At 35.1% G+C, this 288358-nt stretch overlaps 1 protein-coding gene across 2 annotated transcripts; it reads right to left on the bottom strand.

Moving 5' to 3' along the window:
* Nucleotides 1–31466: 31466 nt before the first annotated feature.
* HMGCLL1 (3-hydroxy-3-methylglutaryl-CoA lyase like 1) lies at nucleotides 31467–176787 on the bottom strand. Of its 2 annotated transcripts, XM_034962260.3 has the most exons (10): nucleotides 176530–176787; nucleotides 174620–174709; nucleotides 139150–139230; nucleotides 138818–138925; nucleotides 113978–114073; nucleotides 111513–111661; nucleotides 96708–96771; nucleotides 92894–93082; nucleotides 36525–36650; nucleotides 31467–32856 (listed from the first exon to the last, which is right to left on the bottom strand). In XM_034962260.3, exons 1-10 carry the CDS (start codon nucleotides 176635–176637, stop codon nucleotides 32755–32757), a joined length of 1113 nt encoding a protein of 370 aa, XP_034818151.1. In that variant the 5' UTR covers nucleotides 176638–176787; the 3' UTR covers nucleotides 31467–32754. The 2 variants fall into 2 exon arrangements, with proteins under 2 accessions (XP_034818151.1, XP_003828979.1); XM_003828931.5 differs by lacking the exon at nucleotides 174620–174709 and having other exon boundaries at nucleotides 176530–176783.
* Between the last annotated feature and the right edge of the window lie 111571 nt (nucleotides 176788–288358).

The raw sequence follows: 288358 nt of genomic DNA on the forward strand, positions 1-288358 counted from the left end.
ATTTATTCATTCAATACTTATTTATCAAGCATATACTATGTATCAGCCACTGTACTAGGAACTGGAGATACAATCCTGAGCACAGTCTTCCAGTAAATTTGAAAAACAAAGTAAACAAGGTAATTTTTGAAAGTGATAGATGCCATAAAGAAGTGAACAGGCTGCAGTGATGGTAGAGTGATGTGAAGAGAAAAATTAGCAGTGATGTGAGAGAATGGAAGGCACTTCACAAATCTCACCATTTAGAATCAATGGAAACTTGGGGTCAATTTGTATGAGTTGAGATTGTAAGGATCATGGTAAGAATGAGTGTTGAGTATATTTTGATTTGTGCCATTAGGTAAACCATGTTGCCAATTAGAAAACTGGCTCATACAAGTGGAACTTGGAATGGGAAAGGGGAATATGCTAGTTATTTCAGGGTCTGTTCCAATTTTCCTCCACCTCTCATACACCCCTAGGAGGCTGACATATATGCAACATAGTCCCCTTTGTCCTCTGGCTTCCATTTGGTTGTCGATAGTGAGAAATGGTAGAAAATGGGGGAGAAATTCTCCTGGACTCCTTGCTGAGATGTCCCCACAGGCTGGCTGTTTCCTTCAATTGTTTCTATCAGTGTGGCCTTTTCTACACACATCTTTCCTGGATGGCAATAAACCTTTCTAGGCCTTCTCCCTGCAGGCTTAGTGGTGTTAACAGCTCAGTCAGTGCCATTCCTGAGTTACTGGACTATGCCTTGAGGTTTTTCAACTACCTACACCTGTATAAAGAGTACCTAAATCAAGCATTCTTAAGAGTCATCCAATTTCAGATAACTTGCAGTTTATTCTAATTGGAGTATCCCATCTGCTTCCTGTTGGTTCCCTGACTGACACTGGTAAATATTTCAAGTTTAGATCAATTGACTTCCTAACACCAGTGACATATCCATGTGGAGTCACCTAATAGTCAACTGGAAAATATGATTTTGGCACTGGTAAGTGGGATCAAGCTAGAACAATTAAATTTCAAGATGTCCAATATCTTCCTTACGTCTCTCTCACCCCAGATGAGAAAGCAAATTTACCCTTGTGATTTCTAGGGGGAAAAATGCTGTAGGATAGGATAGCCAGATCACCAGGTGGCACAGATCACAGACCTCCCCGCAGAATAATTTGACCACTGATTAAATTCCCTCCAGAGTAGTCTCTTTCCTAATAAGTTTTTGTACCCCTAGCTGCTTCTGCATATTTACCCACAGCCTCTTTTCCTTCACAGAATCCTTTCCATAAAACCCACAGGTGTTCCTGGGACCCGGGAGTCAGCCAAGCAGTACCAGCTGGAACTCTGCAACGTGAGTCAGAAAGGTCTCTCTGGAGAGGGCTTTAGGGCAGTAGGAAAACAGGGACTTTGTGGTTACTCCAAAGCTGAGGCTTGCGTCTGTTCCTACTTTTGAATTTCCTGTGAGAGTCCTGAGAAACAGATCTTGGGGTTATTAAAATATGCATCCTTTTTCATTGCCATGTACAGTGAAATGAATACAAATGACTTGAGTGAATAGAATATTTTTTTTATTTTTTAGAATAAAAATATTCTAAATTTTTCAAATTGTGAGCTCAACAAATGCAGGAATCAAATCTGAGTGACTAATGGTCAAACGATGGCACCACCACTTTAAAGGCAGTGCCGGGTTGGCATGTACCCTGTATGAACCAACAGTGCAATTTTTACATATCCCTGTCGGCTTGCTCTGTTCTTTCACAACTTGTTCCCCCTCAGAACTCTGAGATGAATACCATCTGGGCTGCAATGATTTACTGCACTGGAGTTTCTCAAGTTGTTCCCAAAGTGCCTCTTTGAGGCTTCAATGTCTATTCAGACCACACTGATTGCACCCCAAAACTTAGGGTAGTAGAATTGGTGTTTCCAAAACCTTAGACAAGTCAATTGCAATAAATGTATCTTTAATAAGGGTTTCCATAATACAGTTGTTTATAATCTTGGTTCTACTAAGAAGGAAACGTGCCTTTAAAACACAGTGGTTTAAAATTATATTTTGGCAATATTGTCAGATTCAAATATAGATAATAGAGTCATAAAACTTCATAAAACTATAGAGGTTCTCCATCTAGTGCATATAATTACGTTAATGTGTCTATGAATTATAATATATAACTATCTTGGGTATAATGGATTACTTAATATTTGCGTATAATTTTAAAATCTATACCAGTGGCACTAGAGACATAATTAGGTATATTTTCTAAATATTTTATGTCTGGGTAAAAACAATTATAAATATAAAACAGCCATCTTTCAAGTAAAATGTTCATTTGTAAACCCACTTTGCTTTGGATATATGTATGTAGTACATAGTAAGCAGAGTTTTTGATTCACAGCTTAATGCTTTTTAACATAAAACTTCCATGTTTTATTTTCTATGGATATACATGCTTAAAAGAAGTTAAGGAGAATATATTCTCATGGTTACCCAAAAGCTGTCTATTACTTTACATAAAATAATATTGGAAGACAGAAAAACTCTCTATATTTATTTAGGGTGGCAAACTGTCAAACAAAATTACATTAAAATATTTTTGAGATTTCACTTGATTTTTCTAATGTAAGTTACATTGCTGGTTTTGCAGAAGTCTATTTTTATAAGGTCAGTATAATTAAATGCTTAGTGAATGCTTAATTCCATGTGTTACATTCTTTTTTTTTTTTTTTTTTTTTGTTTCTGAGATGGAGTCTTGCTCTGTTGCCCAGGCTGGAGTGCAGTGGCGCAATCTTGGCTCACAGCAACCCCCGCCTCCCGGGTTCAAGCGATTCTCCTGCGTCAGCCTCCTGAGTAGCTGGGATTACTTACAGGTGCCCGCCACCACTCCTGGCTAATTTTTGTATTTTTAGTAGAGATGGGGTTTCACCATATTGGCCAGGCTGGTCTCGAATTCCTGACCTCATGATCCACCCACCTCGGCCTCCCAAAGTCCTGGGATTACAAGCGTGAGCCACCATGCCCGGCCACATTCTTTCAATACTTGGAAACAAATGTAATTTTTACTCTTCTGCCTGAAAATTCTAATTTAGTGAGTATTGAAGATAATATGCCTCTTAAGAGTAGCAGAAGGTATTAAAAAAGAAATGTAAACATAAGAAAAGGAGTAGTCATAAATTCAAAGGTGGAACACATATCTACAAACATCACATACTCATTACAATATAATTATGTTAATCAGTGGGATTACAGAAAATAGTAAAAGCAACTAAACTGTATAAGATTATTCTATATACTTTACATACATTATGTAGTTTAATTCTGACACAAACTCTGTGCCAATTGTCTATTTACAGAATTAAAATGAAAAACAAAAAACCCAATAAAGAAGTTAAGCAATTTCCCAAGCTTCAGAGCAGAAAATTGGTAACTGAGGACAGATATATCAGATTTCAGAATCTTCCATCTTAATTTCTAAGCTTTATCACCAGCCATCTCCGGCTGTAATTATGTAATTCTTATACTTTAAAAAAGGACCAGGAAATATCTATTTTAAATATTCTTCTCTAAAGTATTATCGTTATTAACTTGCATGTCTGAATCACATGTATGAGGTGGAATACTTTTACCTGTAATTAAAAATCCTAATAAAAAATACATAATTCCTATAACATAAATTCCAGATGAAAGCATCTATAGGATTGGTGAACTTAATGGCTCAATGATATCTTCAAGGACTCGAATTTTTCTTTTCTGCCATGCTTACAGTTGCTGAGTGGATGGTACAATTCAGGATTTATTTGAAGACATAGAAACAAGGGAATTCAAATTACTATAATTGACTTAGTGTAGTCAGAATTGACCCTGAATTACCTAGGAGAAGGGTGGACTCCCAAACAAAATCTATTAGCAAGGATGAACAGGAGAGGGCTTTTGGGTAGGTAGCCAATAGTTTATGCTACAAAAGTCTAGATTCACTTCATCAATTAAATACAAAGTAAAATGGCTTCAAACAAATAAATCAGATTAGTTGGGTTTAAGTTCTACTTTTCATTTTGTTATTTGGAACTAAATAGTCCACACCTAAGACAGTGTTTCTCTATGTTGACATCTATGGAAGTGCTCAAGTTCTACCAATTTAGGATTTTCTATTTACTAATGAACAAAATTTGTCTATCATGAAAAAAAAATGTTGACTGTTTTGTATTAGCAAAATAAATATCACCTTTTAATGAAAACTTTTCCAGAGACTTGGGGATCATTCATTCATTGAGAAGGAAAGAGATTAAAGGCTATGCAGCTGACAGTTGAGTTGCAGAATACAGTGAGTAGTGGAGGAATCACCACTGCCTGGGTTTCTCCTTGATATGGTTTGGCTGTGTCCCCATCCAAATCTCATCTTGAATTGTAGCTCTTATAATCCTCAAGTGTCACGGGAGGCACCTAGTGGGTGGTAATTAAATCATGGGGGTGGGTTTTTCCCATGATAATGAATAAGTCTCACAAGATTTGATGGTTTTATAAAGAGGAGTTCCCCTGCACACACTCTATTACCTGCTGCCATGTAAGACATGCCTTTGCTCCTCCTTCACCTTCAACCATGATTGTGATGCCTCCCCAGCCACGTGGAATTGTGAGTCCATTAAACCTCTTTTTCTTTATAAATTACCCAGTCTCAGGTATCCTCACAGCAGCAAGAAAATGAACTAATACACTCCTCTTTTCTGAGAATTCCATTCCACATAAAAGTACTGTTTAGACTACTTATCTATTGGCTAGACACTTTTGCCTTAGTAGCTCAGAAAGGGTAAAGAAATAAATGCTTCCCAGGTAGTAAAAAAGATATGCCAAATCAGTGTACCATTAAGAACAGGAGGGGAGTGTTTAGAAGTCAAAGGTGAGATACAATATATAAAAGGAAACAATGGGAAATAACTTCTAAAAATTGGAAACTTAAAATAGTTGTTTGTTAGGCAGTCTTCACAGATACCCTATTCTCTTGGATGAATCAAAATTAGTCTCTGCAAATAAAAAGTGATAGGAATAAAATATTAGAATTTAAAGATATGTAGTAGGAAAGGAAAACAAATTGTGTTACTGCCCCTAACATCTCAATAATAGAGAAAGAACATGGAGATAAGTTTTGAGGAGTTTGACAGAATGAAATGATAGATTTGAAGATAAATATTTATCTAGCATTTTCGTGATTGCATTGAAACTTGATGGAACTGGGGATGGGGTACAGGGTAGTAGTGAATAGAACTGGGAGTCCTTATTGGCAGCAATATTGAAATACAGGTGTATTGTTTATTGTATAATGAAGTATTTTTCATATGAAGTAATATATTATATTTTATTTGTTCATATTTTAACCATGCAACTAGGTAATAAAGGAAACAAAGTGTTGTTCTATATAATTATTCATTTACTTTATCATCTTAGAAATACTGCAAATTTCTTTCATCATAGTATTAATCTTTTTCTGTTTTTCTTCTTCCTTTTCTCTCATCTTGTTTTCCTTTTTTCATAACAGGAGGGGAACAAGCTCAGGAAAGTTAGCAACAGGCAATAAATAGAATGCTCTGAAAATAGCTAACAAGTTTAGCTCAACTTTTTTTATTTTTATTTTTTGATATGGAGTCTCGCTCTGTCCCCCAGTCTGGAGTACAATGGCTCGATCTCAGCTCACTGCAGCCTCTGCCTCCTGGGTTCTAGCAATTCTCCTGCCTCAGCCTCCTGAGTAGTTGGGATTACAGGTACCCACCACCCCGCAGGGCTAATTTTTGTATTTTTAGTAGAGATGAGGCTTCACCATGTTGGTCAGGCTGGTCTTGAACTTCTGACCTCAGGTGATCCACCTGTCTAAGCCTCCCAAAGTGCTGGGATTACAGGCGTGAGCCACCGTGCCCAGCTTAGCTCAACTCTTCTAGTCATTTAATACCCAATTAACTTTCACAAATACATTTTGATGGAAATAAAGCTAGTGACGCTTATTGATGTAACAGATACAGGAAATAGGGAAAACCTAGAATTCAGTGTGGATACACAGGTATTTTTTTCTTTTTCTTTTTTTTTTTTTTTTTTTTGAGATGGAGTGTTGCTCTGTCGCTCAGGCTAGAGTGCAGTGGTGCGATCTCGGCTCACTGCTAGCTCCACCTCCCTGGTTCATGCCATTCTCCTGCCTCGGCCTCCCAAGTAGCTGGGAATACAGGTGCCTGCCACCACGCCCGGCTAATTTTTTTTTTAATTTTTGTAGAGATGGGGTTTCACTGTGTCAGCCAGTATGGTCTCTATCTCCTGACCTCGTGATCTGCCTGCCTTGGCCTCCCAAAGTGCTGGGATTACAGGTGTAAGCCACCGAGCCAGGAATTTTTTTTTTTTTTTTTTTTTTTTTTTTTGTCTAGAGTAGAGTGTGATTAGCTGAAAAGGAAAATATGTGTTTGATCTTTTTGTTTTTGTTTGTATCCAGCTGTATTTTAAGGTAGACGTAATTGTTCAAATATTTTTAATTGGCAGTTTTTATATGAAAGTAGAGACCCATAATAAAGTCTATCTCAAATTAGTGTATGAATGTTATTTAAAATTACGACAGTAGAAGAAACCACATAACAAAAAAATGTGAGAAAAGATGGAAAATGACCAAAAAATGACTTGGATGATTACAACACTTAGTGGTCTGGAAGAGGAAGATGAGAAAGTGAGAAAGCAAGGCTACTATAAATGGGTGGCTAATGAGAAATCAAGGCTAGCAGAAATAAGCCAAAAGTGTAGAGATTTTCAAGATGGAGGGCATGTTCAACAATGTCGGATATTGCCAAGAGACTGAATAAAATAAGGTCTAGAATTTAATTTTGGCTTTGGTAGAAGGAAAGTCACTGAGATCTTAAACAGATCTTATACATGTGGTGGAGACAGAGGCCCAGTTGCAGTAGATTGAAGAGAGATTGAGGAATGAGGAAATGAAGGCAATGAATACTTACAACACTTGTGAGAAGTTTTGCACTCAAGAGGAGCATTACAATGGGTGTTTATGTGGAGTTTCTGTAAAGTATGAGGTCATCAACAGAATTGAGAGGAAGAAGTTAGAGATGTGGGAAGAGAGAGAATGTGAAATGGTTATCTTGGGGAATAGATAAATTTAGTTGGGAGTATAGGAGAAGCAATATTGCTAAGCCTGCCTGCATTCAAATCCTCACTGACTCACTTACTTGTTTTATAATTTGAGTCCACTTATCTAAATTATCTGAAAGTCAGTCTTCTCAACTAACAGCGATATGTCCTGTTAATTTCCCTAAAAAGAAATTAATTGCACTTACCTTACAAGGTTTGAAAGGAATAACTTTGTTAATATGTGTAAAGCCATTAGTAAGAGGTATATGTGAATTTTCTACTAGGTAATGATTGCAATTTCTCAAATCACCTGACTTTTTGAGATTCTTGGTCAAAAACACAAAATATGTCAGTATAGTTGAGCGATTTTTCTCCATTAGATACAGAGAGCTACATTTTACCACAGCTGGAGTTTTCTGAAGTAAGTTTGATGGAGAGAAGAAGCTGCAGCAGCAGAAGTTACCTATGAATGCGTGGTTTAATGTTGAGCCCTTCTGGTGGATGATGGGAATACAGCAAACAGGTCATGGGCAGTTAAAGATAGTTGGGGCGGCAAGGCATAGTGATCTCACTGGAAATCAAGAGTTGTTCAAACAAATTTACAAGAAAAAAACAAACAACCCCATCAAAAAGTGGGCGAAGGACATGAACAGACACTTCTCAAAAGAAGACATTTATGCAGCCAAAAAACACATGAAAAAATGCTCATCATCACTGGCCATCAGAGAAATGTAAATCAAAACCACTATGAGATATCATCTCACACCAGTTAGAATGGCAATCATTAAAAAGTCAGGAAACAACAGGTGCTGGAGAGGATGTGGAGAAATAGGAACACTTTTACACTGTTGGTGGGACTGTAAACTAGTTCAACCATTGTGGAAGTCAGTGTGGCGATTCCTCAGGGATCTAGAACTAGAAATACCATTTGACCCAGCCATCCCATTACTGGGTATATACCCAAATGACTATAAATCATGCTGCTATAAAGACACATGCACTTGTATGTTTATTGCGGCATTATTCACAATAGCAAAGACTTGGAACCAACCCAAATGTCCAACAATGATAGACTGGATTAAGAAAATGTGGCACATATACACCATGGAATACTATGCAGCCATAAAAAATGATGAGTTCATATCCTTTGTAGGGACATGGATGAAATTGGAAACCATCATTCTCAGTAAACTATCGCAAGAACAAAAAACCAAACACCGCATATTCTCACTCATAGGTGGGAACTGAACAATGAGATCACATGGACACAGGAAGGGGAATATCACACTCTGGGGACTGTGGTGGGGAGGGGGGAGGGGGGAGGGATAGCACTGGGAGATATACCTAATGCTAGATGACGAGTTAGTGGGTGCAGCGCACCAGCATGGCACATGTATACATATGTAACTAACCTGCACAATGTGAAAAAAAAAAAAAAAAAAAAAAAGGGTTGTTGAAAGAAAAATGCTGGATTTGGTACAGGTAGTTATTAGGCATGAGCGGGACAGGAGAGGGCTCTACCGCCGCCCACTAAAAATCTCCGCCTCTCTAAAATGATAATTTGGCAGCACCAGGGAGAGGCCATTTCCTGATGGTCCACACCTGTTAACATCAGAATGTTAATTGAACGCAGGCCCTAAGGAGAAGCACACTCCCTGGGCAAGCGCATCAAGAGATAAAAATGGTGCAGTATATTCTTTCAGGAGCACACTCCACTGGAAGAGGGAAGAAAGCTTCAGATGGGCCTGCATATAACTTCCTAAACACAAGCGCCTGCTCAGTCCCAAAGGATAAGGGAAGCACTGGGCATGCAGAAAGCCCACCTTATGGAAAGAATAATGGGAAAGGGGTGAGCCTGTAAGTCTCAAGATCAAGGTTAAAGACCCTTTTTTGCTGTCTTCTTTTGCTCTCTTTTCTTTCTTCCAACTTCAGGTGCCTGATTGGGTCTCTTTCAAGAGAATTTTCCTTTCTTTCCTGTTCTAAAACCTTTCTAAATTTCCACTCATGCTCTGAAACTTGCCTTGGTCTCTTTTTCTGCTGTATGCCCCTCAGTTGAATTCTTTCTTCTGAGGAGACAAGGACTGAAGTTGCTGTGGAATTGGTATGGATTCACCGCCGATAACTCGTGGTAACTCGAATCTCTTCCACTGCTAACAGTTTGAGAAAGCTGGACAAAATGGGGGATGGGGGTAAAATCAATTTCAGAAGTTATAGTCACTAGAAGTGTTAGAATGGTCGCCTGAGTTGGAGGGGGCATCAAGAGAAAATATTACATGTAAATGAAGTGGACAAGAGCTAAGAGGTCACGGTATGTGTGGAAATATTAAGGCCACCAAGGATAATAAAAGTAGTGATATAAGCCAGGCACAGAAAGACAAATTCTGCACAATCCTACATGTTGGGTGTATAAAAAAAAAAAATCAAACTTAGATTAAAATGGTGGTTACTAGAGACAGGAAGTTGAAGGGAATAAAGAGATGTCAATCCTCAGATAAAAAATCGATGATGCTTTAAGACCATGACACATCAATTAAATCAGAACTTCTAGGAAGAGGCATGGGTATCAATGACTCTAAAAGTTTCTCAGGTGATTATAATGGGCAGACAGAGTCGAAAGCCACTAAATCAATGCTACTCAAAGCTTGGCCTCCAGATCAGCAGTGTCAGTATCATGTGGAAGATGTTAAAAATGCAAATTCTCACCCCACCAGACCAATTAAATTAGAAACTCTGGAAGTGGAACCCAGAAAGCTGTCTTTAACAAGCCCCCTGGGTGATTTTGATGAGGACTAATGTTTAAGAACCATAGCGCTGGGCCAACTGCAGTATGGCTGGTGCCTGGACACTCCACCCCATAGTCCCATTAATTTTTGGCAGTTTCCTCCCACAGCTCATGTTTGTCAGGACCTTGAGGTGGGTTTTATATTCTTCTTGATTCCCTTTTCTGCTTCCAAAATGTGTCTCCTTATTGCTGCTTCAAAATACCCCAAATCATTGAGGAGAATGTCATTAAACTTGGTGAGCTATTATTTTTCCTTATTATCTACTTCATTTACTGTATTAGTCTGTTCTCATTCTGCTAATAAAGACATACCTGAGACTGGGTACTTTATAAAGGAAAGAGGTTTAATTGACTCACAGTTCCACAGTTCAATCATGGTGGAAGGGAAATGAGGAGCAGTCACATCTTACATGGTGGCAGGCAAGAGATTGTGTAGAGGAACTCCCCATTATAAAACCATCAGATCTCATGAGACTTATTCACTATCATGAGAACAGCATGAGAAAGACCCACTCCCATGATTCAGTTGCCTCTCACTGGGTCCCTCCTACAGCATGTGAGAATTATGGGGGCTACAATTCAAGATGAGATTTAGGTGGGGACACAGCCAAACCATATCACTTACTATGCTTCCTATTATCCCCTCTCATTCATGAGTCCAGTGTTTGACTCAGTCCACCCCCTAATTCTTGCTTTTCCTCTGTAAAAATTGTATATATTTATGATGTATAATGTCCTGATATGCATACATGGTATGGAAAGGCTAAATCAAGCTATTTTACATATGCCTTACCCTCACATGCTTTTTTCTGTGGCAAGAACACTTAGACTACTCTCAGCTATTTTCAGTATTCAACATATTGTTATTAACTGTAGTCACCATATTTAAAATAAACCTCTTGAACATATTTCCCTTGTATAACTGAAATTTAATGAGAGCAAGGAGAAAGTAGCATGAAGAGGTTAAAGATGTAAGGGAGTTGGCCGATAACCAGGAGTGAATTCCTGAAGCCCAGTGGAAGGATCTGAAAGGGCAAAGAGGAATGGAAGACAGGATCCTACTGGGAAACAAAGAGTGAAGAAATAAGCACAAGACAGTGGTTGGTCTGGAAATCTGGACCTTCCCATAGCATTTGAGGCTCTCTTGGATTTGTCCTAGAAATCACCATGAATAAAGGATCTTGGAATAAATGATGTAATGTAAGCTGGAATTTTGTGGCCGTCTGAAGAACTCAGAGTGGCCAATCTTGCCCCTTGCTGGAGAGATCATTAGACATGAATTCTTCTTTCCTCATGGGGAGGAGAAAGGAAGTTTTCAAGGGAGAAGGAGAAACAAGCAGTGTCCGAAGCCCCTGTAAACTGTGACCTTGTAGGTGTTGCACAATTACATGGTTTGAAGTAATATTCTTAGTAAGTACTGAAAGAAAGTCTGCAAGTGATAACTCATATTCAAACATAAATACAAAATCCTTTTTCAAAGACAATAGAAATGGATGAACAATTATCTGATTCCCTGATGCCCTATGGTTGGCTATAATGGATTTGTTCAGTTGAAAATAAGCAACTGAAGGACAGCTAGGTATAAATAGGCTCAGTTTACTAAGCATTTCTAAAGCCTGCTACTACAGGAAGAAAACCAATTTCTTCGGGTCTGCTGATTGGTACTTGTTTCAACATGAAAAAAAGTTTTAGTTAAAATAGGAACTTAGGTCATGTTGTCATCATTTCTTATTTAGAGTAATATAATAGCTCCCTAATTTTTGTGCCCATTTGCACACTTGGCCCTCCATTCTGACTTTTTTTTTTTGAGACGTAGTTTCGTTCTTGTTGCCCAGGCTGGAGTACAATGGCACGACCTCAGTTCACTGCAACCTCTGCCTCCTGGGTTCAAGCAATTCCCTTGCCTCACCCTCTCGAGTAGCTGGGATTACAGGTGCACACCACCACTTCCGTCTAATTTGTAATTTAGTAGAGATGGGGTTTCACCATGTTGTCCAGACTGGTCTCAAACCCCTGATCTCAGGCTATCTGCCCGGCTTGGCCTCCCAAAGTGCTGGGATTACAGGCATGAGCCACTGCACCCGGCCGACAATTTGATTTTTCACCTGCCCACGTATTACTTAAAATGTTTCAGTGGCTAGTCAGTGCTTTCAGGTTGCTGAGTAAATTACTTACCATAGCTCTAAAGCTACAATTAGCATAACTTAGTGATTGAAAGCACAGTCCCCAGAGCAAGACTTCCTGGGGTTGAAGTTAATTATTTCATAATGATTAGCTGGGTGATTTGGGGTCAGTTAGTTAAACTGTGCCTTTGTTGCTTATGTATAATGAAGAAATAATATAGTACCTCTTTCATAAAGTTGTGAAGATTAAATTACTTGGCACTTACAAAATGCATAGAATAGTGTTGGTGTGGAGCAAGAGCTCTATAAATGCTCGCTATTATTGATGCTCTTTCAAGCAGTTTCTATGTGATTATCCCTGTCTCCTCCAGACTCATCTCCCATGAAGCTACCATTCACTCACTGGGTTCCAGCCATAAAGTACTTGTTTTCATCCCTTACAATGAATAGGGTTATTTTACCAGTAAACCCTCATATTAGCTTTACTATCCATTTGGAATCCTTAGTTCTCTCTTCCACAAGTTAATCCCCATGCATCATTCAGAATTTAGATGGTCACTTCCTTGGAGAAATTGTCACTGGCCTCTGTGACTAGTTTAGTAGCCCCTCTTCTAGCACCATGTGCCTCTCATTTAAAACAATTATTACATGTGTGATCATATATTTGTGTGGTCATCTGATTAAGCTCTATCCCCCTCTACACCCTCAAGCTACATGAGGCCAGAGACCTATTCTGCTTTGCTCACCAGTATATCAGCAATACCTGGTGCAATTCCTGTTAGAGAAATGCATGGGTTTTGAACAAAAAAGAAACAACATTTAGAAATTATTATAAATTTGCAACTGCTAAATTGGGTGAACATGGGTTAAATTCATAAGTATATAACAGTAAGTTTCATTCAGAATTAACTTTGCTTTTCAGTCACATCCAAAATGGATTCGATTCTGTGTTTGGGTCTTTGAATCATTCAGCAGGAAAGAATAAGAAACAGAACTATTAAAACTAATTTACATATTTGTGTATAAACATTCATAAAATTGCTAACTGGAATCGTTAGGGACCAAGCGTTAAAGTATAGGAATACCACCATTAATCTGGGTTATTTGATGTGATGCCCATTTGGACAGGCAGCACTTGGAGAAGTTGGCTTTTGCTACTGGTTTCAACTTTAGTTTTCCATCTTCCTTGAGTGACTTGGAGGTGAAAGTATACAAAGAATAAAAAAAATTTAAGTAAATATTTTAGGAAGAGAAGCATAATTTTATAAATGGATGTTTCTCTCTGTAAGATCATCATTTTATAATGCCAAATTCCCATCTTCTGCTTTGCAATATGTTACTTGGGGATTTTTTATGTTGTTACTCTATACTTACTATAGTGGCACCTCTAATATCTGAATAACTTGCCTAACAAGGAACATCTGAGATAGTTAGTTCTATGTAATCAAACAAACGTACAAAATAAGGATCAAAACATTATGCTATTACTTTACAGTATATTACATGATGCACCCAAAGATAGTAAATATTTATCTGTATATTTATTCATAATCTGATCTGAGAAGACTCTGTTGCTCCTGATAAGAAACATATCTTAAAGTTACCAAGAAAGGGCCAGGCGCGGTGGCTCACGCCTATAATCCCAGCACTTTGGGAGGCCGATGCAGGTGGATCACAAGGTCAGGAGATCAAGACCATCCTGGCTAACAAGGTGAAACCCCATCTCTATTAAAAATGCAAAACAAAATTAGCCAGGTGTGGTGGCGGGCGCCTGTAGTCCCAGCTGCTCGGGAGGCTGAGGCAGGAGAATAGCGTGAACCCAGGAGGCAGAGTTTGCTGTGAGCTGAGATCACGCCACTGCACTCCAGCCTGGGCAACAGGGTGAAACTCCGTCTCAAAAAAAAGAAAAAAAAAATTACCAAGAAAGGTAACCCGCATGCTTATGCATATTAACTAAATCCCTGTAGAATAATTAATCAACTGTTTTAACTTTGAATTCTCAGTTGGAGAACTCTCATCTCTTTTACTCTTCTCCCTCCTCAAGAGGGTATCTTTGCGAATGGAGAGAATGCTGAGGTGTGCATGCTCCCTTCTGGATCTTTGGTGCTCTCTGCTATGGAATGACTGTCTTGTCTGGTCTCTCCTCATACTGCAGCAAAGCCAGCTGAGGAGGGGCTGGTTCATCTTGATAATTTGGGTACCAGGGTTTCTTCTCATGGCTTCCAGTTTTATGGCTTCTATATACAATGGCTCCTTGTTCTGACTCTTCTGGCTCTCTAGAGAGGATCTCAACTCTCCTGCATTCCTCTGGAGAGTAAACTACCTACTTTCTCTGCACACTGATATATTTGGTTGAAGCTAACTTGAAACCCCTCCCTCAGCTGTGGCTTCTTTCCTGCTGCAGTCTCAGTGCCATGTTGATTTGGCAATATAATCAATATCAATGCACAGCTTTGCTGAGAGGCAAGAAGTAAGGCCCTCTTACATTGGAATCTCCCCAAAACTTATATAGGTGTGAGTATTTTTCTTCATTTCTACCCTGACCCCAAGCCCATGGTGGGATCAACAGTGGGCGGGAGGGGATGGTGATGGGGGAGGTGGAAGTAATCTTGGGAAGGGTTTGGGACAGGACTGCCCTTGATTTCTCCAATGTTGAAAGTTCCTATCTACTGTGGTCTTTTCCTGCAACATATCCTCCACAGTTTTTGCACTATAATTTTAGTATGGTTTTACAACTCAAGTCTGCCAGAGTAGGATCATGATACATACAAGGAAGTTTTAAAAATATAGAAAACACTGCTCACTTGCTCTCAACAAAGCCTGGCTCCCAATGCTGTTGTTTTTTTAATGTTGTTGAAAAGACTAGCTTTTAAACTCAAACTGAACATTGACTTCTTCATTCTAAGACAATTCCCAACCTATCCTAGGGGTAATGAATACTGTTGCTTCACTGGAGCTGTAGAACACCATAATTCAGGAAAATTTTTAAATACCGATGGTTTAAGGTTATCCATTATTTCCTATAACTTATACACAATGTCTCAATTAAAAGCTAGTTCAAGTAAAAGAAATGAGATGAGAAGAAGTGAGAAGACAGAAAGGAAAAAAGAACAGGGTGCTACAGGGTATTAAAAATTGTACCTCTTGGCTGGGTGCGGTGGCTCACACCTGTAATCCCAGCACTTTGGGAGGCTGAGGCGGGTGGATCAAGAGGTCAGGAGATCGAGACCATCATGCCCAATATGGTGAAACCCCATCTCTACTAAAAATACAAAAATTAGCTGGGTGTGGTGGTGCCTGCCTGTAATCCCAGCTACTCGAGAAGCTGAGGCATGAGAATCACTTGAACCCAGCAGGCGGAGGTTGCAGTGAGCCAAGATCGCACCACTGCACTCCAGCCTGGCGACAGTGAGACTCCGTTTCAAAAAAAAAAAAAATTGTACCTCTTTTCCTCTTCTCATCTCCTATATTATCTTAACTCTGTTGCAGGTAGAAGACAAGAGAGACAAGAGAGTTATTATTATGGTAGAAAGAACCTCAAATATAAAACCACCTGTAAGACAACACTTTTGTAGACTTTGTAGGCTAGTTGCCTCATTATCATCTTGCAAGTCATTGTTATTATTGCCACAGATCAATCAGAGAAGATGACCCCAAATCAGACATTTCCCCACATTTGATTCTATTGGCTGGTCAAATATAATCCCTTTTGTTAAGATCCATAAGAAGCTAAGATTTCTGAACTAGAAGTAGTTGGATTCCCATTAGTAAATGATTTCTTTGTATATCACAGACATTGAATCCAGTATCTAGATATGTTCTTTTTTATTACATAGCTGCTAGAAACCTTAGAGTTTCTAGCACCTAATCTTTAGAAAGTATTCTTGATTGTACATATTTTTATATTTTTATTTTTCAGTATCTGTATTTGCCTTCATTGTCACCATTACTTATAATAATATTGCTACTAGTGGTAGGTGTATAGAGTAGGATAGGTTGGGTTATTCTACAGTAACAAGCAACAATGGAGTATCAGTGGATTATGATAACAAAAATTTATTTCTTGCTCACACTACAAGCCCATTACAGGTCAGCTCATACTGTTCTATTGCCTTCACTGGGAGGCCAAGGCTGACAAAACAACTTTTCTCTGGGATATTACTAGAAGGAAATTAAAGATTATAGCAAAGCACATGTTTCATTTTAAAACTTCTGTCTAGGAGTAACACGTCTTCCCTGCTCACACTTTGCTGCCTGAATCAGCAAGGCAAGGAACTGTACTCTTCCCCAAGAGAAGCCAAGGGACACCAGGGGATAACAATACAGTCAAACAAAATAGGTTGCATTTACTCAAGTAATTATTCAATGCATCATTCATGCAATATTTATATATTTAATACTCATCAGACTTCTGTTTGGTATGTACTAGGTTTTTCTTCATTTTATACATGAACAATAATGAGTTTAGAGAAACCAAGACATTTGTTCAAAGTTATACAGTTGGTAAGAAACAGAGTTGAGATTGGAATTGGATTTTTCTGTTCTAAACCCAGTCTTTACTCTTGTATATGGTACCTCTCCTGAGATAAAGAAGGGGGATGCATTTTTAAATACAGGAAACCAATAAGAAGCTGAATGATCCACTTTACCACTCCAGTGTTAAGAAAATCCAGTTTGATGGCAGTGAGTTTTCCCCTAACCCTGCTTGAGGAATCAATTGCGGATGAGTCAAAGTAGCTGCTAATGAGCTAATAATCTCTCAGTGGCAGCTAATTAATCTGCAACCTGGGGGCACCTATCAGTTGGTATTCAGAAGACCAATAAAATAAGGGGTCAACTGAGATGGCTCAAAGAGGTCAAAACCAGATTTTTGAAACAGAAAAATTATGTACATTAAATTATATATACAAGAAAGTACCAAAGGGAGAATTAAGATTGAACATATTGATTGCCTTTGTCTTTTTAAAGACGTCATCCTTTTACACATGAAAACAGAACTGTAGTCATTAGATTAAGTCACTGGCATCCTAATTAGGCAATCAAAGACTTAACCCATTTTAGAATTGTTGAATAGGCAGCTTAATAGTTTGGTAAGTGCCTCTTCTTTCCCATACACTGTGGCCCTTGGTTTCCCACTGTTATTCTTCAGAGTGATTTCTTATGGCACCACAGAGAGTGGATAATTAAACAAATTTTGGGACACTACTGTGTGTCAGTTCTTGTGCTGGACCTGGATGTGACAAAATCCTGGCCTTTATAAAGCTGAAAGCCAAATGGAGGTGACTTAAACATGTAATTACACAAATAACTTTGCAAATCATTATTAGTCTCTGGCAGCATTGAAGCATTTTGGCAGCACATTCTATTTACACTCTCTTTACTTGGTATCCTGAATTGGAAAGAAAATCAATATGCGAATTTAATTACCTTGACTCTGATATTATGATTACACTATACAGTAGAAGGTAGGTATTTGTTAGTCTTGAATGTAACAATTCATGCCACAACAATTATACAGCAAAGATTTGGAAACACATTTATCAGAATTGAAAACTTATACATTGAAGCTTGTCATTTTTGAAGGATTAAATTTTTTAAAAATTTCTCATAAAATTTAAATGATTTAATAATTCATAAAGCATGTGTCAACATTCAGAAATTATTTTAAATATATTTATAAGTAAACAATAATGTAGGAAAATACCTTTTGTTGATTAAAATTTCTTCCACATTTTCTTATAAGAACTATAATTATGTTACTAATAGACATCTTTTAAGGTCTATCTTGAAAACAAATAGTGTATCTATTTAAATTATTGAATAAAAAACCTTGAAATTTTCTGATTTCCAGACTGTATGACAATGTATTAAGCTCATCTTTGAATGTCTTGATACATACTATGTAGCTTAGAGTAAAAGTTACAGGCCCTCAAACAGGTGGATAACATAATTTTCATTTTCCTAATGTATACCAGAATCTAAATTGCATCTTTCCTTCATTTGAAACCCAACCATTCAGTTATAGTAAACTGACTTGATGGGAAGTTTATCTTAAGACTTATGTAATTTTTGCCCCTTGTTTATCATGCTATTTGGGGAATATATTTTCTGGGGATAACATATGGTGGAACAGTCTTTCAGGTTACCTGCTGTGACCCTGAGTTTGCATCGTGGGAGTAAAATATGCTTCCAATTAAAATTGCCATATGGGGATGCTATTTTTTATGAATTCAGGGTAAAGAATAGCAAAAGAGTCTAGGCTGTATTTGACAGCTGGGGTAAAGCACCTTGAATCAATAAAATTCTTATTAATTCCATCCTAAGTACTTGCCATTGTTTCACATTGTCATGATTCTATATAACTACATTTGGAAACCTCTAATACAGGTGGTTGTCCAGATTAATGCCCAATATTCTTGAAAAAGGCCTACATACTGACAAAAATAACATCAAATAAATAAATAATTGCACACAGTTTTTGGGTTCTGTTGGAGTGGCTGTGGCAAATTCTTAAAATAAGACAACAAAGTGTGCCACGTTGATCTTCCTTTCATAAAAAGAATTCTTCCTTTCATAAAAGACTTCTCTATAGCGTGCTATACTGTTTGATAACATTTTACCCACAATAGAACTTCTTTCAAAATTGGAGTTAATTGGCCAGGTGTAGTGGTTCACACCTGTAATCCCAGCACTTTGGGAGGCTGAGGCAGGTGGATCACCTGAGCTCAGGAGTTCCAAGACCAGCCTGGCCAACATGGTGAAACCCCATCTCTAACCCATCTGTTTTAGGTGCTTTGAGAGTCACAAATTTAAAAACATAATTTCTTTTCCTGAATGATGCTCCTAAAAATAAGACATATAATTTTAACTTAAGTCGATGTAGACCAGGGTTTTTGGAAGTTCTATTCTTAAATACATGAATTTACTTTTTTACAACAATGATCCAACCACGCACAAACTATTCCCTTTGTTGAACTCTGAATAATGCTAAGCCTGCTAAACATTTTACAGAGTCAAGTAAAATCTGATTGAGAGTGATTTATCTTTATTTTTCTTTATTCTTTTCTAAGCACAGTCTTTCAGTTTCCTCCATATTCAGTATATCATTCACTGCAAAGCAGGACATATTAATATGTTACACAAAGTCATATTAATTATTTAATACAGGCATACCTCAGAGATATTAGGGATTTGGTTCCAGACCACTACAATAATACAAATAACACAATAAAGGCGCATGGATTTTTGGTTTTCCAGTGCATATAAAAGTTATGTTTATACTATACCGAGTCTATTGTGTGTTCAGTAGCATTATTTCTAAATAAACAATGTACATAACTTAATTACAATATTTTGCTAAAAGTTGCTAATGCTTAACTGACCATTCATACAGTTATAATCTTATTGTTGGTGCAGGGTCTTAGCTTGATGTTGATGGCTACTAACTGATCAAGGTGGTGATTGCTGAAAGTTGGAGTGGCTATGGCAAGTTCTTAAAATAAGACAACAAAGTGTGCCACGTTGATCTTCCTTTCATAAAAAGAATTCTTCCTTTCATAAAAGACTTCTCTATAGCATGTTATACTGTTTGATAACATTTTACCCACAATAGAATTTCTTTCAAAATTGGAGTTAATTGGCTGGGAGTGGTGGCTCACGCCTGTAATCCCGGCACTCTGGGAGGCTGAGGCAGGTGGATCACCTGAGCTCAGGAGTTCTGAGACCAGCCTGGCCAACATGGTGAAACCCCATCTCTACTAAAAATACAAAAATTAAATGGACGTGGTGGTGGGCACCAGTAATGCCAGCTACTCAGAGGCTGAAGCAGAAGAATCACTTGAACCCGGGAGGTGGAGGCTGCAGTGAGTTGAGATCCCACCATTGCACTCCAGCCTGGGCAACAAGAGCAAAACTCCATCTCAAAAAAAAAAAAAAAAAAAAAAAAAAAAAAAAAAAGATTTAATCCTCTCAAACCTTGCCCCGATTTATAAACTAATATTCTAAATCCTTCGTTATTTCGACAATATTCACAGTATCTTCATCAGTAGATTCCATCTCAACAAACCATTTCCTTTGATCATAAGAAGCAACTTCTCATCAGCTCAAGTTTGATCATGAGACTAGAATAATTCAGTCACATCTTCTGTTTCCAGTTCTAATTCTAGTTCTCTTGCTATTTCCACCACATCTGCAGTTACTTTCTCCACTGAAGTCTTGAACTCCTCAGCCATCCATGAGAGTTGGAATCAACCTCTTCTAAACTCCCGGTTGATATTGTTACTTTTATTTCATTTCATGAGTCACAAATGTTCTTAATCACATCCAGAAGAGATAATCCTTTTCAGGAGATTTTCAATTTTTATTGCCCAGATCCATCAGGGGAATAACTAGCTACGGAAGCTATAGTCTAACAAAACATATTTCTTAATTAATAAGACTTGAACATCAAAATTACTCCTTGATCCATGGGCTGAAGAATGGGTATTTTGTTAGCCGGTATGAAAACATTAATTTCCTATAAGGGAATTAACATCTTCATCAGAGCCCTTGGGTGATTAGGTGCAGTAACATTTTGAATTTTTTTTTTCTCCTGAACAGTATGTCTTAACAGTGTGCTTAAAATATTTGTAAACCATACTATAAACAGCTGTCCTGTCATTTAGGCTTTGTTGTTCCATTTACAGAGCACAGACAGAGTAGATTTAGCATAATTCTAAAAGGTCCTAGGATTTTTTGAATTGTCAATGAGCATTGGCTTCAGTTTAAGTCACCAGCTGCATTAGCTCCTAACAAGTCAGTCTGTCCTTTGCAGCTTTGAAGCTAGGCATTTACTTCTCCAATCTATGAAAGTCCTAGCTGTAGCTTCTTTTAGTGGAAGGCTGTTTTGTCTGCATTGAAAATCTGTTTAGTGTAGCTGCCTTCATCAATGATCTTAGCTAGGTCTTCTGAATAACTTGCTGCAGCTTCTCCATCAGCACTTGCTGCTTAGCCTTGCACTTTGTTATGAACATGGCTTCCTTCCCTAACCTCATTAATCAACCTCTGCAAGCTTTTCTTCTGCAACTTCCTCACCTTTCTCAGCCTTCATTGTATTAAGGAAAATCAGGGCCTTGTTCTGGATTAGGCTTTCATTAAGGGGATGTTGTAGCTGGTTTGATCATCTGTTCAGGCCACCCAAATTTATCTGTATCAGCAATAACGCTATTTCACTTTCTTATGATCTGTGTGCTCACTGGAGTAGCACTTTTAAATTTCGTTTAATAACTTTTTCTTTGCATTCGAACTTTTCTAACTGGCACAAGGGGCCTAGCTTTCAGCCTAATTGGGCTTTCGACATGCCTTCCTTACTAAGCATAATCATTTCTATCTTTTGATTTAAAGAGAAATATGTGACTTCCTTTCACTTGAACATATATAGGCCATCACAGTGTTGTTAATCAGCTCAATTTTAATATTTTTTTTGTCTCCAGGAATAGAGAGACCCAAGGAGAAAGAGAAAACACATACAACTAAGTTGGCCATCTTATGCAGGCATGGTTCATAGCTCCCCAAAACAATTACAGTTGTAACATCAAAGATGACTGATTGCAGATCACGGTAATAGATATGATAATAGTGAAAAAGTTTGAAATATTGTGAGAGTTACTAAAATGTAACAGAGAAACAAAGCATGCACACACTGTTAAAAAAAATGGTGCTGATAGACTTGCTCAACCTCTATGCAGCATTGCCACAAGCCTTTAATTTGTTTTAAAAAAAAGAAAGAAAGAAAGAAAAAACAATATCTGTAAAGCAAAATAAAGGAAAGCATAATTAAATGAGGTATGCCTATATTTGGTCTTTATGCTTTTCTAGTTTGTTATTATACCCTATTTTTTTCCTGGATCATATTTTACAGCTTTACCTACCGATTCACATCTCAGTATACATATCCAAATATATAGTAATTTTTCTTTTGCTATACTTGCTAGAGCCCCTAGCCTCCAGTAGAATATCAACTGTATGTCCAATAATGGGGAAGGAGTTGGAAATTCATCCCCTTCCTTCCACTACAAGAATCTCAAGGTAATTCAAAAATTTTAAAAGATGGTTATGAAGATGGTCATCATTCCAAATGCTCCTTAGCAGCCAGACAATTGGAGGAAGGAAAAAAAAAATCTCTTTCCTTTATATTTATTCAGTCCTAAGGAATACAAGTGTTGTTTGAGAAACATTTATTGAACTAATGATATCATATCATATAATAAAATTCCTGTTAAGTAATTTTTGTCTTTTGTAATTTATGACTTATTTTATTAAACAAATACATAAGTAGGTGAGTGATTGTTGTTTTTCAAACACTAACCACAAGATCATAGATAGTTGAAGCTCTAAACATAATGTCCAAGCATCTGTCTAAATGAATTCTTTGCAAATTATAATTAATGAGCTTCTTAATTGGACATCCAGATTCCTCCATTTTCCCCTGTGCTTCAACCACATTAGCCTACTTTCAATTTCCAGAAATGCATCACACTTCCTCCTTCCAGAGGGTTCTTCCACATGTGTTCCTTTCACAAGAAATGTTTTCTCCCCTTCCTCTTCTACTATTTAACACCTTGCTCTTCTTTCAGATCTCATCTCATGAATCATGTCCTTTGCATGGACATGTTTGGTTTTATTCTAGAGAATATGATGAATTTAAAGAAAGATGAACTTCTCCTTCATAACACTTATTACAAGTGCAATTGTGCTTTTTATGTCAATATCTATCTTCCTCAAGTTTACTTATCTTGGTTTGACTCACTATTTGTCCTCAAATTCTAGCATCTATAGACCATCATGTACCATTTATAGATTTATTTAAAACATCAGTTCTCAGATCTTCGCCACAACACCCAAGTTAGAGAAAAATGAACTTAGAGAAAGATGAACTTCTTAGAGAAAGATGAACTTAGAGAAAGAACTTCTCCTTCATAGCATTTATTACAAGTGCAATTGTCATTGTATCATAATTTCTGTGATTCCCATTAGACCATTCCATAAAGAACCATTGATAAGTTTATTCATTGTTATATCCCTAGCACATAGCACATCCTTGCTCCTACTTGGTAAGGTTGACTTAAATAGTTGCTTTACCAGGATTCAGTCTCATCCATTTTCATACATAGAATTATGATTTTGTTTGGTGTGGCAATACACCTAAATACAATTCTTGAAATCCCAGACTCTTTAACAACTAAGTGATGAGTTGTGATGTGACACAGTTATGGCCAATGAAACTCAGGGTTCCTGGGAAACCAATAATTTGAGATAGACAGCAAGATTGCTATTGTTCTTTCTTCTGGCCTTGAACGTAAATGTAAAGTTTGAGTGGCAGCTATCTTGGAGCCGTTAGGAAATTAGTACGAAGATGAAAGCTAACCTGTTCCCAAGCTAACGAGGATGATGAAGCAGAAAGATGGCGTTTATTATAGAGTGCTATAAACACTCACATTGACAGAATGGACCTCCCCACAAAACTGGCTCAGATGTTGAAACTGATAATGCCACACACATACCAAGAGGGTATGAAGAGGTAAATTACTCATGTATTAAACATTCTGGAAAGAATAGGGTAGAAAGCAAAACAGATCCAAAAATAGCTTGAGTGAAGGAAGGAGCGAGTGTCTCTGGACTTTATTGGCTGGGGAATAAAGCCAAGGTGAGGATTCCTGCATAGTTTGAACTTTCCTGTTGGTGATCATGTAGTGGTTTGAGCTTCCTCACCAGTACCAATGGAGGGAGTACCTGGGCTTTCTTACCTTCTTGATCACATGTAGCACAGAAAGAGAAGGAGATCTGAAAGTTGTCGGTGGTTACCTGTGCTTGTTACACAGGGCATTAGGACAATAACTGAAGCCATGTACTCTGTATTCTTATTACTTGCAGGTAAACACAATCCTAACTGTACAGTAAGTGCTCAATAAATATTTTTTAAATGATGAAGAAATGAATTGGAATTTATAAAGTAGTCAATGGCTTAGACTTTCAGGGTCTCAATTTGTCGTGTGTGTGTGTGCGCACATTATGCTCTTTAACTTTGGTGTGGCAAAGATATGAGAACTGATATTATAAACCTATGAATAGTACCTGATTGTCTACAGATGTTACAATTTGAGGACAAATAGTCAAAACCAAGATAAATAATCTTGAGGAAGATAGAAATTGACATAAAAATAGACAAGTACATAGAAGTATATAATTTGCCAGAAAGAAATATAATTAAGTTTAACTAAATTCTTTTAGAAACTCCTTTATATTTTTCCACTTAAGTATCATTGATCCCCAATAATATAGGCTGGTCTAGATCTTGGGCTCCACAAGTCTTACCTGGAAGACCGTGTCAAGTACATCAGATATACTTTAGAGTTACCCAGTTGCATCTAGTCATTTGACCTGTGCATCTAAACCTGTCAACTTACAGAGTGCACACAAAACTTGCACTGAATTACCTTCTCAGCACTGCAGTATAATATCCATCAAGACAGGCATTGTGTCTGCCTTATTTACCTTTGAAATGTGAGAACATAGCAAAATGTTTATTTTACACATATGCACAAGAAACATTTGTTAATGAAAAAAATTATTCTGAATCTTATAGGCAAATAAGAACTCTGATTTGTATTTGTGTTATTTAAATTATTTTCAGAAGAACTTACAAGTTCATTCACAGTTTATTATCTTGTATGTGAGACTAGTCTAGCAAGAGTGGTTCAAACATCAGCTATATTTTGGCTACTTATGCTTCGCTAGGACTCCCCATCTTCAGGTATTTAAAATAGTAATTAAAATGGAAAATTTCAAGAGGTCCCTTAGGAGGAAGTACACTCCCAAATCAGGAAAATAAAGGCACAGCTTTTCAAAACAGAATAATTTAGGTTATTCAGAACAGGGCTTATATTTTACCATACACATCTTAATAGCAGCTAAAATTATTACTAAAGCTTATAATAACATTCCCAGTATCTCAAGATAGCAAAGTCATGTTAATTACTTTTGAAATGCTATCATGTGTTAGACATCATGAGAAATACTAGGGATATACAGGTACATATTATACAGTCTCTGAATTTTAGAAGCTCATAGTCAAGTGAGCAAGACTAACACATAGCAAATAATCACACAAAAGAGTGATCAAATTTGAACAAATTGCCTTGGGAAAGTGCTGGGTGAGTACAAGATACTTCAGGGAGAAGAAGAAATGAATATAAAGAAAGAAAGGAACTCAAAACTATTGATTTGTTTTGAAGGGGGGTTGAACAGAGGTGATGAAAGGGAGGATAGAAGTAGATACCAGGAAATTATGCTAGGTAGTATATAGAATCTACATTAGGATTGGCCCTGTGTACCACGAAGAGCTTATAAACTGGGGGAAAATAAGTTATATCTGATTTAAACAAGATAAGTCTGACCACAAAAATACTTCCTACAGAAATGTTTATTCTTTAAATAGTTGGGATATAAAGTGGAAACTTCACTTACCTGGGAATCACATATATTTAATAGTTCATCTTTATTTAGATAAAGAACATGGTATTATATATGGGTTATAAGAAATTTAAAAGTAAAATATGATTTTTAAACTAATACAGAAGTGAATGATACCTTTCCAAAATTATTGCCTTGCAACTCTAGACAACTATTCAAATATTCTGCCCGTAAAGCAAATGTGTTTATTTACTGCTCACTGAAATTGTCTTAGAAGCATTTGACATATTCTTTTGAATTACCTGTGAAGTAGAAATTTGTTTTTTCTTTTTCAGCCTGGATTCGATTTTTAGAAATAACTGAATGTCATTTGGACAAAAATCTGGTGTGCATAAAGTAGACAAATAAATTGATGAATACATGTTAACTAAATTAACAAGAAAAATATGGTTAATACTGTCTTTGTTAACAATATTAGAACAATATAAAAAAATGACTCTACAGTAGTGACAATTAGTTTCTTTTATGGAAGAGACTCAATGTAATTCCAATTCTGAAAGATAATGTCATTAACATGAATGCATAGCTTCCCAAAATGACAACTTTGAAGGACAACCATGGCTGCAAACATTAAATACCCAATAAAAATGGTGTACTGTTATAGAAATCCAGAAGGTTCAGGGAACAGCCTCTAATCAGTTAGTGGTAAAAGAAAATTTCCAGCCAGGTGACATGGCTCATGCTTGTAATCACAGCACTTTGGGAGGCTGAGGCAGGAGGATCACTTGAGGTCAGGAGTTCAAGTCCGGCCTGGTCAACATGGCAAAACCCCGTCTCTACTAAAAATACAAAAATTATTCAAGTGTGGTGGTGCATGCCTGTAATCCCAGCTACTCTGGTGGCTGAGGCATGAGAATTGCTTGAACCCAGGAGGCGGAGGTTGCAGTGAGCTGAGAGTTGGCCGCTTCACTCCAGCCTGGGTGACAGAGTGAGACTCTGTATCAAAAAAAAAAAAAAAAAAAAGAAAGAAAGAAAAAAAAAGTAAAAAAAAGAAAATGTCCACGAGGTAGAAGAATACTAAGAGGCTTTTAATGTCTAGATGGACATATCTTCTACATATACGTACAAACCCCTTACAGAAACATATCTATCCCCACTTACGCTCTTAGCATTTGTTATCACATGTTTCTCACTTCTTCCTCATACCCATAATTCTAGCCTGAACTACTTTGGTCTTCAAATTCTTTGAAGATGTTTACAGTTGAGAAAAACAAAGACATACTGTTCTTTGATTAAAGGAAGGTCCATAGATATGTTTTCCTTTAGACTAATGTGATAGGTACTGAGCATACAAGCTGTTATAAGGAGACACACATTGGCACTCTACAGCTTCCCTTCACCTCTGGAATATACACACATTTACAGTACAAATTTTGTGAGCTGACTACGAGATAATTCGGTTTTATCTAAAAGAAACTACTACAAAAAGCAGTCAGTGATTCCTTGTAATTCTGTGGACCCCTCCGAATGCTGCTGGAATGTCTGCCCAACAATCCAATATACTGGTATTAGTGTACAGATAGTGAGAGGTCACTGTGAAAACCTTCTGACTGAAGCCACCTTTTCAGGATTCATATAATTCAGGATAATGATCTGGCTGGCTACCTATGATATTTTGCTCTGCTTTACTAATGACAGGAGGCTTAAATAACCATCTGGAGAAGGAAAGTTTAGATGGAATGATCATCAGAAGTTTTGATTTATTTCCTATTAATTCCTTGAGGAGCATAATCCCTTTTAAGTTTCATACTATGGCTCAAGTCAAAGGAAAGGCAACCCTCATGGAAGAAAATAATACTCCAACTAAGCACACGGTTCTACTTTATAATGGAACCAAGAAGAATAAGAAGAAAGCAGAAGCTTTCTAGGTAGTCCACCAAATAAATACAACTCATATAAAAATAGATATCAAAATCTATCTGCTCACCTGTCCAACTGCCAAAAGACTGACACAAATTCCTAATGTTCATGAAATTTTTGACTTTAGATGATGCAGGATATAGAGTCCAAGCCTACTGTGATATTTCTTAGATAAATGTACTCAGCAAAAGTCTCAAAACAAGTTCCTGTAGCAAACTACTGTCATATGAAATGCAGAAAAGAATTAGCTCAGCACACATACCTCAGGGGTATAGCATAATAAGGAAAGCATGGGACTCTGGTGCCAATTTAAGACTATGTGGTCCTGGAGTTTGATGACGAGCGGCCTTTTTGGGGATTATTGCAGGCCCTTTAAGACAACACACACTTTACATGGGACAGGATATAGAAAGAGAGCCTCTCTAATTGTTAACTCTCAGTGGAGGGGAAGTTCCACTCCATGGCAGTGCCATAGGAAAGGATAATAAAAATTATGATTGTTAACATTTATTGATTACTTTCTAAGTACCAGGCGCTTTGCCAAACACTTATAAGCATTATTTCATGAAATCCTTCCAATAGCTGTATAAATAAAGGTTATTATCATCTGAGTTTTACAGGTGAAGGAAGTGAGGTTTGAAATTAGGTTTAAAGACCTTAGGTAAATTGAACGAGTTTGCATAGCCATTGAGTAATAGAGCCAAGACTCAAAACTGGATTGTGTGCTTCCAGAGCCTAAGATCAGTTGGTGCCAAAGAAGAATCGATAGAACCCTGGTGGAATTTTTCTCAGACTCAAGCCTCCTGGAGAAAATCCTAATGATGAGTCTATTCATATGCCTCTTACAACTTACGAAGCTGGGAAACACAGTCAAGGGAAAGAATGTGGCAGACGACATTGACATCTGTTTTTATACTTCACTCCTCTCTTGAAAGCACTGTTCACATTGGAAATGTAGGCTGGAAATGCATGCCTATTTGGATTACATGAGTGCTAGTTCAAAATGATGCTTTGTTGTGTGGATATAGGGCATACAATAAGCTAAATCATATTCATTTTTCTCCTCTACCGATTACAAGTGTGGTAAAATCACTGCCTTAGAAGGTCAGTGATTCTCAAACTTTAGGGTTCCTCAGAATCCCCTGGAGGATCTGTAAAAACACAGATTACTGGGCCTTAACCCAGAGCTTCTGATTTAGTACATCTACGTTGGAGTTTGAGAATTTGCATCTCTAGTGAATCCTAATTTGAATTCTAATGAGTTGGTTATGTAGTTTGCTTATGTATTCCCTCTAAATCTCATGTTGAACTGTAACCCTCAGTGTTGGAGGTGAGCCCTGGTGAAAGGTGATTGGATCACGCGGGTGGATTTCTAATGGATGGTTTAACATCCTCTTGGTGCTGTCCTGGTGATAGTTGTTGTAAAGTGTGGTACCTCCTCCCTATTCTCTCTCTTGCTCCTGTTTTTGCCATGTAAAGTGCTGGCTCTTGCTTCACCTTCCACCATGAGTAAAAACCTCCTGAGGCCCTCCCAGAAGCAGATGTTGGCGCTATGCTTCCTGTACAGCCTGCAGAACCATGAGGTTCAACCTCTTTTCTTATAAATTACCTAGTCTTAGGTATAGCAAGGCAAGGATGAGCTAATACAGTTGGTGTCCTCTTACTGTCCTTTATCTCTGTAGTATACACAGATTCACAATCTGGATTTTATAACTGACTCTGAGATGATGCAGTTTTCTCTGGATGAAGCTCCTAAGAAAAGCAGGCCATTTTGCTGCTGCTGCTGCTCCTGGGATTACACTTTCAAAACCATCGCTCTAAATTGGAGATTTTCAACTAAACTTGCACACGAGAATTGCCTTATATACATTTTTTTTTAAATGCTGATGCTTGAAGTACTACTCCAGACGAATTAAATCAAAATATCTGAGGGTGAAGTTCAGGCATCAATATTGCTAAACTCCTCTCCCGTCATCCACTGATTAATCTAATGTACAACATGAATTGAGATCACAGAGAATAAGTTTGCTTATGTGTCAGCGACAGAAAATTAAGAGTATGTCTCTGCTAAGACTTGACTCTGAAATATCTATAAATTACTAAAGGAATTTAAGGAATACTGAAGTAATAAGGTCTTGATATCAAGTCATTATGAAATTTTTATCTCTTAGTAATATAGATAACAGCTGATATAACAGGCTCGCTTTTCTTCGATGACATGTACAGTGGACTTTTAAATAGGCAATGCAGTTCTTGTTTCTTTGATAGAGAAGAGACAGGTTACAGAAGTTTGAGAAAACTAAATTTTTCTGGCCATATCTGGAATGGTGTATTATGTATGCATGTGTGCGTGCCCGTGTGCATGTGTGTAAGACACACAGAAAGCAATGGCATGCCCATAGCAAAGCTGATTAGATGCTATTATAGCTGTTGCCTCTTTACCTCAGGAAGGTTTTTGTTGTTATTGATATTGTCCATTTGTTGTTATCAATTCCAGCAGTTTCACTTTTACTTTATTCTGCTTAAAAAGATATGTATTTCCCTTACAATTTTGGTTTATCCAACATTTCTTAACAACCTCTTTGGTGTATACAGGCATTCATTCCTTAATTCAATCATTCAACATATAAACTGGAACAAATAAACCTTAAAAATCTATTAAGGGCTCAGGAAATATATATGTATATATTCAGAAAACAGAGTTCATGCAGAATAGTTTCCTTCCTTCAATTCCCAAATGTCTGAATTAAACCCGTTTCTATTCTTCACTCTAACTAACATTTATTGGTATTTAGTGCCAGACCCCAGCACTATGTTCTGGGCACTGCGGAACTGAGAGTGAAGAAGATAGCAAACCCCTTGCTCTCATGCTGTATATATTCTGTTGGAAAAAGAAAGAATAAACAAACAAGAAGGTAAAAATTCTATAATTAATAATTAAATGAGTTGATGTGAGAGAATGTAACAGGACTTACTTTAAACTGAGTTGTCCAGGAAGATTCATTAAGGAGGTAAAATTTATGCTGAGACCTCAATGACAAGAGGGAGCCAAACATGCCCAGGAAAAGAGCCAGCAAAACAGACACAGAAAAAAACTAAGGTAAAGGACCTGAGATGGATCTGAGTGTGCCTTGTTCCAAAAACAGAGAAGACAGTGGGGTAGACTACAGTGCACAAAGTGAAAAATGGTACAAGAATTTTGAATATATATGAAGCTCGAGATGCCTGTTGGATACCCAAGAGGAGGTATCAAATAGGCAAGTGCCTCTCAAAGTTAATTTGCATATGAGTCACGTAAGGATCTTGTTTAAAATGCAAACTGTGATGCAATGGGTATGGAGTGAAGGCTCAGATTCTGTTTCTCAAACGGTCCCAGGGGATTATCCTGCTGGTCTTGAACCACATGTTGAGTTGCAAGAATGAAGGCAACTGTGCATTTGTGAGTCTGCAGTCAAACATAGAGAAGGAAGAGGCCAAAAGATAAATAAGGTGGAGAAAATAAAACCAGAAAAGAAACTCTCTTACACTATCAAAGGGATTTAGATGGTTTGTGTGGAGAAAGGATACCAAATACCTACAACAAGCTTTCTCATACTAAATGTGATTCAGTAGCATCAAGGTATTCATGGAAGTGACTCAGTGCACTGATATGGATGCTATGTAACTGTGCTGTAGACTGTACTTGGAGTTTCTGACTACTTGCTCTGTCTTTCAAAGTCCATGGTTTTCATTTCAAAACAGCAATGCTTTCCCATCATCCCCTTAGTTGTTACTATGGGCAGTTTGTAACAAGAGATGTTTTTCCAAATATCTGAAATTAGGAACAGCATAGCATTGTAAGAGATAGGAAGTCAGTCTCCTCAGAATATGGGGTACGTATCCAGTTGTACACGCTAATTGCAGGTGTCCCATTACTGCCAGTGTGCAGGGTCATGTGCTTCGTGAAGAGAGATGCACAGGGAGATGTAACTGAAAAAGATTCATAACCAGCTTTGATTTTTGTCTGCTCCCTGCATTTCCCCCAACCCACAAACATTAACCCCAAAACAGAGAATTGCTCTCAGTATTCCTGCTCCAGAACCATGCAACATAATCAGTACTTCTCTTACTTTCTTGAATTTATTTTTATTTCAATGGTTTTAATGAATATTTCCTAGAAAGTTCACAATACTCATTTTTATGTTTCAATTTATATTCAAATTTACTCAAAGATAATATCACCCGGTATTATTAGAGAAGTCTCTCTAAATACTAGAACTGACATTTCAGATCCATTTGTAATAATACTGCCCCCATAAAATATGCATAGGTTACAGAAGTTTATCTTGAATAGTCCTCCTGCTCCTCATCCCTGACTTTGATATATTACATCTTGCAATTTCTGGCAATCAATTCTAAGACAATAGACAAAATTTCAGCCACTTCAACTTCTAAAATAACCACTAAAAACTACACCAAAAAATAATGTGGGTAAGCAAAGCACCATGAATAAAAGGAAAATGGGTATTTCATTAACCTAAAACTATCTTAATATTCTTAGGATCACAATATTTCCTTGGGCAATTTGAAAGTGATCTGAAAATTATAAAGGTAGATTATGATACATGTATCAACCTATTCTTATCACTGCAATTTAGACATCAGGACAAAAAAAATAGCTTACACTTTCTCAATAGTTGAGTAACACCATGCTGGTTTTTACTATAACTGATGACAGGTAAAGTGTGGTAAACTGGATGCATGTAACAAACATGGGAGGTCGTAATATGTTTCCAGGATATGGCATCTTGCCATTGGCCACAGCCTCTTGGAACCAGATAAAGTCACTGAAATAGTTAACAGATGTTAGCCATACTTGAAATATAAAAGTTCTATTGCTAAAATTATGTAGGGTCAGATGGAGATTTGGCTTTTGGTCCATAACATAACTGACTTGGCAAATGAGTAGTTGAGATGCAGAGGCATAATGTATAATATTGAGGCCACACACTCTGCATACTATGCAGGAGCTCATAAACTACTGACAATATGTACACTGTGTTAAGCCTGCTTGATTAAGTATTAACACAGTATTTGATACTTGGGGAAATACGAAGTCAATTTTCCCATCTACTAAATTAAAAAGTTATTTCTATGAGAGCAAAAGAAACTTTTTTCCAAGTTCAAAATTATGACAAGTTTTATTATTTATCCTCAGCTTGCAATTTACCTGATGACTGATATTGCATTTTGTTGACTTAATCTATCCAGTTATAATCTTTTTGAAAAGGATCTCTTTTTTCCCACTCTTGTCCATTACTTCACATATCAGAGCAAGTTGGCATTAATGATTTTCAGATGAGTATTGTAGCTGAAATTGATCTTCTCAACTGTACGTCATAAATCCATTCAAGTCAAGCATTGAAGGAGGCTTGTGCTACTTTAGAGTTTGTGGTTTTATTCACAGCTTTGCAAATAAAGTCACCAGCTTCCATCACTTTGTATAGATTCACACCCTGGTGAGGAAATGAAGGAATATCAGGAAGGCAGAGGGATTAGAGAGAAAAAAGATAAAACATAGCCTTTTAAATTTTATTAGTAGTTACTTAACCATTTAAAATTACTAAACAAAGTGGTGTTGGTCATTATCAATTTTGGGGCAACATTTGTTTCCATGAATAATGTTGTTAACATTTTAGATTTGTCTGCTTTATTACAGCATATCTTTAATCTGACCCTTGCATAATAATATAGGTAGACACACTTGAAAAACATAATTCAGGCTGGTATCTAGAGTCTAGGAAGGACAATAATGGAACTAGAAAAGCAGTCAACAAAGCATCAGCGAAGGACAATCAAAATAATGTTTTGGAGCAGTTTGTAGATAAGAACTGACTTAGAAAAAAAACTATCCTCTTTACTATATAAAGAAACAAACTTGAAAAAGCCATAAGGATTACAGAAAAGGTGTATGCATATATATACATATATATTTTTTAAACCAAGGCCAGAAATACTATTACTAGTATGATATTGAAGGAGGTAGTTGCAAGTGATATAAAATGAAGTGGTATTTAGTACACATCTGGAACTTGTTCGCCTGAGAGGTTGTACTGTCTGAAAGTATAAATAGGATCAACAAAAGCTCAGGTAAATCCATGGATGACAGATATGCAGCTGGGTATAAAGGGCAAGCTCAGGACATGCTCTTGGCTTTGGTGTAAGGAAAGGGTCACTATCAAAGTTTCCACCCAGCACTTTTGTTGTCACCGGAGGAGGCAAAGCATTAAGTGGATTAAGCACAAACTTGCCCTTACGTGGCATTTCATAAGCTTCTATGTTCCCCCTCAATATGGACTAGAAACAATGTGGGCTTAAAATTGAAAATATTCAGTTTTCCTTGCTATTATAAAGTACTTTTTAATATCTATGAAAACTTGTCACTTTCATAAAATAGACAAGTATAAAAACTCATAGGGGCTTTTCATAACAATGAATATCATTTTAGAAATTGGAGACATTTCGATATAGCTAATTACTTATCTCTTTACGAATTAAAAATATTTTGTAAAGTGATACTTGTAAATTATTTTCATGATGTCTTTTTATTACAAAGTTGTTTTCAGGATACTAAAATTTGCTTTGGTTTGAGAAAGTTGGTTTTGTCGTGGTAATGGCTTTACGTGGAGTATCTGTTTAACATCCTTAATCCAATGATACTTAAATTCTGTAAACAATTAACTTCAGGTGACTTTCACTTATAAATTACATCCAGCAAGGGTTGACAGAAAGATTTTTGTCATTAATGTCTTTCTTCTCTTTTCAGTAAGTCCATTTGTCACAATTATACAGTAGAATTTGTTGATATTGCACCAAAGAAGAATTTTGTTTTGGCTTTTCTCTACCATTTTATTTAATCAGTAGATATCATTATGAAACAACACTGCATGTATTCTTAAATCATTTGTCGGGTGCTTAAATATGTCTCATGTACTATGATAGATTCTGGAGTTTCAAGAACCTCACGTAGAATGTGGTTTCTGCCTTCAAGTTCAAGCAAGCAATGTGGACTCACAACAGAAAATTCTGTACCATAGTTAAAGCCACAAATAGAGATATGCCCAGGTTATTATGGAGGCAGAGATGTGAGGCCATCAACCCACTGAGGAAAAAAAAATGCAGAAAGGAATGTGTCAGGGAAAAGTGCCAAGAAGGGTAAAGCCTGACCTGAAGTATATACAAAACGTATAAAAGAGGATGGAGGACGTATGGGGCACTGTATGCAGGCAGAGAGAAGAGCAGTCCAAGATATCTTAAATATCCATGGCGTATATGGATAAAGGCAAAATATACCATTAACCCTGGAAAAGGTAATAATAGGCCAGATTATGTGATAGAGCACAGGCTTGCTTTCAGGAAATTAGAATCCACTGACCCGTGCTCAAGCAGAAGTAGAGCCTATTCATACTTATATGTTAGGTGTAACCCTTTGATGGTAGCATGGAAGATAGATTTTAAAGGCAAGTCTGGAGCCAGCGACCAGTATATAGGATGAACACCCAGGAAAGAGATGCAGACCTGCATCAATGTAGTCATAGCAGAGGTAGTAAGGGAAGGACAACCAAAATATTTTGAAGTCAAATTAGCAGCTCTTGGTAACTGATTGGACATGGAATCCATAGTGAGATTAAATTCTATAGAGAATCCTGGTTTGTTGCCTTGGGTGACTAGTTGAATTGTGGCAGCTACTCAATGTAGCAACCCTTGGATGTTGAAATTTTTAGGAATAAACTTGATGTATTTGCATTTGGACTCCAGAGTTATGGAACATAACTGGCATATATTAAGCATCAGCTATCAGCTATGGAGTTCGATTCAGTCATCTAAATTTCTAAGAAAGGAGCTATTTACCCTCATTTATGTCATTAGCTTCTGATATAAATGATTAAGATACGATGTAAATGAAATAACATTTATTTCTAACCAGAGAAAATAGGCAATAGCTTTTGGTGTTTATGGGCAACAGCTGTTGGTGTTTAGTGCCAAGTGAAATCAGTCTTTCAATAAATATTTATGGAGCATCTTTATGCCACAGGCACCAAGTATAAAGTATGAATAAGCTGTCATAATTGCTCTGTGGTTGCATGGGAAGATAGACACATAAACAAGATAATTATATGACCTTGTGGTAAGTTCAGAGGAAAACATGAAAACACTAAGGAATGGGACCTAACAGTTTGACCTGGGGGATAGGCAGGGAGATGCTAGACGGCTTATTTTTAGGATGGTGGTGTCTTACTTTCCAGGCCAAATGGAATACGAGGCATAAGGCCATTTCACGTGGTAGTGAAAACCTGAGCAAGGAGTAGGAGTGAGGAATAAAATGGTACAGAACTGTAGACTAGAAGCAAGTTTAATGCAGCCGGAGCATTAATGTAAGTAGAATGAGGAAAAAGGAGGAATAGGAGCAGCAGAGAGTAAAAAAAATTCATTTTACAATACAGATGATTATTTTACATCTCAGAAATTCTAAATGTCTAATCATCTGTGATTTTTAGTTTTTTCCTAAATAAATCGGTTCTATAGACTAACAGGTTGTGTTAACAATCATAGGGCAAAACAAGGTGCTGAATTTGGTGGATGTGGTTACATAGCACGTGACTTTTCTGGTACAACTTGCAAAGAGACTATTCTTGCCATCCAGTGTCTCATATGCTAAGTGTTATGAAGCTCCCCTCTTTCACTGATCATTTAAAAAGTGCCCTGGGAGTTCTTCCAGAAGCTACAGTTGTCACTGAGACAATCAAGATCTCCATTTTCTCCAAGAAAAACATCCATACAAAAAACAAAACTGCAAAACTCAACAATCGTAACAGCAAAGACACAGGCTCCAACTCACAAAGTGTATAAAATCAAATCAGATAATACATGAAAAAGTTCTTTAGAGGTCATGAAGCACTATAAAAATGTGAAATGGTAGCATTATTGGTGATTGAGCTATAGCAATGAGTTACTTTATAAAGACCCCAAAAGAATTTTTATTGCATTTTCCCACTGTGCATTTTAGCAAATAGCAAAAGTGTAGTAAAACTTTGACCTCAAAATTGCTTCCCACATCTTAGAAGCATTGCAATTTGGAGCTGCAAGGAATGCATGAATATTAAAATACGTTAAAGTAACTTACTGTATTGAGCCCCAGGCCATTAAGCATATATATCAAATCCTCAGTGGCTACATTCCCAGAAGCACCTTTTGCATAAGGGCAGCCACCTAATCCGGATACTGCGGAGTCCACCACATTAATTCCCATCTGGAAAACAAACCAAACCCCCTAAAGTTTGCGTGTTTATGGCATGTAAATTGTTGCATTTCTATTTAACCTATGGTAAACTGCAAATAAGCAAAATCTGAACTGGTTATTCAAATATATTCACTTACCCAGTGGCCTCTAGAATGGTCCCCAGGGTGCTTATTTCTTTTATGTCTAATCTCGTCTTTGAGGCTAACAGAAATTCTGCTAAGGCTCTCTGGAGCTAGAATAATCTTTGATCAAAAGTAAAATGGTGTTGTTCGTTGGTAACAGCTCAGCTGTAGGTGGTGAAGCTTAGAGTAAGGTTAATTTACTCCAGATTTTCACATATTATCCAATTCTCTAACTTTATTCTAAAAGCATTTTATAAGCAACATGAAATATTTTCAACATTCTACTTCAACATCAAAATGCCTTAGAAGACTGGTACGTGAGGGCAGGGGAGAGAGAAGTCACTGGGTTTGAAATAGGATTTTGTGGGCTCACTTTACCCATTCAACTCACCAAATCTTTATTGAGACATTCATTGTTTTGCACACAAAACTCCACTACTTTGGGAGAAGGAAGAAATATTTAAGAGACAAAACACTTGCCACCAGCAGTAACGCCAGCTTACATTATTGGTTCCTCACTAAGTGCTGGATGCTGTTATTAAAAAATTATGTGTATTAATTCACAATTCTCCCCAAAACCCATGAAGTAGATACTCTTGTATCATCCCCAGTTCTCAGAAAGAAAACTCAGGTACAGAGGGAATAAACAATTTACCCAAGGTCACTATCTGGTAGGTGAAATCTTCTGTCTCCAGGGAATCTACACTCTGCTTTGATTTATAGCCTCTGGAAACATGAGATTTGGTACATGATTATGCACTTGGGGATATCAGAGGTGGAAGAGCTCTCTGTGTACCGGAGAAGTTATGGAAGACATGAGCACAACAGGGTCTGAGAAGGGCCCCGGAGTTCAAATGTTAATAATATGAGAAGAACAGAGGCAGGCATGCCATTCCTCTGTGAAAGGTAACAATTCGGTAATCAGAAGATACAGTAAAGCCTAATCCGATTCTTCACTCTTGGGCATTAAAGAAAAAGTAACATGATCACATTTAAAATGAGAAGCACCTGGAAGCAGAGCTCTTTCCAACCAACTAGATCATAGTTCTCAATCACAGGTTACTGCTACATTCCCTGAGTTTTTGACTCAGAAGGTCTGGGCTGCGACTTGAGAATTTTAAATTTTGACAAGATTCTGACAGTTGCTGCTCATGTGGGAATCTCTTTCTCCCTTCCTTCCTGCCTTCCTTCCCTTCTTTACTTTTTTGATAAACTTTTAATTTTAAAATAGTTTTTGATTTTCACAAAATTTGTGAAGATAAAACAGAATTCCTATATATTGCACACTCAGTTTTCTCTATGGTTAACATCTGTTACAGAAAACATTATTCAATGATACTTATTAAAGCACAGCAAGGATGAATTTATTTAGGAACATTGCAGTAGGTACAGGGACCACATGCAATGCAGGAGAGAGAGACTGTGCTGAAATCCAAATACAGCATGGGCAAGTAAGAATTTATAGCCAAGGAGTGGGGTGGGGGTCAGTGGATTAAAAATTACTAGGAGAAAACATCAGGAGTGAAAGGAATTCTGGCTAAACTGACCTACCAGGATTTTTGCAGAAGACAGGATAGGGTGATCAGACATGACCTTCAGGTTGGTGGAGGAGGAGAGACCTAATCAGATCGGGCATTTGGATATTGACTATAGGGGTTGTTGTTAAGCTAATTTAGTAGGAATTGCTAAAAGTGGATTTTACAAGGAAATGAAGAGGTGGGCTTAGGAGAAGTTTTAGAAACCTGACTGAAGTTTGGCTTCTTTGTCAGATCTTATATTATTATGGTATATTTGTCATAACTAAAGAACACATGTTGACAAGTTTTTATTAAAATCCATGCAATATTTAGATTTCTTTAGACTTTTAAAATGACATTTGTAAAGACATTTTTAAACTGGTGTCTTTTATCTGTTCTGGGAGCTCACCAGTATACCACATTAGTAGTCAGGTATCCTTAGCCTCCTATGGGCTGTGACAGTTTCTCCGAACTATTTTGAGTAGTATAAGTCATGTTTTTGTTTGGTTTTATTTTGTTTTTTTGAGATGGAGTCTTGCTCGGTTAGCCAGGCTGGAGTGCAGTGGTGTTATCTCGGCCCACTGCAACCTCCGCTTCCTGGGTTCAAGCGATTCTCTTGCCTCAGCCTCCTGAGTAGCTGGGATTATAAGTGCACACCACCACACCTGGCTAATTTTTGTGTTTTTAGTAGAGACAGGGTTTCACTATGTTGGCCAGGCTGGTCTCAAACTCCTAACCTCATGTGATCCCCCCTCCTCAGCCTCCCAAAGTGCTCGTCATGTATTTTGTACATTGTCCTTCAACTTGGGTTTGTCTAAGTTTTTCTCCTGTTAAGACTGAAGTTATAGAGTTTTGGGAGAAGACCACAGAGGTAAAGTGCCATCCTGAAAGCATTATATCAAGGATACATAATATCAATATAAATTATGACAGCTGGTATTGACTTTTGTTGTCTGGCTGAGGTGGTGTCTGCCAGGTATCTGCACTATAAAGTCTCCCCACAGTCTTTCTGTATTGTACGTTTTGGAAAAATGTCACTATGTATAGCTCACACTTAAAGAATGGGGAGTATCTACACAAAAATTTTGAATTATTCTGTATGGAAAATTTGTCCATTCTCATTTATTTCCTTATTCTAACATGTATTTATATTAGGGAGGACTCATAGCTAATTATAGGTAATTATTTTGCACTTTGGGTTATAACGTAATACCAATTTATGTCTTTTGTTGCTCAAACTGTTCAACATTTGGCCATTGGGAGCTCTCTCAGTTGGCTCCTGTGTCCTTTAGGCATGCCAAAGGGACTGTGGGTTTTCAACCACTTGCCTAGAGTTTCCTTTGCAAGACTGAAAAGGATACTTACAAAGTCTCACAAAGGAAGAACTACAGTCCTTAAAAAGCCTTAGAATTCTTTGGGACCTAAGGAAAGTTTACAAAGGATAGACTGTTTCTCTACCTCCATTTCTTCTTATACTCTCCAACATGGGAAGGTCTCTATTGCTTTCTTTCCATTACCACAACATTTCTCACATAATGATCTGACAAGCTCAGTCATATTCAGCAGTAAAATACTGGTACCTTTAGGACAATTGTCATTTACTATGAATCAAAGCAGTAAGAATGGGGAATTATACTTTAGAAGTGAAATTTGTGGCATTGTTCAGTACTTGGAAAAGACAAATATTAAGATGTTGACCCGTCTCTGGGAGTCTGCCATGATATAAACAGGCAGGGGCATTTCTTTACTTATAGGTTAAAACTGATCTATTCAGTGGATCTGAATGTATCAGTTTAGGATTCAGAAACTTCCATTATTCTCAATCCTGTCAACCCATTGGAATCACCTGGAGCCCTTTTCAAACGACTAATGGCTAAGCTTCTCCCTAAATTAATCAAACCAGAATCATCTCTGTCCTAGAATCTCCTCTTATCCAGTGATTCTCAAATCCCTAAAGTAGAGTTTCTTATCTATCTCACCCTTTATCAATCCGGGGTATGGGTCAGCTTTAACTTTAGAGAAACTTTGTACCCTGGGGCAGCAAACAGTTAACCAGGACTGGTCAGCATTTCAAGAAAAGCAGGTTTTGAAAAAATACCCAAAAAAGTATAAAGTAGCAAAAGTCAGAGGAATCAGCCTGATAGGTGAGAAATGGCTTCAGCCCGAAATGTGGATGATTCACTTTTGGGATCTGGAATCCACGTATCATGTTCCTTTTCTCACTACTGAGGATCAAGACCCTGCAACTACAGGAGTCCCAGAAGGGAAACTTGTTACCTTGTCAAAAGAACAGTTTTTAGTCTTAATTGGCCTTTTGGGAAAGAGTGAGGAAACAACAGTCATTCTTCTATTTTGTAACTAAAGGCCAATGTAACCTATTGCTTGGGCAAGAGTGAAAGATTTATTTACAATAGAGAAACCAGTATTACCACAGAGGAACAATAAATGACCAATGTCACACTAGAGCAAATATAAATAACCAGTGAAGCCAAAAAAAAAAGTTCAACCTCACATTAAATCAAAGATTGTGCGTGAAAACTGTAACACTGTATTTTATACTTTCAGACTGACAACAATTAAAAAAGAATGCTGGCATTGAAATAGTATAATACAGAGCTCAAATATATAAAACACTCTACAACTTCAACAACATGGACTAATTTCACAAACACAAGGTTGCTTGAAAAAAGTCAGGCTCAAAAGAAGACATACGTTATTTCATTTAGATAAAGTCCTAAAATAGACCACACTAATCAAAGCAGTGAGAGGTTAATAATTATCTTTGAAGTGTGAATATAAATAGACACAAGGAGAGCTTCGAGGGTGCTGGTAAAAAATTTCTTGAACTGAGTTGATTACATTGATAGTATCAGTTTGTGAAAATTCATTGAGCTTATAATTTGTACACATTTCCATATATACATTATAGTTCAATAAATATCAATGACAAAGGGAGTGTTATTGGAACTGAAGGCAAACAGTCAAACCTAAATGAGTAGGAATATACAGTTAATTGGAATTCTTTGGGTGAGCAATTATTTAGTAATAAGTCTTCACTCGTCAATATTCTTTGTCCCAACAGTTCCTTATCAAAGCGTCCTTTCTAGAAATATTTAACAAATCCTAGAAAATAACTAGATAAAAATAAATACATATGGGTGACGTATATTGTATCTTGGTTTTGTATAGGATATATAACACACACACATATATCTATATAAAGACTCATCACAGTATGTTTTTTAAGAATGAAAATTTGAGAACCATCCAAATGTCTCACAATGGAGAATAGCTTTATGGTGTAGCTAGAAAACAAAATGATGATGCTATTTAACTGCATGATTAAGGGAAAAACAGGTTAGAAGATGTTATAACAGTACATAGAGTCATGACACAATTTTCTAAAAGCAAAAAGGATTTGGGAGATATATAAAGTGCTAATGGTAATGATCATGGGTGCCATGATTACAGATAAATTATTTTACTTTAATTCTATCTCTGTTTTCCAATGCCTCCACAATGAATGTTAATTACCTACCTAAGTAGAAAAAGTAAAATATAAAAGTTTTTGGAAATTTTAACCTGTAGTAAAATGACTGTAAACAAGTGAAAATGAATGTAAATAAATCCAAGACTCTGAATTTATTCATATTTTGCAATAATGGATCCTTTCTAGGATCTAAGACTACAGGACTAATCTGCAAACATACTCTGGCGAAGGCAGACATAATCTGAGTAAAAGAGGACTTGTAAAATGGTCTTTCTGATTTTCTAGTACCAGATTAACTCTAGACACAGATTCTCTTTCAGTAAGCTTTATTCACAAATTAATTGACTCAGTTCTAAATGCAATATGTGGATTTAAAGTTTAAGCAATTTTAAAGAGTTTATTCAAGGATATATGACCTATAAAGGAGAATATTAAGGCATCAATTCCCTTTAAAGTCTCTCTTTTTAAAAAAATCACAGTACTTTAAAAATATTTTAATACAATTTCCCCTAAATTCTCTACTTTATTAAGTGTGTAATTTTCTTCTCAGAAATAAAAATTTTCTCAATGATACTGTTATCCTTATACTAAATTATATGCTCGTTTTTCTAAACGAGCTGCTTTGGAAATTTCTAGTCATAATCTTCTAAGAAAATTTGATTTCACTATGTATATTTTCTTCACATCTACTACCTTATTTCATCAGAAATAATTTTAATATGATGTAAACAAGCTCTGAAAAAAACTAGGAAGAAAAACATTATTTCTTTTTATTATTAGTTCTTTATTATAAAGAGTGGAAAGACATTTTTACTTAACCATTGAAATCATATCATTGTGTGTTTGAAAATAATAGACAGGCCACTTAGCTAATTTTCCTATATGAGAGACTTTCGGCATTAAAGGATTACTCTTGGAAAGATGTTCCATTTCTCTCCTTTTCAAGCACAGTCACTACTTTCAGACTCAGGTTTCTGGTGTGCATGCGTGTGTGTGTGTGTGACTGTATGTCTGTGTGTGTGTGTAAGCACACAGCACAAACTTATGTTTGCACCATATATCACAAAAGCAAAACAGTTATTCTTTGTTTTGTCTATTTTTGTTTTTGAAGAAAAGCCCATTTTTAGATGAGTAACCACAAGGTGGCAATATAGCACCAAAATCCACCAGGTTAAAGTCAAACATTTACAACCCCACTCACTGTGTTGCAGTCCCTCAAAACTGTAAATAGTAAATAGTTTTATATTTATCAAACAAACGGGTTTTCTGCATTTAAAATAAGGACACTCTTACTAATGGTGTAGAACACATGAAAATGTGGTTCAATATATTCAGCATATTTGTATTTTTCCTTTGACTTAAAAGTGTGTATTAAGCACACTCTTTGTGCCAGGGACTTGGAATAAATAAAAGTCCTGTAGCTCACAGAATTTAGCATTATAAACTAAAGTGACTATATATTTTGGCTGTTATTGAGAAGTAGCTTATGACTATCTAATGAGAAGCAACTGTTATTAGTGCTCAGGAAACCAATGTTTTCTAAAATATATACATATTTATATATTCATATATAACATATATAACATGTATATTTATAACGTATTTATTTAAATATTTATAACATACTTAATATATAAATATATTTTTATATAACATATATAAATACATTTATATAATTATAACTCTAAGGACTGAGATGTCCTTGTCTTCTCATTTTCTCTAAGTTCACAATTAAAGCTATTAACTCAGTGGCCCAGGATACCATAAACCTGGTGAATTCAGTTATGTGTGCTCCGTCTACTTGAGCTCTCTGCATATGTGCTCGGACCTAAGGCCAGAGGGAAATGAATAAATTGTTAGTGGCAACTTTTTCTGGAGGAGAGCAAATTGCCTGTAGATATATCATAAACATATCATGTCTGTATTCTAATCTTAGGTGAGCTCTGGGGAGTATTGATTCTGTATGATGTTCTAATGGTCTGATGTTGCTGATATGCTAACTAAAAGTACCATCACAACTTTTTCTTGTTGCTATATGGTCTTATAACCCAAATAAAATGAATACATACAACAATAAATGGAGTAAAAAATCATTTTGCAAAATTTCTAATCTATATATTCATGTTTACAAAATATTTTATGAAACCTAAAATTTTAGTTATTGAGGTTACTAAAGTCCCAAAAAACAATTAGATCTGGATTATTATTTTTGAAGTCATCTACATTTTTTATCCCCTAAGATCAGTATTTTATTTAATAATCTATAGTAATGTTAGATTTAATTTAAAATAAAATTTCTGAAAGTGAAAATTATTCATTTTAACATGAATATTCATATAGAATAAAATGTCAAAATATGCTTATTTTCCAATATTTTTATTCTCAACTTGTTTCTCATAGCTACTATTCACTCTACCAAAGGATTGAAATTACCCATACATGAAGTATTACTCATACTTCAGTGGCCAGGCTTATTTCCAATAAGCCCAGATGTTTGCTTCTCAACCAAGACTCTAAATAGATACTATATGAGCTATTGTACCACCTGAGAGAGAACCCTACTTGCCATTGATGTGTATTGTGAACATAATATACGTGATAGGTAAGCCATAGATAATGAACAGTTATCATACATGAATAATGTCAATGTTTTAGTAAACAGGAGTATATATAAAAATTGGTAAGTAAATAATAGGATTATATATAGATGCAAAGAGAGAGAGCTATGTTGAGGAATGACTAAGCTAATGTGATTATTAATCAAAATAATTAGACTTCTCATCTTTAAAACTGGTTTTCCTAAATGCTTCACTCCTCCTTGCCTTCAAAAGGAGATAGATTATATTTCTACCTTCACTGGACATATTCAAATTGAGATAGAAATGGGAGTGTGTACACTGAAGGAAGTAAGGAAAAAAAGCAAGAAAATTTTTAATTTCTTTAAGACTAAAAATAATAAATACTATTAGCGAACATTTGCTGAATTGCTTACTTTTTCACAAGGATTGTACCATGTGCTTCACATATGATAAAGCTCCACAAAGTCAACCTGAAGTGGTTAGTAACACATGCCCATTTTACTCATGAGTAAACTGAGGTTCATGAAGGGCAAGTGATATGTCCTGCTTCATATGGTTAGTATGAGGCAGGGTAAGAATGCAAATCTAGGTTTAACAACTGTGTGCTACTGCACAATATTAATAGTTAACAAAATACTGACTATATGCCAGACATATTACTAAACACTTTACATGCATTGATTCATTGAATCCATATAACAACTCCAGGAGGCAGGGTGTGAATTAGAAGAAGAACATCGACAAATCAAAAGGCTTCCTTTTCTTATGAGACTTTCTGAAAAGTTTCCACACAAGTTAGCAACATTAGCAAACAACTTCAGAAAGTAAATATTTGTTGTCCTAGTGATTGTATTTCTAGGAAGCTAGCCCAAGAAGACAGCCAGAAATATTCAGATAGATTGATGTTCAAGGATGAATATTTTTTGTAATGTTATTCAATATTAACAGTGAAAATAAGTTCATAGGTTAAATGTCGAGAAATAGAGACAGAGTTGATAAATTACGTAAGATTGACTATTATGAAATAGTAAAATATTTCTGTATAATACAATATTATATATATAAATATAAATATATAAATATATAAACAGTACTATATATACAAAAATATATAATATGAAAAAATGAATAGGAGAAAATGGAAGATAAAAGAACAGGATACTAACTATAGTTCCATTTATTTGTGCTTCTAGATTTTTTTCCAATCCTCTATAATAAATATATACCACTCATATATTTAGGACAAATGAACTTTATTAATAAAGGTCTATCTACTTTTTTCATAGTCATTTCCTTCTTTTGCCAGTATCATACCCCTAAAAGTATTCTGGTCTATCTCAGGCTCACATGGCTTGAATTCCATTCAAATTCTGTAGATGATTCTTCTCAGAATCATCTGTTTTTGCCTGTTGTTGATTGGATAATGCTCCTATCACTTTACTTCTACAACCATCCATGTTCTCTAACATCTTGGCATAAAATAATTAGACCAGTGCTCCTGAAACTGTAATGAACATATGGTTTCACTTAATAGGTCTGAGGTGGTACCTGGGATGCTGCATTATTTACAATCCTGAATTATGCCAATACTACTGGCCCCCAGAACACACTTGAGTGGCAAGAGACAACAGATCTTCCTGGAAACATCTCAGATGTTAATATATCCAGCTTCAGTCACAGTGGCTCCCTCATGCCTTGTGCAGTATTTTTCAGAATGATATCATCTAAGTTTTGGAACCACCTGATGTCCTATTTAAAAATTCAGTTGCCTAAAAAGGCAACTGAATTTTTCTTGTAAAGTATATTTATTGTTTCAAACTCCAAGATGGTTTTTATGGATAAAAACATTGTGAAAATTTCTAACCTTGTGGCTGAACTGTTTATCTGTGGCAGATAGAGCTAGTTTATTACCAAAAATCTGTTTCTTCTTCCAGGACCCTCAGCTAGCTGATATTACCAAGCTGCCCTGTACTTAAGTATGGATATGTGACTACAGTCTAGCCAATGGCATGCAAGCAAAGTGATACAGGCCATTTCTAAAACAAGTCTTCTTAGAGACTACAAGCATTCTTCTTTAATAGCCAAACGCAGATGACATTGAGGCCTTAGGGAGTGGTGAGCCACAAGGTGGAAGCAGCCTGAGTTCCTCAATGACCACTTGGAGGAGACAACACACTCGTTTACCAGGAACATGTGTTGTGGGCTGTTAAATCAGTGAGAAACAAACATCTATGTGTTGGAGTCATTATTCATTTCGAGGTGTGTTTTTATATCAGCATAGCCAATTGGAACGGATATACCAATTGATAAAAGGTTAGATTAAAATCTGCCACTTTGCTGGCTGCTTTCTATTTGTTCCACATTTTTAATTTTTTTCCTCTTTTCTGCCTTCTCTTCTGCTAATTGAACGTTTTACGATTTTATTGGATCTCTTCTGTTGACTTAGTATTTAGATTTCTTTAAATTGTTTAGTAGTTGTCATCTCATTTACAATACACATCTTTAATTAACCATAATCTATCTTCAAATAACCAGTCACACACAGGGAAGGAGCTGCTAACAGTATATTCTCAATTCCTTCCATGCAGCCTTTGTGCTCGTGTTTCCCTGTTACTTTTACAAAAATAAACTGATAATATATTGCTACTGTTTTTTTTTTACTTTAGGTAGTCAGTTATCTCTTAGAGCAATTAAAAATAAGGAAAAAATGATCTCATCTTGACTTACTCCATTTCTGAGTTCCCTGAAGGAACTTGGCTAGAATAAAAATGGCAGAGGTTCAAATCCTGGGTTTTGGTGAACACTCACTTTTTGGAGGTGGGAGAAAGAAGATGAGTTAATGAAAGAGACAAGGAGTTCAGGAGGAAGTTCAATGTAACAAGCCAGGGTAGAAAACGTTTCTCTAAATACATACCACAGTGATGAGTGCAACAGATGGTTAAGGAAAATGACAGCTGAGAAAATCCACTGGATTTATGCCATTGACAAATTTTGAAGTTGATCATTTCAGCAGAATGAGAGGACAGGATAGAGCTGGCAGAAGATTTCAAAACAAACGAAGAGCATACAGCCTACTGCTTAAGAAGTCAGTTTCAGAAGACAGACTTCCATTTGAACCTGTTGTGCCATTTTAACTGTGTGATTTTGATAATGTTTGTTCAACCTCTGTTCCCTCAACTGTAAAATGAGTATAATAGTACCAATTAACAGGCTTGTTGAGGATTCTATGAGATCTTTCATGGAATGTGCTTATCACATAGGTTGGCACATAGCAAAATGCTGGATTTTAAAAGCATATAACAAGGACGTAGAGGCAGACAGAGGACATGTGATAAAAGGAAGAAGAGAGTTGAGGAAGAAGTTGAGGGAGGGTATGTGAACAGAGAGATATCTAGGTTATGTGAGAAATATAAGTAGAAAACCATAAAAGACAGAGCTAATTAAATGGAAGTAAGGAATGATGCCATGAATAGAGGAGAAAATTAACAAAGAAAAAATCTTATAGATTAGGATAAGTTTTGGGACCAGGGCAGAAACAAGGAGGTGAGCCAGGAAATAAATAGAAAAAACTGTCCTTTGAGTTAGGGTGTAAGGAGAGACAATACATATATCCCTTAACAGAGATATGTTAAAGGAACAAGGGCCCTGAAGCTTTTGTAGAAAACAAATAACTGATCTCAAAAACACAGTAATTGAGTTCATTGGCTGAGAGTCATACAAAGAGTTCATCTCATTTCTAGCTCCCTAACACTTGCTTCTTTTGGACTCAGCCCTGCCCTGCTCTCACAATAGTCTTCAGTGTGTGCACAAAGAGAAGGGGATGGAGCTAATGGTTATGGGGAAGAGAAGTAGGAAGAGAAGGAGAGAGACCACAAACAATATTGTACTGACAATATCTATTCAGGTGGAGGTCCCCATGTATTTTTCATACTAATCTGCAAATCACAGACTTTTACAACGAGATAATTTAGCCAAAATCCCTTATATGTTTAATGATTGATTGATTTAAAATGAATTAGGCCCCATAGTTCTTAACAAAGAACTTTTGGAGGTTATCAAAAGTTACATAGGGCTGGGCGCGGTGGCTCACACCTGTAATCCCAGCACTTTGGGAGACTGAGGTGGGTGGATCACCTGAGGTCAGGAGTTCAAGACCAGCCTGGCCAACATGGCAAAACCCCGTCTCCACTAAAAATACAAAAATTAGCCGGGCATGGTGGTGTATGCTGAGATTGCGCCATTGCACTCCTGCCTGGGCAACAGAGTGAGATTCCATCTCCAAAAAAAAAAAAAAAACAAAAACAAAAACAAAAAAGTCACTTAGGTGGTCAGTTATAGGCAGTTATAGTGATGTATATAGAACTTAGAACTTAGGCCTTTGTGTTCCTGGAATTTCACTAGGAGGTAGGAGGTAAATAACTTCCAGTTCCAAGGTAGATGTTAGTGGGAGACATACCTAATGTTGTGAAAATACAACTAAATGTTAATAAGTTTTTTTAAGTGTATTAAAAGACAAAAGAATTGAAAACAGTGGTTCTGACAAAGAATGAGCAATGTTATAAATATTAATAAGCTAGGGATGGCTTGTGAGAATGTACAGACCAGATTTTTGAAAATAGCAAAAGCAGCAGGCAGTATATATTAGCTTCATGATGTCTGGAATTTCACTTTATCTCATTCCATTATACCTTCAGCATATGGCATAATACCTAGAACATAATAAGTTATTATTCAAATATTCCTGAAGGCATAATTGAACAAATAATGAGTATGGCACAATACTGTATGTAATATCAAGATCAAGGTGCATATAGGCCTATATATTGTAAAAACTGAAGACACAGCACTGCATGTTTGAGGACACAAAAATAAAGGAACATTTGAGTGGATCACTACCTATCTTGTTTTCTCCTTAAACCTTCTCCTCTTGGAAGTGCCTCTCATAAAGAAGGGTTTCTGGAAACTGCTCAATGACTCTTTTATTAATCTTAACTGCAGCTGATTGGACCTAAATTTGGTCAATCCCAGTCTTCTTACTCAGACTTGGAACAGACAAAGACAGAATCCATCTTTATAAGAGGTGAGATGTACAGCAAATGAACTGTGGACCAGTAACTTTTTCCATGAATAACGGAGAGCAGAGAAATTCAATCTCTAGTAAAATGAGAAGTGAAGCATAGGTGAATCAGAGAAACATGGCCTGAATTTCTGACAGATTTTCAGTCCTTCCTGAGGTCCAGCTTCATTCCCTTACCAGCTTTGTTTTTGGAAGTGGGTACTATTATTATCATCCTCATTTTTTAATTGAGGAAACTGAGGCATATAATGTTTAATATGATCATATATAATGTTACATGTTTGGCAAAAGGTAAAGCTGAGATTCAGAATCAGGTAAAAAAAGACTTCTTTCTAAATCTCTGTTCTTGACTTGTGCGCATAATTTCTCCAAGAAGTTTCCTGAGACACCCCTGTGTCTTCATAATAAATTTTCCTTTTTTGTTTACGGTAGCCTGAGTTGGCTACTGTTGCTGGGAAACAAAGACTAGTAACTAGCATCATTAAGTTAATGACCTGGCAGAGAAGATATTCATTAATACAAAGAACTTTAATACAAAGTAGAATGTCATAGCTATTATGAGAATTATAAACAAAGCTATTCAGAAACACCAGTGAGATGGTTTGTATATTTTGTGGTGGAGCAAGGAAGGGGTGGAGGAGAGGAGGGATAGTGAACATGTTGTTATAGTTTGCCTCTGAATTGGGCTTTGAAGGATATTGACAAGGGTGGGGAGAGGATGTGGGAAGAGGTATTCTACAGAGAAGAAGCAATGTGGAAAATCATACATACGATGAACATGCCAAGTATGTACTAAGAAGTTTTTTGTTGTTGTTGTTGTTGTTGGTTTTGTTTTGTTTTTGAGACGGAATCTTGCTCTGTCGCCCAGGCTGGAGCGCAGTGGTGCAATCTCGGCTCACTGCAAGCTCCAACTCCCAGGTTCACACCATTCTCCTGCCTCAGCCTCACCAGCAGCTGGGACTACAGGCGCCCGCCACCACGTCCGGCTAATTTTTTTGTATTTTTAGTAGAGACGGGGTTTCACCGCGTTAGCCAGGATGGTCTCGATCTCCTGACCTCGGCCTCCCAAAGTGCTGGGATTACAGGCGTGAGCCACCGCGCCCGGCCAGAAGATTTTAATGAGATGTTTATTGTAGGGCCTTTTGGGATATGGACAGAGCATAGTTCCTGATCATGGGAAGCCCTGTGCCTTGCTATAGGATATGAGCTTTATTCTCTAAGAAATGAAGGTCTATCTAAGGTTTATGAATAATCATGCCATCATCAGCACTTTGTTTTTTCTAATTTTGCTAGCAAGGGAGCAATAAATGAGATGGATAGAGGCTGAGAAATATGTAAGTAGAAACATTTGTTAGAAAATTAGTGCAACACATCAAATCATTAGTGATGACTATTTAAAATGAAGCATAAGGAAAAGATTGTTGTTAAGGAATAAATTTGAGATAAATTTACTAGGTAAAATACTGTCTAAATGAATGAGGAATGACTGAAGAAAGAAATACCATTAACAAAGCACTGAGATCTCTCGCTTAACAACAACTTAATAGAGGGTGGTCCATTATCTGGAGTGGGATATAGAATCATCTTTAGTGAAAGGTGAAAGTTGCTTTCTTGAAAATCATTATAGACATAGAAAACTGGCTATTTACCACGTTTCCTGAAGCATTCCTAATTATTCAAAACTAATTTAAATTCACTATTATCTTTCATTAAATAACTTTTTTTCCACTTCCCCATTTGCAGTTGGAGTGATTTCATGTCTTTGGTAATGTTTATATTTATAGTTTAACATTCTTGTAACTCAAATAATTGGACTCCATTGGTCAGTAAAATAATTTAAAAGATATGACACAGTGATTCCTAGGTCTCTAGAAAGAGCACGAGGCTTCCCATATGCTGAGTACCAGGGGTGGGGGCAGGGATAATGAGTGATAGGAATTTTATATGGGTTTTGGGGAGCCCTATAACAAAGGAGACTGGTCTTGCTTTCAAAGGTGTATACTGGAGGGCATACAAGACTCAGAAGCTCAGCATCCAGCTGACAGAGGTAACAGGGCAGCAAAGGCTAAGTGAGATACCTAGCCAGTGGCTCAGGTAACTTCAAAGAATACAGAACACTCAAACCTGGCATAGAAAGCTTACAACAATTTCCCATTTTCCCTAGCAGAGCTGAAAAATCACTGGTGGGCAAGAGGGAACTAAAATCATGACCAGGATGTGGTACAGAGTATGGGCTAGAGTTGGATGGATCATGGTTTGGGTACCATCACAAGGACAGAGCTGAATGGGCCAAATAGTCATATCTCAAGGGAAACAAGGGAGGACTAAGAATGTTTGCAGACAAGGTAACTCCCCACTAATGCCAGGATGATACTTAAGCCCTCTTCAAACTTAGCTCACTCATAGGAGGAAGGAGAAAGAGAATAGGAGGAACTTGAAATCTGTTTTAAAGGAGAAGTGGCTAAGCGGATTTACACATGTATTCCACCATTTATTAGGAGACATCTATTTGGGGGTAAACTTCAGAATTCATTAAACTGGACACTGCTGTGTTTTTACATAGATATAAAATATTATGTATGCTATAAAGTACAAAAAATATTACAGGCCAGGCACAGTGGCTCATGTCTGTGTTCCAAGCTACTGGGGAGACTGAGGAGAGAAGATCACTTGAGCCTAGGAGTTTGAGGCTGCAGTGAGCTATGATCATACCACTGCACTCCAGCCTGGGCTTCAGAGTGAGACCCCCATCTCTAAAAAACTAAAAATAGAAAAGTATAGAATATTTTATGATATTACTTATATGAGTATTACCATTCACATTCTTATTGTTAATTTCAAATAGCTCAAGTTCAGCTTGATTTCTAAATGACTTACCAAGGACCTTGCTAGCTTGAGACCCACCATTGATCAAAATATCTAACAAGATATTTATCTTAACAATGGTATTAATTTTTTAAAGCATTGGGTACATATTGGAGGAAGAGGGAAGACTGTGAATATATAAAATATTTTTTTTTCTGCCACTAGAAATAGTCCAGTTGAAGGCACCCGAAATGGTGCAGTTGAAGCCAGTTATTCAAAGAAGGTAGGAAAATAAACATAAGTATAATTACAGTTAAATATATAGAAGAAAAGCAGATTTGGAGAAAACTCGCATATCTAGAAAACATAATATAATCCATGGTTGAGGCAATTGTGGATATTTGCCTTGGAAAAGGCTGAGAGATAAATGAGAGTTGTAGTTGCATAGTTCAAGATCATTATGTGGTCAAGAAAGTAGACATATTCTGTATGATTCCAGAGCCAAATAGACAGATGTAGATTTTGGTTGATTATGGGGGATAACTCTCTAGCCATTTAATGCTGCCCAAACACAAATGAGTTAGCTTTCAAAATAATGATATCCTTGCCAGTGAAGTATTAAAAGACAATCTAAAGGTTGCAGGAGGAATCCCTTCTACTGTTAGTGAAGCCATCAGCTTTGATGGCTCTAGGATTTTCTCCAAACCTATGGCTTTCTATGAATACGTACTGAAGTTGGTTTGCTCAATTTGCTCAATTTTATCTAATTATGTCCTCAAATTATAAACATACCCAAATAAAATTAGAATATTAAGGGCTTTTGCTATTATAATTTGGGGCAACACATTATTGTGATAGGTTCATTCCCTTGGCATCTGAAGATATGGCATACAAATGCCAAGCAAAGATATAGTGACTTAATGGGAAGGTCACACGCATATAAGCTTCCAGATGGCATACAACCATGATGGCCAGTGCTAATAGCCAAGAAAAAAAAGTCATATAAGACAAAACTCTTAAAACATTTGCTGAAGATTCTCATTGAGGAGTGCCAAACCCACACATATTTGGTGTTGTAGCAAAGCTGCCAAGTACCACTAGGCTTACAAAAGCTCCTGTGTAACCTGTAACATATTTTATGCTTCTGTTTTAACTTCAACGATTCGAAATACCTGAAATTCAGTGTCATCCTTACTTAAAAATGAAAATATATGAGATAAAAATCTTTAGATATGAGTCAAATTCAAGTGCTATTTCACTTACTTCACATAAACATGGGGTATGCAGGAAAATACACAAAATATTAATCATGGACAGATTAATGTCCAAGGAAGAAAAAGAGTTCTTTCTTGTCCGTCACGTCTTTGCTCTTCATCACAGGAGACTGATTCCTTCAGGATGCATTTCCCCAGTTCTCATATCAGCTGGATTCCTACAGAGTTCAGCCAACAGTAAGCTCTGGTGTTAGGAAGAAGTCATAATATTTCCCACTAACAGCTTTGGGTGGTATCTCAAGCAGAGCCCATATTTTCTTTGTGTGCTCCAATGCCTTCTGCTGACCATGGACAGGCCCAGCATGGTTCCAGCTCTCTCACAGTGACTCTGGATGCTGGGCTCCAGTAACACTGCTTCTTTCTTTGTCCATCCAGCCTATAGGGCTCACTGCTATTGCAACGGTGGTTTCCTGCTATTGCTAATCTCCAGGAGTGCCTCCTTAACAGTGAAGCAAACAGGGTGCAAATCGTAGGAAGCCATTCAGCAACTCAGTTGGTGAGCAAGTTGAAAATCATCAGCACCTGAGAAAGAATGCCTCTTAAATGTTGTGTTCTAGTTACCTGGTTTGCCTTACCCTATTCTAGGTCCTGCTAACCTCTGGGATGCTTTTTTGTCCGATGTTCAGTTTTATACTTTTCCTATCACCTGTGTTTCCTACATTCAATTATTTTTGTGTCTTCTGCTTTCTGACTGATCCCAGAAAAATGTAATCATCCTTTCCAAGGAGTTGAATCTTGAATTATTTTCTACCAAACTCTTATCAAAGGCAGATTGGGCAAAGTAATACTAAACAAAGGCACTTTATGAGATTCACTGTCTATCCTCTTCTAAGTATTTTAGTTCTGTCCTTATGCCAATTTCCCCAGAAAGTTCTGGATCTCATTAGCTCAGACTCCTGCAGAGATAGCTTCCTTGAATCCCATTTTCAGGTTATTCAAAGTCATGAAAATAAATAAATAAATACACACAGAAATGAAAGACTTGTTAAGAAGGATTTTCCCTCCCCCCACATTTATTCTAAAAACCCCTACTGGAGACATTGTCCATTTATTTTATTATATATTAGCCAGGATAAGAAGTTTGAGTTATTAAAGCCAAGAAAAGGGCTGGAGAGAAATTCATTGGTTCCCTTAAGTGAATTATAGAAAAAGTTTGGTTGGTTAATCTTGGGAAACACTGAACCAGAGATTCCAACATCCTACTTTCTGTCTCTTTCTTCCCTTCTTTTTTCCTTCGTTCTCTCTCTTCATCTCTCTCATCATTCTTTTTCTTCTCTGTGTGTTGGCTTTATTTTTTCAAGTCAGCTATATCAAAAGTCACAGAGTTTTATGTAAGAGAAAGGAACTCTTTTTCATAAGCTCTAACTAGAAAACTTTTGGCAGAGTGATTTTTATTAACCCACCTTGAGTCACACATCCATCTGTGGACCAGAAATTGAAGCCAGTGCACCAGAATACGAAAATTTCCCTCACTGGGGCCATGAATGCACTTTGTAAGCTAGACATTGTGGGTGGAAGGGAGAAGGATGCTGCAATTTCTAGGTCCTCACTAGAACCACATATTTGGAGTGATGAAGACATGTTTTCCTAGAAGTGGGGTGTATTTTGAACATACTAAACAGTAAATATTCACTAGATACCTTTTCTAGAAACTATTCAATATATTCCATTGAAAGTGTAATACCAGAAAAGGATTTATTACTGTTAAACTCTCATGTTTTTCCTTAAGTCTTTGCTTTTAGGAAATTTAAAATGACATGTAATGCTTGCTAGTGGAAAGTATTCATCATATCATGGAACAGATATTTATTGAGTTCCTATATTGTTCTAGGTGCCACGTATACAGTAGTAGAAAATAAAGCATACAAAATCTGTGCTTTCAAGGAGCCAGTTTTTAGTGGGGAAGAAAAACACTTCTAAAGACTAAACAAGATAATAGTGATACAGGAAAGCAAGTGACAGGATAGAGATGCATGTGTGACTCAAGGTGGGTTAATAAAAATCACTCTCCCAAAAGTTTTATTCTGATGAAGGAGTATTTGAGCTGAAACCTGAACGAAGTGGGAGGTTAACTACGAACTGGTCTGAAATAATAATGTGTTAGGCAAAAATGAAGACGGTCAGAACAAATGCTTTGACAAGGAGGAGTATTTGGTGTGTTTAGAGAGAATTAAGGAGACCACTGTGCTTGGAGTAGAGGGAGTCACGAAGACAGTGTTGCAAAGTAATATCAGACATGTAGCAGGGCCGTGCCTTATGAATAAGTATTTACAAATCAAGTCAGTATCATTAGTGAATCACTTTGCAATCCCTGCTAGCATTTTTTAATACGAATAGAATAGAAAATATTATGTATTTGTGCATTGCACTTTCTTCCATATCACAAAAGACTTTGCTGTTTGATAGACTACACTGTTTTGGTTGAGTAAACCACATGTACTAGGGAGTATGCTATGGGCCAAGGCTGATACGAAGCCATTAACAAATTAATTTGGGTAATTTGGGTCACATGTATACTTTCTTGCCCCATAAAGTATGTTTAAACAAAAATCTCCTGTATTTTATAACAGAAGATTTTAGCTTCTTACTAGAGAGTGCAATATGAATTTTATAAATATCTATTAGTTGAATGAGTTCAAATTTCACAGAGCAGCCTCCTCTCCTGTCAAAATTAGTACAGAATGTTAGCTTTTAGAACAGCATTTGTATTTATGTCAGCTAAAGAGTAAATCATGCAATCAGCCAACATGTACTAATTATTCACTCACAAAAGGCTTACCACATTATCATATTTAAGATGTAGCCCTTGACTCAAAACAACTTAGAATCTAGTAGAAAAGATATAATGTATACATGAATAATTAAAAGGCAGATTATGAGAAGTGTTAATTCAGGCCAACTAGGAAAATATTAAGAGTTTAAGGGGGAAGAAAATTATTTTAGACTGTTTAAATTGAGGCAGGTTTTATAGAGGAAATGACATTTGAACTTGGCCTTGAAAAGTAGGGAGATTCTATGAGCAGAGAGTGAGGCATGGGGAGCAGACCTTAAAAAATATAAATAACGTCAATGACTGAACTTGTTAATAGCAGGTTCCTGTTTACTGATGTTTTTGATGTTAGCTCTGACATAATGCTGGATCCCTCCTGCTATGTAGCACAATTTGGTACAAGTCTCCCAAAATACTATTTAATAACGATTTATTAAAATGTATTTGTGTTTATTAAGTGGTTTCTATGTACAATCCACTGAGAGGGATACAAATAAGAGTAAGATGCAGTAAATTGAGATGTATAAATCAGATGCTGACTAGAATAAGTTTTATATAACCTTATGATGCCTATACAAACACACACTTTTCAAATTTCACTCAAATGTTATATTGTTGAATATGTAGATATACAGATAAATATATAGGTAGGTAAATATATAGATATATATCTGTATCTGGCTATATAACTCTGTATATGTGTGTGTATATGTTTGTATTTTGGTTACATTATAGAGCAACTGTTTAACTTTGAATTGTCATTTTAGAGAAACTTCATTTCAGCTGTCTATAGAACATCTGTAAGTACTATGGCATTTCTTAATAAAAGTACATCTGTTATTGCTCCGTATTTTAGGCTGGTACCTAATCTTTTATCAATTATTCACATGATCCCATGTGTCCAGGAGGAATATATATCAAGGGTTTTGAACCATCTAACGAATGCATGCATGCATGCCTCTGTAATATATAGCTGTGTTTTAGAAATTTTAGAGAGGTGGGACTCTTCCAGGCAGTCTCTCACTAAGGATAACAAATGTAGAAAACTATGCATAAAATGAAGTACCATAAAGTATAGCTATATTCACAAAGGCTAATTTATTTTAATACATATAAAACCAAAAATATCATTTATCTTCAAGTTGGTGTTTAGCTCTAAACCAAATAATTTATGTATACAACCAATTTATTTCACATTACTAGAGACAAATGACAGGCAATTGAAACTCATAGAAAGCACTAAAGTTTAATTTTAATCATATTTTATCTGTTTTTATCAGCCGCATCTTTATAAACATTATAACAAAAAGCGTATGTTTATTATGCAAGAAATCTTCATGTTTTTCAAGACCAAAAAAGCTCTTCTTATAAATCACAATTCTAAATATTTTGTAAGTCATAGATTGCTCTAAGAACATGAAGAAAACATAATATCCTATTACTAGGAAAAAAAATACATACATAGACACATGCTTAAAATTGTATATGTTTATCTATCCATGGCAAAACACTTTTCTAAAATAAATCTATTGAATTCACTTAATTGTCATCCATATCTAAAAGTAAGGGGGACAGTATTATTCTGTTGTTACTTGAGCTCTGTAGTCCAGTTATGCAACTTTTTTGGTGTCAGTATTTTTTAACCCAGCAATTTTTGAAATTTAGTATGACAGTAACTTTTAATGTCAACATTGCTTATTTATTGTTATAACACTAGCAACAATGAAATATTTAACCACGTAAAGTAAGAAATATCTAGGAGACATATAAAATATAAGACACAATATTTTTTCATGAAAAGCAACTTAATGTGTTTTATTAAGACTCTTTGCCCTTAGGGTGCTGCTACAGGATTTGGAAGAAAAATAATTTAACTCTCTGCCCTGAATGTAGGAAAAAAAATCTAACTTGTATCAAATAGCATCTATTTTGGAGTGCTTTGTTGACAAGCAATGTGAACATTCTAAAGAATAATGATCTACTATTTATTTTTTTAAGTAATCTAGACCGTCATCTAAGGAAGTAAAGATTTTTTTTTTATTGTAAGTGCTTTTTTGAAGAGTCAAAAGAAGAAATATGTGGAACCCATTCCTTAGCTTTCTGAAATCTCCAACTGGGAGAAACACATATACAGTACTTTTAAAGTTTAAAGAAATGAAACAAGAAACGCAAATCACATTGTAATTCTCCAAGTAAAATAATACTATGTCCACCAAATACTATTTTTACCATGAAAGTTTGGCTAGAGTTTCAATGCCTGGATGGGGGAGGCTGCTATCAAATATATGAAGATGCTGCTAAATTTGAAATACAGTAAGGTTTAGGCAGAATACTTGGAATATGGTAAGAACAAGAATATAACTAACTTATTTTTCAAGTTGCTTTGACTAGTAAATGTACCGGCTATAAACTGGTTTGTTTTTGGTATTTCATTTTAAATTAAAATCATCCTGTAAACAAGACAAGGTAACCATGATGTTATCAGAACTTAAAGCACCATGAAATTAGATCAAGATATAAGCAAAGTAATAGTTCATATTTTAAATGTAGGTACACTTGATTTGACTATTTAGACTGAAATAAACTAAAAAGTACTCAAGATAGTCAATAAAAAAGTGATTACTCTGGATGTTCCAAAATATATACATGTGAAGAACTACTCAATAGCACCTTGCTAATGAAAACAATAATATCTCTAGTTTTAGAAGAAGACAATTAAGTAGCAGGAAAAAATAAAAAAGAATATAATTCAGGTTGATTGTTAACTAATATGGCAGTAGGGTCATATGATTCATTGTGGTCCATATAAATGACATTCCTACCAAATACAGCAAATCAACACCAAACAATCTTTCCAGACCATCAGATATGCCATATATTCATGCGATTATGGGGTTTTTGGGTAATTCTAATGCCAAATTCTGTCAAAAATTAGGATAAATAAATAAGGAAGACTATATGACAATACCTCATAAATGTGGAAATGTGGTAAGAAAGACTGCTTTCCTTCTCTATGCTTACCTTTCTAAAACATGAATTACTCCTCGTCTAAAATGCTGCCATCTGCTCTCTTGGGACCTTCCCTTTCTTAAAATTGTCATCTTTATCTGTTGCAACTACATATGAAATAACTTCCTTCCTTCCTATGCTCACCATGTATGCTCATGTCTTCAGTCCGTGGGTTTGTTCCCTTTCTCAATTATACCACATCTTAGCTGTCTCCCCTGCCCCCATGACCTCTCTCCCTCACATATCTGCCTTCACACCCTATTTTGGGAATAACAACTGCATGATTTTAATTTGTCCAGAAATTTAAATTTAAATTTTCTAGAGACTTTAATTTCTCTAGAGACTTAAGTTTCAAAACATAATCCATATATATTGTGCCAATAGAATCTTATAAATTATTTAAACGTATCTAACCTAGAGCATGCAAATAATTATTAGACTTAGAGCATTTAATGAAAATGCCAGCCATCTTTACCTGTGCTTAGGTAAGCTGCCATAGAAAGGTCTAATAATTATTTTGAACACCACTTAATATTAAACTAATTATACAAACTTCTTATGTTGTAGGTATAACTCATATCAGTTTTCTAGGTAGTATATTGCTGCTATACATTTCAGTCAATAGGCTTCTCAGGAGTAGTTAACTGCAGAACATGTAGATACAACACTGACTCCATCACAATTAAAAACATCATTTATGTGAAGGAAAGTTATGCATGAAAGGTACAAGGAAACTCCCCAGAACTGGAACAATATGTAGGGTCAAAACTCACAAAGGAGTTATGCTGGGCTTTTGGTGTTGAGTCCAATCTTTTCTTTTTTCTTTCTTTCTTTTTTTTTTTTTCTGAGATGGAGTCTTGCTCTGTTGCCCAGGCTGGAGTGCAGTAGCGCAATCTCGGCTCACTGCAACCTCCGCCTCCTGGGTTCAAGCAATTCTCCTGCCTCAACCTCCCGAGTAGCTGGACTACAGGCACGTGCCACCATGCCTGGCTAATTTTTTTCTATTTTTAGTAGAGACGGGGTTTCACTATGTTGGCCAGGCTGGTCTCGAACTCCTGACCTCAGGCAAACCGCCTACCTCGGCCTCCCAAAGTCATGGCATTACAGGAGTGAGCCACTGCACCCGGCCCCAGTCTTTAGCTGAGAAGAGAGATAAATGATACATGAAAAAGTGGCCCTTACAGTGTGAAAATTGCATGGTTATTTAAAAATAAATTTTAAAAGATGTTATATTTCATGATTTAAGTTATTTACTCTTATGCCTCAGGTTTCTTTAGAACTCTCTACTAGAGAGAAAATTCCAGAAAAGTTATTCTAAAATATACAAATTTCCTAAGAGCCTCCTGAAGTGAAATAAATTGTAATACAACTGCTTCAAAATATAATAATACAAATATAACATTTTTGGCTTAAAACATTGGGGCAACTGCAGACATTTACATATTTGAAACAAAATGTCTACTTTCCTCTTTTCCTAAATCTAGTAACCCCTAGGCATCTCTCCAGATGGAATAATCATGGAAAGAAAGTGAGCTTTTCTTGTTGTTCTGTTTCTGATTGAGCTGTCCGTTTTTCTGCCCCACGTATTCCTGCTTTCCTGAGAGAATAGTTGGGATATACTTTCAGAATAAAATATTTTCAACCTCTTTTGAATGTTTTAAGTCTCACCTCCAGGGCAATACTTTGTATGCACAGAATCATAAAAAAAAATAGGAAGAAAAAATGAGAATATAAAACAGGTAGAAGTCCAGAAACCACCCAATGCTTTAGACTGAAATATTTTGACAATAGCTTGTTTCATTCCTCACTTGTTCATACTCTTTGAATTTTAAATATTAAATTGGTAAAGGGGCTCTGTAGAATTATCTAGAATTAACATTTTGAAAGATATGCATGTTGAAGGACAATAGCTGTGAATAATATTAACATTAAATTCCAAGAGAATTTAATTCTCTTAATTTACTAATGTACAATATCAACTGAAAGCATAATTAAATCTGTCTATGTCATAGATTTTTATAAAGATAATTTACTGTCTTAAAAAATCTCACAAGATTATTTTAGATAAAAATATTAGACTCCTAGTTGCAAGTAGAAATCATATTGAAAAGGAAAAAGTGAAAGATGTAAAAATTCTATCCTGCAACCATAACACTAACTAATGTGACTTTTAGTGGTTTAATTATTTTTTTAGTTTAAAAGGCCATTTCTACTGCCAGGCTTCTGTGTACATACATGGATAACCACCTCCAGGATATTTTAAATAAATATAACCTACTACCAAGTTCTCCAAAACACAAGCAAATTGCATGACAATAATTAGCCTCACACTCAGTTCTGAATTTGATTCAGTTTCATTCAGATTAATAATCTACTCAAGATTAATGATTAAACAACGTCTCCTTGTACATATCTACAGAGGCTCCCAAAATTTCCTACAGGTAAACTCAAATTCCTACCAGTTTAAGAGATTTGACACTCAGAGCCCAGGCCTTCCCCTACCCTCTGCTTCTTTCTAGCCTTTTTGGAATTACGTGTTTGCTACTCATCTCATCCCAGGCGCTGTGAACCTACCTTGGTTTCAGGATAGAATCAGTCCTGGAGGCTGCTTTATTATCATAATTAAGTCTTTCAACCTGATAAGGCAAGTTCTCCTCTCTTGTTCTAAAATGTATCTTGTTTACTCTGTGCTCTTTACTCCTTTACTCCTCTTTTTGAAGGTTAAATTTGATCATCAACTTTCACGAACAAGACGGCTAGGGATTTCACTTGAAAGTTTATAAATCAAAACCAGGACAATTGCCATCTTTAAGATACCAAATTCGTTCATCTGTGAACATTATATATCTAGTCATTTATTCTGATTTATTTGTATTTCTTTCAAAAACATTTTGGAATTGTGATATACAGGTTTTACAACAAAGGTTTTAATATGTATTTGGTTTAAACACATACCTGGTTTCTTCTAGTACTTTATCGTTTTTGCTGCTAACTTGAATATTGTATTTTTCTCTTATGTTTGATCGGTTACTATTTCCAACTGAAATTTTGTCAAATGCTCTTATTACTACAAATATACACATTAATATGTATGTCCATTAATTATATATATAGCCATTACTTCACACACCCAAAATCAGTTATCTTTACTGCAAATGATACGATTACTATATGAAAATCAAAGAGAATACATATTATAGATAATAAATCATTTGCAGATATAGATAATTTTTGTATTCCTAATTATTTTTTATCATTTATATTCCTTATTTTAGTACATTGGCTTAAATCTCCTCTGTAATGCTGAAACAGCGATGGGTACCTTGCTTGATTTTTTAAATTGATACTATTTCTAAGAGTTAATCATTAAATATGATATTCATGGTAAGTTTCTGGTAGATACCCTTTATGAGCTTCAGGTGGTTCCCATTTACTCTTAGTTTATAAAATTTTATTATAAGACAGTGTTTAGTTTTATCAATTTTTTTCTGTGTTCCTTAAGAAATATTTTTCTCCTCTAATCTGGTAACGTTCTGACTACGTTAATTCCCAGAGACTGAACTAATCTTTCATTTATTTCTGGTATAAACCTTACTTGGTAATGTAATCATTCTTAAGAGATTCCATTTTGTAACAGTGTAAAATCAGTGACACTGAAACTATCTCTTGTTTTCCATGAGGATTTTTTTTCTTTTTTATATTTCCATGTATATTCATCTATGCTTTAAGGATGGTCTGAATCCAGAACCACTGCCCTTAACCTTTATTGTATAAGGATATTACTAATAGAAGTTAACAATTTTCCAAAGACATATCAAGGTAAAAATAAAAGTTTGCTGAAAGTATGCCAGACTGTAAGATTCTAGACAACATGGTCCATTTGTAGAGATCTTGCTTTTCCGAGGCCTACTAGTATTGAGATCCAGAACCCTACAAGCCTCTATGGGAAGTAGGGCAGGAATCTGAGCAAGATTATGCCTGATGGACTTAATTATTTTGACTAATTAAGAGGCAATAACACTAGCTATGCAGGAGGAAACATGGTTTTGTAGGAAGCTTGAAGAGAGATGAACCTGAGAGCAGTAGTAACTGAAGGGAATGAGAGAGGCAGCATCAAGAACAAGAGCTTTGTCAAGTTCCACAGGAAACTGATGACCAAGTTCCATTTCTTTGAGCTAATTTGAGAATCCGCTTCGAGAATCCGCTTTGAGAATCTGCAATGACCTTTATGCTTTGCCTCTTTTATTCCTACTGCCCCTGGCATAGTTTAGGCCCAAGTGTCTGCTCTGGAGGACAGCTATGCATTTAACAAATGTCTCTACATGACAACATTTGATCACTGGTCACCTAGTCACTCATGCAAAAAGTATGCAACTCAGCTGTTTCTTCCCTCTTTCTGGCCTTCCATGTTAAGTCAATCTTGAGGTCCTACTACCTCTTAAATGAATTTCCAATATGCCCTTCACTCCTCTGTACTACGCACACCTGACACACAAGGTCTTCAATACTTCTTTCTTGATTCACTGAAAGAGTCTATGATCTGATCTGTTTTGTCCTATGTTCCTTAAATCTACTTTCTATAGATATACTAGAAAGAGTTCTAAAATACAAATCTGAAGTGCAAATAGCACTTCCCTGCTTAAAACTCTTGTGGTCCTCCATCACCTGCTGGATAAAGTTCAAGAGTTTTACCCTTATTAGTGAGGCCTTTGAAGTTTTGGCATCAGAATGTGTTTTCAGCCTCATCATTTATCATCGTCTTACATGATATAATTTTACCTTTGTTTAAGTTACCATTATCTTGAACTTGATGCTTCAACAACATAAAATTTCTTGTAAATTCCCCTACACTGTTTCTAACCTCCGTGGCCTTACCATAATGTCTTTTTGCCTGGAATCCTTGTCTATAAATTAGGTAATTCTTCCTCAACTCAAGGCATTGCTTCTTCTAATAAGCCACATTTCTGAAGTGAAATTATGGCATCAACTAGTAAAGGTCTCACTTTAAGACACGTGTAAAAACATTTATTCTATGTATTCCTACACATGTACATCAACTCTATTGCCTCCATGTAATACAAAATATATTTTTTCTATGTGAATATTTTCATGTTTTTTTGCAAATGTTTCAACCAAATGTCATTTTAGGCTTCTTATGTACAAGCATGTGGAAATAAGTTGCCATGCCACCTAAGTGGATACTATTTCATTTCTGCTCCACTTTATATCCAATCCCAACTAGAACGAAATTATATACAAATAAGAGCAAGAGCTCCGTTAAGGAAAATTGGCACACCTAGAAACAGAGAGCTTCTGAATTTTAAATCACTTTGCCAAGACTCCCAGAGTATACCCTCATTAAGTGCAGGTATGTTGTTCATTTTATATCCCTAGCTACTATGGCATCAAGTAATCATCTACAATTCCAAAAGGAAATTAAGTGAGTTAAAACAAATTACTCATTGGGATATTAAAAATGGAGTGTTTCTGTTGAAACTATATCTTGACAGTATTGAATCATTCCCTGAAGATAGGTGTTGAACATAAAGCATATACTATATGCTAGGCCCAGTGGTAGAGGCTACGATCAACTGTGATGCACAGCCTTTCTCCTTACTAATGAGTGGTGCACTGATATGTAAATAAGCAGTGAAGATACTATGTGAACAGCACACTGTCAGGTGAGGTGCCATGTGGTACAGGAGCATAGCTTAGAAACACCTCTTCAGGAAGTCTTTCTAAATTATGACTTAAAAGATAAATAGGCATTGTCTCGAGGTAAATAAAGTGAAGTGGACCATACAGAATGCCTGTGTGAAGGCCCCCAGTCCAGGGGATTTGGGAATGAGAAGGAGCATGACAAGAGAAAAGGCTGCAGTAGCAGATCGAGGGCAACCTAACAAGGGTTGGGATCTCTTTTGCAGACTCGATATTAAGGTTGCAATGAAGCCACTAAAGGCTGTATGCAGAACTTGAGTTCTGTCTAACAATGTATATTGTAAGGCAACAATAAATTTAGGTTTAATGCTTTTTGAATTTTTTGAAAATGAATGGCCTGATAGCATCTCCCAAATACAAACACATCCCATCATAAAGTTATAGAACAACCAGTCAAATCTAGCATCTAGCAGAGAACAATGCCTTATGGAAGGTGCTCAATAGATGTTTGATGAATTTCTATGAGGAATACAAGAATGCTGTCATAATGAGATGTGTCAACATCCAATTATAATACCTATCTTTCAGACTCAGGATTGAGAGAAGCCAACCTTCTAGTGGAAAGGTAGAATGATGGAGTGACTGTTCTGATTCTGATACGGAGATTAGATTGACTGTTAGCTGAGGAATGGAGCCAGTAGAGAAGGACGAGAAAAGCTAACACCCCTAGTGCCTAATATGTGCCCACATTCATTTAATCATCACAACAGCTCACAAGTACAAACTTTTGAAATTCAAAATTTACAGATGAGGGAACAATGGAGCATAGAAAAATTAAGTAATTTGCCTAAGAAGACAAAATCAAAATTTAATCATAGACATTTAGATTTTAGAGGCAGTGCTTGTAACTACCATGCTACACTCTCCTTTTTACCACCTAACATATACCAGATAGAATCAGGAAGAAAAAAATCATGAGTTGATTTATCAGAAGCAATAGCTGTGCTTTATTTCCTTTAATTCATTTAGCTATGCACTTATATATGTGCATATTTGACTAGAGACTAAAAAATATGTTTGGAGGTAGGGAAAAGAAAACTTGTTGAATAGCATGTATTTAGCAGGGAACTATGTAGGCCTCTATTTAATCGTGCGGCATTTCCTTTCTTCACTAATTAGTTTTCTGAGTTTAAACCCAGAGCTTTTGAAGTACTATTTTGAAATTAGAACAAATATTAATGCTGAAAGAGGAATTACGTGGAATCAATAAGAACTGGAAAAAAAAAAAAGAAAAAAAGATTGTCTAAACAACAAAAAGAAAAACCTACAAGATAGAGACAGCTTCTATAATTTGTTGATCTTGAAGCCTGACATTTATTTAAGAAAAGCCCATAACATGGTAAGTACAATTTTTTTTTGCTTCCCATCTACATATTCACACATCCTAATATATTATGCAGTGATCCTAAAGGTCATTTATTGATAGTGCATATATATGTATACATACATATACACATATACATACACATATATATGTATATATACATATATGTATACTCATAAGTATACTTATATAAGTATATATACACATATATGTATATATGTGTATATATGTGTGTGTGTGTGTATATATATGAAGTTAGTTATCTTGATTTCCTTGATTATATGTAACACAATGGAAAGGAGGGAGAAAAGAAGAGAAGGAGAGAGAGGAATTGCTTGAGCAAGCATGAGAGTTAGCGAAGTCGAGAGGAAAGGAAGAGAGGATGAGGAAAGAGAATAAATGACTTGCTACTGTTCACTGATTTTCACTGGCCAAATGGAACCAATGTAAGGTGGACAAATTATAAAACTCAAGTGTAAACAAAGAATCCAGGGGGCTTCTTATGTTATGGGGTTGATGCAGGTGCATATTCATCTTTTGGCACATTTGGGAAGTGAAAATTCTATTCCATATTCAAATGCCATTAAGTTATTTACAACTAGATCTGGAGGTTTCATATTTATCATCATGAAGTATAAAGCCAAATGTCCCTTTTTCAGAAGCACCAAAGATTAACCGATTAAAATGTTTTCCACATGTCCATTTTTACTGTCAAGAGAATTTTAAAGTTTTCCAGCTTCCGCAGCTGAGCCAGATGTCAGTGGGTCCCACAGTGAAATGAAATTGGCAGAGTAGCCTTCTCATGACCCTGGGGTTGTTTTATCAGGGATCACTTTAATGTCTAAGAGTCATTCCTTGCTGAAGACTCTAAAGTTTTGGGTCCAATCTGCCACAATTACAGAAATATGCTGACTTGGTTGAACCACTGAAACCCAGAAATATTTCTTACAACTTTTCTCACATCGCACTATAATTGTTGTTTGTGTTGGCACTAGAATAGTACAGTGTTTCATTTCCACTGTACGTTTCCGGTCTCTGGTTACAGAAACATCAGTAGAGAATATTTTACCAGCCACATTTTTTGTTGTGTAAACAGGTCCTGGTGATTTACTCTGTTGGTCTCTTCACTGTGTTCTCAAATGACCATGGTCTGAAAGATATCAGATGGACACTTTCTAAAATAACTTTAGGAGTTAGCACAATGTTTTTTAAAATATTGTAATTGATAGCTTTGGTTCAGGAAATCTTGGCAAAAAGTCCCAAAATGGTTACATTGACATATTTCATTGTTTTCTTTAACTTTTAGATTTCTGCTACCATTAATATAACAATTATATTTAAGGTAGACACAGTTTAAAACACAATACAATAAAATGAACATAATTTTAGTCACCATGCAGTTTAAGCAATAAGAGTATGTATTCTGTTTTCACACTGCTATAAAATACCTGAGGCAGGGTAATTCATAAAGGAAAGAGCTTTAATTGACTCACAGTGCTGTATGGCTGGAGAGGTTTCAGGAAACTTACAATCATGGTGGAAGTTGAAGGGGAAGCAAGGCACGTCTTATATGGTGGCAGGAGAGACAGCATGAAGGGGGAACTGCCAAACACTTTTAAAACCATCAGTTATCATGAGAACTCACTTACTAGCATGAGAACTGTATCAGGACAATTGCCCCCATGATCAAATCACCTCCTACCAGGTCCCTCCCTCAACACCTGTGGATTACAATTAGAGATGAGATTTGGGTGGGGACACAGAGCCAAACCATATCAGCATTACAATATTTTAGAATCTCCATATAAGCCTGCCTTCATTGAATGACCCCTCTGTCCCAGAAAATTCTGCATATCATTCTCCTGTTTTACTTTAAAATGTTATAATATGATTGGTAAATTTGTCTGTTTTCGGACTTTACATAACTAGAATATTACTTTATTCTTTGATAACTTGCTTTACCCACCCATTACTGGGTTTTTCAGTTCAACCTGTGTGACTGCACATAGCTGTCAATATTCCTTGTCTTGACTACATGATTTTCATTTGTGTGAATATGCCACAGTTTGATCCAATTCCTTAGAGGTGAAAAATTGTTTCAGTTTTTATCATTATAAACAATTCTGCTACAAACTCTTTTTCTGTCTTCTGCTGCATACAAGAGATTTACCAGGTATATACCAAGGAATAAATTGCTGGGTCATAGAGTACACACGTGCACAAATCACCAATAGTATGTGAGAATTTCTGTAAGTCTACATCTTTGCCAACATTAGATACTGTCTAGCTTTTCTATTTTTGCCAATATACCAGGTATAACATGAAATCACATTTAAATTTGCATTTTTCAGATTATTGTTGAACATATTTTATGTGACATTTGTGTTCCCTTTTATGAGTAATACTGATGTAATTCTTAACAATTTTTCTATTTTTTTCTTTTTTTAAATAAGCTATTAAGTTTATAATATACATATAGAGAAGAGCACAAATCATAAGTATACAGATCAATAAATGTTCACAAAGTAAAAACACCACCCAGGTCAGAAAATTGAACATTAGCAGCATGTTCTCATGCTGCTCTCACACCTTCTCCCTTATTATCCTACTCCTGTGTAAACATCTATAACCATGGATTAGTTTTGCATGTTCATGAATGTTATAAAAATGTAATCAAACAATATACTTTATCATGTCTGACTTTTCTCATTCAACATGTTGTTTTGAAATTCAACCATGTTGTATGTAGCAGTTTTTCATTCTCATAAGTGATACATATATTCACAATCTATGTACAAATTTTATTACTGATGTGTATTTGTGTTGCTTCCAATTTGGAGTTACTATAAAGAGTACTAGTGTGAACATTCTTGAACATATCTTTTGGTGAATACATGCATACATTTCTATTGGTTATATACGTAGGAATGGAATTGTTGGGTTCTAATGTATGCATGTTTTACAGAGTGGTGGCACCAGTTTAAACTCCCAACAGCAATATGTGAGAGTACCATTCGTTCCACATTTTTGCCAATACTTTGTACCTCAGACTTTATAATTGCAACCAGTCTGGTGGCTGTGTGGTGGTATTTCATTGTAGTTTTAATTTACATTTCTCTGATGACTAGTGAAGTGTAATGACTTTTCAGAACTTACTTGCTATTAATACACCTTTTCCGTGCAGTGTCTCTTCAAGTTATTTGTCCATTTTTCCACTGAGCTGTTAATATTTATTTTATCATAGATTAGTAGGAGTTCTATATGTATTCTTGATACTATTCCTTTGTCATATATATTAATTCAAAATATCTTTTCCCACATTGTGACTTGTTATTCAATCTCATAATATATATTTTTGTTTTAATTATTATTTAATAGGGTTTCAGATTCTTAGAACAATTGTGAAGAGATTACAGAGAATTACCATAGACCTACACCCAATTCCTCCTGTTATTAACATCTTGCATTAATACGTATTCTGATATTATTGTATGAATGATTCACAAATGTCAATTAAAACAAACTACTTGATAGTGCTGTTCAAATAAACTATATTCTTGTTGATTATCTGTCTGCTTGATATATCAATTACCAAAAGAAGTATGTTAATGTTTTAAACTATAATAGTGAATCTGCCTATTTCTTACTTCCGTTTTACCTCATGAATTTTGATGCTGTGTTGTTAGATTTATAAACATTTACAACTGTTATTTCTTCTTGGATAATGTATTTATCATTATATAACATACTACCATATCTTTGATAATTTTTTCTTTTGCAAAGTCCACTTTTTTCTAAAATTAATATTGCTACCCCAGCTTTCATTTGATTGGTGTTAGTATGTCATGTATACTTTTTCTATCCCTTTACTTTTAACATACCTGAGTATATTAAATATTTATAATGGATTTTTTGTAGATAACAAATAGTTGGGTCTTGCTTTTAAAATCCGCTGGCAACCTCTGTCTTCAAATTTAGACCATTCACATTTGAAATGATTGTAGTTGGATTATAGGTGGATTAATATCCACCATATTTATAAATGTATTATAGTCATTACATTCCTTTTTCTCCACATTTTTCAATCTTCTCTGGTTTTAATCGATAATTTTATATGATTCTTTTGTACTTTATCTCCTAGCATATCATTTATATTTCTTAAAATTTTTAGTGATTTATCTACAGTTTCCAATACACCTTGTTAACTAAAGTCCACCTTCAAATAATACTATACCATTTCATGTGTAGCACCAGTACGTTGTAATAAAGTATCCCAAATTCATTTCTCCCATATTTTATAACATTATTATCCTTCATTTCACTTACACATATGCTACAATTACCCTGTACCTTGTTACTATTTTTACTTTGAACAGTTATTAATAGATGAATTAAGAATAATTAAAATAAAAGATTATATTTTATTTTCATATATTGCATCTCTGATGTCTTATTTTTCTTTGTGTAGAACTAATTTTCTGATATATACATACATAAGTATCCTTCTTTGTGAAGACTGTCTTTTTAAGTTTCTAGTTGGGCAGATATATTGATGGAATCCTTCAGTTCTTGTTTTTCTGAAAAAGTCTTTGTTTCTATTTCACTTCTGAAGAGTAATTTTATTGAACATAGAATCCTAGGTTCTACACTGGTGGGTTTTTACTTTCAATACTTTACTTCATTCTACTTTCTAGTTGCTTTTGTGGTTTCTGAAGGACAGTTGAAATGCAATTCTTAATTTCATTTCTCTATAGATACAGTGTTTTTTTTCTCTGGCTTCTTTCAAAATTCTCTCTTTATCTTTGTTTTGTTGCAGTTTGAATATGATATGCCTAGCTGTTGATTTTCAGTATTTATCCTGCTTGACATTCTCTGAGCTTCCCGGATCTATGGGTTCATGGCTGTCATTAATTTTGGAAAGCTGTCAACGATTATTGCTTCAAATATTTATGCTACTGTGTTCTCTGTTTCTTCTCCTTCTGGCATTTTAATTACACATACATAATGGATCTCTACAGAGCCTTTTAAAATCATGTAATAGTTCTCAGACAATCTGTTATGAATTTTTTCATTAATTTTTCCTCTTTGCATTTCAGTTTTATGAAGTGTCTACTGACATATTTTTCAGCTCACTGATTCTCTCCTTAGCCACGTCTAGTCTACCAATGAGTCTATCAACGGCATTCTTCATTTCTATTAGTTTTTTTTTCTAGCATTTCTTTTTTATTCTTCTTTTAGAGCCTCCATCTACAGGTTTACATTCCCGTCTCTTTTTTGCATGTTGTCTACTTCTGCCAATAAATCCCTTCACATATTAGTCATAGTTAATTTGAATTCCCTGTCTCATCATTCCAATATCTGTGTCATATCTGAGTCTGATTCTGAGAGTTGCTTTGTCTCTTCAGGCTGTATTTTTTATTGGCTTTTCATCTGCCTCTGATTTGTTGTTGTTGTTGTTGAAAGCCTACACATTGTATCTGGTAATAGTAACTGAGGTAAACAGGCTGTAAGTGTGAGATTATATGTGTATCTGGCTAGGAGTTTGGTTACATTTAATGTTTGCTGCAGCTGTAACTGCCAGAGGCTTCAAATTTCTCTAGTTTCCTGTCTTTGCCTTTTCTATATAAGGCGGGCTTTCCTAAGTATTCCTTCTCAGATAAACGGGTCTGCTTCTTGTAGTTCTTTCTGCTGTAATCTGCTGCTATTAGACTGGAGCCCTTTCGGTGTGGTGATAAGGTGTGAAAGAAGAGAAGCATTCCTTAATCTGGTGATTAAATTTCAGACTTGTAGTGGGCCTGTGGGTTTTAAATGTTGACCTTCCCAAGTGTTTCTCCAGTGGTATCAACTTTTGTTTATCCCTGTGGTACTACAGGAAGTCTATTGTGGGCTGGAGAATGATGAATACCCTTTCCCCAGCTGGGATAAGGTACTAGTAATTTCTTTCTATTGAGAATAGGCCTTTGTAATGAAGAATATTCTGATAATATTTCAAGTGATTATTCTTTTCCTCTCCTTGCCAGAGTCACAGAAAGGTCTTTCTCAAATTCTCACTTTTAGAACCTGATAGAAGGTAAGACTCACAAAATTAGCGACCCTCTTAAAACTCTGGCTTCAAATGTTTCTCACTTTTATGCTTATCCACACTCAGACTCCAGCAATTTGTCAAAATTAGGCAGTTAAGAAGATCTAAAATGTGCAGCTCTGGATTTGCCTCTCTCTCCAGATTTCAGGGCAGAAGTTTGCTCTTCAACCTCAGTTTTCTGATAGATCCAAGAAAAGTTATTTCAGTTCAATTTTTCAAGCTTGTCCATGCCGTAAAAATAAGGGTGATTTCCAAACTCTTTACATTTGGAGCTAACATAGAAACTCAACGTATCTTTTTATGAGCAAAAAATCCTAATTGTAATATAGCCTGTTTATCAATTATTTTCCACTGTTAGCCTTTCTCATGTGTTATGTAATGTCTCTCTCTAGGCAAAATATTACTCTCATGTTATTTACTTCTATATTTAGACTTATAATCTTTGTGTATCACGATTAAGATTTTTTTTTCTGTATGAATATCCAATTGAACTAGCACAATTTATTGAAAAGATCATGCTTTTCTCACTGAATTGTAGTGATGCTTTTATCACAAATCAGGTGACTGTATATGTCTGAATTTCTTTCTCAGCTCTCTTTTCTGTCTTTGTGGTCTATATGCCCATTCTTGTATTGCTATCACACATCTTAATTATTTTAGCTTTATATTAAGATTTGTTATCTGATAAGTTCTTCAGATTTGAAATTCCCCTTTTGGATTGCCTTGGCTATTGTAGGCCATTTGCATTCTCACATCAATTTTAGAATCCACTTGTCAATTCCTTGCACACACACAGATCTGCTGAGCTTGCATTGAATCTATGGATCAATTTGGTGAAAACTGGTATTTGTTCAATATTGAGCCTTCCAAACCTGAAAATTATCTCTCTGTTTACTTTTATTGATAAAACTTCTCTTCATAGTGTTATGTTACTTTCTATATAGTAATATAACATGTCTGTTGTTAAATCTATGCCTTACCATATTTTAATAATATTGCAATTGGAAGTGTGTCATTTCATTTCATAATGAATATTTGTTACTAGTATATATAATAGTACCGGTAATTTTTATATATTGTGCTTATATTCTACAATCTTCCTAAATTTACGTATTGATTTTAATAGTATACCTATAACTTATGTTGGAAGTTTGAATACACAATTATGACATTTGAAATAATGATAATTGTATTTCATCCTTCCCAACTTGTACATTTTGTTCATTTCCTTTCCTTATTGCACTGGCTAGAAACTCCTACTTTGCTAAGTGTGTCAAATAATTTTCTACATCATTTCAGATAATCACAAGATTTTTCTTCTTTATTAATGTGGTAATTCTATGATTGGTTTTATATGTTAAACTAGAATTTCTGGGATAAATCCAACTTGGTTGAAATGGATTAGTCTTTTAATATGTCACTAAATTCCCTTTGAAATATTTTATTAGGATACAGTGAAATAGATTTGGCTAGGAGTTTCCTTTCTTGTAATAATCTTGTAGGATTTGTGATCAAGGTTATACTGGACTCAGGAAATGAATTAGGAGGGGGCAGAACAGTGGAACTCAGAATGACTGCATCTAACATCACACGGGGCCTCTACAACAACAGCTGCTCTTAAATCAAATTATGAATTCGCTGTCCTTATGTGTAAGCCTTGTTTATAAAAATTATGGGCAAAAATCCTTCGGGTATATACCCAGTAATGGGATGGCTGGGTCAAATGGTATTTCTATGTAACAAACCTGTACATTGTGCACATGTACCCCAGAACTTAGAGTATTTTATATATATAATTATATTATAATATATAATATATATAATTTATAATATATAATATATTATATATTATATTTATATTATATATAATATAAATATAATATAATATATATTATATATTATATGTATTATCAATGGTTATATAATATATTATATGTATTATCAATGCTTATATAACGTATATAAACTGTAACTCATATATTTACTTATCTATTCCCCCATTAAAAGACATTTAGGCATCCGGTACTTTTTACTATTCAATTTTTGTGGGTTTTTTTGGTCCATCATTTATTTATATATATAAATATACAATATATATAATATATAATTATATATAAAAATATATAATACATATATAATTATATATATAAATATATAATACATATATAATTATATATAAAAATATATAATACATATATAATTATATATATAAATATATAATACATATAATATATAATTATATATATAAATATATAATACATATAATATATAATTATATATATAAATATATAATACATATAATATATAATTATATATAATATATAATACATATAATATATAATTATATATATAATATATAATTATATATAATATGTAATATATATAATATATAATTATATATAAATCTATAATTATATAATATATAATTATATATATAAATATAATATATAATTATATATATAAATATATAATATATAATTATATTCTAAATATATAATATATGTATATAATATAATTATATATAATATATAATATATATAATATATATAAATAAATGGACCAAAAAAACCCCACAAAAATTGAATAGTAAAAAGTACCAGATGCCTAAATGTCTTTTAATGGGGGAATAGATAAGCAAATATATGAGTTACAGTTTATATTTGTTACATAACCATTGAGATAATCATATCTTTACAATTTTAGTATTTTAAATTAGTGATTTCTAATAAATTTTCTAATGTAAAGCCAAACTTGAATCCCTGGAACAAAAACTTTTCTGTGATGTTATATTTTTATACATTAGTAAATTTGGTTTACTGTTTTGTTTAGAATTTGTCATCAATGTTCATGAGTGACAATAGCCATAATTTTCCTTTCACATACTGTTCTTATATGATTTTGGAACCAGGAATATATTACTTGTAAAAATCAAACAGAGTGGATTCTGTATTTTAACATTCTCTGAAAATGTTTGTATAATATAGGAATTACTTGCTTATTTTACATTCAATATAACTAACCTATAAAGCATCTGGGCTTGATGTTTTTATTGTGGAAAAATATGTGAGCTACTGATTCAGTGAGGTTCTGTTTCTTTTTTTCATTTTTCATAGTTTATATAATTTTATGAGTTTTATTTTACACCTAAGTTTCAAATATGTTGGCATAACCTTTTCACAATAATCTCGTTACATTTTGATCTCTGCTACATGTATAATATTTTGCCCTTTTTCATTCCCTCTACCTTCTCACCTCTCCGTATGACATCAAAAATAAGATACTGTGAAATGGCTCATGAAGGAATTCAAAGTTCTACCGAAAATCAATAAAGGCTTTCGAACAGAATTTGGTAAGAAAGGTATCTTACTTTCTACAGACATTTTAAACTGGAGAAGAGAAGTGAAAGGACAAATAAAACAGTATATATGAATAATCCTACAAATTTTACATGGTAGAGAGAAAATTTTCACATTTACTGAGCAGTGACTTCTTTGGATTCACAGATTATAAAGGAACAAATATATGTTTTAAAATAATTAAAAATATATTACAAAAATATTGCATATAATCCAAAAACTAATTCTTAAAAATGAAACTATTTAGCAGAAACCTGAAAACAAATATGGATATGGATGAGTAGTCACGTAGATACCTAAAATTTTTTCATATATATACATTTATATATATATTTATTTTCTCTATAATATAGCAAAACACTCAAATCTTTAGTGAAGGTCATCGCTTGTCGTATGTGGAGTCAAAAGTTTGCATTTGTAGTGGACAGCTTGTTGATCTAATTACCAAACTAATTTTTATTTAGGCTGTTCTCACATAGTATTGTACTGATTGGATGAGAATTTCACATCATTTTTTTTTTCATGGTAAATGGATACATTAAAGATGCTAAGGAAGAAATCTTTCTCTAGAAATTTACTCTTTACTATTATCTTTCTACCTAAATTCAAAAAGGGAATACTATGGCTCTGAGCATCCTTGTGCCTCTGAATTGCTCTCTTTTTTTGCCTACCATCTGCCAGTGAATTGAACTTGCACAGCTTTAAGTAGTTTTAATCTTAAACAAAGTTTAAGCTGAAAGAAATCTCTCATTACCTAGTTGACACTTGCGTTTTGCAGCTGAAAAGACTGAGTTTATGGAGATAGGGACTATCCTCACCAGGCTTGGGCTTCATACAAGGACCATTTACCATACAACAGGGAAGTCCTGTGGCAGCCTTTCCACATCTGTCATGGGAACTTTAACTGTCAGGCAGTCTAGTATCTGCTGAGAACAATTTTGCCAGTCCTGTTTTCTTAACCACAACACTTTAGACACATATAAACTACACATTTTTCCTTATTTTATGCTTGTATTTTGGTGCTGCCTATTTTGTTTGCATTATACTATGTGGTGGGATATATCTGAAACTATGGGATGTGGTTTATTTAAAATATGGAATCCTAATAAAATCTGGGCAGTTTAATACATTTCCTGAATCACTTTCACAGAGCAATTACTAATCACTTGCCAATCTCATCCTACCTTTTTCATTTATGTAATCACAAGTGATATTCATGTAATATTATTCTTTCTCTTTATATTTTCCTTTATATCCATTTTTCATTTTTTATATTAGCACAGTAGGTCAGAACAATGTAGACACTCACTTAGAGACATTTAATGATTTCCTTTTTAGAATGAAAAAAGAAAACTTGACTTCAGTATGTGAAAGCCTGAAGATTTAAAGGATAAGCAGAAAGTTAATTGCAAATGTCTGTGCATGTCGATTGCTTTTATTCACTTTAGCTTACCACAGTTCAACAGGATTTGTTATAAAGTCCAATACCCACTAATGGAATCCAGAATTCCTCTGCTTACTAAAGAAGGCAGTCTTTCTAATTGGATCTTGGGTTACTAAGAAGCTCAGACTTCTTTTTATGAATTTACCATTTCCCATCCCCATTACCAACATTTTTTTCCTTCAAAAATTTAAAACAGGTTAAATGCTTGAAGAGGTTAAAGAAGTGAGAGAGTTTCCCCAATGTTTCTTTTAGTAATTTCACAGTTTGAGGTCTTAGATTTGTCTTCCTTGAGTAATACCCTACAGAGCAAAAGTGGACAAATTACATCAACTTAAAATAATGTAATTTTAAGGGATTTCATCTGCTTAAAAAGCTTCTGCATAGCAAACAACAAAGAGACAACCCACAGAATGGGAGAAAATATTTGAAAACTATCCATTTGACAGGGATTAATAACCGGAATATACAAGGAGCTCAAATAACTCTATAGGAAAAATCTAATAATCCGACCAAAAATGGAAAAAAGATCTGAAAAGATCTTCTCAAAAGAAGACATATAAATGTCAAACAAGCATGTGAAAAGGTTCTCAACATAACTGATCATCAGACAAATGGAAATTAAAACTATAATGAGATATCATCTCACACCAGTTAAGACAGCTTTTACTCAAGGTAACAAATGCTGCTGAGGATGTGGAGAAAAAGGGAACTCTCATACACTGTTGGTTAGAAATTGTATTAGTACAACCACTACGGAGAGTGGTTTGGAGATTCCTCAAAGTAAAGATAGAGGTACTGTATGATCCAGCAATCCCACTGCTATGTGTATATTCAAAATAAAGGAAATTAGTATACCTAACAGATATCTGTACTTACATGTTTACTGCAGCACTATTCACAATAGCCAAGATTTGGAAGCAACCTGTGTCCATCAATAGACAAATGGATAAAGATAATGTGGTGTATAGACACAATGGAGTACTATTCAGCCATAAAAAAGAATGAGATCCTGTTATTTGCAACGACATGGGTGGAACTGGAGGTCATTATGTTAAGTGAAATAAGCCAGGCACAGAAAGACAAACTTCACTTAGTCTCACTTACTTGTGGGAGCTAAAAATTAAAACAATTGAGCTCATAGAGATAGTAGAACAATGATTACCAGAGGCTAGGAAGGGTAATGTCGTAAGGAGTGGGAATGGTTAATGGGTATACAAATATAGAAAGAATGAATAAGATCTAGTATTTGATAGCATAACAAATTACTACAGCCAACAATAATTTATTGCAGGCTGGGCACAGTGGCTCATGCCTAGAATCTCAACAACTTGGAGGGCTAATGTGGGTGGATTGCTTGAGCCCAGAAATTCAAGACCAGCCTGGGCAACTTGTGAAACCGTGTCTCTAAAAAAATACAAAAATTATCTAGGTATGGTTTTCATGCCTGTAGTCCCAGCTACTTGGGAGGCTGAGGTGGGAGGATGACTTGAGGCTGGGAGGTTGAGGCTGCAGTGAGCTATCCAGCCTGGGTGACAAAGTGAGACCTTGTCTCAAAAAATTTATTGTACATTTAAAAATAACTAAAAGAGTGGAACTGGAATGTTTGCAATACAAAGAAAGGATAAATGCTTGAGGTGATAGATACCCCATTTATCCTTATAAAATTATGTATTGTATGCCTGAATCAAAATATCTCATGTATCCCATAAATATATATAACTACTATGTACCCCCCAAAATGAAAAATAATAAGTGGGATACAAGAGACAAGTGAGATCTACACTCTTAGAGTAGGCTTAGTCTGTGTAAGCTAGTGAAAGCATGCCCTATTTCAAGGGGCTACTTGCAACTTAGTTCCAATCTATTTTTTTTTTGTCATGCAAAAAAAACTTTTGTAGACAAGTTTAAAATTAAAATTCACAATAAAACAGAATTTCAATATGAATTTTCACAATTTTGGAAAATAAGCAATCAATCTTATCTATCTATCTACCTACCTACCTATCTACCTACCTATCTATTTATCTTTGTGCACCAAGACCAAAGGGTAAAGCAGTATTAATATTTGCCATAAGATATTTATTTACTAGTGTTCTTTTTCAATTGAACATTTCAAGTTAAATGTTCAAGAGAGGCTCCTCCTTCATCTGCCTCTTTCTTACTGTTTCTTCCATTTTTTCCCAGTGAACATACAAATTTCCTAAAAAAAATAGTGCTTTTATTTCCACTTCTTCATAAAGTAGTCACATCTTCCCACTTATATGAACTCACTCACCTGGAATTTGAGACAGAAACACACTTCTAATACTCTGATTCTACAATAAGACACCATGACTTTAAGTAAGCAAACAAACACTATTACCACTTTGGCAAACATTAATATTTGTAAATCACAATTATTTTGAATAAACATGGTTTTAGGCATACCCTTAATCCTTAGGGAGTTCTGTGTCTTTTTTTAAAAGAATGCAAATGAGGCAATAATGAATCAGGGTAAAATTTAAGAAGTTGCTTTCACCTCTTTATTGAAGTTACATCTTAGCAAATAAAAATGGTCTTCCTTCTTTTTAATATTTCATATTTTTTAGTGGATTCAGCCATGGATATTCTTTTAAAATTACACTGTTGGCCCCCTTACAGCTGAAGTGGGTATTAACACTTATAACTCTAAGGTCTGTTATCTATAAAGCCTTGTATATTTTCAAAGGAAAGTGTTCCAAAATGTCTATTTAGAAAAATAAATAACATTTTCTTTCCTTTCAGAATAGAAACAGTATTCTTTTAATTTGGACCTTCAACTGAAAGTCATGGGTTTTGGTTACTGAAGTAAATGTTTCCTTTAAGAATGTTTACTGAACTGAAAACATTTTACTAAGAAATGTGAGCTTTATTTAGTTATCTGTAGTTACTGTGAGATCAAAGTAAAAGGAACCTAATTCTCAAAGCATCCTCTTCAAACCTCAACTTTTTTTACCTCAGGAAATTGATGTCATGAAAATATTTTCCATATCCCGCAAGAAAAGGCTCCCCCACCAAGAAATTTCTCAAGGTATTCATATGCTTAATATAAATAAATTTAAACTTTTATATGCAAATAAATATAAGAATGTTATGAAAAATTTGAATGAAGGGAAGAGCGATTGATAGAACTCAAGGAAGATACAGTTCAAATCAGGAAGATAAACGAAACATGTATTACAATGATCCCAATCAGAAGAAATCTATGGAATCATGGGCCTCCTATAGGAAAAGAAATAACCAAATTTCATTTTTATACAAATAATAACCTGAATAAATTGAAAAATACACCAATTTCTTAGATGGGATGACTGAATATTATCATTAAGTCAATTCTTTGTAAATTATGTATTTAATATAATGGATATTTGGGGGATGTAGTTTTGAACAAATTTAAATTCAATTAGACAAAATACACATAAAAATGATCAAGAAGGATTTTATCATATTTTATTTTTTGAGACGGAGTCACACTCTGTCATCAGGCTGGAGTGCAGTGGCACGATTTCTGCTCACTGCAACCTCTGCCTCCCAGGTTCAAGCAATTCTCCTGCCTCAGCCTCCCGAGTAGCTGGGACTATAGGCACGTGCCACCATGCCTGGCTAATTTTTGTATTTTTAGTAGAGACGGGGTTTCACCATGTTGCCAGGATGGTCCCGATCTCTTGACCTCATGATCTGCCTGCCTTGGCCACCCAAAGTGCTGAGATTACAGGCATGAGCCACCACACCCAGCCAAGAAGGATTTTATTAAAGGACTAAGGCGTGGTGTTATGTCAGATTTAAAATGTAATATAGAGACCCATTCATTAAAAGTGTGGCATTTACACGAAATAAATAGACTAAAGAGATGGAAAGACACAAGATGAGTTGGGTTGAAATCCCGGTTCTACTATTTTTCAAGTAGGAAACATTGGACAACTTCCCTAACCTTGCTAAGCTACAATTATGTCATTTTTTAAAAATAAAAAGTTACAAAAATTACTTCATGGGATTGTCATGAGGACAACATAGAACTCAGGTAAGATATGATTTTAAAAATTATTAATATCAGCTATTGTTATCACAGAATAGAAATTCCAGAGACAGACCCAATTTAAGCACGGTATGTGTCATGGATGAACATTTTGTATTAGTAGGGAAAGAATGGGTTAGGTAATAAATGGATAAAAAATGTGTTTATATAGAAAATAGATCCTTATCTTGCACCTTGAATAAAAATAAAGTCCAGTTGGGTTAAATATTTTATTGTAAGAAATGAAGCCAAAGAAAAGATAGGTAGTCATGTACCTTTTCTTGGAGTATTAAAGATCTTTCTAAGCATAACTCCAAAAGCAGAAGCCATAAAGGGATGACAATGTGGACAATCCTTGGTCTTCATCATACGTGACCCATATATAGCATTTAACACCTCTTTCTTCTTGAAACCCTTTTTTTAGACTCTAGGGCTCAAGACTCTCAGTTTTCTCTTACTTCATAAATCACTATTTCTCAGTCTCCTCAAACTACTCTGCTCTGATCTCTTAAGGATGGAATGTCTCGGTGCCCCATTTATCATCTTGTACAATCTGCTGGATTTAAATATGATCTATATGCCGCTTATTATATCCTCACTGAAGACTTCATATCCCTTCCCAATTCTTTTATATGCAACTGCCTACTCAAAAGCTCCATCTAGATGTGTAGCAGATTTCTCAAATATAACATGCCCCAAACTGAAATTCTAATATTTGCCAACAAATATTGTCCACTCATAGCCTTTTCCATTTTGGTTGATGGCAGTTTCATCCTTCCAGTTGCTCACTCGAATGTCTTTGTGATCATTTTCTTTCCCTTTTAGACACTCTACATCTAATTCATCATGAAATCAATTCAAATTTAAAAATATACTTAGAATATGCTCACCACCCCTATAGTTACCACATTTATGCAAACCATCATTATTTGTTTCCTGGACTATTGCAATTGCATTCTTTCTAACTTGTCTCCTAATTCTTATTTGCCCCCTCCTTATAGTCTAGTCTCAACAGAGCAGTCAGAATGATCCCTTTTGAAATGCAAGCCAGGACTGCTCAAAACACTGTAATTTTTTTTTTCCATTTCACTCAAATAAAAAGCCAAAGGATTTACAATAGCCTTCAAGGATCCTCTCTTATTCTCTTCCTTACTCACTTATCTCCAGCCACACTGGCCACACGTTGTTTGTTGAACACATGTTAGAATCTTGACTGTAACTATTCCCTCAGACTGAGATGTTCTGTTCCCAGTTGTGAAGTGGAGTAATACCCACATCTTCTCCAGTTCTTTGCTTACATCTCTTCTTAAAATTGCCTTCCCGACCACTTAGTAAATACTGCAACCTGCCCCCTTTCACCACCCCTCCAAATTTCCCATCTTCTGTATCTTACTGCACTTTCTCTATTTTTTTGCATAGCTTTTATCACCAATTAATATGCTCTAAAATGTACTTCTATATTAGGTGTGTGTGTGTGTGTGTTGGGGGGGTGTTTTTAATCATCCGTACTCCCCTGCCAGAATGAGCTACTTGAAGACATGACAATGCTTTTTATCGTGGCTGTGTGCCTAGAACAATATCTGATAGTAGTAAGCATTCAAGATATGTTTCTTAAAATAAATTCATAAATTAATAAATATAAATGTAAAGCACATATGCATTAAAACACAAAAGCAAGCTTTGAAAAATAATCCTACCATATATACATATATATGTTAGACACCTTAATATTTAAGAGATAATATCTTATATAAATAGCTCTTAAAATTTGTGAGGAAAAAACATTTCAATACAGAGTAGACAAAGAACAAGAACAACAATTAATTTAAAAAATACAAATAATCATTAAACATATGAAAGAACTGTTCAGCCCCATGAAACAAATGCAAATAGAAATTAAAATGGCATATCAAATGCAAATCGAGTTGGCATACATTTTACATTATAATCTATAAGTGAGGTTTGCTGAATTTAGCAATATTATATAAACCTAGTGAGTGTATAGGCTGGAAATAGCCTCTCTAAAAACACTTGACTTACATAATATATCAAAAAACCCCTAATGATCTGATATTTTCCCTGAAAATCCATTCTAAGATGAATAAAATATTAGAAATAAGAATGTTCATTAAAATTATGTTAAAATAACTGCTCCCAATCAAAAGTGGGATCAGTTAAATTAACATACACATTTAACATACACACAAGTTAAGGGTAGGCTATGTCGGTTTTAAAAATCATGTCTGGAAAAGTTTCAATAACAATGCTAATCATAGTACATTAAGCAAAATAAACATGTACCTCATTCCTATAACCTATATGCACATACATACACAATATGTATGTGTGTGTGTATATATATATATAGTCTATGAATATATATGTAATATATATTAATACTTATTTTACTAATTTAACATGTTTCCTCTGTGTGGTAGAATTACAAGTAAGTATTTTTTGTGATTTTCCATATTTTCTAAATATTTAAAAAATAATTTTTTTAATTATTGGAAAACAAGCCAATAAACTCCACTACAACTGTTTTGGTCAACAATAAAGCAGTAGATGTAAAATATAGGTTTCATAGTACACACTATTTTATTTGGCAGGCAAGCCTTCCAGAAGTCTACTTGCCCAAGAGGCTGAGATACATCTAAAAATTATTCCCACAATATTTTGGGGGGCAACTCTGCAGCATGTTTGTGGCCCTGTGGAAGACGAACTCATAAAATATGGATTATTATCATTAGCAAATAGGTCTCTGCATCTGTTCTCATAAAGCTGGCAATGCCTTGGAAAGATCAATATTTTAATGACATCCACCTATTTTCCAAACTTGCACCCTTAGAGTCATCACTCACTGTCCTTCTCCCAAACCTTTATCTTTTATCACCCTCACCTTACATACACTCACAAGCAATTCTTAGTCTCACTGCTTCTGCATGGGAATAACCTCTCTCATATGATTCTTCCACCTTATCTCCCCCCTTGTCAGTTTGGGCTGCTATAACAAAGTACCATAAGCAGGGTGGTTTATAAATAATAGAGATTTATTTCTCACAATTCTAGCAGTTCTAGAAGCTGGGAAGTCCAAGATAAAAGTGCTGGCAGACTCAGTATCTGGTGAGGCTGTTTTTAGCTTTGTAGATGGTGCCTGGCATCTTCTTTCCTCCTACCATGTCTTCACATGGCAGAAGTGGCAAATAAATTCCCTTGGGCCTCTTTTATGAGGGAACTAATTCTATTCATGGAGGAAGTCCTAATCACCTCCCAGAGGCCTCACCTTTTAATACCATCACACTGGTGATTTAGGTTTCAACATAAACATTTTGGAAACACAAAGATTCAGACCATAGCACCCCTCATAATTTTTCACCAGGAGCAACACTATTCCAACAGTGTTCTCTTTAGTCTCTGGGTCTCTGGTCTTCAGACCTTTTGTACTTTTTTTTTTTACAATTTGTGTGCCTTTTATTTATTTTTATTGCTTAATTGCCCTGGTCAATCTAGTAAAAAGTTTGTCAATTTTGTTGATCTTGTTTGTTTGTTTTTATATATACTTTAAGTTCTGGGATACATGTGCAGAACGTGCAGTTTTGTTACACAGGTATACATGTGCCATGATGGTTTGCTGCACCTATCAACCCGTCACCTACATTAGGTATTTCTCCTAAAGTTATCCCTCCCCTAACCTCCTACCCCTTGACAGGCCCCAGTGTGTGATGTTCCCCTCCCTGTGTCCATGTGTTCTCATTGTTCAGCTCCTACTTATGAGTGAGAACATGTGGTGTTTGGTTTTCTGGTCATGTGATAGTTTGCTGAGAATGATGGTTTCCAGCTTCATCCATGTCCCTGCAAAGGACATGAACTCAGGCTTTTTTATGGCTGCATAGTATTCCATGGTGTATATGTGCCACATTTTCTTAATCCAGTCTATCATTGATCTTTACAGTACCCAGGATAACAGTCCATCTTCTAAATAAAATTTAGATTAAGTTCTCTAACACAAAGCGTTAATCAAATGATCCCTGATTAAAAACCTCCAGTAGCTGTCCACTGTTTTCAGTATTAAAAAAAAATAAAATAAAGACAAAAACAAGAAATACTTCACCCCAGGTTTGCTTCCAAGTATCTCCCCTGGGTTATTATGACACTTTAAGTTTGTCTCTGCTCCTACTGGAAACTCTCCAAGGTCAGTAACCTGAGCTTACTCTTATATGCATCCTTCCTAATACTAGACCACTTCACTCTTTGAATTAGGTATATGCATACATACATACACATACACATACAAACGTACACTCGTATATAAGGTAAATAAACTGTTAGGCAGAATAGAAAATTTTTCAATACAATGTATGAAAATAAAACGCATAATGTAATTATGGGCTAGGAGGACAGAGGGCACTATGATTTTTACATTTCTTGGGAAATCTGTTAAAAGTTCCATTAGAAAAAGACACAATTTTTATAAAATAGTATTACTTAACCTGAAAAGTCTTTAGTAGAAGTATGTAGCCATACATGATTCTTACAGTTAATCATACTTACACAGATTTTTTTAAAAGTTAAGTCAGTACAAGAAATTTTGAATGTGGATACATACAACTTCCTGACTATGCAATTTGACATGATTTTCACATTTAATTTGATAGATTAAAAAATTATTGAGGAAAAGGATGGTGCTTCATCACGCTTTTTTAAAATTAACCAGTTTGCCTAACAGCAGAGAGACTTTCACATAGAAGATAACCAATAAACCTTTTTTTGGTTAAATTAGTATTTTTAAATAATTCATAAAATAATTCTAAATGGTCATAATTGATAGAAATAATTTATATTGTATATTATGCTCTCTATTGAAGACAGATTTTAAGTAAATGGAAAAAAAACTGTCACTTCTAGAAGAGGGTTCCAACTGTTTGACTTAAGATTATTAAATTCTCCACATCCTCCATTCCATTGGCTTTCATTCTTTAACCTAACCTTCACTGATACTATTAAATAAGTCTGGTATTCTAAACTGAGAAGTAATTTTATAAGAATGAGCCACTGTGATCCAACAATATATATTACTTCTATTTAGTCTAAACCCAGAGTTAGAAATATTTTGGCAATATATGAGAAAGTTGTTCAACTAAAAAGCTAAGAGATTCCTGAATTTGGGCTATTGGAGTTATCAGTGCTTCTAATTGTGTGTTTTCGGGGTGGTGTGTCTAAGGGCTGGGCATATAACCATTAACTGGTTATATTACATTAAGCTAAAAAAACAGTCATGTGATAATAGTTTATGTTCAATACAACACTGGCCAATTCAATCCAATGTTCCAAAGGAAAAGTCTGTGTTACATTATATTCAGGGGCAAGAATGTATGTGCATAAAATTTCCTTGTAAATATGAACTTTCAAGTGAGAAAAAATTGAAAATAAACATGAAAAGAAGTTTAAAAATAAAAAGCTTAATGTGTTTTATGCAAACACCATGGCGTAACAAGAAAATTTCCAAATTAAGGCCATATGTGTTAAGAAGTATGCAACAAGTATTTGGTTAAAAACAAGATATTGAAAACAAGATTAATAAGATGAGACATTTACAGAATGGGTAAGAGGTGATCAAAAAGGTAATGAGTTTTGAAATTTCCATCTCTTATGCCAAGGGAAGAATCGTATCATTTTCTGGCCTCAATTCTTACTATACTATAAAAGCCAAATTTAAGCCCGCAAAAGAAGAAATATTAGACTGAGAAGAAACTAATAGTATTAATAGATAAGGCTTTCTTTTCTCGAAGGTGATAGCAGCAAGAAAAAATCATTTTAAAATTAAGAATATTTATTTTTAAAAGGTAAAAATTAACCATAATGAGTTGTACTGATTTTAAACTTGCAATATTATGTCTGAAGGAAATAAAATAACAGCTGAAACCTAGGATTAATGTCATACTAGGTGAAATTAGTGATAAAAACAAAGAAACATCCATATCTTTAATTTGTGGAATTACTATAATCACACTAATTTAATTAAAATTGCCAAGAAAAGCAAACAAAATATTTTGATTAACTATATTTGTTTTGAATCTAAGAAATTTTCATGAAAAGGGTATGAGCATATACTTTGATTTATCTTCTAGTGTAACAGAATTCTTTTGCATATGAGGAAATGCAATTATCCCAATATCGTATTCTGTAGATAATGGAAAAGTCAGTGAAAAAATTGAAGTACCCGTTAGGAGGACACTGGAGAATTTCAAGAAAATGAAGCAGAAAACCGTAACACTTGGCCCCATGGAAAGTGAAAAGCTACCAGCCATATTCTCCGTCCTGTAATCTCTCAGTTTCATGAGCCTCGACTTTACTTCTCTGTGTATATCTGCACTCGAAGACTCTGCCTATGACCTTTTCAGCCTCTGGATCCCAAAAAAGATGTTCTACCTATCAGATACATGTTAAAGAGTTTCCTTGGTCCAGTGAGCTGTGACTTGTGAGAATGGAGATCACAATGTATATTATTCCCTGTGCCTACCCTTTTATCCTAGAGTATCAACCAACATAAATTAATGGTGCTGATGTAAGCATGGAAACAATGATTTACAAAACACAACAACAACAAACAAAAAACTGTTAAACTGTGATTAAAAAGAAAATCAACAAACAAAAACCCTTCTACTGATGAATCCAGTGTTCATTCTTTTTTACTTTTCTGACTCAGGAAACACTTGACAATCAATTTTTCTACTACTTGCCCATTTGATCAGCATGGATGAAATGCTGTGGGAGTGGCAGGGTGGGTTTAGACATGTTTACTTTCTTGGTGAGCTTGAAGTTTGTGATCTAAGTATAGTCTGTTGCAAGGAGATTAACCACTTTCATTTTTAGCTTATTACAGTAGAATCAGAACTTTTATATGTGTTATTTTTAAATATTGATTAAATGAATGTCAGTTTAAAATTTCCTGTAGCTCAGAAACAGCTTTTTCCAACTATCCATATTACCTGTGGATATCTAGAAATAGATGAAGATTATATTATCCCTAAAGACAAAAACTAATTGATCACCTATTGCCAAAATCAGAGAGATGCTTATATTAATAAAAAGATGTTGGAGATGAACTAAAGCAAATAGAAGTATTAAAATGTAGACCCATTTTTTTTACCACTATATAAACAATCCAACCACTTGTAAAAAACATATATAAAGGCACTTTGTTCATCTTTGTTCATTCAGACTTCTGTGGCTCAGGAGCCTTGGTTATACACACTTGAAAATCCAACAATCCAACCACATGTATTGTTATCAAGGCATCATTCTAGAAATTCTGTATCTCATCTCAGTTTTGCACAACTCAGGGAAGTAGACATCATTACATCATCCATTCTTACAAATATAGAACTGAGAAACAAAGAGGTTTATCTGGCTAGTAATGGGAATTTAAAAAATTTCTTCTTGAGAAACTCAAAAACAAATTATATGAAGAAAGATTTGCTATTTGGTAGCTTTTAAACATGGTTTATTAAGCAGCACACCAACATAGCACATGTGTACATATGTAACTAACCTGCACGTTGTGCACATGTACCCTAAAACTTAAAGTATAATAAAAAAAAAAGAGTCAATCTAAAAACTGAAAGCTTTTGATGTAAAAATTAGGTAAATAATTTGGTCTTTCTAAAAGAGAATAGTAAACATATGAAAAACATTATGAGACAAGGCACATTAAAGTTTATTAAGCTTAAGAGAAAAAAGGGCACATAGTACTTCAGAAGAAGAAATGTAAATATTGCCTGTTCTCTGTCTTTGTGCTACCAATCAATGTGTAGCTGTTATTTCAGTATTGGATCTCATTTGTTTCCTCATTTCAGTGGAGAAAAATAGAGGCTGAGAAATTAATTAGATTAAACAGTTTGTTAACTGGCCTTTTACTTAGGTACTTGGCAGAAGGGTGAAGCTAAATTTTTACATTAAAAATTCAGATAAGTTTATTGGGCCACATCCGTTTCTTCCGTTACTAAAATGCTGTACGTTTTGTCACCTCATTTTCTTGCTCTTTTGGTTTTGAGGGATTATAAATATCCCACACTGGGATCGACATGCTCAGAATAATTTCTCTATATTAAATAATATGATAATTATTCTTGAATTCCATACAACCATCTCTGGTCCCATAAATCATATATTTAAGTAATAAAAAAAAAATAAAACCCAGGAACCCAACAAAGATCCCTCAGATCCCTCTACTACACTATTAGTGTGTGCTTTCCAGACTGAGGGGGACGTTCCATTTATAACTTTCATTTGTTTCCTACCACTGTGGCCAAGTTTCCACTTATTACATGTCTCCTTGCCTTAATATTAACTTCCAGTCTGAAGCACTGTAAACTGTTTCTGCACCCCTAAATTAAAGCAAATGATATCTAGTCCACATCCACCACCAATCTTATTAGAAGCCACTTCAAAGATTCCATTTTTAAAAAATGAAGTATGGCCTCTGCTTCCTGAAGCCAAGGTTGGCCCTATTCATAATGAAGTCAGATTTTCTCTGATTCTCCTTCTATTCAAACACTGACAGTTTTCTTCAATATATTTTCTTCTTCTCCTCTAAAGTTAAACCTGCTTATTGTGTTTTTGTTGTTGTTGGAAGAGGGGTAAGAAGAGAGCACTGGTGAACACCTCACTCAGCGCCACTCAGGACCAGTCCACGTGTGTTTGCAGTGACATTCCAGTACCACATGTGGCTGTCTTTCATAAACATAAAAGTTTCAAAACATTTGAACACTGTCTCAGTTACATACAGTTTCAAGAAAGCAGTTGTGTATATGTCTTTCTTATGATGTCAATGCGTTATCAAACTCTATGCCAGCTGATGGCGGAAAAGACAGAAAGCTCTACATCTCTGCTTTTTGAACATTTTCTCAGTCACTCATTTATAGTAGCTTCTCTGGCCTCATATCATGTTGCTTATCATGCAAACCACTTTTACTCTCTTATCCATGTATTTACACTGTGGCTATAAATTAAGCCCTGGGGCAATGTAACACAGAGTATACTATTGCTTTCCTAGCCCCCTTCCCTCCCTTCTGCCCCAGAGTCCCAGGCACACAACAGAGCTTCTGCACATGGTAGAAAACCAGAAAACACAGATCCTCAGATCCTGACAATTAGACAGACATTCTAGTATCACAGGAGCCACTGAGGGGTACAGTATCGATCTCTCCCCTCACACACACACACGTGCACAGAAACACACAGATCTCAAATAGTTTAGCGTAATCTGAAGATATGTTCCTTAAAAATATATTTATATATTACATATTAACATATAAAAATACATTACAATATAGGTATATATTAATAATGTATATTTTATAAGAATATTCTTCTGGCACCTGCAGTGCTACTAACCCATAAGTATTTGAAAATAACTCATCTGCTTAGGTCTTTCCAGTTCTGCAGGTATGTGAACTTGAACCGCAAACCCACAAAACGTTGTGTAGTATAAAGAGATACATCCTATTTCTCCTCCACTCATAGCTGAGACCATGAGACATGAATATGCTTGCTCTCTCCCTTTATGGGATGGATCTTTTGCTGATTCACCCTTTGACTGGGGGTATGGTCTTTTGGGGAGTCCTGTCTTTACATATGTTCTCATTAATGTTCCTCATCTTGCTTCGGCCCAACGTTGTTTCCTGTCCCCTGTATGGCTGCTATAAGATGGAAAAATGGCCCAGAATTTCAGTCCGAATCTCTCAGAAAATAGAGACAATGCAATTCAACCAATTTAGCAAATTTCATAAACCTTAATTTATCTGAATACATTAGTCTTATTTTAATTACTAGGACATAATCCTTTCCTTCTCCAAGGACTTTTGCTCAAACGATGTTTCATCAGCTTAAAACATTCTTTTCACACACGTGCACACACACACCACAACACATACACGCCATTTTAGGATTAGTTCCTTCTCTTTTTTTTTTTTTTTTTTTTTTGAGAAGGAGTCTTGCTCTGTCGCCCAGGCTGGAGTGCAGTGGTACGATCTTGGCTCACGGCAAGCTCCGCCTCCCAGGTTCACGCCGTTCTCCTGCCTCAGCCTCCCAAGTAGCTGGGACTACAGGCGCCCACCACCACGCCCGGCTAATTTTTTTGTATTTTTTTTAGTAGAGACGGGGTTTCTCCGTGTTAGCCAGGATGGTCTTGATCTCCTGACCTCGTCGTGATCCGCCCGCCTCAGCCTCCCAAAGTGCTGGGATTACAGGCTTGAGCCACCGCGCCTGGCCCCTTCTCATTCTTTAGATATGATTGCAACAATTACTTCTTCAGATAGGCCTTCCTTAACCATTAAAACCGCATTGGGGTATTAGCGATGTTTTGCTACTTGGGCATTTTCAAGAGGCAGACATAGTCCAGAAGCAGAAGTTTGGGGTCCCAGATCTTGTTCTATAGCCCTTTATCCTGAAGACCTAAACTGTCATTCATTCTATAATAAATATGCTACACAAATAAATGATTACTCAAAGTGTTAAAATATAGAAGATATATTCATACAGAGAAATGAGAGAGAGAGAAACAGCCCTTCAGAAACAATAACTTCCAGTTGCATCTGAACACAGGATACTGAAGTGCTGCCTAGTTTTCTATTGTTTCAGAAACTAGAATACCTAGGGAAGGAAAATTGCAAAAATTCCCATGCCCCAAAGACCATGGAATAACATTTTCTCTTTTCTGTGATTCAATAGAACGTTCTTTTCTTGCTGCCAGAGGATAAATAAGGATTTGTACACATATGTTACAAAGTCAAAATAAGCCCTTGTGGAACTTGATCTTCCCATTGTTTTTTACCTTCTGCCAAGCAACTGTATACTTTAGGACTGTGATACTAAGTTTACATATTGGTTTTCAGCCTCCAACCAGAAAGCTTTTATATAGTCTTATCTCTGATTGTCAAAATCTTGGATTCTGAGAATATCAAACAAATCATTTTTAGCTGCATTTAAGAAACTGAGATTAATTTTAAAATAATACTCGTTTAATGCTACTTACAGCTATTCTTTCAAATAAATACATTTAAAATAACACAGAGTATAATAAGCAATTCATAATCTTCCAACTTTCTAGATCTCTTCACTTTATCATATAATGGAATATAGTTGATTAAAAGACATAAGTTCTGTCAAAAGTAAGCTTGCCAACCTCAAGAAAACATTTTAAGCAAAATATAATATATTTCAGCACCAGATCTTCCCATCATAGAGCATGAAATCACCAAAGAAAGCATTAGTTTCATGATTATGATAGTCTACTATTTTTTTGTTTTGCGCTGCTCAAAATGCCATCGTATTTCAGTCTACTGAATGTTATGGTTGATAGAATATGGGAAGAGAAACAAGCAGACATAACTCTGCTAAGATTATACTTTTCAAAAGAACAGATTACAGATTTTATCAAATCAAACTAACAGTAATAAGAGATTTTCATTGCCCTAAAAAAATGTGAAATTGACAAATATTTCCCAAGTGCCTGTCATGTGCAGACACTGGTTAAAATTAGATTCATAACATTTTATGAAAATTGTAACAATACAGCTCTCAGTATGTTTATATTACAGATAAAGATGAACACCCTATGCACACACATAACACACAAAGAGTACAAAATACCTGAAGGGCCGTAAGGATATTTGCTAAGGCTTGTCCGTATGTGTCATGACAGTGAACAGCAAGAGCACCTGGTGGGATTTCTTTCATCACACTTTCCAACATTCTTTTCATACTTCCTGGAGTTCCCACTCCAATTGTGTCTCCTAGAGAGATCTCATAACAACCCATGCCGTACAATCTCTTAGACACCTGTTGATAAAGGTGAAGTGCTAGTAAAATAATAGAAATGAAGAGACTCAAACCCTCTTGTGCCACAACTAACATCATCTAAAGGTAAAAATTACAACTAAGACCAGTAATGTCCATGAAAAATATATAATGTATTTTCTGGTCCTTTTTCTTTGCTTATGATATTCTAAACATTATATAAGACTTTGAGATTATTGCAATTATCTTTTTCTAATATTCAAGTTTGCCTTAGAGTCATATCTACCTTTTTATCCAGCTATTTGTTCTACTATGAAATTATAAGCTACAATGTCAATTATGGGAGGCGTATGTTTCTCAACACTATAATCAAACCAAAGCATTACAGATCTACTTTGGAAGTAGTATTTCTCAAGCTATTAGTTTAGGGGTCAAAATAGTAATAAGAGATCTTCATTGCCCTAAAAAATGTGAAATTTACAAATATTTCACTATATATATACATACAGCTGACCCTTAAACTACACAAGTTTGAACTCTATGGATCCACTTGTACGTGATTTTTTAAAAAATAACTATATTAAATTTTTTTTCGGAGATTTTCAACAATTTGAAAAAACTTGCAGACAAATCCCATAGCATAGAAATGTCAAAAAAGAAAAAGGTATGTCTTGACTATATAAAATATGTGTTAATACTAATCTGTTTTTCTCATTTACTATAAAATAATACAAATGTATTTTAAAAGGTTAAAATTTATCAAAACTCAGCACACAAACAGACTGTAGATAGTGCCATTCTCATTCAAGAGAAATGTGCATGTAATGATTCAGTACTAAATCATAACTGCATAAAATTAATTATAGTACATACTGAACTATTGTAATAATTTTGTAGCCACCTCCTGTTGCTATTCCAGTGAGCTCCAGTGAGGGTATCCACTTAAAATCCTGGTGATGCTAATCATCTCTGTATGAACAGTTCATCTTTCCAGTAAATTGCATATCGCAGGACAAAGTGATCTCTTGCAGTTCTTATGTGTTTTTCATTATATTTAGTGCAATACCATAAACCTTAAATAACACCAATGAACTCATAGGAAGTGCAACTAGTGATGCTGGAAGTGCTCCCAAGAAGCAGAAAAAAGTCATGACATGAGAGAAAGCTGAATTGCTCAATACGCATCATAGATTGAGGTCTCCAGCTACATTTGCCCACCATTTCAAGATAACGAAAATCAAAATATGTGTTAATTGGTGGGTTACATTATCTAAAAGGCTCCCACTCAACAGTAAGCTATTAGTAGTTAAGTTTTGGGAGCAAAAGTTATACCTAGATTTTTGACTGTGCATGTGGAGTGTGGTGTCCCTAACCTCCAAATTGTTCATGGATCAACTATATTAAGTTCAGCTCTTTCACTAAGTAGCTTTGCAAATGGTAGAGTCATTTAATATTTCTGGCCTAATTTATCTGGCTCATAAATATATATACTTTGAGGTAAATTGCAAGACCTCTTCAAGCTGAATAATGTTACTTTCAAAGAGCAATATGAATGCATAAAGGCAGCATGGTATTTTGACAAAGACATGGGTTCTGGAATCAGAGAGGTCTGAATTTAAATCTCAGCTCCCACGCATCCTAATCATGTGACACTGGGCAGAAGATTAGTCTATTTAAGCCTCAATCCCTAATCTTTAGAATACAGACAACAAAACACCTTCTTTTAGCATATTTTCTAAGCCTTGGTTACTTTGTTCTTAAAAAAAAAAGATAAAAACAATTTTAATAATGATGTGTTTGGTTGTAAAAGTGAAATGAGAATTTATAAAAGCCATTTGACACACAATCTGGCACATGATACTGATTCGCTCATTCATTTAATATGCATTTCTTCAATACCTATTTTATGGCAGGTGCTGTGCTAGGTCCCAGGATATAATGGGGAAATGAATATTGACATGGCTCATGTTATTACAGATCCTGAAGTCAAGTGAGGATAGATCTTAGTCAACCCTACTGAGGAATAAATAAATACCAGCTAAAAATAAGAATTTTCAAACAAAGAAACAGGATTCTAAGAGCATGTAGTAAAGGAAATTGACCTGGATCTGTCAAGCTTAGGACCTATGTGACAACTTGAAATAAAGTAAGCTTTATTATAAAGTGCTTACTAACTCGTTGAAGAGGGTAAGAAGGAAGGATCTGAGAAGAATGTTCTAGGAAGAATATCAGATGCAAATGTTAATGGCTTCCAGGCAGCTGACATACAAAATGCAAAGAACATTCCAGGTAGGGAAAAAGCTAAATGCAAAGGACAGTGTAATGAGAAAGCAAAAACTGAGGAGGGAGACAATGAGGGGAAGGACCAGAGGCCTGAACAGAGTAATCACGGTTTGAAGTAGTAATTTCAGAGAGAAGAGAGTGAGTTAAGCACAAAATGTATTAGAATCACACAAAAGGCCCCTTTAAAGTTTCTGGTCCTGAATTATTCCTGTTACATGACTCTGCAGTAGCACCTTAGGCGTTCGGGTACAGAAATGGAGATCCTCACCCAAGGTGTGTGTGGTTCATTCCTACGTGGTGCACAGCAAAAGGAAGAAAGCAAGTCTGCTGGTAAGCAAAGGTGGATCCAGGTTTTGTGGGGCCAGCCTGAAGTTATGCCCTTTGGAGGTATTCTTAAAAAAAATATATACAATTGTGAATGCAAATTAATGACAGCCTTGGAAGGGTCCCATGCAAGTGAAAAACCTAAAAAATCTGAATTGTGTTATTTTATAGTATATGTGCCTCTGTGTGCAAGGGTCTTGTGTAAATAATAGATAAAAGGATATGTTTCATTTGAAAAATCTGCAGTAGATTCCAAAAGTTCAAATGAAAGCACAAAAGAAGAACAGCTTTAGCTAAACTGAAAGTTTATCTTGCCTAAATTTGGATTTTCTTATAAGGCCGTCTTCACTGCTTTGGTGCAAAATTTTTCAAAAATTACTAAATTTGTCAAAATTAACCTTAAAAACAGGTCTACATTAATATACTTTATATACAAATACATTTCTGAAACTAATATAATCTCAAAGACAGTGCATTTTGTATTCATTGGTATAAATAAATAATAAACGACAGGAAGAAAATAAACTTCAGTAATCAGGGCCTTAATGACTATAATCTATTGCTGTAAAATTGTTCTGGAATAACAGCAACTTAATCACAGCAGTAAGATCTACAGGATCACAAAAGGACAAGAACACAAAAGTAGTGTATATTCTGATATAACGGGCCAAAGTATGCAGGAGACAAACAGGGATGCTGCCTAAGCAACCAAGGAAAGTTTAAGTGTTTCTCCAAAAACTGCCCTGACATTCTGATGGAGATTGGAAAGACCACTCACTATGTTATAGCCACAAAAAAACAAAATTTATATTTTTATTCCTTCCACCTTTGAGCACCCAAATTATAGGACTCAACTGTCCCTTAACGTTGAAAAGTTATAGCCAATGTACAGGACTTCACTGTTAAAATGAAACTATTAGTTAAGTGATCAAATATGTCTTCAGGGTTCGCCTCTTAATCCATGGCTTCATGCTATGCAGATTCAATAAATATTAAGAAAGCCCCCTTTTAAAAATAATATATATTACCATAAACCAAAAAAGCTGGAGATGTAGCTTACTTCTGTCACTTTTTGCGGTGTAATACTTCCTTCATATGGACAGCCCAGAGCACAAGACACATACCTAAATTAAAAATACAGCCTTATAAATATGCATATGGTAAATAAGCCATTTCCATCTTATAAAAATTAAGAATTAGCTGAAACTGCATCAAGAAAATTTATTTTGCACTATTACTTTATTATTATTTTATCATTAGACCAAACCAAATGAAGTTTGAAGCATTTTCAATCAGCTCACATTTTTATCTTTCTATAATAATTACAATTTGATACGTGTTTTTGATGACAGATGGGGATAAATAGTAAGTGATTATCTGGTAAAGTTATTCATACCATAGCAACATATAACATTCAAAGCAGAAAATACCAGTGAAATATATGGTTTTATTTAAATAATTACATACACTCAACTGTTAAATATCTGGGTCTTTGGAAACATACAAGCAGACCATGTAGTAAACTAACTGAATTTTTCTTCTTACTCCCATCTGGATATTTTGGCCTCATTTAGATACAGCTATTAATCATCCAAAGGTCTTGGAACTGGGCATAGCCTCAGAGTTCATTTTTTTTCTCTCTCTCATGGGTTTACCTAAATCATTCCAAACAGAAGAGTGACTAGTGTGTTTAGAAGGCTCAGAATAAAGATATTCTATAAGCTTCTTTTGTAACTCATTCTAACATTAAAAAGTCAAGCATTTCCTGCAAAGACAAACATCCATTTCAATCTTAAATAATTAAGCTTTAGGAGAAGCCTGCTTTAGCTATTTCCAGCTCAACATCAATCCCATTTTATTAAACTTACTTCAGAGACATTTACAATTCTTCTATTGAAATAATGCATAATGAGTATGATATTTAGGAATGAATGAAGCAAGCTGCATAAAAGGGAGAGGGATGGTGGGAAATGAGGCTGGAGATCGAACATGGGGGTCACAATATGAAAGGGTTTAGAAAGCAAAGACTTTGAACGCCATTCCAAGTTGTCTGGACTTTAAGATCACTCAAAATTGTTTTGAGGCACTGAAAATTATTACGTAAGGTAGTGGCAAGATCAGATTTGTTTCCCAGAAATATAACTCTGTGGGGGCAGTGGAAGCAGATGCCAGAGAAAAGGTAGAGGCAAAAACACAAGAAATATCCTATTTCCTTAATTCTAATATGCTATTGATTTGAAGATGCACTATGAAATTCCTAACAGTCTTTGGAGTAGAAAAAAAAATACATATTCAGTGATTCAGTACATAGCTATTGATTCTAAGATGTAACCAAATTAGGTTACAGAAATTATAGAAGTGTTAAAATGTCAATTAAAATATGTTGTAGTATTAAGTAGTTTTATAAGCCATTCAAGCAGTTATGAGGGATAGAAAAGGATAAAAGAGGATAAATTCAAGTAAAATTGGAAAGTTATGCCAGACAGGAAGCTCATCCCTCCGTTACTCCAATCACTATAATCTAAGTTTATGCTTTAGATAATCTGTACATTTAATCAAGATGTGTGAAAATAAAATGTTCTTAAATGAACATAACACTGGAGAAGGTGGCTAAGGATGGAAAAGGAGAAAAAGTTTTAATACAAATGTAATGATTACAATAACATGCTAATATATAAATACATTGATTTTTGAACCCAAAACATCTAGATGTGAGTAAATAGAAAATCCAAGGTATTTATTTACATGTTCTCCTTCTAAATGTGAAAAACAAACATAAACAAAACAAACCTCTCCTGCATTTTCAAATTATTATTTGGCCACAGCTACCATTTATTGACAGAACCTTAACTCTTTATGTGGGCATTTTTATTTATTCACACTTTCCCTCCAGGACATTTCCATGCCTGTGTTTCTGAGATCTTCACACTCTGTCTCATTTCATGTTCATATGCTCTTCCCTATCTTGTGAGGGAACACTGCTTTGATCTAGTCACGCATGCGGCTACCTTCTCCAAGGCTAATGTGATGGTTCTCAACTATGTTCCCTTAACTGTATACTTTAACATTCTAAAGCAGAGGTTGGTACACTAAGGTCCAGAGACCAAATCCTGCCTATTACTCTTTTAATAATAAAATTGTATTAGAATACAGCCATGCCCATCTGTTTGCATACTTATTTATGGCTGCTTTTACACTACAGCAGAGTTGAGCAGTTGCAACAGAAATCATCTGACCCACAACACCTAAAATGTTATTGTCTGGAACTTTACAGAAAAAGGTTGTCAACCCTTTCTAAAGAAGTCAAGCTGCTTTTCCTGAGTGAGAAAAGGCCTCTACCGTCACGAATATGAACTGAATTCTCTTCTTTGACAAGCGGCCAAAGCCAGCTTCTGGACTTCTGCTCTTCTCTAACAATCTATTACAGTGGTTCTCAACCTTGGCTGCACAGAATCACCTTGGTGCTTTAAAAAAGATAAACACTGATGCTTAGGATATGTTCCAAAACAATTAAACCAGAAACCTAGTGGATGAAATCCAACCACCAAGATATTATTTTATATAATTTTTAAAGTTCTATTATACTGCCAACATTGAAAATCACTCAACTATTAGCAATACTGCATCACCTGGATTGCTCTACTGATTCCCTTGTGTAAAAAGTTATATTACATGGAGCTGACCGTATCTAACTAATCTCAGGAATTTCCTCACAACTATGCCATAATATTTTCATTCAGCTTTGATTGCCTGGTGGTTAAGTTTTACCCAGACCCGTTCCAAATGATTTCTACTTTTCTGAAGCTGCAAACTCCAATTGCTCCATTTATTTTTTTCATCTTATTCCTTATTTCTGGTTCAATGTTTTTGACTTAAGTGAATACGTAGTAGTTCTTTCAGCAAGAGTCTGGTAGATGTTGCAGACTGTTTTGTCAGCAAATGGTTTCATTTCATCTTCATTGTTGAGCAATAGTTTGACTAGGTATAAAATTCTATGTTGACAGTTATCTTGGCACATTGAATATATTATTTTACTGTCTCTGGTCTCAGTTATTGCTGATAGGAATTTTACTGTCAAGCTAATTCTTTCATGGTAGTCTATTTTTTTCTCTACTGTTCTATCTGTTTCTATCTTATCTGCATTTTACTATTAGCTATCTCAGGATCTGCTATACTTCTTCAATATTAACATTAGTGCTTTTCCTAATTTCTAGAAAATTCTCAAGGTACTACCTTTTCAAATATATTTCTCATATCTATTTTCTGTTTACTCCATATGGAAATTCTATTAGGCATTTTCTACTAACCTTACTTTTACAATTTCTATTAATTTATTTTTCTGGGTTTCACTCTTATAGTTTTCTCAAATCTTAATTGCAGGCTAAGCTGCATATAATCTGCTGTTCCCTTTGGCTACATGTAATCTGCTGTTCAATTAATTCATTCACTTTTGTATTTTAATGAATATATTCCCATTTAGAGATAATGTTTCATTTTGTCAAATACTAATTTTGTTTTCTGTAAAGATCTGGTTTTTTTTTTTTTTGCTTGCATTGTGAATTTTTTAAAGATTCATTTCAAATACATGATTTTGCTATTTATTATACTTTGTTAGACTGTTAAATTGTTTCAAGTTTATCCATCTTCTGAATTTTATTTTTCTCATCCACAAAGATGTTATTTTTTTTATTATTATTATACTTTAAGTCTTATGTTCTTACTTTGCCTCTATAAACATTTCATGTGGTTAACTTATAATCTTTTTCAGATTGTTCTGTTACCTTCTGTTCTGCTAAAGTTTTTTTCTGTTGTCTCCTGTGTTTGTTTTCCTTAAGTTAGCTTGTTTTCTCATGTGCTTTATAGTTTTTATTGTGAGTGCCTTTTCATGGTAATTTTAGTTTCTGTAGGAATTCTATGAGCATCTTGAATTATTTAAACGATCCTATCGAAAGAATCTGATTGCTTTCTGCCTTTACCCTGTGGAATTTATCAATTCTTGAACAAATTTCTACCTTAATTTCTCAATTTGGGTTTCCACAATACTCATGTGTCACAAATCCACAACCCATAAAAATAGCTGGCATGGATCTCAATGACTTTGCATTGGCAAAGAGGTGATGCCAGACTCCAAGACATAGTTCCAAATTCATACCTTAGCAGAACATTGAATTTTTTCCCATGTAGATATTAAAATCCCATTACTACACTACTAGGTACTCTTTCTGGTATAGATACCCCCATATGCTTCTGTGGTATCAACCTACATGATTGCCACATTTTCATTGATGAAACCTGAGACTTTTTTTTTCTCAGCTAGGTGATATGTTTTAAAAGTTATAAAATTTCTGTGTGTGTAATGAGAATGAAAAAGGGGGTCTATGAGTTAGCTAAGTCCTCCATAGTCCCTCTCGCTCACCATTATGCCCATAACCCCAGGATCAACCCCAAAGTGCCTCATGTATATTACAAGCTTGATGCATTCACATAGCATATTTAGTTAAACATGTCTGAAGTGGTCATCGTCCCTATTTCTTTCACATAAACCTGTTTCCCCTGCATTTGCCATTTAAAAAAATTACATAGTTATTCTCAGGGTCAGTCCTGCTAAGTCACTTGATGGTCACCTTTGTAAACTTATTCAATAACCAAAGGTTAGCTGATTCTTCCCCTCTAGCCTCTGTGGCATTTAGCCTCTGCCAGCAGCAGCTTGAGTGTACAGAACCATTCCCAAGAACCCTCTCCTAAGTGCTCTCCTTGTTTCTAACCCCATGTCTCTCCACTTTACTTCAATTTCTAATGTCAAAATTATATTCTTAGAGCATGGATTTGATTACATATTTTTCCACTTTGACAATCTTTAATGGCTTGCTATTTTCTACTGAATAAACTGGTGTTCAAGTTTAGCAATCTGTGAAACTCCAATCTAACCTTCTACCTTTCTTTTACTATACATCCACAAAAAACTTTATTTCAATAAAAGTAAGCTTCTTTCTATTACCCAAACATTTCCTGAGATTTCTCTTCACTGTGTCTTTGCTCTTTGTAGATTCCCTGCCCTGCCTGAAAAAGCCATTATTTTGATTATGTTTCCATACATTCATATATTTTTAATGACTTCATTGTACTGGTACCTTCTTTATGAAGTTTCTCTAAATCACCCCAGATATTAGAATTACTTTAAATTTCAATAGTATGTATCTTTATCTCTCTTAATGTACTTGCCGGTTTTGGCAGTACAATAATTATTTTCATACATATTTTATTTTCCCAGTCTGCTAAAAACTCTTTGAAGTTATGCTGAATTTTCATTTTCATAGCCCACATGGTATCACAAGACAGCACATTGTTTAAAACAAATATAGTCATCCCTCAGTGTTTGTGGGGAATTCTCCCTATATACTTTAAATCATCTCTAGATTACTTATAATACCTAATATAATGTAAATACTATGTAAGTAGTTGCTAGACTGTATTTTTATTTTTCTTCAAATTATTTTTAAAAATATTTTTGATTCATAGTTGGTTGAATCCCTCCATGTATAACCCATGGACATTGAGGGCCTACTGTATTCAATTGCTATTTCTTGTATGAATTAATACACAAATACGTTAGTTAAAATGTCATTTTTACCTTCTGAATACTTGTCTAAGACATTCCTAATTTTTATAGTAAACAAATAGGTAAGGTTTATTTATGTTCTAAATCCTGTAGCCAGAAATAATAGCACATATTTGAGAGATCAGAACTTGAAATCCATTTTTAAACATTATTCAGATGACATAGTAATCATCAACCATATTGAAACGAATCTTGCTAAAATTAACAAAAAACACAGCATTACAATAAATCCTGTGGAAATGAATATGAATTGTTTTATTTGTATTTGTGCTTGTTGAGGTCATTTTTTAATAGTCTGTAAAAACATGATATAAAACAAGACGTGAAGTGTTTCAGTCTTTAATAACCTTACCTAGAAGAATTAAATCATGAAAAAGAATCTACAGTTAGGCCTTATCCCAGCCTACCTTCTCACAATTATCCCATGTTCCTCCAATCATCCTGGCAAAAATTGAAACAAAAAGTATAAGTAAAGCCATGTATAAATGTCACAAACATTTGGAGTGGAGTCAACTATTGCTGATCCTCAGAAGAGAACAATGCCAGGAGTGATGAAATTATATGTAATCTCAAATAAAGGGAATTAAGATCTATAAACATAGGAGCTACTTTGCTACATTCATGTGGAATACACCATTCTGTAAGCAACACAAAATAACATGCCATTATTATTAAGTGAATGAACAATATATTTTGAGAGCCTGTAATGCATTTATCATTGTGGATAACATAAAAATTAAAGACTGTTTCATGGCATCCAGGAGTAATTCTGCTAAGATTCAATTTTTGCTCTAGAATACTTGACTGATTTTATTTCTCCTAAGCCTACTATTAGAATACCGTGTATTAAAAATACCTTCTGTATAAACTGTGATCTCTCTATAAATATATGCAAAGTTGAGAAAAAAAATTTCATGTAATATCTTACTTTACATATAGTTTTGTTCCTAAAGCTGTATATGCCTGTGAGGTTAATTTATCTGCGTAGTTCCTGATGAAACTAAAAAGTAAATTTGTATTCAAGTTAGAATATTTTAGGGTTTTCTTTGAAATAAAATGGCATAACCTCCTTCAGCAATTCATCCTTGGAAAAGTTGCCACGTAAAATATTTAAACATGTGTGGGGCTAGACATTTGCTTAAAATTTTGTAATCTCCACAATAAATCCATTTCACCAATGGAAAACCTGAGCCTCAAGTAAATTAAATAGGTTGCAGAATACAAATAGAGTAAACTGCTGAACTAGGCTTTAAAACCAAACTGTCTGTCCAACTTGAAGGCTGGGTCTTTCTACTACATCAGTTGAGCTGTTTACAATGAGAAAGCTTCCTGTGTCAAGCTCAGATTCCCACACTAACTATAAGCTCAGACCTGGGAAGCCAGACATAGAGACTGGTTCAGACTGACTTTTAAATTATCTTTACCTTGATCTTATTTTCTGCCATACCTTTTGAAACTTTCTATACCTTTTTGCTCTATTTGTCTTTCCACTCTAATTGATAAACTACTTCATTTGATCCTTTGTGTTTTTTCCTCTTAAAATGATGAATCCTTGGAGTAATTTTTAATTAAATGGCCTCAGCCCCACCCAGAGCCATGTGGAAAAGTGTTAAGAGTCCCATACTGGTAGAGTAGCCTTCCCTTATCTAAGGTTTTACTTTCTGCAGTCTTAGTTACATGCAGTCAACCATGGTCTGAAAATATGAAATGGAAAATTCCAGAATAAACAATTCATAAGCTTAAAATTGTGGGCCACTCTGAATAACATGATGAAATCTCATACCATGCTGTTTGAGATGTGACTCTTCCCTTTGACCAGCATATCCATGCTGTAGATGCACCCATCCCATTAGTCACTTAATGGTTCTCTCAGTTATGAGATCAACTGTATCTCAGTGCTTGTGTTTAAGTAACACTTATTTTACTTAATGATGGACCCAAAGCCCAAAAATAGTGAGGTTGGCAACTTGGATACGCCAAAAAGAATCTGCAAAGTGCTTCCTTTAAGTAAAATGGGGAAAGTTTTCAACTTAAAAAGAAAAAAAAATATTGTATGATGAAGTTGCTAACATCTATGGTAAGAATATAAAACTCCTATCAATAGAATTGTGAAGGAAAAAATAAATTCATGCTGGCTTTGCTGTCGTACCTCAAACTACAAAAATCACAGCCACAGCATGTGATAAGCTCTTAGTTAAGATGGGAAAGACATTAAATTTGTGTGTGGAAGACATGAACAGAAAACATGTTCTGACTGAGGACCATGTGTTGTACCAGAAAGCATTGAACCTGTAAGACTTCAGCAAGGGATCTCCTGAAACTGGTGACCCCAAGCCATTACTGCAGGTAAAGGACATTTCACAGATTCAGGAATAGGTTTGGACTCAAACATATGAAAATTACTGGAGAGGCTACATCTGTGGATTAAACTTTATTATACATATGTATGTAAAGGATAAAAAGAGTATACATAGGGTTTGGTATAATACTACCGACAGTTTCAGGCATCCACTGGGGTCTTGGAATACATCTCCTGCAGACAAGGGGGACTACTCTAAGTATCCTTTGGGACAATTCTAAATGGGACCTGCATGGCAGACTCCCTGTTCCCCCAGCCCTCAAACTAAACCCAACTCAATATCTGAATATGTTCCCAATGATCTGGGCCGGACACTTCAGGTAATACTTCATGTTCCATTTTATGATGACTTATATTGTTTGTTCTTTAGAAGAGATTTGTAAAATAGTCTGTCTTTTTAAATAGCATGATTATGTACAAAATATTATTTTATTCAACAAATTAAACCAATGTAGTTCCAGAGACTTTTCTCAGAGTTCTGTATGTCCTGGGTTTTGACTCTGTCTCCAGCCAAGCTCTCAAATTTTTAATGATCCACTTAAATCTCTGAGACCTGAAACTTACATCACTGTGCAATTTGTTCTCTTATGTTCAATATGAAAGACATTTCATTTCATAGCTCCCACGTTATATTTTATTTTATAAACTTCAACAGCATGTCTGCTTTTGAAAACAATTAAAAAAAATCAATGTTAAATTCAACTACTAGAAACCAAACTAATCTTGCCTTTTTCATATAGTGCTAAAACTTTAATTGCCACCTTTTTTTTTTGGCCTACCCATTCAAAATATTTAGCTTCTAGGGTTTCTGTCCAGTTGATTGATGAGTGAAGAAGTGAGAATTTCAGAGCACTGGCCACATGAAATGACAGGTGAAAAAGGGATTCCAAAGATCAGTAAATGTGAGAAACTCAGTCCAACACAACAGCCATCTTCCAGCCCTAGTTTAAAGAAGTCCTATATTTGGAGGGCCTGGTTAACAAGGATAACCATGTTTAATCCAGGTGTCCACAAATTTTTGAACCATGAATTCTCCCCTTACCTCTACCTCCACTACTACTGTTTTAATTTTAATGTAACCCTACTAAACATGTTGAGTAATGCTTTGAGAGAATCTGGTTAGATGTTTCCAAGGTAAAGCTCTGAGATTGACTCATTTCAATCCCTAATTACATTTTTAAAATAAATTTTTGATTCAATTTTGAATTAATTGAAGAATGCCTAAGATTATGTTTTCTGCTGAATTATATTGAAAAAGTTAAATAAGATTAAAAATAAATTTATCGAATACTTATTATTTCCAAACTTTATTCAGAGTACTTCTTCCAGGTATTCTGTGTTCTAATTTCATATGACTAGTGTTTCTAAATAAAAGTAAATTTGTAAACACTTTTAAGGAATTCATAGTAAAGTTAATCTCATGATAAAAACTTCTAAATGTTCATTTTTCTATTTCATATGTTGCACAACTCTCTTTTCATACTTATTAAATTCACTTTGTTATATCCTTGTTTCACATTGACATATATAATAAAAGAAAAAGCATGTTAAAAATAATTTTAAATTATTGTAAGTGACTGTATGGACTATAAACATATACCATTCAACCACAATTCATGCTGAATTAATTTCACACCTTAGGGACACCATTAACTTTCTTGAAATTACTTGTGTAAATTAAAATTCTACTTCTTGCCCAGGTATGGCAAGGTATAATCCAGCAAAAGAATATTTAATAATGAAAAAGTATTAATGCTAATTTCATGAGAAATGATTAAACATATTCTTACCTCAAAATGTCTAAATGAAGGCTATTTAGACACAACTGCACAAACCCAGCTTACAAATATTAACTGCTGCTGGGTATGTGTTGTTCTGGCACACAGCAGTGCCAGAATAATATATAAAGCTTAAAAAGTATAAACCCTTAAACAAACCATATGTATGAAAGAAAATAGCTTTAACAGATGTCTTATTTTTAGAGTTTTATGTCCCATATTTTGGTAGTACATAATGATGATTGAATCGTTCTTCCAAACCTAGGCCTCAGTTGAACAATAGAATTTGCAAAGGAACTTCTGTGGGCAGCTTCTTGCTGCCCACTTACAAGAATATGATGCTATAAATGCAAGTGTTCCATAGAGGTAGATCATCCAATGGAAGGGATTTGATGCTTTGTCATAAGAAATGCTAGCTACTAGTCACAGTGTACTTAAAAATGGAGCCCTAAATAAGGAGACTCATTATCTCACTCAACAAGACTGCTATTATCTTCAGGGTCAGGATCTGAGTCCATACTGAGATTCTACATTAGACAAGGAGAACAGGAAAGACAAACTCAATGCAACGTGACCTAGGTGGTTTGGCTAATTCAGCAAGTAGGTTGCAAGTTTTTGAATAAATGTGTGTAGTTATAAATTATCTCTCAAAGGGGGAAACAACAGTGTTTTAAAGGAGAATACTGTGCCCTGACTTCATGGCACGTGGGAAGATTGCCATTTCAAAGGATGAGAATTATATAGAGCTGAATCAGTTAAAAAAAATAATTAAACACAAGAAGAATTTCCTAACATTGAGGATCTTTCATCAAAGGAATTCTTCACGATTGTATGTAATGCAATCCCTTTTGGAAGCATTTAAGACCAAATTAAGTTTTCCCTGTTTTTGCATAAGAAGAAAGTCAATAGTGAGAAAAATAGTAGATGAAGAGATGGACAAAATGAACACCCTAGATTCATTACAGTTCTTGGAAAATCTGACTCCTTACTTCCTCCTAAATACTAAGCACATTTTATTTAAAAAATTATGACTAAAGTATGACATTATCACACCTGACAATTGTCTTTGTTTTTCTGTATCTAAAAGTAATCTATGTTTGTCTCTATTAGTTGAAAAAAATTCAACCAGTTACAATTCACAGATAAATATTTTAAAGTTTTATAATTTTTAAAACAATGAATCAATAATTTTGTGTGGCTCCTAGGAAAAATGTTAAATATACTCTTCTTTGAACTTTCAGTATAAACTTTCAGAAGGTTAATCACGAATCAAATGATTCTTGGCCATCTTATAGGAGAAGTATAAGATGTAATTATGTAAAGAAACTTTCATGATTTATGCTTTAACTGGATATATACCCAAAGGACTATAAATCATGCTGCTATAAAGACACATGCTTATTGCGGCACTATTCACAATAGCAAAGACTTGGAACCAACCCAAATGACCAACAATGATAGACTGAATTAAGAAAATGTGGCACATATACACCATGGAATACTATGCAGCCATAAAAAATGATGAGTTCATGTCCTTTGTAGGGACATGGATGAAATTGGAAATCATCATTCTCGGTAAACTACCGCAAGGACAAAAAACCAAACACTGCATGTTCTCACTCATAGATGGGAATTGAACAATGAGAACACATGGACACAGGAAGGGGAACATCACACTCTGGGGACTGTTGTGGGGTGGGGGGAGGGGGGAGGGATAGCATTAAGAGATATACCTAATGCTAAATGATGAGTTAATGGGTGCAGCACACCAGCATGGCACATGTATACATATGTAACTAACCTGCACATTGTGCACATATACCCTAAAACTTAAAGTATAATAATAATAATAAATATATATATATATACAAACCTGCTGACCTTTTAATTTTATAATTTCTATTTATAATCATTTTAACCATGAAATTAATAATGGCAACTTACTAAGAATTTCCTTTTTAAATTAATACTCTCACAAAGAGTGAGCATGTGATTAATGTCATTTCAATAAAGAGAAGCTGATAATCACTTTAGACAAAAAATAATAAATTCTGAATGTCTTATATATTAAAGTACTACTTCATATCTTGAAGAATTTCAATTTTAAAAGGATCCTGGCAAGCCAATAGATATTTCTTTCAATAAATACCATTGATAAAAGGAAAATAATCACATTTGTCATTGGCTTTTATTTTTCTTTGCCCTCTTAACCTTTTACAATTTAGACAGTTAATAGAAAAATTATCTAGATTTAAAAAAAGTCACATGAACTGCACATTAAAAAATAAAATCCAAACTGCGGATATTTCATTTTGCATTCGCATATAACCAGTAGTTTGCTGACTCTGCATTTTGTCACTGATTTGGCATGGTGTCTTTTCACAATGTGTCCCAGATGTTATGTACAGTTCTGAGTGTGTGTTAAAAATGTGTACACATGCATGTGTTGTGTGTGTGTTTCAGTGAGTGTGTGGGGGGAATTTAACAATAGCCTTCATAACTGTAATAAAAGCTACTATTTGGACTATATGAATGTTTACTATTTTATAAAAATTTTAATAGTTTTAGTGTGCTTTTATAAAACGTGTACTGCTTTATGGCCTTTAAAGCTGACAACTGACGACATAAATTTTCTGGATGATTATCAAGTATATGTTGATGCAGCTGTTACCATGCAAGAAATGCTGAAGCATCTACTGCAGTTTCAACTAGTTGAGCATGGCTCCTTTCCTTAAATAGGTACTAATGGCTTATGACTTACAATGGTGAATACCTAAAATCAGATTGCCAGTAAAAATAAAATCTTATTTAAACTTTATATAAATTGTTGGGAGGAATAAGATATTTTCAACTACACAAGTAGCTGCTGAACTCTAATACTGAAAGGCATATTTCTGAAAATGAGAGTGTTTCAGAAAATTCAGGAGTTGTACTCCAAAGGAACAAAATCCACACTGGAAAACGTACATTTGTCTATAATTCTACAGTAAAGTCACCACTGTACTCTACTCATTTTGCTTTACTGTGGGTCACTTCCTGTTCATCAAAGCCTGGAAAACTTAAGCCACAGCACGATTAGAAGTTTTCATTTTTCTGATGAGGCAATATTATTTGTCAAACAATGAGTATTAAGAGGGTTTAAGATTTTTATTAGCCCAGTTATATTAACTATTCCATTTTACAACAGAAAGCTAAGATAATAAAAGGTTACTTCCTACAACTTATATTTGCATCCATCTTTCAACACTAAAAAAACCCTTCCTATTTGAAGAGCAAGCTACATAAGCAATTTACTTCTTATAGTCACATACTTTTTAACTTTCCAATGAGAATTACTTTACTCTAAAGCTTATACTCCACACTTTAAACACATATTGAAGTAGAATAGGGTCTTCATCTTTCTCTTTATTTTAAAGAAAATTGAGACAACTTATTTATATTCGAATTGAGAAACCAATAGTATATCTCTCCTTTTTGATTGTGGTTTTGTAACTTTTGCCTGAAAAATAAATATCCTTTATTTTATGTCTTTGGAAATACATTGTCTTGGATTTTAAATTTTTCTCATATAGTCCTTACATGATATGTATCTATCTTAATTACAAAAGTAATTTCAAATTTTAGAAACTCATGTAGACTTACTATGGAGGACAGGAAAAATATAAATAGAAAACAAACTAACAAAATATTTTACTAGGTATAGTCTAACTCTAATTGTTCCCCCAAAACACCTTGATTGAAATTCCAATCATTTCACTAATATTTTCAGTCAAAATTGACTCACTTATCTTTCTCATTAACTGTTGAATCTTTCCTGCTACCATGAACTTTGCTCACCTCAACTAAGGGAAGTACAGCCTGCACCCAAATCCATCCCCAGCTTTCAACCTTCTATTACCAATCGCTATGCACTTTAACTTGTTAAGATGTGTGTTCATCATATCTCCATACTTATAAAATTAATAGAAAAAGTAGCTAATGTCTTAGAAACAAATTCTTCCTTAAGAAACAAACACACACAAAAATGCATTATAGGTTTCACAGCACATAGGCCTGGTTATAATACTTGAGGCAACTATTGGTCCTGGAAGCAGACAAGCACCAAGGCAGATTTTTCCCTCTCTCCTCCCTCCCCCTATATCTCTCATCACCGCTAGGAGCCTCCTTTTTCCATTTCTGCTTTCTACTACTCTGTCCTGTCACTGGTTTGCATGTGGCTCCATCCTAGGAACCCCAAAATAGTGAACTCAGTGACAAAATCACATAATCTTTCAATACAAGTAACCATGTTTGGTATACCATTTCTAAACTCCTGAGAGAGAAAATTAGGTTTGTGGATCTTGGGTCAGTTTTTATTTTCCATGTCCTGTAATCAACATCTCTTAGAATGAACAGCTGATAAGTTTCCACAAGAAAAAGGCAAGGCGAGGAGAAAAGGATTGATATCTCTGATACTCCTAAATTTATAGAAATCACATATAATAGAAAATAGTAGAGAACTGAAAGTTTATATTTATCTTCTATAAGCAATTTATCAAGTATTTTTAAACAGTGTTCTGCAAGATACTATGGAGGTGCTTTGGGATCACCCAGAGGAAGTAGAAAAGTCAGCCATTGAGGGGGAGAAAGAATGGATAAAATGATTTCCCAGAGCAGCTCAATTTTATATCTGCTGTATTCTATTGAAGTTCTACATAAAATACTCTTTGAAGAAAAAGTCATGTTTTAAAAAAAATTTGAAAACCACATTAGGTGATTCTTTTCCAAAAGCTGTTGTGAGTTTATATCAACTTATCAGCACATGTAGGCTGAGATAAGAGGGCTGCATTTGGGTGCTAGAGTGTTAATAAAATAGTTAATAATGCCAGATTTGCATGCTAGTTCCTCTGATTTCAATTGCATGACACATTCCACAAGCTAGATACTCACTAATAATCAGCAGTGATGTTAATGAGATGTAACTATATAGTGATTACCCTGATTAAACAAAATAGAAATATGATATTCTATGTATATTTTTATAAATGATATAAGAATCTCTAGATAATTTTTGAGTAAGCTTTAACAATAAACATTAACAAAACAGAATTTGTGGGATTTCATAAGTACCCTCGTGCTGGAATATTCATGTGTCTTGCAGACTTAACAACCTCCTCAAATTTTCCCATACTTTCTTCAATGGAACAATTAATATTCTTCTTGCTAAAGGATTCAGATGCAGCTCCAAAAACTGATATCTCAGTAGCTCCAGCAGCAACCTGAAAAATATATAGTTTAAAGCCAAATCTAATAACTTCAAAAATGTGAATGACAGTGGTAGAATAAAGATTAACTACTCTATGAAGGCATACATGTATTCTTTAATATTTGCCTTAGAATTTAAAATTGGATTCCTCTCATCTTGCCACATATATTCTTTCGAAATGTAAAAATATTTTGTAATAACAGAATAATCCACAAACTGCAATATTCATAAGTCTGTGAGGCACAAAAACACAATGAGGATGTTCTATTTAATTATGCCTTTTAAAAATTATGTATTATCTTCAGAAATACTGTAAGTCTAATTATGGAAAATACTAGCACCCCAATAAAACCCTTATCCTCCATGAAAAAATATTTCCAAACCAATTATTAAAATGGAAGATACTAACTACTTTGTTTATCTTCTCTTCCTACAATCCAACAGAAAAATATTTTTCCAATTCATCATTTAGATTTTGCCCCCAGTTTTTCTTTGGTCTCCTAACCTAGCTTTTATTTTTTTGTATCCTGACTTCTACAGCCATACTCTTGTGTACCTAATGCTTTGATCTTTTTGTCAGTCTTTAAATCCAAAATATTAATCTAATCAATTTCCTTTTTGCACTTTTTGTCAACTTTATTCCTTCCTCCAGGCTCTCCAGTGACTTGTTTTCAAATATCAAGCCTCTCAGTCATTCAGCTGGATGTTTAAGACCTTCTGTTAATGTATTTCTAGCACTTTGCCTACGTTCTCCCCTCCTGCTAATCCCCCATTAACACATGGGGGGGAGGTCAGGTGCGGTGGCTCACGCCTGTAATCCCAGCACTTTGGGAGGCCAAGGTAGGCAGATCACAAGGTCAAGAGATCAAGACCATCCTGGCCAACATGGTGAAACCCCGTCTCTACTAAAAATGCAAAAATTAGCTGGGTGTGGTGGTGTACATCTGTAGTCCCAGCTACTTGGGAGGCTGAGGCAGGAGAATTGCTTGAACCTGGGAGGCGGAGGTTGCAGTGAATCAAGATCACGCCACTGTACTCCAGCCTGGCGACAGAGCAAAGCTCCATCTCAGAAAAAAAAAAAAAAAAAATACATGGGGGGAGAAAAACTTAAAAGCTATCTTTTCATCTTTCCTCAAACATTTAAAAAATATTGGCTTTTATGCCTCTATCCAAAATAAATTTTCAATTTCTAAAATAAAAACTCTATTAGTGAACATCTACTATTTGTCTGTACTGTTTTTAGTACTATGGATGTGCTTTTTGTCATCTACAAACAACTGTGTAAACTAAGTGTTGTTATGCCAATTTTACAGATGAAAAAGCTATAGCACAAAAAAGGTAAATCCTTAGCATGATATCACACAGGGAGTAAAAGTTCTGGAGTCACGTTTTGAGCACAGAACTGCTTGACTCCAAAGTCAAGATTAGTTCCACTCCAGTGCTTGCCCCTCTGAGTTAACATGAGAGTGTCGTTTCAGTATCTTCTTCAAGGTAAGATACATTCTTTACTTTGTTAGGATTACTAGATGACACCAATATTTATAATTTTTAAATGACTTTTTAAACAACGCAATAAAAATTTTATCAATCAAACCCGAGAAAAATAAATGGTTCTAACAAAATACATTATACGATTAATACCCCACAATCTCAACTTTACATAATATAGCTTCATATAATGAATATTTTTCATTAATATTCATTAATACCAGAAATAGCTGCTGCAAAACCTATGCAATAAGCCCATATACGGATAACACCTTAAAATTGAAGAGGATAGTCTCATATGTATAATTATTAAAGCTTTATTTAAATTATATAAATTTCTAAATCACAGAGGATCAAAAGAAACAAACCAGAAGATAAATAGGGAAAGTAACTAGAGCCAGATAAAATGACAATTAGCTTTTCACCCAGAGGGAGAAAATAACAGACACAAAAAGCTGATCAACAAAGGTTGACAAAAATAATTACCAAATTCAACAATATTAATAACTATAAAAATTGCATTGAAAAATGCTTAAATAGTATTCTATATTACTTATTTAAGAAGAAGCACAAAATATACTTCTAAGAAATTTCACAAAAAAATGCAGAATTTTACTTTTGTGTTTTGATTTTTGAACTGTGAAGCTGGAAGAGCCAGGTATATAGACCACTTTAGTCCCCAACAATGCTGTGAGGACTTGGAGCTCTATGTCTTCATGTTAGTACATTAGCAAAGTATTTGTATTACAGATGAGTTACATATGACACAATTTTAACTTTGTAAATATCTTTAAAACAATAAGAGGCATATCAATTTTAGAGATATTAGTAGCACACTTACAGCATGGTGAAAACCCTGAAGATTAGGAGTAAGGACAGGATAGCGAACTCCTGGATATTGATGAATGCCTTTCATTACTTCAGTGTGATCAGCCATCTTAAATACATAATAGTTATATGTAAATGTGTAACTTCGAATATGTTACCGAGAATCATTTTAGTTTCAGGTAGGTTATAGTTACATGGACAGTTAGAGTCTTTAAATTAATATCTGAAATAAAAAAATAATGCCAGTGAATGTAAAGGAAAGTAGTTCTCAGTCTCATAGATGTATAATAAGTAGAGATGAGTTTAACTGTTTTACAGAATGGGATCTTGTAAAATGAGTTATTACAGATAGGAATTCGGAACTTTATTATTTTCACTTAACCAATCTTTATTCCCTTCCTTTCATTTCATGGTCCAAGGCTGAAATACTCCTGAGACTGGGGAAAGTTGGAAAGGCAATATGCTATTCATTTACCACACACATGAAAATTTTATGTCCAAATAATTTTCAGTGTATGAAATTTTACAATGTTTAGGAAAATGTAAATTACACATATTCTTTAGAACAGTTTAACAAGGCTGAGATCCCAGAATGCTATTTGGTGAGCATTGGTGCTTTAGTTAGTAATAGTTATAAAGCTTTATGTAACACTATCATAGTATTACCACGTTTTCATATGTGAACAAATTAATACAGTAGAGTTTTCACCTGAAAAATTTAACCTACCCTGTCAACACTTTGTTTTCTGTATCTCTAAAAAACTCAACTTTGAATTAAAATATCAAATTTACCAGTTTGCCACAAAGTCTAAGAATTAGCTTCTTAAAACAATAACTATTAATCAGATCCCATAATCATCACACAGAGAAATTACCATTGACATAACCATGAGCCTTACATATTTAAAAATAATAAATTGTGGCATGAACAATAAATATGAAGAATAATATATAAGCAGTGGAAAGTATACAAAATGAACATGCAAAAAGCTGTGAAAACATGTCAAACCAAAACTGGAATCCTCAATATAGAAATGCAGAAAAAGGGCTATTGGGTTTTCTTTATATAACTTGGTTTGCTATCATCAGAATGCATTATTTTTGAATTTAAAAAATTAAAAGCAAATAAATCCAAACAAAAAATGCTTTTTAAAACATAGTTAAATACATTTGAAAAATATTATAATACTAAATATAAAAATACATGTTACAATATTTACTCTTATTGATACATTCATCTTGTCAACTCTCAAATGCCAGCAGAGTTAAATTTAATGCTTTCAATTAGTATAATCTGGATTACTTATATGAGTTTTTAAATACATATAAATTTGAAATTAAATACCTGAGATGCAAAGAAGTACCTTCCTTTGACTGCCATCATGACTTATTACATTTAAGCTTTCGTGTTTCATTCATAAACACATTTATTTGTGTTTACCAGGTGGTCTTTTCTCACTTATTTCTATACTATTGTATCCACTATCCCCTGCCTCACCAATTCCCGTCTTCTCCAAACAGTATCTACCACATTCATTTACAATGCATAAAAGTGATATCCCTCATTTCATTCTAAATCTATCTGACTTTAATCTAGCTGTATATTGAGCCCCTACTATGTCCAAAGCTCTATGCTAGGTCCTGTGGAAAATAAAAATACAGACCTTACTTTCCTGGGGGAAAATGAGGTTATTGTGCTGAAGTAGTTAGTAGTATAGTTGGGGAGACAAAACAGATACACACGGAATGTTAACAATTCAAAGAAATATACTGGTTGTAAATGAGATCACAGATTATAAGAGTTCAGAATGAATAAAGGTTGGTATGGCCTATAAAAGTCTGGGAGAGTTTGAAAGAGCACATGGGATACAACCTGCAGTCCTTCACTGTGGCATTGTTCCAACAAAAAATGGCCACACCAATATTTCTGGTCCTGTATGTTCTTCCAGGATCTCACCACTTTTCACAAAGAGGTAAACTTTATTTACTCTTTTCCTTGAAGCTGGGTAGACTGTGTCCTCCAACTATTAGAATGTAGTGGAAATCATACTATATGACTTCTGAAGCCAGGTTATAAAAAAGGATACAGCTTCCATATGGCTTTCTCTTTTGGGGAAAGCCACTGTGGGGAAATCAGCCAACATCCTGTAAGAAAGCCCAAATTAGCCTACGCAAAGAGGCCACATAAGGAGACCCTCTTGGAGAATCCATGTGAAGAGGAACTGAGGCCCCCAGCCAATAGTCAGTGTCACCCCCTAAATTTGTGATTGAAGTAGCCTCCAGATGACTTTGCCTCCAGCATTTGAGTCATCCAGCTGAGGCCCTAGACACTGAAGACCAGACACAACCTGTCCCCCATGTCCTGTTCAAATCCTGGCCCACAGAATTAGTGAGCATAGTAAATGTTTACTTACGCCACTAAGTTCTCAGGTAATTCATTTTACAGCTATAAAATTTGCAACACTGAAAAACCAATAGGGTTGGAAAAGAAAGACAGACGGTTGCGTAAGTGGTAACATATTATTTGGCTAGAGAAGATTAGTAGTGAACAATTGGGGATAAGCTTATAAATGAAGAGGAAATCACACAGTGTGATAGGTCTTTGAGTTAGGTTCACGTTAGTATAAAGATTCTGATTTATGCTGAAGGCAATAGAAAGCCATGGAGAATGGGTGTTAAGAAAGGAGAAGACTGGACTAAATGTAGTATTATAGAACAATTAATTTAGGTGAGGTGCAAAGGATAGTCTAGATAGGAGAGGCCAACTCTCAGGTAATTGTGAGAATCCAGCTTGTGACAAGTTCTGTGGTAGAAAAAAAATGGTACTGGGAATAGAACTAAAGAAAAATGAAGAGGACACAGTGGCTAATAACACAGAGGAGCACTTTACTCAAAATTGTAATTCTCACCATTTTATAGCCTTCCTTTGTAAATAGTTTGTACATATTTAACACAGTTTTTGATTGCATATCCATGAATTTAGCTTTTGTGCTTGATGCTATTTAGAGTGTGAGTTCTCTCTGTCTCTGTCTCTGTTTTTCTAACATGCACACACAAATGTGCATGCACACACAAATTACAAAAAGAAAGTAAGCAAACTTATTTCCGATAATAAGCAGAAAGAAAAGCAAAGTTTTAGGATATTGTAATAAAATGTAAAACAACACTAAAGAATAATATTAATCAATATTATTAATGCTTAAGCCTAAGTAAACATAGTATGTATAAGTATTTATTAGAGACATATGTATTCTCATGATAACAAAAGTTAATAAAGATCGTGTTCCTAACCAAATACAGATTTGGATAGAGATTGGCAGTATATCATAAAACAGAATAATGGGCAAATAAACAAATTTTAATCTACAATAAATATAGATAATCTTGGTCTATATTTAATTCATTCTGCACATAATTTAACAAAAATCTTGAGACAGTGGGAACAAGCTTATATAATGAAGCAAACAATAATTTTTTTAAATAGATGTTTCAATCAATAGATCAAGAAAACCAAACATCACATGTTCTCACTCATAAGTGGGAGTTGAACAATGAGAACACATGGACACAGGGAGGGGAACATCACACATCAGGGGGCGGGGGGAGGGATAGCATTAGGAGAAATAGCTAATGTAGATGACGGGTTGATGGGTGCAGCAAACCAACATGGCACATGTATACCTGTGTAACAAACTGCATATTCTGCACATGTACCCCAGATCTTAAAGTATAATAAATAAATAAATAAATAAATAAATAAATAAATAAATAAATGAAAGGAAAAAAAGGAAAATGAACAGAGATGATAATGAAGTTCCCAGATCATGAAAACTAAAAATTGATAATCACTGAAGGTATCTTAATAAAATTATGATAAATACAGAAAGTAGAATCCAAAAAAATCACTACTTTTACATTTTTAAAAGTGCTCACAATATAATGAGGCCATTCAAGAAATAATAGTATTCTGTCTTAATTTAGTCAGTAAAGGCAAGTAAGTAAAGAGTTTTAGGAAATCCTGATAGAGTATCATTTTATTCCAATGAATAAAAAAGGGCAGGTTCCAATTTAAGGTACAGAGTCCTTGCTTTAATTTTTTTTTCTCTTGGGGAGTTTATGTTATACTTCAATCTTAATATTGTTTTAATGTCTAAAGTTTATAATTTAAACAATGAAACTAACAATTCATTTACATTACTGTTTTGACATTTTAAGAAAGCCTTTCTACATCTGGTTTTATTTAACAAACTTTTTTCAGACGTTGCAGTGATTTTTTAAATTTAAAATGATAAAAATCCTCATGATTTGGTTAGTAACAAGTTTTGCCATCACCAGCACACAGTCTGGAAATGGCAATATCTGTATATCTCTAGCCAAAAAAAAAATAGGCCTACCATGGTTAAGAATTGTTTTAAGCATGCACATTTTGATATAGATCCAAATCATCACAATATTTGCATAACATTCTGCAAGAGTTTTCAAGATATGCAAAGCATCATGAAGATTATAGCCTAACAAGCTTAGAGATTTTATTTGCTACTAACTCTTATCATGACGTAATTAAACTGGGATAGTTCACACTATACACATTTAGATATCCTATCATGTTGTAATTACCTGAATACTATAATGTGTTCCAAATATTTAGGCTTTCAATATGTTCCCCAGACAATGGCAATGGCTAAAATACAGTTTAAGTGTTGTTAGTGTCATCAGCTCACCCAAATTCCCTGAGATTAGTGGAATTTCAAGATAATGCATATGAGAATGCAGTGATAAACAATGAAAGAGTTTCTCAAAAACTTCTGAAAGAGAATCATATTGGAAGTTTCAACTGTTTTTTTGTAAATAGGCTACAGCAGACCTAGCTTTATTCAGCTGTGCTTTATTGTATTTCACAGGTACTGTGTTTTTTACAAATTGAAGGCTTGTGGGAGCTCTGAGTTGATCAAGATCTATTGGCATCATTTTTCCAACAGAATGTGCTCACTTTGTATCTCTGTGTCACATTTTGGTAATTCTCACAATATTTAAAACTTTTTCATTATTATTATATCTGTTATGGTGATCAGTGATCACTGATCTTTGATTTTACTATTGTCATTATTTTGTGGGACCATGAACCACACCATATAAGATGGCAAATTTAATAAGTAAAGGTTGTGTGTGTTCAACTGATATATCAATTGGGCATTCCCCATCTCTCTCTGTCTCCTTAGGCCTCCCCATTCCCTGAGACACAACAATATTGAAATTAAGCCTATTAACAACCTTAAAATGGCCTGTAATGTTCAAGTGAAAGGAAGACTCACATATCTCTCACTTTAAATCAAAAGCTAAAATGATTAAGTTTAGTGAGAAAGGAATGTTGAAAGCCCCGATAGGTGATAAACCAGGCCTCTTATGCCAAACAGTTAGAAAAGTTTTAAATGCAAAGAAAAAGTCAGAAGGGAATTAAAAGTGCTACTCTGGTTTACACACAGATAATAAGTGAAACAGCCTTATTGCTGAAACGGAGAAAGTTTGAGTGGTCTAGGCAGAAGATCAAACCAGCCACAACATTCCCCTAAGCCAAAGCCTAATCCAGGGAAAGGCCTGATGCTCTTCAATATTATAAAGGCTGAGATTGGTATATTATTGATATATTATTTATATATACTCATATATTTGTATGATAAATTATTACTTTTTAGTGTATTGTAAAAGAAAAACGTTTAATAACCCTAAACTTAAAGGATACTGTTTATTAAAATACTCCAAAAAGTTATAGGGTGAAATTTTTTATAGGAATTAATTTTTAACATTTTTCAAAGTATACAATTCTTTCATTTTCAAGTCCCACAAAATTAAAGGTAAAAATACCTATCACCCTTTACTTCTCTTCAAAATGACAGTTAGAGAAAATAGAACTTTCACTGAGTAAGGTTTACTCAGTTCTAACTGATAACATGCAATGTGGGATGTTCAATAAAGTGAAATAAATATTTACTTTAAATGGAAGTACATAAGGAACTGAGAGTTCCTATTCAATTTTTGACAAGAGTTGACTCCTATTCATTTAGATTTTAATCAGTGATTAACTCCCCGCTGCACCAGCCCTGAACAAATGCAATTACAAAGCTACTCCATGTACAGGTCTCTAAATTCCGGAGCTGCATTTGTAATACACTTTTTATATGTAATTCTCTCATACCCATTTATGATACATGTCATTTCTATGTTTACTATTTTAACTTAATGAGAGATTAGTCCACTATAAGTTTGCAAACTACAGAAGAGGAGAATGTTTTGGGTGGTTCTGTATTACCATAGAAATTATTCAGTGTGTTTTTGTAGCTCTGCTGAAGATGAGAAAATTTAACTGTGTGATGGGGTGGAAATATTAAAAGTTTAAGTTAGCACTGTTGTTAAGTGACAGAAGAGTTCAGAGGAGGATCTAAAATTCATGTGAGAAAAAAATACAAAGATATTTTTACAGTGGTATCTTTACAATGATATCTACAAAATTATATAACTTGACCACCTCTCTTAGAACTAGATCTTGTAACCTAAATATAGGACTCTATATTTTGTACCCTTTTCCCTGACCTGGTCAAGTTGATATGACTGAGTCAAGCATCATCAGTAAGTGAGTCTCAGCCATTGTCTCTGTCTCCACTCCACCTATCTGATAAAGGGCTCAAATTGTTTCCCTACCTTGCCCTCTAACAAGAGAGATTTTATGCTTTGTAATAGTGTACTAGGTAAGAAGCTAGCTGAGAAGTCCTAGGAAAACAAGGAAGGCATAGCCAGAAAATCTAAATAATCTAAACAGTCATGATATTCGGGAAGGACAGCCTGGGATTTGAAAGGTAAGCTTTACTGGCAAATTGCTTTGACTGCTCTATAGCAGTGAAACGGTGTGAGATGAGAAGAAAAAAGGGGAGTTATACAAAGTATTGCTGTGATGCATACAGCGGTTCTCCTGCAATGGTCTTCAAGTAACACATGGCGATTGGAATACCATTTAATTCCTTAGGTTTCTATATTATATTTTTTTATGTACAAATCCAGGCCAGACTCTGCCAATTGGGAGAGCTCACAATTGCTGCACTCTTTCAGAATGTTGGTGTAAATATTCTCATACACTGAAAATATATAAAACCCAGTATACCATATAAGATATAGTACACAATTTTACCTCATATTAAAACTCACTGTAGAGTAGAGCAAGAGTGCATATTCACCATGTTAATGTCCTACACTAACTGGCACCAGAAGTATGTAAATAGTTAAGAAGAAACAAAATTCAAAATGTATACAACCAGAGGCTAGTTTGTGCAAAATTCTTCCAAACATATACATACTGTTGTAAGGAAATGAATCTGTTTTCATCCACATGAAATCAAATGGAAATTTTCATCTATCAAAAATATATTCTATATAACAATTATACTGTGCATATGTTTCTATTTTTAATTGCATAAAAATTACAAAAATAGAATATATCAAAATTCCTCCGTGTGAAGTGTGCAAAACTGTAGTAGTTCTTCTAAAATAAAGACTATATCTGCGTATAAATTTACATATAACAAGGTATTAGATTACATCTTAACACATTACTAATAATGAATTATTAAACTGAAAGATTTTTCTAACCTATAAATAAAAAGTTTTATTGACAGTGCTAGAGAAAAGACTGAATTATCTGTCTATACTCTCCATAGAAAACATCATAGTGTTGACCTTAGAAAGAGGCGAACAAAGAATGTATAGTCACAAAATAAGAGAAAAAGCGTATTATGAAATAACCTCAGATGCTCACTTAAATTTTTAAAACTAAAATTTTATTTTTCTTAATTTTGAGATATTTGTAATATGTGTTAACTTTTAAAATTTTATAATTTCATAAGTTCTTTTTTCTAATTTAAAATTAATATTTATTTTCCTATATAATGTTGTATTTGGCATTTATAGTCTTTAAAAAAAAAAAAGAGGATCCTCCAAATTGATGTATTCAGTATCTAAAGTTCCCTACAAGTGGTTGGCCATATATCTCCTAGTGATTTGCAGATCTCACCCAGAGACAGACAGGTGGCCCTAAACCATCCAGACATATCAATTAGCAAGAGCACAAACAGTTGCTTCACTTGAAGTAATAGGGCATAGATAGTGGTAAATGACTCTTAAACTTAATGATCCCAGAGACTAGCTCAAACTTTGCATTTTGCCAGAAACGCGATCCTTGAAGACAAAAGAACCTGAGGCATATCTAATGATTGTCCCTTGGAAAATTTCGTATTTCCTGGTTCCAGTGTTTGTGATGAGGGACCTCGACAGATGCAACAAGGCTAAACTTTACAGCACTTTCTGAGGCACTGAATAGGAAGTAAAATAACCAAGAAAAGGAAAAGAGGAATAAACTGTAACAGCATGGGTTTTTGAGTAGTGTAATTAATACTAATTACTATTACTATTAATTAATAGTAATAGTAATTAATATTATCTGTCATAGAAGTACAAAAAATGATCAAACAGAGTAAGAATTGAGGAATAGTATTTAAAGGCTCCTCCTGACCACAGCAACTTCCATGACCTCATCATTATTCAAAGACAGCTCTGCCACTGTTAGCATAAATCTTTCCCTTACTTCAATCCACAGACTTGGTCTATGCTGGTCTATGCGACACCCACTGGGATATGGAATCAGAAAACTAAAAAAGAATTCTAGAGGGCCTTAGAGGCATAATGAAAAAAAGGATCACTTAGAGATCCTCTAAATGTTTAGGCTCTAAAACAGAGTTAGGGTATAAGATATTTGAAAAGGGGGATTTTTAAAGTCCTATGGTAGGATATGAAATTAGGTCCCTTCAAATATTCTAAATGAAGCATGAGTGAAGATTGGAATGACTTAGTTATTTTGACATTTTGAGCATGCTTTCGTATATGAAAGGATAGCATGGGGCTCCAAATTTTATTTTAATTACATCTAACTGCAATAATTAAGGCCCTTTATCTTGTTAACTAAGCCAGAGTTACTGAGACTCAAAGCTGGAACTCTCTTAGAGAACCCACTTCCACCAAGTGGAACCGACTCAGTATGTGTCATTTACTGAAGGGTCCAGTGTGCTTAGAGCTGTGCTTCCAAATACTGGCCTGAGGACTGCCTAGGTCAGAATGATCTGGGACGACTTTTAAAATGCTTATTTCTATATTCTGTATTGGCCCCAATGAACCAAAAATCTCTGAGACTGTAAACTGGAAATCTGCACATTCAGTAATTTCCTCCACTGCTTTATATGCATGGTTTAGAAAAGTCTGCAACTCCTCCCTGGGGTGAGGAGTAGAAGTTTTGGAGTAGATTCCTGTGTAACCCACATAGACCCTACAAAACAGATTTTTTTTGGCTGTGCTTTACAATGAGCATTATTATGGTCCAGAGTACTGTGGTCAGGTCACACTAATCCCAACTTATTGGACTCTAAGAAATGGATGTCACCTTGGATCTGACATCCATGACCAATATACAACCAAGGAAAGCCTTATATTAAGGTTATCCTTACCCCCAGCTGGAACTTCGTTATCGTCTTCTTACTACTGAGATTCCAGAATAATTTGCAGCTAAGTCTTTGAAGGTCTGGAGGACTCCAGACCCCTATTTTTTCTTAACAGCTCACCTCACTCTTATTGAAGTGCTCCCAGCTTGCCTTTGATGATAGCAAAATGTCTGCAGCATTATGCCCACTATTTCAGGTCTCTGATCCTTTACATTATTCCTTCTGCCTAAAAATCTTTTTCCCTTTTTTATCTAGTTAATTGCTTTCATTTTTCCAATATTCAACTCAAAAATTCCTCTTACATGACATTCTCAATAACCAACTTGACTTAGATGTCTCTATACTTCCTAACTTGCTTTGTATTATCTATCATTGCTCTTATCAAATTTTGTATAATTTTTTATTCATGCATCACTTTCCATTATTAAATCATTAGCTCTTTAAATACTTTGCATGAAATCAGATTTAATAAATGATTGTTGAATTGAATTGACATTTATCTCCCTTGGTTTTAGCCCTTTATTCTAATTCGAATTCACTTTGAATTCAATCCACTTTGAATTGTGATTTTTTCCCACTAATTCTTCTACTATTTTATTGTTAATAATGATGGTAATAATGGTAAAAGCACATTTACTTTATGCTGAGTTACATGTTAAACCTATGGGTATTTAATTCTTTATGTGGTATCCTTTTACAAATTTTTAACAACCTAATAAGAGACTCCTTTCTAAATTGCAATCACTTCAGGCCCATAAAATGGGGATTCACCTCTGAATAAAAATAAAATTAGGCTTTCCTTATTGAAGTAGGAGCAGAGGGCCTAGAGTTCACTGGTTTGGCCTCCCTCAAGCCAACCTTGCTGATTCCCAACCTTGTTGATTCCCAACCTTGTTGAAGTCTAACATCAACAGAACTAGATAGTGATATTAGAAATAAAGGTCACCCAGTTAGTGAGTGTAAAAGCTGGGCAGGGACCCAAGTCTATCTGACTGCAAAGCATGTTCTCTAATACCTCCTTGATAAACATGTCTTCCATATCTTCTACCTTCTATATCATCCACATCTTATCTTTTCTATATCTTCATCTTAGTCACGGCTAAAGATTGTGTGCATCAGAATATCAAAGGCAGAGCTCCTAGAGAGAACTCACCTTCAGGCTGAATAGTCTTGTGGCATATTTTATCATCTAGCCCAATATCTCTCAAACTGAACCCATCATCAGCATTATTTGAGGTACTTTTTAAAAATACAGATTTCTTGGACATATTGGTACAGATTCTAATTCTGTTCTCCTGTAAGATCCAGGAATCTATAATTAACAAAACTTCTCAGGATATGTTAGAAATCCTAACAAGTTTGGGAATCAGTAAGGTTGGCTTGAAGGGGGCCAAATTAGCACATTCTAGGCCTTCTGACCCTACTTCGATAAAGGAAAACTAATTGTATTTTTATTCAGAGATGAATCCCCATTTTGTGGTCTTGAACCTAAAGCGACTGCAATTTAGGAGGGGGCCTCCTTAAGAAAAAGAACACAAAAATATCGAGCTATTGAAAATTTCATTAAAACTTATAACAGATGATGACATTGATAAGACCTCTCCTACAGCCTAGAAGGGACCTCAACAAATCTTTTATGGTGACTTTCTTGTCTATATCATATATTGAAGTTCTACATAAAGTTTTACGCATGACAAAAAAGAAAAAAAGTTTCACTGATAAAAACTAAAGTTTGGAAAAATACCAGTTTTGGTAAAATTTCATATCTTGCTCAGAGAAATATCAACAAGATAGTCAAGGATATTTTTTAAATACTCCAGAAATACTATCAGCAAACAAGTGAGGTCAGTTTGGTATGTCTTATTATTGGTACATCCATAAGATTTCCGAGTACATCTCATGTTCATAAATTGTCTGTTTAATCAACTATCCTAAATTTTGCTAGGAAAAGACTTAAACTCATGGACCTATAAGCCCTCATTTTTCCTTTTCACTAATATAGATTGCTAAATAATTTTAAAAATATATTTTTGAAGGATACTTTGCTTTCTTTGCCCCACCACCAACTCTATCGATAATCCAGGACAATATTCATTATCTCTTCAAAATGAGCAGATAATGTCAGAAGCTATCTGTCTACAATCTCCAGTAGCTGGATTAGACATAACTGACAGTATTACTTTCTGTATGCAGGCGTACAACAGGAAAGAGACATAGAGCATGCAATTTCTTCAACACATGCCATCGATTACTATAAAAATGTAAATAATGTGGTTTCAGACCCTATAACTCAAAACTCAATTTGAGCAGTAACTCCTCTTAAAGGCGATACATTCGTAAATTCAGTAATGAGAAAAAATGAGACTAGAGCTCTTCCTGACAACCCTGGGTGAAAATGCTCTAGCCAGTTATGAATAGCACTGTAGCCTGGGTACAGTAACCCTGTCTCATTCACAGACTCCTTGCACAAACCCCATATATCTTAGCCTCAGTAGCACAGAGGAGATCTTGGTCTGCTTGAAGAAGTAAGACAGTTTTAATAAATCACAGTCTTACAATAATAAACACAGGAAATCTCTGGAAAATTGAACATCCAGTTTTTTTTTTTTTTTTCTACCCAATACCCTGTCTTGGCTGCCAAAGCTAAAATAGACTGACACCATATTCACAAAACTTCTTAAGTCCAGAAGCCTTGAAACTAACTTGGTCTTGTGTATAATTTCCTGTACTTCCTTATTCAGCATTACCTTTGTGTACTAAGGACCTCTGTACTGCCCTCTATCGGGTGAAATGCCTACACGTCTCAAGAGTGACCAAAATAAGAAGCATATGACCCAAACTCTTCTATTGTAAATGCAGGCAAGACATTTTAGTCATGATCCACTAATGTCTACAAGTATTCATTTTTTAAATTAATAAAATAGACCCAGGCTACCCAAATGGATCCGTGAGTTATAAACTGAGAGACCAATATTCCAGATAAAGAAATAAAAGTCATTTTATTCAATAGCATTTCCTAGTTTCCTAAGATAAACATAATAAATATGCATTAGTTATTATTTGTTCAGGTTAATGCCTTTTGTGACCACCCTCCTGGTCTTCCCATGTCAAAACAATCATGTTCCCAACATCATTCTGAAGTAGGGCAAGAAGTCTCAAACCTCCCAGTAATTTTCTTTCCACTCAACTGTGCTGCCTCTCATATATCATGTCTTTATGTTTGATAATAACACTGTCAAAGTTGTTATTTCCCATGCATGAAAGCAGAAGTGATTTTTGAAATACTGTATCTAATTGTTACTGTATACAGACTGTAAACAAAGTTTCCTTCCTATACTTACACTTCTTTCTGTAAGCCAACTTGCACAGAGTGGAGGGTAGGCCTGGGTTGTTGGAAGGAGACTAACTCACTGGTAATAAGACACTGGAAATAAGTAATAAGACACTGGCTGTGGGAAAAAACGGTCTTATTACCACAACAAGCAATGCCATCACTGCAAATTTGTGGTTTGGCCATCATACAGATCCAGAGATCTCTGTTTTGATATAAGACAGAACTCTAAGAAAACTGGCCAGAGTGCTCGATGACAAACTGCTTAACATACCCTGGTTACTAAGTTCTATTTTATAACTCATTTACAGATATTCACTTGATTTTAAAACGCCATTTGTATGAGTTTGATTTTTTTATTATTTTTTTCCAATTATCTATTTTAACTTTACACTTACCTTATTAGGTATATATTATGGTTATCGATAGCAACTACTTATTATTCAACATTTGGGTCCAACAGAGAACTCAATACAGTTTTGAATAGAGACACAATCAAAGCAATAAATGGGTGAGTGAATAAATGGAAACAATCCAAGGCATAGAGAGATGAAACTACTTCGCCAAATCATATCATACATGAGTAAGAGTCAGGTCTCAGATTTTGTATTGCTCTACCAGAAAGCATGGGTTAAACAGACAGAAAAAGTGATAAAAACCTCAGAAAACCTGAAACCTGGAGGATCTGGTGGGGGGTTGCGGGGGGGGCGCGGATGACTATATTTGGGCTACTAGAAATATGTTTCTTACTACGTATTATAAGCAGAATTCAATATAAGATGCATCCATCTTGACTAATAATAGTGTTAAATTTATAAATAGATTGCACATTATAGCAGTATAAGAAGGTCTGAAGTAAGTAGTATTAGTGCTATAAGGTTATTAGCATGAATTTGCTTCAACAAGTTGATATTTCAAAGTTCTTAATTATAACCTATAAGTTTTTGCAATGACAAATTTAAATTTGTCCAAGACATTTATAAAATAAATAGCATTCTTCAAAATATATCTTATATATTAACAATGAAAATACCTAATATCCATAGATGTTACAAAATATTCTACTATTTAAAAATTATAATTCTAATCAGTGATGAATTGATAGGCCAAATGTTCAAGATAAATAAGCTTGGATAAAATTTTTAAAAGCAAAATAAAATCAAATATTTTATGAAATATGTTTTTGATTTACAGGCATACTCTAAATAAAAAACGTATATTCTTTTTCTTTTATCAAACGTAAAACAAGTGAAACATTAGCATATATACATTTCACTAATGTGTAGGTTTTGACATGTAAAATCCATTGTCTAATGTGATATTTGGGATACAATATTACTTTCAGCATTCATGTTTATCTTTCTAAGTCTCTATGTTTACTACATAGTACTTCTAGAGAACTTTCCAGCAATTTAATCAGATAATATTAGATCAATCCGTGTGTAGCTAAAAATTAGAAAAATCACTTTATTTTTATTTTTAAAAAATATTCAAATAACATAACTCTTTATGAACATCAGCCAAAACGTATGTCTTTAAAACGCATTATCCTAATTGTTTAAAAATAACTGCTACGATATATTTCATTTTAAGTGCTCAAGGATACAAGGATAATGTATTCTTGAAAATAAGTACTGCTAGAACATACTCAAAACTGGGCTATCCAGACCACGCTTAATATCTTAATGCTTTAATGTTTAAACCAGGTTTTGAGTAATGGATGTGAATCTCCAAGTGAGCAAGTCGTAACTATGGCACACTGGAAATAAGTATTACTAAATACTTTCATTCCCTCTAGTCTAGTCCCTAGGGCATACTCTGCATTTCCCAAAGTGGACTGCACTTAAGTGGCTTGGGAGTCATATCAATGAAATGAGTTTGCACTAAAATAATATCAACAATGTTTATCAACAGACTAATCACAGCAATGCAAAAAAGACCACTAAAGAGTCAGAATCAAGTCTTATTGAGCCATACTGGACCTCTATTTGGGTTTTAAACAATTACATACAGACCTTTCAAATGTCAATGCATGCACATAGTTCTACAAGACCAAATTTTAAGGTACTTTTAGTCAGATACAAAAGTGGAATTTTAATGTGACCAAAACGGCTTTGAAAGGTTTTTTTCTCTTTCTCATGGAAAAACTTATTTACAAAATTGACAAACATGATGAACTCAATACAATTGAATAAAAGATAAGGTAAAGCAATGGTACCCAACCCCCAGTCCACAGACCAGTACTGGTCTGTGGCTGGTTAGGAATGGGGCCACACAGCAGAAGGTGAGCAGCAGGAGAGCAAGTGAAGTTTCATCTGTATTTACAGCCACTCCCCATCACTCACGTTACCTCCTGAGATCCACCTCCGGTCAGATCAGCAGCTGCATTAGATTTTCATAGGAGTGCATGCAAGGGATCTAGGTTGTTCACTCCTCATGAGAATCTAATGCCTGATGAACTGTCGCTGTCTTTATCACCCCCATATGGGACTGTCTAGTTGCAGGAAAACAAGCTTAGGGCTCCTACTGATTCTACATTATAGTGAGTTGTATAATTATTTCATTATATATTATAATGTATTAATAATAGGAAAAAGACACAGTAAATGTAATGCACTTGAATCATCTGGAAACTACCCCCACCTCCCCATTTGTGGAAAAATTGTCTTCCACAAAACCAGTCCTTTGTGCCAAAAAGGCTGGGGACCTCTGAAGTAGAATATTTTATTTTAATAACATGTTTTGGTTATTTTTATACATCTAAGAACAAAGAAAACCCAACTTGTTAGTCAAAGTGTAATTGAGCAAATTAATTATCATCCTACTGAAAAGTAGTACATGCTGAGCATAATAATCTTCGAGTATAATACTTTTTAGACTAGTGGGGGTAAAAAGGCCAAAAAAGCTTGAATTGTATGTTCTGCTTGAAAATATGAGCATATTAAACAATAAAATTGCTGACATTATTGCTTTCATTATAAGTTTTGCTTTTTCTTAGGATACAGTAGTGGAACTACATCCCAGGTACAGTAGAAGTTGTTGTTGAATGCTGAGTAATACCAAACGATGTTAGCAACAAATATTTTCCCCCATTTTATTGCATATTAACCTTAAAAAAAGTCCAAAGAGAAAAAATAATAGTGGCTGGGTGCAGTGGCTCACGCCTGTAATCCCAACATTTTGGGAGCCCGAGGCAGGTGGATCACAAGGTCAAGAGTTCGAGACCAGCCTGGCCAAGATGGTGAAACTTCGTCTGTACTAAAAATACAAAAATTAGCTGGGTGCGGTGGCGGTCACCTGTAATCCCAGCTACTTGAGAGGCTGAAGCAGGAGAATCCCTTGAACCCAGGAGGTAGAGGTTGCAGTGAGCTGCGATCACACCACTGCACTCTAGCCTGGGCAACAGAGCAAGACTCTGTCTCAAAAATAATAATAATAATAATAATAGTTTCCACCATCCCAACAAAAACAGTGTTAACATTTCCATATTCTTTTTTTGAGCGAGACAAAGAGTGTTTTAAATATTTATAAATAGGCTTTGGGCAATTGTTTCTCCTATGTGGTAACAGTAGCAATGATTTAATTGTACAGTGGAACAGCTTTAGAGTATTGCATTTCGACTTAATCCCTACTTAAAAACACAGGAATTGATTAGTAGCCCCCACTCTTAACCAGAGGAATTCAGGAATTTATATCATCACTATTTGTAAAGATATAGTAAATAATACCACTATTACATAAGTAACACTTGTATAGGATATAAATCAAATATACTGCCATATTATAGAATGTCTAGGATAGTATTCAGAATATTTATTATTATATTATTTTAGTATCCAAAATGTGTACTATTATTGTTTATTTTAGTATCCAAAATATGTACTATTATATTATTTTAGTATCTAAAATATGTACTATTATTATATTATTTTCATTCAATAAGAGATAAGTTTGCAAATTTAGAGAAACATTTAACACAGCAACTTAAAATAATTCTGGGTGTTTGTGCTAACAAAAGAGCAACAAAAATCTAATTGCTACTTTTCATTTCTAGAGTACATTGATATTTTGCTCTGAAAAGAGATCCTCCTAGTGTGTATTATTTCAAAAGCAAATAGGTATTCATTAATAATTTAACATATAGAACTCAATGATGTGTGTATTCCAGACGTGTCATAGAAGTTACAACAGACTCTGAAAAGATGTCAGTACAGAGTTAGGACTTTGATGAACAGGTCTGGACATAAAAAACAGCTTCAGAAATACAGGGACATAATTTCATTCTACAGTAAAGACAGTGATTTGTGTGGCTGTGTGTGTTCACTGTTTTCAACACCTCTTAATCTCATTTAAAGCAAAAGAAATTAATTTTATAAAGGGAGTGGATAGGAGTGAGGTAAGTATTGGTAGCCATGACAGTACTAAAATAGGTATTCTTTTTAATTTGGGAATTTTTTGTTTATCTATCAACTGTACTTATTATTTAACTATTAGTAAGAAAAAGCATATAATTAGGTTAGTTATTAGGCCAGTTTTAAAAACATAAAAGTGGCAGATTATAAAAAGGCCTCAGTGGTATTTCCCCTCCCACTTGCTCTTCCAGAATGCTGTGACCCAATATTAAGGTGGTAACTGTCCCCTCCTTTTGAAACTCGGTGGGCTTTGTAACTGCCTCAACTAATAGCTTATGAAAAAGTAATGCTATAAAATTTACAAGGCTTGGTTATAAAAGCCATACCACATTTGCCTACCCCTTAAGACACTCATCTTTGGAACTCTGAGCCATTTATGTTAGATTAAAGCTGCTATGCTGTGATAAAGTCCAAACTAGCCCCTGCAGGAGACCACGTGGAGAGTCTTTGAGAACACAGGAAGAGAGAGGTGGACAGCAAGCCTGCAGCTGCCCAAGCCCCCTGCCCCTGCTGTTGCAACTCTGACCACTGTCTATCTCATTGTTAGTACCTAAGAAACTTCTAGCTAGAGATGCTGAATTGAGCCATTACTGAATTCTTGATACACAAATACCATAAGCAAAAACAAATGTTGTTATTGTTTTAAGCCATTAAATTTAAAGATTATTTGGTGTGCGGGTAATCGAAGAACCAACACAAATTTACTAACACTCAAGGATATGTAGCAATTACATATATTTGAATATATACATTTGCACAAACACATAAAATATTTCCCACAAGCTGCAGTCAGTGAAAACATGTTAGACCGATTGAAGCAATGTGGAGTCTATGGTTCATGCCATTTAAGTACTGGGAAAAAAATGAGGTGGCAAATAGTGTATGCTTGTTCTCAATTTTCTTGAAGAGCTAACATATTTTATCTATGTGGATCTAGCTCTCAGAGCACAATTTTACCTACATTTAAATTTCAATGACCATTTGAGATCATTTACTAAAGAACTAAGTGTCTTCATTCCTTCTCTGAGACCAAATATTGGACAAACAGCAATTATTTGTTATATAAGAAATTCAACGTGTTTATATAAGTTGAAAAACAAAACGAGCCTCATATATTTAGAAACAGCAAATGAACCATGACAACTCTTATAAGGAAGCAACACGAGTGTGCATACCTGCTCTACGAATTCAGGAGAAAAGACAAGAATATGAAGACTTCACCAATAAATATTCTCAGTGATTTTAATCAGCTGATTCCCTAGGATAACTGATTAATTAAATAGATCTACTTCTGTCATAAAAATATGTGGAAGACCCACAGTTGCTGAGTAGATCATCAATTAAGTGAGAGTTGGGTCATAATATGGTTTTGATCTCCATGCCGGCATCTTAGTGTGCAGAAGAAAATAGTGTTCTATGCACAGAATTGAGTATTTTAAGTCAGGCTCATTTGGAGATAATTTGGTTTAAGTCTCCCTCCCTCTTTCAGCCAACATTCTCCTCTCCTCTACCTGTCTGGGTAAAGGACTTCTATAGCACCAGGGAATAAGAATTGTGATCTTGGTAAATTTCACCAGGAACCTCTTTGGGAAGGTGACAGAGGCCAACTCATCTGGATAATAATGGATGAGTCTTACTCTGGAAAATTTCCCAAATGTAAAGTTTTTCTGAATGAACTGTACCTTATAAGCAAGCAATTTGGGGGCTCTCTGCCTCCTTTCTTTCTCACTCTCTCTTTCAGCCCCTTCGTGCACCCTCACATACACCTCGTCAAAATTACCTCCTTCTTTGACTCTTTTCCATACCTACCTTCCTCAAAAAGAAAAGAGCTAGGAGGAGACATCAGGACTGGACTCGGTAGCAGAAGGTATAGCCTCCTGCATCTCATCAACGTAAATCTGAATTTTAAACTTCAATCCAGTAAATGTGTCTTCAGTGCCAATAAAGAGCTACTTGTATCACACACCAAAAGGAGAGTAGGGGTAATTTACTCGTTCCTTCTTGCTAACATTGTGTTTGGTCCATATTTTTAAGTTTTAGAGTGACTTGAAAATAATTATTTGTCTTTTACATACATTTCTTTCTACTTTTATTTAAAAAAATCTATTTTTATTCCCTGGTGTTGGGACTTGTGACCCATCTATTCCAACAGTTAAAAAATAGCTAATGAGGGAGCAAATATTTTTAAACTAAGCCTTTGCCTATGGCATACATAAATGTACAATGTTATGTATATTTAATGTATTTTTATTTTTAAATAAGTGATATTCATTTTAATCACTTGTGAATAAAATATTTACAATCAAATGGCTAAACTAAAGATGAATGTAAAACTCTAGTTCACTTTTTAAAAGATTATTGTATTTACAGTTTAAATAGCTTACTACTAACGGCCACATTCCAATGTTGCAATAAACTTTTATCTATTTTTATAAACATGTTTTCTTTCTGCTGCTATTGTTCATTCCATATGAGCGAGGGGCTATCTGGACTCATTTCAAATGTTCTTATATTTCATGTCACTCTAAGGAAAGCTTTTCCCAGATAAGTTGTAAAGAACATGTATTTTTTAATGACAGGTATTTTATCATCTCCAGCCATTCAGGTTATAGGTGTGGGATCCTGTTTTATATGGCACCCTGCTACTGTGGAACTTTTCTTTTAGCTGTTTGAGTTAGAAAGTCTTTGCCAAACAAAACAGTAGGAGGGAAACTGTAAAAAAGCTTTAAAATCCTAAAAAAAGACATAAGTGATCAAGCAGCAATCTAAACATCAACTAGAGGACTATTCCCATGACCTACATTTGAGGAAAAAATATAAGATGTAGAGAATTAATAGAATACCAATTTAGATCCATACACATTGTCCTTAAAAGTAGAAATTATTTCAACCAATATATATGTAAGCTGTTGTACTAAAATTATCGTCAAAATCTCAGATGTTAAGTTAGTCAAGTCTGACTTCATAAGATTTTTTTTTCCAAAATAAGAGAGTAATATAAAATTTCAAAAGAGAAATTTTAAAATGGTCTGCTCAGACAAGCTCCCTGAAATCTAAAATCAAATTGGAAAAGTAGAATATCCTCAATATTTGCCTTTGACAAACATTTAATGTGTTATATAGTAAGTGACTGATACAACTTTGGAAGATAAATTTCCTGTCTTGGATTCAGGCACACTGATCTTTTACAAGTATGTGATTTATTTAAACCACTTAAAAAATTGGAATGTATATAACTAGATGAATATTAAAGTAAAATATATAACATAGCCCTTAGTATTTGAAAGGCAAAATATCTTCAATTATTCAACTTGAGCTCAACTCAATATTGTAACTATACACATACTTTAATCTTCAGAATAAAGGCTAGTTATCAGAAAAGGCAGTGAACTTGTGTAGAGCCCAAGATCCATCCATCAGTATGTCTACTAATCAGGCATTCCCTTAAATAACAGTACTGAGCACTGGTCAGGAGTCAGGTGCTTTGGACTGTGGGCATTCACACTCAGGGACCATTCACGTGCCTTATAATCTCCAACACTCTGATACTGCAGGCATCACTGCTGGGATTTCCAAGGTTCAGAGAGGTTAAGTCACTTACTCAAGTTCAAGGCAGAATGTGAACAGGGACACAATTTCGGAAGCACTTCCTCTCACCACAGCTGTCCTCAAAAGCTATGTGGGGGAATTCAGGCACTTATTCGATAATACTTTGAGCCTTGGAAGAGTTCATTAAATTTGAATAGTTTAAGCCCTAAATTCAACTTGGGAACAAACCTAGAATAAATCATATCATTTTATAGTCCTATCCCATGTATCTACTTAATGTAAGGTCAGGAGGCATTTTCCAATTACTTCTCACAAAGGGACTGCCTTTTTTTTTTCCTTTTGTCCATCTTTTCTCTTAACTAGCTATGCAAGAAGTGTAGCCTTCTAAAAAGTATTTCTGCCTTATCCTTCTAAATGTCACTGAGTATGTCCTAAATCAGTTTTTAAAAATCTATCATCAATTTCCACTCTTGCATAATACTAGAAGGTGGCCATGAACATTACTATAGGAAAGACTATTTTGTAGGCAGCTTTATAAAACCACTGGGGAAACAAAAAAGAATTTCGAAGAGGGCTAGCAACAGTTTGTACCTGAAATATAACTTTAGTTGGTCAACATTCATCAAATAATATTAGCGAAATCTATTATCTTTCCTAACACTAATTCTAAAGTTATACCAGCCTATTCAGTTTCTCTCCAGCAATAATCAAATATGTGAAATTAGCAAAGACTGTATTAAAGACAGAAGTAAATTTATGAAGATATAAAGATAATAAAAATGTCTAGAACTCTCTTAAAATTAATGGTGGCTAGTGAAATAATAGCTAGCATGTTACAAATTGACAATTTCAAGGAAATATATCTAACCTAATCAAACTAGTAGTGTTTTCCTAAAAAATAGTTTTGTGACCTTCATTATACAGGACCAAATACATGAACAAAGTGAGAGTCAATTGCCGATGCCAGAGAATTGAAAGTAATATGGTATTGTTCTCTCAGACTGATTTATTTATTTTTTTATTTTACATTGAGCACCTACTTACTATGTACTAAGAAATGGGTGTACAGTGATAAGTAGAAGATAAAAGATACATGATCACTACTTTTAAAATACTTATGGTATAGGTAGTGGCTAATCAAAACAAAATATATACACATACACACACACACACACACACACACACACACTATAAACAGCAGTGACAATGGGATAGAGAAAATTAGTTTCTTTTGAGGATAAATAAAAGTCACCCTCTGTGAAAGGTGACATATTACTACTACTCTTAATCCTATTTTGGCTTCTGTTACTTCAAATGTAATACAATTAAAAAGCCTTTAATGTTTTAAGCCTTTCTATCTAATTGAGTTCTAACTGCAGAGAAACGCAGAAATACAGATACACATAAGCAAGTATAGGTAAAGTGCTATATGGACAAAGAGGCAGGACATGTAAATAGAGGACAAGAAACAGTTAATTTAGCAGTAGCTTCCACAAAGTAATACAGTTAACGCTAAGAAGGAAAAAAAGTGGCCAGGTATAGACAGTCTTGAATACCAAACCAAAGTTTCCAGGCTTTGTCAATGGGAGGAAGGGAACCATTAAAGAACTTAGAATGTGACTTTTTTGACCTAAAGACAGAAATGCCATTTGACCCATCAATCCCATTACTGGGTATATAACCAAAGGAATATAAATAATTCTATCATAAAGACACATGCATGTGAATGTTCATTGCAGCACTATTCACAACAGTAAAGACGTGTAATCAACCTAAATGCCCATAAATGATAGTCTGGATAAAGACAATGTACTCCTGTATACCATGGAATACTATACAGCCATAAAAAGAATGAGGTCATGTCCTTTGCAAGGATACGGATGAAGCTGGAGGCCATTATCGAACATATTATCTAGCACATTAACTAACATAGGAATAGAAAACCAAATACTGCATGTTCTCATACATAAGTGGGAGCTAAATGATGAGGACACACGGACACATAGAGAGGAACAACACACACTGGAGCGAATGGAAGAGTTGAGGGTGGGAGGAGGAGAGAATAAGGAAAAATAACTAAAGGATACTAGGCTTAAGACCTAAGTGATTAAATAATCTGTACAACAAAATCCCGTGACATATGTTTACCTAAGTAACAAACCTGCACTTGTACCCCTAAAGTGAAAGAAAGAGGAAGAAAGAAAGAAAGAAAGAAAGAAAGAAAGAAAGAAAGAAAGAAAGAAAGAAAGAAAGAAAGAAAGAAAGAAAAGGAGGATGAGGAGGAGGAGAAGGAAGGAAGGAAGGGAGGGAGGGAGGGAGGGAGGGAGGGAAGGAAGCAAAGGAGGGAAGGGAAGGAAGGAAAATATGACTTTGTGAAAGCTGATAATTCTGGAAGATTATTTTACAAGGAAAGTATGACGAATGGAGAAACAGTGCTTATAAATACCATTTAAGGGACTACTGTAATGATTATTTAATGAGGACCTGGATCACTAATGTATCAATGGGACTGAAAAGAAGACACAGGTGTAGGCCATACTGAAGAAGAAGACATTTCATACATCAGTAACTGTTATGGACTGAATGTTTGCACCTCCTCAAAATTAATATGTTGAAATCCTATCCTGTAATGTGATAATATTAAAAAGAAGGATCTTTGGGAGATAACTAGGTGATGGGGGTGGGGCTCTCATGAATGGCATTAGTAACATGATAAGGAGAGACATGAGTGTGCTCCCTGTCTCTGCTCTCCACCATATGAGGATAGAATGAGAAGGTGGCCATCTGCAAATAAGGAAGTGGGTGTTCACCAGACACTGGATCTGCCAGCACCTAAATGTTGGACTTCCCAGCCTCCATAACTGTGAGAAATAGTTCTCCTGCTGTTTAAGTCACCCAGTCTATGCTATTCTGTTATAGTATCCCTAACTGACTACGACAGTAACTGGATACAAAGTCAGCTCTTAAAATCCAGATTTTAAAGGAAAGATTTGCACTCCTGGCATAAAGCAGGGTGGACAACGAGTTTGATTTTAACCCAGTGAGATTGAGGTGGAGATGGTACATCCACCTGAAGTTTATCAGGGAAGGCAGCACTAGAAATGCAAATTTGTCATTCTCATAGAAATGACTGTTGGTATTGGAAAGACAGCCAAAGAAGAGAGGATAGGCAGAGAAAAGCACTGAAAACAGAATCTTAGGGGAACCTTAAACTAAGAGGTCATGAAAGATGTCAGAGATGACAGAGAAAGAGCAATTGGAGAAATAACTGATTCATTAGAATAGAGAATAATGGAAACCAAGGAAATGATATCAGGAGTAGTCAGTGAAACTAAGTGCTGTGGAGAAATTAAGGGATCCAAGGACTGAGAACAGACACTGGATTAGGAAGAGTGTTTTACTGGTTGCTAATTACTAGTAATGTTTCAAAGATCAGAGTCAAGTCTCAGAAGTAATGACTGCTGCCACATGCCTGAAAACCCTAGAGAAAGCTCTCTCATCATCTTTCAAGGCAAAATTCTAGATGACTCTCTGCTTTTTCTTCAATGATATATTTGATGACGTATCCCTGTAGCAAATATAAGTGTCAAAAAAAGCAAAGTAAAAGGAGTATGTGTCTCCATTTCTCACTCTTCAATATGCGATTCTAGAAGGAAGCTATCAGGCTACTTATTATCATTTGCCTCTAACAGACAAAATGACTAATGCATTTGGAGATGTTCAGATTATTTAGAAAGTCAGCCATAAAATGATAAACAAAGGGCAGACCCCCTAAAATGCTATTCAACGGCCTTGTCCCCTATTCATTATATTGAACCATACTCACACAGGCTTAGTATAAAGTTCTAAGTAACTTGTAGGACTTCATCAAAGGGTTTTTATTTAATCATATCACAGTCCACAGGTTAATATTTTGAAAGAATATGGAAAATTAGTAATTATATCAGTTAATATCACAGTATTTACCAAATAATTTTTGGTGAAGTTGAATTAGGATCTAATTAAGAAATTGTGGGTTTACATACCTGTGGTACCCATCTGGAAGACACAAAGCTAGTCACTTCTATTACAGACAAGCCAGTTTGGGAAAGTCGATTGACAAATTCAATTTTTATATCTGTAGGAACTATAACCTATGAAAACAAAAAATATTTTATAAGTAAATTGTATAGGTTCTATTTAAGCACAAACAGAAAATTACTTCCTAAGTCAAAGTGAGTATTATTTGTAATTTATAAATTCAAGTAGCAATTGAGAAAAAAATATAATCAGATAATATATGAAATCCATGTAAATCTTTACAATCTTAAATTTATTAATTTTTAGACAGCATTTGAAGTAAATGATGTAAAACTACCTTTTCATTCTGCAATCCATCCCTAGGCCCAACTTCTACTATTTTAACAAACTCAGGGAGTCCAGATAACTGGGATGTTTCCTGAAATGCAAAATGTAAGAACAAGATAACGTAACTTTTAGATTGTTACATTTGCTTATTTGAAAAGTTAAACAATTGCACTTTGTTATACTCTTACCCCAGAGAATTAAAATACTGAAAAATCAATACAATGATATCATGAAAATGCACTATTTATATTACTTGCAACATGAAGTATTTTTTCCTTATAACCAAGTGATATTTAGTCTAGTTATGATTAAAATTCAAAAGATTAATTTATAAAATATAATTGAAGAATAATTGATTTACTCAGGACCTAAAGATCAAATCTGTTGGGTGATTCTGCATATGACAATAAACTAACTACTGTTAAAGTTCATTTAAAAATTACATCTTGACCAGGCACAGTGGCTCACACCTGTAATCCCAACACATTGGGAGGCTGAGGTGGGAGGATCATGAGGTCAGGAGTTTGAGACCAGCCTGGCCAACATAGTGTAACCCTGTCTCTACTAAAAATACAAGAAATTAACTGGGCATAGTGGTGGGTGCCTATAATCCCAGCTACTTGGGAGGCTGAGGTAGGAGAATCCCTTGAATCCAGGAGGCGGAGGTTGCAGTGAGCTGAGATCGTGCCATTGCACTCCAGCCTCGGCGACAGTGCGGAATTCCATCTCAAAAAACATATATACATATATTTATATATATATATATTACATATATATGTAATATATATTATATATAAATATATATATTTATATATATTATATATAAATATATATTTTTATATATTATATATAAATATATATATTTTTATATTATATATATAATATATATTTTTATATATTATATATATAAATATATATATTTTTATATATTTATATATATTTATATACTTAGATTTACATTGTTATTAGATTGTTATTATATTGCTATACTTATAAATGTATATAAATTATATATAATATATAATTATAAATAATATATAATATGTATTATATATAATATATAATATGTATTATAAATAATATATAATACATATTATATATAATATATTATATATTATAAATATATATTTATAATATATAATATATATTATATTATATATAATATATATTATAAATAATATAATATATAATATATTATAAATAATATAATATATAATATATTATAAATAATATAATATATAATATATTATAAATAATATAATATATAATATATTATAAATAATATAATATATAATATATAATAAATAATATAATATATAATATATAATAAATAATATAATATATATTATATATATTATATATCATATGTAATATATATTATATATCATATATAATATATATTATAAATCATATATTATATATTATATATCATATATAATATAACATATATGATATATAATACATCATATATAATATATAATATATATGATATATTATATATACAGGCGTGATATATATTATATAATATAATATATTGTATAATATATCATAATACATCATATATATGATATATTATGATATATTATACATTATATATATTATATATGATATATAATATATCATATATAATATAAAATCATATATAATATATCTTATATATTATATATGATATATTATATAATGTATATATTATATATAATATATTATATATTATATATCATATATATGATATATTATATAATTTGTATTATATATTATATCATAAATAATATAGATATTTTTATGTGTATATATATTTACATATATATTTATATATTTTTATATATATTTATATATTTATATATTTTTATATATTTTATATATTTATATATATTTATATATATATATTTTTCCCAGCACTTTGGAAGTCCAAGGCATATTTGCTTGAGCCCAGGAGTTTGAGACCAGCCAGGGCAACATAGTGAAACCTCATCTCTCTTAAAAAAAACAATAAATCAAAAATTAGTCAGGCGTGATGGGGGTGGTGTATCCTAACGTCCCAGCTACTCTACTTGGAAGGCTGAGGTGGGAAGATTGCTTGAGTCCAGGGGATCAAGGCTGCAGTGAGCAGTGGTTGTGCCACTGCATTCCAGCCTGGGTGACGCAATTAGACCCTGTCTAAATAAATAAATAACTCTTTAAGTTAAAAGACTATTTCTACTTCCATGAAGAGGTATACAGGATGCCACCCTCTCTACCTTGAACTTGAATATGAATTTGGTTTTGGGAATTGGGCCTAGAAAACTGAGGCTAGAAAAGACAATTTGCTGCTTATTTTTTCTCTAGGTCACACAGCACAGCTACCACCTAAGTGTCGCTCCCTGAAAGACAGACCTATTCCTAGTGGAACCTATACCACAATAACCCACTGGGAGCAGCCTAGCTCCAGCCAAATGTAACAAACCCCTTTTTCTACCTTTTGCTAAAATCTGAGATGGCAAATGGTCTGGTTTCTGAAACCTCTGGTTTCAGACTAGGTACCATGGATCTAATTTAGAAGATATATTTGCCTTCTAAATATGCCATTTAGAAGGCTGTTATTTAAAATCGGGGGAAAACGAAACAGCCTTTGAAACTGTATATTGCAGTTAAAGTCAGAAGCATACTCCATCTTTCCAGACTGTACCAACATAATCTCTCGGTACCTCTGAGCTGAGTTAAGTTTGGGTAACCCATATTCAAGTTCTTTAAGTGGATAGTTGACAGAATCAGCCCAGAACCACAGAACCTGTACTTCAAAAGTTTTTGTTTGCTTGTTTTTGCCTTTTATCAGGAATGATGAATTCAAGCCAACCAGTTTATATTGTCACACTCTGTCCTTGTAAAAATTAAAGCATACATGGGTAAGGTGGCTGTTTTGAATGCAGAACCAAATTCAAGTCTGTGGAACAAAAAATATTCAAAGGCCATTTTTAGGGTCCAGAGCTGTTATTGGTTTTATCAGCATTCTGAGCTATCAGCAAAAGAACCCAGATGGTCCCCATTACAATGTTTACAGCCCACTCTCTACAATTTCCATGAAATTAGTCAATTCAATAAGCAAAAAAAGCAACCTAGAAACAAAGAATTTTCTTTTCTGCATTTTCTGTGCAGGTTGTGATGCATGAAGTTAACCTGAGAGAGTGGAGGGATGAGAGGAAGGCCTGGGGTTCCTCAGCTTTAAACTCCATTTGGATGACAACATGAAATCATGCCTGATTTACAAGATGCCTATAATTTCAACAGAACAATAAATAAAAGATATGACATGGGAAGGTGAAGTAAATAAGAAAAGCTCACTCCTCTTTCTTATTACCTCTAGTCTTCAGTTGGCAGGAATGAAACAAAAACAAAACTAGGCAATCTTAAGCCATGTGGTCTCATTATCACTGATTGTTTCTTGAAACTGCATTTCAACAACAATTAGCTTGGCACATACATGGCAGAAGAGTTCTCTTTTACTCAATGACAATGTTTGCCAAAAAAAAAAAAAAAAAAAAGAAGAAGAAAAAGAAAGGTACGTAGTGTTTTTTAAGGTAATAACCATATGCCTCCTGAATACAGTTGAAGAACTGAGGACCTTTCTTTGCATCAATATATTGTAGCTGGCATTATTAACAAGTAATCTGAAGAAATTAAATCACCGATTATTAACAATTATGGCCATTTCAATCAAAGCAGAATATGTGTTCACTTGACATTGTTTTTGATTCCTCTTGAATCTAATGTTACTATTTAGTCTTTCTAGACTATCTGAATTAAGCCAGTGACAGAAGTGACAGAAGAAATTATCCAATATGATCAACAAGTAATTATTGAGTACAGTCCATATGTCATGCATTGGGCTGGGGCTGGTATATGCCAACTTAGAGCCAGTAATAAACAGTCCAATTATATATAAGTGTAAGATAGAAGGTAAGGAACAGCATGTACTGGGGAATATCTGGGGAGAAATATGTTCTGGTGGGGAGATAATGAGCTTATTTTTGAATTATTGAATTCTACGTGCTTGTATAACATTTAGTTGGATTTGTCTACTAGGCATTGTTTGTGCATATCTAAGCTCATTAGAAAAAAAAGTCAATACAGAGATAGTAATGCTCAGGAAGAGACTAAAGATCAGTAAGAGAGGGCTCTTAAATCACACATAGTCAACAAGTATGAAAGGCAACCCATTTAAAAATGAGAAACTAGAGGATGACCAGGTAACACCAGCACATGCAACGGCTCACACTGCAGGAGCTGCACTTGGGGAACCTCAGAATTTCATAATGGGCTGTAGGCATACCTGCCCTTTGCCTTAGAGAGAGATACTATCTCTCTTTCTATGGCTGTTTGCTAGACAAACATTCTTGAAAAGATATTCTCAAAGAAAGGCAATCAGTGCCTTGCTAATAAAACATGCAGATAAGCAAGGGTTCTATAAAAATTGTTCCTCAATACTATTATTAACTCCATTAATATCCAATTATTTTCAACAAAATTTTTATTGATTTTATTGATTTTATTGATCATCCAAGATTCAATTTGTCATCTACTCAAGAGACTTCTGACTTCCGCAGATGGAATTAAGTTATTTCATTTCTGTATTTTCATAACATTTTGTAGAAGCCTATTTTAAAGCATATCTATGAGTACTTCTTTGCTTGCCTGTTTCTCCTTTTTTATTAAAACCCTCAGAGTTATCAAAATGGATACATAATAAGCACTTGATCAATGTTTGACTAAATGAATGAATAAAATTTGGACAAGTAAAATTGACCTTTCTTTTAGCTAACACATGGTAAGTAGCATTATTATAGTTATTGGGTATAGGAGGTGAATCATTCAACCAAAACTCCTGCCCATAACTAGCTTACATTTTAGTGCTATAGAGATCTGGAAGCAACTGTGAGGCAGGGATGGGGAGGGACACTTTTCTTACATACTGAATATATGAAAATTAACGAATGACTTGTAAGTTACAAGGAATTGTGTTGCATTTTAATGTAGTCTGGAGAAGTTAGAAACATACTTCTTAAACAGGCCAATAGTCTAAAAATTTATTTTTATAGCATTTAATGTCCTACATTACAGAGCTCAGTATATCCTGTTTAATGTGCAGTGTAGTATATGATACTAGCGAAAAAACAAAAGATGTTTTATCCAGAGTGAATGTTTCAAAAGGCTATGTTTTATGGCTGAGCGTATGCCCACGTTTGGCATCAGATTTCTAATGGTTCACTTTCATAGAGTAACAATAAAAGAAATACTATCTTGAATTTATATGTTACTTTACTTTTCCAAAGAACTTTTCTATCTGCGTTTCATCTGTGAAGCTACTCTGTGAGGTAGGCAGACCTGAAAGAGATTAAATGACTTCCTAAGTTTACCCAGCTAAGCTCCCTGGCTCTTATTCTAGTTTTCTTTAGGTTAAGATTAAATACATCACCAACTATTGAGTTATGGTTGAAGAAAATAATAATGAATCATTCTTTTATACAGAACATAAGTAATGTGCTTCACTCACATTTTTCAATCTTACATAAAATTAAATGGAAGGCATATTTTGATGGGGATTTCTCTGAAATATTTAGAGTGTGTGTGGGTGTATCCCATCGTGTGTATGCTTGTGTGTAGCACACACATTTCTCAGCAGTAATAATGGATGACTTCTATATATACAATCAACCCTTCTAATGGTAATAGATATGATTGCTTATTAGTCACCCTACAAGTACTGCTTTTTTTTTCCCTAGGAAAATAACATCATCTATAGTAGAAATTTCCAGACATATTTGCTTATGTTTCATGCGCTTCATTTCTTGAGGAGTATTTTTTTGTGTAAATAAGGTCTTTATGAATATTGAAATATTCTGTTTCATAGCCAGTATTCCCAAGAACTGCTATGATGTTCCAATCAAATGTTCCTATTACACAGATGAGAGGGCTGAATCAGGAAATTGTGTGACTTTCTTTCAAAATTAAATTAGGCTTTTTAAGGGGGCATTAGAGATCAGCTTTTCCAAGAAAATCTATTTTTGTTGTCTCATTTGAAATATGCACATGGTGCATTTTGTGGTAATGTTAAACTCTCCACATTCTGCTATTTATTGCTTTTTAGATATTAATTTCTGTTTTAATCAAATATAATGAGAAATACAAACTATTGTCATTTATATAGCAGATATCCATAGAAATCTTGATCATCCAGAGCAATCAAAAGACATTTCTCTTCCTGGGTATCTCTCTAGAATGGAAAGCTGACTCAACAAAGCTGACAGTGAAACTGTTCTTTCAGAATACCTATGTGCCAACGTTGATTCACAGGCAATCTTTGGCAGTTTAATAAAAATTTATTTGTAACCATGCAAAAATAAGTTTGTAATGTACTATTATGTCATCTAAGACTCAATAAACAATATGTCTTAACTTACTACATCAAAAAGTAAAGGAAGTTATCTGCTTACTTTTTAGCAGTTTTTGAACAGCCAGAAGAGAAGTGGAGAATTGTGCTACACTTTGTTTTCAACAGCCTTCAGTAAAAGCTTTAGGAGAGATTAAAAACAAGCTCTAGAAATGATAAAAGCCCTCTCTGTATATGTATCCTAATATTAACTCTTGGAACTCAATGGAAAATCAGTACAGAGTATCAGTGTAGACATACAGCATAAATAAATACAAGTTTCTCCTGGAAATCATGAACACTTGAATCAATCAAGAGTAGCTACAAAAAAGCAAAAGAAAATTATACAAGGGGCATTTGCCACATATGACAGATTGAAATGTAGTAGAAAGATGGACAAGGTAAGATCATCTAAAATTGTTTATTCAAATTTTTAAAATGAGGTTTTTAGCATCTTTGCCATATGTGTTCACTTACTACTTAAATAAATTCCATTTTTTTAAAAGTAGCTTGAGCAATAAATGCAGCCAGGTGTTTAATATTCATCAATTAATTATTGTTTTAATATAAAACAACTATATTATGAATAAAACAAACTATGAAAGAGGAAATAGAAAATATGAGATTAAAATAGATAATAGTAAGTAGATTAGAGAATATTAAGTAATAGAGAAAATGAAGAATATTAAGTTTATAAAACATGGATAGTAATAAAATAATAGAAAAAACAAAAATGAGACAAAGTACATGTAAGAAGAAAAAAATCAAAGAAATCAAGAATAGGAATTTTTAATGCAAGAATTTAATAAAGCATTAAAATAATTCAAAACAGAAAAACTTCTATGAATTGATAGAGCACAAGATGCTGTAAACATGATAATGCTTCTTTAAATGGTGGCTGTTATTTACATTATTTATTTTAATAAATAAAATTATTTATTCTTGTATTCATGGCAATTTAACATTGAAACAAAATAAACTATGAAAAATAGCCAACATGACCTATAGGTGTTTCATTACAATTACAATCATTATTGCTATATTGAAGGTTAAGATAGTAATAAAAGTGTTACTTTGAAAATCAAAAGGAAATGTTTGACTTCAAATATTTTATATAGAAAATTTCTTCTCCTTAGTGTCTTCACCAACAAAATTTGTTTGATCTCACACTCTCCCACCTTGCTGTCAGTCCCAAAATTTATTTTGAAAACTACGAAAATTGTTTTTGCCCCCTGCAAATACAGAAGTGTGTGTGTGTGTGTGTGTGTGTGTGTGTGTGTGTGTGTGTGTCTGTGTGTATTTGGTAAAGCTTAATTTTCTGGGATAAAATTGTGATATGCCAAGTTTCCTCATGGAAATATTTTCTGGGATGATACATTTCTGAAAACTACGGTTTATAATAGAAAATGAAACTATTCATATTAAGCCAGTTATACCAGCAGCATGTCCTGATAGCCACAAAGTTGAAGGAAACTATTAAAATGCATAAATTGTCAGAGTTTTCAAGTTCAAACTCCTAAGATGGCATAGCAGTGTGTTAGCTGAGGACACTTGGTTTAATATTTAGCTAAGAAGACATAATTCATCATCCTAATAGTTATTTTAATTGAGGCTGTTATTATTTACAAAAAGCAATCAAATTTCATTACTTTTTTTTGTTATGCCATGTTGATTATATAACAATGTCAAATTGGGAAATCACATCAGTGATGTGCTATGAGTTTTCAGCTTTATAATACACTCTATTAAGCACAGTAAGACTACTCAGTCATCCACACAGTCATCAACCCAAATCCATTCAAACTTCAAATAAAAATTTTCAGATATTAATGAAACTTCCATCAAAATACAGCTTTATGTAATGTTTCTTTTCTGATTGGCAAAAATAAAAATGAGCATTTGCGTGACTACAGACACACAACAAAAATTCTCAGAAAACAACAATCTATGGTCCCTTATACTTCTTGATACGTGAACAGTGTTTTATATTTGTTGGAGATGAATTATTGAGTGCTAAAGGTGGCAGAAGGGGTTGAGAAAAATGTTACCATAGTGAAGTTAGGTGAAATCTATACCTTTGGAAATTTTTATTTCTGATTAATAGACTATAGCGGATGTTGTGAGATGTTGCTCAGGTACTCCTAGGGTGGAGAAATTCTCAGAAACTAAAGTTTTGGCAGCTGATGGCATTTCACTGGGCCCCTTTTCTGTAATCGCCCTCAGCTACAGCGCCACTTTACCCAAGGTCATGCCCCCATCCTAACTGGAAGGGCCATATCAGCTCCTGGGATTCCTGTGTGACTCATTGAAGCCTCTGTTGTGAGTACATCATAGTTCAACTTATTCTTCTACCTAGTTTTATATCCTTTACTTCCCCACAGTTATTGAATCCAATGGCAATAACATCCCGCAAACAAATCGTGGTCCAGGAGACTGTTCCCAGGGAACCAGACCTAAGAAAATTAGTGCCAGGAGTGAACTGGGGAAGTGGTCTCCAAAATGGGATTTGAGAGCTAGATGAGTTGCTGGTTAATTTTCAGTTATTTCATATTCTTCGAAGTAGGTGGGATATTGCTACTCCCTGGCAACCTGCAGCAGTGTAATTATTAACATATTCACTAGTTCTCATTCAGGACAATTTTGCACCCCAAGGGACACCCGGCAATGTCTGGAGAAATTTTGGTTGTCAAAATTGCTGGGCACTACTGGCATCTAGTAGGGTAAAAATCTTACAATGCACGAGACAGGACTCCACAACAAAGAAGACATCCAAAATCCATAGTGTTAAGGTTAAGCCATCCTGATCTATACAATAAAAATTAATGAAGGATATAGTTCATCAATTAGCTTTGGTTAGCTGCTTCAATGTAAAAGTCATGATCCCTTGCCTAGTCTATACATCTTAGCCAATTTTCAGACCAAAAAAAAAAAAAAAACCACAAATGACTGAAGAAGCAGCCAGATGTTTATGATGAGGACCTTGTAATACTAACAGAACTATATAAAGTAATTCATATAATCTTTCCCCAAAGAGATCTATAGGCATTCATTTGAGTAAATTTACACTGGGTAAAGAAGAATACCAAAAATTTCAGATTCTTGGATACAAGGTTCAATTTGACAATGACACTTGGAGACCCAAAGTATCATTATATCCCCATTGTTAAAATGAGAAATAGGAGGACTGCATAATAAGTGGAGTCCTGGGTCCTTATTCCCTGTGGTTATTTCTCAGTCCCTGAATATATAATTGGAAATAACATATTTAGTATTAGGAACAGGCCTTACTGCATCTTAGTTCCTTGACTTGTAATGTAAGAGCTATTGTAACAAGGAAGGGCAAGTAGAAGCTTCTGAAATCTCTCCCTCCTCTCCTTCAGCTGAAATAGTAAAAAAAGAAAAAGAAGAGGAAGGGAAAGGAGGGGGAGGAGAAGAAGAAAGCATATTAGGTGAGCCAGCAGAGATTATTACCATCCTCAAGAATCTAAAGAAAGTAAAAGATACAGGGGTGATGGCCTCATCAGCAACCCCCTCTAATCACCAGTACAGCCTCTACCCAAACCTGAAAGATGTTATGATTTTGGAGGATGACACTAAGCTACCATAAATAAACCCCAATTGTAGCTTCTGTCCCAGTTGCAGTATTTTTGCAAAAGCAAATTAACACTGCCTTATTTAAATGGTATGCAGCCTCCAATGGATGAATGCTTTCTTTTCTGTACCTGAAAGAAAAAAACAGCATTAAAATTCCAATTTGCTTGGGACAGACAACAGCAGATTTTATAGAATTCTCTCAGTGCTATATTCATTCACCTATTGTCTGTCATAATATATTTCAAAGGGACCTGAAATAGCTGGACATTCTGCAGAACATCACATTGATCCACGGTATCAAGACTAACCAAAGTTCTAACTATATTAAAGGAAACTCAATTAAAATGAATTAATAAATTATAAAAGTAATTTAAGGGGCCTTTTAAAAAAATGCAGGGATCCAAAAACAAACAAACACACACAAAAAAGATAAATGATTGCTGAATACTCATTACAGAATCTAAAGTCTCAAATAGACAACCCCATAGTGATCTATCTCTGTAGGGCATATACATGTAGCATAGAGATTTAAAATCCTAAACATGAATGCTACCAGTCCTCCATTTCAAACTCGGGACAGACAATAGTAATTCAATATGGCAGTTTTTCACAATGAGTACAGGTGCATCTTCTAGGCGTTCTCAGTAGAGCTACCTACTCCAGTATCTGCTATCCAGGTAGAAACTACTACCTAAATTCAGGTATCTACCGTCAATGATTGACTCTACTCTGCAAGAAAAAATACATTTTCCATCCGTAGTATGGTGAAAAATTCTATTACCACTCTGTACCTCATTTACTCATCTATAAAAAATGGAGGTTACAATAGCTAAAAAGAGTTGTGGTAAAGCCACGTATAGTGCTGTATGTATATATGTGATGACCATTATACAAATAATAGGTACAGAAAATTATTTTTTGTTTATTCATCCACTTACTACTGAGTGGACATTTAACATGTGTAAGATCCTGTGCTAGAATTTGGTCAAAGAAAGCCTATTTGGATACAGAGATTAATTTTGAAGGAGATACCCTAGTTAAAATATTCCTAAAATAAAGCATTAGTTTATTTAGCAGCTGTGTTTCCAATAGCTCTACTGAAGGAAATCTTACAAAGGTTTTAAAAATGATGGTATAAGCCAGGCGTGGTGGCTCACACCTGTAATCCCAGCAATTTGGGAGGCCAAGGCGGGTGGATCACCTGAGGTCAAGAGTTCAAGACCAGCCTGGCTAACATGGTGCAACCCCGTTTCTACTAAAAATACAAAAAATTAGCTGGTCATTGTGGCACGTGCCTGTAATCCCAGCTACTCAGGAGGCTTAGGCAGGAGAATCACTTGAACCCGGGAGGAGAAGGTTGCAGTGAGCCGAGATTGCACCATTGCACTCCAGCCTGGGCAACAAGAGCAAAACTCCATCTCTCTCTCTCTCTCTCTCTCTCTCTCTCTCTCTCTATATATATATATATATATATATATATACACACACACACACACACATACACACACATATACGTATATGTATATACATGTATTTACATATATACGTGTGTGTGTGTGTGTGTGTGTGTGTATGTAATTAGCCAGGCATGGTGGTGCATGCCTGTAATCCCAGCTACTCGGGAGGTTGAGGCAGGAGAATTGCTTGAACCCAGGAGGCGGAGGTTGTGATGAATCGAAATCGGGCCACCGAACTCCAGCCTGGGTGACAGAAGGAGACTCCATCTCCAAAGAAAAAAAAATGATGGTATAGTGGGGCATCCAGACTGGTGATGAAAAACTCTAGAGACAAACAACCTAGCTCTATCATGTACTGATGAGAAAACATGAGAAAATAATGCAGTCTTCCTCATTCTCCTCTGTTAAAAGTGGGAATAATAATAGCATTTAGCCTATAAGTCTGTTTTAAGGATTAAATGAGAATGTGTATACAAAGCATTTAGCACGGTGTTTAATGAAGAGTTAATACTTCATCAATGTTTGTTGCTTCCCTTTTTGTAAGGCTAACTTGAAGACATGGGACATTTTTTTCTGATATTTTGCAAAAATGGTAACTTAAATTATTCCATTTATCATTTTAAAATATAACTACTTGTTTAAAATTTGCCATGAAAGGAATCATTGTTGATAGTAGAGCAGATTACCTTACACAGCTCTTGCCACAATCAAAATAATACCTGGAAATTACTCAAGTTCTTTCAGCAAGGAGCTCAAAACACTTTGGAGACATTATCCCATTTTGGAACCTGCCAACATTTTTATCCACCTCCAGTGCTGACAACATGAACTCCACCCATCCTGTTCCACTTGGCAATGTCAACCTCAGTTTGAACCTTTGAGAGGCAACAGAGGGGCACTCACTTCAACATGAGGATAAATGAGAGCTCGTATTCAAAACCTGGCTCAATAATGCCATAAGTGAATACAGGGGGCACAGCTAGTTACTTGTTAGAAATGTTTTTATGGAAAGAATACTAATGTAAAAAGCAAATTAAATACATTAATAATTCTGATTGGCATCATATGCTTAGAGGCAAGAGTATCAAAAAAGTCCTATCTTCTTCACAAGCTAGGCTTTAATTTCTTCTTTCACCCCAGGGAGTTTCTTTGTAACTTCAAAATATAGTTTTGGGGTGTAAAAAGACCTAAAATTTTTTAAATTTTGGATCCTCTTGCAGAATATGGAGCTGGCAGATGAATAGTTAGACATTCACATCACAGGATAAGGTTTGAGTTGACCTACACCCTCAAGCAAAAGAGACTTCACGATTCCTTTAAGCAACCCAGTTATTCATTTAGCCATCATTCTTGGGGTACATTAGTGATTCTAATTGCCACTATAGTTAATTCAATGAAAAAAACTTGACATCAAAATGTATCAGAATTTTCAGAAACCATAATATTTGGGACATTCAAATTATAAGGGCAATGAAATATGTTGAGAACAATCCAAGCAGTAGAGGGGGACTTAGGCATTTAGAGGAAGCTATGCCAATACACAGGACCCCTTTAGGCACCATGGCCAGGGAAGGGGTCCTCCTTGCCCAGGTCTAAGGGGTTTGTTCTAAAACTGATACTTAATCCATTCCTCTACATTCTGTTCTCCCACAGACTTCCTGTTCTTTGGAAATACACATGAACTCATCTTTGATTCCTCTCTTCTTCTCATACCCTATATCAGATCTATCAGCAGATCATGTTCTATCTTTAAAATAATTATTTCTTACTTGGATAACTGCAAGAACATTATAAGCAATCTCTCTACTTCCACTCTTGCCACCTCCTCTGCAAGGCAGAAAGCAGCCTTCCTAGTACTTTGAAAACATCAACTAAATCACATCACTTCTCTGTTCAATATCCTCTATAACTTTCCATTTCCCTCAGAGAAAAATCCAAAGTCTTTGCCATGGCCCTGGAGGCCCCCATGAACTTATATCTTACCACCTTTCTGATGCCTTCTGCCACTCATCCCTTGCGTCTGTTGAAGCCACATTGAATTATTTGCCATTTCTTGAACACCTGAGCATTTGCTTTTGCCCCTGTTGGACTGTTCTTCCCCTATATATATCTGTGGCTCACTTCCTCACTGCCTACAGGGGCTCTACTCCTTAAAAATACTCCATAAAATATCAAAAAGTCAACAACAACAGCAACGATCCCACAACAAAAAGGAAACTCCACTCTCTACTCCCCTTACTCTTTATTATGCTTCTAGCACTCATCATCAGCGTGTTATATATGCATCTATTTGTTTGTCTATTTCCTGTATCTTCTCTTCAACTAAGAGCCCTTTGAGGGCACTTAATTTTGTTGGGTTCACTGCTGTGTCCCAATCTTTAGAACCGATCCTGTTGTATAGCACACACTCAGTAAACACTTATGGAATAAATAAATGGCTACAATTCATCCAATCAGATTTCAAAGAAGCGATGAACTTTTTGTCAGCCACTTAATAAAGGATGTTCATATTCATATTATGGCTTTGAAAACTAACAAGAATTCACTATACATGGTGTGTCTTGACACTCTGGGGAAGACAAGTAGAATCATGATTTGCATATTAGTTATTCAAGGGAAGCCTTCACAAACACTTGGAATGGGAGCTGCATTTGGTGAGGAAATTTCGACAAAAGGAAGGTTGAATGCCTGGATCACTGCTCTTTTAAACAGTAGGTCCCATGGTCTAAAGGAATACACATGTTTCTGTTGTGGGGGTTCTTTTGGGCAGGATGAGGTAGAGTTGAACATTTCCATTGGTATTACTGGCCATAATAAAGATTTTTGACCCTGAAGGCCAGTATGCAGGATCTTTGCGGGGGTTCCCTAAACTGGAAGGAGAAAAGTTGCAATAATTGTTAGCAGCATCAACTTACCTGTGACTATTGATAAGCTATTAAAAAGCTCATGAAATCATTACTTTATTTGATGAGGCCTGGCAGACAGCAGTGAACAGGACACACAAAAGTCCCTGTCTTCATAAACTTACAGACAATAGCAAAAAACAATAATAATTAAAATATATAGTATAAGTGTTATAAAAACAAAGAAATCAAGTAAAGAGGAGAGGAACTAACGGAATAAGAAATAGGTTGCCATTTTATGTAAGAATTGTGTTTTGAGCAAAGAATAAAATGAAGTAAGTGGTGGGGATGACTGCAAAGCTACACAGACATCCTGAGGAACAGCCTTATATTCAAGGGGACAGCCAGCACAATGTTCTGTGAGTTGATCAAGGGAAATGTGCCCAGGGTGTTAACTATTCTAGCAAGAACCAGAAGACCAGTGTTAGATGGAGAAGAGTGAGCAAGGAGTAAGGAAATAGCAAATTGGTATTGGAAGTGTAAAGAGGGCCTGGGTAAAGATTTTTGTTCCCAGGCAGATGGAAAGCCACTAGAGAGTGGGCTCGGGAGCAGGGGGATGATATGATCTGAGGTACATTGGACTGTGCTCACTCGGGATTTTATAGAGAATAAACTGAAAAATGCCAAGGCAAAAACTAGGAGACTAAAAATTAGGAGTTCATAGAAATAATCTAGACGAGAGATGACAGCTGATTGGATTAGGATCTTTTGGGTATGAGGGCCAAGTGGAGACGCTGAGAGTACATTAACTTTTCACCCTGACAAAATAAGTCTCCTGACTCCCAGGCTGGGCAGGGCAGATGCGTACCTTACATCTTGATTTCCCCTGGAAGTTTGATGTAAAATGCATAGAAAGTCAGAATACTTACGAGAAGGAAACAGTCCCAAATGTAATAAAAAGTAAAGTAAATTGTTAAATGTATTCAAAACCTGCTTCTCAGTTAAACACTTTCCTCCCTTCCCCCAGAATACTGCTAAATATTTTCCTAGAAGCTTTCTCACACTTTATAAAGTTAGATTCAATCACCCTAATGATAGCAATATTTTGCTCTCTCCATTTTACTTCCAAGAACCCCCAAACTGAGAATTCATCTACAGACACTAATTTATACTACATAGTCTTACACGAAGATTTATTCGTATATTTTTCCAGCCACTAAGCTTTAAAGTATATGGTTGTCTTTAATCTGATCCTGCTTAAGGGGATGAGCCTTTAAACCAGACACTAACTTATTTTGCTTTCCTGCCTGTAACATCTAACATCAGGCTGGTGCGCCGCAAAATAACTGCACTTCTGGTTGCCTGGCAGCGCGTCTGTGCTCCTGGGCGGTGCTTGCCATCAGCAACCCCAGCTCTGCTCTCAGCCATATCTAGTTTGCTTCTCACTCACTGACCCCTCACTTGGCTTCGCTTTCTAACACACTGACCTTTCCCAGCCCCGATTCTAATTAAAACTTGTATTTTGTTTCTTTAGGGCTCTGTACCCAGCTGATGAGGTTACTACTGGCTTTATTATACTTTCCTTTCCAGGTGGCCTATTTCATTTTAGAGACACCATATTTTGAACCCCAGAGGTGTCTCTAATGTTGGGAATGTGAGCAGGCTGGTGAGGGGTGGTCTGGGGCCACTGAATTTCTAATCCTTCTTAAATCACATCATGTGTGTATTTGCTCATTCCATGTAAACCTAAATCTAGCCCTGCTTAAATGTTTTCCGTATACAAGGGGGAAAGGGGTTAGCAATAAATTATGTTGCCTGTATAGAGTACAGCTGGTGCCCGTACTGTACTTAAAAGTGCTTCATGTACTTGCAGGCTGTGCCTAATTTGTTCCACAACCTTCTATCCTCAAGCTGAACAAGTGAGAAACAGGATACTTAAATAAAAGTTTAGGTTTAGTTCTGTCAAAAATACTGGTGCCTTACTCAGGTTTGGTTGAAAACTAGCTACAGAACCCTGTCATGCTTCAGGCTCCATTTAAATGGAGAAAGGGAATTAGGAAAGGTCCGCAAAATGATTAAAGCACATCTTATAGGTAGGACAAGCAAGGCTAAAACATACTGGAAATGCATAACCAGAAGGATAGAAAACTAACATGCAAATTTATAACTTAAATGTGCAAAGGGTTACCCTACTAAGGTTAATTTTTCTGTCAAACTTTATTTAACATAGGATTAAATTTAAACTATAGGTTGAGGATGAAAGCTTCTTAAAATGAGGGCCATTAAATACTTGTGGGTTATTGTTAGATGAATGCACTATCACTTTTTAAAAGTAAGGTGGTTATACATCTCTGTTTGTTTGAGGTGGTCCTGGTTTATACCTGTTTTCAGAGGGTAATTAATCCTATCCCCATATTCTCTCATATGGTCCTTGTTAGGACCATAAATTACTTGATTGTCCCACTTAAATTTACTATATAAATTTACTCTGAAAGAATACAGACTTAATGATTTTACACTTCCATTCCAGCTCTATCAGAATCCATAGCTTTCACAGTGACAGAACAAGATCACTGTCTCTGGCTCTGCTTCTAGATCCCATAGTCCTTCCATGTGAATATGATGACCAATAACAATCATAAATAAGCAGAGCCACTGCTCCAAGAATCACTTAATCCCATACATGGGCCATCCTGGAGACTGAGCTTTTTCCACTTTCTTTTCCAGAGGGTAAGCTCTGGGCAAACATGTGAAAAAGGAACTTTGCTTTCAACCATGCTACCCCAAGAGCTGCTCCTTGGCTCTTTAAAACAATTTTCTTTCTATCCTTTAATGATTCCACCATGACCAGAAGTATCCAAACTGCTACTGCTTCCAAATCTCAATACAATTTATCTAACCTTGTTCATAATCTGTCAGGACTATGATTTTGGTTATCTAAATCTGATTTTCACCCCAAGGTAGCCATTTTGGGAAAGTAGGCATTTCCATACCTTTCATTTGGCAATGGATCCAACCCTAAGACACATTTTAGCAGACACATTTTGACTTCTCAGAGGCACTTAATGAAACCATCACCCTAAGGGAACCCCAGTCTAAAGAGACAGACAAGTAGCAAGGCTGGACAGGAGGAGAGTTATTGAAATAAAATTAAATGAGACTTTTTGTTCCCGCCAAAAAAGTCCACAAAAACATTTTGCTCCCCTAAGTTTTAGTGTAGAGCAAATACTACAAATATAGTCCTTTATTTAATTTGCCCAAATTTGTTTGTTTCTAAATGTGCCCAATTAGCTTAACATTTCCTTATAATCAAGAAAAAGAGGAGCCTTCCTAGAGATTTGAACAGAAGGTTAAGTCTATCTGGCAGAGACTACTATGAACATAAATAGGTAAAACTCTGCTGCCATCCCCACATCTGAGTGTGACCATTGAAGTTATTTCTGGACAATGGAGTGAAGCAAAGTCATGTTACTTTCTGAGTGAAGTGGTAGGAAGTGGATGTTTCCTCCCATGGTCTCTTTTCCCAGCAAAATGGAAATGACCTAGAGGAGAGCAGGGGCACAAGAAGGAGCGTGGGTCCTGGAATGACCAGATCATTCACACTGGACTTGAGCAAAAATTCCCCTGCAATTATTATAAGCCACAAAGAATATGGGGTTGTGTGTTACAGAGTTTAGACATACTGGCTAATTAAATCTAATTCTTTGATGTGCAGAGATTGAATCTTATGCTTGCAAAATCTCCATACATTTAAATTAAACGACCTCTCAGGGATGATTATGAAGGACTGAGGCTAGAGAAGAACACTGGCTTCCATAATGCTGCCTTACCTTTCTCTGTAATTTCTCACTTTTCCAGATGCTGAAATGTCTAGCATCAAGAAGAAAAGCATATATTCAGAGTTAAACTTCATTTTGTTTTTAAAATAAACATGAACCTTTAAGGAAAAAATAAACTACTACTTATATCATCTAAGCATAGAGCTTTGTTAATATATACATTCATTCCTGTATTCACTAATTCATTCGTTTATTCACAATTGAGAGTGGAAAGTGTCATTGGGCAAGATAAATGAGCCAGAAGACATGATTGTTCACAAGAAGAGTATAACAAAATTTTTTTTCAAAGTAACTTAAATCAACACTGCTGCAGTATAAGTAAGTTATCAAACTTCTAAAGCAAAATCACTCACTTGATCAAAGCCTTGGATTTCCATTTCCAAAGGCCAGCGTTTTCTTAGGACTTTAAAGTAGGGCCAATATAACTAGAGCAAAACTATAAAGGTGTAATAGCAGGATGTCTTTGCAACTCTAGGAAATGATGCCCAGTGGCTCTGAATAACTAAACATCATCACTGTCCTTTACTATTCCAGAAAAATGCTTCCCAGTATGTTCTGCATTATATGAATCTCATGTTCTGTTTCATGTGATACCTATAAGCTGTTCTGTCCAAATTCCAATTTCAGTTTTTTATAAGTTCAGCTGTGATCTGTAGTTCATTCTGTTAAGTCTTTTCCATAATCCCTCCGTTCCATATTATATGTACACCTTCAGTGCTTCCTTCCCTCCCTCACATCCTAACACCTTCATTTAATCGCCTCTTAATCATTTGCCTGAAAAGTAAACCTTCCAGTCACTTATTGTTTCCTTCCAGATGCTGCTGTTGAATGACTCCCCATGGGCTTCACCTAACATTCCATCCATGTTCATTTGGCTGTGCAGACTGTGATTCCAGCACACCAAAGCTTTTAAGCTCTTTCTTTCCAAGAAAACTCATAGCTAACACCATTATTTCCTCACAAAAACAGCTAACATCTGCAGACTGAAACACCAAAACAAAGAAAAAAATTTGCACACTTCTGCTAAACTTGGATGCAACCTTTATCAGCCATCTTAGACAATAAATCAACGTTTTTCTTTTCAATTTCTAGTAAAAAATAAACCACAGTGGTTGATTTCAATTTCCCCTCAAAGGAATAGTTAACAAACAGGTTATAAGTGAACTAAGCCTCTATTTGGAAAACTAATCCCTAACACAATTCATCAGGTTGTTCAATTATGTTTAATTTTATTCTGTATATTAACAGTTCATTTCAGCAGCATTATTTAGTCAATTCACTAAAATATCCCAACATACTATATATTATAAACAAATAGTGTGTAATGTTAATCAAAATTATTTCTTCCCAGAAGATTCTCATATTAATAACAACTTGGAATATATCTAAACTACATTATCTTACAAAAATCATCTTTAAAACATTGATCCTTTTTGTCCTACAATCTCAGGAAATTTAGATTCCTTATCTAAAAGAAGGAAATAAGAGCCCTACAAGTAAAAGTGAGAAAAGAAAACCAATCTGCTAATTCCCAGCTGTTTGCTATATAGATCATAAGGACCTTCAGCCATGGACTTTTAGATCAGTGGTTCTCAAACTTTAATGTGCATATGAATCCCCTGTAGAACCTGTTAAAGCCATTTCCTGGGATCCCTCTCCAGAGATTATAATTCATTAGGTTAGACTGGGTCCATGAATTTGCATTTCTAAGCAGCTCACAGATGATGGTGATGCCGCTGATCCAAGGGGCAGTATTTGAAAACCATAGCTCTCACTTAAAAGCCAACTTTAAAAAAGTATATGATTATGTCTAAATAACAGTTTATCATCAGCTGTAAAATTGATTTGAACAATTCTTCTATCAGTATAATGCAGCACATATAAAAATTTAGATTCCAATTTTTATATTACTATCCATTCTAATTCCATAGTTTGAAGAGCATTTTCTAATTTCTTCTTTCATTTTATTTCATTTCATTTCATACCACTCTTTCATTTTTGAGTGAAAATGATTTATCTTTCTTCAGTTGGACCATTCCAGGTAGGTCTTCTCAGCATACAGTAAACTAAATGATGGAAGAAATTATAAACTATAACACAAATGTTCTCAAATAAGTCTATAAAATTTCCTTACAAAATTCATAAGTCATTTTAAATTTCTATTAAATAATAAACCACAGTGGTTGATTTCAACTTCCCCTCAAAGGAATAGTTAACAAACAGGTTATAAGTGAACTAAGCCTCTAATGTAGTTTATATATTTTCTTCTTTTAGATGAGGAACCCAAATTTCCTGAGATTGTAGGATGAAAAGGATCAAAGTTTTAAAGATGATTTTTGTAAGATAATGTAGTTTAGATATATTCCAAGTTTTTATTAATATGAGAATCTTCTGGGAAGTAATACGTTTGATAAACATTACATACTATTTGTTTAGAATATATAGTGTGTTGGGATAATTTAGTTGATTGACTAAATTTAAATTTTTCTATCCTTCTTTAAATTTCCAGTTGTATTTTAGAAGTACCAATATCAGGAACATCTACATGTATTACAGGGCACTGAAAGAAACACACACACAGAGACATTATTTTTAACGCTGAGTACTTCGAAAAAAATGAGAGATGATTGTTCGGTAAAGGCCTCAACATCTGTTGCCATCACCAGATGCCCTGCCCTGGAACGGTCTCCTTTCAGTTCTTGTGGAGAGAAAACATCAACAGCTGACTTACATGGATTTTGTCCAGTAATAGTAAGACTATGTTTTACTGTCCAAAGCTACTTAAGAAGAAATTTAGAAACTTAAAATGGTCACTGGAAAACTTACTTGAGGTACTGTTTTACAGTCACAAGGACACTCAAAGACAAGAGTACAACAGGCTAAGCGATCAACTACAAGGCTGATGAAACAGTGCAGGATAGTGGAGAGTCTACCTTATCAATGCTTTCTCATACATACCCAGTTTTCAGTGGTTTCTTTCAGTTCTCATTATACCAATCTCATACACAAATGTCCTCAATTGCTGCAGTTCCTAATTTCTCTTTGGCCAACTCATTACTTCCCCTTGAGAGCTCTAACTCCAAGAAAAAAAAATGCTTTGATATACTACCATTTACCCAACAATAGTAAATATGTCCATATATAAATATATATATTCATATACATAAACCTACATACATAAAGACACATTCATATACTGACAAATATATTTGGATATGGATAGTGTCAATTTCACTGGCTATGTGTATATGCACACACGGTGATATATAAAAACATATTTACAAGAACAAGTCTATAAGCAATGAGTGTTTGCTCTTATGAAAATTATAACAACTAAATTTTATAAACACTCAGAAAGTATTCAAATGTTTAGTTGATAACTAAGAAATTATAAATTGGTGATCTAAGAAGTATTGGCATGTGCTTGGGTGGCAAGGGGTGGGAGGAATTAAAGCCAAAATGTAAAAAATAAAACATACACCCTATAGACCAAATATAATTATGTTCTGCTGCAATGGCAGTCCAGATAGAAAAACTGTGTAAGATATGCCCAGTTTTTTTGGTTTTCAATTCCTTTTATTTCTATTGTATATGGAAATTCTATGTTTTATTGATTATGCATAAATTTAATTTTTCACACTTATTTTTCACTCCTGGGAATTAGTGAAATATCATTATTTTATAGTATAATTCAGCCTATTTTAAATATTTTAAACTTTGTGAAAGTGTTCCCAGCATTCTGTCTTCTGTCCCTGCTGATTAATAGTAAACGTTTCCAAGCACACTGTGAATCTGAAGACAGAAGAAAGTTTTCACATGTGGTTTGAATAATCAAAGAACCTGATACCAAAGTTTACATATGGCTGCATCAAAACTAGCTAAATAAGAGTTCATACAAAATTAATGATAAGGATCATATTTTATTCTCCTTTCAAACAGTTTGAGAAGTTGTTAGGCTTCTCCTATTCTCACCTTTAGTAAAAGAGGGAGAGGTGCCCTCAAATATGACGGGGCTCAGGGCTTCCTGAGAGGTCCATGGTGCAGCATCAGCATCACAGACTGAAGCTCCTTTGGAGAGGAGGAATGAGGAGCTGTTGAAACAGGGCATTGAAAACTTCTGGCTACCTCAACATTCAGCACGTGCAGTTTTTTGAAATGCTAAGCAGAAATGGAAAGGCAGCAAACTTCTGGCTACCTCAACATTCAGCACGTGCAGTTTTTTGAAATGCTAAGCAGAAATGGAAAGGCAGCAAAGCCTCATGAAAGTGCATTCAGTGATAGCATAAATTCAAGTTCAAGTGTTCGGTCACAGTGTGACCGGCTCTGGGCTCCTGAGACTCCTCATTTCCTAAATGAAAGTATACTGAAGCTCTTATCTTACGGGTGGGGTTGTGGGTATGAAGACAACTGCCTTGTCATTATTTTTTTCATACATTATCTTCTTTATTCTCTGATCAATCATGTATAATTTGTTGCAATATCTTTACTTTTATGTTTCTTGTGAAAACGATGGAAAATTATTGTTTTATATGTCTCAACTCATATCTTAGTAACCAAGATTTTCATTAACCTCAAAATAGCACCTCAGCATCTTTTAGGTGACTGAGGTTTTCTTTTTTCTTTTTTTATTATACTTTAAGTTTTAGGGTACACAATGTGCAGGTTTGTTACATATGTATACATGTGCCATGTTGGTGTTCTTATTACATTTATTGCATTATACTTTACACACTATGGCTTCAGATGGTCTCTTATAAACAAGATTAAATATTCAGTGGTTTGAAGCAAAGTAAATATATTTCCCAACAGAAGTTATCCAAGAATTTTCATTATGTATGTGAATTTTACATTACACAATATTTGGTATAAATGCAGTAATACATTTTACACAAATTTGATCTTTTTGATGACTTTGAGTCAACTGTACATGCTTTGATTTTGAGCTACTTTCTAAAGAACTAAGGAAGGATGCATGTATCAGAAATAGCCTATAAAGCTTACAAGAGTTTTGGTGGTGTGGCATGTACAGAACAAAAGGAGAAGGTCATGAAAGTTTTCAAAAAAAAAAAAAAACACTACGGAATAACTTTACAGAGTCTGAATAACATGTCTCTGAGAGAAAAGTGATTCATTCAGGTTTTTCCACCTCAGCCTGTGAATGTTGGGTCTCAACATGAATTAATGATGGAAGTTGAGCTACTTCATCCTAAGCATTTGTAACAAACTACAATTTGTTTCCTTAAAGTGATAGCTTAATCTAGAACTTGATTAATATATTAAAAGAAAAAAGTTATCTTCCAATGAGTACTAGATAAATAATTGTATTATTATAACCTAAGTTCCTACTAGTCAATAGACTGACATTATGCAGTGAAAAAAATTCAGGCTTTGGTACCTAGTGTAAGTTAAAGTCCAGTACCTCTACCAGGCGAGTGGCCTAGAGTGGGTTTTATTAACTCTCTGAGCCTCCATTTCCTTATATTGAAAGTGAGAATAACAGGATCTTCTTTGCAAAACTCTAAGAGTTCAAAAATTATGTAAAGCCTTCAGCAAAGTCACTGAAATTATTTTGCTACTTGGTAAAGAGGAGTTAGTATTATTCTAATCATATAATTTTCCAGATTCCTATTAATAATACTCTATTAATGGTTAATATAGTATTTTGTATATTGTGTATTATTTCATTTGTCCCATGTGATGTAAGTTGCAAATTGACAGCAAGTATGTTAAAATAATACTACTGCCCTTATATAACACTTTTTAATTAAGACAAATGATTGACATTTTATTTAATAAATTATCACTATATCTTTCCCATCAAAAGGTCAACATCTGTACAAATTCTTCAAAGAGCAAGTAGATTTAAGGGATCCAGCTCTCTAGAGATGAGTATTTATGCAAGCTTTATGTTCCATCTTTTTTAGCTCAAGTTTTCCTTTCAATATTTTCTAGAACATACATTTAGCAGAATTAAATTAAACATTAAAATACTGTCATAAGGGAATGGGGGCTAAGTGATAGCAGACATTCATGAGTGAAACCCTGAGTAACTATATCTGTTTCTCCAAGGTCTTGAAATTGTCTTTTAGACACAGTCCTAAAACCTAGCTAAGCAGAGTTCCAAATTACTCTCAGCTTTAACATTTGACCAGGTCCACAGTTTTCTATAAAATGCAAGGTTTGAACTGTCTCATATCATTTTAAAAATTAAGGAGTTATCAGCCCTTACATCAAAATTCTCAAAAATGGAAATTGTGTCTAACAAAAATAAGATTCATATTTTGACTTCAACATTAACCTATGATCAGTTTCTATTTCACAGTGAAATAAATACGAAATTGAGTAGAGAATTTAAAAAGTGAATGCCAGACTCTGTACACCCAGTGGGTTACAGATGTATGAAAGTGGTGGCAGAGAGCCACTCCACTTCCTTCAAGATCCAAAAACATTTGGAAGGAAAATTCAGAAGGAAAAATGTCTGACAGACATGTTCTCTTTGGGGCTTCCTGCCTCATTGTTTGCCAAGCTTCCTAGACCCTATTGCTTCTTAATAAAGTTCACCAAAAAGACTTTATGAAATGCAGATTTCATAGAATAAAACTTTTGTTAAAGGCGTTTTTATGTAGTTGAAGTTTTCTGCCATCTGTATTTCTCTACTTCACAAAATCAAGGAAGCGTGACTTGGAAAGTTATAAGCGTAAGGTGACATTTGAGGCACTTACTATTGGTGGAAAAAAGAGCCCGAACACTGAATCCTAAACCGGAGACCACAGCTTAGACATTGCAACAGAGAAGCTGCTTAACCCTGAGGGGATCATTACATCCTTCAATGTTTCTACTCCTTCTCCTGTAAAATAGACTCATGTGAACATGCATATTGTGCACTGTGTGAATTAACTTAATAGAAACACAGATATGGAAAAGAAATGAAAAGTTGGAATCTAATTTCTCTGATCTTTACAACAGTAGCCAAGAAAAGGAACAAATAGGCTTTCAAATTTTCTAAAAACACCACCAGGATTTAAAAGTAGGCATTATAGTCTAACATGAAAAAGAATAAATAAGAACTAAAGCTACTAATTTTACTACTCAAAGATATATTTGATGTAATTAAATATATATTTTGCCAATCAGAAAGGCAGTTAATTTGGCTAAAATCACCTAAAGTTTAATACCAGAAATGTTGGCTATATTTACTTCTATAAACATTTAATGAAGACCTAAGTGTTTATGTCCTTGGGATAACAGAAAACTAAATAAAATATAGCCACATCCCTTAAAAAGACCTCAACATAGCAGTGCAAATATTATACATTTAATAAAGAGATATTTCATTCTATTCAACCATATTGTAAAAGGGAACATGAAGAAAACAAGGATGGGTATCCCAAGTACTACAAAAGTATTGAGGTTGGCCATTGGGAGAGGTGAAGGATACAAAAGAAATAGTCTTAATACTTGTAAAAAGTGAGTGAACCTCTAAACTCATCAAATTTGAAAAAAAATGTATAAAACAATTTATAAGATTATGGGGTCTTAAAATTATTTTTGTAAACTGATAGATTAGATAGATGGATGAATATAGATAATAGTTATAGTTTTATAGGTATACACACACACACACAACTAAATGAATAACTCCCATGATTTTGCTCTGTCAATTCCACCAAAATCGTCAATCATCTTACTCTGAACAGGAATGCCTTCTCTCTATCCAAATCCCACCTGACCCTCACATCCACCTTCACCACAAAGATTACTATTGTTATCACTAATTGAATTAAGCTGAATTAAAACAAGTTTATAGGCTTGTGTTTTTAAATGAATTGCAAGAAAGAATTGCAGGGAAAAGAAATTAACATGATCTAAATAAACAGCAGAATGGAGAACTGAGCTTTCAAAGGAACACAGCAATGAAGAATGAAAATGTGGTCTGGGTCATGCCCTTGAGATAGCAGCTCTAGGCGTTCTGTTTCTCATAACACTTTGTCCCTCCTCTTCCACAGTGATACTTACAGCCCTGCTAGCGTCGGAGTGCCAGAACCCAGCTCTTCTGCTCTCTCAACCAGGAAAGTAAACCTCAGTTCCTTGTATTAAAAATGTGTTTGGAACTCACAGCTCTGGTCCCTTCATTATTGCTTAGAAACCACAGCTTTTGTTTATTTACTTATTTAATTTTCAGAGAGTTTTTCTATCCTTGTTATTACTTGGCAGTCATATAAACTATATGGGGGGAGAAACATTTTAAAAATAAAAACCTCCATGAATCTAAATAATTCTAAAAATGACCTTCACATAAAATTATTTTATGGTCTGGTTTTGGAATGAATGTTTTGCGAACAAGATTTACTAATTGGTATTATTTTCTATAAGAAAAAATGTAAAAATTGGCATATAAATATGGCTATATCTGAGAGAAGAAATTAAAAACACCTGAGTTTTCATTTAGGACTAAATTCTGATCACTTAGAAAAAGGGAGATTGTCCAAAAGGGAAGATGACAACCTTCTGGCAATTTAAAGATAATTTCCTGCTTGCTGAATGATAACGAATGATTAGGCTCCACCCTGCAGAAAAATAATCCAGTGTTCAGAAATGGTCTCATTTAAATATCCCTATGTAATTGTTCATGTGAAAGATCATAAAACCAAACATCTATAATCACAAGAAGATAATCTTGATTCCTGAGGAAGCTAAATATATTAATTAATAGTGCAAATTCTGTTTAAAGGCATTCAAGTTTACTTATATTTTAACTGCAGTTTCAACCAAACAAAATATTTCAGGGGTTATATTGGGCTCACCTAGGCTGCTAATTTGCAACTCCTACGTAGACTAACAATACATAGTCAGAACAGTGGTAGGAAACTGGGATTCTAAACTTTGTTTTCATTATTAGGGCTTTAAGCAGGCTGGACAATCCCTTTCAAATCTGAATTTCTATAAAAATGATAGCCTCCAAATACACAATTTTGCTTTATATCTTTTAAAAACCATGGGTCATATGAGAGTAACCCACAAAGTTATGGGTGTGCACGGTCTAGCCCCTTGGTTGATTAGCGGAAGTAAAATGAAACACACACACACACACACACACACACACACACACACACACAAACAACTAAACTTGGAAGGGGATAGACACAGAAAGAAGAAAGGGTCAGGGAAAGTTACAGCACAGAGTGAATAAGCATAAAGAAAGCCAGAAGACTTGGAGGAGCTCAGAGCTAATGAAAAAAACAAGAACATAGAGTAGGGGGAGGGAAGGATGTGAAAGCCAGCTGGAATCTGAGAAAGCAAGGAATACAGGAGCCAACAGAAATCCAAGGACAGAAAGTATTGAAGATTGAAGGGAACAGGAAATTTATTGGAAACCAAGTTGTTTTTCCTTTTGTATCCAATGCAATTCTATTCCAGGCAGAACTCTAGTCTCAACCTCAAAAAGGATAGAAGGGAAGTCAAAACTCATAGCAGTCTTCTTTTCATGGGCAGGAGCCAGGAGCTCTGGAAAGACAGATTAGAGGAAACATGACCCTTTGACAGCAGATATAGGGGTAGAGGAGTAGCAGCACCATCCAACACAGTGTTTACTAAAATTGGGTTAAGTAGAAATAAAGATAATTGGGCTCCAACTCAGAGCTACTGAATCAAAATTTCCTCTATATTTAATAAACACTTTAGGTGACTCTTATCACAAGAAAAGTTTAGGAAGCACTGGTATCATGGCAAAAATTGCAGGCTTTAGAACTAGAACTGCCTGAGTTAAAATTCTAGCTTACTAGCTGTTGATCATAGGCACATTTTTTTAACCTTTCTGAACCACAGTTACCAAATCTGTAAAATGGATTATTGTAAGGATTAAATGAGTTACTGGATGTAAACAGGGAGTGCCGGGTTCATATTGAGCATTCAGTAGTGGTAGCTGTATAGCTACAAAAGTCTTTATAATAAGCAACTCATACTAAATAATATATGTGACTTGATTAAAAATAAAAAATAAGGAGGGTATAACATGGCTATATCTCTTATGAAACACCAAGGAACACACTTGCTAATGGCACAGAGACAAAGCCGCACTCCCCTGGGATGCTGGCCTTGTTCTCAGCATGCACTAGCCAGCCATTTCCCTTCAGGAATCAAAATGTGAACAGCCTTAAGCTTTCCTTCAAAAGTGCATGTAAGTCAAGTCAAATCAAAGGTGGCTTTAAAAGCTAGATTCTTCATGCTACAGAGATAAGGACTCTCTTAAAATGCAATAAACCCAGGACTTGGCTGAGGCTGAGATACCCAAAAAGACTCACAGCCACCTCAAGACTACTGAGATTTACTCACTTGATAAGCCATCTTATTTTACAGTCCAGCTTTCTTTAGTCATTTCCCAATATATTATTCCCAAGAATCGTCTACTCCTTCTGTAGAACCCTACGTACTTATCTGACTTTCCTGTTATAGTAAGATTCAAGTCTTCTTTATTTTTCCAGCTGTAAACTCAGCTGCACACCTAAAACATTCTAACACATTCTCAGCCTCTTTATTGAACAGTCCTATTATCTCCTGGCCTTAAATGAGGTCTCAATTACCCTTAAGAAGGCACCTCTCCTGTAACCCTCTCAAGGAGAGACTGCTTAGTCTCCTATTCTTTGCTTAGAGACTAGAATTAAGGATGGCATCTTTAATTTCCATTACTTCTTGAAGACTCCCACTTCTTTTCACTAATTTAAAAGGCCCTGCTTTTGGAATCTATGTGATTTGGCCATATAGTCTCTATCCCTGCTTGATGATTGGTATCCTTCATATATCAAGGCCATTAGAACTTATTTCACCATCATTCCCTTCATCCAAAATCCTGACACCATTCAGCAGTTTATTCAATGTCCTGGTGGACCTTCCATCCAATATTTGGTTTTCAGTGAAATTCACTGGACTTTTACTCCATTCTGACCATAATCTATAGGGTCATAAAAGGGGCTTATTATTTTTTGTGGCAGCTCACTTATTAAGTCTGTAACCACAAATACTGTATTAGTCCATGTTCACGCTGCTGATAAAGGCATACCTGAGACTAGCTAAATTATAAATAAAAAGAACTTTAATGGATTCACAGTTCCACATGGCTAGGGAGGCCTCACAATCATGGTGGAAGGTGAAAGGCTCATCTTACATGGCGGCAGGCAAGAGAGAATGAGAGCCAAGCGAAAGGGGAAACCCCTTATAAAGCCATCAGCTCTCATGAGACTTATTCACTACCACAAGAACAGTATGGGAGGAACACCCCTATGATTCAATTATCTCCCACCAGGTCCCTCCCACAATGTGTGGAAATTATGGGAGCTACAATTCAAGTGAGATTTGGGTTGGGGACACAGCCAAACCATATCAAATACCTATCCTTTTAAGTTTCTAACTTTATTGTGTTCATGATTAAATCTTTAACCTCAAGTAAAAATTACAAGTCTTTGGAACTCCCTACCTTCACCTCATTTGTTAGATGCTTTACATCAACAAAAAGAATCTTGAGAATGGTAATATGCCTGGTACATGTTATTTGAAGAATCATGGTGTAACAATTAAACAATCTTTTTCTCAAGATAACTGAATTCATTCTTTAAAATATATATTTTGCTCTAAACAATATAAAATATAAAATAAGAATGCTGAAAAGGCATAAACAGCCTTAAAAATAGGAAATGTAAAACGGTGAGTGAGGCTGATAGATTTGACAGAAAGTAGGACAAACATAGTAATAGATCAAACGCTGGGCAAGGTGGCTCACGCCTGTAATCCCAGCACTTTGGGAGGCCGGGGCAGGCAGATCACGAGGTCAGGAGATCGAGACCATCCTGGCTAATGCAGTGAAACCCCATCTCTACTAAAAATACAAAAAGAAAAAAAAATTAGCCGGGCATAGTAGCGGGCGCCTGTAGTCCCAGCTACTCGGGAGGCTGCGGTAGGAGAACTGCGTGAACCCAGGAGACGTAGCTTGCAGTAAGTCGAGATCGCGCCACTGCACTCCAGCCTGGGTGACAGAGCAAGACTCCATCTCAAAAAATAAAAAATAAAAAATAATAGATCAAACATGATTAGAGGTAAATTCATCTAATTAAAGCTAGAGAGTAATCATATAAGCAGCTTATAAGACATACATTTAAAGCAAAACAATAGAGAAATGGGCAGGTATAGTCTTAAAGCACTTAATTTTTAAAAAGACTAAAATCAAGTGAGCTAAATATTTAAAGAAAATTAAAATGCTAATGTAGAAAAAGTAGAGAAGAATTTTTTCAAAGAATAGAAATCAGTTGCTAGCACATCATCCATATGCATAAGCACATACAAACATATACATACAGTCAAGAGCATAAACAAGCCTACAAGATACTTCTGAGTAAAGTGATAAACTGTAGGAAGACTTATAGAGAGAGAAAGAGAAAGAGAATGTACCCAAATCAGAAAGAGGCAATGCAAAAGATAAGATTGAAAAGAAAGGTAAATAATAATAAGAAAATACTTTTACCAACTTTATGCTAATAAAATGAAAAGATTTGATATACATTATGCCAATAGAGGTAAAATATTATAAAGGAAGTACTTTATTTAACAAATTTTATTAAACTATTTTATTCATCTATCAAAATTTTATTAAAGTATATTACACATAAAGAGGGAGTAAATAGTACATTGCTCTTCAAAGAGCAGATACTAAAATTGGACATAATATTACTTTTAACATTATTTAAAATATATATTCATTACCTTTATAACTTGTTCTTCATACCAAAAACCATTTGGAATAGTCATTTTTTCCATACGATATTTTTCATGAGGCAGATAATCTTTTTATTCTTTCTTTGTAATTCAAATTGGTAATCTGAATAGTATGTATGCTACTATACATATATAATGGAATATAACAAGTTCAAGTAGTATGGTAAATGAATATATTTTTACAATTTAAACTAAACTGCACAATTGGTATTTTTAAATTTAATTTCCTTATTATATAATCTTTCAATAATGGCTGACTAGCTTGTTCACAACAAACCTCTCACTGACAATGACTATATTAGTTGGATAAAATATTAATGAAAAACTAATAGTCTCAGAAATTTGGTTAATGAGTATTTCAGCAGCCAATATACTATGCAGGAGAAAAAAATAAAGTGGTGAGCCCAACAGTCAGCAGAACTTTTCTTTTTGAGGCATTTGCCAATTCTGTATGAGCAACTGAGAAGCCAAAACCATCAGATCTTCCAGGAGCCTAGCAAGGCTGGAGTGGAAATAGTTTGAATTCAGGTCTCAGCAAGGAGGAGCAACCCTGGTAAACATTTTAGGTTTTAGTTAGGACCTCTGAATGACTGCAGAATACAAAAAGTAAGGATGAAGAGAAAAAAGTAAAGCCCTCACAAGTAAAGTAGGCTAAACCTCATATCAGGTAAGCACTTGATTAGCTTAATTTAAGTTATCTCTACGCTTATTGTTTGATAACACCAAAGAGAAATCCCACCTGAGAAGGACAGTATTATTCAGAGTCTCAAATTACGTCTATAATTATTTTCATACCAGGTGTCTAACATATTATTTAAATTTTGTAGGCATACCAGGAAGGAAAATACATAAAACAGACTAACTGGAGATCTGGATATTGGAGTTGTCAGACATGGGATCTAAAATAATTCTAATAAATATTCAAGAATTTATAATATGATAGAGAATTGTGGCAGAGAACTGAAGCCTATCTTTTAGAAATCATAAAAACACTTTAACTCAAAATATAATTAAGAAATTATAGAACTCAATAAATTAGAACTCTGAAATTAAGAACTCAATAAATTAGATTAACAGCAAATTAAACAAAGCTGAAGAAGAAATTACTGAAATGGAATATAAATGAGAAGAAAATATTCAGATTGAATACGGAGAAGAAAAGAAAGAATGAAAAAAATGAATGTAAGAAACAAATAAGGCACAGAGAAAGTTCTAATATTCTTCAAGTTGTAGGTCTAACTGGAGAAGATTTAAAAGGAAACAAGAAACAAACAACATTTGAAGCAAAAATGGTTGAAAAGCTTCCAAAATATGAAACCCAACAAACATCAAGTCATAGATCCAAGAAGTGTTGTACATTATTAGCCAGATGAATGCAAAAGAAAGTATGCCTAGATATGCCATAGTAATACTATTAGAAACCAAATACAAAGAGAAAAGAATGAAAGATAAATTATCATCAAAGGACCAAAAATAAGACAAATCGCTGATTTTATTGTAACTGGCTTCCACTGTATCTGTTGAGAAATCTGCATTTTGCACTGCTATCATGTCTGTTAATTTTTTAGATAAAACTTATGTTTATAGTAAACATTCATTTATACTTATAAACATCATATGTGTGTGTATATATATATACATTAGTGTATATGTGTGTATGTAATTTCAAACAAAGAAAAACTGAAAAAAATCAATATTAGTACTTTTTTTACTAAAGAAAATATTGAAACAAATACTTCTGGTTGAAGGAAACTAATCTGAGGAAAAAATGGAGATGAAGAAAGGAATAAAAAGAGAAAATATGTGCACAAGTATAAATGGATATTGACTGTATACATATGTATTGTAAATACACCATATAGATAATAAGTATATAGAAACAAAAACGTAAAAGGCAGAGGACAGAAAATGAAGTTAAAGAGTCATATTTGCATTTTTAATAAGTTGTAATAGTACTAATATATTATTTTAATAAGCCACGGTTGTATGTTGACATCTTATAGACAGGAATTAAGAGTATAGTAAAAAAAAAGTATATCACTAACGTGTCAATTCAGGGGGAAAATGAGAAATTAAAATGCTACATGATTTCAAAAGAAGCTGGAAAAGAATAAAAAATGGTAAGGAGACAAATAAAGAATACATGAGACAAATAGAAAACAGTATGATGGCAGTTTGGTCCCTGTCTGAAAATTCCTCCTCAATCATCCTAAGATATTTAGTAAATGTACTAACAACTACACAGTTGCAAGCCAAAAGTATAAAGATACATTATCATCTGATTACATTTAAGCAGAAATATAATACATTTAAATTCCAGAGACCCTTTAGCACCAAATAACTTTACGCTGAATCATAATTTTTGCTGACAGCAAATGTAACATAAAGGATCAGAATCGAATGTAAAATAACTATAAATTTAATCTCACATAATCTACTATTTCATTTTAGAAATATAATAGGTTTGAAACATTATTTATATTAGAATTTAGGTCTTTGGAAATTTTATTTTTGCAAAAGGGCATTAATATGTGAAGAGATTTAGTTATTGCTTAAGGAACACTTGAAAATCAAAGGGGGATCGCTTCACTAGGAAACTTAAATTTAATCAAAACTTTAAAACATGCCAATTAAGCCAGCTTCATTATACTCTTTTTAACAGAGACAACTACAGAAAATAAAACAGGTCCTAAGAGATAGCTTGAATTACAGAATGAGCAATTTCAACCTCTTGGTCTATTAAGGGAATTTTCTGCAAAACCATTGTCATTAGCAAAAACAGAGACCCAAATAATTTAATTAGTGACCTGTGATAGAATAAGCCTTTCATTCATATTTATTCTTTTTATATTTGATAGTACATTGTTAAACTTCTAATATGTATATGTGTATATATTCATACACACAATATTTAATTTAAGTCTAATAATTCATCAGGGATATATTATCTCTAATATGTAAGCTGAAAAATTAAGGTGTGGCCATGCTCTTGCACACACAAAACCATGGAATAAGTTGGTAGCAGAAAAATATCGAGGTTTTCAATATTCTATTGCACACACATAATTATTTCAAAATACAGAATTTTCTATCTGTTCTAACTACAATCAAATTATTTCATATTACAGGAGTCAGGTTTATTCATGATTCTCTCTGCCAGATTCAACAATAGAGAATTAGTTAAGCTCTCTGCTGTGTTGACAGCCTCCAGAAACCATTTTTACCTCATCTCTCCATTAAACTACTATGAGGTCCTATGAGACAAAAAGGTGAGAGAAAAACAGTAATAATATTCATCGATTGGTGCTAAGATCAAACTCTATACCATGTCCCCATTCTCACTGATTCTGTATTCACTTAGCAAATATTTATCATGATGCTACAGTGTGCCAATCATTTTGTTGGACCTTGAACAAATGCTAAGAAGAAGTTCATGGTCTTCATAGGCATGTGATGCTTATGGTCTATAAGGGAAAACATTAATTCATTTGTTCATTCAAAAAGTATTATTGGCCATAAAAAATTAACCAGACATTCTGATAAGTGTTGAGAATCCCGTGGTGAATTGCTTCCTTAGTTTTACTATGCTTAGTATCTGCAAAGCAATTAAATATCAAGTAATCATGAAAATAAATATATAATGCATATTATCTACAATAGGTTGCTATGCAATAGAAGTCTAACAAAAGCTGCTGGCATGGAGAGTCTGGGAGAGATTTCACGAGAGGGTAACATGCAAGTTGAGGGCGGAAGATTAATTAGAAGTTAATTTGTTGAAAATAATCTTCCTAGCGGAGAGGAAGGTAAGCAAACACTGTGGTTCCAGAGGGAACACAATTTATTAGAGAACTCAAAAAAGGCCACTGTGGCTAAAGTGGCAAGAACAAAAAAGAATAGCTTAAGATGATGTTGCTGAGAGATGCAATGAAAAGATCATTTGAGGTTTAGAAAACACATTAAAAGTTTTGGTGTCCATTCTTAAAAGCAATGGAAATTCATAGATGGTTTTGAAACATGGAAATAGCACTATTTTATTTGAAATAGGGAACAGTTTCCAACTAGCTATATAGACATTGGGTTGAAGAGGGATTCCTGGAAAGTAAGAAGACTACTGCAACATCCCAGTCATCCATATGAGAGATAATGCCATTTTAAAATTGATTGGTGCAATGAAGTTGGAAAAATGGATTTGAAAGAAATTCAAGAAGTAAAATTGCAAGACTCAGTGATACTTTGGGTGTGAGGGAAATGAAAGAAGATAGTTTCTGGTGTATGGCTCGTAGAACTGAATAAATTATACTGGCATTCCCTGCAAAATGAAATATTGGAGAAAGTCCAGTGTTGGGAGGAGTAGAACATTAATAAAATTTTGAAAATGTTTGAGTTTGAGTTGCTTTTGAGATACCCAAGCGATGATGTCAAATGAGCAGCTGAACATCTGGACTGGAATTCAAGAGAAATAGGGGTATGTAAGTCTAGAAAACACTGGTACACAAACAGTAACCAAATCAGTGAGTGTAGATTGTCACTCACACTCACACTAGGAAGAGTGTAGATAGTGATGGGGCATCTGGATATTTACCCAGTGGATACAAGCCACCGAGCCTGCCAAGGAGACTGAGAAGCCAGAGACATCGGGCTGAAAGCCGTGAAGGTTTGTTAGAACAGAAGTCTAGGAAGATAAAGTTCAAAAAGCCAAGTGTCAGATGTCAGTGCTGCTGTGAGTTCAAATACTGTGAGATAGAAAAAAATTACAATTCAACAGTATTGGAACTAAAACAGAATTATTTTTAAAAATTCCCGAGAACACAAAAAGAAGCATAACTCTGGAGGGAGCAAAGGAAAGGGCTGGACTAAAAAAAAAAAAAAAAAAAAAAAAAAATTTAAAATCTGTACTTGAGAGACAAATAAGAGTTTTCTAGGCAAAGCAGTTGGTGGGTAAAAAGGCAATATTTAGAGAAGGCCTATTATTTCTTCAGAATGGGCCAAAAAAGTCTTCATTAAGCTGATGAATGCCCCAGAATTTTATTTCTCAGGAATCCTAGTCATTTTCATTTAACCTGCTTCCATATCTTAGCAGGGCAAATAAGACATCCTTACCTGCAGCCAATCTTCTATCATTGTCCATAAAACCCACAAAATGTGTAAATCAGAAAATAAAGAGGGAGAGAGAAATATAATATTCACTCAAAAAGAAAAATCATATAAAGTCTCAGACTTAGGAAATATAAGTTAATGGTTCCTGATTAAATAACAGACTGAATTTAAAAAGTCAAGAACATTAAGATAAAAGTTACATCAGGAAGGTCAAAATAGAAGGTAGGAAAATTAAATAGACATATTAACATGTGGGAAGATAAAGGATAACTTTTTCACCTCTACCACTGTCATCAACAGGTTTTGAGTTAGATGACCATGGCCATCTTTTAAGTAACGAGAAACAAAATATCTTCTAAAGAACACAAATGCTGAATTCCAATTTGTAGAGATAAGATTGCAATTTCACATATGATACACTAAACTGAGAATACACAATAGAAAATGAATATTTTATATTAGAATAGTTGATTTAAATCCACATGGTACAATTATGCTTAATGACTAAAATATTACAACAACAGAAGTTATTTTGTTCACTAGTCGAATCAGAAATAATCTTGTATCCAGCACCTGTAATTTAACAAGAAGTCCTCACAGTGCTCCTCCTTTATTCCATGTTTCAACATTTTCATAACAATTATCAGGTATTTAATATTTTGTGGAATTTTAGATTTTCAGTTTTTTAGGGAAAAAGTTTATTTCTTTATACACCTTTTCTTTATTTATCTGACACTGGTTAAGTGTCATTAAATCATAAGTATATGAATAATACTAAATCATAAGTATATGAATAATATTAAGTTGCCTATTGTCTTAACATGGCCTTTCAGGAACAATGTGGGAATAAATTTTAGTCTGAAATTGCTGTTATTTACACTTTCTTTCAAGTTTGTTGAAGCACAAATACATTCGGGATAATTAATGTTCTGACGGATTATTTCATCCTACTATGTCTTCTTAACCTTCTACCGGTTTCATTCCTCTTTCTGCCTCATATTGTGACAAATTTGTCGTCTTTGTTACACAGTACAAGGAGCACTGAGAATAAGGGCGGTATCCTTGAAGGAATACCTATGAATACAAATTGTATTACGTAATGCATCCCTTTCCAGGAAAACACAGAGAAGGAATTCTTTTCTTTAGGCGACCAGCAAATGGTCACAGGCAGGGATTTTGCTGGGTCTGATCTGTAGAGGCGGGTCGATACATTCACCGAAGAGAGATAACGGGAAACCGTTTAAGGGGTGCGGCCTAACACGACAGAACTGCTGCGGGAAGGGTCCTGGGGTGAGGAGGTGACATAAAGGGAGGAGGGCACCAAGAGGTTGCAGGGAGAGAGGCTGGCTGTCAGTGAGCATGAGGGTGGGGACACCCTGGGCCGCGAGGTGGTACCTGCGCGGGGTCGAGCGCCCCTGCCACTGAATCCCCGATCCAGAGATGCTCCCGGAGAAGCTGCTGGTAGCTGAGGCAGTGCTTCACCGCAGATGGCACATTCCCCATGGCGGAGCCTGGGGCGGCAGTCGGCGAGGGGAGGGAGACTGGAGGAGGATGAGGGGCGGGCACCGCGCTGGGAAACTGCGCCAGCTCGGGAGCGCGCCCCTCCGGTGCACTGGCTGTGAGGACCAGAGCTGTTCTGCGCACTGCGGCGGCGCCGAGAGGGCGGGGAGCGGGGCGTGGCAGGTGGCCGCGCCTGGGGCAGCGGGTTCACGGGGCACCTGCGGGAATCGACAGAAATGCGGAGCACCTGAACAGGAGAGAAAGGAGCTGAGCCAGAGGATGTTCAGGGGTGGCTCATTTTCCGCACTACACTGAGCGCCCAGGGGTCTGTATCTTCACGTGCCCACCTACTTCTCACCTGGCTTAGATCAGGTGTAGAAGAAAAGGGGTCTAAAATAAAAGGAAGGGGCGTGAGTGTTTATGTTGATGAGTTCGTTCATTCCCAGCTGCAGCCTTGGGTGCTCAAGTGTAGATTTGCCTACCGTTGAGCTCATGGAGTTTATGCTTTATAACAAAAAGCTCTATTTAAAAATGTTTTTGAGGCAATCAGCAAGGTTAAAACAATCTAACAGTCTAATGAAAAGGAAAAGACAGTCTTAAATTAGGTTAGATGATCAGAGGTACTCTCACAGGTACGTTCCTAAATGAGAGGTAAGCTGTAAGTTGGTGCTGCGGTTAAGCGCTGAAATGGAACTGCGTGTTTAAAAGTCTCATGGCACAAAATTATTAAAGCCCTAAGGACTAGATTTATCCAAACGGAAAATTCTATACAAGTTCTTAGGATATTAGAATTGGAGACATTTTTAGTGGAAGAGAGGGTTTGAAAAAATAGCCTTCGAGCAGACCACCTGCCTACCCTCCCCACCTCACTTTCACATGTACACTTATGTGTATTGTCACACCCTAATAATCTTCGCCGCGGGTTCAGTGGTTTGCAGCTGAAATGACATAGTCATCAAGAATAGTCTCGTGCAGGATACCTAGGGTCTTCCGGAGACCCAGCCAGGGTGTCCATGGCCAGGAATACGCATCAGCCCTGGTGGCTGATGGAGCAAATGTAAACCAGGAGCCAACTGATGCACACCGTAGTATAAACACACAGAAGAAATTTACCATTCAAAGTCAAACCATCCTTACCACTTGTGTGTTGCATGGGTGGGGGTTTGGGGGGTGGGCAGTGAGACTTCCACAGGTAATAAAAATAAATGGGTTAAGGGAGGAAAAAGACAAAGAGTGGAAGAGAAATCGTGTAGATCCTTCGGTAAAACTGCACTAGAAAGGGCAAAGAGGATGAGGAGGTCATAGTCTTCTCACAGTTAACCAAGGATTTTTTTTTCTTTTTTCTTTCTTTTTTTTTTTTTTTTTTTTTTTTTTGAGACGGAGTCTCGCTCTGTCGCCCAGGCTGGAGTGCAGTGGCGCGATATCGGCTCACTGCAAGCTTCGCCTCCCAGGTTCACGCCATTCTCCTGCCTCTGCCTCCCCAGCTGCTGGGACTACAGGCGCCGGCCGCCACGCCCGGCTAATTTTTTGTATTTTTAGTAGAGACGGGGTTTCACCGCGTTAGCCAGGATGGTCTCGATCTCCTGACCTCGTGGTCTGACCTCCTCGGCCTCCCAAAGTGCTGGGATTACAGGCGTCAGCCACCGCGCCCAGCCGGATGTTTAACCTGGAGAACATTCTCTGAACTGCTAAAGTGAAGTTATCCAATTCCTGGATGCGCTTAAAACTCTGTAAAGCACCAAAACTCCGGTTGTTATTTACCTAAGCATGACTATCATATAGGTGTACATTCACAGAGCTAAATCTGTTAGCTGTACCAGCAGAGCTCAGCTGTTAGTTATTGTTCCACTGCAAGTGAAATGGACCGTACTGGTTATATCTATGCTTACTATCATTTTTCTCTCTATATTTAAATTCTGCAACAGGGAACATGATATTTAAAAATAATTTTAAAAGATCCAACTTCAACAACAATAATTTAGCAAGGCAACCTTCATAATGGAGTCAACAATCATTCTAAACCTCAAAAAGGATTGGCAATTAAAATTGAAGTCTAAACTTTTGGAGAATAAGACCTCTAAGATAAGTCAGATATGATATGATCTTCTGCTACTAAGAACAAGAACATTTAGGAAAAAAAAATTATTGCTTAATCGTTTTCTAAATTAAAAGGGTCTGAAGAAAATTTCATATACCAATTAGTTGACCATAGTGATACGTGTTTTTTTACAGAAAAGTCTTATAAATATAAAAGTATTTGTTTTTTATTTTAATTCATATCATATGGAAAATGCTATGATCTCAAATTTTTAAACAAAATTTGTACAAATGCCAAAATCTTAAAGACCAAATATCTTAAGAATGTTTAATCTAATGAATAAACAGGAGTTAAAATAGATGTGATTTTACTGGTAAGTAAAGTTTGGTGTTAATTTATGAATGCTTAAAATTTATGCATTTGAAAAGCATATGTTTTTGTACTTAGTATTAATGTACATCTTTCTGTTCTGATTACTCAAATAAAACATTTTCAATATGTACCCCTGTTCTAAAAAGCTCTAGATAAAATGAGAATAAAAAGAAGTTTGTGGAAGGTTCTATAGTTCTCTCTTGCAATATAACAGGTTAGAAGCTTGGGCTCCATTAGAAAAATAAAGAAACCAGTTGTTAAAAACTACGAAGTGAGTAAGTGCCATATCCTGCATCTGCACTCTATACTATGCTTGCTGCATCATATGACTAAGCCATTTTTATTTCATTGCATTTTACTCACTCAAGCAGAAGAAGATACGAACATTCACCTCAAATTAAAGTAAATTTTCTATTTTCTCTAGTGACTTTATTAATGATTTTACTAAGTGCAAAAGCATTCAATTCAACCTGTCTCTCTTGAATTATTCTTGACTTCCTTCTCTCCTTAATCCCACCAATCTGTCAACAAGTGATTTGAGTTAAACATCTTGGACTCATCCCTTGCTCTTTTTCTTTTGCTAAGAACTTCTCTCTGCTCCACTTCCTATCTGTTTGACAAGCAACACCATAATGCAGTGGGGAAGAGCCTAAGAGTTGGTTCTAGATTATCTATGATGGGAGCCAGGTTCTAACAGGGACTGAGTGACCCTGAACAACTTCGTTAGCATCTGTATCCACATGTGTAAAAGGGTGACAATAACAGTTCTTACTTGTTGCCAAAATTAAATGACAGAATATATAAAGTGTTCAACATTTGGTCTCTGGCATGTTGTAGGCAGCCAGCAAATGTTAGCTATTATTATTATTAATACAGTAGTCTGGCTTCCTGGGTGATTTTGCACTCAACAATTCATACTGTATAGTCTGAGAGATTTTGAAAATATATATCTGATAAACATTTCTGAACTTAAAATTCTTAGAGGTGTCCCATAACCTCTGGGGGTGGGGGGAAGTCATATTTCTTAAAAATGGTTCAATTAATATTTCATGAAGAGACTCTTAGCAGTCTTTGCAGTCTCAACTCCTACCCATTTTCTAAACTTATCCATAACTTCAGCAATATCAAATTATACATGTTTCCCCAAGTTTTAGGATTATTTCATGTCCTATCACTCTAATTATGTTTCTTATTACAGCAATTTTGAGAAATTCAGAAGATGCATAAAGATATCAATGAAGACACCTAGTGTTCTAATTCTAGAAACATTTTAATACATTTTATTTCAGAGAGAAAAAATTAATATTTCTTGTATATACTTTTTGTTTTTCCCATTTTATTTTATTTAAATTATTTGAAACCGTGATGCTATTGGCTGTACGATACCTGTATATATGTATACATATATGTATGTACACACACACACATAATCAAAATCATTTCTTATAATAAGTTTCTAAAGTATAGCATGTTATTTATTTTTTGAGAGGAAAGTAGGTAGCTAGAAAATGATCATACGAATGTTTGTATGTATAATTAATTAATTTGCCAGAACAGCATGACAGTGGAAATCCTCCACTATAGTTCTGTTTCTATCAATTTCTCTTTATATTTTTAAAGTTTTGCTTTGTACGTGCAAAGCAAATACGTATACAAACCAAATTTGCATGCTTGGTAATTTGCTTATGTAAACTTATCTTTGATGAAGCCATTTATTTTTCTTTTTTTATTATTATTATACTTTAAGTTTTAGGGTACATGTGCACAATGTGCAGGTTTGTTACATATGTATACATGTGCCATGCTGGTGTGCTGCACCCATTAACTAGTCATTTAGCATTAGGTATATCTCCTAATGCTATCCCTCCCCCCTCCCCCCACCCCACAACAGTCCCCAGAGTGTGATGTTCCCCTTCCTGTGTCCGTGTGTTCTCATTGTTCAATTCCCATCTATGAGTGAGAACATGCAGTGTTTGGTTTTTTGTCCTTGCGATAGTTTACTGAGAATGATGATTTCCAATTTCATCCATGTCCCTACAAAGGACATGAACTCATCCTTTTTTATGGCTGCATAGTATTCCATGGTGTATATGTGCCACATTTTCTTAATCCAGTCTATCATTGTTGGACATTTGGGTTGGTTCCAAGTCTTTGCTATTGTGAATAGTGCCACAATAAACATACGTGTTCATGTGTCTTTATAGCAGCATGATTTATAGTCCTTTGGGAAGCCATTTATTTTTCTATAGGAATCTTTCATGGGTTATTGAAATATTCCTAAAGGATGATTTTACTTTTGCTTCACTGGGATATCTAATGGATTTAATTTGGTGGTGCTAAGGTTTGTTTTTTGTTAACAACTTAGCTTGGAGTCTCATAACGATATAATAAATATAGAACTTAAAATCATGCATGATGACGCTTGCTTTCAGTCTTCTTACGGAGATTTACTTTCTCACCCACAGAACCAGGTGACCTTTTTTTCATCTCTCATATATGGAATGGCCTTTTGAGACCAATGGTTCATGTTCATGGCCCAGTTAACTACCATACTTACATGGCCATTTGCTTAAATGTACTCTTCCATTTGGTGCTTAAGACCTCAGATCCTGACTAGCAAGGCCTGTGCCTTCTTGTGAGCCTCTTGGCAATATTTAGCTTCTGAGAATGTTCTTGATATCAGTAGTTTGAGGGGAGGGGAAAGAATCTCCACGATAAGCTCCATATTTAACGGAATTCTTACTTGAAACTTTCTCTGAGTATTATATTTGTTCCATAATTTTCAATGTATTCTGGAGTTCCTATCACTTCTATAAATAAAGACAGGGAACAAGAGATGCTGAACAGAATGAAGAACACTGGATTTAACTCAGAGCCTGAGGATCTCATGATATGGTTCTGATGTCTTGACTAATCCACAAGAAAGAAAACTGAACAGAAGCCACATGCTCTACACTTACTCCCATTCTTCACCCTATCTCTTCTCTGTATAAAATGACCGCAATAAATTACTACCATATAATAAATTACAGGGTTGTTGGCACTGTCTATACTCTAGACAAAGGGTCTCAAAAACAGAGTGACGAGGGATTTGTGTTTCAGAGATCAGTCAACGCCAAACTAGGCAGACTGACTATACCAATTGTCTCAAGTGGGAAGTACTTGGGTGAGAAGGGTCTAATTAAAACAGGTTGCTATCTTGTGAGTTTCTTTGGTCCCAGAGATGGCTATTTGAAAGTCTCTATGCTGACAGCATGGATAGAATCAGAAGCAAGTGAACCAATTGAAGTTCTTATAGTAACAAATGCCAAACTGACATGTAGCCAAGATACCTATTGGGCAGGGATAAAAGACACATATGGTGAATCTCAAACAATGATTCCATAGAACTTTGGCGAGCATTACAAGAGTGATGTGGTACAGCCTTAAACAATAAAAAAGAAACAATGAGAACAACCTGGCTAACAATACTAGATGATACCTAAGGGGAAAAAAGCTTTCATCATATCAGTTTTATTGCTGAAAATTTTAGATAACTTCTCACATATGTTATGTCTGGCTGATCTAAATTGATCAGAAGGATAACAGAGTGTTTAAAAACATTCTTGGCATTTGGTTCTAAATTCAAAGTTCCATTAGCAATAGCATTGTTCTGAAATAGAGCATTCTTTTGAGAATAAGTAATGGGTTCTATTTTACCAAAATAACACCCCACCCCAGGTGATGAGTACCTGGCAGCAAATACTGAAATCAGAACAAAGCCATAAACCACATTTATCCAGATGTAGGAGTCTATTTATTGTCTCACTAATTCAGAAGGATCCAAAAGCATTAGCTTTGCCAACTATATTGCAAAATAAAAGACACAGACATGGACTGTTCGTTAACTAGTTTTACTTTGTTAGATGGTTGAAATCCCCATATTTTTTGCCAACAGATATAAAAATATCTTTGTTTCCATTAACTACAAGCTCAAACTTCACTTAGAAAATATTTTATCAATTAGTTGATAAATTTTGGTGGGTTATAATAAGATCTTAACAGGTAAACTGTATTATCTCTTATCCAGAGATTATATCATTCTTTGAAACTGTATCAAGTACTATTGAATGAGAACACAATTCACTATCAATTATAATTATAAAGCATTTAGTATTTTTCTTTGCACATAATAACTGCTCAATAACTCAGCTTTCTTTTGCCTTTATTGAATCAAATTCATCCATTTTTAAGAAGACGTAGTAACATTGTTCCAGCTAGTGGGAATCTGTAAAAACCAAATTTAGGACATTTGTTTAGTCCACTACAGATACTTTTAAAATTTAATACTCAATAGCTAATGGAAAAATAAGTATGAATATATATTTAAGATTAAGATATGCCTTCTTGGCTTTAAATACCTCACATTCCTGTGGCAACATCTTAAGAAAAATAACTAAAATAAAAGAATGCAAAGCATATCTATTTTAATTAGAGGAGTATAAGAAATTAAATTCTAAAGCTGTAGGATCTATATACAAAACATTATAGTAGAATTTGCATATTCACCAAATGTGAATTGAATAATTAATGCTTAATAAATACGGGGCCATATAATACTGTGTGGAGGGTAATGCTAAACAAGGTAGTCAACACAAGAAACTTCTAATTTAATAGGGAAATATAATGTTGCTTAACTAAATAAAATAGGCCAGTATGTTGATAAGTGCCAAGTGAGAAGATAAGTTTAGAATCATAGAAGTAAAGGCAGTAGGTTTCTCGTTTAACTGTGATAATAAGAGAACACTTCAGGGAAAGAGACCACATTCGAGAGGATTGGGGAGACAGAGCCTATCATGATGAAGAGACAGTGCAGGGGAAGTGTGAGTAAGAGCAACTGAAAACAGCCTCATTATTACCAAAAACTAACAAAACATGGAAATCAGTTTTTTTTTATTATACTTTAAGTTTTAAGGTACATGTGCACAATGAGCAGGTTTGTTACATATGTATATATGTGCCATGTTGGTGTGCTGCACCCAATAACTCATCATTTACATTAGGTATATCTCCTAATGCTATCCCTCCCTCCTCCCCCCACCCCACAACAGGCCCCATTGTGTGATATTCCCCTTCCTGTGTCCATGTGTTCTCATTGTTCAATTCCCACCTATGAGTGAGAACATACGGTGTTTGGTTTTTTGTCCTTGCGATAGTTTGCTGGAGAATGATGGTTTCCAGTTTCATCCATGTCCCTATAAAGGACATGAACTCATCATTTTTTATGGCTGCATAGTATTCTATGGTGGTGTATATGTGCCACATGTTCTTAATCCAGTCTATCGTTGGACATTTGGGTTGGTTCCAAGTCTTTGCTATTATGAATAGTGCTGCAATAAACACATGTGTGCATGTGTCCTTATAGCAGCATGATTTATAATACTTTGGGTATATACTCAGTACTGGCATGGCTGGGTCAAATGGTATTTCTAGTTCTAGATCCCTGAGGAATCGCCACACTGACTTCCACAATCATTGAACTAGTTTACAGTCCCACCAACAGTGTAAAAGTGTTCCTATTTCTCCACATCCTCTCCAGCATCTGTTGTTTCCTGACATTAATGATCGCCATTCTAACTGGTGTGAGATGGTATCTCATTGTGGTTTAGATTTGCATTTCTCTGATGGCCAGTTATGATGAGCATTTTTTCATGTGTCTTTTGGCTGCATAAATGTCTTCTTTTGAAAAGTGTCTGTTCATATCCTTCTCCCACTTGTTGATGGGGTTGTTTGTTTTTTTCTTGTAAATTTGTTTGAGTTCTTTGTAGATTCTGGATATTAGCCTTTTGTCAGATGAATAGATTGCAAAAATTTTCTCCCGTTCTGTAGGTCGCCTGTACAGACAAGCAAATGCTGAGAGATTTTGTCACCACCAGGCCTGCCTTACAACAGCTCCTGAAGGAAGCACTAAACATGGAAACGAACAACTGGTACCAGCCACTGCAAAAATATGCCAAATTGTAAAGATCATCGAGGCTAGGAAGAAACCACATCAACTAAGGAGCAAAATAACCAGCTAACATCATAATGACAAGATCAAATTCACACATAACAATATTAACCTTAAATGTAAATGGACTAAATGCTCCAATTAAAAGACACAGACTGGCAAATAGGAAAAAGAGTCAAGACCCATCAGTGTGCTGTATTCAGGAAACCCATCTCACGTGCAGAGACACACATAGGCTCAAAATAAAGGGATGGAGGAAGATCTACCAAGCAAATGGAAAACAAAAAAAGGCAGGGGTTGCAATCCTAGTCTCTGACTAAACAGAATTTAAACCAACAAAGATCAAAAGAGACAAAGAAGGCCATCACATAATGGTAAAGGGATCAATTCAACAAGAAGAGCTAACTATCCTAAATATATATGCACCCAATACAGGAACACCCAGATTCATAAAGCAAGTCATTAGAGACCTACAAAGAGACGTTAGACTCCCACACAATAATAATGGGAGACTTTAACACCGCACTGTCAACATTAGACAGATCAACGAGACAGAAAGTTAACAAGGATATCCAGGAATTGAACTCAGATCTGCATCAAGTGGACCTAATAGACATCTCCAGAACTCTCCACCCCAAATCAACAGAATATACATTCTTCTCAGCACCACACCACAGTTATTCCAAAATTGACCACATAGTTGGAAGTAAAGCTCTCCTCAGCAAATGTAAAAGAACAGAAATTATAACAAACTGTCTCTCAGACCGCAGTGCAATCAAACTAGAACTCAGGATGAAGAAACTCACTCAAAACCACTCAAATACATGGAAACTGAACAACGTGCTCCTCAATGACTACTGGGTACATAACGAAATGAAGGCAGAAATAAAGATGTTCTTTTAAACCAACGAGAACAAAGACACAACATACCAGAATCTCTGGGACACATTTAAAACAGTGTATAGAGGGAAACTTACAGCACTAAATGCCCACAAGAGAAAGCAGGAAAGATCTAAAATTGACACCCTAACATCACAATTAAAAGAACTAGAGAAGCAAGAGCAAACACATTCAAAAGCTAGCAGAAGGCAAGAAATAACTAAGATAAGAGCAGAACTGAAGGAGTTAAAGACACAAAAAACCCTTCAAAAAAATCAATGAATCCAGGAGCTGGTTTTTTGAAAAGATCAACAAAATTGATAGACCGCTAGCAAGACTAATAAAGAAGAAAAGAGAGAAGAATCAAATAGACTCAATAAAAAATGATAAAAGGGATATCACCACTGATCCCACAGAGATACAAACTACCATCACAGAATATTATAAACACCTCTATGCAAATAAACTAGAAAATCTAGAAGAAATGGATAAATTATTCAACACATACACCCTCCCAAAACTAAACCAGGAAGAAGTTGAATCTCTGAATAGACCAATAACAGGCTCTGAAATTGAGACAATAATTAATAGCTTACAAACCAAAAAAGTCCAGGACCAGATGGATTCACAGCTGAATTCTACCACAGGTACAAGGATGAGCTGGTACCATTCCTTCTGAAACTATTCCAATCAATAGAAAAAGAGGGAATCCTCCCTAACTCATTTTATGAGGCCAGCATCATCCTGATACCAAAGCCTGGCAGAGACACAATGAAAAAAGAGAATTTTAGACGAATATCCCTGATGAACATCAATGCAAAAATCCTCAATGAAATACTGGCAAACCGAATCCAGCAACACATCAAAAACTTATCCACCATGATCAAGTGGGCTTCATCCCTGGGATGCAAGACTGGTTCAACATACACAAATCAACAAACGTAATCCAGCATATAAACAGAACCAACGACAAAAACCACATGATTATCTCAATAGATGAAGAAAAGGCCTTTGACAAAATTCAACAATGCTTCATGCTAAAAACTCTCAATAAATTAGGTATTGATGGGATGGATCTCAAAATAATAAGAGCTATTTATGACAAACCCACAGCCAGTATCATACTGAATGGGAAAAACTGGAAGCATTCCCTTTGAAAACTGGCACAAGACAGGGATGCCCTCTCTCACCACTCCTATTCAACATAGTGTTAGAAGTTCTGGCCAGGGCAATTAGGCAGGGGAAAGAAATAAAGGGTATTCAATTAGGAAAAGAGGAAGTCAAGTTGTCCCTGTTTGCAGATCACATGATTGTATATGTAGAAAACCCCATTGTCTCAGCCAAAAATCTCCTTAAGCTGATTAGCAACTTCAGCAAAGTCTCAGGATACAAAATCAATGTGCAAAAATCACAAGCATTCTTATACACCAATAGCAGACAAACAGAGAACCAAATCATGAGTGAACTCCCATTCACAATTGCTTCAAAGGGAATAAAATACCTAGGAATCCAGCTTACAAGGGAGGTGAAGGACCTCTTCAAGGAGAACTATAAACCACTGCTCAACGAAATAAAAGAGGATATAAACAAATGGAAGAACATTCCATGCTCATGGGTAGGAAGAATCAATATCGTGAAAATGGCCATACTGCCCAAGGTAATTTATAGATTCAATGCCATCCGCATTAAGCTACCAATGACTTTCTTCACAGAATTGAAAAAAACTACTTTAAAGTTCATATGGAACCAAAAAAGAACCCGCATTGCCAAGTCAATCCTAGGCCAAAAGAACAAAGCTGGAGGCATCATGCTCCCTGACTTCAAACTATACTACAAGGCTACAGTAACCAAAACAGCATGGTACTGTTATTAAAACAGAGATATAGACCAATGGAACAGAACAGAGCCCTCAGAAATAATGCCACACATCTACAACTATCTGATCTTTGACAAACCTAATAAAAAAAGAAATGGGGAAAGGATTCCTTATTTAATTAATGGTGCTGGGAAATCTGGCTAGCCATATGTAGAAAGCTGATACAGGATCCCTTCCTCACACCTTATACGAAAATTAATTCAAGATGGATTAAAAATTTAAATGTTAGATCTAAAACCATAAAAGCCCTAGAAGAAAACCTAGGCAATACCATTCACGACATAGGCATGGGCAAGGTCTTCATGTCTAAAACACTAAAAGCAATGGCAACAAAAGCCAAAATTGACAAATGGGATCTAATTAAACTAAAGAGCCTCTGCACAGCAAAGGAAACTACAATCAGAGTGAACAGGAAATCAGTTTTTAATAAAAAATCTTCATAAAATTGTCTGATTTCATGAGATTTTTATCTCATGCTTATTTCACTGTGGATACTATATGTAAAATGATCTTTTTTATTTCTCCACAGATAAATATAAGCACATAAATTTTAACATATATACTAAAGACACTAATTTTCAAGTATTTATTTTGAAATTCAGCTTTAGATGTCTTAAAGTGTGTCATGCCAGTTCTCCAAGGGCAGAGGAGGAAAGATAGTATTCATTAAGTGCCTAAACCTATGAAGCACTTCACTGGATATTTTAACTATGTGTATGAATTTAACATATGAAGAAACTGAGAGTCAGAGAACTTGAAAAACTATTCGGAAGTAACAAGGAAGTGTAAAAAGTGGATTCAAAATTGTGTCTGTCAAATTGTGTCTGTCATGCTCTTTCTTTTTCATCTCATGATTTTCAAGAATAAATAATAAAAAGACACTTTTTATGTACATGGTATTTCCTGCTTCTAATATATTTTAGTGAAAGAAACCCTTGCTCAGAGATGTTAAATTTTTTCCAAGAGAGCTTCTTTAGAGCTAGAATTTGAATTCAGTCTTCTGACTCTTCATTCTAGAGATTCACACACTATGTGAAGGACTCAATCTTGTCCTAAATATGAAGCCCAAGAATGTTTTCAGTCCTGATAACATCATAAGTACTATCCAGGTGAAAATCATAAAGTTAAAAAACTCTTAATATCTTCAGCAGTGATGTGTGTTCTGCCTTCTTCTAGGGTTTAAACTTTAGTTCTAGGTCTTCGAAGCAAACTTGCAGAGGGGCACTTCATCTTGATAATCATGCCTCGTGGGGGGTGGGACTTCTGTTTTCGTAAATCATGCAAGCCATGATATTTTTATTGCTATACATTTATAAAAACATCTATGTATTGGATAGGAATTAAGATTTTTGAGTTCCTGTTCACTTTTTTTTTCCTTTCCCTTTTTTTCCCCTTGGTGGCCTGGCATACTCATTAATACATTTTCCCACATATCATGTGGTTTTGTTTTGTTTTCCCAAACTAATGAAGTTTTACTCTACCACTTAAGGAAGTTTTTTTTTTTTTTTCCATTAGGGAAAACATAATTTTCTTGCCAAAAGTTTCCCAGAGTTCCCATGGAAGTACAATTCTCTAAAGAATTCATTAAAATGATTGAATAATGGAATCCTTTTCTTACTAGAATGCCATCATTCCAAGAACATTTTAGTTGGATATTTTAAGGGCAGAAAGTTATAGGAGTGCTTTATTAACTGGTATTATTCAATGACCTATATTTCACAAATCTCAAATCTCCACTAAATTTACACATGGAAATACACCAATATGGAATCATTACTTTTCAAGGCAGTAATCTATAGTTATTTTATAATAAAATACTAATTTTTCTAACTTTCAAATTACATTTGGAAAACTTTTTTGCTCATTCACTTAAAGCTTGAAATTACCCCAAAAATTATAAGCCAGTGCTAAAGACCTGGGAGGGAAGGAGGTCAGAGAGAGATGGGACAACAGGCCTAAAGCAATATTCCTCAGATTCTCCTCTTCCCACTTAATTTCTGTTCCTATTAGGAAGACATTCCTCTAATGTCTTTTATTTTACCTTTCTCTCTTTTAATTTATTTACTACCATTTATTACCCTAACTTTTATACTATTCTCTCAGAAACTTTTCCCTATTGCATAGTTATAAGTTCATGAAGATATCTGATTCTTAGTAATTCATAGTTTGCTTAACAAAAGTTTAGAAGATATGGATTTACTAAGTTAGAATTAGTCAAGTTTATGTGCAACATTTTGAAAATGTTTGTTGGTCTTTATGCTTCATCTTCAACAATAGAATAGCTTAAAATGGTGTTTTTCAACCTCAGCACTATTGACATTTTGGGCTTAATAATTCTTTGTTGTGGGTGGTGTCCTGTGCATGGTGGGGATTTTAGCAGAATTCCTGGCTTTTACTCACTAGATGCCAGTAGCCTCTGAGATGTAACAAGCAAAAATATATTTGGACATTGCCAGATATCCCCCTGGAAGGCAAAATCATTCCTAAATGAGAACCACTGGTTTAAATAATGGTAATGAGAACAAGTACTAACGTCTGCTGAGCATTTTTCAAGTGCCATTCTAAATATTTAAGTGGACACTATCTAATTCATGAGAAGGGTCCTATGATTCCTATGTTACAGATGAGACCATTTGAGCACAGAGAAGTCAACTAAGTTACTACCAACACATGGCTAGTAAGTAAGAGAGCCAGAATTCAAACCCAAGAAGTCTGACATCAGAGCCCACTTTTTAAATTGTTGGGCTATAGCTGTCTTGCTGAAATTACACTAAGCTAAAGTGAAATCTATAAAAAGCATGCATCATATATAAGGTTAAATTTTTTCCCATGATTTCAAACATTCAAACCTTGGAAAGGAGACTTCCTACAAATTCAAAACCTCCCAAGATAAGTAAGTTTCCTTATTCCCCTCATCCTGTTCACTGAGCTGTTGAGAGCCCTTCAAAGCTCAGATTCCCCAGGCAGATATTTAAAGACCAGGTCAAGGAGTCAGATTCCTGGGATCACATCCTGACAGAACCATATTCATGAGTATGAGACCCATGAATATCATAAAGCTGCTTACATGCTTTATTCATAACAATCATTCAAATATTAGAAAATGTTTATTTTTTAGTGTCAGTAGTTGAGAAGAAAACAATTAAAATTAGTTTTTTAGGATTTATCCTATATTTCTCAGCATTCAAACATCATTTCCTTTTAACCTTTTACAAATAACAGCCAGCAAAATTAAATTTATTTTTCTACCTCTCCATCCGAACTGCGTGTGGGAGAAGTGATATTTCTCCTATCACTTATGTAAATCATGCCATGGGATAACAAAAATTATCACACAGCACAATTTATAAGGCTTTCATCTTTGTAAGTACTTTGTCTTCAGGAAATGTGAATTAGCTTGTTTTAAACGTTGTTTTAATTTTTAAAGGAATATAGTGTAATAACCAAGTTTTATATCTAATCAAACACAACTAATTCATATAACTTGAAATACATGGTATATATTATCTTTCCAGTTCCTTAGACAGTTGATTGAAATAATAATAACAACGTATACCTAACTTACATTTCCATGTGCCAGGCACTGTCCTAACAGTTTCTCATATATTAGTCCATTTACTCCTCATAATAAACACTTAGGTTGGTATTTTTAGTATCCCGATTTTGGAAGTGAAAAATCAGAACCACGGAGAGGTAAATTACTTGACTAAAGTCACAATAGCTAATAAGTGATTTAGCTGGCTTATAAACCTAAACGGTTTGGGACCAAAGCTGCGCTGGTTATTACTTATATATACTTCCCTCCTAAAGAAGAGAAATTATCACCAAATATATTATTCATCATTTTATTAGATGGATCAAATTAGAATATGTGTCTTATATTGACACAGGAGAAAAAATATATTCGGTCTCAAAATTGTACAACCTATGAAATTCTTGGCAGCAGAGAGTAAGAATTTTATCTTATAAAGAAGTGAATTCATAATTATAAAAAAATTTGAATCTAATGATTCTGAATTATTCCTTAAACAGTTGATTTATTTTTCTTCTTTCCTTCTCACTAGTTCAAATGTCTGGGTTTCCCCATGTCATCACATTATCTAGGTCATTGAGAACACATGTCCCAGTTTTCCTGGTTCAGGTCTAGTTTACACGGTCTTGGTGTCCTCTACTGTTCAGAATTTCCTGAATTTATCATTTTTAACCAAGAATTTTGCTTAGTAATTGCATTAAAATGAGCCAAGGTGAGTTAAGTCAACCTTCACATTGTACTTCCAGCTTCTGCCACAATCTCTTCTTGAGTATGTGAAACATTTGTTCTGAGAATAGAGTTCTCACTTTAACACATGGTTAAATGTGCAGGAAAACCAACAACAAACCTCTTTCTTTACTTGATCATTTCCAGATGCAACATATCTACTATTCCCCTTTCAAGTAGAGCATGCAGGGTGCTAGCTGATAAGATGTGCTTGAGATAAGCAGCTAGGGACAGCTAACTCCCTCTGGTATTGGGTAGTGGTGGTGGGAGAAGTCTGTCCTGTTGCCCTGATGGTCCCTTGGTTTAACAGCAAGTTGTCCCATGACCTGTGCCTAGTGTGATGAGATGCTTGAAGGTGTCAGGACACGAATCCTCTTGGTCAGAGGGAAATACTTAAAATTATAGCTCAGATATACATGAATTACATGGGGAGATGGAGGATGAGCAGTCCTGCTACCAAGTATACAGAGTAGTAAACACTCTGGATATTGTGTTTCTTTAAAAAAATATATTGTGCAGTATAAATCTACAACTGTTTTTTGGCTTTTAATTTCTGTTAATGCTTTTTATTTTTCAGTACAGTATTTCAATGACAATTTCTTGGAAAAATAGAAACGTACATTTCAAAAATAAGTTCTCAATTTCCATTTCTCGAGAAAATTGAAAATGAATTTGTAAGTATTTACCAACTACCATGAAGGTTGTACTGACCACGTGAAAATCACACGACACAAATCTACTACTGAATCACAATCATTTTATGAAGACTATGTACAGAGACAACATCCGAACAAATATAAGTAGAGAGATGAAATATATCTATCTATGAAGCCTGAATTTTCATTTAGATAAATGACTATTCTAAATAAACGCTGTCAAATTACATTTCAAGAGTTTTTGTTCTCATATGTAAATAGTGAGGAGAGGACTGTTAATATGTCCACTCCAAGAAGAACTCTGTAAAAGGTGACATATATTTATTACATTACCTACAGAAGTTTCAAATAGAAAAGCAGTTCAGCTAATGACAATAAAGTCTTAACTTTGTTCTTCACAGGATTTATGGAATCAAGGTGAAGCTATAGAAATTTTATTCTACTAATGTAAAAAATCTGACTTTATTGTGAATGCTACTGTAAATTCAGTTAAAAGTCCAATATGAAAGATAAAATTCTTTGTGTAGTAACACAAAATTTTTGATGGAGCTCAGCAGTGTAGTAAAAGCAGTGTTCTAAGAACCTATGAAGAAAAAATGTACTTGGAATTGGTTGGGAAACACAAATAATTCATGAATCTGGCCAAACTGGGGGAAATACTCTGTTAATAAAAATTGAAGAGAAAGATGTAAAATTTTATATACTAGGAAATATATCATTGACCCACAATTTTTTGAACCAAACTGATGTTAAACACTGCAGCATGATAACATAACATTTACTCTTCAGTGGTCATCTTTGATCTGATTTTAGAAATTTTGAAGCCTTTGTGAATGAACTACTTTGTAAATAATTGTCGATCTTCAACATGGTATCAAATGTTTTGTAAAAGATGTATCTACATTGTGATGGCGTTTTATTAAAAAAGGAATTGGAAAGTTGGGCTCGGTGGCTCATGACTGTAATCCCAGCACTTTGGGAGGCCAAGAGGGGTGGATCACTTGAGGCCAGGAGTTTGAGAGCAGCCTGACCAACATGGTGAAACCCCATCTCTACCAAAAAAGTACAAAAATTAGCCGGATGTGGCGGTGTGCACCTGTAGTAGCAGCTACTCGGGAGGCTGAGGCAGGAAAATCGCTTGAGCCCGGGAGGTGGAGGTTACAGAAAGCTGACATCACACCACTGCACTCCAGCCTGGGTGACAGCAGTGAAACCCTGTCTCAAAAATAAGCAAATAAATAAGTAAATAGGAATTGAAAATCTTTAGTACATATGTACAATTAGCACCAAAGGCTTCAGGTGTTGAAACTTAGACAAATTGCAATTGTAGAAAACAAAGCTTGCAGACAGATGGTTTTAATGTTTATCTCTAATGCAACAAGCTTAATAATGAATATTACATGATGTAAAAGATTTAATTATGAGGTTTCATAATATTCTGAATTTTAATTGCAGCTTTGTAAGATCCTGAGGAGAGGACTCAGTTGAGCTACGCCTAAACTCCTAAGATATGGAAGTGGTTAGATAATAAAAACATAGTAAAAGTTTCAGGACATCATAGATTAGCAGTTTAAAATCTCAACTACATTTCTTCATGCATTAAGTATAAATTACATATATACTTAAAACAAACTTTTTGTCTCAAATTTGTTATCAGCAATTAGTTCATGAAGTTTGTATCCCTGGAAGTTCAATTTTTCATTTAACAATCATTTGCCAAGTTAGCATTTTACATTTAAAACTGCTGTGACTATTCTATTTACTATGTAGACATTGAAAATCAATGAAGGATGCTAAAATATATATAGCCTGTAACTAAAACCAGTTGTTAATTTATCAACATAAAAAAGTTTAAGTACTACCATGTAAATGAAAAATATATTAAAATAACACGTTATATATAAAAAGTAAAATATAATGCACAAAACCCAATGATTCTTGTGATCAGCAACCAAATATGTGTATCATTCGCTTTTCCACATTTTGTTTGAATTTTATTTCAAGGTTGAGTTGCAGCATGTTCCAGGATGAATAATGTAAGATCTTCCTTAGAACTTAACGTATGGAAGTGAAAATATTGTGATTTTTGGCTTCCATTACAAACATCATGTCAATAAACTTAATAATATTTCAATTTAAACATTCTGAAAAAACTTAGATTCATATATACTTTTAAAAAGATTATAAATGGAATGCCTCTATGAGAATTCTCTTTTCATCATAAGAGTGCTAAAGCATACTGAAAGAAAAAGGTTTAGATGTGATTTATAGACGTTTTCTATCAATGACAACATAGCTTCTTGCATAACAAGACAGTTCTAAGAATTAATCCCAGATTTTCATATCTGTGTTTAAAAAGGATACAGAAGTTGATAAGAGGGAATTGAAGTACAAAACATATTAAGATGTTAAAAAAAAAAAGAAGGAAAAAAAAGAGGTTGTAAGAGCTTGGTGCTCATGACCAAGAAAATTACATGTATGGATTCTATGGAAATCCAAAAATTTGAATTTCTCTGCTTTTTTCATTATATTTGAGGGATGGTAGAAAGGAACTACCAACAACAGTGGTAAAATAAAGTAATTATTTTCAAAGCTAAGGGCTTAAAGTTCCAAGTAATATGCTAGTTGAAGTTATAAATGAGACAGTTTGTAAAAATGGAAAATGGAAATATTATTATGGCCAGCACAACTTTACAAAAGTAAATCACTTTAAACTGAATTCATTTTTTTGATAGACTTATTAGCTTGGTAAGACAAAGAAATAGAGTTGAGATCTGTATATTTCACTTTAATAAGACAAACTCATAAATGAACATGATATATAAAAATAAATATTTGGGGAAATTCATTGTAGAAGGATTAGACTGGTCTGTGTGGCTAAAAGATTAAAATTTGGACTAGTGAGTGAAAATCAAGGCTCACTGTAATGAAGACTAGGTTTTCCACAATAAGATCATGATCAACTAATCATAGCTCAAGTCATATAAGGTCCTCATCAGTGGATGTGTTCAAATACAGGGTCAAATAATAATAATAGAATAAACTTGTGCTGTAAAAGAATCTATCAGTTATCTATTGCCATGATTGTTGCCAAATGTCTTATATATACAGAACATGTCCTGTATTTAATGATTTTTATCCTGTGTCCTGTTCTTACTTTGACAAGATACCCTAAATATCCTTTATTTAGCTTGTGTTGAAAAAAATTACAAAAAAAATTAGAGAGCAATGTTTCTGCCACAGTAAATGGTGTTTAAATCACTTAAATGCCAACAGTAGTTGAAACCAATACTCCACAAATGAACTCAATTGCAATTCTAGACAACACACAGACTGCGTTGTACTCCAATGACCATGTTTCTGAAACTCAACCAGTCAATAGCAGCCTTCCTCCTGTTACCACGCTAACATAGCTGAAAGCATCGAAACCATGCCCATTTCTGAAAGTCCACCAGTCTCCAAATAGCAAGCTTTTCAGAACCTTACAGAAGATCAGTTCTGGCTTTGTAGTCATACCTCACAAGTACCGTTCTCTGTTGAGGCAAACAGGAAGTTAATTATTTTTTGCATGAGATATCAAGTTCATCTATTGTTAGTTTTCAAACTTGCAAACGTTTAGTGGTTCAATCGCTGATTACAGTTGGTAATGAGTTTGCATTCATGAGTAATAGACACACTGTTGTGGCTGTAAAACTATCAAATGAACTCTTTCCAATTCATGTAATGATTGCTATTATTTACTTTTATGTGTGCATATTTGTACCCAAAATGCAAGAGTAAATTTTATGATAAATTATCTGAACAATAACGTTTATTAAAATGCAGCCATAAAAAAGGATGAGTTCATGTTCTTTTCAGGGACATGGATGAAGCTAGAAACCATCATTCTCAGCAAACTAACACAGGAACAGAAAACCAAACACCGCATGTTCTCACTCATAAGTGGGAGCTGAACAATGAGAACACATTGGACACAGGGAGGGAAACATCACACACCAGGGCCTGTCGGGGGTTGCAGGGCTAGGAAAGGGATAGCATTAGGAGAAATACCTAGTGTAGATGACGGGTTGATGGGTACAGCAAACCACCATGGCATGTGTATACCTATGTAACAAACCTGCACGTTCTGCACATGTATCCCAGAACTTAAAGTATAATTAAAAAAGAAAGAAAGAAAAAGAAAAAGAACTCTTGAAGCTCATTGAGTAGTATGCATTTGTTAATTCAATGTTGAAAATAATGGAAACTTACATATAAGCCAGCATTTTCCAGCTATATCTGCAACTAGTACCAAAGTGATAAACAATATTTTTTATGAAGACAAATTCAGATAAAGAAGATAAGTTGGAAGAAGATTATCCTTCCATATTGGATATTTTCAACAGTCTTTCAGCCCAAATGGCTAAATGAACTACTACTGAAAGAATTTTCTGATTCCCAAACTTCAAGAACATTTTCAAGTGCCCAGATGAAATCTACCACAGTTAAAGAAAAATAAGTACTAACTCCAATTACTATCACAGAGATTATAAAAAATATAAATGCCTTGCCTTTTTACAGCATAACCATGGATGCAAGTAATCACAATACAGAAAACAATTTTCCCTTGGTTCATACACAATTTTTCTTGTGAAAAATTCTTGCTTATAAGATGAAACTTAAGAAACAATAGAAAATTTTGCAGAAACACCTAGTGAAGACAAATGTACTGCCACTGTATAAAAGTGATGCAAGTATACATTTGGTGAATGTTTGCTTAAAGGTAAAGACAGTGTTTCTTCAAAGCCGAAGCTAAGCATGAATGATTCTGTGAAAGGTGTTGGCTATCTTGTCCATATTCTCATTAAGCTCTCAATTATCATTAGATATTTTTATGTTGAAATTAAAGTAATTGTTATAAAATTATTCCTTTACTTCAGTGTTTATTCTGTTTAAACTGAATGATTTACATTGGCGGTATTTTTTAATTCTCTCACATTCAAACCCTGCTGACTCTCTTTAACAAATGTAGTTGAGAGAATCTTCAGTTTTTTTAAATCTCTAAAATCATATTTCACTTCTGAAAAAAAGGCCTCCAAAATTATTGTTGACATTTTAAATCCATTAAGTGAAGTCTAGATAAACTCTTTAGCAAAATAATTATGCAAATTAAAAGAAGAGTAAACAGTGTTATTGAAGTACTCCTTTGCTTAAACGAACTTCTTGAATGTGGTAAAGAAAGAATTTTGAAAAATATATCAATTTAGGTGTGAGAGCTATTTTTAAAGCAGGCAACATCACTTACCAACAGGAAAATAAGCTGTGATTTGATGTGTAAAATTGTTCAGATATTTCTCATGACTATCTTTTGAAGTAAATTTAATTATATTTGATTTTGAGTAGATTTAATTAAATAATTTAATTCTTATATATGGATGTTAGTAAATACTATTACAGCACGAAAACACGTGAAATAATCATGTGTATTGTTGAATATAACAACGTTCTTTTTGTTAGTGGACAGCCTTTTAAAAATATATTAATCAAGATATGCAATGTAATTCTAAAGAATAAAAAAATTGACATAAAAAACATTTTTATGTGCTTCAACAAATCAAATTTGAAAATCATTTATCACAGTTGTCAACTTTCCCCAGTATGTGTTCTGTAAACCAACCTATAATGCTAATGTTGCGTGCATTTTCTCATTAACGTTCAATGAATCAAATAACAAAATAAGTTAGATTTAACTATTGTAGAAGCTATGTTATTATGTAAATGGAACATAGACTGCAACTACAAAAAATCTGATGAGCAAATTATGCAAAAACAAGGAACTGTTTATTGAGCCAAATCATGACAAAATCATAGTTTAAGAAAGAGGTATGTAATTTAAATACTTATAATTTATTTCCGATAAATAAAAAATAATTTTTAACATTTTATGTCAATGTAATATATCTTATTAGAAATAATTTAGATTAACCTCAGCATCCTGAATTTTACTTATTAAATATAGCAATCCTAATTGCCACAAATGACAACACCTCAGTGCCATATAACAATAAAAACTGTTTTTCTTGGGAATTGTGAGACTGCAGGTCAGTTGGATGGTGCTGCTCATTTGAGGCAGGCTTGGCTAGTCTTGGCTGGGCTTTTTCCAGCATCTACAGTCAGTCACTAAAGGTAAGGGACCAGCTGTTCAGGAATGACCTCACTAGTCTGTATGGCTGACAGCTAACTGGTGACTGCAGGTATGCAGGTGACTGGGCTGCACGATTCACATTATTCTGCAGGATAGCCTTGACTGGTTCGCATAGCAGCTAGGAAGGTTTCAAATAAAAACAGGGCAAGCACACAGGTCTCTTAACTTGCATACTATAAATTCCACTGCATTCTATTAACCAAAACAAGTCCCGAATTTTATCTAAACTCAAGAAATAAGGATATCGACTTTACTCCTTGAAGCCACTGCAAAGGGCATAAATATAGAAATAAATGTAGAATTGTGGTCATTTTTTAAATCAGTCTACCACACAAGGATTCAAGCTGTTTATCCCTAAAAAATTTTTTTCCTTGTAAGTCCATTCACTTTCGAATTTTAAAATGTTCTTGACTGAAAGGTAAATTGAATATAAATTAATGCTTTAAAAATTGACTTGGCTATTAATCACTGATTTTGAGCAAATTTCTTCACTGGTGTATTTTATAATGTTAATTTCACATATTAAATAAAGACTATACAACCCCAATATTTCAAACATAAGTAATATGATTTGAGCTAAATGCTTTTTCTCTTCTATTTTTTAGCAATTACTTTTCTACACACTTGTTTTCAGTCTAAACCGATGCAATCCATTCAATCCTAATGTGTTCTCCTTATGGGCCTTTCCTTACAGTTTCCACAAAAATTTCTTCATTTTAAATATAATAAATAGGAGAAATTTTGATAAAATGCCCGTTATCTCTCAGATTTTTTCTTTGGCTCTTCATCTCTTAGACGCATGTAATAAAATATAGAAAGATTATGATAAATAAAAATACATGGTCAAATAATGTAATCAGCAGAATGTATGCAGAGCATAGTGGGGAGTAGAGGTGGCATTCTGTATTTGCCTCTATGGCTCCAGGAGATACCTCATAGATCTTGTAGCTTGAAGACTTTTTTTGTTAATGTTATTTACACTCCCACAAAAAATGAATATCCAAAACTATAAGGGAAAATAAAAATGTTTCCCTTCCTGGTAAGACAAAAAATATAATACAATCTAAAATTACATTTTCCTTTAAATCATGATCTTAAATGATGTTTCCCGCATTTCATACATTCTCTTGACTTGTTTGTATTTTCTTCTATGATTAGATACAAAATCAATAGGACTAAGTTCTATAAGTATGTAGGTGGGACTAAAAATTTGCAACTTCTGGTGAACTTAATAATTAACAATTAGGCATTAATCATCAAGTATTATTTTACATAGAATCTGTGAGAATTCTATTTAAATAAGTAGCATTGGCACTTCAATATTTTTTCTGTGTTACATTCTTTGGATAACAAAACAAATAAGATGTAAAAAATGTCACATTCAAAAATTGACCAAGCAGATACTTAAATACAGATGCGAGATGATCTTGAGGAATGAACCATTGCCATCACCACGTATTGAAACCAATTGGAAATGCATCAGCTAATGTCTAAACTGCATGTGATTTAAAATCAATACATATGAAAGTTGAGATCTGTGTATTATTTAATAAAATAACATTTCTTGTTTAAAGGCATGTAATTTTTTCTAAAACAATGGTTATCATCTTAAGAAGACTGAAGGACCTTACTCCAGAAATTTTGATTTTGTAGGTCTGCAGTGGTGCTTGAGAATTTGGTTTTTTAACGAGTTCCCATGTAATGATGCTGCTGCTGTTCCAGAGACCAAACTGAGAATTTCTGATTTAAGAGAGACTGGGGAAATAGTACAAAAATGATATCACCTGTTATTTCTGAGTATTAAGTCTACCGCCTCTTCAGATAAATTATTCTCATTTCTAAGCAACTTAATAAAATTATTCTAGTTTCTAGACAACTTAATAAAACTATCAGTACCAATCTGAAAATAGACACTACTATTAAATATTACATAACCTAAGAGAATATTTTAACCTTTTCCTTATAGCAGGTTGACATACTATCCCTAACTCATTCTTACTTGATAATTTCAGATATTTGGCACTCTTTTGAACTTCTTTATTTAGGTTATAATTTAATTTAAGTATTATCTCTAGTTAACAAATTCCACTTTTTTAAAGGGTTAGGGAGGTATTTGTGAGCACTCTTGCTACACACAAATATCTATTCATATCAGTTGTTCTCATTGCTCAGTTAGGGAGAACAGTTTTGCCACCTCTTCTGTACACTCAACACAGGAATGTACATATTATAAACACTGAAGTCTTCTCAGTCATCATAGCATTGGATTTATTCACTCGAGGATTTGGGAAACAGAAAAATGTCCATGCCTACTCAATTTTATGTCACCACAGAAGGTCTTCTTGGGGAAAACTGGTAGTATCTTTCCTATGGCCCACCATTAATTTTAGTATTTTCTTACATCTCACCAGTCTGAAAATTATTAAGACAGTGAGCGTACTTAACTCTGAAAAAACCAAAGTTATATAAGCATGTTTATGTTTCTATAAAATGTATGTATGAAAAATCCGTAACTCTTTTTGTAGCTTAGATTTCTGCCACAAGAATGCTTTACTTTTCCTTATGAGGGGCAAACTAAAAAGCAGTGGTTTTCTCGCATATAGAAGTTAGACTGTTTTCTCAGCAAAAATACTCAATAAAGAAATGTAAATTGATTTTATTCCATAAGTACATACAAAAGTTATATTGATTTAATATCTATTCCCATAGAGAAGTAGTTTGTTGGGTGTCTGGAGAGTCTGGTGGGGAGAAAGGTTATTCAAAAAATTGTTTCAGCCAAAATTTTCCTTCCCTTTTTTTTTCTTTAAAAGGAAAGCATTTAGAGAAAAGTAAAGTGCAGCAAGGGAGTTGGCCCAGTTGCTGCAAGCTTCACCCCTAGTGAATGTTTTATCTACAGAGCTCTTGCCAAGTTTCCTACTGTCAAAGAAGCCCTGAAATATGAACCTTTAAGTCAATTCATCAGAAAACAAATATTACATATAAATTAGTTTGAGGAAAAGAAAATCATATACATTCTTTAACTTCCATAGTTATTTTGAAACAAAACAAACCTTTTGCGAAATTATGTAGCAAGCACACATAATTAGTACTTTTTAGGTCTTAATATTGAATTTATATTTCTAGATGAGATTGAATTAACTTTGTGTTTCTCAAGTTTTCTAGCTTTATATATTGTAACTTTAAAAATACATTTTAAACGCTGCATTTATTTCTAGAAGGTTTTGATAAAGACAAAAGAAATTTTTGAAAGTTAGTATATTATACTAGAGGGACATATTAAAAATAGAATGAAAAACAATGGAATTTTCAAGGGCTGTTGAGAAATAAAACTTGTAGTTTTAAGTTTTTCTTAAGCTTTTTAAAAAGTTTTTGCATTAATAACAAATGAAATATTTTTCTTGAAAATATTCCAATTGGCAGAAAACCCAAATCTACAGAACAACTATCACTATTATGATACCAGCTATGAAGATTTTACTCTCTCTGAATACGCGGAGCTATGTTAGTACTTCATAATCCCCAACATTCACACAGTGGGCACTACATTACAGGGAATATTGTAAGCATTTTTACATGTGTTAATTTTCCACTATCCTATGTATAAGTGACTATTTTTTAAATGAGTAAACTAAAGTGCATGGAAGTTAATTAGCTGAAGATGATATAAGTGTAGTTTACATTATTTTATATGTTGCTATTTAAAATCATAATGTGCTATGCACGGTAAACATGGAGATCTGCTGTTCAGATTCCACTAAAAAGAAGTAGTAGGCACAGCTACTAGAAAAGCACTGGGAAGGCAGACAGCCTTCAGCTGGCAGTACTTACAAGGATTGCCTCAGTGCAGAGAGCAGCACCTTCCCCAGGGTGGTCTATATCCAATGAGTAAAGAAGGAAAGGGTAAAAACACTGGTCATTCCATCTAAGATGGGCTAACTCTGCCTGTCTGTATTAGCTCCAGAGGCTAGTGTTAGGCTTACGTTACACTCCGACTACTCCTTTTATCCCATCCTGCTTCCCTTCCCTCCCTTTCACAGGTATTAATTCCAAGAATATTTCCTAATAAATATCTTGCACATTAAACTGCATCACAGTACCTGCTTCCCAGATAACTCAACCTAGAATGATATTTCTGCATAATAATTAAATACATTTGCATCTATGTTACACATTTCTAATTACTCTACATAATATTGTAATAAACATCCTTGTAATATATTTATAGATATTGGTGAAAAATTCCTGTTCAAATGTGTCTGATATTTTTTATTTGATGCCTAATTTTGCTTGAGTTTAGGATTATACTTCTTATCCTAAAAACTCATTTTTATATATTGATTTACATATCTTGATTCACAACAGCTCTCTAATTATGTATTCCTACCAAGTCTAACAGCAAATATTCTAAGATTGATGGTTTTCTATTTTCTATAGTGCTGTATCCTCCAGTAATAGTGAGTAACCAGTATTAATTACCACTGCATCAACTATCTAAATCACCTTCCCAAACTCCTGAGTTAGAAATCCACTCCAAATGTTGCAATATTTATTGTCATAAATCGTTTCTAACTGTTACATAGACCTTAGGGTCATTTTAATTTTCCGTCAATGATATAGGTGTTTTGTAATTTCCCTCCAGCAAAATAACAATGCAGTACAATTTTTCTTGCTTACTTTTTTGAAATGGATGTAATAGTGTAAGATATTCTCTTTAACATTTTCCTATTTGATGAATTGAAGAGGTTCAGGTTATTGAAGAGTTAGTTATCCAGTACAAAGATCATTCTCCTGTGTACTTCTATTACTACTTTTTAAATATTTCATTGTTCTGTAAATCCTCTACTTCTTTTTGAGCTAAGAAAGGAGTAAGGGAAACAGGAAACAAGAATTCAAGCTACAGACAGAAGTTCACCTTCCGATAAAAAAATTTGGTGAAAGGACACAACAAAATCCAAACAATAAGTAAAAATTAATATTTGAGATTTCTCAATGACTTTTTATACACATGACATATATCCATTATTGGGACAAATATTCCATTTAAGGTTAAAATAAGAAATATTTTTATATTTTATATCTTGGACAGACAACCATACTTTTAGAAAAAAATACTGAGAACTGTGAGTTTTCATAATCAGTTAGTGGCAGAGATAAGATTTGAATGGAAGTATATTGGTTCCTAGCCCAGTGTTCTGCCATTAGCCAATCAATGTTGCACGGGCTACCTAGACATAATTTGTTATTTGCTCTTCTATACAGTATAAACTAATAGTTTTTTAAAAAATTTATAAAAATATTTAGGCAGATATTCTTATATGGGATGATCTACATTTCTACATCGAAGATGTCACCACAAACATAATTCATGCTAAAATTAGTTTTATTCTGTGTTGTAGACAGAATCCCCTCATATATATATTTGTCCAAATCCCCAAAATGTGTGAATATGTTATTTTACATGGCAAAAGGGACTTTACACATGTGATTAAGATAAAGGATTTTGGGTGAGGGGATTATCCTGGATTCCCAGGTGGGCCCAATGTAATCACACAGCACTTTAGAAGAGGCAGAAAGTGTAAACTCAAAGAAAAAGATAAGCAGATATCACAGTGAAAGGGAGAGAGAGAAAGAGAGAGAGGAGAGAAGAGATTTGAAGATGCTATGTTTGCTTGATTTTAACCCATAGAGATGCATTTTCAATTTCTAACTTCTAGAATCATAAGATAATAAATTTGTTATTATTTTTAAGCAGTTAAGTTTTTGTTAATTAGTTAATCAGCAATAGGAAGCTAACACTCTCTGCTTGTCTCTCTGATATACTATGCAGGTGCATGAGATGAGTAGCACTAGAATAGCTCACTTTTGTTGTTATGCTTTGAATGGAGATAAGTATTTGTCGCAACTCCACAAAATTTGGGGTTAATTTTTCCTGTTAAAAAAGTTTGAGAAAGCAAATTTTGCATTTCTAACAAAAATTACTCTGAGATTTTTCATGAGCATAAGTAGCTCTCAGCTACATTTACTTACCACAGTTTGGAAAAACAATTACCAATATTTATAGGAGAATGCTTCCATCATTTAAAGTGCAAAAGAAGTTTGGATGAGCAGGTAATGTGGTGGATGCTATAATGTGCCTCCAGATTCTCCTTCTGAGAAAGAGTTGCTGCACTAGCTTCTGGGGATGCTGACAACTCTTCAGGGACTGCCTGAGCTGCAGGCCACCTCAACCAAGGTCATGCCCTTTCTCACAGCAGCCCACACAGAAAGACTGGTCCCTGTAAGGAAATAAAGGACCAGCATCTCAGCCCAAAAGGAGACAATGCCAAAGATCATTCTAACACCTAAAGCTCCCACTGGGGTCAGCTGCGACTGTCACTAGCTTGACTTTTCTCTCTACTCACTCTTGCTTTCTTCCCTTCCCTTTCCCAGGTGTTGATCCCAAGAGCCTTCCTTAATAAATATTGTGCAAAATAAACTCCTCCTCAAAAATCTACTTCTCTTAGAATCCAGACTAGAAGAGACAAGGTTCTTTGAAACCTGGTTCCACCTGTGCCACTAAACATTTGTGAGTTGAAGAACAAGTCATCCTTTCAGTCGCTCAGATGACACATCTATAAGATGAAAGAAACAAAACACACTAAAACCCTTTGATTCTTCTCTCATTCTAATCTTACATGAAAAAAAAATAGTTAAATACTTCTGCTCTTTTAATGCAGCTAATTCCAGTCCTCTTTTCTGCTAGACCAAGACCATTTTCTCTCTCCTTAATACACATTAATTTGCCTCTTATATTAGTAAACATCTAGGATATACATCTTGGCATTCTCACTTCTTATATAGTTTATCCCACTCTACACTGCTTCCTTAGCCAACTAGAACCTACTGCTACTACTTTTTCTGATCTTCCTTCAAAAGTCTCATGATGTGTCCTTTAATATGTACTCCATGGGGACACCGTTACTTATACAGTTACATATATCATCTTTAAAGAAAGTCAACATTCTTGTACTTGACTCTGCCAGAGACAAATTCTGAGTTTACAGGATGAATAAGTCAGTGACTCCAGAGAGATTTGTGGATGTTTAGTTTCTCCCTTGCCCTGGTCCAGACTGAAATAAAGTTTATGTTTCTCGGTTAGAGAATCAGGCATTTTTCAGTTAAAGTTCCTGATAATTAAAAAGAATTTAGGGAAAAAAAACAGGCTAATCGGATTCCCCCAAAATTAATTTTAGGGCAGCCAAGAAGGCCAGTTAAAAATAGCAGCAAAATAAAGAAAAAAAGCCTGACTCATTATGATAACTCCTCCTTTCTTATCCTCTTAATTCAATGTGTGTATGAAAATTAAGAAAAAAGAACTATTTTCCAGTCTCACCTAAAATAATTTCTAAAAATAAAACTATGTAAAACCTAGGGCATTATAAATCTACTTGAACAACAATTCTTAAAGTTGCTTTTAAGCACATTGAAAAGCACGAATACTGGGCGAAGCCAAGATGGCCAACTAGCAGCAGCGTGATGGGAGACACTCACCAAGAAGAACCAAAGCAGTGTGCGAATCCTGCACCAGCAACCAAGGTATCCAGGTTCTGTCATCAGGACTGATTAGATGGTTAGTGTGACCCACGGAGAGGAGAGAAGAGCAAGGTGGTGCGTGAGCCACACAGGGCAGCGGAGCCCCTACCCCCAGCCAAGGGAGCTGGTGAGTGAGAGTGGTACCCAGCCAGGGAAACCATGCTTTTTCCTTAGAACTGTGCAACCCACAGATCGAAAGATCCCATTGGTGAGCCCACGCCACCGGGGCCTTGCGTCCCAATCACAGAGCCTTGCAGATTCTCAACCTCCTCTCAGCTGGAATCTACCTAAAACAACAGGGCTCCCTGAGGGAGGGGCAGCCATCACCACTGCTGCTGCCTGCTAGGTCAACTGAGCTCCCTGGGGGAGGGGTGGCAGCCATCACTGTGAATGTTAGCTTCCTAAGACACTAAATTCCCAAGGGAAAGGGCAGCAGCCATCACTGTATCTCAAGGATGCACTTTTCCTCTCCTGGAGCTGGGGAAACTGGATAGCTTGGTCCAAAGAGGTATTCTCCCACAGCACAGCACACTGGCTGTGGCACCCCATGGCCACACAGCCTTTTAGGCCAGACCCTGACCCATTCCTTCTCACTGGGTGGGGAGGCAGGAACTCCAACAACTCCAGCGAAGGGCTCAGGGACAGAACTCTGATCTCCCTGGGCCTGAGCTCCTAGGAGAAGGGGTAACCATAGCCTCCATGGACCAGCAGACTTAGTCTTTCCTCCTGCAAGCTCTGAGGAAGCCGGGCAACCCTGACAAGTGGGTTTCCCCCCAGGGCAGCACAACTCGTCCACCAAGGGACAGCCAAAATGCTTCATTAAATGGGTCCTTGTTCCCATGCTCTCCAACTGCATGAGAACCCCCAACAGGGGCTGCCCAACACCTTATACAGGAGCATTCCTACTGGCATCATGTCGGTGCCCCTCGAGGTCAGAGATCCCAGGGGAAGGAGCAAGCACCTGTCTTTGCTGTTCTCTAGCCTCCTTAAGTGACATATCTAGGTGCAGGTGCAAGAGTGACCCAGATGAACAGGGCCCGAAGTGAACCCCCGGCAAACCCTACAGAAGAGAGACCTGACTATTGAAAGAAAAACAAACAAACAGAAAGCAACAACAGCATCAACCAAAAAAAGTCTTCACAAAAGGCTCATCCAAGGATCAGCAGCCTCAAAGATCAAAACTAGACAAACTCATGAAGATGAGAAAGAATCAATGAAAAAATGCTGAAAACCCAAAATGTCAGAATGCCTCTTGTCCTCCAAATGATCGCAATGCCTCTCCAGCTAGGGTACAGAACTGGATGGAGGATAAGCTAGATGAATTGACAGAAGTAGGCTTCAGAAGGTGAGTAATAACAAACTTTGCTTAGGTAAAGGAGCATGTCCTAACCCAATGCAAAGGATCTAAGTACCACGATAAAAGGTTATAGGAGGTGTTATCTAGAATAACCACTTTAGAGAGGAACATAAATGACCTGATGGAGGTGAAATACACAGCACGAGAATTTCATGAAGCATACATAAATATCAATAGCTAAACTGATCAAGCAGAAGACTATCTTGCTGAAATAAGGCAGGCAGACAAGATTAGAGAAAAAAGAATGAAAAGGAATGAATGAAGCCTTTGAGAACTACGGGACTATGTAAAAAGACTGAACCTATGACTGAATGGAGCACTTGAAAGAGATGAGGAGAATGGAACCAAGATAGAAAACACACTTCAGGATATCATTCAGGAGAACTTCCCCAACCTAGCAAGAAAGGACAACATTCAAATTCAGGAAATCCAGAGGACGCAAGTAAGATACTCTATGAGAAGATCAACACTAAGACACATAATCCTCAGATTATCCAAGACTGAAATGAAGGAAAACATTTTAAGGGCAGCCAAAGAGAAAGGCCTATTCACCTACAAAGGGAAGCCCATCAGATTAACAGTGGATCTCTCAGCAGAAACTCTACAAGCCAGAAGAGAGTGGGGACCAATATTCAACACTCTTTAAAAAAAGAATTTTTCAACCCAGAATTTCATATCCCACCAAACTAAGCTTCATAAGTGAAGGAGAAAGAAAATCTTTTTCACATGGCATTTACTCAAAAATCTATCTCATAATTGGAAGTAAAACACTCCTCAGCAAGTGCCAAATAATTGAAATAATAACAAACAGTCTCTCAGACCACAGTGTGATCAAACTAAAACTCAAGATTAAGAAACTCACTCAAAACCATAAAACTACAAGGAAATTGAACAACCTGCTTTTGAATGACTCCTGTGTATATAATGAAATTAAGGCACAAATCAAGAAGTTCTTTGAAAACAATAAGAACAAATATGCAACATACCAGAATCTCTGGAATGCAGTTAGAACAGTGTTAAGAGGAAAATTTATAGCACTGAATGTTTACATTAGAAAGCTAGAAAGATCTCAAATAGACACCATAACATCACAACTAAAAGGACCAGACTGAATCACAGCCAAATTCTACCAGAGGTAAAAAAAGGAGCTGGTACTATTCCTTCTGAAACTATTCCAAACAATTGAAAAGGAAGGACTCCTCCCTAACTCATTTTATGAGGCCAGCATTATCCTGATACCAAAACCTGAAAGAGACACAACAAAAAAAGAAAACATCAGGCCAATATCCCTGGTGAACACTGATGCAAAATCATCAATAAAATACTGGCAAACCAAATCCAAGAGTACCTCAAAAAGCTTATCCACCATGATATACTCGGCTTAACTCCTGGATGCAAGGCAGGTTCAACATACACAAATCAATAAACATAATCCGTCACTTAAAAATGACAAAAACCGCATGCTTATCTCAATAGATGCAAAAAAGGCCTTTGATAAAATGCAACATCTCTTTATGTTAAAAACTCTCAATAAACTAGGTATGATTGAACATATCTCAAACTCATAAGAGCTATTTAAGACAAACCCACAACCAATATCATACTGAATGGGCAAAATCTGAAAGAATTCCTTTTGAAAACCAGCACAAGAAAAGGATGCCCCCTCTCACCACTCCTATTCAACATAGTATTGGAAGTCCTGGCCAGGGCAATCAGGCCAGAGAAAGAAATAAAGGGTATTCAAATAGGAAGAGAGGAAGTAAAATTGTCCTTGTTTGTAGATGACTTTATCTAGAATACCCCATCGTCTCAGGCCAAAAAGCTCCTTAAGATGATAAGCAACTTCAGCAAAGTCTCAGGATAAGAAATCAATGTACAAAAATCACAAGAATTCCTATACACCAACAACAGGCAGGCACAGAGCCAAATCATGAATGAACTCCCATTCATAATTGTTACAAAGATAATAAAATACCTAGATACAGCTAACAAGGGATGCCAAGGACCTTTTCAAGGAAAACTACAAACCACTGCTCAAGGAAATCAGAGAGGACAAAAACAAATGGAAAAACATTATATCCTTGTGGATAGGAAGAATCAATAACATGAAAATGGCCATACTGTCCAAAGTAATTTATAGATTCAATGCTATTTCTATCAAACTGCCATTTACATTCTTCACAGAATTAGAAAAAAAAACTACTTTAAAATCCATGTGGAACCAGAAAAGAGCCTGTAGAGAAAAGACAATCCTAAGCAAAAGGAACAAAGCTGGAGGCATCACACTACCTGACTTCAAACTACACTACAAAGCTACAGTAACCAAAACAGCATGGTACTGGTACCAAAACAGACACATAGACCAATGGAACAGAATAGAGACCTCAGAAATAAGACCACACATGTACAACTATCTGATCTTTGACAAACCTGACAAAAACAAGCAATGGGGAAAGGATTCCCTATTTAATACATGGTACTGGGAAAACTGGCTAGCCATACGCAGAAAACTGAAAAGGGACCCCATCCTTACACCTTATAAAAATTAACTCAAGATGGATTAAAGACTTAAATGTAAACCCAAAATCATAAAAGCTCCAGAGGAAAATCTATGCAATACCATTCAGGGTCATAGGCATGGGCAAAGATTTTATGATAAAATCACAAAAAGCATATGTAACAAAAGCTAAAATTGACAAGTGGGATCTAATTAAACTAAAGAGCTTCAGCACAGCAAAAGAAACTACCATCCGATTGAATAGGCAACCTAGAGAATGGGAGAACATTTTTACAGTCTACCCATCTAACAAAGGTATAACATCCAGAATTTACAAGAAACATAAACAAATTCACAAGAAAAAAAAACTCCATCAAAAAGTGGGCAAAGGACATGAACAGAGAGTTCTCAAAAGAAGACATTTATGCAGCCAATAAACATATGAAAAAAGGTCAACATCACTTATCATTAGAGAAATGCAAATTGAAACCACAATGAGATACCATCTCACACCAGTCAGAATGGTAATTATTACAAAGTCAAGAAAAAACAGATGGTTGTGAGGCTGTGGAGAAATCGGAGCGTTTTTACATTGTTGGTAGGAATGTAAATTAGTTCAACCATTGTGGAAGACAGTGTGGCGATTTCTCAAGGATCTAGGACGAGAAATACCATATGACCCAGCAATCCCATTACTGGCTATATACCCAAAGGAATATAAATCATTCTATTATAAAGATGCATGCACACGTATGTTTATTGAAGCACTATTCTCAATAGCAAAGACATGGAACCAACTCAAAGGCCCATCAGTGATAGACTGGATAAAGAAAATGGAATATTATGCAGCCATAAAAAGGAATAAGATCATGTCCTTTGCAGGGACATGGATTTAGCTGGAAGATAACATTTTTCAGCAAACTAACAGAGGCACAGAAAACCAAACACTGCATTTTCTCACTCATAAGTGGGAATCAAACAATGACAACCCATGGATACAGGGAAGGTAACAACACACACCAGGGCCTGCCAGTGGGACAAGGGGAGGGAGAGCATTGGGTCAAATAGTTAATGCATGCAGGACTTAATACCAAGGTGATGTGTTGATAGATGTAGCAAACCACCATGGCATACCTTTACCTATGGAACAAACCTTCACATTCTACACATGTATCCCAGAACTTAAAGTAAAATAAAATTTTAAAAAAGAAAAAGTACTAATACTTCTGTTTTAATGAACAAAACTAATATTATATTCTGAACAATAGCAAGTATTGAAAAATATTGATATAATTTTAATAAGTCATTTTTTCTAAAATATCCACATTTCCTTCATATGATTTTTCTATTTGATTAGATATATGTAAATTCATGTGGAAATATGCAGATGTCTTATACAAATAAATTGCATTAAAAATGACCATAGGATGTGGACTGAATTCTGTCTCTCCAAGGATTCATATGTTGAAGCCTGAACTCTCCATGTAATGAAATGTGAAGATTAGATCAGTAGGAGATATTTAGTTCATGAGAGTGGAGCCCTAATGATGGTATTAGTGACCTAATAAGAAGAACTTAGAGACATCTTTCTTCTTCTCTCTGCCAGTTAAGGATATAATAAGAAGCACGGTCTGCAAATCAGGAAGAAGGCCCTCACCAAGCACTGAATCTTCCAGCATCTTAATCTGAGATGTCCCAGCCTCCAGAACTATGAGAAATAAATGTCTATTGTTTAAGTCACTGAGTCTATGGTATTTAGTTATAGCAGCCCAAGCTAAGAACACCGAAATTATATATTTTCATAGTATGAATTAATTCTAATCACATGCACATAAATAATTTCTTCAGTTTATTAAAATTCTGCCAAAGTTACTTTTTCTTCATTAATTTAAGATGTCAAGATATCTGTAACACTTATATTTTTGTTCTGTTAGCCCATTTTGATCTATAGGAAGTTTAGGTTTTATTATTTTCAACTTTTATAGATTACTTAGTGTATAGCTTTCTAGCATTTAATCTTAAAGTTATAAAACTTCAAGAATTCTTACAATAAAAATCTGTCATTCGGTCTAAGCAACAGCAACAATATTCTGACATATGGTCACTTTTTCTATTAAATCTTATATGTAAGGCTGGGTACAGAGCCTCATAGCACTTTGGGAGGCCAGGGAGGGAGGATTTTGAGGCCAAGAGTTTGAAAGCAGCCTGAGCAGTGTAACAAGACCCCATCTCTTTAAAAAAAAGTTATATGAAAATATGTTAGCTCTTGTCTCATGAATTAATTTATAAATAGAAATAGTAATTATAAACTGTATTTTGTTGCCATTTACCAAATACACATTTTATTTGGATTGGCATTTAGTGTAAACAGCATAGACTTTCTAACACCAGATTATACATAAATGAATGATAATTTTAGCATTGTTTATAAAAGTAAAAAGAAAAAGAAAAAAGAGGGAAGCATGTCTACTTCCACCACTCACTCCTATAAAAATTATGCTATGATTAAAAACCCAAAAATCATAGGAAAAAAAAGAAAGGAAATGATAGCAACAAAATGTTGAAATCTAGAAAGCGTACACATGAGAAATAACTGCCCCAGCAGAAAAGACAAAGGTAAATCTAAAGTTAACAGTTGGGAAAATACTGCAGAAGATTTCAAGGCTCAAAGATTTGCAGGCACCTTGTGCCTCTATAAAATGTACTTGCAGGTGGAGTGTAAAGGGAAAGGCTTGAAAGAAGTTATTATATGAAGAGTTCCCAGTTCAATCACCTAATCCAATGTAATTAGGACGGTTGGTAAGACTTTTGTGAAATGTCTTTGGCTTATGACATATTAATTTAAAAGTTTTATAAATAAAATATATAGCATTTGAAATTTGTACATCATGAAAAGATTTACCCATAGACTATTTCCGAATGATAGTATCTGGTAGGCCCTGCCTAAAAGCCACTTCATTGTTAACTGCAACTACAAACATCATAGGTGCATTTGTTTAAGGCTTTATCTGCTGTCTACATAACGAGACAACTTCCTCTCTACCAACTAACAGAAGACTGAAAGCTTATTCTTTGGGAAAGTTAAGCTAGAGGGTCTCTTGATTTATGTCAATAGGCAAAGATGAGTGTAGAGTACCAAAATGAATACAGAAAGTTTAACAGAAAGTTGGCATAATGACTGAAAAGACCCTTCCTGCCCTATCCCCCACTTGAAACAGTTGTAGCCACACTTACATTCCCTTAAAATTTTATTTCTGGGTAAAATTTCTTAAGAGCAAATATTTATATAATATAACATTTGAAAATACCCAGTAAAGCAACAGCCGGGAGCCATTCTGCAGTAGATTATAAAAATAGCCATATAGTCTTCTCCTCCTTGCATCTTGCAGTGTAACATTGAAGATCTTCCCATTAAGACTTGGGAACAATTTCCCCAGCCTTTGAATCTATGTTTGCTATGGGATTTGCTTTGGCCAAAGAACATTCACAAACATGATACAAAATTGATGCTTCATAAACCCTTGCATACTGGGACTTGATCTCTTGATCTCTTGGAATCCTAAGGCCATCATGTAAACAAGTCCAATCTAACCTGCTGGACAAGGAGAGGAGAAAAACAAAGATTCATTAGCTAACAACCTGCCAACAACCACACTTAAGAACCTGTATCATCCAGCTACCAGCCAACATGACAGTTGATCACAGAAGCATGAGCTAATCCAGAGAGATCAGCTGGGCCAGTTCAGACTCCACCTGAACCATCATGAGCTAAATAAATGGATACTGTTTTAAGCTAGTCATTTTGAAGTTGAGTTGTGATACGGCAACAATGAACTGATAAACCAACTGACCAATCTACTGTAATGCCTACCATGTAATAAGATCGAATATTGAACATAAAATTTCCCACTGACCTTATGGAATCTAATTATTAACTAGAAAATTAAAGTACAGTCTTAACTCATATATGAGAAAAATAATAATATGACTGAGAACAAAACAATTTAAAAAACTAAACAAACTAGAAGTAAAAAATATCAGTAAAGAAAGAAGAATAAAACATTATGAAACTTAGTTATGTCTTTAGAGAGGTGAGAGAGATTTTGCTATATAACAAAAAAATTAGATTATAAAAATGGAGACTTCAAGAACAAAAAAAGATCTATTGGAAATTTAAAATGTGGCTGCATAAATGAAAAACTAGGTAGAAGTTTGGAAGATACAATTCAAAAAATCTGCCAGATAAAAATAATAAGACAAAGAGAAAAAAGGATAAGATTTTTTAAAATTTTTCTTTCCAACTTTTACTTTCACGGGTATGTGTGCAGGATGTGCATATTTATTACACAGGTAAATGTGTGCCATGGTTGTTTGCTGCACAAATCATCCTGTCACAAAAAAACCCTAAAATTTCTTAATAGTTAAGGACTTAGACCACACTCATCTTGCACTCATGATGCGCTGTCTTGCTTGTTTTCTTAGCAAGTAGCCTGCACCTGGACATATCTTTGTGATGTTTGAGAATAACTTCTCATTAAGCCTGATTCTCCACACCCACCAACTCATTTGGGAAGACAATATTTATAGTCTTGGAAACCGCATGCTAAAAGAGACATGGACAAAGTGAAGCATATGCACAGAAGAAGGACTTAGACTGTGAAGAGGCTGGGAACCATGCTAAATGAAACCAACCTATAGACCACTTTGTCACTTGTACAGCAGGGGGCAGCAGTATTAATGGAGTTGCCAGCTCTGCTAGGTTGTGAGGAGAGGGCATACACTGAAGATATCATACTAAGCTTCATAATTGTGTTTTATTAAAAGTTAAGGTGGAAGCTTTTACAAAAATCAAATCTGAAATTCAGAAGTCTTATTAAACACCGTTGGTTGGCGAGAATGTAGAGCAACGACATTTTCATCCGCTGCTGGTGGAATTGTAAACTGGTACCACCACTTTGGAAAGTGAATTGTCTGGTAAAGGTGATGATATATACCATCTGTGCATCCTTGCAATTCCCCTTCTAGAGAGCTCCATGCCCTAGGGAAACAAATGCACATATGCCCAAGAATATAAGTACAACAAGGTCCACAGCAGGATGGCTCATAATTGTTCAATGTCTGAACCAACCCAAATATCCATCATAGGTAGAATGGATAAATAAATTATGCTATGTTCATACAATGGAACATTACACAGCAATAAAAAAACATAGTTACAAGGAACGTGGATTTTATAACTATAATATACACATGAAGCAAGTTCAAAATAATGCATGTAGTATGATTGCATTTATATAAAGACCAAAATTTAGCCAAGTGAAATCATAATTTTTAGGAATGCATGCATAGGTGATGAAACTATAATATAGTGTAAAACAAGGAAATAATTATAATAAAAATCAGGATAATGGGAAGGGAGGATGTTATAATTGGTAAGAGACATACTGGAAACGTCTGGGGTCTGGTAATGTTCTATTGCTTGACCTGGGAGATATTATGTGGGCATTTGTATTATAATTAGCTGTTAATTGTACATTTATATTTTATTTGCTTTTCTGTATGTATGTTGTAGTTCACCAAAAAAAGTAAAAAAAAAAAATGTGACCTTTTGAACAAATGGTGGCCTATAGAGCAAATCATTAATAAAATTATTCTCTAGTGGACTTCTAGTAAGAAAGAAAAAAGAGAAAATAAATTTTGAGAATGTATTTGGATATGAATAATAAACATTTCAGAGAGAACAAATAGAGAAGAAATTATCAAAGAAATAATTCAATGTATTTTTAGAAGTTAGGAACATAAATTTCCATATTACAGCACAACAGTTTTAAAAAGGCCAACACAAGTACTATGATTTGTAAACTTACAATTCTAGAAACAAAGACAATATCTTAAGAGCTTACAGAGAGAAGAGGAAAAGAAAAGAAAGAGTCTATATGCAAAGTATCTGGAGTAAGTATGTTATAAGATTGTTAAAAGTAACTTTTTAGTTACATTATTAGCAATTTTGTTAACTAAGAGATTTTACTGAAATTTAAAAGCTAAAAATCATTGAAAGTTAAAAAGAACCAAAAGCTAAACACCTTAAACATTCTAAAAGGAAATGATTATCAACTAAAATTTTACACCTAGTGAACTTAGTTATCAAGTGTGAGAGGAGACTAATGACATTTTCAGGCATGTGAGATTTTAAAGTGTTTACTGTTCATGCAACTTTTCTTAGGAAGTTACTAGAGGAGGTGTTTCCTCCAAACACAAGAAAAAACAAAAGGAGGAAAAACATGGATTTCAGGAAACAATGGACCCATCCCTGGATGGTAGAAATTGTCAGCAGGCCTCCAGAGCAAGCAGGCAAAACTGGGATGGGAAGAGGGAGGAGAGGTCAAAGATAGGGATCAAAAAGAAGATGAAGTTGGTAGGCTATCAGATGGATGAATTTGGAACATGTGCAGGGGCATGAAAAAGAACTTTCATGTTTGGTCTGTGCACTCATGTGTTACGAAGTTGAATACATGTGAAATTGTAGTGAAAAAAATTATATAAAAAAATCAGGCTGTAAAAGCATTAAATTCACATTCCTCATAAAAGGGCATCTAAATACGATTTTGTTTTTACCATAAACTGTTTCTGCAGAGTTAATAAGACTATTGATTCTAATGCCTTTTCGCATATTTCAAATTCATGACGAAATAACAGTAGTGGCAGAGGGGAGGGGGGTTCTGTTGACTACTTATATTTAAAACTAGTCAATTATATTTATTTGGTTCTTCAACAAACCAAGAAGTTAATAAATACTTATTTTCCAAAAAAAATTAATTGTTATGGGTACGTGGTAGGTGTATATATTTATGGGGTATGTGAGATATTTTGATACAGGCGTACTATGTATAATAATCACATCAGGGAAAATAGGGTATTTATCCCAAGCATTTATCACTTCTTTCTATTATGAACATTCCAATTATACTCTTTAAGTCATTTTTAAATGAACTATAAATTATTGTTGTCTCCAGTCACTCTGTTGTGCTATCAAATAGTAGATCTTACTCATTCTATTTAACTATATTTAGGTACCCATTAACCATGCCCACACCGCCCCCCCCCACCACTACCCATCCCAGCCTCCATTCTACTCTCTATCTCCATGAGTTCAATTGCCTTAATTTTTAGTTCCCACAAATATTAAGAACATGTGAGGTTTGTCTTTCTGTGCCTGGCTTACATCACTTAACATAATGACTTCCATTTCCATCCATGTTGTTGTAAATAACGGGATCTTATTCTTTTTTCTGATAGTACTCCATTGTGTATAAGTACCTCCTTTTTTATTATCCATTCATTTGTTGATGGACACTTAGGTTGCTTCCAAATCTTGAGCATTGTGAATAGTGCTGCAGTAAACATAGGAGTACAGATATTCCCATGTTTGATACACTGATTTTTTTTTTCTCTTTTGGCAATATACCTATCAGTGGAATTGCTGGATCATATGGTGGTTCTACTTTTAGTTTTTTTGAGGAACCTCCATACTGTTCTCCATAGTGGCTGTACTAATTTACATTCCCACCAACAGTGTACCAGGGTTCCCTTTTCTCCATATATTTGCCAGCATTTATTATTGCCTGTCTTTTGGATAGAAGCCATTTTAACTGGGATGAGATTATATTTCATTGTAGCTTTCATTTTCATTTCTCTGATAATCAATAATGTTGAGCACTTCTTCATATATGTTTACCTTTTATACCTTCTTTTGAGAAATGCCTATTTGAGTCTTTTGTACATTTTTACTTGGATTATTATGATTTTCTTTGCTGTATAGAAGCTTTTTAACTTAAAATATCCCATTTGCCCATTTTCATTTTGATTTCCTGTGCTTTTGGGGTGTTACACACACAGACACACAGACACACACACACACACACACAATTTGCCCAGACTAATGTACTGGAAAGTTTCTCCAATGTTTTCTTTTAGTAGTTTTATGATTTCAGGTCTCAGATTTAAATTTTTAATCCATTTTGATTTGATTTTTGTTTTGTTTTGATTTGATTTTTATATGTATAAAGAAGTCTAGTTTTATTCTTCTCCATATGGATGTCCAGCTTTCCCAGCACCATTTATTGATGAAGCTGTCCTTTCTCCAATGTTTGTTCTTGATACCTTTGCTGAAAATGAATTCACTATAGATGTGTAAGTTTATCTCTGTGTTCCATGTGCTTTTCCATTGGTCTATAGGTCTGTTTTTATGCCACTACCATGCTATTTTGGTTACTAGAACTCTGCAGTATAATTTGAACTCAGGTAATGTGATTCTTCCAGTTTTATTCTTTTTGCTCAGGATGGCTTTTGCTATTCTGGGTCTTCTGTGGTTCCATATAAATTTTAGAATTTTTTTTCTATTTCTGTGAAAGAATGTCATTGGTCTTTTGATAGAGATTGCACTGAATCTGTAGATGGCCTTGGGTATTATGGACATTTTAACAACATTGATTATTCCAATACTTTAACATGAAAGTGTTTTCATTTTTGGTATTCTTTTCAGTTTCTTGCATGACTGTTTTATAGTAGAGGCTCCCCAACCCCTGGGCTATGGATGGGAGCCATGGCCTGTTAGAAACTGGGCAACACAACGGGTGGTGAGTGGTGGGTGAGTGAGCAAAGATTCATCTGTATTTATAGCTGCTCCCCATTGCTCACATTACCGCCTGAGCTCCAACTCCTGTCAGATCAGCAGCAGCATTAGATTCTCATAGTACCATGAACCCTATTGTGACCTGCCCATGTGAGCAAACTAGGTTGCATGCTCCTTATGAGACTCTAATGCCTGATGATCTGTCATTGTCTCCCATCACCTCCAGATGGGACCATCTAGTTGCAGGAAAACAAGCTCAGTGCTCCGACTGTTTCTACATTATGGTGAGTTGCATAATTATTTCATTACATATTACAATATAATAATAACAGAAATAAAGTACACAATAAATGTAATGTTCTTTAATCATCCCAAAACCATTCCCCTCACACCAGTCCATCATCATTATATTCCAGATCTTAGAGGACAGGCTTTCATCTTTTACCCTTTCAAGATATACTAGCTGTCTGTCTGTTATACATGACTTTTATTTTGTTGAGGTATGTTCCTTCTAGACCCAGTTTTTTGACAGGTTTTATCATGAAGTGTGTTAAATTTTATCAAATGCTTTTTTAACATCAGTTGAGTTTTCATTATAGAGAACTTTCTCTTCTTTGGTTAATTTTATTCCTAGGTATTTAATTTTATTTGCATCTATTAAAGTGGTATTACCTTCTTGATTTCTTTTTCAGATTGTTCATTGTTAGCATATAGAAATGCTACTGATTTTTGTATATTGACTTTGTATCTTACTTTACTGAATTTGTTTATGAGTTCTAATATGTTTTTGGTAGAGTCATTGTTTTTTCCAAATATACAATGATGTCATCTGCAAACAAGGATAATCTGAAGTCTTCCTTCCAATTTGGATGCCCTTTATTTCTTTCTCTTGTCCGATGACTCTAGCCAAAATTTCTAGTACTATGTTGAATAATTGGTGAAAGTTGGCATCCTTGCTGTGTTCCAGATCTTAGAGGAAAGGCTTTTCAGTTTTTACTCATTCAGTATTATACTAGCTGTCAGTCTGTCATATATGGCATTTATTATGTTGAGGTATGTTCCTTCTAAACCCAGTTTTTTAATGGTTTTTATTATGAAGTATGTTGAATTTTATCGAATGCTTTTTTAGTATCAGTTGAGATGATCATATAGTTTTTGTCCTTCATTCATGTATCACATTGATTGATTTGTGCATGTTGAACCATCTTCGCATCCCAGGAATGAATCCCATTAAGTCATGATGAGTGGTCTTTTTAATGTGTTCTTAAATTTAGTTTGCTACTGTTTTGTTGAGGATTTTTGCATCAACGTTCATCAGATAAATTGAACTGTAATTTTCTTTTTTTGTTTGTTTTGTTTTGGTCTGGCCTTAATATCAGGGTAATACTTGCCTCACAGAGTGAGTTTGGAAATATCTTTTCTCTTCCCCTGTTTTTTGGAGCATAGTTTCAGTAGGATAGGTGTTAGTTCTTTGTATGTTTAATAATATTCAGCAGTGAAGGCATTGGGTCCTGGGCTTTTCTTTGCTGGGAGACTTTTTATTATGGCTTTGATCTCATTACTTGATATCAGTTCATTCAGGTTTTGGATTTCTTCCTGGTTCAATCTTGGTAGGTTGTATATGTCTAGGAATTTGTATACTTCTTCTAGGATTTCCAATTTATTGGTATATAGTTGCTCATAATAGTCTCTAATGATTCTTTGAATTTCTATCAGTTATAATATATCCTTTCTCATCTCTGACTTTGTTTGATTCCTCCATTTTTTTCTTAGCCTGGCTCAACTAAAATTTGTCAGTTTTCTTTATCTTTTCCCAAAAAACTTTTAATTTTGGTGATTTTTTTCATTTTCTTCACTTCAATTTCATTTATTTCTGTTCTGATCATTGTTATTTATTTTCCTTTTCTAATTTGGAGTTTGATTTGCTCTTACTTTTTCAGTTCTTTAAGATACATTGTTAGGTTGTTTATTTGAAGTTTTTCTACTTTTTGATGTAGGAACTTATTGCTCTAAATTTCCTCTTGGTACCACTTTTGCTGTATCCAATAGATTTTCGTGTAGTGTATTTCCATTTTCATTTCTTTCAAGAAATTTTAAAATTTCTTTCTTAACTTCTTCATTGACATCGGTCTTGCAAGAGCATAATGTTCGATGTTCATGTGTTTATATACATACACATATATATACACACACCACAATGGAGCACCCAGATATACAGAGCGAATACTATTAGAGCTGAAGAGAGATATATACATATATACATATATACACAAATAATATATATACACAAACATATATAATACATATATACTTATACACATATAATATATATTACATATATACGCATATGATATATATGTGTGTACATATATGTGTGTATATATGTGCATATGTATATACACTCACCGTTTGGCCTTTCCCACCATCATAGCCCTCACCCTACAAGTCAGGGAATTCTGCCAGCTGCTAAGTATGTCTATGCCAATTATGCATTCTGGCACTTGGGAAATGACAACAGGATGAGTCCAGGGACTGACTGTAAGTCAGACCTGAGCTAAAACTTTATTAATTACCTGACCTCCATTAGCCCCTACTTTACCTGGAGGACCGCAATGACGTTTTGGGTCCACTGTAATCAACATCAGTTCAGACCCAGTGTCCAGTAGTCTCCGAAATGTCTGATCATTTCCTTTTCCCCAGTGCATGGTTACCCATGCCTCTACCTAGAAAAGTAGAAATTGAAAGCAATATTGCATCCCTATAGGAATTGTGCAAATTAGTGCCACCTTCAAGGACTTGAAAGATCCAGGAGTGGTGATTTCCACCATATCCCCATTCAACTCTCCCATTTGGCCTATTCAGAAGACAGATGGATCTTGGAGAATGGCACTGGATTATCATGAGTTTAACCAAGTGGTGACTCCAATTGTAGCTGCTGTACTAGATGTGGTTTCATTGCTTGAGCAAATTAACACATCTCCTGGTACATTGCATGCAGCCATTGACTTGACAAATATCTTTTCCTCCATTCCTGTCCATAAGGCCCACCAAAAGCAATTTGACTTCAGCTGGCAAGGCCAGCAATATACCTTTACTGTCCTACCACAGGGGTATATCATCTCTTTGGCTTTGTGTCCTAATCTTATTCAGAGGGACCTTGATCCTTTTTCACTCCTGCAAGATATCACATTGATCCATTACATTGATGATATTATGCAGATTGGATCCAGTGAGCAAGAAGTAGCAAACACACTGGACTTATTGGTGAGATATTTGCATGCCAGGGGATGGGAAATAAATCTAACTAAAATTCGGGGACTTTCTACCTCAATCAAATTTCTAGGGGTCCAGTGGTGTGGGGCCTGTTGAGATAGTCTTACTAAGATGAAGGATAAGTTACTGCATTTGGCCCCTCCTACAACCAAGAAAGAGACACAATGCCTAGTGGGCTTATTTGGATTTTGGAGGCAACACCTTCCTGATTTGGGTGTGTTTTTCCAGCCCATTTATTGAGTGACCTGAAAGGCTGCCAAGTTTTAATGTGGTCCAGAACAGGAGAAGGCTTTGCAACAGGTCCGGGCTGTTGTGAAAGCTGCTCTGCAACTTGAGCCACATGTCCCAGCAGATCGGATGGTGCTTGAGGTGTCAGTGGCAGATAGGGATGCTGTTTGGAGCCTTTGGCAGGTTCCCATAGGTGAATCGCCGTGGAGGCCTCTAGGATTTTGGAACAAGGCCCAGCTGTCTTCTGCAGATAACTACTCTCCTTTTGAGAGATAGCTCCTGGCCTGTTAATGGGCTTTTGTGGAAATTGGATGTTTGACTATGGGTCAAGTCACCATGCCACCTGAATTGCCTATCATGAACTGGGTGCTTTCAGAACCATCTAGCCATGAAGTGGGTTGTGCACAGCAGCATTCCATCATCGAATGGAAGTGGTGTATAGGTGACCGGGCTCGAGAAGGTCCTGAAGGCAAAAGTAAGTTACATGAGGAGGTGGCTCAAATGCCCATGGTCTCCACTTTTGCCACCCTGCCTTCTCTACCCCAGCCTGCACCAATGGCCTCATGGGGAGTTCCTTATGATCAGTTGACAGAGGAAGAGAAGACTAGAGCCTGGTTCACAGATGGTTCTGCACAATATTCAGGCACCACCCGAAAGTGGACAGCTGCAGCACTACAGCCCCTTTCTAGGACATCCCTGAAGGACAGCGATGAAGGGACATCTTCCCAGTGGGCCGAACTTTGAGCAGTGAACCTTATTGTGCAATTTGCATGGAAGGAGAAATAGTCAGATTTGCAATTATATACTGATTCATGGGCTGTAAGCCAATGGTTTGGCTGGATGGTTTGGGACGTGGAAGAAGCATGATTGGAAAATTGGTGACAAAGAAATTTGGGGAAGAGGTATGTGGATGAGTGGTCAAAAACTGTGAAGATAATTGTATCTCATGTGAGTGCTCACCAGTGGGTGACCTTAGCGAAGGAAGAGTTTAATAATCAAGTAGATAGGATGACCCGTTCTGTGGACACCACTCAGCCTCTTTCCCCAGCCACCTCTGCCATTGCCCCATGGACCCATGAACAAAGTCGTCATGGTGCAGGGATGGAGGTTATGCATGCACTCAGCAATGTGGGCTTCCACTCACCAACACTGACCTGGCTATGGCCACTGCTGAGTGCCTAATTTGCCAGCAGCAGAGACCAACACTGAGCCTTTGATATGGCACCATTCCTCGGGGTTATCAGCCAGCTACCTGATGGCGTGTTGATTATATTGGACCTCTTCCAACATGGAAAGGGCAGTGGTTTGTCCTCACAGGAATAGACACTCCAGATATGGGTTTCTCTATCCTGCACACAATGCTTCTGCCAAGATTACCATCAGTAGATCACAGAATGCCTTATCTGCTGTCATGGTATTCCACACAGCATTGCCTCTGACCAGCGCACTCACTTTATGGCTAAAGTGCAGCAGTAGGCTTATGCTCATGGAATTCACTGATGTTATCATGTTCCCCATTATCCTGAAGTAGCTGGATTGATAGAACTGTGGAATGGCTTTTTGAAGTCGCAATTACAATGCCAACTAGGTGACAATACTTTACAGGGCTGGGGCAAAGTTCTCCAGAAGGCCATGTATGCTCTGATTCAGCATCCAATATATGGTTCTGTTTATCCCATAGACAGGATTCATGGGTCCGGGAATCAAGGGGTGGAAGTAGAAGTGGCACCATTCACCATCAACCGTAGTGATCCACTAGCAAGATTTTTGCTTCCTGTTCCTGCGACATTATGTTCTGCTGGCCTAAAGGTCTTAGTTCCAGAGACAGGAACATTGCCATGAGGGGACACAATAATGATTCCACTAAAGTGGAAGTTAAGATTGCCACCTGGACACTTTGGGCTCCTCCTACCTTTAAGTCAAGAGGCAAAGAAGGGAGTTACAGTGTTGGCTGGGGTGATTGACCTGGACTATCAAGATGAAATCAGTCCACTACTCAATGTAGGTAAGGAAGAGTATGTAAGGTAAGGAATACAGGAGATTCATTAGAGTGTCTCTTAGTATTACTCTGCCCTGTGATTAAGGTCAATGGGAAACTACAACAGCCCCATCCAGTCAAGACTACAAATGACCCAGACCCTTCAGGAATGAAGGTTTGGTCAATCCACCAGGAAAAAAAAAAAAAAAAATACAACCACTGAGGTGCTTGCTGAAGACAAAGGGAGTACAGAAGGGGTAGTAGAAGAAGATAGTCATCAATACCAGCTATGACCACGTGACCAGCTGTAGAAATGAAGATTGTAACTGTCATGAGTATTTCCTCCTTCTTTTGTTAAAAACATGTTTGTGCATGTGTACACTTGTATTAAGAAAATATCTCCATTTTATTTCTTTTTTCCTTTATTATGTGACATAAGATTTATTGACTTCTTATCAGCATTTAAGTATTGTTGACTTTATGTAATAGTATTTGGTTTGGGGATTGCTGCACTTCTGGTTGTACGGAGGATAATTGTATTACATTAGGCGTAATTATAACCTCATTATTGTCTTCATTTTAAGATTATGTATGATCTCAGGAGATGTGTATGGGTTCACATTGACAAGGGGTGGACTTGTGATTGTTAATACCGAGTGTCAACTTCATTGGATTGAAGGATACAAAGTATTAATCCTGGGTGTGTCTGCGTGGGTGTTGCCAAAAGAGATTAACATTTGAGTCAGTGGGCTGAGGAAGGCAGATCCACCCTTAATCTGGTGGGCACAATCTAATCAGCCTCCAGGGAATATAAAGCAGGCAGAAAATCCAGAAAAGGAGACACAGGCCTAGCCTCCCAGCCTACATCTTTCTCTTGTGCTGGAATCTTCCTGCCCTTGAACATTGGACTCCAGGTTCTTCAGTTTTGGGACTCGTACTGGCTCTCCTTGCTCCTCAGATTGCAGACAGCTTATTGTGGGACCTTGTGATCATGTAAGTTAATACTTAATAAACTCCCTTATATATATATGTGTATACATATATATATATGTGTATATATATATATATATATATATAGTATATCCTATCAGTTCTGTCCCTATAAGAGAACCCTGACTAAATAGTAGGATAACATTTTTTTCTCCTTCAGCACTTTATTGTTCTTATTTTTTATTTAATTTAATTAATTAATTTTTTTGAGACAGAGTCTTGCTCTGTCACCTAGGCTGGAGCACAGTGGCACAACTTGGGCTCACTGCAACCTCAGTCTCCCGGGTTCAAACAATTCTCCCTGCCTCAGCCTCCTGAGTAGCTGAGATTACAGGCACGCATCCCCACACCTGGCTAATTTTTGGATTTTTTAGTAGAGATGGGGTTTTGCCATTTTGGCCAGGCTGGTCTTGAACACCTGATCTCAGGTGATCTGCCCACCTCGGCCTCTTTCAGCACATTAAATATGTTATGTCACTCTCTCCTGGCCTGCAAGGTTTCCACCGAAAAGTCTGATACCAGATGTATTGGAGCCTGATATCATTTGGCAGTGTCCCCACCCAAATCTCATCTTGAATTCCCAAGTGTTGTGGGAGGAACCCAGTGGGAGGTAATTGAATCACAGGGGCAGGTCTTTCCCATGCTATTCTCATGACAGTGAATAAGTCTCATGAGACCTGATGGTTTTATAAGAAGGAGTTTCCATGCACAAACTTCCTTTGCCTGCTGCCATCCAAGTAAGACTTGACTTGTTCCTCTTTGTCTTTCACCATGATTGTGTGGCCTCCTCAGTCATGTGGAACTGTAAGTCCATTAAACCTCTTTCTTTTGTAAATTGTTCAGTCTCAGGTATGTATTTATGAGCAGTGTGAAAACAGACTAATACAGTAAATTGGTATCAGTATAGTGGGACACTGCTGTAAATACCTAAAAACGTGGAAGCGACTTTGGAACTGGGTAACAGGCAGGGGTTGGAACAGTTTGGAGGGCTCAGAAGAAGACAGGAAAATGTGGGAAAGTTTGAAACTTCCTAGCAACTTGTTGAATGGCTTTGGCCAAAATGCTGATAGCGATATGGACAATAAAGTCCAGGCTGAGGTGGTCTCAGATGGAGATAAGAAACTTGTTGGGAACTGAAGCAAAGGTGACTCTTGTTATGTTCTAGCAAAGAGACTGGCAGCATTTTGCCCCTGCCCTAAAGATTTGTGAACTTTGAAGTTGAGAGAGATGATTTAGTATATCTGGCAGAAGAAATTTCTAAGCAGCAAAGCATTCAAGAGATGACCTGGGTGCTGTTAAAGGCATTCAGTTTTATAAGGGAAGCAGAGCATAAAAGTTCAGAACCTTTGCAGCCTGACAATGCAATAGAAAAGAACATTTCATTTTCTGAGGAGAAATCCAAGCTGGCTGCAGAAATTTGCCTAAGTAACAAAGAGCCAAATGTTAATCTCCAAGACAATGGGGAAAATATCTCCAGGGCATTTCAGAGGTCTTCACAGCAGACCCTCCCATCACAGGCTTGGAGGCCTAGGAAGAAAAAGTGGTTTCTTGGGCCAGGCCCAGGGTTCCTGTGCTGTGAGCATCCTAGGGATTTAGTGCCCTGCATCCCAGCCACTCTAGACATGGCTGAAAGGGACCAACATAGAGCTCAGGCCATGTCTTCAGAGGATCCAAGCCTCAAGCCTTGGCTGCTTCCACATGGTGTTGAGCCTGTGAGTGCACAGACATCAAGAATTGGAGTTTGGGAACCTCTGCTTAGTTTTCAGAGGATGTATGGAAATGCCTGGATGTACAGGCAGAAGTTTACTGCAGGAGTGGGGCTCTCATGGAGAAACTCTGCTAGGGCAGTGTGGAAGGAAATGTGGGTCAGAGTCCCCACACAGTGTCCCTATTGGGGCACCACATAGTGGAGCTGTGAGAAGAGGGCAACTGTCCCCCAGACCACAGAATGGCAGATCCACAGACAACTTGCACCATGCACCTGGAAAAGCTGCAGACACTCTTGCCAGCCTGTGAAAGCAGCTAGAAGGAGGAGTATACCCTGCAAACCCACAGGGGTGGAGCTGCCTAAGGCTGTGGGAGCCTACCTCTTGCATCAGTGTGACCTGGATATGAGACATGGATCAAAGGAGATCATTTTTGGAACTTTAAGATTTGACTGCCCTCCTGGATTTTGGACAAGAATGGGGTGGGTAGCCCCTTTGTTTTGGCCTATTTCTCCCATTTAGAATGGTTATATTTACCCAATGCCCATACCCCTATTGTATCTAGGAAGTAACTAACTTGCTTTTGACTTTACAGGCTCATAGGCAGAAGGGATTTACCTTGTCTCAGATGAGACTTCAGACTGTGGACTGACATGTAAATGCTGAAATGAGTTAAGATTTTGGGGGACTGTTTGGAAGGCATGATTGGTTTTAAAATGTGAGGACATGAGATTTGGGAGGGGCCAGGGGTGAAATGATATAATTTGGCTCTGTCCCCACTCAAATGTGGGGACATGTAAATTCCCATGTGTTGTGGGAGGGACCTGGTGGAGGTAATTGAATCATGGGGGCAGGTCTTTCCATGCTTATTCACTACTCTCCTGACAGTGAGTTAGTCTCAAGATTTCTGATGGTTTTATAAGGGGGACTCTCCTACACAAGCTCTCTTTGCCTGCCCCGCTCCATGTGAGACATGACTTGCTCCTCCTTGCCTTCTGCTATGATTGTGAGGCCTCCCCAGCCATGTAGAACTGCAAGTCCATTAAACCTCTTTCTTTTGTAAATTGCCCAGTCTCAGGTATTTTTTTATCAGCAGCATGAGAACAGACTAAATCAGAGCTTCTTTATATGTTACTACTTTCTTTTCTCTTGCTGCTTTTAGAATGCTTTCCTTATCCTTGACCTTTGAGAGTTTGATTATTAAATGTCTGGAAGTCATCTTCTTTGGTTTAAATCTGCTTGGTGTTCCATAATCTTCTTGTACTTGAATCATTAATACCTCTCTCTAAGTTCTTGTACTTGAATATTAATACCTCTCTCTAATATTAATAGCTCTAAGTTTGGAAAGTTCTCGGTTATTATGTCTTTGAATAAACTTTCTATGCTGATTTCTTTCCACCTTCTCTTTAAGGCCAATAACTCTTCGATTTGCCCTTTTGAGACTATTTTCTAAATTTTTAGGCATTCCTCATTCTTTATGAAGACTTTTTTTATATGCATAGTTGTTCAATTTGGTGTTCCTGAAGGGTGGGTGGTAGGCAATAACTTGAATATTCTGTTCAGCCATCTTCTATAAGGAATTATTTGTATCATTATAACCCAAGAACATTTTCCCCAGAATGAAAAATAATGCCAAAAAGACACCAAGACCATGGTTGTCTGCCAGCGTCAGGACGCTGAGACAGGCTTTCAGAAACAATGCAGTCCCAGGAAAAGACAGTGCCCTGCTTTGGTGTCTACAACTCCCAGCAATATTTGCATTTTTCATTAAGCCTTGTGATCCTAAACTAGAACTAGAGCACACTGTTTCTAGAACAATTGTCTTAGAAATTTAACAATGCAATAATTCATTGATTACTATATAATCAATTAATTATATAATTTCTCTGTACCGTTACTGGGCACCTTCCCCACAATTTACTGTGGAATTGATATATGTATTCTAAATACAACATGACAAATTAATGAACACATTTTAAAAGATATACAAAGTTTGATTTAATAAAGTTTATACTCTTCCCCCTTGGATGTGAGGTAGGTCTGACTCTGATAATGTAGTCTCAAAACCCTGCAGAGCAGTAAAGGTAAAAGGCACAGCACTTTAAGGAAGAGTATTCTATGGGCCTTACCTATTTTGTCAACTTTCTGGAAAGTTTTTCTGAAATTAGTTTCTATGAACTCCTGTGTTTGCAAAGTATTAAGGTTTTTTTGTTTGTTTGTTTGTTTGTTTTGCATTGTTTTTAAAATTTTTAAGTGAAGTCATGAGTGAAATGGATTAGTTAATACTTTAAGGAGACACCTAGATGAAGAACCAGTGAAATGCTAACAACATTTGAGCCAAGATGAAGGTTATAATTTGTACTTAAAAATAAAACAGCTGCAGAACCATTTTTAATTGCCTCACATTTCACCTTAGTAAAAGCATACAATAATATTGACAATTTAAAACATAATAAAGAAACTTGTACTCAATTACATCTAAGGATTCTTATAAGGAGAGGAAATGGAGAATAATATAGCTACTCATAATAAGCTAAAATAATCTGCTTTGGTCATGGCATCTAATTGAATGAACATATTTTAATATATATTATATATATAATTTCTTATAATTAATAATCATTATAAATATGTTTCATATAAAGTTATATATATAATTCATGATTGGCAGTTTATCATTAGGTCAGAATGTATTACTCATCTATAAAATATCAAAAAATAGCAAGCATGGCATTTTGATTCAACTTACTAGAACAGATCTGTTCTGTTTCAGATTTTTATAATACAACTTACATCAGTTTAATATTTTTGAAGTATTCATATTTTTAGGGGCCTACTTATTATATCAATTGAGAGAAAAGTGAATTTTGTATATACCTATATTATAGCACATGTTATATCATAATGGATTTGAGCTCCTGAAGTTGAGTAAAATATTTGCATTAAAGGTTACCATGCCTGGTAAGTAAGCAATACATTTTGGTTTAGTAAAAGCATAATCATATTCTTCCTTGGAATCTGCTAGATTTGGATGATAGAAAATTTCAGTGTATAGTTGATTCTCCTGTGAATTTTATTGACTGGCTGGGGATACTAGACCTATACATGAAGCAATGAGGAAACCACATAAAGCTGCATATAGACTCTTGACATCTCTGAGAGAACTATCTTGAGTTCTGTTTGACCCTCCAGATTGGCAAGAATTTACATGTACAGCAGATGTTATTTTTTACATGGGATAAAAATTGTATTACTTTAAAAAAGACTGTAAATGTGAATATAAGCAGAGAAGTACAGTGCTGGCCAATTCACTCACTAGCAAGTGACTCACTAGCCCACACCAGCCTCAAGGCATACGTCATTCAAATTTATGTTTCACAAAATTACAAGGGAACTTACATGAACTTTTGTGTTCTTGAAGAAGGTCAAAACTGGTAATATAAATACGAGAATACCTATGGTTAATGCATGGTCAAGCATGCCCTTTAGTTACAGGAATCAGAAGAAGGGGTAGTCAAATATGGTTGGGCTAGTTATTAGTTGTTCATGGAAAAGGGAAGTATAGAGTAGCCTCAGGAGAAATAGGCAGAGAGAGAATTTCATATAGATAAATTAGCATAACATAGGATTAAACATTGAAATGAGAATAGTGTGCTCATGGAATAATAAAGAAACCAATCTAATTCAAGGGGAAGGTAGACATATGAAAAAACGGAAAATAAGGTCAGAAAAAAATTTTCTGCATAATCATTTTATGCAAAAGCAAACAAATAAACGTTAATGTTAATTTGGGAAATTCAGACATCAGGGAATCACTGTTGGTTTTCTAGCAAGGTAAAATGATATAAGCAAATAGTGTTTTAGAAACCGTAAACCAACGTTGATGAGCAGAACAGGCTAAAAAGATTAAAATTTCACAGCAGGAATAATCATCAGGAAGCTCTGTAGTGACGTTAAACTGTGGGCAATGGGAAATGAAGAGGCATGTACAAGTTTAAAAAATATTTAAATGATATGTTGCCACAACTAAATAGATATGAGAAAGTAGAGGCAAAAGTGCCGAGAAATTGTTTTTAAGTCAAATTCCTCAAGTATCCGAAACATTCTTCTGAATAAATTTGCAAATATAAACGCATTTTACTTATATTTGCAAATATTTCATTCAAATAAATTTTGTATTCTTATATCATATTACTTTCAATCCTTCTATTTTTATGGTCTATAATTTGACATCACTTTTTTTTTAACTGAAGGAAGGCAAACTTTTTTTTTAATAATGCAAGCCTCATCCTCAGTGATAGAAAGCAATATTAATATGTAAAGTTAATACAATGCAAAATGGTGTTCTTGATTCAAAGTGTCAACCAGCAGTGGAGAGCAGGGAGGTCATTAGCCAGATGACAGATATTAATAAAATTGATAGATTTAGGTCTTTGCTGAAAATGTGTGTGGAGGGGCATGGGGAGGAATGTTTGCTAAAACATCTGCTCAGCCACAACATCCAGCAAGAGTAATAAGAAATGAACAGGAAAGAAAGATCTGAAAAAGCATGCACACTATATGTCTTAAACCTCAGAATCCCTGAGTAAGCTTTTGCTACTTGACTTTAGCACTCTTTCTTCAAGGTGACTACTGTGAACCCAGCAGGAATTTAAGACAAAGAGGAATTGGAGAAAAGACTTGAAAGATCTTAACCTGGTAACCAGAAGTGATAAATGACATTTCTAAAATGACTAAAATGTTTCTTCCCAACATTCCTGAAGTTGAGATGTCCATGATAATGGATATGTACACATCAAATATCTTTCCCACATAGATCAGTCTGTTAATATGTTTCCCAAATTCTTAGAACTTTACTTGATTGAAACAATAAGAACCCTTGTGGCACACTGAGTAAATTATTCACCCATATTTGGTCCGTTATTCAAATCTTGGAAATAGAAGATCCCTCAGAAGAGAATTTTAGTCTCTAGAAGATGTTTTACTTCCTTTGCTCACTATTTAATTGGGCCTTTTGTGAATAAAATCAACACTGCTTAATGTGAGGATGGAAAATCGTACTCTATAAAAGAAATTTAAAGAAAAGGATTTCTAAATACTCTAAAAGCAACTGAGACAGCTTATTATTGGTTAAGGCACACTCATCTTGATTTTTCAAGTAAATAAATCCCTGAATATAAAAACTCAAAATCTCCCTAAAGGAGAGTTGGATGTGCCTATAAACTGAAAATAAAGTGACTTAGACAAAACACTTAGAACTATATTGTCTGGACAGACAAAATGACCTGATTCATATAGATGTTTTTCATGTCATTCTCAAGAGCTCTGAGTAACTTACAGAAAAAAAAAATCATATGCCCATGACAACAAAAATAGAAAAAATCAAGTATATATGGAACTTATTTAAAGTAAAGCTTATCTCTCTAATGGTAGGGTAAATAGACAACTGAAACTTAGCTTTGAATTATACACACTTATATCACTAAGAGAAACATCCATCGGATCAAGCCCTAACCCTTAGTATGAAACATTGCAGAACTAGGGACTGTCAAAAATTAGTTATGGCCAAGACCTGACTGTTTTGAGGGCCAAGCCAAGAATTCTAGATTAAAAAAAATTCTTTTATTTTAATGGAATATACCACCTACAAACAAGGGATTAAGTTTCATATGTATTATATTTAATATTCTGTAGTTGAACAGATTAGCTTACAAATTAATAAAGACTATATACTGTCTGTCCAAGGTGCAAGCTAGTCATCATTTAGATGCCATTCTTACTGATAGTTGATTTTTGCTTTCGCTTAAGTTTGTGGAGAAGGTGCTGCATTATTTTGAATAATCTGCCAGGCACCTTCAGCAGGATTTCTCCTTTATGACAGCACTATGAGAATGGGACAAGAAAGAAAGAGTAAAGAGAGCTCAAGTGGTAGGACAGAGGGCATAAAAGAAAAATTCATTGTTCCAGCTCTATTGATGCTGGCCATTGCTGAACACAAAGAATAGTGACATTGAATAAGAAATGTGACCAGAGAAGTAGAGTTAAAGTTCTGGGCACTTGGTAGCGGCCATGAGAGTTGAACACAGAAGCTGCTCTGGGAACCCAGTCGTGTCTTCCAGCATCGCCCACCCTCTGACCCAGATATTAGCCTAATAAGAAGAAGCTGGAAGTCCTCCAGCAGCATAATGAACCTCTGGTGTTTCCACTCTGAAACACTGAAAATATCAATCTCATGATCAAGTATAGCACTAGATTTTAGGGTACTTGTTTCATTTTCACAAGTGATTAATAATATGACCTAGGACATCACACAGAACCCAATCCTACACACATATTAATAAAGTAGAGACCACCTCAAAAAGGAATATAATTAAGGAATGATTAAAAACATTTTAAACTAGAAAAAAAGCCAACATTTTAAAGCATATTTTGAATGCTGATGTGTTCAAAATATCCTGCAAGTATTATGGAGGGTATATGTAAACATTCAGGTAAAGATCAAGATGGAAAATCAACAGAACTTTGAAGGTTAATATGAAAAATGAGTAAAATGTACAGTAACTTGTTCTCACTAAGAACAAAGGGTCTAAGTTTCCTGGCTATACCAGTGGCAACTCACTCAAATTTCCATATGTCCTTATTACTATACATGCTTTGTTTCCAGTGTTACAGCTGGACTCACAACCTAAATCTTTTAAATTCAATTGCTGGTAAGCTAAATAACTTATGGCTTAGTGTAAGGATTCATATTTCTTAACTCTAAGCAATGAGCTGTTGCCTGTGGGCATGTGTTAAACTAACATATGAGTAATATGCCTCTGGAGAGTTCAAACAAAGGAGGCATCTTGCATTCACACCAGGTCCCCCATGTATTTTTCTCATTGCAATTACAGGCAAAATGGTATCACTTTTAAATCTATATAATAATAAAGAAAAAAGTTTAGGGTCAAAGTGATGAACTGTTTAACAAATTTAATAAAATGAAACAAGCTCTGTGAAAAAGGTAGATTGAAGAGAGAGTTCCTGGTATCATTATTCACTTCTGACAGACCCACCTGGAGTATAGGACGGTACAAAGGGCTTCCTGCAGTGATATAACCTTTTAAAACCTTGAGTTAGTTGTCCCTCCAAAGTCTAAATAAGTGTGATAATAAAATTACTTCCTCCATACAATACATTTGAAGATTGCCTTTTTAAAGAGCCAGCTAAAAAATAAAAACAAATGGAGCATTATTTTTGATATACATATTCAAGGAATTCCTTCTATTTTCGAAATACCTTATTACCATTTAAGATGTTTCAGCCAAGGAACTAGCATACATCTGTCAAAGAGAAAATAACAACAGTATAGCTATAGACTTGACGAGCTTTTATTTGAGATTCATAAATCGGCACAGTCTCCATTCTACAGAACAAAATGAGAGCTCCCTCTGAGCAATGGTAGATTATAGGGTTTGTAAAGTGGTGATAAGGAAGCAGAATATAGAAAACAAAAACAAAAACCAACATTGGTGAACATCAGGTTACTTCAGGTTACTTTTTATAATAATTAAAGCTGAAGGGAATAACATATTATGCTGTGGTAGACTAGAATCTCATGTTCACGAAAAATTGGTCGGTTTTGGGATTTATCTGCTTTCTTAATGTTTCAGTTCGATTATGTGGCATTTAACATCAGTAACTCCCTTTTGACTTGGCTTGATTTGTTAGGGCCTGGTGTATAAGCTCAATCCAAAACAATGGTCTCTCTTAATTTCATTTAATACACTCTTCTGAGTAGAGATCATATCTAGTCATAGGCCTCCTGTATTATTCCTAGAATAGTGAATGCTCAGCATGAACATCAAAATTATATACATTCCCCTGGTCTTCCTTCTATAATTTGATATGTGTGTGTGTGTGTGTGTGTGTGTGTGTGTGTATGTGTCTGTGTGTGTCTGTGTGTGTGTGTGTTTCCCATCAGCATTAAACTGATATCATAGATACATGTATGTACAGCATATTTAATGGAATTACTCATTAGAGAATGAAGACTAAATCATTGTCACAACAGTGGCTTTGTAAATCCAAGAGGAAGGGCACTAAGAAAATATGTAAGAGAAGATCCACAATGGATGCCCAAAACATAATTTGTATTATCCATATTACTGTCAAATGTTGAAACTACAAAACTCACTTTGAACATGATCTAAATAGCTGTGACCCTAGAATTTGATGCTTTAAAAAATGATAAAATTAAGTCTCCATTGCAATTGTGATAATAAACCAAACTGGCAGAATAGGATGGGGACAAGGTGATATTAGAAATAAAAAGTTATAGCTGGGCGTGGTGTAATCCCAGCACTTTGGGAGGCTGAGGTGGGTGGATCACCTGAGGTCAGGAGTTCGAGACCAGCCTGGCCAACATAGTGAAACCCTGTCTCTACTAAAAATACAAAAAATTAGCTGGGTGTGGTGGCGGGCGCTTGTAATCCCAGCTACTAGGGAGGCTGAGGCAGGAGAATCCCTTGAACCCTGGAGGCATAGGTTGCAGTGAGCTGAGATGGTGCTATTGCACTCCAGCCTGGGCAACAAGAGCGAAACTCAGTCTCAACAACAACAAAAAAAAATGGAAATAAAAAGTTATTTAGAAACATCTATTTTCCCCCATTAAGAAAGAGTTTAATATGCAGCTTCCAAAACTACCTCAAATGACAAAAGCTTAGTTTAGACAGAAGCTAGCTAGTTTAGAGGCAAACCTAAAAAACAAAAACAAAACAAAAAATACTTTCAGTCTGAAATGAGTCCTGGATTCTTTTATTTTCAGACTTTGTTATGTTTTGAAAGTCATGTTGTCTTCTTGAAAACTTCATTTACTCATTTATATAATGTAGATAAGGCTGCCTAATCCACAGGATTCTTAGTCAAATGACAGGAGATATGCCAAGTGAAGAAATCTGTTTTGATATGTTCCTAACCTTGTTTTGTTTTAGGTAGCTTTAAAAAATATATACAGTAAAAGAGATAAATTAAATAGTTTAGGGAATTAAGATAAATAAAAAATGGAAACAGGAGAATAAAGCCAAGAGTATAATAAACACTAAATTTATACCATATGGTTCTAAATATTGCTAAGAATAACTTGCAAATTTACATCTATGTGTCCTAGCAGCAGCCCAGGCAAACACAGGAAAATGACAATATTTACACATCTGACAGATAAACAGACTAATTATTTAGTTACTATGGTATCATTCTATAAACTCTAGTTATAATTAGTAATAATTATTTAAACTTTATTTGCTTTAGTTTTCTTATTCATGAAATGATGGTATTTATACTTGCTGCAAAGAAATGTTGAACTATTAAATTAATTCATGTGACTGACATATAGTACCATCTCAATAAATGTTAGCTACTATTATTATTCCTAATAACAAAAACAGCATAACCACTACCATTACTGATAACATTTTTGCTGCTACTAGCAGGACAGTACCTTATTAGCAAACATTTAGTGAGCACTTATTATGTACCAACACCTTGCTAAAATAGTTATTTCATAAATTCTTTATTCTGTGAATATTTATTGAACGTCTACTAGATGGCAGCACTATTCTAGACACAGGAAATGCTTTCCAAACACCATGTTTCTGAACCAAATACTCGTATTTCTGGTCCTTCTGGAGCTAAAATTCCACCGGAGAAGACATGTATATTTATTTTTGTTTATTGATAAGGAAATAGAGATGAATAGTCTATGCAAGAGCATATCATAAAGACAGGCAGTGCTGGAACTAGAACTTAAGTTGCTGCTCTCCACACATAAGCACCATACACTCTAATTTGTTTAAGTGTTTTAAGGTTATAATCTCCTAATAATCACATAAATGTTCTCTACTCTCAGTTTTATTCTAGTTTTCCTTCACTAGTCGCATAAACTAGGGAAAAGAAGGATAATGACAATGAAAATTATGAAGGAGAAAGAAAAGAAAAAGAGAAACGTGGGCCAGGCACAGTGGCTCACGCCTGTAATCCCAGCACTTTAGGAGGCTGAGGCAGGCAGCCTCACCTGAGGCTTGAACTCCTCACCTGAGGTCAGGAGTTCAAGACCAGCCTGGCCAACATGGTGAAACCCCCTCTCTATTAGAAAAAAAAAATTATCCAGGCGTGGTGGCATGTGCCTGTAATCCCAGCTACTTGGGAGGCTGAGGCAGGAGAATAGCTTGAACTTGGGAGGCGGAGGTTGCAGTGAGCCCAGACCATGCCATTGCACCCCAACCTGGGCAACAAGAATGAAACTCCATCTCAAAAAGAAAGAAGGAAAGAAAGATTAAGAAATATGGAAAGAAGAAGAGAAAGTGGATAAGAAGAGGAGGAGGAGCAGGTGGGAGATAAGAGGAGGAGAAATAATGGGAGGAGGAATTTCTCAGTGTCTCCAAAAGTTGAAGATGTTCATGCAATACTCCAGTAATTTAACTTCTCAATACATACAAATAACAAACAAACTAAATGTGCATTAACAGGATAACAAGTGAATGAATTTCATTTATTCATTGAAAATTATGCCCAAAACTAAAAGCTAATGACAATAACTAGACCCTTGCCTACTACAAGAATGAATCACATAAATATAATACATAAAAAAAGAAGACACAGAAGAGTACATACAGCATCATTCTTTTATTAAGCTATACAACTTGTGCTGTATAAAGAAATATATTAATTGATTAGTTAATTAATTTAAATTAATAAAAACATAAAAATGTAAAACCTCACATTCAAGATTGTGTCTATCACTGCACTATAATGAGGTGTAAGAAAGAAAGGAGAGAGTTATATTTGAGAAAAGATAGAGAAAGCCCTTCAAATGCATTAGTGATATTGTATCACCATTGTAGGCACATGCTACATTATTCTTTAAAACATTATCACATCCTTATTTGTATTATATCGTATATATTTGTGACATTATATATTATATTACAAAATTTGTATTTTATGTATTATATATACTATTTAGTGTAATATTTTAAAATTTTACTTCTATGAACTAAAGTTTATCTTTCTGTTGTTTGAATGGAATTCTCCAAACTCACGATTGACTTAAAAATATTTTTGGAAAGACACAGTTTTCATATGTTCAAAGATGTCCACTATATCCTTATATTTTGTGTATAAATCAAAACTTAATAACTAATAAATTCACATTGATGAAAGAGTGGGTGAAAGAATCAAAAAATGTCTAAATCAAAATATAAAGCCATTAAGAAATAAATTAGAGTAATATCACTTTATTTGAGGAGATTTTCAGAAGATATTATTGAGCAATTATTAAAACATACAAATATAAATAGGAAACCAGATAAATTTTTGGTAAAAAAAAAAACAGTAACAAAAACTATGTATTTATAATTGTATATATTATGAGCTATTATAAAAGACAGGAAGGAGAGGGGAAGCAAATAATAAAGAAAAAGAATGAATAATTTTTAAAGCTAGCATGTGTTGTATAATTTCTTATATATAATTAATTTTCGATTTATATGCATTAATGAATTAGAGCAGCAACAGGTTAAAATTTGATCTACTGAGCAAAAAGGTGGGCCCATTTACTAAGTGAAAAAGCAAGTTGCATAGTAATAGGTATTACTATAATAGATATTAAAGACAATATCTATAAATAACAACAAATGATAAAAATGTTATATACCTGTGTGTGTGTCTGTGTGTGTGTGTATTCACACACATGCACAAATAGATATGCTTTTCTGATCAAGGAGAAATAAGTACAAGGATATAATCTGTAGTTACCCTAGGAAAACAGAATTGGAAGAAGGAGTAGGAAAACAGTAGGGAAAACACAACTGGAATAGAGAGTAGGGAAATGAATAAATTTATTTTTGTATATCTTCCAATTATTTCAGCCATTATAATAAATACGTATTCTATAACTAGAAAACATCAAATGCAAAAATATCGTTTTGTAAAAGGGAAGAAAATCAAATCTGTTTCCTAGCAATTGTATTTCTGTTTTGATGGCTAAAACAATCCTTGTAATTTTAAATTTATAAAGGTATTTCACATTCCCTCATAATTTTCTTAAGAAAATAACTTAATCAGAATGAGAAAAAGATATAGCTCTTTTAATGGACTGATTAACAATAAGTAATATAAAATTATGGGTCAATCTGAATGAATTTTTTATGGCTGCTTTTAAAAAAAATTTATGGGTATGTATAGGCATATATATTTATGAGATACATAAAATATTTGATACCAGCACGCAATGCTTAATAATCACATCATGGGAAATTGGTTAGTCATCCCCCTCAAGCATTTATCCTTTGTGTTACAAACAATCCAATTATACCTTTTAGTTGTTTTGTTTTCTAAAACTTCTACTTTACGTTCAGGGGTACATGTGCTGGTTTGTTGTAGAGGTAAACTTGTGTCACAGGGGTTTGTTGTACAGATTGTTTTGTCACCCAGGAACTAAGTACTAAGCTTAGTATCCAATAATTATTTTTTCTGATCCTCTTCGCCCCTCACCTTCCACCCTCAAGTAGGCCTCACTGTCTATTGTTCCCCTCTTTGTGTTAATATGTACTCATCATTTAGCACCCACTTATAAGTGAGAATATGCAACATTTGATTGTCCATTTCTGCATTAGTTTGCTAAGGATAATGGCCTCCAGCTCCATCCACGTTCCTGCAAAGAACATGATCTTATTCTTCTTTATGGCTGCATATTATTCCATGGTGTATATGTACCACATTTTCTTTATCCAACCTATCATTGATGGGCAGTTAGGTTGATTCCATTTCTTTACTATTGTGAATAATATAGCAATGAACATACACGTACATGTATCTTTATGAAAGAATGATTTATATTCTGTTAGGTATGTACCCAGTAAAGGGATTACTGGGGTGAATGGTAGTACTGTTTTTAGCTCTTTGATGAATTGCCACACTGCTTTCCACAATGATTGAACTAATTTACACTTCCACCAATAGTGTATAAGTGTCCCCTTTTCTCTGCAACCTTGTCAACATGTTATTTTTTGACTGTTCAATAATAGCTATTCTGACTGGTATAGATAGTATCTCGTTGGGGTTTTGATTTGCATTGCTTTCTAGTTGTTTTCTAGTTCTGTGAGTAATGTCATTGGTATTTTGATAGACATAGCATTGAATTTGTAAATTGCTTTGGGCAGTGTGGCCATTTTAATGATACTGATTCTTGCTATTCATTAAATTATTATTGATTACAGTCCCCTTATTGTGCTATCAAATACTACATATTATTTTTTCTTTCTAGTTTTTTTTTGTACCCATTGACCATCCTCACCTTCCCCCACTCCCCACCACATACTACCATTCCCAACCTGTGGTGACTATCTTTCTGTTTCCAAGAATTCAAGTGTTTTTATTTTTAGATCCCCCAAATAAGTGAGAACATGCAATGTTTGTCTTTCTGTGCCTGGCTTATTTCACTTAAAATAATGACCTCCAGTTCCATCAACATGGTTGCAAATGGCAGAATCTGCCTCTTTCTTATAGCTGAATGACACTTAGGTTTCTCCCTAATCTTGGTTACTGTGAACAGTGCTACAAAAAACAGGAGAGTGCAGACATCTCTTCAATATGCTGATTTCCTTTCATTTGAGTATATACCCAGCAGTGAGACTGCTGGATCATATGGTGGCTTTATTTTTAGTTTTTTGAGGAACTTCCAAACTGTTCTCCATAGTGATTGTACTAATTTACATTCCTCCCAACAGTTTACTCTGGTTCCCTTTTCTCCACATCCTCACCAGTGCTTACTACTGCCTGTCTCTTGGATATAAGCCACTTTAAGTGGGGTGAGATGATTACTCATTGTAGTTTTGACTTGCATTTCTCTGAAGATCAGTGATGTTGAGCACTTTTCATATGTCTCTTTGCCATTTGTATGTCTTCTTTTGAGAAATATCTTTCCTATAAATTTGTTTGAGCCCCTTATGTATTATGGTTATTAATCCCTTGTCAGATAGGTAGTTTGGAAATATTTTCTCCTGTAATGTGAGTTGTCTTTTCACTTTGTTGACTGTTTGCTTTGCTGTCCAGAAGCTTTTTACCTTAATATGGTCCTGTTTGTCCATGTTTGCCTTGATTGCCTGTGCTTGTGGGGTATTATTCAAGAAATTTTTGCTCAGACTAACGTCCTGGGGAAATTCCCCAATGTTTTCTTGTAGCAGTTTCATAGTTTGAGGTTTTAGATTTATGTCTTTAATCTATTTTGATTTGATTTTTGTATAAGGCAAGAGATACAAACCAAGTTTTATTCTTCTGCTCATCGATATCCAGTTTTCCCATCATCGTTTATCGAAGAGGCTATGTTTTCCCCAATGTATGTTCTTGGCACCCTTTTCAAAAGTGAGTTCACTGTAGCTTTGTGGATTGGTTTCTGGGTTTTCTATTCTGTTCCATTGGCCTATGTGTCTGTTTTTATGCCAGTACCACGCTGTTTTGATTACTATAACTCTGTAGTATTCGTTGAAATCAGGTAATTTGATTCCTCCAGTTTGGTTCTTTTTGCTCACAGCATAGTTGGCTATTCTGGGTCTCCTGTGACTCCACATATGTTTTAACATTGGTTTTCATATATCTCTGAAGAATGTCATTGGTATTTTGATAGGGATTGCACTGAATCTTTTGATTGGTTTGCTAGTATGGACATTTTAACAATATTAATTCTTCAAACCCATGAACATGGAATATCTTTCCATTTTTTGTTATCCTCTCAATTTCTTTCATCAGTGTTTCATAGAACACTGTTGTTATAGAGAACTTTTACTTCTTTTTTTAAGTTAATTCCTTGGTATTTAATTGTATTTGTGACTATTGTAAATGAGATTACTTTTTTACTTCTTTTTCACATTGATCACCATTGGCATATAGAAATGCCACTGATTTTTTTATGTTGACTTGTTATCCTGAAACTTTACTGAATTTGTTTATCAGTTCTGGTATTTTTTTGGTAAAGTCTTTAGGTTTTTCCAAATATAAGAGAATATCACCTGCAATTAAGGATAATTTGACTTCTTCCTTTCCAATTTGGATGGCTTTACTTCTTTCTCTTGTCTGATTGCTGTAGCTAAGACTTCCAAGTACTAAGTTCAATAAGAGTGGTGAAAGTGGGCATCCTTCTCACATTCCAGATCTTAGAGGAAAGGCTTTCAGTTTTTTCTCATTCAGTATAATACTAGCTGTGGGTCTGTCAAATATGCCTTTTATTATGCTGAGGTATGTTCCTTCCATATCCATTTTCTGAGAAGTTTTAACAGGAAGGGATATTGAACTTTATCAAATGCCTTTTCAGAATGAATTGAAATGATTGTATGGTTTTTGCTCCTCATTCTATTGGTATGATGATCCCATTGATTGATTTGCATATATTGAACCATCCTTGCATCCTTGGGATAAATCCCATTTGGTAATGAAAAAGATCTTTTTAGTACGCTGTTGAACTCAGTTTGCCAGTATTTTGTTTAGGATTTTTGCATCAATATTTACAGAGATATTGGTTTGTAGTTTTTTTTAATGTATCTTTGTCTGGTTTTGGTATCAAGGTAGTACTGGCCTCATATAAAATGAGTTTGAAAGTATTCTCTCTTCTTCTATGATTTGGAATAATTTGAGTACAATTGGCATTAGTTCTTCTTTAAATGTTTGATAGAAATCAGCAGCAAAGCCATCAGTTCCTGGACTTTTCTTTACTGGAAGATTTTTTATTACAGCTTTGATCTCATTATTTGTTACTGGTCTGTTCAGGTATTGGATTTATTTATGGTTAAATCTTGGTAGATTATATGTGTCTAGGAATTTACTAATTTCTTCTAGATATTCCAACTTATTGGCATATAGTTACTCACAGTAGCCACTAATGATCTTTTTGATTTCTGCAGTATTAGGTGTAATGTCTCCTTTTTCATCTCAGATTTTATTTATTTGGGTCTTCTTTTTTCTTTCTTAGTTACTCTGGCTAAAGTTTTGTCAATTTCATTTATCTTTTCAACAAACTTTTTATTTCATTAATCTTTTATATTGTTTTCTTAATTTCAAATTTATTTATTTATTGTCTGATCTTTATTATTTCTTTTGTTCTACTAATTTTGGGTTTGGTTTGTTCTTGCTTTTCTAGCTCTTCAGGATGCATATTAGGTTCTTCTTTAGTGGACATTTTTCTTCTTTTTTGATGCAAGTGCTTACAACTATAAATTTCCCTCTTAGTACTGCTTTTGCTCCATCCCATAGGTTTAGGCATTTTGTGTTTCCATCATAATTTGTTTCAAGAAATTTTTCAATTTCCTTCTTACTTTCTTCATTGGCCCACTGGTCATTCAGGATTATATTGTTTAATTTCCATGTGTTTGTATAGCTGCAAAAATTCTTCATTATTGATTTGTAGATTTATTCCATTCTGGTTGGAGAAGATACTTGATATTATTTCATTTTTTTGAATATTTTAAGACTTGTTTGTGATCTAACATATTCTTGAAAATGATCCATGTGCTGAGGAGAAACTTGTGTATTCTACATCTATTGGATGAAATGTTCTGATAATACTCATTAGTTCCATTTGTTCTCTAGTGTAGATTAAGTATGATATTTCCTTGTTGATTTTCTGTCTGGAAGATCTATTCAATGCTGAAAGTAGGGTGCTGCAGTCTCCAGCTATTCTTGTAGTGGGGTCTATGTCTCTTTTTATCCCTAGTAATATTTGCTTTATATATCTGGGTTCTCTAGTGTTGGGTTCATATATACTTACAATCAATGTATTCTCTTGCTGAATTGAGACTATCATTAAATTATGAACTTTATCATTATATAATGACCTTCTCTCTTTTTAAAGTTTTTTTCTTGAAATCTATTTTGTGAGGCATAACTATACTTAATCCTGCCCTTTTTGGTTTCCATTTGCACAGAATGTCTTTTTTTATCCCTATTTTCAGTCTATGTGTATCTCTATAGGTGAAGTGTGTTTCTTGTAGGTAACAGATCATTGGGTCTTATTTTACATCCATTCAGCCACTCTATGTCTTGATTGAAGAGTTTAGTCCATTTAAATTCAATGTTATTATTGATAAGTAGGGACTTACTCTTACAATTTTATTATTTGCTTTCTGGTTGTTTTACAGTCTTCTCTTCCTTCTTTCCTCTCTTCCTTTTAGTGAAGATAATTTTCTCTGGTGGTATGCTTTAATTTATTGCTTTTTAGATTTTCTTATCAATTGTATGTTTTTTGATTTGAAGTTACCATGAGGCTTGCAAACACTGTCTTATTACCCATTATTTTAAACTGATAACACTGACTGCATAAACAAACAAACACGCAAAAAGAAAACTAATAAAAATTCTACACTTTAATTTTATTCCCCCATTTTAACTTTTTGTAGTTTCTCTTCATGTCTTATTGTACTATACACGACTTGAATATTTGCTGTAGTTATTATTTTTTATTGGTTCATCATTTAGTCCTTCTACTTAAGTCAAGAGAAGTTTACACACCACAATTACAGTGTTATGATATTCTGTGTTTTTCTGTGTGCTTACTATTACCAGTGAGTTTTGTACCTTCAGATGATTTCGTCTCACTCATTAACATTCTTTTCTTTCAGATTGAAGAATTTCCCTTAGCATTTCTTGTAGGACAGATCTGGTGTTAATGAATTCCTGAGCTTTTGTTCATCTCAGAAGGTCTTTATTTCTTCTTCATGCTTAAAGGACATTTGCATCACAAATACTCATATATAGGGTAAAAGGTTTTTTTTTTTTTCTCCTTTCTCCACTTTAAATATGGCATGCCACTCTCTCCAGTCCTGTTAGAGTTCCACTGAAGTCTGCTGCCAGCTATATTGGAGCTCCTTTATATATTATTTCTTTCTTTTTTCTTGCTGCTGTTAGGATCCTTTCTTTATCATTCTTGGCCGTTAGGAATTTGATTATTAAATGCCTTGAGGTAGTCTCCTCTGGGTTAAATCTTCTGGTTGTTCTATAATCTTTTTGTACTTGAACGTTGATACCTTTCTCAAGGCCTGGAAAGTTGTCTGATATTATCCATTTGAATAAACTTTCTACCCCTATCTCTCTCTACCTCCTCTTTAAGGCCAAAACCTCTTCAATTTGCCCTTCTGAGACTATTTTCTAGATCTTCTTGGTATGCTTCATTTGTTTTTATTCTTTTCTCTTTAATCTCCTCTGACTATGTATTTTCAGATAACCTCTCTTCAAGCTCACTAATTCTTTCTTTTGCTTGAACAATTCTGCTCTTCGGAGATACTGATGAATTTTTCAGCCTGTCAGTTGCATCTTTCTACTTTAGAATTTCTGCTTGATTGTTTTTAATTACTTCAATCTCTTTGTTAAATTTATCTGATGGAATTCTGAATTCATTCTCTGTGTTACCTTGAATTTATCTGAGTTTCCTCAAAGCAGCTATTTTGAATTCTCTGTCTGAAAGGTTATATATATATATATATACACACATATATATACACACATACATATACATATATATATACATATATATACACATATATACATATATACATATATATACATATATATACACATATATATACATATATATACATATATATATACATATATATACATATATATACATATATATACATATATATACATATATATATACATATATATATATTTCTCCAGGATGATTACTGGTGCCTTATTTAGTTCATTTTTTGGGTCATGTTTCCCTGGATAATGTTGATGCTTATAAATGTTCTTCAGTGTTTGGGCATTGAAGGGTTAGGTACTTATCGCATAGTCTTCATAGTCTGGGCTTGTTTGTGCCTGTCTTTCTTGGGAAGGCTTTCCAGGTGTTCGAAGGGACTTGGTCCCCAAGCCTAACACTGTGGTTGGTGGTCTTGGGTAAGATCTGGAATAATTCTCTGAATTACTAGGCAGAGACTCTTTTTCTGTTCCCTTACTTTCTCCCAAATATATGGAGTCCCTCTCTCTCTCTGTCTGTGCTGAGCCACCTGGAACTCAGGGTGTGATGATGCAAGCAACCCTGTGGCCACCAGTACTGGAGCTGCACTTCATCTAACATGAAGCTGGCCAGCACCAAGCTACCTTGCCTTGTCAAGGTCTTTCCCTTCAGCATGGCAAGTTCCCCTAGCCCCCGGGTATGTCCAGAGATGTAGTCTGGAAGCCAAGGATTAGAGAAAACAATCTTGGCAATTTATCTGATGTTCTATTCTACTGTTGTTAAGCTGGCACTCAAACCACTATACAAAGTCTTCTTTGCTCTTCCCTCCCATTTCCACAGGCAGAGGAGCCTCTCCCTGTGGCTTCCACCACAATCTGTCCACAAGGTGTTCTGCCAGGCCACCACGAATTTTTACTTAAAGCCCAAAGGCTCTTCTGTCAGCTTTTGGTGAATACTGCCAGGCCTGGGACTCACACTTAAGGGAAGTAGGCTCCCCACTGGCCCAGGGTAGGCCCAGAAATGCTGTCCAAGAGCTTCAGCCTGGACTTGGGGACCCTAAGAGCCTGCTTATTGGTCTATCCTGCTGTGGCCAAGTTGGAACCTAGGGTGCAAGGCAAAGTCACCTTTACTTTTCACTCTGCTTTTCTCAAATAGAAAGAGTCTTTCACTGTAGCCACCACACCTGCAAATGTGCTGGGTCTCCCCTAAAGCCAGCATGTGTAAGAGCCTAGTTCCTGCAGCATACTCCCTCAGTTTCACTGGCGGTAATTCAGAGCTCAGCTCTGTAGTCAGAACGTGATAAATCTTGCCAAAACTACATCAGCTTCATGTTAGACGAAGTGCAGCTCCAGTAGTGGTGGCCACAGGGTTTCTTTCTTTAAGGCAGTGGGTTTCCCTTTTGGCCAAGCCTGTGTCTAGAAATGTTACCTATAAGCTAGGGACCAGAATGGGGCCTCACAACTCTGCCCTATGCCTTATCCTACTGTCACTGAGCTGGTATCTAAGATACAAGACAAAGTCCTCTTTATTCTTCATTATCCTGTTCTTAAGCAGAAGGAAGGAGCAACTTTCCTTGCTAAGAGCTGCGCTGCCTGGGGTTGGGGGAGGAATGGCACAAGCATTTCCTTAGCTGTGCCAGTTGGTTTCTCCCTAGGTCATGTGCCACCCTAGTTCACTGGCTCTAAGCCCAACCTGGGACTAGGAGCTGCCTAGGAATTGTAGTCCTTGTGACCTAGACTGTCCTTTAAGTTTACCTAGGACCCCAGAGCACTTCAACCCATGGCGGCAAGGCTTGCCAAGAAACCCAAGTTACCACTACTGGGATAGGCGATGCCCTTCTGACTAGGGCTGGTCTAAATGTTGCCTCCATGTACAGGTGCTGGCTTAGCCTAGCAGAGCTCTATTCTCTGTTGTGAGAGAGCAGCACTGAGTTCAATGTAAAGTCTCTGAGTCACTCCACTCTCCCTTCCCAAAGTGCACAGATTCTCTCTTTGGGTCACGTGGCTGCAGGGGGGATGAAGGAGGGATGGTATTGTTGATTCAAGGCTGTCTCTCCTGCCCTCCTCAATGACTCTTAGTGATATGAAGTTAAAACCACATACTGTGATTTTTCGCCTGATTTTTCGTTCTTAGTCCTTTTCTGTGTGCAGACAGTTGTCAAAATTTGGAGTTCCGTGGTCACGGGGAGGGGAGATAAGTGGTGTGCGCTTTTATTCTGCCATTTTACTCCATCCCCTGAATGAATTTTTGATCAGCTGGATTTCTTATGCTTCTAACAAGATATTCATTTTTGTGACTTTCTTCCATCTCTTATAAAATCTTTTTTTTTAGCCAAGAGGACTTCAATGTTGTCATACCACTATTAGTACATCAATATCAACACTCTTTAAAAATCTGGTAGACATCTGTAGGTAAATAAAAACTGATTTTGAATGTGTAATGTCTAGATATTGAAAACTCTGCATTTACATAAAATTTAGACACTTTAGTTCATTATGCAGACATTTTAAGGAAAAAAATGAACTCTAAGAGAATAAACTGCTATGAGAATAGAGAATAGAATGTTCTCCATGAGATAGAAAACAGGTATCTGTGTCTGTGCTGAGGAACTCCTGAATGATTCTGTGGTTCTGCAAGTGGTTTTTCAGATAATTAGGCTTGTCAGTGATGTCCATGTTCTGCAGTTTGTCTAACATTGTTCCTGTTTCACAGAACTTGAAACTCATACAGCTCACGGCCAGGGAAATTTCATGGCCTTCACAAGTCACATGCAAATCAATCTTTTCTGTAAATCTTGTCTACTTGGGAAAACAAGGGCTGCCTTTGTCTTTCTTTCTAGAAATTCTCTTAAGTATCATAAAAACAAGAAAATATCCGTGAAAAAATTGTCAAATTAAGAGTGGATCTTGGATTGTTACAAATTTTAACACATATGTCTTAAATAGCTTCTTATTTATCTGTATGCAAATGTGTTGTTATTATTAGCTCACCTGAATAAACAACTAGCACATTCCTTATCTCTTTACCTACTTGCTTTAAATAATTATGGCTTGATTCTGAAGTCACCATTCTTTCCCAAAATGGTGTTTGTGAAGGAAGAACTCATGTTTATAGGGAAATAATGAAATCCATATCCAACTTGATTTCTAAATTCCATATTATATCATTATCTTTTCATTGCCATATTAAAGAAACAAAAAACCTGCTTTCCAAAAGTTCATACCATTCAGCTTCTTTGTTTCTTTTATGGCAAGAAAAAAATTCTTAGCTACTAACAAAAAAAAAGTTCTTCCCCAGTATTTTTCTTGTTGTATAGCAATAATCTTCCTGTGAGACAAAGGTCTTCAACACTCCAGGACAAGAGCAAACACAGAAATGAAACAATTTTAAGAAATCACTTAAATTTTAAAATCGATCGTATGAAACCTAGAACAGGAAAAAAAAAATGAAATACAAAACAGTTTGGATTTTCAAGAGGCAGATCTTAGAGAAAAAATACATTTTTTATTACCAAAAGACATGCTTTCAAATAATAATGAAAACTTCAAACTACCCTATAGGTAGAATTTATATCATAAAAACAGAACTAGGAAAAATGTACGATATCTAAAATAGACAAAGTCAATCCAGTTTGAGGAAATAAAAAACTTTAAAAAGATGAGCAATAGAATTAATTTTTGAGAATCCCTAAGAAGGTACCTTGCTCCCCATCTCAGCCACAGGCAGAGCCCTTAAGGTATTACCAATAGGAACCCTGGACCAGGTCAATGGGAACCCAGAGTAGAACAGCACTTCCCAGTGTGTGTTCTGGGAAGCGCCTTGGGAAGAGCTGACCCCCTAGAGAAGTTCCACTTCCAGCATAGCACCAAAGTACCTGATTACAAATGAGGCACAGTCCATCTAAGTAAAGAGAAGACCTGTATTAACCCTCCCATTCCCCGGGGACTTAAAAACAGTTTGAAGAAAGACTTGAGAAGTTTCATATCCCAAAATAATTATGTTGAGTTTGACATTGAGATGGAGCACCCACGGAGATTTCTGATGGTGGGAAAGAGGGCAGTATTTAATGGTGAGCATGGCAAGACTGGGATCATCATCTAATTATCAGCTTGGGATCATCATTTGAGTATCAGCTAAGGAGTGTAAATGCCAACAACATAAGGCCAACCACCTAATCCTACCTTTCAGCGAAAGTCTACCTAAGAAAGTACTGATAATTGTGAACTAAAAATGTCTTCCCCAGATACTAAACAATATATAATCCTATGAAAGGGAAAGAGGAGGACACTGAACTGACTGAATTTGACTGAATTTATAATGAAATTTTTGAACACTCACAAATTTAACTGTGTTTATCTTATAATAATTATATATTATATAAATATGTATTATATAATTTATCATTAGATTAAACTTTCTGTTATTGACTCAATAAGGACTTGAAGTCAAAATTTGAAGTTATTTATGAAAATGAAGAACATTATATTTTGCACAACAGAATAAGTTGCTTATGAGCATATATCCACCATAATGTCATCTATCGACTAACTCTGGTTCCTTGAAGACTTTAGCATGCAGTAGTATCTTCCTGGCAATTAAAAGTTCTGCCATCTCCTAGTGATTTCAACACCATTGAAGATGATATATTCAATAGCATAGCTTTCAGTTGTTTGACTTCCAGTAAGTGCTTGATCAGCACTTCCTGATCAAGCACTTACTGTCCAAACTGGTACCTGGAAAACAGCAGGATAGCTCATCTCTGAAATATTACATTGAAACATTATATTGGTCATCACAACTCCTCATCCTTCAGCTTGCACATATCACATTATCAAATTTCTTCTTCTCTGTCAACCCTTTCCAGGATTCATTTTTTACAATATTCACTTTAGACTCTGTAGTTAAATCATGTAATCAACTCTCCTCCTCATAACCTTGAATGAGGTTCTGTTGTCTTGCAATGATTCATTCTAAAAATCCCAATGAATTCCATTGAAAAATCCCAATTTGAATCCCATGATTCAAATGGTGAATTTCTCTTGCACCTACACATACAGGCACTGAGCACTGTTGGAGAAAATTTTAAACTACATAGATTAGCCATATTATAAATGTTTTTTCTTCAGCATAAATTGAGTCCTCAATTCTTCTCATTTGTATTTCTCTATTTCCCAGATAAGCTATTTTCCCAATCCCCTACAATGTATTTTCAACCTACTCTACTTTTATCAGATCTCTGATCTTTCTATTTATTTCATTTTAGTTGATAGACTTTCCTTCTACTTACTAGAGAAAATATAATCTACCAGTGAAAAATTACATCAATTTATTCACCAAACCTATTCACTTACCTTAATACAAATGTATTATTTCCCCCAACCTCCATCCCCCTCCTGTTACAATTATATAGAACTTATTTTAAGGTAAATCCTGTCATGCATACTATGGCTCTGTGTCCTCTCTTTTTAATTTATATTTCTACTAGATTCTTCCCAGCAACATTTAAATATGTTGCAGTGTTTCTTTACAATGATAAATAGATGATAGAGAGATAGTTGGATAGGTAGGTAGTTAGATTGGTAGATAGATAGATAGATGATAGATAGATAGATAGACAGATAGATAGATATCCTGCCTCCAACTCAAGTTTCCTTACAAATACCACCCTAACATATTGAATGAAATATGTATGGACTCTTTCTCCACTTAATTACCCCTATTTGTTCCTCAACTCACTAAATCTCTCAACTGCCTTCATACTTACCAACACTTCTTTATACTATGGTCTTGGCAAAGTTTTCTACAGCTTATCTTTGCTAAATTATTGAATTGCTTTTCATTGTTATCTTAGATGACCTCATTATGTGAGAACATTTGAAATTTTTAACAATTTCTTCTTATCAGAAACATCTACTCCTATGCATTACCCTCTCCTAATTTAATTCCTATTTTAACGCTCTCCTAGTTACACATTGGTCATCCCTTGATATTTGCTGAGTTCATTTCTAGAGATCATTTCTTCTTAATCTCCCAAGGTAATCTCATATATTGTCTTGATTTCCATTCCTATGCACATACTGATAATTCCAAAATAATATATCTATCCAAGATTTCTCTACTGAATTCATGATTTAGAAACCCAACTTCCTATCGGGAATTTTTTTCAATATCTCATTGGAATCTCAACTTTAATATATTCAAAAAGTTTTATTTCCAAAGATGTCCCTCCTACCTCACTGAATAACATAATTACCCAACTCATTTCACAAGTCAGAAATCTAGATGTCATGTTTTACCATACCCTCCTCCTAACCTAACCCTAAGTTTCTCCAGGTCTGAATTTATGGATTATGGTGAAAATTTTAGACTGCACTCTAAGAATTATAGGAAACAATTGTGAGAAGACAAAGTGTTCATCAATATCTATCTTTTTATTTTTCTTCCTGATCACACAGCTAAGCCATATTCCTCAGCTCCCATGCAGTTATGTGGGGCATATAACTAACTTGCCAGGTGAAAATTATAAGCACCATTAACAGGCCTGGCCACTTAAACACCTTGTGTATGTCCCTCCACTCCTTGATATCTCTCTTTTCATCCATCTGCCAGCCAGATCCAGGAGACCCCAGTGGAAGACTCGGAGTCTCTGTAGGGTAGTGGAGCCACAACAAAGAAGGAAACTGGGATTCTGAAACACCACAGTAAATAATGCCCACTGAATTGTGATGCACTAAGAAATAAACTATTGTTGTGTTAAACTATCGAAGGTTTCTTTTTTTCCCCTAAAGCAAGCAGTTTATCCATTGAAAGTTTCTGAACATAGTAATAACACAATATGATTTCAAAGATTGCTGAGGTTTCTGTGTTAAGACAAGGACTAGAGGGCAATGGGTGAATGTTGATGAAGGGAGACCAGTTAAATTTTTATTGCAAAAATCTGGGTAAAGAAAAATGGCTACTTTGACACTGTATTACTTATGGCAGTGGTGAGAAGTGGTCAGATTCTGAATATATTTTGAAAGAAAAGACCACAGAATTTGCTGATGAATTAAATACAGAAGTGTAGGATGTACTTTGCCCACTTTTTTCTGGGATTGTTTGTTGTTTTTTTTCTATAAATTTGTTTAAGTTCCTTACAGATGCTGGATATTATACCTTTGTCAGATGCATAGTTTGCAAAACTTTTCTCCCATTCTGTAGGTTGTCTTTTTACTCTGTTCATAGTTTCTTTTGCTGTGCAGAAGTGCTTTAGTTTAAAGAGATCACATTTTATCAATTTTTGCTTTTGTTGCAGTTGCTTTTGGTGTTTTCATGATGAAAACTTTGCCCATGCCTATGTCCTGAGTGGTACTGCCTAGGTTGTCTTCTAGGGTTTATATAGTTTTGGGTTTTACATTTAATCTATCTTGAGTTTTTTTGTGTGTATTATGTAAGGAAGGGGTCCAGTTTCAATCTTCCACATATGGCTAGCCTGTTAGCCCAGTACGATTTACTGAATAGGGAATCCTTTCTCCATTGCTTGTTTTTGTCAGGTTTGTCGAAGATCACAGAGTGTGTGGTTTTGCTTCTGAATTCTCTATTTTGTTCCATTGGTCTATGCGTCTGTTTTTGTACCAGTACCATGCTATTTTGGTTACTGTAGCTCTATAGTATAGTTTGAAGTCATGTTCACTGTAGCAAAATATGGAATCAACCTAAATGCCCATCAATGATAGATTGGATAAAGAAAATGTGGTACATATACACCATGGAATACTATGCAGCCATGAAAAAGAACAAGATCATATCATTTGCAGAAACATGGGTGGAGCTGGATACCATTATCCTTAGCAAACTAATATGGGAACAGAAAACCAGATACTACATGTTCTAATTTATAAGTGGGAACCAAAAGATGAGAACACATGGACACATGGGGGGAACAACACACACTGGGGCTTTTTGGAGAGTGGAAGGTGGAAGGAGGGGGAGGATCAGGAAAAATAACTAATGGGTAGTAGGCTTAATACCTGGGTGATGAAATAATCTGTACAACAAACCCGCATGACACAAGTTTACTTATTTAACAAGCCTGCACTTATACCTTGAACTTAAATAAAAGTTAAAAAAAAAAGTGTAGGATTTGTGACAAGAGGGGAATCAATAAAAATTCTAAAATTCTTGAGCTCCCATTTACTGAGCTGAGGACAAAAGGTTGATTTGACAAGACTTGAGAATAGATGACAAATTTATGGATCAAAATGCCATCTGGACTTAATCTTCTCTTTTTGTCTGCCTTCCACCTTGACAGCCCATTCTCACTTCCAAGTAGAACCCCAGGCAAATTCTGTTTCAACGTCTTAGGTTAAATTCTACATAAAATTGTTGATGCCTTTTGCTAATACTCCCAATAAAAATATCATCTCTGATCCTAAATTGAATAATGTGTCCAAACCTGAAACAACATCCTCCACCCCCAACCCAATGCAAACACCACTGGGAGTGAGATAGGAATGCATTGTGGGGCTTGGGCTTCTGTCAACTTGGGCACAGAATTAGAGTCATTCCTCTGCAAACCCCATGGACCGAGATTTGAGAAGTGTTATTGTATTATGTATATATCTAAAGAAGGTTAATGAATATAGGGAAACCAACAACAGTGACAAAAAAATATATAAAACCTCTTTATTTCAATAATCTACCATAGGGATTGTGTAACATGGTATATAGCTAAATCATTTCTTTATTCAACAAATACTTTTGTTAGGTATTGGGATATGTTCTGGTAATAAATGATAAGTAAAAATAGACATGTTCTGTATTTTCGTAGAGTTGAATAATTCTATGAAGAAGAGAGATTTGAACCAACAACTCACTAAGCCAAGTATAATTATAAACTTTGTAGGTACTATAAAGAAGCAAGCATATTCTAGGATAGAATATCAAAGCACAGTGACCCAGACTGGGGCATCAGAGGATCCTCTAAGAAATTTGTAAAGATCATTCTGACTTCCGTGTGGAGAATGAACTGAAAGAGGGGGCAGAGTCTATATGTGTAGACAAATTAAGAGGCCATGTTAGCAGTCTAAGTAGAGGTCAATAGTTGATTTAGCATAATGTTAGCACAATATGAAGAGAAGGGGACACATGTAATGGATATTTATGAGAAATACCATATCGTATATGGGTGGATACAGGTAACAAGAGAGGGAGAAAGGTCAAGGGTTACTCCTAGGTTTCCAGCTTATGCAATTGAGTGGATAGAGATGTCATTCCCTGAGAGAGAGAATACAAGCAAAAAACCCCAGAAAATTAGGGCAGGAAAGAGCAATAATTTTTGTTGGATGAATAATTCAGTAGAATATATAACACGGGCCCTAACTAAAATCGTTTATAACTTCATTGGGTATAGTCTCAAAGATTCTCTGGGCTGAAAATTAAAATTTATTTCCCGCTTCTCGCTCTTTGTCTCTCTGAAGGGCAAATTGCCCTGCAGAGATAGAATCAGAAACATGTGTCTTAAATGTCAAAATAAATTTCAAAAGAAAATAACTGGCATAATTGGTTAATAGCTAGTTGTCATGCAACTGAAGGAAGGAAATGCAATTAGAAGAGGGTGATTTTTCCAGACTTCTCATATCTATCATACTTTTCCTTTTACTGTTCAAGAGACGTATGTGAAGTATAATTTTTCACTGACTGGCTTAATTATATGTTTAAAATTCTCATGTTTTTTGATGTGTTCATTTATTTCTATTTATCCTGAAGTTCTACAGACATGTATCTTTGTTCTTCACTTTATGCTGTATTCAGCACTAGGTTATTCCTTCCTGAATACAACTGAGAGGTAAATTACACTATAATATCCTCTAAACATAAAGTTACCAAAGTATTTCCCCCTTGAAATGTCAGTCTATAATGTAGCTGCAAGATCAGTTCTAAATCTTCTTGTATTTTGGACATATCATGCTCTGAATACATGTCAGAAAACTACAGAAGTTTGGGATTCATTGAATTCACTACTTCCACAGAGTGGAAGTCCAATGAGATAGAGGTGTCCAGTGGGATACTACTAAAATAAATGCCTCCTTCAGTGCTTTTATCCTGGCTTTTATCCTGTCTTCAAATTAGGGAGGGAGTCAACTCAATAATTGGTTTGTGAGCTGAACTATCTAATTTATGCACCTCATACCCCTGCATTACTGACTAATATTTAGTGTGTTCCAGACTCTGTCTATGGTTTCAGAAAGACAAGAAAAAGCCAGGTACAATCATTATATTTAACTTTTATTTTACTTTCATGGGTACATATGCAGGTTTGTTATACAAGTAAACTCATGTCACAGGGTTTTTTTGTGCAGATTATTTTGTCACCCAGGTACTAAGCCTAGTACCCAATAATTGTTTTTTCTGTTCTTCTCCCTCCTCCCACCTTCCACTCGCAATTAGCCCTGGTGTCTATTTTTCCCCTCTTTGTTTCTGTGTGTTCTCATAATTTAGCTCCCACTTATAAATGAAAACATGCCGTATTTGGTTTTCTGTTCCTGTGTTAGTTACTAAGAATGATGGCCTCCAGCTCCATCCATGTACCTGCAAAAGGCATGATCTCATTCTTTTTTATGGCTGTGAAGTATTCCATAGTGTATATGTACCACATTTCCTTTATTCAATCTTTCATTGATGGACATTTAGGTTGATTCCATGTCTTTGCTATTGTGAATAGTGTTGCAATGAACAAACACATACATGTGTCCTTGTGGTAGAATGATTTATATTCCTTTGGGTATATACCCAGTAATGGGATTGGGCAGGAAAATTTTTAAAAGTTCTGTTTTTAGCTCTTTGAGGAATTGCCACATTGCTTTCCACAATGATTGAACTAATTTACACTACCACCAATGGATTATAAGCATTCACTTTTCTTCTTGACCTTGTCAGCATCTGTTATTTTTTGACTCTTTAATAATAGTCATTCTGACTGGTGTGAGATAGTATCTCATTGCGGTTTTGATTTTCCCTAATGATCAGTAATATTGAGCTATTTTCCATTTGCTTGTTGACCACATGTATGTCTTCTTTTGAAAAGGGTCTGTTTATATCTTTTGCCCACTTTTTAATGGGGTTGTTTGTTTTTTCTTGTATATTTGTTTAAGTTCCCTATAGATGCTGGATAGTAAACCTTAGTCAGATGCATAGTTTGCAAATATTTTTGCTCACTCTATAGGTTGTCTATTCACTCTGTTGGTAGTTTCTTTTGCTGTGCAAATTCTCTTAAGTTTAATTGGATCCTATTTGTTAATTTTTGCTTTTTTTGTGATTGCTTTTGGCAACTTCATCATGAAATTGTTGCCAGTTCCTATTCCCAGAAGTCTGTTGCCTAGGTTGTCTTTCAGAGTTTTTGTAGTTTTGGGTTTTACATTTAAGTCTTCAATCCATCTTGAGTTTATTTTGTATGTGGTGTAAAGAAGGGGTACAGTTTCAGTCTTCTGCCTATGGCTAGACAAGTATCCCAGCACCATTCATTGAATGAGTTCTTTCCCCAGTGCTTGTTTCTGTCAGCTTTGTTGAAGATCAGATGATTGTAGGTGTGTGGCCTTATTTCTGGGCTCTCTATTCTGTTTCATTGGTATGTGTATCTGTTTTTGTATCAGTACCATGCTCTTTTGGTTACTGTAGCCCTGTAGTATAGTTTAAAGTCATGTAGTGTGATGCCTCCAGCCTTATTCTTTTTGCTTAGGATTGCCTTGGCTATTTGGACTCTTTTTGGTTTCATATAAATTTTTAAAAAGTTTTTTTCTAGTTCTGTGAAGAATATCACTGGTGGTTTGATAGGAATAGCACTGAATCTGTAAATTGCTTTAGGCAGTATTGCCATTTTAGTGATATTGATTCTTTCTATTCATGAGCATGAATTGTTTTTTCATTTGTTTGTGTAATCTCTGATTTCTTTGAGCAGTGGTTTGTAGTTCTCCTTGTAGAGCTCTTTCACCTCCCTGATTAGCTGCATTCATAGGTATATTCTTTTTGTGGCAATTGTGAATGTCTCTTGGCTGTTGTTGGTGTATAAAAATGCTAATGATTTTCGTATGTTGATTTTCTATCCTGAAACTTTGCTGAAGTTGTTTATCAGCTGAAGGAGCTTTGGGGTTGAGATCACGAAGTTTTCCACATATAGAATCATGTCGTCTCCAAACAGGGATAGTTTGGCTTCCTTCCTTCCCCTTTGGATGCCCTCATTTCTTTTTCTTAACTGATTGCTCTGGCTAGAATTCCCAATATTATGCTAAATAGGTGTACTAAGAGAGGGCATCCTTGTCTTGTCCTGATTTTAAGTGGGAATTCTTCCAGCTTTTGCCCATTCAGTTTGATATTGGTTGTGGGTTTTTCATTGATGGCTCATTATTTTAAGGTATAATCCTTCAATGCTAGTTTACCAAGAGTTTTTAACAAGAGGGCTGTCGAATTTCACTGAAAGTCTTTTCTAAGTCTCTTGAGATTATCATGTGTTTCTTGTTTTTAGTTCTGTTTATGTGAGGGATCACATTTATTGATTTGTGTATGTTGAACTAACCTTGCATCCCAGGGATAAAGCCTATTTGATCATGGTGGAGTAGCTTTTTGACATGCTGCTGAATTTGGTTTGCAAGAATTTTGGTTGAAATTTTTTGCATCGATGTTCATCAAGGATATTGGCTTGAAATTTTCTTGTGTTGTGTCACTGCCAGGTTTTGGTACCAGGATGATAATGGCCTCATAGAATGAGTTAGGGAGGAGTCCCTCCTCCTCAGTTTTTTTTGCAATAGTTTCAGTAGGAAAGGTACCAGCTTTTCTTTGTACATTGGGTAGAATTTGGCTGTGAATCCATCTGACCCTGGGTTTTGTTGTTGTTGTTTTTGGTAGGCTATTTATTACTGATTAAATTTCAGAGCTAATTATTGATCTATTCAGGGAATCAATTTTTTTCTGTTCAATCTTGGGAAGGGGTATGTGTCCATGAGTTTATATATCTCTTCTAGGTTTTCTAGTTTGTGTGCATAGAGGTGTTCACAGTTATCCCTGATGGTTGTATTTCTGTGGAGGCAGTGGTAACAAACTCTTTGTTGTTTCTTATTGTGTTTATTTTCCTCTTCCCTGTTTTCTTTTTTATTAATCTAACTAGTGACCTATCTTATTAATTAAAAAAAACATACTCCTGAACTCATTAATCATTTTAATGATTTTTTTTTTTCTCAATCTCCTTCAGTTCCACTCTGATTTTGGTTATTTTTGTTCTCTGCTAGTTTTGGGGTTGATTTTCTTTTGCTTCTCTAGTTTTTGCAGTTGCAATGTTAGGTTGTTGATTTGAGATATTTCTAACTTTTTGATATGGGTATATAGTGCTATAAATTTCCCTCTTAACACTGTTTTAGCTGTGACCCAGAGATTCTGGTATGTTTTATCTTTGTTCTGATTAGTTTCAAAGGCCTTCTTAATTTCTACCTTAATTCCATTATTTACCCAAAAGTCAATCAGGAGCACATTGTTTAATTTCCATGTAATTGCATGGTTTTGAGCAATTTCTTTTAGTATTGATTTCTGTTTTTATCGCTCTGTGGTGTTTGGTACAATTACAGTTCTTTTGCATTTGCTGAGGATTGTTTTACTTTCAATGTGTGGTTGATTTTAGAGTAGGTGCCATGTGGTGATCAGAAGAATGCATATTCTATTGTTTTAGGTGGAGAGCTCTGTAGAGGTCTATCAGATCCATTTGGTTCAATGTTGGGTTCAGGTCCTGAATATTTTTGTTAATTTTCTGCCTCAGTGAGACCTACTACTGTCAGTGGAGTATTGATGTCTCCCACTATTATTGTGTGGGAGTCTAAGTCTCTTTGTAGAGCTCTAAGAACTTGCTTAATGAATCTAGGTGCTCCTGTGTTGGGTGCATATATATTTAGGAGAGTTAGGTCTTCTTGTTGAATTGAACCCTTTACCATTATGTAATGCCCTTCTTTCTATGTTTTGATCTTTGTTTGTTTAAAGTCTGATTTATCTTAAATTACAACTGCAATCTCTGCATTTTTTCTAATTTCCATTTTCTTGGTAGATTATTCTTTATTTCTTTATTTTGAGCCTATCTGTGTCATTGCATGTGAGATGGGTCTCTTGAAGACAGCATACCGTTGGGTCTTGCGTTTTTATGCAGCCTGTCGTTCCGTGCCTTTTAGATGGGGCATTTAGCCCATTCACATTCAAGGTTAGTATTGATACGTATGGATTTGGTTCTGTCATTGTTTTATTAACTGGTTACTATGCCAGCTTGTTTGTATGGGTGCTTCATAGTGTCAGTGTTCTGTGTATTTAAGTATGTTTCTGTATTGGCTGGTAGTGGTCTTTCCATATTTAGTGCTCTTTGCAAGATCACTTGTAAGGCAGGTCTGGTAGTAATAAACTGCCTCAGCATTTGCTGATCTGAAAAAGATCTTAGTTCTCCTTTGTTGAGGAAGCTTAGTTTGACTGGCTATGAAATTCTACCCTGTACAATTTTCATATATATACAGAGATTAATAATATATATGTATGCCTTAGTAAAAATGTTATTAAAGTATAAAGTAAAATCCTATTTGTATTTTTAAACTGTCAAATTTAAGTATTTTGATTTAGCTATCTATTACTTTGTAGCCAACTTTCTCAACACTTAGGGCCTTAAAACAATAAACATTTATTATTTAACAATTTCCATGGGTCAGGAATCTGGACAAGGCTTAGCTGAATGCCTTTGGCTCAAGGTCTCTCATGAGATACATTCAATTTGTTAGTCAGGCTGCAGTCATCTCAAAACTTTGCTAGGGCTAAAGAATACACTTCCAATCTCACTCACACAATTGTTGGCAGCCCTCAGTCCTTTGCTCCTTTGGCCTCTTCACACATATGGCAAATCCTCACTACATGGCAGCTGGCCTTTCCTAGAATGAGGGATCAGAGATAGAGTGAGAGTGAGGTGGGGAGAGAGAGAAAGAGACAGAAAGGGAGAGACCAGGAAAATTCATGGTCTCTTTATGAACCAAACTCAGAAGCAGTATACTATTACTTCTACCCTGTACAATTTATTAGAAGTGAGTCAACAGGTTCAGCACATACTCAAGGAGGAGGATTTTATGCAAGAGTACAATTACTAGGGAATAGGAATCATTTCCCCTCCCTGCTTAGAATATGCCTACAACCTACATATTTTTACATGTCTGTGTTAACAGGATAGATATGTATCTCGATAATGCAAGAAAATTTTGAAATTATCTTCAGGGGCAAACTTTTTGTTGTTATTGGTTTGATTTTTAGAGGCAGACAAGTGTATTTTAAAGTAGATTCTGAAAAATATAATAGATAATCAAGTTACGTTATGTTATTTTATCCCAAATAAGGGTGTGACTGTAAAGTAGGAATACACTCTCTTGTTGAGTCATTTATAAGTTTTCATTCATCAGGGCAGCCACAAGGTAATTTAAGTGCACACATTTTCATAATTAGGCTGTTCTTTTATGTTTTAAAGGGACATGTTAGTAGGATTATAGTTGATTGGGGAATATAAGACTAGGAAGAGATTCCAATGCTGAAACAAGTGGTACTCCCTCTCTTGGTAGTGTCACTAAGCATTATCTGCCTCCTTCCCCACCCCACAACTGTCCAGCTGTTGAAATTGCTTCTACATCCAAGGCCAGCCAAAGCCTTTCTTTTTATTCTTGTTGGAAAATTCTCTTGGGCTTTTAACTGGAATTAAAACATTACTGCAAAGTCATCTGTCTCAAATCTCTGCTATGGTACAAAATACCTTTATGTTAACTGAACTGGTTACATGAGGAAATTATTTAAATTATTGCTAAAAGTCCTCAATACAGCCTATTCTAAAATTTCTCAAGAAAAGTAGATGAAACATTTCATTGAAACATTTATTTTTCTGAACTCTAAGTTATGTTATATAATAAAGATAAAATGATATACCTACTATAAAGTTGGGCAAATTGATAAATTATTAGTTATACAACTGAAACCTTACAGGAAGGGCCACATATTGTCTCACAATAACCATATGAGAAACTATGGTTCCCTTGACTAGAACATAAGCTTCTGAGAATGAAGTAACAGAGAGAGGCAGAGGAAAGGAATCCCTACGCTCATAACTTTTCAGCTCACAAGCTTTTCCCCTACAGGAATGTACTTCTATAAGCCCTCTTTTTTTTTGGTTCTGAATCAAGCGTGGACAATAAAGTCCCAATTGTATGCTAAAAAAGTAATGGAACCAGCATGATCCAGCCATGCAAATAATTTTATAAATAGGGCCTAGAAACAGCATTAACTAAACAGGACTATATGCCAGAAACAGTTTCCCATTTCAAGAATTAACCCACAGGGTACTCAGTAATCAGTTAACCCTCTTCAAGGAAAACCACATTTTTATCCACTCAAAGTTTCAGAAATCAGTTACTGTACTTTGTGAAGTGCCCGAGTTAAAGTCAGGGTAGGCAAAGTCCTTAAGCAAAAGCAGTTATATTTTCTTTCCCATCCCTTGCCATGTCAAAGAAAAAAAAATTACATGTTATTGCATCTAATATTACATGTTAAAGCCTTGTAAAGATTAGAGTTTTTATTTTTTTATTATGAGAGACCAGGCCACAAATTATCATAGATTCATAGCAGGACTCATTTATTTTACTCTAATATTTTCTAGCTAACGGAGCATGGAGGACTCACACAGATATTCTTTCCAAAGCAATAAAACTCAAATTATTTTCTCTGAGCTATCATCTTAAATGTTTGATTTATACCAAAAGGAAACAAATCCTACTGCATGGGTAGCAGCCAGTTAAGAAAGCTGCACCAGTTAAATTTTTCAAAATTTTTGGACACATCATCTGCCAAAACTGCATGGAACATCCCTTAACCAGACATGGGAGGAGAGTACCAAAAGACATCGCAACTGAGTCTCTTTTACAACATTATACATAGAAGCCAGGAAACATTCACAATCTTTTATTTTTTTTTTTTTCAAAAGTTTGGGCTCCTGTACATCATGTTCTTAAACAGACTAGGTTGTAAAAGTCATGAGTTTCCATTGACCTTTGCCCGGCCTTCTTAACTTTGAAGAGCATTGTATCTTGTGTTTGAAAAGAAGCATAAGTGGGTTTCCAGTAGAGATATTCCAGATTCTAATTACCTTCTAAGTCCACCACATACAAGAAGGTGGACAATATTTAGCATTGAGAAGCCCTTTGATTTATGAATCACTTGCAAAGAGTGCATCACAAATCACAAAATATTCATTGGTTGTAATAATTAATTTTCATTCTACTCAACATTGAAGATAATTTTGATTATCTTAGAGGGCAAAAATTAATGACTTTATTTTATTGACATATTAAAAAATTAATAATACTAAGCATAGCTGAAGTTACCAAGTGTTTACTATGTACCGGGGTTTACATTTACCTCATTTAATCCTCTCAGTAATTCTATAGGATTGGAACGGATATTATCACCCTCATTTCAAAGATAAGAATCCTGGATGCAGAGAAGCTAAGTAATTTATCCAAGCCTACTCAGCTAATAAGTGACAAGAAATGGTACAAAGGAGGCTTTTTCACATCAGAGTCTGTGTTCTGTACTGTACACGTTAAGACATAAATACTTCAGAGGGAAAGAAGCCAGTTTGTGCTTTGTTGGTGGTGGTGGTGATTTGTTTATAGCACAGAATCATAAAAAGGAAACATATATAACATTATAAATTCTAAGCACAACTGGAGAGAACATTATCTATAAAATATTTTCCTTATCTACCAATGTTCAATGCCACAATCAAAACACGTAAAATACCTGTTAATTTTACTAAACTTTCTAGGAATACGAACAGATGAATGCTTTTCCTAGCATAATAGATCACATATTATTAGTAAATAAATCAGGACCGGCATTTCTTATACAATATACACTAAATGCAACATACTTTTTTTATATTTTTTGATTTTTAAGTTGTTTTATGTTTTTTATGTTTCTTGGTTGCCCAATACCTTTTGAATGCCCTGACTATGCTTGGGGAATTTTCCTCCATGAAGTAGAGCCCAGAGAATTCACTTCTATGGCACACTGTCACTGTTAAAAATATAAGTACATGACTTGGATTGCACAAATTAAACTCACCTATGAGACACTTTCATTTAGATGTGAGTGACTTGAGCAAGAAGGCATTTTGGGCTAAAATGGATGTTTGAGTTCTGGCTTTGGAGATGGAATCACTGCTGACTGCATGGCTGTTGTGAGAAAGCTGAGTTTCTGGCAAATGCCAACTTTGTTCTTGTAGCAGGTGTTCCCTGATCCAGCAGGATCTGTGACAGGGTTAACAGAATTGTCCCTAAAATATAGCCTTCCGGCTAGTTCTTAACACTCTCAAAACTTCTGTAAATTACCCAGTAACCTTTTAAAAGCTTTTCTTCTTTATCAGCCAGAGTCAGCTTCTATTGCTTATGTTTAAGAACTGTAAGTTAGGGGCTCTGGTTCTGGGTAAAATAAAGTAAACACATCACATCCCATCCCATCTCTCTCACTTTACGTAACTATAAAACCTAGGCAGATTGAATGTACTGGACTATGAGGAGTCTGAAAAGGAAATAGCAATACGTGGATAAAGAAAAGATACCAGAATTCTAATCACCACTAAGCCTGTGGTGAGTTTACATTTTTTTCCTTTAATATCCTTGACCTGAACTCAAGGCAGCCAAAAACCCAGAAGTGAACATTGTGTTAAAGAGCAAGCTTTAAGAGAAGCCTGGCTCAGGGAACAGGGAAGGAAACTGCCAGATCTCAGAGAAAGTAGAGGAAATCAGCCAAGTGGTTATTTTTCTTTCATTTTTCCTGTATTCGCTCATGACTTATCCCCCAGGCGATTCACTGGTACCACAGCAGCAGCAGCAGTAGTGGCCAGCAACAGGAATCAGTAGGATATACAACTCCAGGGAGGGAAACCTTCCTTTCCACTTGGTAGAGCTGTGTCTTCAAAAGGGTGAGGACTAACCCATTTCTTTTTTCCTCTTCTCCCTGTCCTCCTACCACATGGCCTCAGACTTCGCACAGTAATAGAAGTGGACAATTTCTGGCCAAAGTACCAAAAACTAGAGCCTGTGGAAACCAGAAAGTTCCAAGAAAACAGTAGAGAAGGAGGAATTAAAAAAAAAAAAAAAGAAATGTTTTATTAACTCCTGGAGTCACTGTCAACCTGAACATGCCTGGATCTATCATTAGTAGCATACAAAAGTTTCGCCAACTGAATAAATGGATCAATTTCCTTCCAGGTCCCACATGGAACAGTGAATGATGTACACATGAAACAAATTTGAATAACACTGCAACAACTTTGGCAATTAAACTGACTTTGGAAACAGCTTACAAAAGCTGGGTTGATACATGTAGTCTGAGCCAAACCAGTCAATTGCCTGCTGAACTAAAAAACATCAACTTTCTCCATGAGATTTAAACAAGACTCAGCCCCACAATATTCAAAATGCCCAGTATGTAATCCAAAATTACTTGGATTATGAAGAAAAAAATAATCTAAAATTACATGGTAAAATACAATCAATAGACACCAATAACAAGATAACACAGATGAAAAAGTCTTTAAAATACCTATTATAAGAATGTTCAAAAAAGCCATCACGAAGTCTTGAAACAAATATTAAGCTACAAAGTATCAGCAAATAAATAAAAGAGGCAAAGAAGAATCAAATGGAAGTTTTTGAAATGAAAAATTCAATAACCCAAATTAAAGGCTCACTGGATAGATTAAAAAGCAGAATGAAAACGACAGAGGAAAGAGCCAAAACACTTGAAGGTAGATCAATAGAAATTGTCTAATCTTAAAAGGTAGAAGAAAGATTTTTAAAAAATGAACAGAGCCTCAAGGAAATGTGGAGCAACAGCAAATATTTAACAATGATGTTGTTGAAGTCCCGGGAGAGAACAGACTCTAGAGGTTTAAAAATGTGAAAAAGTAACAGCTAAAAATGTTCTAAATTTGGTGGAAAACATATGACCACAGATTTAGGAAGTTAAATTACAAATAGAATCAATCCTAAGAAATTCACATTCAGATTCATCATAATGACAATACTGAAGACTATATACAAAGAAAAATTCTTGAAAATGGTCACACACTCAAAAAGACACATGACCCTATAGGAGCAGAAATATGTGAATGACTATGGAGTTCTTATTATAAGCCATGGAGGTCAGACAGGTGCCACAAAATATTTTTCTTCAGCGTGGAAAGAGAACTGTCATTCCAGAATTCTATCTCCAACAAAAATATCCTTCCATAATGAAAGAGAAATAAAGATATTCTCAGATGAAGGAAAACTAAGATAATTCAATGCCAGCAGGCCTGCTATTTAATAAAGAATTGTTAAAAAAGTACTTCAGACAAAACAGAAATTATACCAGAAGAAAATACCATGAATAAACAAGTAACAACAAAATGGTAAACATCTGAGTTATGTTACATTTTTATTCCATTTGAGGTCTATTAAATATATTCGATGCTTGAAAGCAAAGAACATAACATTGTTAGGATTTTCAATATATGTAGATGTAATGAATAAGATACCTACATCATAAAGGGGGAATGTAAAGGAATTTATATAGTTATGTTTCCATATTCCTACTGAAGTGGTAAAATACAAATTCTTAATAGACTGTTAATAGTTTAGTATGGATTTATAATCCTTGGGCAACCACTATAAAACATTGTAAAAAGATACATTATGAAAATTACAAATGGAAGGCAGAAAAGGGGAAACATATAAAAAAAGTAGGAACCAACAGAAAGTAAATAACAAAATCACTTGCTAATAAACAAATAATTGCATTGTATATAATTGCAACATCAATAATTGCATTATATGTAAATAATCTAAACAAACAAATTGCAACAGAGATTATGAGTGAATACAAAGCATGACCCAACCAAACTCACTTCAAATATAATGATAAGGACAGATTAAAAGTAAAGGAAATCAAAGAAAGCTATAGTAGCTATATTAATACCAGGCAATATAGGCCTTAGAGAAAAGAAAATTACCAGGAATAAAAAGGAAAATTACGCAATGATAAAAGGGTCCATTTTAAATGTGTATTCACTTCTGATAAGTGAAATTCGAAGAATGATCCTTGACCTTTTGCCTTTGTATAATCTGCCTTCCTTTGAGTATGGGCTGAAGCAGTGAATAGGATGAAATACCACTCCCATGAATATGTTATGTTTCTTGGTAAAAGGAATGTTTCAATTGTGTTGAGTTTAAAGCTGAAAGTTTTCTCTGACTGGTGGGATTAGTCGGAGAGATTTGAAGCATGAAAAGGACTTTATATGCCATTGCTCTTTGGGACCCAATAGAATCCACCTGGACGTCTGACTTACAGAAACGTGAGGTAATAAATGGAAGTCATTTAAAGCCATTGAGGTTGTGATAATTTTTTACTCTGAAAAAAAACAAAACTATTACAACCTCTAACAAGACTTTTTACATGAAGCGAATCTAACAGAACTGAAAGGACAATATGAAATTTTAGTTGGAGACTTCAACACTCCTCACTCCTCTCCTAGTAGTAGATACAACTGGTAGAAAACCAGCAAAGACATATAAAAACTTAAACTTGAGATTTTTCATTTATTCATATTTAAATGTTGGAGGTTCTATCAGCTTGATCCGTTGAATAAGAACTACGTGGAATTAGGTACCTGGGAAACCAACAATGGACATGCAGCATGGATGAAAATTCAACTTTTATTTTATAAGCTGCTGAAACTTGGGGATTCTTTTTTTTACAGCAGCCATATCTTCTTCTTCTGGTTGATACAGTCCATTATTAGGGTATTGCTTAAATAATTACAAAACATAGTGTAATGAAACATATTATGAATATTACATAATATAATTTTTAGATACATTGTTGGTTGAAAAAGATACAATACAAAAGAAAGTGAAGAATATGCTAGCCTACAGGGTATGTGTTTTTAGTGGATATATATTTGTGTGTTCATATGCTCCTGATTAGCCCAGAAGGGTGCATAAACTAATAATATTGATTACCTCTGGGAAGAGGAACAGGGAACCAGGGGACAGAGGAAGATTTTCAGTGTCTATCCTTTTGTACCTTTTAAATTTTAATTCTTGAGAATGCACTATGTTTTCAAATATCAATAACTGATCTTAATTTTTAAATCTGTATAGTTTCAATTACATTTAAAAATACATTTACAGAAAAGACAGCCAAAAGAAATAAACTAATCTACTTTATTACCCTTTAAAATTACTGATTGCTTAAAATTTTGTCTACAAATTTTATGTCATCTGTATCTTCTAGAATAAATAAAAATTAATTTTGTGAATTTAAGTTTTATAAAATGAAAATTTATTTATTAAGCTCAAATTCTCTTAGTTTAAAGAATACACTTTTAATCTCTTTTTATCACATCAAATCCTTCACCATTTATATCTATATCTAACCTGCTTTCCTAACCTATACTATTTTCCTTTAAAATAATCAAATATAATATAATCAAATTGAACAGCATTCTCTTTCCTTGAAGACAGAAAGAATCCTGTTTGTTTCCAGTTCGAGGGTATGTAATGACACAGAAAGAGCAACAAAAGCAAATTGGAATACTTTGCAAATCACTTTCACCTAACTGGCTTGTTACTGAACATTAGCCTTGAACATAAGAAGTACTATTCAAACATGCATATACCACACTAAAACTACTATTATATGTAATTGCAAAATACTATAATAATATATAGAATCTACTCTTGATAAGAGACTATATTCCACTTGAGTTTTCCATTGTGTGTTATTAGTAATCAGCACTTCTGCATGTGTGAAGTAAAATGGTTGATTTAGCTATAAAAACTGATCACAAGTTAAGTACATGTTACGCATTCACATGGAAAACCTTTAGGCACACTAATATTGGAATTTTTTCTTAAGTATGTCAGGACTAAGATTTCTAATCTTCCCATTTGACAGTCATTATTAACAACTCAGTTTATATACTGGATACTCCTTACAGCTCTTTCTAAGGAGAAATAAAAAGAAGTCCCTTAGCAGAGGCCTTCAGCTGATACCTATGCAACCTTCCTATGGAATCAGTGTCCAAATATAAACCATTTCTCATAACAGCAAGATTTTAACCCTAATTTGAAAACTCAGAGATTTCCAACTCTGTAGGTGAGGTGTGTCTCCTCATAGCTCCTGTATAAATATGCAAGGAGGCAGGAAACTGGTTTCTCTCTTAGTGGAGAATCCAGCTATACTTAGCCTATTGTTATTGTCTAGAAGAAAAGTAAGCACAGTGTAAAAAGCCATGTGCACTTATCAGCCTCGGCTTGCAAGTGTTACTGAGCCTGTACTATGTATTTTATATGGTGATCATGCTCTCCCTGTGTCCAATGATTACCAATATTACAAAAAAATGAAATAAAGACCCAAACTATTTACATAAAGATAAATGATGCAACATGACATAAAATAAAATGTAAAAACAAGTTGGAAATAAAGTTTTAAACCTACACAAGGGCAAACGAACGTGCTTTGGAGAAAATAGCAAACACCATTAACAGAATTAAACAAGCAAATAAAAACAAGATGGGATTAAAAAGCAGTCACGTTAAAATATTACTAAGATTAATAATTTGCTACAAATTAGATACAAATAATGCATAATAGCAAACTATTTTGGTAGTGATGCCCCTTAAGGGATGATGATAATAATAAAAATAATATAATTGCAACACTAGTATTAATACTTTTCCTGCTCATTGTGTGTCAGATACTTTACAAAGTATTTCAAATATATTATCATATTTAATATGATGTTAAATGGTCCATTTTGTTTTGACCCTAATGTTATGGTCAATTTTGTTGTTTACTATTTTATAGATTGAGAGACTTAGGCTTAAGAACATTCAGAACTTTCAAAGACATCAGAGAGATTTAAAAAATGCCAGAAGTAAACTAAAACTGATTATCTTAACTATTGTACTATAAAAAATTGTGTTGATATCAATGAATGCAAATGGAATAAGACGGATAATTGGTAGGCTGAGAGTAAAGAAGGACAAAAGGGATTGCTTCCAAAGTAGTAGCATGTCGTAATGTTTCTAGTTGAAAATGATGTTGATACATGTTACCACTATCAAATTATTCTCTAGATGCCATTATCTTTTTATATTCCTGACTCCCACAGGACTTCAGGGAATCAATAGAATATGGTGTCAAGTTATATAAAGGAAAAGTAAGTTAGTTTTATGACTCATTCTGGCCTTTATTTACAAAAGAGATACCTAATTTAAAGTAGACTAAATGATTTACTGAGCATGGGGTTCGAGGTTATATGTGATATGATCATGCCTGTGGATAGCCATGGGCAACAAAGCAAGAATCTGTGTCTTAAAAAAAAAAAGAAAAAAAAGATTTGAAAAATGTTCAATTTAATTTAGGTCATTGGTAATGAGAACAACTAACTTTAAAATATGCAATGCAAAAGCACTAAATTGTGAAAAGCAATTAAAGATCACAAGCAATCAGTAAGTTTACCTTTACTCCATGTTATTATCATAACTACCTACAAGGTTATGCAAATGAGCTATATAACCATACTTTTGCTGAAATTTCTGTCTTTATGAGACTACTCTTCCTAATTTGGGGCTCCACAAATGAGGGGCAATGATGTTACTATAGGATTGCATCCAACAAAGTTAGCAAGGGTAATAGGACCTGTGAGGAAAAATTCAGGGCTTGGGGCTTTTAGAGGAACTGAAAAACAAAACGTTAAAGACAGACTTATTGTAAGAGCATGATGTCCAACAGCTGTTCTCTTTTTCCAGCAAACCAAAAGGAAGAGGAGACAGGCTTCAATTAAGGCAAGAGAAATTTAAATTAGACATCTGCTGAGTTGGCATAATGATCCCATGTTCCTTTGGAAGTGGAAAGAAATGAAGAAATCTATGAGTTTAATGTTTGAAAATATTATTTAAACAATTTCATAAAAGACAAAAATCCAGTCACACTGATACATGCTGGAAGAAGGAAAGAAAAACATTTACTTGTGCCTAAGAAGTATTTTGTTGCATCATCCAATAACATTCTAAATAAATATTTTTGATCAAAGGAATTAAATCAAAAGTTCCATGTAAACATGGGCATAAGGTAGAATGCAATCACTGGAAGTTGCACAGGATGTGGTGAAAATCCTATTCACCAGAAGTTTCGATAGTAAATTTTATCTTTGTATACAGGCAAAAGAAAAAATACTAGAGAACACACACATATTTTATCCAATCTATTCTTATCTTTTCTGAGTGGTGTTTCACCTAATTGGCTTGTTACTGAACATTAGCCTTGAACATAAGAAGTACTATTCAAACATCCATATACCACACTAAAATTACTATTGTATGTATTATATTAACACTGCCAGTAACAGTAAAATGTTTTCCATTTTTGGAATAAATTATGTCTTCTCAGGTGTCAGTGGCCATATTCAAACTGACTGAAATGTCAATGATTGATTCTTTTCTAAAGGATGTAATGCCTAGATATCTTACTGTGATTATTGGAATTCTAGGTTCCAGGTTCCTAAGGCATTTGAGAGACCAACAATGTAAAATAACAAGTAGTAAGTGAATTTAGTCTGGAAACACTTATGGTGATGATCACTGCTTCTCTCTTCTGTCATGCGCTACTCTTTGAAACCCTTAAAATTCCTTCAATCCATGTAACCTTAATGACATCACTCTTTGTGTGTGTGTGCTTATTTTTATTCCATCTGAATGCAAAATAAAATGTGAATGTTTTATGTTATTGTTCATTTTAATACAGTAACTTTAATTACATCATTCTTTGTGTGTGTGTGCTAATTCTTATAACACAAAATAAAATAGGAATGTTTTATATTATTGTTCATTTTAATACAGTAACTTTAATTACATCATTCTTTGTGTGTGTGTGCTAATTCTTATAACACAAAATAAAATAGGAATGTTTTTTATTACTCATTTTAGAATTGTTAGTAATACAATCATTTCCCATTTACATATCAAAGCTCTGAGCTGCAATGCTTGAAATCAAGAATTGGATGCTTATCTGGCCACCTACAGCCAATTTTGCCTGAAGATTGGCCTTATGTGTTTGATTATTTCCAAATAGTTAAGGCATATGCTTTTTGAGAAAGCACACTACATATTTTTAGAATTTCATCACTCAAGGCCACAGCTGGTTAATACCAAACACCACTCATTTTCAAACTTTTAATAACCATTAAAGTAAAATCCTGCACATCACAGAACAAACACTCTTATGCTTAATGTACAAATATAAAAACAAACAAAGATAAACAAAAAAAACAAGGGGCTGTATGTCTCAGCTACCATAAACTACTGACACTAGAGACAAGTATAGCAAATTTTCCTTCATTTCTCTTCCTCCCTCTACCATCTTATGAGAAATGGCATACCAAAACAGGTCAATATTCAGACCAACGTCTTCCAAAATTTTAACACTATATTGCCTTATAAAAACCTGTGGATGCTAAGTTCATTAAATGGCCTTGCATTGAGGAAGTAATGACAGCAACAGTACGGCCTAAATTTTTCCCTTTTCCTCACCCCTTCTCCATGGCCCTTTACCAAGCATTCCTCCCACTTATTACACATTTGCCTACACTTAATAATGGCAGTGGAGGGACAGCATAGCATCCAATGCTGAGCATATTTTTTACAGTATCTGAAATCTCCAAAGTTGTAATAATCTTCATACACTTTCTTTCAAGAATGCTTGAAACAAACACTGCAATAAAACTCTTCAATTTGCAAATCTTTTGATTGTCCACAGTTTCCATAAAAGAACCCATGTAATAGCTTGGTTTTAAGAATAAAAAGAGTGTCTTAATAAATGCAGTGTAGAAACAGTTCAAACTGTCTATCTTGACTGAAGTAAGTTCATAAGAGATGGTTCCCGCATGCGGGGAAAAATACTTTACTTGCTTTTGCATTTGCTTGGCACTTGGGGCCTATTTATTACTTCATATACTTGGATGCAACAGCAGCTAGCACATAGTTATAGTTGTGGAAAGGGGTGCTATTGTGGTAGATATACTCTGAGTGTTAGCAAATGTCACATAATTGTTATTTCTAGGCTTTTTCAAGCCCAGATAACAGCAAAGTTTAAAAATATGACTTTACAAAATACTTCTGGCTGGGCACAGTGGCTCACCCTTGTAATCCTAGCACTTTGGGAGGCCAAGGCGGGAGGATCACTTGAGCTCAGGAATTTGAGACCAGCTTGGGCAATATGGTGAGACTCCAACTCTACAAAACAATTAAAAATTAGCCAGGCATGACGCTGTGCACCTGTGGTCCCACTACTTGGGAAGCTGAGGTGGGAAGACTGCTTGAGCCCAGGAGTTCGAGGCTGCAGTGAGCCTTGGTGACAGAGCGAGACCCTATCTCAAAACAAAACAGAAACAACCCCCCCGACACATACACAAAATATTTCCTACATAATAATCTTTAAAGCCTGAGACAAATTGTGAGGAGAAATTTACTCCATTAAAATTTACACTTTTAACATCCAAGTTTGTTTTTCTTATGATATTAAAAACTGCTTTATACATATGGGTTAGTATTTTAGAACAAATTTCTTTTTAAGATTCCTTGGTTTGGGGATTGCACTAAAGTAATTCTTCAATTACAGTCTGTGTGTCTTTAATTTGTCAGAGAATACCATAATTCCTACATTAGGGTGATACCTGTTATCAAATGACTACACAGGGAGGTGCTTATTTTGCCAAATAACTTAATCCAGTCTACTTGTGGCTCAATTTTACAGTTCATTAAGAGTGTGAAATAAAACACAACCTATAAGTGATAATATCACAGTAACCTTTGCTTCAAAAGCCATTCTTATTTATTTCACCTAATTTTCACCTTTATCCAATAAAGTAACTATGGAAGACATTGTATTTTATGCATCTTGGCTGCCTCAATGTCTATCTGTAACGTGTAAGAACTTACTATTAGTGTCTGACAATAATGGATGAGGTTGATGTTGATTACCTAACCCCAGGCATTCAGTGAGACTGTGTCATTGTACAAACTAGATTCATGAACATACTCTAGCCTCCAGACTCTTCTCATAATACCATGCTGAAATTAACTATGAGATTGTTAATAGTCAGGAAGCTACCATGTATGAAAAATTATTAACCACTCTAGGTCAGGGTGTTGGCTCTTATGGCTGGCATTTTGAGAACCAGAGCTATGGGTGAGGTCATATTAAGTAGGAATAAAAATGCTTGGCACTTCCAATATCTGGAAAGATCATTCAGGTCTATCTTTGCCTTTCTCCTCCAAATCCTTTATCAGAGATACAGCTACACAGATTTTCTAGTTTACTAAGGGCAGGGAAAGATCATTAGCACAAACTTTAGTTTCCATGAACATTATTTAAATACAATATAATCAAGAAATAAAATGAAATACAGGGAATGAATAAACAATAAGCTACTAGTAAGCCTGCTTTATGGTCTTAAGGGGGCCAACCTATGTGTAATGACTGGAAGTGATGTAATAGTAAAATTGCACCTAAGCTGTCAAGTACAGTGCCTACGAAATCTGATAAGCTCACTGATACTGAGCAAGAAAAAAGAGGAACCATCGAGAGAAGGGGACTGTTTTTCTTTGTGATGTCACTGCATTAGCTCAGTCAGTTAGTTAAAAACAAAAACAAACAAACAAAAAAACTATTTTTATATTATTCAGAAAACCAATAATCCCACTGACTTTCCAGTTTGTTACTATCATTTGGCATAGTCCAAGGAAAGAAACAAGGTTGTAAGAGAATTTTAACAGAATTATCTTTTTTAACCAGTTAGAAAACAAATGGAAGTGAGAGGTGGAGGAGTAAGGAGAAATGAAAGGGCACAGACAGATTCCTGACATATAAGCATTATTAAATATTATTGGTATTTTGTTGAGTATACTTACTCCTGTTAACATTAACTTGGTCAGTGCTTGTCTATGAATCAGACTCACTGGACTCATGTCCATGGTGTACTCTAGAGCAGTAACTTATCATATTGTAATGGGCATGCGATTATGTGGGCATGTTTTTAACATGCAAGCTCTGATTTAGGAGGTCTGGGCTGCTAGGAGACGCAGCAGATCCACGGACCACACGCTGAGTAGCACTGCTCCAGGCAATCCATATTAGCTAAACTGAAGGTCTTCATAACAGCTTTCTTCCTGTCCCACAACGGATTGTTATGAAGAGGTTAATATTTTCCCTAATTGTGTTTCTAATTCTCAAATAATAAGATCCCCATTGTAAGCAGATAATATTATCAATGTGACTCATGCCATAAAGGAACTGTGCTGTAACAGTTTGTGCTATAACAGATTGTTTCATAATAGAATTCTCAAACAAAGATGATGAAATTATAGAATTTAAAGCTGTCTATCTGCACACTGGAGCTCTATAAAAATATGATTTTTTAAAAATGGGTTTTAACAACAGATGTCTTGTTTTTCATGTGAAACCTCTCATGCCTCTCTATATTCAATATGTGAATATGTGAAACAGATAAATGAGAAAGAGAATATCTTACCTCTGACTTTGCCTATGTGTAATGATGCTGGGAACCTTCTTAATATTTCTGAGAAAGCCCTTGGGTATGAAAACAACTTTTCCAGGGGAAAAGTCCTGTCACCTTAAACCAAACGTGAGACTAAGGCCTCACACATAAAGTAAACCACAGAATGAGTCTTTGCTCTCTTTGCTCATCAATACTGGTTTTCAGCTCAATTAACTCTGTCCCTTTCAGTCCATTTACCACACTGCCCAAAGTAATTTTGCCAAATATCATATTTCTGATGTTACTCTCCTGTCCAATAAAACCTTCAGTGCTTTCTACCTCTTTAGAAAACAACACATTTACTAGCACAACATTCAAGATTTAGAATTAAGCATGGGTTGTAATTTACTCTGTGACACAAGTCCCTTAAGTATTGTCTTATTTTCTCCAACTACAAAATAAGGACTTACAATTGGGTTGAAAGAAATTTAGAAAAAACTAAATGAGCTTTTGGTCAAAATGATTATTTGGTAAGAAATGAATCAAAATAGTCACTCCCCTACGTACCCCTGCCACAAAAAGCTAGTTACTTTGAAGCATCTCTGAGAAGTTTTATAATCTTTTGATTTTTGGGAGGAGTCTTTCATTCTTTTATTATTATATATATATATGTATATGCAGATACACACACACATATATATATACACACACATATATGTGTGTGTATATATGTGTATATATATGCAGGTCTGTTTTATGTACAACAATTGATCCCATCAAATAATCAGACGAAGGCATTCTACTGGTAATTTCCCCCCAAATCAATTCAGGTAAAATTAGATATTAATGTACTTAAGAGAATATTAACATTTGAGAATTCATGATCAATTTCAGTTCTGAGGCCATACACACAATTCAAAATACACATTCACTGAGTTAAGGCAATAAAAGTGGATTGAAAGAAACCACAGGTTTCAGAACAATTAAACTTTGTATTTTGCTTGCATTAGAGTCACGATATGAAGAACAAATATTGTGTGTATCTCACAGGTGTTTTGTGCAGTGTGAGCAGCTTCTGAACACCTAAGGTGACTGCACAGCAGGTGGGCAAACAGCTGGTGTGGCCGGCTTAAGGCTTCTCGGAGGGCACATTTCTTCTCCACCTCTCCTTTCTCGGGTCCTTATTTTAGTTTGTAACCAGCCAAGTGGCCTTAGTTGCATCTTCAGCCAGCATGGAGCAGGCAGTTTCACAGGAGGAAGGCAGGGCTCCTTGGTGATGTCTGTGTTTTTGAGGGTATAGGCTTCCTCTATCATATTCTTTTTCAACCAGTCAGTGGCTAACGGGCTGGAGGCAACTGCAGAACTGCAGCCAGATGTTTTAAACCTCATGTCCACAATCTTCCCCTTTTTGTCCACTTGAATCTGTATTTTATCACCTCATGCTGAGGCCCACACCAATCCAATTCCAATATTTTTAGATGTCTTATCATGGGACACCACATTTGTAGGATTTTCACAGAAATCAACAATCTTCATTTGACCTTTTGTTTAAAATTTTTGTTGGTTTTGAAGGGTTTTATACTTGTTTGATGTTTTTCTATTTTATTTCTTTCAAATATTATTGCCTTTCCCTATCTATATTAGTCATATTAAGTTAATTTATAAACCAGTATGTGTGTTCCATGTAAGAATCATAGAATATGAACTTAATGGAAATAAAATCAAATGAAAAATTTTTAACTTTTTAAAATGTTAACATATTATTAGAGGAGGTACAATGAGATGAAAAAAAACTGTGGAAGACAGAAGAAGGAGGGTTTGAAAAGGATAATCCTTCCAAATAGCAAATGTTAAAATTCTATTATTTGGTTTGTTGACTCCATTCAGTTACTGTTGTTGGAATTACAAAAATGTAAAATAAAATAAAAATTGTGATCCTATCACACATATAAGAAAAATAGCAAATACAAGAATGGTATTAAAAAACTTACGAAGCTGTTCATAAAAATCAACCATAATCTGCACAGTTTTATATACTTCCAAATATATTTCTATGCACATATACATGAATTTACAGAATGGAGGCTCGCTTTGTCCCAGGCATTGAGCTAAACGCTATTCTTATATAACCTCATATAATCCTCACAACAACTTTGAGGAGTAGATAATATTCCCATTATTTTTTATATAAAGTAACTGAGGTTTAGAGAAGTTACAAATTATTCCACCGCATTGTTATGTCATAATGTATTTAATCATTTATGTTTAAAAATTCAGATTTTAAAAACTTTTAACTACCACAAAGAGCTCAGGATAAGAATAATTGCCTAAAAATGATTTCAAATAATTAACAAGAACAAGAACAAAACTTTATTTTACAGTTTACAGTTCTTGGATAAATGTTCACATCTCTACCTTAGCTTCTTTTTGTCTAGTACAATATTGCAGCTTTACTATCAGACTCTGCTAAACACCTTCTTTGTGTGGGTGTGTGAGTGCACTTACTTTCCACAATAGCTCTATAAAGCAGATACATCATCCCTATTTTACGTAAGAGGAAACTCTAGGTCAGTGAGGTTAAGTAGCATGTCTAAGGTCACAGAGCTACTGTACAACACATTTAGAATATAAGCCAGGTCTGTCTTGCTGCCCAGCTTTTCACCATCAGTTCATCAAATTGCTTCTCACCCCACTAGAGTCTCTTCAAATAACAGAAACGGCGAACATTAGCAAACTGGCACTCCGTACCCTCCCTTTTGAACCCCCAATTCTTGTATGCCCCACTAAAGTAAGGTCTGTATCCTTCAAATGCCTAAGAAAACCTATCATCATCTATTTAGACTTAGTTTTCTGTTTTTGTTTTTGTTTTTGTTTTTTAAGATGGAGTCTTGTTCTGCCACTCAGGCTGGAGTTCAGTGTCGTGATCTTGGCTCACTGCAACCTCCACATCCTGGGTTTAAGCGATTCTACTCGCTCTGCCTCCGGAGTAGCTGGGATTACAGGCGCATGCCACGCCCAGCTATTTTTTTGGTTTGTTTGTTTGTTTTTGTTTTTGTATTTTTAGTAGAGACGGGGTTTCATCATGTTGGCCAGGCTGGTCTCGAACTCCTGACCTTGTGATCTGCCCACCTCAGCCTCCCAATGTGCTGGATTACAGCAGTGAGCCACCTCGCCCAGCTGGACTGTTATCTTTAAGTTTGTTTTTAATTTACCTCTCCACATATTCTAGATTTCTGCACTATGGGCTCATGCTTTAGGTGTTCAGTAAATATTCAAATTGCCATGAAGATGAAGGAAATGATCAAATTACCTGTTACTGTTATGTTGTTTCGATCACAAAATGCAGACCAAGACTTTTTTCATCTTTGCAATAATTTTATTTTCTTTTAAGTAAAGATATTGCAAACAAAAAGTAACTTATTAGTAGATATTTAAAGTAATTTATTCTTAATAACATTTCTTTTTCTATTGAATTTCTTGTTAATCATTAAGTAGTTGTTGCCTTTAAACCTTCGGTCCCCAACCCAACCCCCAAGCCACAAACAAGTACAGGAACCCAGCTGCAGAGCAGGAGGTGAGTGGCCTGTGAGCAAGCATTACCACCTAAGCTCCGCCTCCTTAGATCAGCAGCTGCATTAGATTCTCTTAGGAGCAAGAACCCAGTTGTGAACTGCGCATCTGAGGGATCTAGGTTGTACACTCCTTATGAGAATCTAATGCCTGATGATCTGAGGTGGAATGGTTTCATCCCAAAACCATACCCCCAACTTCATCCACAGAAAAACTATCTTCCACAGAAACCAGCCCCTGGTGCCAAAAGGTTTGGGGACTGCTGCTTTACATATTTTTTAAATTTATAATCTGTCAAAGATTAATTTTGTCACAGCCATTTTCCTTTGGTTAGTATTTTTCTTTCTCTTACCTTCAAACAATCTGTAAAGTGACTTCTGGAGGTGTCTTCTGTAAAAAGAATATAACATGATTTTTTATAAGCCAATCTACTTTCTGTTTTCACACTTTAGAAGTTAATGGCAAAATATTACAATGAGAAAACTCAAATTTAAAAAATTTTTATTTTGGGAAATAAAGCAAATTTTATAACAAACTTTCATTTATCTATCACCCAACTTCAACTAGTATCAACAATTAATTCAATTTTTTCAATGTATATCTCAACACACTATTTTCTTGAGAAAGTATCTTTTGACATATACCCTTGACCCATTAACATTTTTTGCAATTGATAAATATGGAAACTATTTCTACAACTTTTTTTTCCAATTTTTCTTTTCTGTCTTTTATTGAATCAAATTTTTAAGTTCCTTTTCATCTTTTATTTATTGTACATTATATTTCTATTCCTTCAGTAACTGCTTCAAAAAAATATCAGTTTCTAAATTAACAAAGCCTAATAATGATTAATATACTTTTTCTGCTACTGAATATATTTGATATGGTTTGGCTGTGTCCTCACACAAACCTTATCTTGAATTACAGCTCCCACAATCCCCACCTGTGGTGGGAGGGACCCGGTGGGAGGTAATTGAATCATGGAGATGGGTTTTTCCTGTGCTATTCTTGTGGCAGTGAATAACTCTCAGAAGATCTGACGGTTTTATAAAGGGCAGTTTCCCTGCATATACTGTCTTCCCCCCGCCACGTAGGACGAGCCTTTTCTCCTCCTTCACCTTCCACCATGATTTTGAGGCCTCCCCAGCCATGTGAAACTGTGAGTCTATTAAACTTTTTCTTTATAAATTACGCAGTTTCGGGTATTTCTTCATAGCAGTATGAAAATAGACTAATATAACTTTAAAAAGCATTAACTTTATATCCTAACCCAGTTGCTATTATTTAATATTTTATATTTACTTTCTATATACACTCAGGTGATTATTTTTAATTTACATAGTCAATGTTTCTTTTACATTTACAACTTGTTACTTCTTGCTTCCTTCTATTGCTTCATTTTGGGTGCAATTTCCTTCCTCGCAGTATTGCTTTGGTCATTCTCAGTGATGGTCTGGGAATGGTAACCACTTAAATTTTTACTTTCTCTAAATATGTCTCTACTTTACACTCAATCTTGAATGGTAGCTTAACTGAGTAGTCATTTTATTCTCCTAACCTAACAGTATCTCTAGAAAAGGAAAAGTGTTTAAGATTTTTTAAAAGTAGGGGGGAGGAGCCAAGAGGGCCGAATAGGAACAGCTCCGGTCTACAGCTCCCAGTGGGAACAACGCAGAAGATGGGTGATTTCTGTATTTCCATCTGAGGTACCGGGTTCATCTCACTAGGGAGTGCCAGACAGTGGGTGCAGGTCAGTGGGTACACACACCGTGTGCGAGCCAAAGCAGGGCGAGGCATTGCCTCACTCCGGAAGCGCAAGGGGTCAGGGAGTTCCCTTTCCCAGTCAAAGAAAGGGGTGACAGATGGCACCTGGAAAATCGGGTCACTCCCACCCGAATACTGCGCTTTTCCGACTGGCTTAAAAAACAGCACACCAGGAGATTATATCCCGCACATGGCTCGGAGGGTCCTACGCCCAAGGAGTCTCACTGATTGCTAGCACAGCAGTCTGAGATCAAACTGCAAGGTGGCAGCGAGGCTGGGGGAGGGGTGTCTGCCATTGCCCAGGCTTGCTTAGGTAAACAAAGCAGCCGGGAAGCTCGAACTGGGTGGAGCCCACCACAGCTCAAGGAGGCCTGCCTGCCTCTGTAGACTCCACCTCTGGGGGCAGGGCACAGACAAACAAAAAGACAGCAGTAACCTCTGCAGACTTAAATGTCCCTGTCTGACAGCTTTGAAGAGAGCAGTGGTTCTCCCAGCACTCAGCTGGAGATCTGAGAATGGGCAGACTGCTCCTCAAGTGGGTCCCTGACCCCTGACCCCCAAGCAGCCTAACTGGGAGGCACCCCCCAGCAGGGGCAGACTGACACCTCACATGGCCCGGTACTCCAACAGACCTGCAGCTGAGGGTCCTGTCTGTTAAAAGGAAAACTAACAAACAGAAAGGACATCCACACCAAAAACCCATCTGTACATCACCATCATCAAAGACCAAAAGTAGATAAAACCACAAAGATGGGGAAAAAACAGAGCAGAAAAACTGGAAACTCTAAAAAGCAGAGCGCCTCTCCTCCTCCAAAGGAACGCAATTCCTCACCAGCAATGGAACAAAGCTGGATGGAGAATGACTTTGACGAGCTGAGAGAAGAAGGCTTCAGACGATCAAATTACGCCGAGCTACGGAAGGACATTCAAAACAAAGGCAAAGAAGTTGAAAACTTTGAAAAAAATTTAGAAGAATATATAACTAGAATAACCAATACAGAGAAGTGCTTAAAGGAGCTGATGGAGCTGAAAACCAAGGCTCGAGAACTATGAGAAGAATGCAGAAGCCTCAGGAGCCGATGCGATCAACTGGAAGAAAGGGTATCAGCGATGGAAGATGAAATGAATGAAATGAAGCAAGAAGGGAAGTTTAGAGAAAAGAGAATAAAAAGAAATGAGCAAAGCCTCCAAGAAATATGGAACTATGTGAAAAGACCAAATCTACGTCTGATTGGTGTACCTGAAAGTGACAGGGAGAATGGAACCAACTTGGAAAACAATCTGCAGGATATTATGCAGGAGAACTTCCCCAATCTAGCAAGGCAGGCCAACATTCAGGAAATACAGAGAACGCCACAAAGATACTCCTCGAGAAGAGCAACTCCAAGACACATAACTGTCAGATTCACCAAAGTTGAAATGAAGGAAAAAATGGTAAGGGCAGCCAGAGAGAAAGGTCGGGATACCCTCAAAGGGAAGCCCATCAGACTAACAGCGGATCTCCCAGCAGAAACTCTACAAGCCAGAAGAGAGTGGGGGCCAATATTCAACAATCTTAAAGAAAAGAATTTTCAACCCACAATTTCATATCCAGCCAAACTAAGCTTCATAAGTGAAGGAGAAATAAAATCCTTTACAGACAAGCAAATGCTGAAAGATTTTGTCACCACCAGGCCTGCCCTAAAAGAGCTCCTGAAGGAAGCACAAAACATGGAAAGGAACAACCGGTACCAGCAGCTGCAAAATCATGCCAAAATGTAAAGACCATCGAGACTAGGAAGAAACTGCATCAACTAACGAGCAAAATAACCAGCTAACATCATAATGACAGGATCAAATTCACACATAACAATATTAACCTTAAATGTAAATGGACTAAATGCTCCAATTAAAAGACACAGACTGGCAAATTGGATAAAGAGTCAAGACCCATCAGTGTGCTGTATTCAGGAAACCCATCTCACATGCTGAGACACACATAGGCTCAAAATAAAAGGATGGAGGAAGATCTACCAAGCAAATGGAAAACAAAAAAAGACAGGGGTTGCAATCCTAGTCTCTGATTAAACAGAGTTTAAACCAACAAAGATCAAAAGAGACAAAGAAGGCCATTACATAATGGTAAAGGGATCAATTCAACAAGAAGAGCTAACTATCCTAAATATAGATGCACCCAATACAGGAGCACCCAGATTCATAAAGCAAGTCCTGAGTGACCTACAAAGAGACTTAGACTCCCATACATTAATATGGGAGACTTTAACACCCCACTGTCAACATTAGACAGATCAATGAGACAGAAAGTCAACAAGGATACCCAGGAATTGAACTCAGCTCTGCACCAAGTGGACCTAATAGACATCTACAGAACTCTCCAGCCCAAATCAACAGAATATATATTTTTTTCAGCACCACACCACACCTATTCCAAAATTGACCACATACTTGGAAGTAAAGCTCTCCTCAGCAAATGTAAAAGAACAGAAATTGTAACAAACTATCTCTCAGACCACAGTGCAATCAAACTAGAACTCAGGATTAAGAATCTCACTCAAAACTGCTCAGCTATATGGAAACTGAACAACCTGCTCCTGAAGGACTGCTGGGTACATAACGAAATGAAGGCAGAAATAAAGATGTTCTTTGAAACGAACGAGAATAAAGACGCAACATACCAGAATCTAAGGGATGCATTCAAAGCAGTGTGTAGATAGAAATTTATAGCACTAAATGCCCACAAGAGAAAGCAGGAAAGATCCAAAATTGACACCCTAACATCACAATTAAAAGAACTAGAAAAGCAAGAGCAAACACATTCAAAAGCTAGCAGAAGGCAAGAAATAACAAAAATCAGAGCAGAACTGAAGGAAATAGAGACACAAAAAAACCTTCAAAAAATTAATGAATCCAGGAGCTGGTTTTTTGAAAAGATCAACAAAATTGATAGACCGCTAGCAAGACTAATAAAGAAAAAAAGAGAGAAGAATCAAATAGATGCAATAAAAAATGATATAGGGGATATCACCACCAATCCCACAGAAATACAAACTACCATCAGAGAATACTACAAACACCTCTACGCAAATAAACTAGAAAATCTAGAAGAAACGGATAAATTCCTCGACACATACACTCTCCCAAGACTAAACCAGGAAGATGTTGAATCTCTGAATAGACCAATAACAGGAGCTGAAATTGTGGCAATAATCAATAGCTTACCAACCAAAAAGAGTCCAGGACCAGAGGGATTCACAGCCGAATTCTACCAGAGGTACAAGGAGGAACTGGTACCATTCCTTCTGAAACTATTCCAATCAATAGAAAAAGAGGGAATCCTCCCTAACTCATTTTATGAGGCCAGCATCATCCTGATACCAAAGCCGGGCAGAGACACAACCAAAAAACAGAATTTTAGACCAATATCCTTGATGAACACTGATGCAAAAATCCTCAATAAAATACTGGCAAACCGAATCCAGCAGCACATAAAGAAGCTTATCCACCATGATCAAGTGGGCTTCATCCCTGGGATGCAAGGCTGGTTCAATATACGCAAATCAATAAATGTAATCCAGCATATAAACAGAACCAAAGGAAAAAACCACATGATTATCTCAGTAGATGCAGAAAAGGCCTTTGACAAAATTCAACAACCTTCATGCTAAAAACTCTCAATAAATTAGGTATTGATGGGATGTATTTCAAAATAATAAGAGCTATCTATGACAAACCCACAACCAATATTCTACTGAATGGGCAAAAACTGGAAGCATTCCCTTTGAAAACTGGCGCAAGACAGGGATGTCCTCTCTCACCACTCCTATTCAACATAGTGTTGGAAGTTCTGGCCAGGGCAATTAGGCAGGAGAAGGAAATAAAGGGTATTCAATTAGGAAAAGAGGAAGTCAAATTGTCCCTGTTTGTAGAGGACATGATTGTATATCTAGAAAACCCCATTGTCTCAGCCCAAAATCTCCTTAAGCTGATAAGCAACTTCAGCAAAGTCTCAGGATACAAAATCAGTGTACAAAAATCACAAGCATTCTTATACACCAACAACAGACAAACAGAGAGCCAAATCATGAGTGAACTCCCATTCACAATTGCTTCAAAGAGAATAAAATACCTAGGAATCCAACTTACAAGGGATGTGAAGGACCTCTTCAAGGAGAACTACAAACCACTTCTCAAGGAAATAAAAGAGGACACAAACAAATGGAAGAACATTCCATGCTCATGGGTAGGAAGAATCAATATTGTGAAAATGGCCATACTGTCCAAGGTAATTTACAGATTCAATGCCATCCCCATCAAGCTACCAATGACTTTCTTCACAGAATTGGAAAAAACTACTTTAAAGTTCATATGGAACCAAAAAAGAGCCCACATCCCCAAGTCAATCCTAAGCCAAAAGAACAAAGCTGGAGGAATCACACTACCTGACTTCAAACTATACTACAAGGCTACAGTAAACAAAACAGCATGGTACTGGTACCAAAACAGAGATATAGATCAATGGAACAGAACAGAGCCCTCAGAAATAACGCCACTTATCTACAACTATCTGATCTTTGACAAACCTGAGAAAAACAAGCAATGGGGAAAGGATTCCCTATTTAATAAATTGTGCTGGGAAAACTGGCTAGCCATATGTAGAAAGCTGAAACTGGATCCCTTCCTTACACCTTATACAAAAATCAATTCAAGATGGATTAAAGACTTACATGTTAGACCTAAAACCATAGAAACCCTAGAAGAAACCTAGGCATTACCATTCAGGACATAGGCATGAGCAAGGACTTCATGTCTAAAGCACCAAAAGCAATGGCAACAAAAGCCAAAATTGACAAATGGGATCCAATTAAACTAAAGAGCTTCTGCACAGCAAAAGAAACTACCATCAGAGTGAACAGGCAACCTACAAAATTGGAGAAAATTTTTGCAACCTACTCATCTGACAAAGGGCTAATATCCAGAATCTACAATGAACTCCAACAAATTTACAAGAAAAAAACAAACAACCCCATCAAAAATGGGCAAAGGATATGAACAGACACTTCTCAAAAGAAGACATTTATGCGCCAAAAAACACATGAAAAAATGCTCACCATAACTGGCCATCAGAGAAATGCAAATCAAAACCACAATGAGATACCATCTCACACCAGTTAGAATGGCAATCATTAAAAAGTCAGGAAACAACAGGTGCTGGAGAGGATGTGGAGAAATAGGAACACTTTTACACTGTTGGTGGGACTGTAAACTAGTTCAACCATTGTGGAAGTCAGTGTAGCGATTCCTCAAGGATCTAGAACTAGAAATGCTATTTTACCCAGCCATCCCATTACTGGGTATATACCCAAATGACTATAAATCATGCTGCTATAAAGACACATGCACACGTATGTTTATTGCGGCATTATTCACAATAGCAAAGACTTGGAACCAACCCAAATGTCCAACAATGATAGACTGGATTAAGAAAATGTGGCACATATACACCATGGAATACTATGCAGCCATAAAAAAGGATGAGTTCATGTCCTTTGTAGGGACATGGATGAAATTGGAAATCATCATTCTCAGTAAACTATTGCAAGAACAAAAAACCAAACACTGCATGTTCTCACTCATAGGTGGGAATTGAACAATGAGAACACATGGACACAGGAAGGGGAACATCACACTCTGGGGACTGTTGTGGGGTGGGGGAAGGGGGGAGGGATAGCATTGGTAGATATACGTAATGCTAGATGATGAGTTAGTGGGTGCAGCGCACCAGCATGGCACAAGTATACATATGTAACTAACCTGCACATTGTGCACATGTACCCTAAAACTTAAAGTATAATAATAATAAATAAATAAAGATTTTTAAAAAGTACAATTTGTCAATATTTTTCTTTTATGTATCATACTGTTGGTGTCATATCTAAGAAATATTTGCTTAACCCAAGGTCACAAATATTTTTGTCTCATAAAGGTTTTTTTCTAATTTTAGGTGTTTCATTTATAATGTAATGAATGAATTTTTTGAAATGGATATTCAGTTGTTCCCCCACCATTTGTTGAAAAGGCTATCATTGTTCTCTGAATTCCCTTTGCATTGTCAAAAATTAGTTGTCAATACCTAGGTGGATCTGTTTCTGAATTCTTAATTGTTTGACTTCAAATTCTTTTTGAAATAAAAATATCTTGATAACAGTATCATGTCTTGATTACTATAACTTTATACTTTTTGAAATTACCAAATATGAATTCTTGGACTTTTAAAATCGTTTTTGAAGTTGTTTTGGTTATTTTTCTCATTTGTAGGTCCATACAAATTTTAGAATATATCAATTTGGAAAGAATTAACAATATTAACAATATTGACTCTTCCAAGGGGTATCTCCTCATTTATATTTTTTAAATGTCTCTCAGTAATGTTTTGTAGTTTTCAGTTTAAAGGTTTTGCACATCTTTTGTCAGATTTGTCCCTAGCACTAATATTTTCAATGTATGGTTTACTTCTAATTTCAACATCCCTTTGTTCATTAGTAATAGAACTATGCTTGAATTTTGCATATTGATCTTGTATGCTGTAATATTGATGAAATACCTTAATAGTTCTGGTAATTTTTTGGTGGATTTTGTGAATATTCTGTGTAGATGAACATGTTATCTTAAATACATATAATTTTACTTCTAATCTCTTTTTGCCTCATGGTACTGGCTCCCATCTTTAATATAATGTTGAACAGAAGTAGTGAGATCTGACATACATGTCTTGTTCTTGATCTTGATGGGAAAGTATTTAACACTATTAAGTATAATGTTAACTTTCCAGATATTTGTTGGTCCCTTTTGTCACTTTTAAGATGTTTTCCTTTTTTTCTTATTTCACTGAGAGGTTTTAAAATTTATTTTAAAATCAGGAATGGAAGCTTGATTTTTGTCAAATACTTTTGATGAATCTATTGAGATGATCATATGGTTTTTCTTTTTTTACTTACTAATATGGTGAATTATATTGATTTTTTGCAATGTTAAACCAAACTTTCATTCCTGGTATAAAATATCTTTGGCTGAAAATGCATTATCCTTCTATCTATTTTATTCAGTTTACTAAAATTTTGTTCAGAATTTGAGATTCTATGATTATGAGGAAGAGTGGTCTGTAATTTTGTTTTCTTTAAATGTTTTTGTTTGGTTTTGATATTAATGCAACACTAGTCTTATCGAATGTACTATGAATCTAAAAAATCTGTGTAGAATTAGTATTATTTTATCCTTAAATGTTTAGTAGAACTCACCTCTGAAGCTATCTGAACTTGAAGTTTTCTTGTAGAAACATTTTTTTACTACAATTTTAATTTATAGACATAGTAACATTCAGGCTATTTTTTCTTGAATACACTTTGGTAGTTTGTGTTATTCAAACAAGTGTCTATTTTGGCCAGGCACAGTGGCTGATGCCTGTAATCCCAGCACTTTGGGAGGCCGAGGTGGGTGGATCACCTGAGGTCGGGAGTTCGAGACCAGCCTGACCAACATGGAGAAACCCTGTCTCTACTAAAAATACAAAATTAGCTGGGCATGGTGGTGCATGCCTGTAATCCCAGGCATGGAGCTACTCTGGAGGCTGAGGCAGGAGAATCCCTGGAACCCGGGAGCCAGAAGTTGCGGTGAGCCGAGATCACACGACTGCACTCCAGCCTAGGCAGCAAAAGCGAAACTCTGTTTCAAAAAAATAAAAGTGTCTATTTTATTTAATTTGACTAATCTATTACCATACAGTTGTTTACAATGT

The sequence above is a fragment of the Pan paniscus genome, chromosome 5 (genome assembly GCF_029289425.2).
Source record: "Pan paniscus chromosome 5, NHGRI_mPanPan1-v2.0_pri, whole genome shotgun sequence".
NCBI classification, from domain to species: Eukaryota; Metazoa; Chordata; class Mammalia; order Primates; family Hominidae; genus Pan; species Pan paniscus.

What these genes read in the sequence shown, in the direction of transcription:
- HMGCLL1 (XM_034962260.3), bottom strand. Translation starts at nt 176,637, where the DNA reads ATGGGGAATGTGCCATCTGCGGTGAAGCACTGCCTCAGCTACCAGCAG. An exon ending in GGGCGCTCGACCCCGCGCAG is followed by an intron (nt 174,710 to 176,529) that starts GTACCACCTCGC and finishes TTATCTTCCTAG; the next exon opens with ACTTCTGTTCTAACAAACCT. An exon ending in ATGGATTGCAGAATGAAAAG is followed by an intron (nt 138,926 to 139,149) that starts GTAGTTTTACAT and finishes TTGTTTTCATAG; the next exon opens with GTTATAGTTCCTACAGATAT.